The sequence below is a fragment of the Bactrocera tryoni genome, chromosome 1 (assembly GCF_016617805.1).
Source record: "Bactrocera tryoni isolate S06 chromosome 1, CSIRO_BtryS06_freeze2, whole genome shotgun sequence".
In the NCBI taxonomy this organism is placed as follows: domain Eukaryota; kingdom Metazoa; phylum Arthropoda; class Insecta; order Diptera; family Tephritidae; genus Bactrocera; species Bactrocera tryoni.
Genome location: NC_052499.1, coordinates 52296050 through 52584407, shown reverse-complemented (window position 1 = coordinate 52584407; position 288358 = coordinate 52296050). Strand labels below are relative to the sequence as shown.

At 34.9% G+C, this 288358-nt stretch overlaps 1 protein-coding gene across 1 annotated transcript; it reads left to right on the top strand.

Moving 5' to 3' along the window:
* The first annotated feature begins 53455 nt into the window (after nucleotides 1-53455).
* Nucleotides 53456-286993, top strand: LOC120782301 (headcase protein). The gene is made up of 6 exons (XM_040114511.1): nucleotides 53456-55479; nucleotides 149341-149437; nucleotides 282475-282663; nucleotides 286397-286485; nucleotides 286602-286701; nucleotides 286814-286993. The coding sequence occupies exons 1-6, from the start codon at nucleotides 53597-53599 to the stop codon at nucleotides 286985-286987; spliced, it is 2532 nt and encodes an 843-aa protein (XP_039970445.1). The 5' UTR covers nucleotides 53456-53596; the 3' UTR covers nucleotides 286988-286993.
* The last annotated feature ends 1365 nt before the right edge of the window (nucleotides 286994-288358 follow it).

Sequence of the window (288358 nt, the reverse complement as noted above, 5' to 3'; positions counted from 1 at the left end):
ATCGATTTATAAAATGCCAAGTTTGGTGAACATGTTATCTCACGATATCTGCAATTTGACGCCGTTAGACTATTTCTTGGGAGGCTACATCAAATCTATGGTCTATACCAACGACGACTGATGAAATTCGTACGAATATCGAACGTGAAATTGCAGCAATATCGGCCGATTTATGCTTCAAAACCGTCGAAAATTGGGTTCAGCGTCTGGACTTCTGTAAGCTTACCTATGGTGGCCATGCAAAAAAAATCGAATTCCATACATAATGGCATCGAATGTGCTTTCACAGGATTAAATAGTTTCAGTGATATTCCAAACCATTTTTTTTTATTTAAACTTTTGTAGCGCTCTTATTGAAAACCCCGTTAGTTGGAAAACGGTAGCAAACAGATCACAACCACGCCCACTTCCTTCATATTCTAGACCTTTACTTAATACGGTATATAGCGCTTAATGGTTAGTGTTGTTAAAAACATTGGCGGTTAAAAGTTTTTTCGCATCATCATCATCTTTTAGCGCTACAGATCCTTGTGAGGTTTGATGTGCTGCACCTGTTCCCTACAAATACCTCGGTCATCTTGACCGCGTCTTTCTCTTGCTTTAGCGGCGAATGCTGTGGCCTCTACAATTTTTGTACGCTCTCTTGTTGTTCATTTTCGTTACATAGTTGAGCCACCTTAGTCAATGCGCTTCGATAAAGATTATACAAATATACCGTAAGCTCAGCGTTCCACCTTATAAGTCACTCGTCAATATCTTTTATTGATGCAAAGCTCTTTCTCTCGAAGATTTAAAGTTTGGTTTTGTTCTTTTCCAGCAGCGTCCTCAGCTCCGTAGCACAATATTGGTCGAAATATGGTTTTGTACCATACAGAGTCAGTTTACTTTGCAAGTATGTAAAGTTTCAAATATGTATTGATCAATTTTCACTCCTAATGCTGGTTGCTTTTTTCTGATCATTATGGATTCACTTGTCTTGTCTCATTACTTTTAAGTGGTTTTGCGTAAAGACTTTAAATTTCTAAATTTTTTAAATTTGTCTAATTTTCTGCATTTTCGAAATGTTCCAGAGTTGGTCATCCTAATATTGTTATCGAAGGCTGGCTTATTATCAATATACTATATAGCAAATGTAAATCAAAATTGTGCACATAACATTTCTCCATGGCTTGTTTGAGGAGAAAAATTTGGTCTACTGTTGACCTTCCGGGTCTAAATCCGGATTTAGGACTTTTTCTGCCTGGTTTATGGGTATTCTATTCACAATTACCGCAAATATTTTGTACACCGTGTTGAGAAGTGTAATTCCGCAGTATTTCTTACATTTTGCATTATTGCCTTCTTTAAGAATGAGGATTATTAAAGCTGCATTCTAATCTTCTGGCATCGATTCACTGATTTAGATTAATGTCGTAAGGTGATTAATTCTTTTCACACTTTACTTAAATGCCAACATAGTATAAATGCCGAAAATTATATGAAATCGGTCCAGATTTTTCGCTAGACCCCATTTTATATAATTAAAATTTTTCACGTGATTTTGATTGGTAACTGCAAATTACGAGTCTCGCTAAAATTTGGCTGCACTCGAACTTAGTCCTGCCTCACTTTTTTTTATAATATTCTTTTATTCTTGTTTTGTTTTTGTACTCTTCATGCAAAATATATATTGCATTTATTCATCCAATTGCACAGTTCAGTGCGTTGCGTGGTTGGCACAGAAATACATACATACATATATAGCACACATTTATATTAACTTAATGATAATATTTATGTTTACCTTTATACATATATGTAAGCATATCCAATAGTTATATTATACATACATATATAGACATATATTTGCCATCATTTAATTAATTATATACATAATTACACTTGCCTTCATTCTATTAATTATTTTGAAAAGTTGACAATTGGTTACAAAATGCATTTCATTTAACTGAATGTCTCGTTATGCAAACGGAATTATATACTAAAGTTAATCGGGCTTTATTGTGACTCCCTCCGAAATGCTTAATCAGACTATTATAAGCGGATTTCTATAGGCCAATTGCGTTAGGTAATAATTATTGGTGAAATAGCGGAAAAAAACGAGTGAATTCACATCTAGTAAAAAACAAGAATTGTTTATATTGATATTTTAAAATTCGAAGCCAACCTCTAATGAAATTGATGAACATATTGAAATTCGCTTCATTACGAACAACATTTTAAAAATATACCACAACGAACCAGCGATTTCTCGGAACTTCCACTCTTGAAAGCGACCAAAATATACATCGGAAGGTTTGTTCGGGAACTTGAAACAGTCTGCAGTCTAATGAACCCGACTTTCAGGAACTTCAAGTAGCATTACTGCACCTTTAAATTTAGGAGTTGTCTGGCGGAGTTTTTCAATTGAAGAAAAAAATGTTTTTAGCATTTTGCACTTTTTTGAGTTATTTTTTTTTATTTACTGGGGAATTCAATTCAATGAACGTCGAATTCGCTTCAGTTTGAGAGACATCCCTTATAAAATAAAAGAAAATATAAAGATAAACTCTGAAAATAGCAGAGGAGTCTTTGTGAAATGATGACTAAACTCATTTGCGCTATTTTTGTACCCGGAACAGGTTATATTATAGTTGCAATGAAGTTTGTAACACTCAGAAGCAACTGTCGGAGACCCTATAAAATTTACATATATGTATATAAATGATCAGCCTTACGAGTTGAGTCGATTTACTCACGATCGTTTATATATGTATACGCAAACTAGTCTCTCCATTTTTAATAGACCAATCGGAAATCGTTCACACATTTTTTTCTTCCCAAGAAGCTTTTCATTTGTCGTTTTCGGATTACTATAGGATATATCCATATAAGCTGACAGAAATCAATTTTTTATTTGACAAAATATCTTCACGAAATTTGACATGAACTTTTGCCCAAGGCAACGCCGCTCAAATTGGACTACTCCATTTAACTGCCATAGAAATCGACCGTTCAAAATCAAGATAACGATCCTTTTTATCCATTTATGCTATGGAAAATAAATATAAAGAAAATCAAAGCTGCAGTTCTGTCCGTCATTTCCATGCAAGGAAATTCAGACGGGACTATGGCGGCACTAACCCGAGTAGATGCACCATTATGAGATTGGTAGATTGTTTGTATTGTAAAAAGACCGTAACATCGAGACCCTTATGTACGTGTTCAAGAAACAATCGCTTCTATTGCATCTCAACTCAGGCAAATCCAAAACTCGAAACTTATCGGTGCAACTTGGACTTGACAGATGGTCATTACAACGGATTATTCATGATGACCTAAACCTGGTTCCGTATCAAGTTCAAATAACCAGCCGGTTAATCACTATATATTTGCCTATTTGACTACAATTTTTCCAAAAATGGTTGTTCTTTGGCCAACAATAACTTGACAAATTACCTGCATATGTTTGATGAGGCCCATTTTGTTTTAAACGGAAATGTAAGCAAGCAAAATTGCCGTATATGGAGTTAAAAAAATTCAAAAATAATCCACGAAAGGGAACTTCACCCAGAACGAGTCGCTATGTGGTGTGCAGTTTCATAAAGATATGTTTATTGTCGGGCCATACTTTGTTGAAGAAAACGTTGTAACAGTAACTGTCAACGGGCACCGTTATTTAAAGATGTTGAATGATTTTTTTTACCCAGAACTGCGCTGAAGACGTATCCCTTTTAATAATGTCTGGTTTCAGCAAAATAGAGCAACTGCACGGATAGCCAGACCGGCCTATTATTAAGAAGCTCCAACGAAAATTTTAAAACAAATTAATATCAAGAAACTCCACTTTCTGCTGGACTCCAAAGTCACTGGACCAGACTCTTTTATGGGGTTATATCAAGTAAGACGCGTTCAAAACTCAGAAAGCTGACTGAATGGAAACAGTTCATTAAATTACACCAACTAAAACGCAAGACGGATCCATCTCTCTTAGATAAATAATATACGAACCAGAAATTATGAGTACTAATCGTATTCATGCTCTCTCGTCCTTTTTATGCGCAATTTATGGGACATTTATTGATAAATAATGCTAAAACCATAAAATAGAAACATAAAACCGCAAGCAAAATCTCGACAAACACGAAGGAATGTGGACATAAATAAAGCTGGAAGCTTAGCAGCGCGCAAACGAGTAGACAATTCAGATGGATTGGGAACCACAGGCAGTCTGTCAGTTAGTGGGTGGGATAGAAAACAGCCAACAACATGTTTTCTCAACGGAGTGAGAACAAAGCCGCCAAGCAACGAGCATAAGCGGGTAATCATAGAAATACAAAAAGCAACAATGCTCCTTGCGCCCCTCAGCACATTGCCACAATGCGTGGCAACCATTGATTGGAGCCACCAACTCACCGAGCGGAAAGTGCCAGCACAAAACACCAACATCATCGATCCCCCCAAACTCTTGTGAGTCGTGAAAATAGACCGACAATGCGAAGTTTTTATAATGGCAAATGTCCCATAAGCTGCACGGAAGCCGTACAAAAGTCTCACCATAATTAGAAACCGAAAAGGAAACCAACGTGGCTGAAAAGAAAAACAAAGCGCACAGAATACATAAGGAACTATATATGTACATATATAAAGACTCAGTCGATACATACATACATACATGTATATAAATGCGCCTGCAGTGAAGCAAAGAGAAGAAGAAGAGTAGGCCAGATGGCAAATAGCAAAAATGAATGCTCGTGAAATGCAGAAAATACCGAACTAAACGCCATGAACGACCAAAATACATACAAACATGTATAGGAAATTCTAGAAAATGGCAAAAACTCGCAGTTCCAACGCCGAACGAGCGAAAACCGAGCGCGAATTCGCTATTTCCAGGCAACTACAACACCTACCAGCGCTCGTACTCCACCGCAACAGCGCCGAACACGAGTAGCGCTAACGCCACCAACACCACCAACTACACAAACTCCAACTACACCACCACCACCACCACCACCGCCGCCAGCGTCATTAATATGTACGAAGTGTGGCAGATCCGGGACGCCAGCAAATCCATTTCAACTTCACTTTGCAGCGACGCAAGCGACGCCGGTGCAAAACAATTTCCCTTTTACTTGCTGCAATGCAGCAAAAATCCACAATTGCACACAGTCACACACACACACACGCAAACATACAGTCATTCGCTGGAGTTGTGTGCTCGTGTCGAGTTTGTACTTGTGACGCTGTTGCTGGAGCCAGCGGTGGCATGTGGCGAGCCGTGGCGGGTGTGTATAACAATTTCAAGGTTTCAAGGCCCAGTAGCATAGAAACTCACGATCGAGAACATGGAAAGTTTTGCAGCCGACAAGCACAGCAACAAGAACAACAAGCACAACGCTGGCATTAGCAACATGCCGCAACGCCGGCAGGCATGCGGTGGCAGCATGACCATGGCCATGGCAATGGCAGTGGCAGTGAGACTGACAACGCCTCACTCCGTTGGTGGCAGCAGGCGGCAGTGTGCAGCCGACAGTCAGGCTAAGCAAGGTGCCACGGTGCGGCGCATGAGGTGTGGCATGACAGCCTCAGCAGCAGCAGCAGCCACAATACTTCGGTTGCGAAGTTGCTGCACGGAGTTTGACGTGCTCTATGCGATTACCACACACAACCAACACATGCACAGCGCTTCTGTGTAGTAATATGCAGTATTTATGAGCTAGTGGCATGCAGCAGCTAGCGTTTGTTAACAACTGTCGGTGTTGCATGCAACGCGATTGCGCAAGGAGAGTTGTGTGTGCTCATAGCGTTCTCATGACGTTCAATTATGTTGCAGGCATTGCATGTAGCTGCAAATATTTGTACGTGTGGGTGTGGGTGTGTGCGCTATTATGTGCATTCCAGTTGGACTAGACTACGCTAGTATATAGACTAGCGAAATGGTCCTACTACCACCAATTTCATGTATTTAATATACTTTGATAAGCATATATTGGCAGTGTAAGTGAAAATTACAACAAAAAACATATTTTAAAATGACCCAAAATTGATAGATTAGATATGCTCAAGTGGTAAATACGCCTCGGGTGGCATATGCTCCCCATTTAGTGTTGTGTAGTACTTCGAGTAAAAAAAGTGGGTTTTGCTTTTTTCGAGCTTCGAAGATGGTACATACTACATCTGTATAAATAGACTTACTTACATAGAAGCATATCAGTGAAGGATATCGTGAGCATCTTACTTGTATATATCCTTAAATTTCTTGTTTCAGTGCCTCTGCTAAGACTCTTATGTACATATGTATGTTGCTCCTTCTTAACTTAAGACGATACATTGTGATATTCGAAACTTAATAATACCAAAAGTTGAACGAAATGTTGAGTTCTTCGGTAAATCCATGAACTTGTGAATCATAAGTAGGTTACACAATAAAACAACGACCTCAAATCAAAAAGTATATCTAATATATCGAATTCAGTATTAAAGATCATAACGACAACATAAACTTTCCTCTAAGCCAATCTTTGTCGATCTCGAAAACTAGCGAATTTGTTTCCTTATTTAAACCATATTTGTAGTTTGGAATGGATAGGGTCTTTTGATTACCCCGATTCTCATTTATTAAACATTTAATGGAATTTTTAAATATGTATGTTTTTTGAACACTCCAGAAATTGATGGCTTATCTATCAATTTCTGGAGTGTACAAAAAACATATTTAAAAATTCCCTTAGATGTTTAATAAATGAGAATCAGGGTAATCAAAAGACCTATAAACCCTAAAGAGGTTATACTAAGTTTGCAATAAAGTTTGATTCGCATAGAAAGAAACGTCCCCGACCCTATAACAGTGCATATAGTATAAATATAAAATGTAAAAAAAAAGAAAAATCACAGAAAATTCAAATTTAGTGGGAAATGTTTATAATCATTCGAAAGAACTTTCTTTGGCATTTATTTTTTGGAGATTATCTCTTTTAAATGTTGACCGCAGCTACGGCTCAAATGCTCCATCCATTGAGTCTAATTTTCGATAACTGGTTCGAGCATTTCGATTGGTTACTGGCGAATGACACGCCTGATGTTTTGCTCCAAAGCCTGAATCGAAGGGGGATTGTTCGCATAGACTTTAGACTTTACATATCCTCACAGGAAAATATCTAACGGTGTGATATAACACGATCTTTGTGGCCAATCAACCGGCCCAAAACATGAAAATATCTTCACACTGAAGTGTTCTCTCACTCCAAACCGTTGTTTTCTGGATCAAATGGCAGCTCTTGAATCTCTTCAGATTGCTCTTCGTTCCAAATGCAGCAATTTTGCTTGTTTACATACCCGTTGAGTCAGAAATGGGCCTCATCGCAGAACAAAATTGGCTTGAAAACTTAGCTACGGCTATATTTTCCTCACTGCGATGTTTGGTGGTCCGATATCGACAGTTCCGACAAATGAATAGCTTCTTGAAGAGAAAATGACGTTTGCAAAATTTCAAAACGATATCTTAAAAACTGAGGTACTAGTTCGTATATATACAGACGGATCATTTATATAAATACTTTATAGGGTCTCCGACGCTTCCTTCTGGTTGTTACAAACTTCGTGGCAAACAGGGTATATGTTCAGGGTATAAATATGATGACAGCTTGACACGACTCATGCGTGATCTGTAAAAAAAAAGCTATTGATAAAAGTACGTCTACTTGGATCACCCATTATATGTATAAGTGATCAAATTGACGCGCTGAGTCGATTTAACCATTTCCGCTTGTCCATTTGTCTGTGTATACGGGTATTAATCCCTTTGTTTTTAAGATATCACTCTGAAAATTTCCTTCTCTCCAAGAAGCTGCTCGTTTTTCGGAACCGCCGATATCGGACCACTATGGCATATAGTAGCGTTAAAATAGGAATAGATTAAAGCCATCTTTAATCATTGTTAATACAACTTTTGTGGCGCGATTTTTCTTTTGCTTCAAAATAGCCATCAATTAATTCGATTTATTTTCAGCGATCATACTCTGCAGATTTGAGAATGGAAAAAAGTCAATGGACTTCTACTACTCGTTAATCGAAATATTTCTTCTCTAAGTTGGTATAACTGTTTGTGGCAACTGTGCCAAATGTCACATCAAAATAATCATTAGTGTTCAGTATACGCCTTCTTTCTGAAGAACATAAAGTTTGTGTGTTCGTTGGTACAAAGTATTCAAAGAGTTTCGAGAACGCCTGACGATGAACCACGACCATCACCATCAAATGATGATTAACGCGTCAATAAAATAAAGTAAGGGGTGCTTGAGAATCGATGATTAACAGTCGAAGATCTTACTGGCATCCGTTGGAAAATCGGAAGGATCAAAGAAAACCATTTTGAAAGATAATTTAGACCTAAAAACACTGAAAGCACGATTGATACCAATATCATTAATTTTTTCAGAAAAATTTCCTTTGATATTATGTACAATTTTTATGATATTTTCGTCCATAAGAGCTTATTTAGGGCCAGCAAAAAAACATTCAAATGAAAAAAAGCATCTAACAGAAATTTTTAATGCAGAAAATAGACGAATGCTCCTTTCACTATATAAAAATTAACACTTTACAATTCCTCTAAGGCCCAGAGTTTTCAGGAAAAAAAAAAACAATTTTTGTATCACTTTTCCAAGAGTTTCGAATTTTTTAAAGAAAGCAAATATTAAAATTTGTGGATATGTATGTTAAGAAGATAACTCTATAAAGCAGACTCTCTAAAAGTTTCTGGTAAATAGAACCTGAGAAATCGTGGATATCGTTTCGAATAATACAATTTCGAGTAAAATAGTTTCAGTACCGGCCGAACTAGTTTGGATCAGCAAATTACCTACATCACCGAAAATAATTTGTATTTAGAAACATCTTCTTGTAGACATAGTACAAGGTGTGTTCCAAAGAAAACAGGACCCCTGGTGGCGCCACCTACATATATGTTGACTGGTACGTTAGAATTTGCTATCTTTATCGATTGTTCAGTGAGTATATCATGTCATTTCATTGATTGGAAGTTATTGCGTTTTAAGTGTCAGTATGATTGTGTTATCGGTGCGAAAATGAGCTTCGAACAAAGAGCCAAAATTAAATTTTGCTTTAAAATTGGTAAAACTTTTACCAATTTCAATTTCGTTTCTTTTTTTTGTTTTCGTTTCAATTGACGAAACAAGTTTATGGCGATGATTGCCTATCCCGTAGCAGAGTGCACGAGTGGTTTCAACGTTTTCAAAGTGGTCGTGAGGACATTAATGACGATCAACATGTGGGCCAATCAAAATGCGTGATCACCGGAAATTCCATCGAAACTGTGCGTGAATTCATCAAAAATCGGCTGAAATCATCAAAGAAATTCATGGAAATGGAATTGAACAACGCCAAAACGTCGATATATCGCATCTTGACCGAACACTTGGGCTTACGGAAGGTGTGTGCACGGTTTGTTCTGCACAAATTGACTGACGACCAAAAATTGCGCAGAATCCAACATTCGAAGGACGATTATTTGACCAAAAATCACATTTTAACCATTAACCACTCCCCGTATTCACCTGATATGGCACCGTGCGACTTCTTCCTTTTCGGAAAAATGCATTTGCTCATGAAAGGAAAGCGTTATGCTGACGTAGAGGCCATTCAAAAGGCTTGCACCGGCATACTGGTGTCCATACCGGCCAACGAGCTAAAAAACTCGTTCAACATGCAAAAAGCTGTATTGAAGCAGAAGGAGACTAACTGATTTTGCCGAAAACACCATTTGTTCTGTTTTTTTAAGTCCTGTTTACTTGGGAAGACACCTTGTATTCTTGAATAGTCCAATTTTGAAAATTAAAAAAATATAATTTTTTTTCTTTTCTAGAATAGAACAGCCACTTAAATTCTGCGCGCTGAAATGTAGGCAACTTAAGTACAGCGAGGGCCATTTTGTCTAAATAATAAATGTCTGCGCGCCGAAATGTAGGCAACCCTTTATTATAACGTTTAATTACGCACCATGTAAGTGACTTTGTTCGAAGATCTTATATTTACATTACGCAAATGCTTTAAATATATTCGAAAAAAATAAAAGCAAAAAAAAATATTTTTCTTTGCTTTAGGGACTTGAAATTTCGCAACACATAAAGCGCTGTAGCGCTCGCTATCGTGCTTAACCTCACTCCTTATTGTAAATCAATTGAATTCGACAACTCCAATGGCTTATTTTTACTTATATAATTGTGAATTAATGGCATAAATAACTGATGAAGAAAAACACGTTCGCGAGATTGCATAAAAACGGCGGAGCAAGAATGTAATGGGCAACAAAAAGTGCACCAGCAACAATTTCATGACCAAACAACTTTGGCAACAGCGACAGCGAGTGCGAGTGCGAGTGCGGACGGACAAGATGCAGGAAGAACTGGAAAAGTGGGCGACAAAGTGACATAAATAAGAAGAAGAAGATGAAAACGCAAAAAGAGCAAAGACAAAACCAGAAAAGCTGCAAACACGAGAAAAAAGCAGAAAAAAAGCAAAAAACCGAAACACAAAAATGAGCCAACAAAAGCATTTATTCCCACTGCTGTACCGAAACGGCAAAAGTAAAACTGGCATTTGCACCAGCCATAGATATATATGTGTGTGTGTGTATGTATGTGTATATTTATTGGAGTTGGAAGTGGAAAAACATCTGCAAAGCAGCCATAGAATTGGAAGTATCCAGAAGAAGAAGCGACTAACTGCGGCAATAGCGAATTCGCATGTACTCGTATATATATATACGTGAGTGTGTGTGTTTGTGTGTGTGTTTGTGTGCGTGTAAGCGCATATTACAAAATTGCAGATAGAATGAGTTGCAGCAACTCGCATTGCTGCAGAGAGTGCGCTGCAAATATACACACTAATACATGCAAAGAACTTGGAGTAGCAGACTGCACAGATACATACAACTGCACGTACACATATATACACATGTGTACAAATATAAAGCGGAGTTGCAAGTTGCTGTCGCTTTTCGTTGTACATAAGCAGAAGTGGTTTTCAAGGTCTGGGTCCGCATGTCGCAAGCAGGTTTCGTGCAGCATTCTAGACGCTCGGCTGTTCTACAAACATACAAACGCATATATAGGTGTATGTATGTATGTAAAATGTGGCGGTCTGCAATGCAGCAGCAGAATTCCTGCTGTGCAACCAACTGCAAAGCGCTGACAGCAATGTAGAAGTCGGTTGCAAGTGTTGCTCAAGTGAAGTTGTGGCGAGCGCGTTGCGCCACCGCCTTGCCCTTGGACTTGCACTTGAATTTATGACTCGTTGATTGCCACACATATATTCACATACATATCTACATACATACATATGTACATGCATTTGAATTTGTATATTGCAACGTTTGTGGTTGTTGCAACATGCCAGCGCGCAGCAACAGCAGCAGCGGCAGCGTCGTCAAACACGTTTTATGCTGCATGCCTTGCAGTTTTTGGTGTTGTTGCATGATTTTTTGCCACTATCTTCACAACACAAACGTTTGTATGTTTCGTGCTTGTGGCAGCGCTTCCCATGGGCGAGCATGAGTTGCAGCGGTGCGGCGGTGCGGCGCTGCTTTTCTTTTCACTGCACAGCATGTGTTGTGTGCTTGCTGCCTATCGAGTGGGTTGCTGGTGGAGCGTGCAGTACATAGCGCTGTGCTGGTGGTTCGTGCAGTGGGTGAGGTGTGTGGTGGAGCAGCGTCGTCTGTTGAGGATTATGGTTTTATGCCTTTTGCTTCCTGCTTTGGCTACAAGCAAGCACATCGCCAGCGACAATGGCGCACCAACGCACTGACTAAGTGACTGACTGACTCGCTGACGTGGCACGGTATGCCTCAACTCACCATTCGTGCGCCTCAAACTCTCGACCACAGTCCATTTCAATTGTTCTGACACAACGGCCTAGCACTCCCCTATTGTGCCGCGCTAGAGCTGGCAGTCAGACAGTGGACGCTGAGGGGGCCGCAGATATTTCGCATGCGTAATTTCGTGTTTCTGTGAAGTATTGATGCATAGACACACTCATTTATACGTATATATGTATGTATATTTTGTATATGTATATATGTACATATGTATATGAGAGTAAATACTTTTGTACGCCCTTATATACACTTACAGATGAGTACTTACTGATGACAATATGTATAAAGAAGTGATTGTTTCTGTAAATATAATGAAATATGTATATAAGTATATCAAATTTGTTGTTGTTGTCTGCCTACTTGTAAATGTTTTGCTTTTGTATATTTTAGCCTTCATTCGACAACAACAAAAAATATCAAATATACAATTATGTAAAATTCTAACAGTTTCGACGACTTTGGGCACGCAAAAATAGCTTCAGAGAATGGTAGAAATGTTTAACTGTAACACAGAAATATGCTTTTCGGCTGCTCTTCCGCCAATACCGCTTTATCGCTGCGGCGCGATTTGGGGTTATATACATATGTACATACATACATATATATGTGGATACTCTTAGACAGAAATATGCGTACATACATATGTATGTATATGCATCTAACCTCCATTGCCATATAGGCCTATATACATACATGCATACATGCCTCCATATTTATATACATATATGCTATTTGTATATGTTATATACACATGAATATACTTATACCTTCACTTTAGAACCACCAATTCTGCTTTTATATAAAACCTTTTGCACTTTTTCTGCTGTCTCTACATTTTAGGCTTAATAAATAGCATAATGTTGAAGGTCAATTTTTTATTATTTTACCTTGCCTAATATTACATGCATTTACATACATGTCCTTTTTATCGAGAAAATGTAAATGTATTCCCGAGTTAACAATGCAAATTCTTTGCATGAGAGCATGCATGAGGTGAGATAAATTGCCGAAAAGCTAACAGGATGTGCGTCTAGAAATACCCACATAATTCTTCGCGCAGAAAAGTAGGCAACGTTTTAGTTAAGAGCTGTTTTCATTTTTAATTGAAGATTTTCAGAAAACAAAAAGAAAAGAGGGAGATTGGCTTAAAGCACATTTTAGACTTCTAAAAATATTATTCCTTGTTTAAATAAAAAAAAATGTATTTCTGGTGCTCAAGCCATCGTGGAAGTAAAGCTTTCAGCTCAGCCAGCTGCAGCATTTAAAACCTACAAAAAAACTTGTTTCTCAAAACTATATTATTCAAATCGCAGGACGATTGTATTCGAAGACGCACCGGTGCTTGAAAATCATGAAGCAAGTGTTAGAGAGATAGCAAGAGAGCTAACATTTGATGAATATTTTGGAAAGGAAATGCGTTCGTGCTCGCCTCCTCCCGATAAAGCTGAATTTTTTTCAAAAAGAGTGCCGTAAACAGGTCTCTTTGCACATGTTTTATCGTGCGAATTCCGAACCCACATTCATGGAGAGCAATATAACTGCCGATGAGATGTGGGTTTATGAGTTTGACATGCAAACAAGTCAGCAATCATCGAAATGGAGGGAAAAAACGAGTCGAAACCAAAAAATCACATATTGAGGCGTGAGAACATCCATTGAAAATGGACGAAATTGTGGAAGAACAATTCATAGATTTTGCACGATGATAAAACACCATCGCATCAACCCACGATTGTGACCGAATTTAAAGTCGAAAATGCTATTCCAAAAAGAGCTTAGAAGAATGTTTCGAGGTCAGGGAAAATCGTTAGCATTGAAGCATGTATTACATCTGGTGCCGATTACTTTGAAGGCTACATAATAAATATTGATCAATAATTAAACAATTTGTGTTTCATTTACAATTTCCTTTTCTGTCACAATGTATAGTACATGTTTAATAAAGCCTGACGAAGAGAAACTCGGTTAAATCCAGAAGAAATTAAAATTAATACAGTCAATGTAAAACTGTCTGAAAAAGTACACTTCAGAGTGGCTTAAAAAACGAAATTGTTATTCCTTCGAGCATTACCTAACAAATATATTTAAGAAGGTCGTGTATATATCCGATCGGTCCAAATGTATGAGATAATCGATCCCGACTATAAAAATACCATTTCGAGATGAATAATTCCATTTTCGGCGCTGAAGCTCCAAATTTATGACTGTCAACAGCTGAAGCTCCATCAAGGACCACGTCTATGACATCGTGACAGATTACTAAACTTGGATTTACGCGTTTAAGTCCGTAAGTAAACAGCAGTCCACAGTATGAGTGCCTCCAGATGAGCCGAAAGCAAGAAAAGTTGTTCACGCACGAAGCACTTCAAAGTAAAAATGATTGCCTATTTTTTTCTTTGTTGGAAAAACTACACATGTCGCAACGATACACATTATAGTAGTTTCTTAGTGGTACACAACCATTTGTTTGAAAGTTATCAGCAAAATCCAAGCGCTGAAGATGATCACTATTTATCTTGTACAATCCCCCCATGATTCAGGCCTTGGAGTAAAATCAGTCGTGGAGTCGTGTCATTCGCCAGTTACCAGTCGAAATGCTCGAACGAGTCATCGAGGAAGTAACTCAAGGAATGGACTCAACGGTACAACCACCTGAGACTTAGCCGCGGCCAACTTTTGAAAGAGATAATCTTCAAAAAATAAATGCCAAAAAATGTTCTTTCGAATGATAATAAACATCTCCCATTTGAAGTATCTGTGTTTTTTTTTTTAATGGTAGGGAACCTTTATATGGATCACCCTTTATAAAAGTAGGAGGTACCTTATTGAAATTAGAGATAGAAGGCTCTGCGATCAATTATTCATTAGTCTGCATGCATACTACTCATTATTAATGACTCGTCTTAGAGCTCAGTTTGCAATAAGTATATATGTATGAAGGTATCTAACACATATGCATATACAGTGAGTTCAGAAAGTGTTCACGTATAGTAAAAAGTAGTGCATTGCAGCTGATCTTTAGCAAAATTAACATTCAAATTAAATCATGTTTTTCGAAAAATAAAGTATATTGAATCAAAAACTTTTCAACGTAAACAAGCGGTTTATTTAATAATCTCTTTTGGCTATAGTAGCTATAAAGTAATACAATTCATGTGAACATTAACATGCGTTTCTCTTTGAACAATTAACCGTTTTTTAACCATCGCACATAAATTTTCAATAGGATTCATACCGGTGACTGAGCTGGCCACTCCACCACCCGAATACCGTTATTTTTCAACAAAGATTTTGTAATACGGGCGGTATGTTTAGGGTCATTGTCTTGCGTGTGTAACAAATCACCGGGTTCACATCCAAAAATCTCGAAGCTAGGAATAAGTGAATCCTCCAGTATGCTAATATAGTCCGTAGCCTCCATTATTCCGATACTAGTTTGAACTGTTCGCTTATCCAGTTTTTGTGTTCTTTCTCAAATTTCGTTCCAGCCGCTTAGTTCTTCGCTGACATGTACGGTTTTTAATCATTAGTCTTGCAGGCATATTGGAACTTTTCAGCGAATTTCGAATGGTATTGTTGCGTACTCTAGTGCCTAAAGACGACAGTAACACTTTTTTAGCCTCCACTGCGTTTTTAGCTGATTCAGTCATGATAAGACGCCGTAAAGTCCTTTCTGTATCAGGAGTGACTTTTTAGGCCTGCCTACATTTTTGTGTGGTGTGTTAATATTGTCTTGTTTTTTTTTTTTATTTTGCTGATGACAACAATTGAAATTTCATGTTTTTGAGCAATCAATTAGTCCTGTCTGAAAATTGACCAGGTTTGATAAATTACTAATTTTTCGACCTTAAATTCTTGGTACAAACTTTAGTAAATGTGAAAGGCTTCGCACAGTAAAATTTAAAAAAACAATGCTAACAACTACTTTGTAACATCGAAATTAGTTATATACCGCGTCACATTAGCTCAGAAAGAGTTCTCGTGCGCTTGCGGATTTGAACTGTATTTATTCAAATTTAAATAAACATGGAAATCTACCGAAGTGGGCTTCGATGTCGATGCCATATAACAGCAAAAAATGTCTCATGAAGTATGGTCATATTTGGATGAGATTCAATGAGAAAAGTAAAATTTGCATTACGGGAACACTTTTTGAACTCACTGTATTTGTGTACTCCAAATCCTTATACATGAATTTCGATTGTACGTAAACAAATTTTCTATCGAATATTTGACATTTCTGTCAAATCTGCTTGTCGTATTACGGCATTGTTTGTTGTAAATATTTGGTTTGAGCATCAAAATACATTCGACGTGATGATTTTGTAAAACACAAATACATAGCTAAATGTGTCTACATCAATGTTTATTGGAGCTTGCACTGAAAATACAATGCAGCCAGGTCTCTATTGTATAAATATACTCGTAGACATGGATATGTTTGTAAATGTGGAGTGCTGGAGGACAATACTAGTACTTCTGCTTTCATATTGCTGGCATAATTATCGAAACACTGAAATTGACATGGCCACACTTCCATGTTTCCATTTCACGCAACAAACTAATTATGACAGCCAGAGTTTTTGAGTAAGAACTTGATGTTGCTCGGTCGGTTTTCTTGAAGTTTTGAAGATATCTTCTTTAAATTAGACACGAATTAATATCCAAGAAAAACTATAATCTCCAAACAAATAGTTGAGATCGGTAAATATATATGTATACTTGTAGTACTATGGCTAGTACTATAGCTTACTATAGCTAGTACTATAGCTTACTATATGTACCGATCTCAACTATTTGTTTGAAGATTATAGTTTTGCCTTGGACAATAATTCGTGTAAAATTTAAAGTATATACTTATCTTCAAAACTTCAAGAACTCAAAAAGTTTTCCATACAAGAACTGGATTCTGATTGAACACTTTGTATGGCAGCTATATGCTTTAGTGATCCAGTTCGAATACTTTCTTCGGAGAATGGAACGTTGCTTTAAACAACAATCTATGCCAAATTTTCTGAAAACACATCGTCAAATAAAAAAGTTTTCCATTCAAGGGTTTAAATTCCATAGGGATCCGATCTGAACATTCCGTGAAGATATTTTGCCATATAAAAAAGTTTTCCAAGCAAGTACTTAATGCCGATCGTTCAGATTGTATGGCAGATAGATGCTATAGTGGTCCGATATCAGCAGTTCCGACAAATGCGCAACTTCTTGAGTAAAATTGGACATATTCGATATTTCAGATGAATACCTCAAACACTGAGGATGTACACAAGGACAGACAGATATGGCTAAACCGACTCAGCTCTGCGTATTATAAACTTCGTGTCCGACTTAATATACTTCATTCAGCGTATAATAAAATGTACTTCATTCGTCAGCCTTTGCAGAGTGACGAATCGAACATACAACTAGCGTAAATATGTAGCCTGCTGAAATATATTTAGGTACAAAATATCTTTGTATCCTAGTATGCATATCTGGGATCCTTTCAATTTTCTTGTATTGCATTGTTGCTGTTGCTGGCGTAATTTTAATCAGGTTATTCTGACACTGTGCAGATGAAGGGATATTGTGGGCGGAGTTTTTGTTAATGACATTGAAACGATTGTGGTCGGTGTTTGTATTCGACAGTAAGCATATTTAGGTAGCATACAACAAAAGTATATAGACTAAATAACTGCATGTATTGTCGTAAATTTATATGAACAGGTTGTGTTTGTGTGGCTACAAATTGACGAGAGAGAAACACGTGCCGTATTACGAAGAGCATGTTTAGGCGGTGAGAGTGTGTTAGCTGATAGTGACGGATAAGGTGTTTTTGAATTGAAAAGGCATTTTATTAGTAAAAATAATGTAAATTTACAGAATTTAATGTACTTTCATAATCAGTGATTCATTTTGATAATTTTTGAATTTCCTTGATCTCATAGCCGATCTCCTGTAGGACCAGTGATAAATGTCTCTTTTTCTGCTAAAAATCTCTTAAATACAAAAACCATGAAAACAATAATGAGTACAGGTAATGAATGAAAGACTAGTCAAAATTGTGTGTTTTAAAAAAATTGCTGAAAAGCTTTTTTGTTAGCTGAATATACCACCATAATTCTTCGCGCCGAAAAGTAGGCAACATTTTTCTTAAAATTGTTTTTATTTCTTAATCGTAATGTCGGATTTTTATTTTGTTTTCTTTACTTAAGAGGGTCCTCTTTTAAAATTTCGTTTAAAAATCAATTTTTTTATTGTACAAATCGAAGGCTGAAATTGTCTAGAATATATTGGTTAAATGTTTTTTCGATCCGTGAATTAGTTCCGTCGCAACACGACTTTGAACGGACCTATGTCCTGAGCATTGACATATTGACATCGAACTTTGACACGCGTTTCCTCGAAACAAGGTTTTTCGAATCTGCGGGCATTCTCGTTTTTGAACCATTCAACCAATTATCTTCGCGTTTTGCCCGCCTAAAAGAAGACAAAATTCTCTGGCGCTGTAACCTACAAAATCGCAATATTTTGATCATGAACGATTTTTTACAACAGGCCAAAGTGGAAAAATCATGCGAAAAAGCGATACTTTATTTTCAAGTGGCAGCCATTTTGTTTCTATAACGAATTTTTTCATGTTTTTTAGGTTGGGGGGCCTCTACGGATTGTTGTCATTAGGATTCGTTTGATTTTCTGCTTGTAGACAACGAATTGCGACCTCTATCATGCCCGCAGATGAGTTCGGTTTTCAAAACACCTTTTGCTGAAGCCGCCATTTTTAACACCCGACACTCAAAAATTTTGATTTTATAGATGAAACTTGAATAAACATATTGCAGAATAGCGCACATATCTAAGTCAGTTTACTTCTTCAAAAAAAAATATCACATATTAGAAACTTTTTGCACAATTATATAAGAGGACCCCCTTAAAGTACATAATGGGGTTCTAATTACCCGGATATTATATACTATATATTCGCAAGGCCATGAAAGGAAAAATCGATTGGTCTAATCTTTTCTTTTGTTTCCGCACCGATTCTGAAAGCAGCAGAAAGTTGAAACTGAAAAACTTGAAATTTTCAATTATAAGCACATTCTATAAAAAAAAAACAAAAAAAAAATATTTTGAAATTTTAGATGTAGAGAGAACACCTTAAATATAGAGCAGAGAGCTATCGCAACATAGTTAATTTATTCGCCAAATCTCCCAAATCTTACTGAGTTTCGAGTATCCCAATCTATCGTCGACTCTTCGAGTTTCTTGAGGCCATGACTGATAACTCTCATTGATCCATAGAAGTCAGACGTACGCATTACCACAATGCAGATTGTGTGTTCGATTCCAAGTCAACCTGGCACTAAAATATTTAATTCTAATAGCGAGCTGCCTATTGGAAGCTTCTTTATGTATTCCTTTGACTTATACAATTAGTTTTTGAAAGCTTCATTCCAATGCAGAATAGACTAACTGATATTTTAGAGCTTATATTTTATAGTACTTATTTTAATATTTAAATTTAACGGTACATATGTAGATATATCTTTCAATAGTAGGACAAATATCATCTCAATGTTCATATATAATATACTCAACTGAGAATTGCAACATTTTGTCAAGATACTTAAAAATTCTCGAAAAGAGCTCAGGCTCATTGAAAACTGTTTATTTATTTTTTTATATTTTCTAACTACGTTTTTAAAAAATTCGACGCGTATGTGTCTCTAAAATACAACTTTTTATGCCAAAATATTTCATCAAACATTTTCTACTAATCACCCTGTAAGAGAGCAAGTACATAACAACATGATTACCCTCACCTACACACATATGCATAAATATGTAGGCGATATGTACAGTATATGCGCACTACTTACACAATAGCACAAACGCCCTGATGTATGTAATGAAAATCACCCGCAGAAATTGCCGCCATAGGTAGCGGACAAGTAAAATAAATATGTATGTATCCCTCGGTTTTGCCCTCGACCACAAAACTTGCACACACACACGCATACACACACAGAAAGGGAATGAAAGGAAAGTGCGTAAACCCGCAGGAGGAACCCTCCGAAAAGGACGATAGCCAGACAAAGCGGTCAGGAGCTCGGCAGTCAGGCAGCAGCCAGACAAACAAAGGCAAAGTCGAAATGAAAACGAAAATTAAATGCGAATTGTTAAAACAACAAAATAACAACAACTACCCTCCAACGGCAAAGCGATGCCAAGAGCAAGAAAGAAAGTCCTTTTTCCTTTTCCTTTGCTCATGCGTTTGACTGCGTTGAGTGAAAGCGAAGCCGAAAACTCGCGTGTGGCAAATAGATACAGGCGAACACGGGCAACGCTGAGCTGCCAAGGAAAACAGCCACCATTGAAATGTAGTCACAATAAAAGCAACTCGACACACACACACCTATATACATGTATGCATATGTATGTATATGCCTGTGTGTGCGTGTTTTTCTTTCGTAAATTTTCTTCTTTTTCTTTCTTACTTTCCCAATTTCCTATGCTTATGCCAAACAAGGTGTAACTGATAAAAAAAAGTTATATATAGACTTTCATATTTTCCGTTTGAGGCTTGCTTAATGTGTGAGCGTCTGTGCTAGTGCGCTCTTTGTCGCTCTCACGTGACCTTTATCGAAAATATGTGTGCGGAAAAGTTGGCGTGAATTAGAAAAGGAGCATGGGAGGCGCGTAGTTGCACGCAATAAAATGTGGGTGTGAATAAATGTTAGATTTTTGCGCGAAAAAAATTTGGTGCTTTCGATATTAGATATACATATATATGTACATATATATGTGCATATATCGAACAAGCAAAACAGTTATAATGCTATTTGTGCTCTAAGTGAGTTTCTGGTGAGAAAACCATGTATTTTTCCATCCCGCTTGAGCTTGCATGTGCCATTTTTGTGCCAAACATTTTATTGTAACATTCTTTTTTATCTGTGTGTGTAATATGTATGTATAAGTGTGCTTTTATGTACATGTTTATAGTATATGTGTGTATTTATGTATAGCAAGTGGGTATGTAGGCCATTCCATTATTGAAAAAAGAATTTCGCCTAAAAGTATAATTACACACATACATTCATAGGTATATAAATACATGCATATGCACATACATATATTCAAATATCAAATTTTTACTTACATACATACAAATGTATATATGGTAAGGGCTGATACTCATTTGTTGTACACTACTTATATTAATGCCTACGGAAATTGCCCATGCAAACATACATACATACATATACACATATGTCTACATAAAATAACACATGCTGAGCAAATGACATTCGCCGCTAACAAAAACAGCAATAAACGTACCCTCGTTTTAGCTTTCTTCAGCTTAGCAACATAACTACACAGCACATACATATATTTGTAATACATATGTACATATGCATATATGTATGTATCACGCTGCAAAATATGGAGTTTGAGTTTTGACATCATTTTGACTGCGTCCAAATAAAATTACAACACCCTCTGGCAATGTCATAAAATCGCCTCGTAACAGCGACGCTCTCATCAAACGTCGGTCGCCATAGCAATCGTTGCCGCACTGGTGGCACATCAGCGTTGTTGTCGGTCATTAGTTGTCGCAAAATTTAATATTGCGTAGAGTTTTCGGGTTTCAAAGCCGCTTTGTGATTGGATGATTTTTGGAGTGTGGGGAATTGAAAAATTCGGTGAGCTACGCACTACAATTCGTTGATGCGAATATGTTGATATGTGTGTAGGTGTATTGGGATGTATGTAAAGTTGTATTTACTATGTACCATATTTATACATACATATATCCGTACAAAGTACTCATACAGGTTCACCCACATTTATTCAGCGAAAAGTAATTAAAAATATGTGTTAACACCTTTAATTTTTTTGGAGGTCTGAAATGTTTACCAGTTGAAACACTGGAACTTTGTGATACTAAAAAATATTAGAACTGGATCAAAAGTCTTTCATGTAACCAGAAAGCTCTTTGAGCTTATCGAGAATTTGTTGAGGCGACTCAATTTGACTCCAACCAATTCGCCGGAAATACTGAAGGCCCAGATCAGCAAGCTGTTTCTGCTTTAATATAGCGTAAAATGAGCGTAAAGGAGAAGTTTCTTTAAAACCATTGGTCTACGTACGGTTTGATCCGCAAAAATGTCCATAAGACGATGCTAAGTGCAAGTAGTTAAATAGAGCTCTTGCGTTCCGGTCTGTATTTAAATGATTATGCAGTCGCACATTGCGCTCACGTGCAGTCCAATCGTCTACTGCTAAATCCGAAGTGGAGACAACGAAACTCTGATACTTTTATTGATGATAGTGGGAGAAAAGTGATCTTCCTTACAAGCTCATAGAATTTACAGCTTCCAGAGATTACACTATGGCGAATTGTAGTTTCGGAGTGATTACCACTCTGAAAACGGTCGTATTCGGAAACAGTATATCTACATATACATATGTTACAAATATTACTAGCTTGATCGCAGGCGCGCATCAGAAACAAGTCGTTCGAGGACATTATTGTAGAAACGAATAGGAGTTGGCTCGTCTCCGCAATAGTCTATTATAAATTACGAAGTTACGAATGATTTAGATTATCCACTGCTGGCACCGTTCAGTTGCCCAGTTTCCTTGAATCTGTTAAGAACTTTCGCACTAAAATACTATCAGTAAAGCTCATAGCACTTCACTGGTGCCGATAAAGACTGCTCATTGAACCGCTGCTGTTTAGCTAATGTAGCCTTTTATGTTACACCATTGAAATACCTCATAAAATCTACCAAGTGTTGGTTAGAAGCTCACTTTTTCCCAGTCGATACGTTATAATATTATAAAGTAACCGATGTATTCCTCATACGCTCCATGAAGTTTGAGCTCCACTTTTTGGATGAGTCACAGGTAATTCCCCTGTTTCTAACTATTGGTGAATACCTAGTAATACGGGCTTTCGGTAATTAATATCTTCTAGCGAATAAAACCAGTTCAATCTTGCTTGGACTGAAGGCCAGGTCACCTTTATTTACTCAGTTGTTAGGCTGATAGTTCGCCAAAAATTTTTGGAAAAGCAACACTATACTGAAAGATTCCAACAAATTAGTGATTTTCAGAAAATTTGATTAAGCACGTTTCAATATTCGCATATCTGATCTCGTTGATATTTTATAATAAGTCGACAGCGACATCTTGCGGATATCTATTTTTTCACATGGAAAATTATTTATCTTTTATATGTTTATGCAATGCGATATTCTATAAGAGGCGAAATGATCCACTATTAAAGAAATGGAGACCCTATAAGCAAAAAATAGTAAGACTTTCTTCATAATTTTAAAATTATTAATTTATACTTCAAAATTTATACGTCCAACCAACGGTTGTGGTTCCATAGTTCCGGTCTCTTCTCTTCTCGGCCACACCTCGATAATCGCAGAAAAATGTCAACATAATCTTGATTTTCACCTGCTTTGACGTAGTTTTTTCGGATTCTGCTCACCTTTGCCACGATATTCGTCCGATTGATCGTCTGTTTCCAGGTCGTAAGCTATCTTCACGAAATTTGGCATAAATTAGTATCTCAGGTGTTACAACCTGCGAAGATATTGCCCGGATCGAACCACTATGGTAAAGTTATTAATATGCTAGGAAAGGAGCATTCTGAACCAAACTTAAGGCAAAATTTTTTTAAAACTTCGGTTTTTACATTAAAATCCCCCAATAACAGACTATTGATGTAAAACAATGCCTTTAAGATCAAAGACTCTTACCTTCACGATTCTAGATTGCTATCATGTACTTTTTCCTTACAATTTGTATCTTTGGGTTATATGTACATACAAACAAATTCAATAAAATCGAATTGAAACAACCCTCATTGAGAAGCACAGTGTCGCAATGAGTCATTTGGCATTTGTGGGGGAATGAGGATCACCACTTGTGCGAGTGCGCAGGCTGCCTCAGCCTCAGCCTCAGCGTCAGTGTCTAAACGCAAAAGCCTATAAGCTGTATTTAACTCAATGGCACTGACTGAGAAGGGCGGTGCGTGCAAAGAAACGACAGCAGGCCAACTTGTTTTCGAAGTTGCGTCTTAGACCACATACTTCCATGTCTATGCGGAAGTGCTCGTGGCAACCGAAAGCTAAGACGCACTTCAACACGCAACACGCGAAGAAGCGGAAAGCGCCTTGAAGCCACAACAAGCCAGGCACACAAACACACACAAACACACACATAGGCGAGAAGGACTGCAGTGGCAGCCACGCATAGGAAGTCATTACGAGACGCCAAAAGCCAGTGTGGCACACAAACCAAGTGAATTTGTTAGAGATGTTGGTATACATATACATATATATGTTTGTTTGTATGTATATATATGCAAAGCTAGTGTAATGAAAGCTTAGTGCGAGTGGCGAGGTGGTGCGTCAATAGATGCGTGCTAAAATTGTGGTTACCTTACGCAGAGCGAAAAGTTTTTGCGTAATTTATGTGGCAGGCACATACATACACATACACAGAAGTAAGCAGAAGCACGCAAATTTATTTTAAGATTTGTTCAGTAAATCTTATGCAGCTTAAATTTACTTGTGTTCGAACAAAAATATTTTTTTTTTTTCATATGCTTGCTAACGATCCTCACACCATGCTTTCTGCTGCCACCCTACGCACAGCGCTGGTCGATTTTTAATGAAATGTTGCATATTCATAATCCAATTTCGTTGTACCCAGTCATCAAATGAGTTTTTAGAGCGTGTCAGAAATATGTAAAAAGTTGCATGGGGAATTAGCAAACAATATTTGGCGGACGCTGAAGGGAGTGGACGGACAATGATACACTATATATAGTACATGCTGCATGCAACACTGCCAACAGGCGGAGGGTATAGAAGTTCGGAATGTAAAATGAAGCGTATTTACAAATATAAATATATATACATTAACATATATGTATATGTATGTACATATATAAGCATAGCATGAACATAATTACAGAGACACATATATTTGTATATACAGATATACATAGGTATACATATGTAAGTATGTACATTTATGTATTTTACTGGGGGATCTTCATAAGTCCTCCGAGCGTTGCGTATTTCGTAGATGGTGTTATTTTAATATACAAACCTATATATATTTGCATATAGCATACATATGTATATGTGTACATATATATCATTTAAGGCTTTACAAGTCAGTAGGCAATTCGATTCAGCCAAGGGTGCATAAATTTCGCAGTTTTGCATATGAAACACACACACACACATACATACAGTCGAAAATAAAATAATCGCAATTTCTGCTGTATATATGTGTATATGTATATAACAATCTATATGTGTATGTATGTTTGCAAAAATGTGTGCAATTTATATTTGAAGGTCAAGCGCGTGAATCACCACACCCGATCTGTAGCAAAAGGGGTTGCAACAAACATGAATCAAACTTTAGCGCATCTATGGAATACTGTAATTAAGCGTAAAAGCTCAAATGACAGGAAAAAAAATTATAAAAAATATACGCACATGCCTCACATCTGCGCAAGCTGTAAATTTTGTGTCCAAAGTGTAGAATAATATTGAAATCTACAGCCTAGCATTGGTTGACGTAGAGCGTTTTTGCTTTGAAGCTATATCAAAGGTGGTTTGATGTTCCCTGTTTTATTAAAATCAATGCTCAAGGTGCATAATTTCATTTATATAAACAAATCTGCTAACTTCATTCCTAGAAAATAGTGTTCCGAACTTGTTTCTGCTTCCGTCTATGCTAACAAATGACTTCCTTACCTTAAGGATTTGAATCCATAATATATTGTTCTGCCTTGAAATCCAACGCAGAATCATTACTGGCAACAGGTGCTACTTCGAACTGAGTAGGCAATTGGAAAGTAAAGTTCTCTCTCGACGAACAAAGACCAAATTCTATAAGTCACTCATCATTCTCGTCCTGCTATACGGTGCAGAGGCATGGACGATGACAACAACTGATGAGTCGACGTTGCGAGTTTTCGAGAGAAAAATTCTGCGTAAGATTTATGGTCCTTTACGCGTTGGCCTTGGCGAATAACGCATTCGCTGGAACGATGAGCTGTACGAAGTCGACATAGTTCCACGAGTCAAGAGAAGGCGAATGCGTACTAGGCCATGTTGTACGGATGGAAGAGAACACTTTAGCTTTGAGGGCTTCCGATTCGGTACCCGCCAGCAGAGAAGCAGAGAAAGCGGAAAACCTCCACTCCGTGGATGAGATCAGGTGGAGAAGGGCGCTAGTAAAGAAGAAGAATACACTAATGCCTTCATATCAGTCCTTCATCCATCCAACAAGAAAAAGTTTAAAGCTGTCAAAATTTCCTTCATGATTTTTTTGCAGCGCTCATAGTTGTGCAAACTTCCAACAAAAGTTAGCTTTTGCTTGATTTTATAGTCGGCGATATGAAAGTGCTTGTCCCAAATCGCTAAACCATGGGCTTCCAGGAACAATGGGATCTTGAATTGTATACCAGGTCAATGTTAGACATTTGCGAACTTGTTAACTGACTCGCATAGTCTTTTGCCGCTTATTCGAAGATACAAGAGTCATCAAGTTCCGCTATTGAACAACTCGCTTCTGCCGCAAACTTACCAACTTCGAAGAGAAAAGTTATTATTACAAAGTTAGTGGGCAAAGTTACAATTAAAATTAGCAGATAGAAAGCTGAAAATTGCACTGAAATAAGCAAATGACCATTATGTCAAATCATACATAGAAAAACATACGCCAAATTCTACAAAAAAGTGCTTACTCTGAAAGGCACATAAAAGCTTTAAACCCTAACCGATGTGAGTACGTCAATCAGGGCCACAAATAGTAATTGAACGCGTAGTAACGTAGAAGAAGCAAATTGTTTTGCTTTAGGTTACAATAGACCTTGGGTCGCGGTGCAATCCTAATCTATTTACTTTAAGGTGCTCCAGCCAAATGACGCAACTAAATATTTTATGTCGTCTGAATTAATCGAGAATAGTCTTGAAACGCAAGAGACGGTTAAAATATCAATCCTGGTAAATTCGACTCAGCAATTGAACCCAAAGAATTTGCCAGGCTATATGACCTTATTACACCGAAAATGCTAAAAGAGCTACCAAGTGTTTTACTAGCACTGGTCTCTGTACTCTTTAATGCCATTCTGAAACCAAGTTTTTTTTTCCAAACGCGTGGATACTAATGCTAACCAAACCAGGAAAAGACCACACCGGCGAGTTTTTACGAACCAATCAGTCTACTACCCTGTTTCTCCAAATTATTCGATAGAATTTTGCGATCAAAGATATCTTCTATGCTCCATCATAACAAAGTGATGCCGAAACATCAATTCGGCATTCGTGAAAAACATGGTACTGTAGAACAACTCAACCGAATTAGTAATAAAATGAAGAAGGCATTAGAGTTCAAGGTGTTTTGCCGTGCAATATTTCTTGACGTAGCACAAGCGTTCGTCAAGATTTGGCATAAAGGCCTACTAAACAAAATTTATAAAATCTTACCTTTCCAATACTACATTCGAGTCATATTTGTCTAAAGCTGAGATCACACGATTGGTCAAATGTACCGATTTTTGACAAAATTTTTCTGTACAAATTTGTACAAAATAAATTTTGTGTGCCGATACAATTTTCAGTTTTCACACAATTGGCGTACTTGAGCCAGAATTTTTCTGTACAGATTTGTACACTTCAATAATATGACAGATATTTGTGCAGCCCTGTCACATGGTTCGGCTTGTCATCTTTAACAAAGTAGATAGCTGATAAGCTTTGAATACATAATTACACATATTTGAACGTAGTTTTATAATTTTTAAATATAATGATTTCTTCATCAAGAAAAAAGAAAATAGTGGCAATTATGTGTATTTGTGTACACCTAATTAACAAAGAGAAACAAGTAAAAGAAAAACGAACATTGAAGAAGCGAAGTGTTTGGGTCAGGAATAATGGGATGCCCAACTTATTCCAGTGTGAGAGCGCCTCAAAATAAGCGTTTTTTATAGCATTTTCCATTATGGCCAGATCGAACAATAGAACAATTTTTGGGCATTTATTAACCCAACTCCCAACATTTAGTACGTATAAAAATTACTAAATAGTGGTGATTTATTATTTGGAGAAACTATTTAAATCTTTTTAAAGAATATTAGAACAACTGACTTTAGTCCTTTCAATACCCAATAAAAGGATTTAAGCTTGTTAGTTCTCAATCATTAAATGTTTTTAATCATTTTCCATTGAAAATAAAACTATGATGCTTCAAATTGCAAAACGTTTCATCAAATATCTTTAATTTTCACAAATTTATTTAATATTCATTTTTACATTTTACATTTTTTATAAGAGGTCTTGAACGATGCAACAAATCCCTCCGTTTATATATTCTTTTGGTAAGATTTCAATATGGCCATCGCTCGTTTCCAATTGCTAAACGTCAAAACCTCCCCAATCCAGTCAACTGTCAAAGTTTAGGTGGTTTTGACGTTTAGCAATTGTTCTCTCACATCCAGTGAGAGAGGAGTTGGGCATCCCATTATTCCTGGTTTGGGTCAGATTAGTTTAATAATCATAGAGTTGCCATACAGTAAATAATGAAATTCCAGCCAGGTGTAAAGTATTCCTAGGATAATAAAAATAAAAAAAAACATAATTTTGGCTTTATTTGAATTGATTGGTCACTGTGATTGGTCCTGCAGTGGCAGATAAAATTATCGGTACATTTGTCCATTTTTTGTATTTACTTGATTTGTACAACAATTCACATGATTCGTACAACAGAGTCGTATTTTATCGGTCTATCTGCACAAAAATTTTGTTAATTGGCTTATGCCAAATATTTTCTGGCCGTCACACGATTTGTACATATAAATGACAAAAAATTAGTACATTTGACCAATCGTGTGATTTCAGCTTAACAGGCGGCTTAACGTAAAACAATCGGAATTTATCACTGAGCAGCTTCCAGTAAAAGCTGGTTTTTCTCAAGTTAGCGTTCTCTCGTTATAATAATCATACAAGGTCTGTCGCAAAAGAAACAGAACTTTTTAGATAAAACTGTTTCTGGTGGCGCCACCTATTGGTAGGTATATGAAATAAAAAGTTTGATCTCTTATTGACATTTTGTAAAAATTTTAAGACAATTGGATAACTAAAATCGATGTTATCGATCAAAAAGTGACAGCAGCTTTTGGTCATCGGTCGTAAAATGCATTTTGAACAAAGAGCAAATATTTAATTTTATTTTAAACTTAAGAAAACATTTGCTGAAACATTTCAAATGATGAAAAAAGTTTATGTTGATCAGTGCCTATCCCGTAGTAATGTGCATGAGTGGTTTAAGCGATTCCAAGAAGGTCGTGAGGACCTCTGTGACGATCAGTAGTCGGTCGTCTTCAGAAGTCAAAAATTAAGAGAATGCTGATTTGCTTTTACAATTCCGAGGGTATTGTACACCGAGAGTTCGTCCCACTTGGCCAAACGATTAATGCTGTGTTTTACCTTGGTGTTATGAAGCGTCTTTTGTCACGCATTCGTCGTGCTCGACCACAATACCGTGAGGCAGGGTCCTGGCGCCTGTTGCACGATAATGCGCCGTGGCATCGGTCGACGCGTGTCACTGATTTTTTGACAAAAAACTCCATATTAACCATTAATCACTCACCCTACTCACCTGATCTGGCACCCTGTGATTTTTACCTATTTGGAAAACTTCATTTGCCCATGAAAGGACACTGGATTCAGGACATTTCAGCTATCCAAAAGGCGACGACCCATATTCTCAAGAGCATTCCGAAAAATGACCTTAAACACTCATTTGAAATGCTAATTGACCGGGCTAAACGCGGTATCGAAGCAAAAGGAAACTGCTTTGAATAAAAAAATATAACTTTTGAAAAATATTAATTTTTTGTTGTTTTTTTTTTAACAGTCCTGTTGTAGTTGCGACAGATCTTGTATATATTGTATTACACTGCCATACAACGTTCGTTAACATACACAAAGATCTTGGCATCCTACTGATTAAGCTTAAAATTCAAAGGAGTACGACGAAGTACCTCAACAAATCATCCCAACCCGTTAGTTCAAGCTTTGTGCAACTCTTTTAGAAACTCCCGACTACAGCGAAGAGATATTCCCTTTCATCTTCTTTTCTAAGAAGAACGCCATAGTGCAAAGAGGGCTCAAAGATAGCTCGAGCTAAAACGTTTGAGTATTTTCGTATAGGTTAAAGATTTATAAACTCAATGTTAGGCTTAAATTAAGCACATTCAGCAATAAATTTAATTATGTAAAAAACAAAGTTCGGTTATTATACAAAGCATCCGCTCAAGTCAGTCGACCTCAGGTTTGAACATTTGTGAAATCCAAAATAATAACAGAATGAGAAGATATCATCCTAAGAACTTTATTTAGTTACTTAGCTGGTCCCAAGCTGATTATGTTGAAATCACAGAGATGGTATTCTAGAAATGGATATTTAAAGAATCGTAGCCGATATTGGTAAACTTGTCAAACATGTTTATTCATAGAGAAGAGTCTTACTGTTATTTCAGGAAATATAAAGTGTCGACATAAAAATCGTCTGATTATTGATGAGCGGCAACTATAGTAGTGGTCTGTTACGATGTCTTCTGATTTCGGACTCTGGAACATTAGGGAACATAAGTTCTTTCTAACCTTTAGGCCGGCATTAAATAATAATTCATCATTTAGTATCAACTACCAGTGAAGCGAATAGTAGTAGCTCGACTCATGATCAACTCTGAGATCGAGATCAAAAATTTCTACCTAAAAATGATCTAAATGTTCTGACTGTGATCAGTGATCGGGGAGCTCGAAAGCCCTCCTTTGTCAAAGTGAACTTTATACGTATAATAGGATTTCAGTTTAGTTTTCTACAAAATGTTTCTTCTTCTTCGTAAACGATCGCATTTTGTATGCACAAACATACATATTTTAATACTCTTATTATTATTATTTTTTTTTTTGCTGAATGACTACAACAAAAGAGCGCGTTCCCCCCATAGAGCGCAGAACGATAACGAAAAGGGCGCCTGCGTTCCCCTATCGCATTCTTTGGTGTTTACATGCTTCTTTGAAATTCAATGCAAGGTAGTTAAAAATTAGGTCAACCGTGGCAAATAAACGTAGATACATGCACCAGTGTTGTATGCACACATATTGAGGTGCATATGTATAATTACACATGTGGCATGAAGGTAACCCTACTACAGATCTGCCTGTATATAGTGCTAATATAACTAAAATAGCACACTTGCCGTCTTCGAGCCGTCACTGACATGTGCGCCGCAGCCCTCGCTCAAGCATTGGCTTTTGCAAGATCCTTCATGCCCTTCGCGGCTCAAAGCTTGCACACTGGATCCACTGCCATCAGCACACACACACACACAGTGGAGAAAGATATTACGCAATTCTCTACCTGCCACGGCTTTTTATGGAGGGTCGATCGAGCATCTGAAAGAAGCACTGAAGACAATAAAATAGAAACTGACTTCTGACACACACACGCACATGCACAAAGTTACATACAAACAGAAATGTACACCGAAAGCACATTAGAGACGTTTCAAAGCGTTGCTTTGTTCATGGTCAAACCGAACGCTGTGAAGACGATCTGTTGAATTGAAGGTTGTCCCAAGTAAATAGGAAATGCGCAGTTTGGAAATATCAATAAAATATTCACGAACACATATGTACATATGTATGTACGTACTCAAGTGCATAACTGGTTGATTGCAATATGTATGTACATATATGTATGTATCTATGTACATATGTATGTATATTTGTGTATATGTGCTTTTATGGAGGAGCTCATTTTTATTTTTAAGCCGTCAGGTTTATTATTGTTATTCCTTTAAAAGCCTTTTTCGTGATCGTGTGCGCAATAAAATACATACAAAATAAAGCAAATTAAATGAAAAATGAAACGTAATACCCAAAAATTTGAATTCCTGAGAAATTGTTAATTTAATTTCTACACCTTAGATATATAGTAGAACTTCCATAACTCCAACTTATCCATAACTCGAACTCTTGAATTGGCAATAGAAGTCTGTATGAAATTTGAAATTTCCTTCTATAACTCGAATTTTTTTTGTGGGTCATGCTGATTTGAGTTAGGAAAGCTCAACTCTATTTATGTATGCATATATTTCTGATGCGCCTTAAAGTATACTATACCTAAAACAGATACACTAATCTGAATAACCGCTTTTTGTATGAACAAGACATGTCTTGGAGATACCTCATTCAGAGTGGCATGAGTGCCTCCAAAATTGGTGCAAACGTATGCAAAAGTCGATAGATCTTTGTTCGCTAATCCCGAAATATAAAAGACAACCTACGTAAAGTCGTTCAGTTGAAGCTTAAAAGCTCTGTAGTGAAAGCAGACATTTGGAATATAAAGTCACTTTTCTTCTTTACTGGCGTAGACGCTGCTTACGCGATTATAGCCGAATTAACAACAGCGCGCCAGTCGTTTCTCCATTTCGCTACGTGGCACCAATCGGAGATTCCAAGCGAACATCAAAAGGGGGTCTCTCATCCGAAGCAGATTGTTATTTTTCATTGGGTGCATTTTTGTACGTGGCTGGTCCCATACCCAGCGCCAAATCATGTGGAAGGGATGTTTCGCCTTCTCACTTTAGCTCGCCTTCAAACGGCTGTTCTTTGGCTACCCAAAGGATACTTGGTCTAGAACTGGTAGTCGTGAGCTGCTTGAGTCATATGTAGAAGAATCGTTTCTAGCCACTGCCAAGTGAATGGCAATCAGAGAGGTTTTCTCACTTACGTGAACTTCTACACATGACTTCATCCTCCAATATCAAGTCTAGTGAAGAGAAATTCATTATTTTTGCATTACTAAGAAAATTTTATTCAGCATAGTTAGAATTATTCTACATATATAGTTTAAATAAGCACTGTTCGGAATCAAAAGGGAGTTTGATTTTTTTTGATTTTTTTTCCTGTAAAAAAAACTGGGTCAGTGGATTTCTACAAAAATCATTCGGCATAGACAAGAGGAGGAAGTAATAACGTGGTGTCTGGTCCGGACTACCATATAAGGAGGATGCATAAGAACCTCCCAAACCAATCGACAGAAACTACGAGTCATTACCGGCGTAACAACACAGTTCCTTTCTTATTGGTCAAATCTGGTGATTGCTTTCATCCGACAGACTAATTATTGAGAGTACTGATAAGAAATATTTAAAAGTTAGGCCGTAAATAAGGAAGATTCCCTGCTAATCCCACCCAACACATAGCAAAAGCTTCCCTGCCATCAATACTGTTTTTAGTAACTTTCCGTCAGCTCACCGCGATTCAATTACGAGTGCTTTCGGTTGACGATCATATTTTTCGAACGCCATACGTAATCCGATCACGGAAAAGATACAGATTACTGAAGCCATGTATTGAAAAAATAATGGAACTTTTATTATTAATTTTACAAATTTTAATTTTATTTATAATACTTAACTTCAAGATTATGCCGAACTTTGAAGAATGCCAAATTGTACATACAACTGGTATAAACTATATAGACTGGTATAATTCAATACACATAGAATAGCAAGAGCCTCAATCTTACTATATAAAGAATATAACTGGATAGCCTTAGGGGCTAACTTGATAGCTAAGGCCTTCGGTGATAATTGTTTATTGCAAGCAAGTGTTTTTGAATGGTATAAATTATTAAAATCGGTCGAGAACGCGTTTACAACGAACCACGTCCAGGACGGTCATCAACTGATGATCAATACGTCAATAAAATAAAGGAATTGGTGCTTGAGAACGACGATTAACAGCCAGAGATCTTACTGGCGTCGTTGAAATATCGGATGGATCATTTAAAACTATTTTGATAGATCATTTGGATCCAAGAAAAAAGAAAGCACGATTGGTTTCAAAATCACTAAATTTTCGAAAAACAGCGTCGCGTTAACATCTGTAAAACAAACGATTACCAGGACGTTATGAAACGTATTACGGATGAGTCTTGGATATACTTATAATAGCTTACGACCCGGAAACGGACGTTCAATCGGCCGAATATCATTGCTAAGGTGAGCCGAACCGAAGAAACCAAAGCAGGTTAAAAATCAAGCTAATGTTCACAGTTTTCTTTGATTATAGAGTTGTGGTGAACTACGAATTCCTTCCGACTGGCAAAACTGTCAACAAGGAATACTATTTGAGAGTTATGTGTCGTTTTCGCGAAGCTATTCGTAAAAAGAGGCCGGAATTATGTGCCGACAACCCAGCGTTTTTGCACCACGATGCACCGTCGTATACTGCATTGATTCTTCATGAGTTTTTTTGCCTAATTTTCAACCAATATCGTGTCGCAATCACCGCGTTCGCCTGATATAGCTTCGTGCGACTTCTGACTATTCAGCAAACTCAAACGACCGCTCCGGGGAAACCGTTTTGAGCCCATTGCAGACATTAAACGTGAATCGCTTCGCGCATTGAAGACTATTCCGGAAATTGACTTTAATAACTGTTTGGAAAAAATGTTGGCACAGGTGTATTGAGGCCATGGGGAATTACTTTGAAGAGGACGACATAGATTTTGAAGAGTAAATTAAGAATTTTAAAATTTTGAACAAAGTCTTACTATTTTTTGCTCATGGTAAACGATTTAATTTTGGATTGAAAGGCAATGGAAATCTCAATTGGAAGCATATCCAAGTGCATATGGCTTCAATTGCGGCACCGCCTTAATTTTTATCAAAGCTTACGACGGGATACATTTTGGGGTTAAAGTAAATTAGCAAGAGTACTCGGTAATGAGACAAACTAATGAAAATAAAATTCAAAATCATGAAAAATTTTCTTTTTTTGTTAATTTCTCGTGAGCATTTACTGGCGACGCGCATGAATTGCTGCAATTTTTGTCATTTGGAGGCCTTTATGCGCCCCTTCGGATGATATTCTTCGCCATTAAGCACATCAAGTTCCTTTCAACCAGACCGTGCGGGTACTCCATCACTTAAGCGAATTAATGACAGCGATTGTCAAAAAAACATGCTGGGTCACTGGATGGCACGACGGAGGTGTAGCACGAATTACTCGAGCGCGCACACACACACAGGCGAAGACATGAAAATAAGAGTACAATTTTTAATGTGCTCACATACAGACGTACTTATGTGGATGTGTTTGTGTATAAAATGCCTATATATTGCTGGCGCAAGCATTGTTTTTTTGTATACCTGACATTATACTAAATATGTATATACCATATGTGTGTTTGTTTATGCGGCATATGCGAAAGTGTGTGCGTTTTTTATATTTGGCACATAATTTCATTCGCAAAAAAGTCCTACACGTGCCCTTGTTTTCAACTTTACTACTCTGTCGGTTATAAATGTATATACATACATACATGCATATCTATGTATATAGAAATGTATATGCCTGTAGTGGTATATAACATGTTTTGTATTCATGTTTTGCTCCTCAAAGACACATTTCGATTTTATTTATGCTACTTCGACGTCAATGTAGAGGAGGTTAATAATTCGTTGCTGCCGATTTTGATAAAAAAGAGTGCACCTAATATCCTTCCTTTCTCATTTCTACTATGGGCAAAAAATGGTAAGACTTTTTTCATAGTCTTAATTTATTCTTCAAAATCTTAATTGTCCCCCTCAAAGTAATCTTACTTGGCCCCAATACACTTGTGTCGACGTCTTTTCTAATCCTCAAAACTCGTTGTTAAAGTCCATTTCCGGAATAGTCTTCAAAGCCCGTGTCGATTCACATTTAACGTCTTCAATTGACTCAAAATGCTTTCCCCGGATCGGTCGTTTAAGTTTGCTGAATAGCCAGAAGTGACACCGAGCTACTTATATCAGGCGAATACAATGGTTGCGACACGTTATTCGTTGAAAATTTGGCGAAAAACTCACGAAGAATCAGTATAGTATACGGCGGTGCACCGTGGTGCAAAAGCAAGACTTGTCGTACCATAATTCCGGTTTCTTTTAACGAATAGTTTCGCGAAAACGACGCATAACTTTCAAATAGTATTCTTTGTTGACCGTTTGGCCAGTCGGAATGAATTCGGAGTTCAACACACCTCGATAGTCAAAGAAAACTGTGAACATCATCTTCATTTTTGGACCTGCTTTGAAGTGGTTTCTTCGGTTTCGGCTCACCTTAGCCACGATATTCGGCCGATTGAACGTCCGTTTCCGCGTCGCAAGCATACAGGTAGATCCAAGACTCATTTCTAGTTTTAATACGTTTCAATACATCGAGGTAATCGAAAATTATTGTTTCACAGACGTTAACGCGACGCTGTTTTTCGAAAAAAATTAGTGATTTTGGATCCAATCATGCTTTCACTTTTCTTTCAAAATGGTTTTCAGTGATCCTTCCGATATTCCGACGTTGCCAGTAAGATCTATGACTGTTAATCGTCGATTCTTAAGCACCAATTCCTTTACTTTATATCAAAATAATCTGGACGTCGAGACGAATTGATTTCCGGATGCCGGACCATTCCGCAGTCTGAAGTGGTTAATTTTACACATAACGACCACAAACCGTTATTAATCGAAAGAATATATTATGTTACAATTCAGTCACTCAGTCGACTTTACTAAGCTTTCACGCCGATAGTTTGCTGTGGAGGACGCCTTGTATGATTTCAAACTATTAAAACTAGATTAATCGAGCTTTATGAGAAAATTTTAAATCACATTATTTAAAAGAGAAGAAATTAGGTAGTGACTAAGACCTATATGTGTGTAATTTAAAAAAAAAAATTGTGTAATAGATATGACTCAACCCACTTTTAGTAGTAGTTTCAAGTCCAATCAGTTTCTTGACCGATCTTAATCAATTTTAGTTTGTAGGATTCCTAGAAAATCTCGCCATACAATATCAGAGTAAGCGAAATTCGATCTCAATCTCTAACTATGAGACAACGGTACAGAACCATTAATATATTTTCATTTACAGTAACTACCTACACGCAATGAACAAAGGTATAAAAGGTTTATTTCACCCGAATTGGTCCATTTAAACTGACAAACCGAGTCGAAAAAATATTTTCTTAGATAGCTATAACCTTTTCTATGTTCGTGTGACTTCTGATCAGAAATTGGCTCAAATTTTGACGATGGGCATGGTACCGCCCACATTTAGGTGAAAACCTATATCTTCGGGTTTACTCGACCGATTTCGACAATATTGGGTACGTAATATTATCTTGAGGTTCCTATATTTCAGTGCGAAAACGGGTGAAATCGGACTACAACCACATCAACTTACCACATAACAGAGTTTTAAATTCGATCTGATTTTTTCATTTCCCTGTATAGAAATCAGGACCAATCAAAGTATCCGTATAAAACTTTGCACAAATGGTTCCTGAAGTGTGCCATCCTTTAACCAAAAATTGCCTAAAACGGAACAAAATTAATCAAGCTGCCAGATACCAAATATGTATGTGGACCCCTGTTCCTTTTGCGTACTTTTTACCGAAAATATCAGTCAACATTTGAGATATATTATTGAAATCTGAAACAAAAATGTTCCCCGGGCTTGGTCATTGCAACTTGCGAGAGTACAAAATGTTCAGTTGCACCCGAACTTAGCGCTTCCTTACTGGTTTTATTTTAATTTATTTATTTAAAATTTTTCTGCATTCTTTTTTACATTTCAACTCTTTTTCATACACATACATATGTATGCACAAGTATGCATGTCTGTAGGTATTGGGTATGCCTTGTTTGTTAACTTTTTTGTTGATTTCATTTCGGTCTTCTTTTTAAAAAGTACTTACACATACATACATATACATATATGTGTGCGTGTGATGAGGCATGAGCGTTTGTTGTTGTGCGCCATTGAAACCCATTCGTCCATGCTGCCTATATACAGACATTTTGGGATTATATACTTGCATCTATGTATATATGAGTATGTACATATGTGTATGTGTGCGTGTAAATACCAGTTTCCGCTGCATACGTACTTACCCACACACACACTCAAACACACACATTCACTAAACTCTCTTTTTGCGCTATATACTTGAATGAACACACTCACACGCATGCACATGCATGTGAACTTATATTAATTTATATCTGCAACCCGTCCTCTGCAGTTTTTTTTCTGCATTCATTTCATAGCAGCATATGTGTTGGTGCGGTGAGGCTTTATGTGTGTGTAGGCACTCGCGTTGTCGGCTCGCACAGGCACAGAGCAAGCAAGGAAAGAAGAAAATATTATAAAACACAAAATATAAATAAAATAACAACTGATGGCAATGTGTATGCAAGTGTGTGTGTGAGTTTAAGGCGCAGGCCGTTTCGGAGTTGTTCGCCGCAAAAGCCATTGGAGGCCGCCAATACAGGGCGTTGCAGAAGTTACTGCAAATATTGTGTGTTTTATTTATCTGAGAGAATGTACCTTAACGGGAACTTTATGTGAAAAGTGTTTGGGTTTCAAAGCGAAAAAATCTATTTCAATATTGTTTAAATCGAGCGAGTCAACTAAACTTTACTGTTACTGAATCGTGGACACGGCAAACTCAAATATGTAGTTAGTGCTAATAACAGTGCATTTCCGACGTGTCAGAACGTAACATAAAACCAATCAATCCGAGGTGGTTAAGAGCTAGTAAGATCCGACGAATGTCCAAAGACTGTCTAGTCGAAGCAAAAGTGGGAAAATAGGGCTCAAATCCTGAAAGTGAGTCGTGTCAAGCTCTCATGTTATTCTATTCGCAACACCATCATCCATCTTCAAAACCAGCATTCATTACTGGATAATATTCAACCGAACGCAGTGAAGAAAATATAGCAGCCGTAGCTGAGAGTGTATACGAAGACCGTGGAATGTCGATTATATTTCAATGGGTATGTAAACAAGCAAACTTGCCACTTTTGAAACGAAGAACAAACTGAAGAGATTCAAAAGCTGCCATTTCATTCAAAAAAATCAACGAATTGGTGTGGGGCCGTTGGGATGATCCATATTTCTGCAAAAATGATGCTGGTGAGAACGTAACCATCAATGGCGGCCGCTATCATGTCATGATAATAGCTTCTTTGATATCGGAAATTGAAGCTCGTGATCTCGGCGACATTTGGTTTCTACAATACGGCGCCTCTTCTCACACATAAAATCAATCAAAGGATTTATTGAGAGAACACTTCGGTGAGCAGATAATTTCACGTTTTTTTAGCGGTCGATTGGCCACCAAGATCATGTGATACCACACCGTTAGACTTTTTCCTGTGGGGATATGTAAAGTCTAAAGTCTATGTGGACAATTCGGCTTCGATTCAGGTCTTGGAGCAAGACATCGCGCATGTCATTTGCTATATTTCGAAATGTTCGAACGAATAATTGAAACGTGGACGAAGATGGACCATCTGAGATGTAGCCACGGCCAATATTAGAAAGAGATAATCTTCAAAAAAAAAGTAAATGCCAAAGCATGTTCTTTCGAATGATTAAGAACATACCTCAATTAATTTGAAGTTTCTGTGATTTTTCTTTAAAAAAAGTAGGGAACATCGAAATGGACTAAGCAAACAAGTCTTTGTTTTTAACTTTTTAGCGATTATTCATTAGTCGTACCCTGTATTATGTCAGCCTGAAATGTTAAATATATACATATACATATGTACATAAGCATGTTTCATTTTGGTCTTGAAATTTTCATTATTATATTTAACTCTTTTACTTTTTTCTCAAGATTTATATACATATTGTATACATATTAATATATGATTGAAATAATATAGTGAATAATGAAACACATGTGTATGCAGAATATTTATAATATTTATATATACATATATACAATGAATATTATACATATGTATATCAATGTAATACATCTACCATCCATATATTCATTTGAACATGTACATATGTACATACTTATCAATGTATTACGGAAAATCGGATTAAGGAAAAATTTAATTTTTAAAAAGATACTGCAGGACCACCGAATTATACTTTCTCTAATATCGGACCTCAGGGTATCGTGAGAATATGTGAAATAGTGTGACTTTGGTACAAAATTATATTTTTTCTCTACCTAGGCTAGTTATGTTAGGTTAAGAATTCGATCCCAACAGGGAACTCACTTGGAAAGCTTAGACCGCTGGTCCTACATATGTATGTATATAATTGATCACAAGACCCTCAAAAATCGACAAAGCACTTTGAGCATATCATAAATCTGTTGAAACCACTGTTGTCAGATTCGGCTATGTCTCCTGGTTCGCCGTAGATAAGACTACTAAGACGTTTCAACCTCGGTTTTGTAAAGGCTGGACAATGGAGGAGAAAGTGCCTTACCTTCTACCATACAACTTTGAAAACTTGCGTCCGACAAGATTTTTATTCTTCCCATATGAATGCCTATTGGACAATGTCCAGTATGAACTCCTACGATTGTGACAGGATGAACTTTTCTAAGGACAAGTACTTCAGTAGAAAGTCGTCTTGCATCTACTATATGGCAAAAGGTTCGTGCAGTCGCAAAGAAGTGGATCGTCGACCAAAGCCTGCTTAGCGGACGTGAAGTCAATTAGCCCAGTGCTTCCGATATAAGCGGGGCAAGAGTGTCTCCTCTTGCTAGCTCATAAGTATGCCTTGCATATATCAATGATTCCGCTATAACCGAGAACGCAAACGAGTCTGATGATGAAATATTTCCGATAAGAGCATCCACTCCTTGACTAACTTTGAGCGCACAGTTAGCGAATCAGCGCTAAAAAGATTGACAGAGAGCCCTTATAGAAAAGTATCCCTCTCAAACTCGATTCATCTGAGAAAGAGCTTATTGCGCCTCCTTGTCAACGATTTATCCTCAATCATAGAATACAACTCATCCTTTTACCCCTTAACACCTTATATAGATCCGAACTGATGCTGGATCTTATGAAAACATATTATTTTATCATGTAAAACTCGGAGGTTCTTTATGTTCAAAAGAGAAGAGAATTGAAGACAGGTAGTAGTGGAAACTGTAATTAGAACACCATCTTAGATGGCGGTATTTACTCGTACATGTATAATGTATTTACTTAATTTATAGGAATATTTGAAATGAGTACCCGTGAAAAGAGAATCGACACACACCACCTTTTCGTCGATTTCAAAGCTATTTAAGACAGCACGAAAAGGAGCTGCATTTATGGCGCGATGTCTGAATTTGGTATTCCCGCAAAACTAATACGGCTGTGTAAACTGACGTTGAGCAACACCAAAAGCTCCGTCAGGATCGGGAAGGACCTCTCCGAACCGTTCGATACCAAACGAAGTTTCAGACAAGGCGACTCCTTATCGTGCGACTTCTTCAATCTGCTGCTGGAGAAAATAATTCGAGCTTTAGAACTTAATCGAACAGGTGTACAGCTGCTGGCGTACGCCGATATTGATATCATTGACCTCAACACCCGCGCCGTTAGTTCTGCTTTCTTCAGGCTGGACAAGGAAGCACAGAAAATGGGTCTGGCAGTGAACGAGGACAAGGCGAAATATCTTCTGTCATCAAACAAACAATCATCGCATTCGCGACTTGGCTCACACGTCAGTGTGGACAGTCATAACTTCGAAGTCGTAGATAATTTCGTCTATCTTGGAACCAGAACACCACCAACAATGTCAGCCTGGAAATCCAACGCAGAATAACTCTTGCCAATAGGTGCTACTTCGAACTGAGTAAGCGATCGAGAAGTAAAGTCCTCTCTCGACAAACAAAAACCAAACTCTACAAGTCCCTCATAATTCCCGCCCTGCTATATGGTGCAAAGGCTTGGACGATGTCAACAACTGATGAGTCGACGTTACGAGTATTCGAGAGAAAGGTTATGCGAAAGATTTATGGTCCATTGCGCGTTGGCCACGGCGAATATCGCATTCGATGGAACGATGAGCTGTATGAGATATATGACGACATTGACATAGTTCAGCGAATTAAAAGACGGCGGCTACGCTGGATAGATCATGTTGTCCGAATAGACGAAAACATTCCAGCTCTGAAAGTATTCGACGCAGTACGAGGAACAGAGGAAGACTGAGATCTCCACTCTGTTTGAAAGACCAAGCGGAGAAGGAGCTGGGTTCGCTTGGAATCTCCAATTGGCGCCACGTAGCGAAAAGAAAAAGCGATTGGCGCGCTGTTTTTAACTTAGCTATAATCGCGTAAGCGGTGTCTACGCTACTAGAATACTGGAGATCCCATTACCTTACATTAGGTTAAGAGGCAAGGATAAACGACTCAGCGCGAGAGCTGAAGTGTGGTCAAACGGAGTAATTCTGGTAGTTTTGTCTTTAATATTATATAGTGCTTTCAATATAACCTTCAAATGCTGTCTGAAATCTCATTTCAGTCGTATTTTATTCGGTATAATATACACATATGTATATAGATATGTTCTACTGCTTGAATCGCCCGAATATAATAAGAAGAAAATGTGAAAAGCTGCGTCAATCATCATCATTCACTCCTTTGCTCCAAGAGCTTCCATATGCTTGCAATTATGAATGATAAACTATTTCGCCAAAACGGGTGTTTATAAATTCCCGCACAACTACTAACCATTTACGCAAACTACGAGTGTGGAATTAATTAAATACTCATTACATTACAGTACATGCAAAAAACAAAAAAAAAAAACACAAAAGTGGAAGAATGCCAGAGCGAGCGAAAAAGAGTTTACATCGGCAGCTGGCTTTTTATTGTGTGAGTGCGTATCCCACAGCCAGTCATGCACCAACAAACATACTTACACTTATTATACACATATGTACATATGTATGTACATGCATACAGATTACTCCATTTTATTATTATTAGTGGGTCAGTGCAGACAATACATGGTCGCTTCATAACAAAATTATTTACGAGCACTCATACTCTCGTTGAAGTCATACGGCGACATCAGCTGTCCTCCAGCTGTGATTCGCTTTGTGCCACACTTCCCGGCCCTGCCACAAACACAAGGCAGTGGCTTTTACAGCGCACATTAATGCTAGTGACATGCCACAATTTCGTTGCACTCGAGTCTTCGAATATGGGAATGTGGAGTACTAGTTTTGTACCACTTCTGCTGCGGTCGTCCTCGACGAGATCGCGTGCGCTCCGCCATGTAGTGGCAAGTTTTGGTGTTGTTGTTGCTGTTGGTGTTGCTGCAAATTAAATGCATTTCTTTGAAACCGCATTTAGTCCTTCTTAAACCATGCTATGCCCCAAGCGCTGGTAATGGGTTTAATGTCGCTGCACAAAGGCTTAACTACTGGTATTTATATGCCTTCATACATACTTATATTTATATTGTATATACATACATATATACATACATATCTGCAGAGTTGCATGGAAGTTGCTTGGAATCCAGCACTATTTACATGCTACAATAAGCCGCACAAAGTAACGTCTGACCCGTTGTGGCCCAACAGACCGGACGGCCAAGCCGCGGATAATGTTTATTTATGACGTTGTCGTAGTGTTGTATAACTTTTCTATATGAATATATTTATTTAAATGCAATGCATATGTATTTATTCTCGGCTCTTCGTTTGCACTATGCCTTGCCTCGGGGCAACATTTTTCACCATAACCTCACAATCTAAAAAGGTGTGCAAAAAATTACTTTTTTCCAGGAGTTTCGCAGAGATTTTGTCATGTTTATCGTATAAGACTTGATGGAATCCCGCAAATGGCAACGAAGCTAGGGTGAAATCCGCCAACTTAGAGCTGACAGATTTTATGAGCATTTTTATTGTTGTAGAATAGTGTCAAGGCATTGATTTTATGTGTAAAAAGCATCGATGATTTTGAAACCGGGTCTCAAATCGTTGGAATCTCAAGTTCTTCTAAATTGAATTTTGCTGTTGTTAAAGTTAATGAAGATACGATGATGCACGAAAAAAAATTCGTGGATTTGGCATTTCAGGATAAATTGTCAATAACGAGAGCTATCATGGGAACCCCTCAAATCCTCCAAATGTACACGTGTGCAGCCGAAGTGGGGTCGGAACCTCATGATTCTTGTGCACTTTAACCAAACGTCGAATCATGATTATTTTGTATGAATCTCGATATAGCTCGAAAGTGTATTATATCGAACTCCGAAGAAGCTTGTGACATTCTAGTTCGCGATTCGGTATAAAAATACGAGGCATCTGGGAGCGAATCACTATCCGTCGTAGGGAACGTACTTCACACACCGCTGTGCTTTCACACACCTTGCAAATCATTGTACTTAGCAGAGATTGTACTTAATACCAGTTGCTTTTGGCTTCCACTCAGCTTCTAGGATACACAGCTCCACCTCTTCAACTGACCCCGTAAATATCCAACTAAATCGAAAGCTTAACGACAAAGTTAATGAGAAAACTGTCCCTTCAGTATTCACACTCACGTCTTCTATTGAATGAATCTTGCCAGTAGTATTGAGAAACTCTGGTAAATTCGTAATTTCGCTAAAGAGTTGAATCGAGTTCGGGACTATAAAGTTATCGAACTCGTAAACAAAGATAAATTTGAGGGACAAATAACTAAGCTTATAAAGTTTGCGTGTGTATTTTCGCATTTCAGTATTCTAAGCTCATTAATGTATACTGTTTACATTTTAAACCTCCTAGAACTACCATGCTAGGTTGTTGTGTCCTTTTCATTGGGGGTGTTTTTCGGGTGTTCGTGGCGGGTCCCAAGCTCAGCGCACAACGGTGGCTAGGTCATGTCGTCCGAATGGATGAAAACACTCCAGCTTTGAGAGTATTTGACGCAGTACCCGCCTAGCGAAGCAGGCGCCAAACTGCGAAAACGAAGAACGACTGAGCGCAGTCGTAAAATCGGATATAACCGAGTAAGCGGTGTCTACGCCAATAAAGAAAAAGAGGAACTAGCAGAAAGAACTTTCATTGTTGCCATTGTTCCAAGATACTAATGTCCGGAAATTAAATCAGAATGAGACAAGAACAAAATCATCACTCCCGAATCCCTCGAATCTTAACTAGGTATATCTGAATCTTTTCGATTTCTACACAATTCAGGAAACTGTTTGCTAAAGAACAAATGAGGTACAAATATCTAGAACTTGAAAAATCGGTAGAAGCGGGTCACTCTATGGATTTCTATTCTAAATGAATGGTCGCCGCGATCTAACCCACTCGTACTGCCTAAACTATCAGAATCTTGACTCTTTTTGTAGAGGGACATCAACTTCTGATGATGTTGGTTATCAAATCAAAAAAACAATACATATATAAGCCTTCGCTGTGGCTCTAGATAATACCGGCCTTAACACTTCTTCGATTTTATTCTTTTTTGTGTTTTTTTTCAACCATTGAATTGTTTTTCTTCTTATGGAAATTTTACTTTCTTGTTTATTTTCGCAACTCAGATGTTTGTTGGGCTGTTCGTACGAGCTTCAGCGCCAATTTCCACTCAACCAATAACCCGATCTCTCCCCAGGCACCGCGCACATCGCCCTGGAGTTACTTGGTCTGTTGCCGTTGATGATGATTGCTGGCTGCTTGGTTGACTCTGAAGCACATTGGCGTCGCTATTCTAGTGGCCCCTTCAGCAGTGTAAATAAAATCCAACAAAAGGATATTGGCGTGGAAGGCCGAGGCGAGTCAAATGAGAATACTAAAGTCATAACGACCGACTGAATAGTACGCTGGTAGTGACTGTGTGGTAGTGGTTGTGGTGCTGTGGTGTATTATTCTATGCACTCCCATCGTCTCACTTAGCTCAATTTGACTCTCTCTTATCACTGACTCACTTTGCTATGATCCTCAAGCGTTGGAGTCGAATTGGCAGCCGCAATGATGGTTTTTCATACTGATGAGTGCATGCATAAGATATATGTATATATGTATGTACTTATGTATGTAAGTACATAATAGTACTCGTTAAGTAAATAAGTGTATGTGTAATTATGTTGGGCAGCGAGTAGACACAGTTTTGAACTGTGCCGAGTCGAAATGGAGAGTTCGTCCGTGGCAGTGAAGTTGCTGCAGTCGGCTGATAAATAAACACACATATTTGTCTGTGTATATGTACATACATACATACATATACATTTATATATACACATGCTAACACTTGCAATGGGGCAAGCGCTTCAGAGTAGGACATCGAGAACCGAACGGCACAATGTTGCAAAAACAAAACAAAAGCAAAAAAGGATTAAAAACAAGACAAGCCGAAACTATAATACACTTCACAGGTGCTTTTTTTACAGGTATGAAAGACATAAAAGGGTATAAAAGACTTTTATCCTGATTTTTTATCTGTCAGTTTGTATGACGGCCACCCTATATGTTATGGAGGTCCGAACTGAAGAATATGTTTGCAGGTTAGAGCGTTGCCTTGGTTAATAATCCATGTCCAATTTTGTGAAGAGTGGTCCGATATCGGCGGTTCCGACAAAGGAGCACTTTCTTGTGAAGCAAAGGACACGTACAAAAGTTCAGTTCGATATCTCAAAAACTGAAAGTTTTAATCGCGTATACACAGATGGTCAACAATCGTTGTCATTTACGTGAGTACTTGCCGTCGACGGCCTAACCGCACGGTGCTTTTTTAAAGCTTTTAGATCAAAACAAAACCATTTCCACCTTGGTTGGGTTCGAGGCTGATCTAAAACCTCTGCCGTGCAGTGGATCCAGCACCCGACCGCAGTGCGACTCCACATTAAATTGAATTTTCTAATTCTACCTGTCTTAGGTTTAAACAACAGCCACAAAGAATCTCCTCAAAGGGTCAAAACCAATAAGCAGATGAACTACAAGGGCTTAGTGCTCTCCATCGTACCAGATTTAAGTCTTCGGTCGGACCTTACAACTTTTGCTAACCGTCAAACTCAATCACTGGTGACATTTGTGGGTTGAACTTCAAATGTCTTTTCAGTAGAAGGAATCTCATGCGTAGTCTATAATACCAGTTCGAGCTTAGTATTATAGCACTATTCCTGACAAGACAATACTCAAATTACGAGGCAAGCTTTAGTCGCCTCTTGCGACAGGCATACCTTCATCTTCTTCTTTACTGGCGTAGACACCGCTTACGCGATTATAGCCGAGTTAACAACAGCGCGAAAGTCGTTTTTTCTTTTCGCTACGTGGCGCCAATTGGATATTCCAAGCGAAGGCAGGTCCTTCTCCACTTGGTCCTTCCAACGGAGTGGAGGTCTTCCTCTTCCTCTGCTTCCCCCGGTGGGTACTGCGTCGAATATTTTCAGAGCTGGAGTGTTTTCGTCCATCCGGACAACATGACCTAGCCAGCGTAGCCGCTGACTTTTCATTCGCTGCACTACTTATGTCAATGTCGTCGTATATCTCGTGCAGCTCATCGTTCCATCGAATGTGATATTCGCCGTGGCCAATGCGCAAAGAACCATTAATCTTTCGCAGAACCTTTCTTTCGAAAACTCGCAACGTCGACGCATCAGTTGTTGTCATCGTCCAAGCCTCTGCACCATATAGCAGGACGGGAATTATGAGCGACTTATAGAGTTTGGCTTTTGTTCGTCGAGAGAGGACTTTACTTTTCAATTGTCTACTTAGTCCAAAGAAGCACCTGTTGGCAAGAGTTATCCTGCGTTGGATTTGCAGGCTGAGACAGGCATACCTTAGCACGGGCGAATTCTACCCCTTGGCCGCTGGGGGAATACAGATGAGCAGTCACATGGACATGGAAAAATCGGCTCAGCTCGCTACGCCGATCACTTACTATATAAATATATGTATATGTATGTATATATATATGTATGTATGTATATCTTATAGGATCTCCAAAGTTTCCTTCTAGACATTACAAAATTCCTGTCAAAATTAATATACTCTGTTCGGGGTATAAAAATCAGAAATATAACCAAGCTTGGATATACATATGTACATATTTATGTCAGTACTTAGTTATCCCAATGCCAATGCCATTATCATGGCATGACTACGTCGTTGCAGCTCCTCTTGCTCTTCTTGCTGTTGTTATGTTTATTGTTCTCACTGTTTGACTGTTCGGTGCTGGCGGCGGGGCAGCAAGAACAAGCTCCACGGCTGTGGTGGATTGCAAAAAAAGAAAACGATGTGGCTACATTCAATGCGCCAACTTCCTTCACTTCTTTCCGATCTGCTTTCGGCGCTGCCGACGTTTACGGACAAGCCGATACTCTGTTTACGCCACTGCACCCTGAATGGCGGCGTGGCGTGGATGTGGATCCGCGCCTTTCCCCACACACCATCGTAGCTTGGTTAAAAACCAAAAGCGACAGTGACTGCAAATTTTTAGGTTTTGCTTTTTATGCTTGGCTGCACGAAAGTCAGGAAATATATGTACATATGTATGTAGCATGCTTGTTCATATGTATATTTGTGTACTACTCTACCGATTCCCATACCTATTAAATACTTCTCGCATATATTATATTTACGTATAGCTATGTGTAATTCTGGTTAATGTTTGAAATGGAAATGATTTTTAATACCTTAATGCCTTTTGCTGTGTCTAGGCATATTCTATGTTCGTATCTTTCTATGAGGATAGCAGCGTGTTTGCAAAGAAGATGGAGTATCTACAATAAGAATATATAAATAGATGAATTTATTTATGTTGTTTTCGAAAAATACATATGTACATACTTATGTACATATGTGTGCTTATTTGAAATCCACTAAAGAATCTAATACAGTTTTGATTTTGATTATTTTCTAAACTTATTTTTGATTTGACTTTGATCGGTCAGTGTGAATAACAACTTTATGCTAAAGTGGTACGATCTGAACAATTCAGTACTATCCCATTTATTAAAAATAAATCCAAATAAATCCGTTTATTGATGCGATGTGTGAGATGTGGCGCCTTCTTGTTGCAACCAAATGTCGCCGAGATCATGAGCTTCAATCTCAGGCATTAAAAAGTCGATTATCATGGCATGATAACGGTCGCCATTGACCATTGCCAAATAATGCTGAACAAAAATAGCATGACAGCTTGACGTGACTCATGCGTGATCTGTCGAAAACAGGCTTTTGAAAAAGTCGACTTGGATCACCTGTTTTGATTTGGCTTGATGAGGGGTTTCCGCACATAGCCCCAAGGAAAACAACCATCAAATGTCGGTAGCCTAAGTGTAGACATGGCGAAATGGACACCCATAAGAGATTGTTAACATTAAAACAGTCCAATAAATAATTTTCCATGACCTTAAAGTAAAGTTTTTAGAGAAAAGACACACTAAAGATATCAACTGAACATGTACATCAATCGTATCATTCACGAATATTAGGTATGAGAAAGTTCTGTGTAAAGTGGGTGCCGCATGAGCTCGTTCTTGATCGAAACCAACGACGAGTTGATGATTTTAAATCTTATCAACCCAAATCGAGGTTAGTTCAAGCCTTTGGCGGGATGAAATTCCGGTAACGTAGAACCGACTGTTGTGGGGATTGCGTAAACGGCTTTCTCCGGCCTTTCCCGCTTCCTCACTGCATGGAACCTAACATTCTTCTACACTGAATTCACATCACTAACTGAACGAAGCAGTACAGACTTGAGCTTGATATTGCAGTTAATGACGTTAAAATTCCGACTGTCAATAACCCTAAGGTTTTAGGTGTGACATTCACTCCTCACACAACCGCGATTATTGCCAAAGTACAGAGCCGCAATAAAATCCTCAAGTCGCTAGTCAACAGCACATGGGGAATAGAGAAAGAAATGTTGTTGACAATTTACAAGGCAATCGGTCCTTAACTACGCCGCACCAATCTGAACGTATGGATGTAGTGAAATACGGACGAGGTAGCCACAGACATGTAAGAACAATGCACTGCGGACTACAACGGGATGCCTCGTGATGTCTCCCATCGAAGGATGCCACAGTGAGGTCCGTGTACTTTCGTAGAAAACATCCTTGAAGTCACCTGCTTGTAGTGGAACCGCCTCTTTGGAGCATCAAGACGTCATAAAACAATACGCCGAACAGACTTAGGACGCAACAAATTTCAGACATGCACTGACCGACATTAACAACATCACCCACTCCCTCTTAGTGAATGGCGTACTTGGAGCCAAATCACCACCCATTGCAGATGAAGAGCTCGAGTTGGCCCAAAAATCGAAAGTGCAGCTTTGTTCTGGATACTGTAGCAGGTTAAACTCCTACTTATCCAGAATCGACCCTGACGTATCAAATATATCTCCACTTTGAATGACACATCTAACACCTCTCAAACTATGGTCCAACCCCGTCGAAAGAGTACTTTTCCTGGGTCCACCGTTGGATGACCTCGATGACAACTTATCTAATCCTTACCATCCTAATGAGGACTAAGTATCCGTTACAACAACAACAACATCGAGTTAGTGATTCAGAGCAGTGCTTGAAGATGTTCGAGCGTAATAAACCCGAACTCCATTATTTCACTCCGATGTCCAATTGACAGTAATCTGAGTGGACTGCACATGTCGGCTGGCAGAGTTATGGCCATCTATATTTTGAATGAGCTTGAAATAATTTTTTGAAAAGGTTTTGAAAATTTCTTTATTTCAAAAACAGAACAGCGACTATTACGAGGCGGTATTGAACCATTTGAAGGACGAAATCGCCGAAAAATGGCCGCATTTGAAGAAAAATAACGTGCTGTTTCACCAAGTCAATGCACCGTGTCACAGGTCAGTAAAAATAATGGCAAAAATCCATGAACTTACCTTTGAATTGCTTCTCCGTTCACCGTATTCTCCAAAGAAGGCCGCCAGCGACTATTTTCTGTTCTCAGATCTCAAAAGATCTCGCTAGGAAAAGTTTTCGTTGAATGAAGTTGATCGACAAAACTGTGGTCTGTTTTAAAGCAAAAGGCAAATCGTAAAACAAAAATGGTATCGAAAAATTGGAGGGTCTCTATAATAAATGTATCACCCTTGAACGTTGAAGGGAACGAATTTTGACAAACAATAATAAAGTGTCCTTGGCTAGTATCTACACCCATCTTTTCTTCATGAAGCTATTGTAACTAGACGACTCTGGTGGCCAACTTGAAACATGAACATTATTTTGACTGAATCATTCTTTGACCTGCCGCGATGTGTGTTTCCGGTCATTATTTTACTCAAACATATTTTGAATCCGAGTAGGTTTTGAAAATTCTGACATGGTGGAAAAGAGTCATTGAATCCTTGAATTAATGAAAGTTCTGTCTCTATTCTGTAATAAGCCGTGCTTAATCATTAGATTACTGTATTATATTAAAAAATGGTAGGTATAATTATGTACATATGTACATAAGTATGTATGTATGTATATAAAGCAATGTAATAGAATACCTATTAGAAATTCTATTCAGCAAATCAAAATTAGCTCTAATTATAATGCAATAAATAACTGTTTGCATACATACATACATACACATGTATGTATGTACATTCTTACGTATGCAATTCGCTTTTCATATCACAACTCAGCAATTTCGGCCAGTCAGCGCTGCAGCAAACAAAAGCGAAAAATGCAGTCGTCGCACAAGCACTACGCTGCGGTGCACATCTTTATGCACATTCACATTTATGTTTACTAGCTAATACATATTTATTTATATATCTATGCACTTATGTAAACACATCCATATACATATGCATAAACATAATCATCACAATCTGCATGCAGCGAGTGCCATAGCGAAAATTCTGATTGGAATCATGTGCTTCATGCCGCTGGAATAGCGCACGAACGTACATACATTTTTATTCTCTGCAATTCCATGCGCTTCTTAGCAGCGCAGTTGGCAGCGAACCGGCAAGTTATAAAAAAGAGGGGTTGTTTTTGTTGTACAATTTTTGCCGGCTATGTTTTCTGCAATATTTTGTAAACGAAAAAAGCAACACAATAGCGTTATCTCGTTTTCACCGCACTCAAAGTAGTATGACGAACATGATGGAAGCTAACCGAACTTGTTCGTTGCTATGGCTCGAAGCTTAACACCGCGGTAACAGAAAACATTAACAGCGACTGCGCAGTAAGCTGTTGCGGCGTACTGTTGTTGTTATCCCATAGATAATTTCTCTGCATATTGGTTTTCTCAACGCTGCTGCCTGTCTTTATCTTTGCATTTGGCACACAAGACAACACAATCAACGTGTTTAAACACGTTCACTGTTATGTCGCTGTTAGTTGCGGCAGAGTCTGTTAAAACAGTTTCGTGTTGTACGATTTTGAGCGAACTTGTTGCTGGGCAGCGAACATCGAACTTGGTCGTTTTTTATTTTGAAAATTTTCTGTTCGAACGGAGCTCACGCCGACAAAGTTGCCAACAAATGGAAATAGTTTAAATTTCGCTTTCTGCTGAACAAGTTGTGTTACGAATCAGAGCGGAGTGTGTTGTTCATAGTGTGTCAGCAGTGAAGTAGCTGAAAAAAAAAATAAATAAAAACTACAAAGTGTTAGGAAAATAAACAGTAAGCATAGTGAACGGAAAATTCGCGAGTTCTGCCAATTATAGCAGAACTAATGAAACATTGTGTATAATTGACGCGTTGTGTGTAACTAATTTTTGGCGAAATGTATTAAGTTGCTTAACTCGAATTTTGAATAATATTATATACTGCCTGAAACGCAAAGAACAAACGAAATAAGTTCGCCGTGTTGCGGTTCTGTATTGACATTTTTGCAGTTTGCAATTAAATAGAACTAAATTAGAATATGGTTAAATCTTTTTGATCATTCCCTTTTTAGTAGCCGCGAAACCACAATCGACAACCATTATAGTGATTCCAAGCGCGAGCAACGAAAGTGAATAAGAGGAAGTGTCAAAAGATGCAAATTAGTTTTTTTGTTTGCCGAATTTACAGTCGACTCGTCAATTCTTATTGGAATGATGCTTTCAAGTAGCAGACGTTCGTGAAAAAAATGTTTGCCAAGATAAAAGGCTTAAATAATTGAAACAAAACTCAGGAATCCACTTGGATATAAATAAAACTATTAACGGAATACTTATGAACTCATAGAAATGTATACAAAAATATGTACATATATATGAAGTTTAAAAAATCCTTTCGAAGTTCAATAATAAAGATGCGATATTTTATTATCGAATATAGTTAAAACTAAAGAATGAATTTCTAATATAAATATAATGTTTTGATATAAATATAAATCCGAATAAAAGGATTAATAATATATAACTTTTGATACAAAACAAAAAAAAAACAAGTTTTATTAGCAAAAGTGTGCATTGTAATGGCAATGCATTTACCCCTTGTGGAAGAGTCGAAATTTTCGGTATAAATAAAAATATAACAAAATTACAAAAATCCATAATATTTGCATATTTCAAATATAACTGGTAAATTTATAAATAGTATTTGAAATAAACGTTCACAATAAAATTTCAAGAAAATAATAACCAACCATTCAAAAGCATTTATACTTTAATGGATTTATAATAAAAAAAAATTGACAGAAAAAAAAGAAATATTCACTTTAAAAATTTAGCACACAATAAAAATAAAGAATAAGAACAAAATAGAGGTGAGAAAAATAATTTTAAATATGAAAGATAATCATGCCTCCCTTTAAAAAAAATCCAAATTAAATTTCTACTGTGAAGACAAACAAATACTAATAAAAGTAAATTTTTATAAAATAAGCTACAAACATTGACCATCGACTTCCTATCCAAATACTAAATGCTACTTATGGCGCCACGTCGTGACAGCAATAGCGCCAACAGCAGCACCAATCTTTTAGTTCAACATCAATTGTCACAATCTCAACAACAGCAACAACCGCAACAAAGTCAGCAACATATTCAAGCATTTCTGTACTCCACATCCTTATACAACGGGACCAATTTACTTGAGTCCAATAACGGTTCTACCTTGATCACTAACAACAGCAACAGCGATAATCATAACTCCAACAACAGTTTGAATAGTAGCAACGGCAACAACATCAACATGTCACCCATGCAAACGGGTAATTTGACACATGCAACGCTGAATGGTACTAATGGTGCTGTTGGTCCGACCTCCGGCGCTCAGAATGGCCACCACCCACACCATGTCGTCAGCAATATAAGCAATAATAATAATATCAGTAATAATGTGAATGGCAATGTAAACGGTAATATTCATGATCAATACACTCGCTGTTGCTATCCAAATGGTGATTGTTTAAAAGTGGACGGTTCCTTTCTTATTGCTTTGGACGATCTAAGTGACACTGTACGTGTGCTCTGCAATAATGAGAATTGTAACATGGGACAGTATATGCACCGCGAATGCTTTGATTCGTGGGAGCAATCTGTGTTGGTGACCCTCAAGACTATGGGACGAGCACGTTCGTGGTCAGATCGTCAACGCTCACAAAACTTGTGGACAAAGAAGGGTTATGATTTGGTGTATAAGGCATGTGTGTGCAAATGTGGACATGGTCATATACGCAAAGACCTCGAGTGGACATCGCCGGTACAAAAATCAAGTGCAACACTAAATGGCAATCAGTTTGGTAATGTGAATGGTAACACTACGGCTATGAATGGTGGAGTTGGCCAACAGCGTGTGCTCTTGGTCAATGGTGGTAATGTCAACAATATTGGTAGTAATACAACAGAGGATGATGATAAAAAGAAGAAGAAGAAACGCAATCGTAACAACGGATCAAAATCAGCATTGGCAACGGCAAATTCGAATGGGATCGTTTCAAATGGGCAACAACAGCAAGTGCAATTGTCACCAGCAACGGCACAAGCCCAACACTCATTGCAACAACAACAACAAGCAACGCAAGTTTCTAATCAGCAGTCGCAGCAACCACAATCGACCATTTCTATGCTTAACGGACAACAGAATGGAAACGGAAATATTAGTAATGGAATAAGCGCCATATGCACCACCAATAATGTCACCAAAACCAATAATAACCCAACTACCGCTAATAATGCCATGAATACAATAATTTGCAATAACAACAATAATAATCAAATCAATGCTTTGAATAACTCGAGTGTTGGCGTTATTGGCTCAGGTTTGCATAACAATAACAGTGGCAACCTACAGCAACAACAACAATCGCAGCAGCAACAACAAGTTGTCACCTCTTTGAATAATATTCTGGGTCTAGATTTGCGTGCTCGCGCTGACAGTTTGTCATCGAGTGGTGGTGGCAGTGGCTCGACATCGCCCTCAGCCTCCCACTCAAGCGCCGATATTTCCATTTCGCCCATACACCTTCATCAACAACATCAACAGCAGGCGCAGCAGCAGCAATTGCAACAACATCAACAAAATAATTTGCAATTGCAACAATATCAGCAAAGTTTGTTGCAACAAAATAACCTCACAAAAAGTATTTTGAATGGTGCATTAAACGGTTGCGCGGACACAATGCAACGCAGCACTACTGCACTATTGGCTGCCACACAGCCGCAACAGCCTGCAGCCACACCAATTGTAGGTGGCATTGGCGCCGTAAATGGATTAAATGGCTTAAAACAATTGAGTGTTTTCGATCCGCATTTGGTGCAACAGCAAAAGAACAAGGAGGTCGAACTTTATTCGGAACGTGTGCGGTAAGTTTTAATATGCATAAATTCATAAAATAAAATTTGTCTATGGAAATATTTGCGTGGTTCGTTAATAATTAAATGTAGCTATAGGTGTTATACAAATGTGATGCAATCAAAATTTGTTATTAATTTAAACAAGTTTAATAAATTTTTATGTCGGAAATAAAATAAATTTGCATATATTAATATTTTATTCTCTACTGCTGCTCTCTTGTCTGGGAGAATCGCAAACAACTTTTTTTTGTCATTTTGTTCGTGTCGCTGACACATTTTAATTGCTATTAACAGCTGAACATAATATAAACAACGCAAGTATTGCTTTAATAAAGCAATATTTTGCAAATTATTTATTTCTTTTTAATTCGGGTGATAAAGAAATAATTATATTTTTAATTGCGGTGATAACGACACATTTTTTTTTTATTAAAAATATGTCAACGTTGAACGCTCTGACTTAGCTATAATCACGCTTGTGAAAATTGCAATAATGAAAGCTGTAGACAATTTTTTTTTTAATTTTGATTGTTATTTTCAATTGAATATTCATAGCTAAAAAACTCTTTAACGCCGACCTTCTGATTGTCATCGCTTTAGATATTTTTTTTTTATCGCTATGCGCATTCCAGCTGTGAGTGATCGCTTGTGCTGTCGTGTTTTGCTCCAGCTGTGAAAGATCTTCTATTTATCCACCCTCTCCAATCGTCTTATTCCATATTTATATATTTTTTTTTACAAAAAACAGCAATTTTATTTGCTTACAATTATTTTTGCTTTCCCTTTGCCGATATTTTTTCACAGTTGTTCTATTTCATTTCCTTCGAAAAACTTTAATAATTTGTCAGTTATATCAAACAAAAATAGCAACAATCACAGCCGCGTTACTGCTCGGAGAATTAATTATAATTTTTTTTATTTTGTTTTTGCTGGTTTCTGTTTTAATTCATGCTTCGACGCGTCCGGTTTTGTGAATTTTCGTTTTTTTTTACTTCTTTCCTTGGAATCAAAAGTAGTTTAGTGGTTCTTTACAATTTTTACGCAAAACAATTCTGCAAACAAGCAATAAGCCTACATTTGCAAAACAACAACAAAAGCTACAACAATACGTTTTTTTCTAATCTGTAATTCTTTATTGTCTTTTGTTCTTCACTTTCAAAAGTATTTTTTTATGTTTTATTTTACACTATATTCGCCTATGAATTAGTTTGTGCCTCTATTTTCAAGGCCATTTCTTATTGTTGTGCTTACAATTTCGTGTTTTCTTTGCACTATTTTCGTACAATTTTGCGGGTGTTATTTGCCAGCAATATTGTATGAAGTTATATAGAAGAGCTAGCTGTGGTATATACTACAAATACACATATTTACATATATACATACAAAAAAAATATTTTCTATTAGATAGGTACATTTTTTTATACATTTTTAATAATAAAATTGATGATGAATATTAATAATGTAGATAATAATTTCTTGTTCGATAATAATTTTAACACAATTTTAAAGAGTGAGCATCTGTTCTAACACCTACTAAATAATTATTCCAATGTGCTTTTTTAATTATGTGCCTCAAATCAGAATAATTAGTTTCTTTTTTCTTTTCTTTTTTAAAAAAAATATAAAAAAATTGTAACAAAAAATCGACTTCCTACTTAAATCCCGACACTATTTCATTACTCACCATCCATTACTTGTATCTGTAGCTATCAATTAAACGTTGTTCTATGTATTAAAAAAAAACTATTAATATTCTATTAATACCCCACCCACCGCTGCTGACATGTCGTCACCCATTTATTCGCCAATCTGCCTGGCGTTAAGTTCTGCTCGTTATGTGAACTCTATCACGTTCTCTATTTACACGTTTATACGCATACAAATACTCACAAATATGTACATATACATATGTATCTAAATATGTACAGCAACAAAGTATGTTCATTGTGTGCTTATTGTGTGCCCACATTCGCTTTCGTGAAAAAGAATAATTTTAAATAAATTGTGTATGCTAATTGCTTGATTTTGCGCTGAAAAGATATAGCGCTAAGGCAAAAACACAAAAATAGAAAATAAAATTCGTGAACCACAATAAACAATTTCTGAATTCAAAGCGCGTGGTTCTGGTGCCGCAAAACTTTTTTTAAATTGTTTTTATTTATTGTTTTTTTTGGAATGTTTCTTTATTTTTTTTGGTTTTTTTAGAATGTTTCTTTATTTTTTTTGGTTTTTTATTTTTTTGTTTTTTATTTTTTTTTTATTTTTTTTAATTTTTTGTTTTTTTTTTCTATTTTTTTATTTAATTTTTTGTTTTATTTTTTTAATTTTTTACTTATTTTTTGCTTTAAATTTTCTTGTAATAAAAACATCCAAATTCTAATCTACGCGTTTGTTATTTTCTCACACTTTCAAGTTTATGAAAATTTTGCTTTTTCTTCATTATTTTATTTGTATTAATAAAAAATGTAAAGCTTCATTTATTTTTCGTTTTTTACTTTAATTTTTATCTCTATTCTTCTCATTCGCAACAAATCGCTTTTGGAGTTGATCGGCGCACACAGCGTCACATAGCGCTGTTTTACACTCAGGCACCGCTCGCCGCGCTGATTCTAGCTGATTTTATTTTGTACGCTTTTCGAATTTTGGCATTATTAATTTGTGTGTATTTTCATATTTGCTTTTTTTGCTCGCTGTTACGCACGTGTCTTCGACTTTTGTGCAAAAAAGAGATAAAATAATATAACATAAATAAAAATTGTGCCGGCATTTATCATTGCGCTCAATTCCTTTCCGCTGCGTTGCTGATAAATGTCGCTTTTGTTGATAAACAATTTTTTTTTTAGACTAGTCAAAATGTTTCATTAAGTGCGGTTGCACACATATTCATATGCGGGTGTGTATTTATACTAAGAAATACTCTTTCTTCCGGTTATATCCCCACCCTTGCATAGTGAATTTTTCAAGTTTCGCCGTGCTTCCATTTTCGCTTACTTCAAGTGATATTTTGTGTTTCTTATTAGCAATTTGCTTTTCAAAATTTCACTCGCGCTCATGGCCAAGGTCTTTGCTGGCGTTTGCAGTTGCTCAAAATCAACGATCAATTATGCTTGCTAATTATTTAATTATTTTGTTTGCTTTTGGTTTTCGACAAATTTAGATAAATTTCTCTCTGAATAATAGCAAAGTGCTAAAGTGATACATTTCAAGGTTCCCTACTTTTTTAAAGAAAAAAAAAACACATAAACTTCAAATTTAATGAGAAATGTGTATTATCATTCGAAAGAACATTCTTTGGCATTTATTTTTTGAAGATTATCTTCTTCAAATGTTGGCCGCGCCTATGTCTCAGATCATTCATCCATTCATTCTACATATCCCCCCAGAAAAAAAGTTTAACGGTGTGTTATCACACGAATTTGGTGGCCAATTGACCTGCCCAAAACGTGAAATTATCTGCTCACCGAAGTGTACTCTCAATAAATCCATAGATTGATGTGAAGTGTGGGATGTGGCGTCGTCCTGCTGAAACCAAATGTCGTGGAGATCACGAGCTTCAATTTCAGGCATCAAATAGTCGGTTATCAGGGAGCAATAACGGTCGCCATTGAGGGTTACGTGACATAGACCACTGATTCCATCGGCCCACAAACCATACCAAACCTTTCTTTTTTTTCTGGATGAAATGACAGCTCTTGAATCTCTTCAGGTTGCTCTTCGTCCCAACTGCGGCAATTTTGCTAGTTTACATACTTATTGAGCCAGAAATGGGCCTTATCGCTAAACAAAATTCGGCTCGAAAACGACGGATCTTCTTCTTTTAACTATTCAGAAGTCCATAGAGCGAAGCGATGTCGTTTAGGAAGATCAAACAGCTTCAGTTCTTACACAAGCTGTATTTTGTACGTTTTAAATTTAAGATGTCGACGTAAAATGCGCCAAGTAGTTCCATACGTCCGTTCGAGTTGCTGTGAACGGCGACGAATCGACTCTCCACAGTCTTTGTGTGCACTCTCTTTCTCCATTGCTGAATGCTGGGTCTCAAGATGAGTGATGGTGTACGCTCAGTAGGCCGATAAAGAACATATATGTACATATAACATGATAGCTTGACACTATTCACAATGAAAAAAGTAACTATACTTGGATCACCCGTTATATGCAAAAAAACTCGATTTTTTTAAATCAAAAAGTCGATTTAACCATCAAATCAAATTCAGTAATTTTTAAATACTTTTGTCTCTAAGAACGAAAGTTTCATTCTAGAAATAAAATAAATTAAAATTAATTTCAAAATAATTTTCGAAAATTGTTTCGTAGAATTACCGTTAGTTGATAATATATTACCGCTGCACTTATCAGCTTACACAATTTTTTCTAGAAAAAACTATAATCCTATCAATAAGCTAAGCCTTCATCGCACTGAATGACATAGAGTGGTCAAGTTAGTCCTTAAAACTGTAAATCTTTCATTTATCACCAACACGCCGCAAACCAATTACGCGCTTATATGATAAGTTACGGCAGCATTATCTCGAGCCAAAAAGCATCAATGATGGGAAAGTGAGCGACAAAAAGCGGTTTATTTTATAATATTTTACTTCGAACTGTTTTTCTGTGCGCTTCCTTCTCTCCACGATTTACCACTCAGCCTCAATTGCCAGTGTCTTTACAGTCATTATCGTTACGGCATCGTCATCATAATCACCGCCGCCACCGCCACCGCCACCGCCACCGCCACCGCCACCTTCACCGGAGCTGCTGCTGCATTTGAGAATGCAAGTTTTAATTAAAGCCAGTACTCCCACACAAACTCGCCAAATAAGTCGATACGCAGTCAGACAGACAGACGGTTAGACAGGCAGCCGCCTCGTGCACATGCACTGGAGGCGATTGCCCCGTGTCGTTGTTGCATTGCCAAGCGTTACGGTAATAAGCGCGCCACTGCAGTGAGCTTCGCGCGCTTTTCTCGACTTCTCTCCACGCATACATATTTATTTATATGCATTTATTTATAATGGAACCACTCATGTCTGCCACGGCGCTCTTACATCTGGTGTTGGTCTGGGTCTGGGTCTGGGTCTGTGTATGTGCGTCGTTGTGCTTTTCGTTTGCGTCTAGCATTTTTGTTATTCTAACGTTGTGTTGCTCGCGTTCTGTCTGTCAGTCAGTTTGACAGTTCGTCAGATAATTGACTACAAAAAGAGCACAATACCGACTTCATTGAAGTTTTATATCTTATTAGAATTTCGTTTTGAACTTCTTATGCTTCCGCTTTGCTTGGCTTTATAGTTGAAACTCATTGTTATTTTTGTTTTACTTATTCTATTTCTTTATTTTTCTTTTAAATCATTAGTCGCAAATGCTTTTAACGTTGACATCAATACATTTGTTTAGAGAAATGCTCTGATTTATTTACGAAGCTTATGCCATTTCCGCTTTCTTGTCTGGGAGAGTTTTTAAGTCAACAAATTTCTTGTGATATTTCCAAAAAAAATTCAAATAATATTATTTTAAGTGTGAATGCAAGTTATTTAAGATTTTGAAAGCTCTGTAGGATATAACAGCATTTCTAAACATGAAAGTTCATCGTTGTTCATTGACTACGAAAGCTTTTGCTTAAGTTCGTGAAAACTTTGTATGATGTAAAAGCTTTTCTGGACATGCAAGTTCCTCGTGATTTAAATGATACATTGGACTTTTCGTAATTTTAAAGCTGTATTAAGTGTGAAAGCTTTACCGAAGGTTACAGCTTTCAAGAACTTTGCTGTGAATGACATTTTTGAGACGTTTGAAAGCAATATTTATGAGCCATGAAAGCTTCCAAAGAATTAGCTGTTAATGAAAGCTTCTAGAAAATTTAAAGCAGTATTCATTGGGCGTGAAAGCTTTTTATGTTTTGAAAACTGGTTCAAAAAAATAAGTTTAGCTGTTTCTGAGAGCAAATTTATGTATTTAAATGCCATGAATGCTCGTTAAAACAAGTAAACTTATTGTTCCTGAAAGCAAATAAATTTAATAGCTTTTTTCATAGGTCGTGATAGCTTTTCATAATAAATGAGAAAGCTTCTTCGGGCATGAAAGTTTAGTTGTAAAAGAAAGCTTCTGTTGCTTTAAAATCTACTTTAAATGTGAAAGCTGCTGTAGTTTGAAATCTGCATTAGGTATCAAAGCTTTGCGGCAAGTAAAAGCTTCAAGGACTTCGCTGTGAATGAGTGATGCACTAGGTTTGACAGCAGTATTCATTCACCGTGAAAGCTTTTTGTGACATCAAAGCTTCTTGGAATATGAAAGCTTCCAAAGCCATGTATTTTTCTAAAGTCGGTGTTTCTAAGCAACTGCATTTTTAAACTTCAATTTCAAATAACGCCGCAAACTATTAGCTGGTTAGAAGCATTGAAAAAGCGGCTAATCAGTTGTTACGAAAGAAAAACCAGAAAGCTTAACTAACCACAACAACTAATAAAATCACTGGCAGTTCATTAATTATTATATATTTACATACCTATGATATAATGTTACATGCTTCTTTGTGGCATCCACTATGAAAATGCACTGAGATAAACGCTATTCAGTGTGTGACCAGGGAGTGACATTGACCGAGACCCAGACAAGCATTTATTGCAAGTAAATTAATGCGAATAGAGATAGCCCAGGCGAAGAGGTCGCTGAGGGTGCAGCGGTTTAATTGAATGAAAGTAGACAAAGAATCGAGAGTGTGATTTGTTTGTTGTTTGGCTAGCATGTACATATGTATGTATGTATGTATGTAAACAGTACGAGCAACATACACTGATAACAAAATAAGCATGAAAACCGCACGAAATAAAGCCAAAGCAGGCTTTGAGAGTATGTGAAAGTGCAGTTCGTATAAACAATGCCCAATAAAGGGTCGCAGAATGGAGAAATTACTGGAAATTTTAACGACAGGAAGTGGCGGCCAGCCGGTTAAGGCATTTAGAGCCAAAGGAGCGCAGAAAAATTGGGTTACACAGTGTTGTCTTTTTTTGCCGAATATTGTGTATGGCAGTGTATGGACAGGCTTATGGGTAGATACATATGTATGTGTGTGTGTGCAGCTCCATGCAACTTTGATTTTACCCGCGATTTTGTGGACCCCAATGGACAATAATGGGACCGGCGGGTCACTTGGTGCACCAAAGCAAAACTTGTGGCCGCCCAGCGGCAACACGCAAATGCGCTCAACAGCAGGAGCAGCAGCGACAGATAATATGCAAAATGCAAAGGGTCCAACGGCCATGATCGTAAATCACCCGAATGTAGCCATTGACATTCGACATGCCAACTCATCTGTACGCTTAGATGCTGTCGGCTGCAGTGCACAGCAGGCTGCCACGTCACTGCACGCATTGGTTCGCTGTGGCAATGCATGTTGTTGCAATAAAACCGTAACAGTGTGCAAACAACAGTAATGCAGACAATTTCCATATTCAAGTTCAGTGTCCAAGCGAAGTGGCATGCAACTGCTGTCTGCTCTTGCTGGCATGCAATGCTTCCTCCATGGAACAATGGAGATATAAAGCATCAAAGTTGCAACAAAATGGGCTAATAAAAGCCGTGTAGTACTGAACTAAACTCACTGTGCCGCAACGCCAGAAGATGAGAGCTTTTCACTGGCGTCTGTACTGCCGCTGCTGCTGCGGAGGGAGCGCTGCAAGTGATTGCGGGTTGAAATGCAATTTTGTAAAATCCGCAAACATAAACACATCACACAGTCGCTCACACACGCAGACTCATTTGAAAATAAATAAACACACACACACACGACCCACGCATGTTGCCAACTCCCACACACGGCTGCCGCATGCAGCCAGCCAGCCAGTCAGCCAGTCATTCATTCATGCATTCATTCGCACTAAAAGGGCTCATTTTAATAGATTTCAAATGGGGTGTGTTGCTGCAAATGCAATTGCAATCCGCAGTTTACTCTTCGCATCGCACATTCTTGTTTTTCGAAAGCTCCATGGAAGTTCTCTGTGGACCGCGCACTGTCTGCTGCAAGCGCCTGTCATATTGTGTGTTCAACTGTCGATGTTATGACTGTTTCTTTGACACTTTTGTTGTCTCACTCTCTGTCTGAAAATAAGTATGACTCTGGTTACCACTGCTTGCGGTAGCCCAATGAGCTTTTTTGAAAGTGATGAATTCAGGGGAAAGTTCGAAATATTTAATTTAAATGATTGGACTTGTAACATTTTGGTTTACATTTCAGAAATATTTTTGTATTTTATAACAATAACAACAAACCAATTTTCTCTTTTTTCTTACCAAGCTCTGTAAATTCCTAGAAAAGGGGAATTTTTATGCCTACCTTTTTGGAATAAATCAAAGAACATTCGAGAAAACGCGTCAAAAACCTTTATTTCATTTTAGAAAAAATTTCTATGTATAAAAGGCTTTTACGATATTTAATACTAAAATTGCAAAGAAATTTTATTATTTAAAAAGTATAAACGAAAGAACTTTCTTCAAAAAATCGTTTCATAACGAGACAAAAAAAAGAAAAAACTTAAACTCCGATTGCGCCGAAGCTGAAACACCTTTCACAGTTGCATTTCTTCTAGCCTAAAATGGTATAAATTGATCTTTCTCATTGATTTTGAACGTTCATTTTGTATGGTAGCTATGTATATGCTTTTGTAGTCCGATTTGAACAATTTCTTCAGAGGTTGCATCATTACCTTAAACAATAACCCAAACCAAATTTCGTAAAGTTATCCCGTCAAATGAAAAAGTTCTTCATACAAGGACATAATTTTGTTCGGTCAGTTTATATGATAGCTACATATATGCTATAGTCATCCGATCTGAACAATTTCTCTATTTCACTATTGCCTCAGGCAATAACCAATGCAAAATTTCGTGACGATATCTTGTCAAATGACGAAGTTTTCCATACAAGCACTTGAATCCAATCATTCAGTTAGTACGACAACTGTTTGATATAGTGATCCGATATCGGCGGTTCCGACAAATGAGCAGCTTCTTGCGGCGAAAAAGATGTGTACAGAATTTCAGATCGATATTTCGAAAACAGCACAGCTAGTTCGTGTATACATACAGACAGCTCTTCACGCTTATCATTTATATGTATATAAGTAAGTATATTTTATAGGTTCCTTGACATTTCCTTCAGGGTATTACAAACTTCGTGACCAACTTAATATACCCTGTAATGAGGATATATTACTTTTAGAGAAACTTAGAGACAAAACAAATTTTGAGCAAATAATATAATATTTGTGAAACAAAAATCAGAAATGCATTACAAATTGTTTGTGGATTTTTTCTCCATTAAATGAAATACTGAAAAAATATAACATTTACCATATTAATTTCAATGTTTGTCGTCTTCAGTTGGCCATTTTTCTTTTACTTGCTATATTGTCTAAAAATTTGCTCGCAAAAAAATCATTGCTTTCGCTCGTTGAGCTATGTAGATACCACATAAAAGTCGCCCAGCCCCTTGCTATTCTATTTGTTTTTAGTTATACTAGTTTATATATTTTATGCCAGTTTTATATATTTTATACCAGTTGTCTGTTCGACTCACAACTCTACAAGGTTTGGCGAATCGAAAACAGTTATGGCTTTAATATTTAATAAAAAGCATTTAACTTCCCTAATAATGCTTTTAATTTTCGTTCCTTGAACTATGTCGATACCACATAAAAGTCGCCCAACCGCTTGCTATTTTATTTATATTTAGTTACACCAGTTTATATATTTTATATAAGTTTCATATATTTTATACCAGTTTAATATATTTTATACCAGTTGTCTGTTCGACTCGCAACTCTACGAGGTTTGGTGAATCAAAAACAGTTATGGCTTTAATACTCAACAAAAAGCATTTAACTTCCGTAATAATGCTTTTAATTTAAGATCATCTTCTTTTATTCGTTTCCGCTCTCTTGTCTAAAAATTTGATTGCAAAAAAATCATTGCTTTCGTTCCTTGAACTATGTAGATACCACATAAAAGTCGCCCAACCGCTTGCTATTTTATTTATATTTAGTTATACCAGTTTATATATTTTATACCAGTTTCATATATTTTATACCAGTTGTCTGTTCGATTTGCAGCTCTCCAGGTTTGGCTAATAGGAAACAGTTATGGCTTTAACAATTAATAATAAGCTACTAACTTCTCTAATAATGCCATCTTTTTTCAAGCGTCTTTATGAACCAAAAATTACTAAACTAAGTTCCCAGCCTAAAGCGCTGAATAAAACTGCTTGGTAACTAATAAAATTAGTTAAACAAGGAATTAGATGTCAAAAGCCAGCGTAGTAAATTTATTGTTGTAAATGAATTTGCCATTTCAAAGCAAAAAAGTTGCAACTGCTAGCTCACTGGGTACCGCCGAGTACTACATACATACATATTTCAGCTGCAGCTGCGCCAGGCGCCCTTCACATGTACGCGCATGTGTATGTGTGCGCGTGTGTGCTTGCATTATTGCAACATAAAAGAGGAAATTGGATAAATGCTACATACAAAACTGTCGCTTTTTATTGTCAATTCGCTGTTGTTGTTTTTGCAACTGGCTTACCACCACGCCGTTGTATGCACGAACGAGACCAGCACACACACACATACACACGCACAATTGCTGGCGTATGGAGTTGTTTGCAAAAGCTGTCGGCAACGCTGCAGCAGCTGCCATTGTCGACTTGGCAGGAATTGGCTTGTAATACACACACACATACATGTGTATATGTACTTATGTGCATTTGTAGTTGTTATGAGTGTCATTGCAGCGCTGCGTTGTTGTTGGCCGAGGCACAATATTGATTGCAATTTTCTGGCTGGCGCGGCGACAAGCCATAAAAGCCTAAAGTCACACACACACACGCGTTTGCATGTAGTAGTTGCCTATGTGTGTATATGTGCATTGACATTTTGCAGGACTATGCCGTCGAGGACGACTATGTGTAGGTGCGCGCGTGTGGGTGTATGCCACAGTCAGTTGGCGCAAAGCCGCTTAGCCATGCAACAACAACAACAATAACAAAACATTTGTAGTGTAGAAAAAAGAAATGTTTGGAATAAAAGCGAAAAACTGCAGCTTTGCCAGAGCGCATAAAGCCTTTCAAGTGCAAGCGCAATTCGGAGTCTACATGGATGGAGTTGCACATGTGGCATTGTCTGTTGGCAATGAAAATTGCCTGTGTACCGTCATATATTACACATAATGTCACTATATAAATACATACATATACATATGTTGTAAGCTTATATGTGCACTCTGGCTGTACAAAGGTTGTTTAAGTTGCATGTGGCAAGCAGTGAACAGCGGGTGTGCCTACAAATATCCACCAGTGCCACTGGTTATCATTGTTGCAACATTAGGTGTCGATTTTTTTGCCTTCATTTGCAAGTTAGCCTACGAAAAATTTGTAGTTGTTGCAATTCAACCGTTGTTGTTGTAGCTTGTTTGCATTTCTGCTATATCCACTGTCTGAACTGCAGCAAATTCGCCCACAAGCACCCACTGCCCACCATTTCTTAGCAATGTTGGTGTAATTTCGCATTCATTGCCATTTATCCAGGTCTATATGCTATACTTTAAATATATTTTTACATATGCATGGGTATATGAAAGTTGAAGTTGTAACCCAGCAGTAAATTTTTTAGTTTCTACTGGCTTCTAAGTTGGTTTGTGAAATGGCCACTTGCGGCAGATGCTCTTTAATATACTGTTTTAGAACAAAAGAGAAAAAAGTTGTATTATCGAAGCTATGATACCCTACACAAATAAAAAAATGTCAAAAACTTGATTTTGATCATCTAGTTTGCATGGCAGCTATAGGTCCGATCTAAACAATTTGTTCGGATAGTGTAGCATAGCATAATTTGTGAGAAATTTTGAGATGATCCCTTTCGAAATGACAAAGTTTTTCATACAAGGACTTGAGTTTGATCGGTCAGCTCGTATGACAGCTATATGCTATAGTAGCCCGATTTGAATAATTTGTTCGGAGATTGTGTCATTACCTTATATAATAATCTACGAGAAATTTTGAAACGGTTCCTTGTCAAAAAAAAAAAGTTTTTCATACAAAAACTCGATTTTGATCGTTCAGTTTGTATGACAGATATTAGCTATAGTGGTCCGATCTGAACAATTTCTTTGGAGAATATAGCGTTCCCTTACACAACAATCTGTGCCAAATTTCGTGTAGATATCTTGACAAATAACAAAGTTTTCCATACAAGGACTTGAGTTTGAGGGGTCAGTTTCTATGACAGCTATAAGCTATAGTGGTAGTTCCGACAAAGAAGCGTCTTCTTGGCGAAGGAAAGCGTGTGCAAAAATTAATATCGATATTTTAAAAAACTGAGGGTCCAGTTCGCGTATATAAAGACAGACGAACATGCCTAAATCGACCCAGCTTGTCTCGCTGATCATTTACGTTTCCGACGTTTACAATCCAATAAAGCCAACCAAAAATACATTAATTTTCATTATGGATATCACAAAACACTCTCTAGATTCTTGCAAACAAGAGATTGTGGCATGAAATAGTCACTAATTTATTTACCGTTACAAAAGAGTTTCCCTTCCAAGATGTACATATGGTGTTACAAGCACTGCTACCTGAGGCCACCGAAACATTTACTACTGTGTTGTGCTGCTATTTATACTTATATTTGCATGTTTCCTGTTACTTTGTTGCATGCAACTGTTTGCGGCGCAGTTTAATTTGCAATGTCATCCATCTGCCTCCTCACAACCACCTACATATACACGCATACATATTGTATGAGTATAATTGTATATCTTTTGTGTGCACAATTTCGGAGGCGTGGGTGGTTGCTGTCCTACCCACCATTTCTCCTCATCATTCTTTGGCAGTTGTTACGTTTTTCTCTAGCGGATTTTGGATTTCGCTCGCCATTGTTGCACGGCATGTTGCTACATTTATATTTATTAGCATATTCATATGATGCAGCGCAGGCCATCGCCGCTGGTTGTAGTTTGTTTGTACAAAAACGAAGAGAAATTGACAAAAAAAAACACAACAACACAAAAAGCGAGACAAAATAAACAATTAAGTTAAGCATTATATTGAGAATCTGGTAAACTTTTTAATTATATTTACTACCTGCCTTAAATATCCAAATGTGTTTTCAACATGCAGTAGACCTGTTTGCAAAGGGCTGTTGCATGCAACATTACTCTACTTATATGTAAGTAGCTTTATTGGTTTATTGCAAGCCAGAATTTTCGGTTTTATATGATCTGGCATGGACTATATATCAAGCTTTGTTGATTTGTTGTTTTTGTGCTTTTTGTTTACCCGTTTGTTCCCCTGTCTGTCCGTATATACGCGAACTAGTCGCACAGTTTTTGAGTTATCGTTATGAAATTGTGTATGTATCCTTTTCTCCGCAAGGGGCTGTTCATTTGTCGAGATCGCCGATATCGGTCCACTATAACATATAGCTGTTCTTGTATAGAAAGCCTTTTTATTCGACGAGATATCTTCACGAAATTTGGTTTGGTGTATTGTATAAGGCAACGGCAGAATGTTCGAAGAAATTGTTCAGAACGGACCACTATAACTTATAGCTGTCATACAAACTGAATTATCAAAATCTAGTTGTTGTAGGGAAAATTTTTTTATTTGAAGAGACATCTTCACGAAATTTGACATGGATAAAAATCCAAAGCAATGGTATAACCTCAAAACAAATTTTTTTAGATCGTACCTTATGGCATATATGTACATAGCTGCCATGCAAACTAAACGTTCAAAATCAAGTTCTTGTATGACAACTTTATTATTTTTCAAGGGTATTCTTCGTTTTAACTGGAGTAAACTTTTTATCGATAAATAAGTCAATAAGAGGCTGTTTCCATTTTTATGCACAACACTGTATTTTAGGAAAAAATAAATTTTTAAGTATTTTTTGCGCCTATTAAAATTTTTTCCGTTTTTTCGATAAATACGTCAAAAAATAGCTGTTTCCATTTTAATGCACAACACTGTATTTTTCAAAAAAAATTATTTTTAACTATTTTATAGATACACTAAGCAAAATATTTTATTTTTTTTCGATAAATGCGTCAAAAAAAGGCTGTTTCCATTTTCATGCACAACACTGTATTTTATATGAAATTTACTTTTTACGTATTTTAAGCGCCCAGCAACACTCATCAGCCATTTTCCAGTTTTCGCCTTTAATTTGTTGCCACAAATATGTTAATATACCCCCCGCATCCTCCCTCAAATCCCCTGTTGCAATTTGATTTCTGCAGAAAACTGCGCCTGCAATTTAAATGTGTGAAATTTGTAGTCATCACTGACGCACTTCATCATCATCAATGTCAAATGCAATGACTTCAGCCGGCCAATAGTGGATTCACACCAACCAACCAGCGACGCAATGAAACAACATGTGATCACCAGAAGGCAGCCAAGTGTGTGTGTATGAAGAATGGCTGACTAAATGACGGGCCGAGGCGTTGACTGACAACACCAGCCTATATATGAATATGCATATGTGGTTGCAGATAAAATATGTGTATTGCTGCAGCAGACAACTTCAGTGTCATTGCGCGTTTACAGTAATTATGCCAACTCGCTTCATCCGCTCGTCATTTTGAGTCCCAGCTCAGTTTAACTTCGGGCGCTTTGCGCACTGGCTTTCGAAGTTGAAGCGCGAATAAAATGTCACTGCCGTGCGGTTATCAAAATTTTTCTGTGTGGCTTGAAATATGACTAGTCTGTGATTGGTGTTTAAGTGGCTTTCAGTTTAGATATTATAGGCTTGATTGTTAGATCAGCCTTTCAGTTTAGATATTATAGGCTTGATTGTTTGAAGATTTTCATATTTTTTTTATCCAACTTGTTGGTCTGGAAAAGCAAACGGTTATTCTTGAATATGGCTGGACTTTGTGGTTTTTTGTTAAACATTTTCGGTAATCACTGTCGACCCAAAACGATCAGTTCTGCGCGAGGTTTTTCTTACTTCATTTTACTGTGGGATTTTGCCAAGTCATTTGGTTAACCACAGCTGCCGGTTGCGAATCGTCCCATTCATTTGACTGCTGCGTTGATTGAGCGACTTCTGTTTTCTTATATTTCGTTAATTTAATTTTTTTGAAAATTCATGAAACTGTCACTTTTATGACTCAAATTGCGGTCGATTGCTGCAGGTTCGCAACACATCTCTTTTGGCCACTAGTCTTGTGTCTTCAATACGTTGCTGGACCTCAACTCGTTACTTGAGTAAATGAAATTACAGTAGTAAACAGAAAAATGAAGAACAAAGTCAGAGTCAGACAAACTAAAAACATATGGAAACGTCGGACACGAGATTAGTTGATTTAGCCAAGTTTGTATGTCGCTCCGTTGACTGTCCGTATATAGGCGAGCCTAGTCCCTCAGTTTTTGAGATATCGATCTGAAAGCTTGCTCATGTCATTATCTCCGCAAGAAGCTGCTCATTTGTCGCAATCGCCAACATCGGACAACTATAGCATATAGCTGCCATACAAACTGAACGATCGGAGTAAAGTGCTTGTATGGAAAACTTTTTTAATTGAGGAGATATTTTCACGAAATTCTGTACGGATTATTTTCCAAGTTAAAGGCACAATCTCCGAAAAAATTGTTTAGATCGAAGCACTGTAGCATATAGCTGTCTTATAAACAGGCCGATCAAAATTATGTGCTTGTATGAAGAACTTTCACATTTGACGTGATATTTTCACGAAATTTGGCATGAGTTATTGTTTAAAGCAATGATGCAATCTCTGAAGAAATTTTTCGGATCGGACCACTATAGCATATAGCTGCCATACAAACGGATTTTTCCAAATTGAGTTCTTGCTTGTTAAACTTTTTTATTTGTGAATGGTGAAGCTATAATCTTCGGTGCAACATCAATTTCGACTGCTTTTTGCTTGTTTTAATTAAAAATTAATTTATTTACCTGAGTATGCTAAACCAGGTCCTACTGTATATCAGCGTTACCATTTCAGTTTTTTGGATTATCTACGCACGATAATCTCGCATTTCAACCACATATCACCCGGTTAACCTTTGCAGTTGCCAAAAGTGAAACAACAACACAATGTATTGCAACAACAACAACAACCCAAAAGTCTTCAAAAAGTGTGGAAGCGTGGGGAAGCTGAACGAAAGTTGTCTGGCTGCGAAGCATATAAACGCAAATTATTGCTTTTTCTGTTTTTGCTGCTTTTGTTTGCACGCATTGCATGTCCATGTCCCTGGCAATGGCAGTTGCATTTTCTTTGCAACATTACATTTCTTGTTGTGGCTGTGACATGTTTTCTCTTTTTCGGCAGCAACGTTGAAATTAATAAATTTCAGGCAATTGACACATTTTGCAGCCAGCAGCCGTTATGTTTATGCGGCGACAACAACAACAAGTGCAACGAAGGGCAAGTTGATTCTAAGTTGTTGTTGCAAGTATTTACATACATATACATATGTACTTTTGTGTATTGCAAACACACATTTATGCAATTATCTGTGTTTGCTGTAATTTACGACAGCTTCTGTTGTGTTTTTGGAGTTTATAATGCGTCACTGTCCATTGCCAGCTGCGGTTTCTCATCTAATTTCAAAGATCTCAACACGTTGCATGAATCGCATTGCAATGGTTTCAGAGTATCTACATATGTTCGTTTGTATATGTATAAATATGTTTGTTTGTGTATGTGCGCATTACATACAGTTAGTTATACTCAAATTTCTGTCTTCGTTGCCGCTTCAACTCTTTAATATTAAACACTTTTCTATAAAATTATTTTGAGACATCGAAAATTATTGTGAAAAAACAAACAACAACAATAAGTTAGTATAAAAAAATAAAACAAAAATAATCATAACTCGAAATCCCGCTTTGCTTGCCGCATGAATCACACGCATATTACATAAAAATCCTGTCTTGTAACGGTATATACCGATTTTCCCAGCGACGACAGCCGTGCATTTTTAGTTGCGAATTAAACCTTAAAATATTCGCGAAAAAGCATTAAAAGGCGACTTTCACTTTTACAAGTTTATCCAATCAAACAAAACATAAGAGAGTTGCCAGATTCGTAAGTAGCTGCATGCTCATGTATGTATGTATGTGTTAGTGTGCTATATATTTAAATGTCTGTCTGCATGTATTTTAACACGTACGGAAATTGCGTGGCAACGCATTATTGCTGCTCATCACCAACACAGCCACATGCACACACACACATGCAACAGACAACACGATGGACTGGCTGGCAGTGCTATAAAATCAACTAAAATTAATAACAAGAAAAAAATTATTTAATATGTTGTAATTCAACAACTGTTGCCAGCATACAAAAATATGCATTACAACAACAACACATACAGCATCACCAGCAGCAAAGTATTCGTCAGCAGGCAGCTGGCAACAACAATTGCTGCTGTCATATAAGGCAGGCAGCTAGCTTCAGTCAACTGCGGTAGTTGTTGTTGTTACTAGTGGCTCAGCGCTTCATCATTGTTGTTGCACTGCTATTATTATTGTTGTTGGCTTAGTCGATGACAGCATCTCTCGCGCCTTTTACAGCATGTTGCAATGTTGCAGGCTCCCCAGCAGCAGCGCCAAGTCGTCAATAATTTGGTGAACGCCAAGAACAACAACAACAACAAGCACCGAGTAATATTAATACAATAACAGATATATTACGATGATGTGCAACGAGTGAGCGACTGGCGACCGACTTGCCACATTTAAAATTGCACTCACACAGCGCGATTTGTCGCTGTTGAAATCCATAAGGAGCTGTAAAAAGCTATTTTGCCAGTCGCCTAACTGCTCCGCTAAATATTGAATGAGCGTCCGAATGATGACATCACGCTGCATGTTATGTGAAACGGCAAAATAATAATCAATAAATAATGAAATAAAAACAAAATAAGAAATAAAAAAATGCAACAAGTGCCAAATGTGGCACAAACCATTAGCTGAAATTGTTGAAATAATTACGCAGTTTGAATTTCATTAAAAAAATTTTAAAAATTAATAGATTGACTGTGATAGAAAAATACATGTTACATACATGTGTATATATAAAAATAGCTATGAAATAAATATTGTTTATTAAAAAATATATTTCTATCTAAAATATAAAATAATTTTTTTTAATTTTAAAAATTTTATTTATTTATTTTTAAAATTTTTTTCTTTTTATTTATTTATTTAAATTTTTTTTTTTTTTATTATTTTTGTTTTTTTTATTTTTGTTTTTTTTTAATTTTTGTTTTTTTATTTTGTTTTATTTTTTTTATTTTTTGTTTTTTTTTTTTTTTTTTTTTTTTATTATTTATTTTATTTTTGCTGGTTTTATTTTATTTGTAATTTAATTTAAATTTATTGTATTTCATATTAATTTTTTTTAGTTTTGTGAAAATTTTTATATTGTGTGTAACGTTTTTTAATTATTTTTATTTTTTGTTTACTTAATTTTTTTTATAATTATTTTTTTTTTTATTAATTTCTAATTTATTTTAAATCACTTAATTTTTTATTTTATTCCAGATTATTTATTCTTAAACTTTTTATTGTTTTATTTTATTTGACTTAATATTTTTGTTTTATTTTTTTATTTTATTATTTTACTTAATTTTTTTTTGCACATTTCTTTTTATTTTTTTTTCATTTCCGCAAGTTGTATTTTACTCTGTTTAATTTCATTTAAATTTATTGCATTTGTAGTTAATTATTTTTGTAATTTTTTAGAATTAAGTTTAATTAATTTAATTTAATTTAATTTTTTATTATATTCTAGGTATATTATTATATTTTGAATTTTTTTAAAATAATTTTTTAAACATTTTAATGTTTTTGTTTTTGTTTATTTTTATTTTTTTTTTTAATTATTTTGACTTTATTTCATTAAATTTTTGATATCTGTTTATATACTTTAAATTAATTCACTTATACATACATATAATTTATAATTTATATTTTTTAATTTGGTTTAATTAAATTAATTATTTTTATTTTAGTTTATTTATAATTTTATTCTTCTTTTTTATTATTTAATTTATTTGTTATTGAACTATGCATTATTATTTTTTATATTTAATTTAACTTAGTTAAAGCTAGTTTTATTTTACTTTGTTTAATTTATTTTAAATGATTTGCATTTCTTATTAATTATTTTTGTAAAAAATTTACAGTATATTGTTGTTTAGTCAGCTTTATTTATTTTTATTTAATTTTTAATTTTTTTATAATTAATTAATTTAATTTAATTCAATTTTATTTTATTAAAATTTTTTACAAATTATTTTTATTTTATTTTATTAATTTTGTGGTATTTATTTATATTATTTAAATTAATTTACTTATATAATTATTTTTAAATTTAATTTAATTTAGTTTTAAGTTTACTCTAATCTTAGTTTTTTTTGAATTTATTGTGTTTAATTTGGTTCTTTATTTATTGATTTAATTTAATTAATTATTTTTAGTTTAGTTTAGGTATAATTTTATTCTTCTTCTTTTTATTATTTATTTTATTTGTTATTGAACTATGCATTATTATTTTTTATATTTAATTTAACTTAGTTAAAGCTAGTTTTATTTTACTTTGTTTAATTTATTTTAAATGATTTGTATTTCTTACTAATTATATTTGTAAAATTGTATAGTAGTTTTATTTATTTTTTATTTAATTTTTTTATAATTAATTTAATTAAATTTTATTTTATTTAAAATTTTTACAAATTATTTTTACTTCATTTATTAATTTTGTGGTATTTATTTATATTATTTAAATTAATTTACTTATATAATTATTTTTAATTTAATTTAATTTATTTTTAAGTTTACTCAATTTTATTTTATTTATTTTATTTTTATTTTTTAAATTTATTATGTTGAATTTAATTCTTTATTTATTTATTTTTTTTTAATCGTTTTAATTTATATAAATTAATTTAATTTTATGAATGAAATCTTTTTTAACCTCAACATTTTTTTTTTCACCACAAGTGTTGCACATGCATATGCTTCCACACACATGTACACACAAGCATACTTCCAACAACGCACAAATGTGCCATGTATGTTTTACTCATGTATCTGCATGTGCAGTTATTTTCACTAGCTTGCCATTCTCATATCTCTGTTAACATTCGCATTACACTTACCGTTATCATTATCGTTAAAAACGCATTACGCCAGCAGCAGCTCGCGCGCAACACCCCAGCAATGCAAACTTTCAACGCCCCATTTCATTTCATTTGATGTTTTACAACAACACCAACACGCACTCCACTTTTTTCGCGTCCCCTACCATCTGAAGATCACAAAAGAAAGTTCCACGTCCTACACGCTTCGCACTTTGTCAATTTGCGGTTACGGTTTACAAATCAGCACATTTCGCTGTCGAAATTATACCATCCACTCAGGCTCAGCTTTTACGAAACAAAGTGTCGCACCGGGCGCCCATACGGTTTTACGTCTGCGAAATGCAATGAAGCTTGCATATTAATCGCTCCGCTTTTTTCACACTCATATCTGCTGAGCTTATTAGTATAGTCATCTTGGAGTGGCGTCATTTTAGAGGTTTTTTTTGTGTTTTTACACCCAACGCACACAAGTGCTTATGTGGGGAAATGTATCGTATGGGTTTTGCTGACATACATAGTTGCAAAAGTTAGGTTTTATACCAAAACTGTACCAGTTGTAATACCCAGTATCAGTAAAAATTGTTGAAAAATGTGCCTAATTTGTTAGATTTGTCAAATCGTGTTGAATGGTGAATCAATATACAACTGGTATAACTCTCATAAACTGGTATAAACACTGAGAAATGGTATACGAGTTAGTTGAGGTCCATTTTTATATTCCCTCTTTAAACTTAATGTATGACATTGTTGTTTCTTCAAAATGTAAGTTTTTTGCTAGAAGTATTGACCTCACTACTTGAGATTGAAGAAATCAAAAACACTTTTAGGCTTCAAACACATATTTTATGCTTTCCAGGTCTTTTTATTTACTCTACTAATTGTTACAGTTTACTACTTGTTTTCTAAACCACATGAGAGACTTTAATAGTTAGTAAGCATTAAAAAGTTCAGGATCTATCTGACCAAGCGACTACCAAGTACTTCTTTCTATGTTTCTATAACGATAGTTTACATTTTTTTTCTCAAAAAGCATCAGCAATGTTTCTATATTGTACGCCGGGTATGCCAAGTAACCTAAATCCAGCCCTGGCGCCTAATCCCTTACCATCTCAGTTTTTACATAACAATTTTTTTCGAAATTTTTTTTTTCGAATTTGTCTGTCTATTTACCAATTCGCCTTAACCGCCCTCACGCTTACAGCAATGTTATTGCTATGCAACGCGACACCATCGAGTGCTCATCATAGTTCACGCCACCGGCATTTTCACCACCTACCGCATCGTTTTGGGTGTTGCGATGCGCGTACTGCTGCCAGTTTGCCACACTCGAAATGATCTCCGCAAACGCAATTCCATCGTTCAAAGTCATTAGGTTTTATGATTATTAGCTTGTTTAGTTCCTCAAGTGTTGCCTCAGTCAGTTGTGAGTCAGTCAGCAGTCGCTCAGGCGGGGTGTTGCGTTGTGTTTCGACATATTCATCGTTTTTTTCTTTCGCTGTTATCTGCAGCTTATTATGAACTATGTTTCCATATATTGTAAATTTGTATTTTTTCCTCGTTCATATGTATAATAGTTTGTTTGTTTTGTTGTGCGCTGTTTGTTTTGGTTCGTTTGGTGTTTGCGCCACTATCATATGTTCGCTGTTGTTTTTGTTTTTGTTTCTGTTTCATTTGCAAACTTATCTTTCTGTCATAACAATTTCATGGCTGTTGCTCTTCAAACGTATGCTTTCTTACCTTTCTATCGTCGCTTTTGGTTTTTGCAACTCCCTCTCTTTTCTATTTGTCAAATACTTGTATTTTAGTTTCACTTAGTTTTTTTTCTCGCATTTCGTTTCTGTTTCTACTTTGGCTGTGTTTGTTATGAGTGGACTTTATGGAGCTTGTAAGCAGTTTGTAAGTGCTTAAGTCCAGTTTAATTTTATTGACATTCCCTCGCCAGTTCGGGGGTGGATCAAGTGCTTAATTGAATAAATATGATGACGGTTATGGCTGGTCATTTGCGCGAGAAAGATGATCTGTAAGGATAAATATGTTAAGCAGATGAGAAAGTGTGCTTTAGGAACTGTTGCATGCATCATGTTACAAGTATAGTATATCAACGTTTGAATGTAGAATTTTGGGATTTAGAAAATTTTATATGGGTTAGATGTAATACTTTATGGAAATATGAATAAATGAATGAAATCCGATGAATGAGATTATCGATTTTCGTTTTAGAGTTCAATATTTCTGGTTTTATTACCAAATAATATGGGTTAAAGTGTTTTGGAAAGCACAATAATTAGTGTTTGGCTCTGAAAGGTCTATATTATTTGAACTACTAGATCTGAATTTTATATTGTTCCATATTGAAACCTTAAGAGAGTACTATTTTGTTTCTTTATATTCTTGAACTCTTCCCATCTTCCTCGTGGTTATTATCCTGCAAATTATACCACGATTTCTTCAAGGGTTCTACAGAGCTTACTTTCAGCTTTAATAATATTTTTAGAATAGTCAAAACATAGACTATTTTTTTAAACATACATAATGATTGGATACTAAAAACCTAATTTTAAGTTTTCCTATCAACAACTGCTTCGAAATAAATTCCATGAAGCGAGTTCAAAACGAACCGTGGCGGAGTTGAAAGCGCAAGTTCGAGATTTTCCCGTATTACATCAGCTGGAGAGGTTCATCTGTGTTATTTCTTGATATAGAATTGGTTAAGTCTTAAACAGTGATATAATTTAACCTGAAAATCTGAGAATGTGAAAGTATGGTTCTTTATAACTCTGTACCTGTACCTCACCAAGATTTTGAAATTAACTAGAATGCGCTTTCTGGCTCTAAACATAGCCTCTCTACCTAAAGTAATTAAACAGTTCTCGAACTTTTGGTTATAATAAATCAGGTCTAGACTATTTATAATTAAAATTTCACACACAAATATCCATACGAACCAAGTCTCTCGGTCTATATTTGCTTGGTTCGATAAAAAGTCGAAAATTTCAACATTAAATCTAAATAAAAATCATATAAATATATATGATAATAGTCTATTATGTAAATTCTGCCATTAATAACTCTCGAAAACATACAAATTATACAATAAAAATGTCAACAGATGTCATGGTTGGCGGGTTAACACTACAAAAAAAGTATGTGACGCTACTTCTTCATAACTTTCTTAAGTTACTTTATATCGGTAACGTTTATATGGTGGTTCACCATTTTTACACATCAAAAATTTTAAATTCTTTATTCCAGCCAAAAGCTTCTTCAAATTACTTTCAAGAACCCCTACCAAATCAAGTTCTTATACTAAATTTTTTTCTTTTTTTTCCTTTCAGGTAAGTGTCCAATTTCTATAGTTAAGCGTTCGCATTAAAATTTCGGTAAGTAGTTGAAACTATAAGATTGCTTTGCAAGAAATCTGCAACGAATGCGTCTGCACTTGAACGGCGCGCTCATAAACGCTCCCTAAAGGACTATAAACTATGAAAATATAAGCACTTGTTCACTTGCATTAACTATACGGACGTATTCCCCCAAGTCGTTTGCACACCGTGGGTCTACAATTTGAACAGTTTATGCAACTAATGAATATGCATAAACCACAGACGACACGGCCATAGCCACCAAGTGATGTGTAGAGCGCGCAAGATACACAAGGCGCGGCGGCGAGGAGGGGGCGCAGCGAAGTGCTCGACTTCAAAAGAAATGTTGAAGTTTTCGAAAAAGATTCTCGTTGCATTCAAGTGCCACAGCGAAGGTTGCAAGCAGGGCCACTGCAGCCACTAGTATATTAGCATAATTTGTTTTATTTCTATTTCTGTTTTTGTGATTTTTATTTTGTGATTTTTTTGCTTTTGTTGTAATGAAATTTCTGGTGAAAAGCAACGTGCTACTGCTCCTTAAGTACTGCATCGCTAATTAGCAGCATTTGTACTTCTGTGCACTTCTCGCACCATTATTTACACTTATGCATGGCTTATGCATTATTTGTTTCTCCTTTATTTGTATGTGTGTATATGTGTGTATGAGTTGGTGTGTGTAGCTCGGGCATAATATTTGGTTTGAAAAGCGCAACCCACCGTCTTCGTAAGAAGTTATTTTCTTTCCCGTAAAAATTACAATTTCTTCGGTGGTCTTTTACTTTTTTATACATATGTATGTGCCACACATACTTAAACACATAGATTTATCATTATGTATGCTTTTCTTTAAAAACTTTGACCTTGCTGTTGTAAGTGCAAATCGCTGAAGCTGCTTGCAGCTAAAGGCAATATCGACTGCTGGTTGATGGCAAATTGGTTTCTATATTAGAGAGAGTGTTAGAAAATTTTTATTTTAATTTTTTAAATAATTTTCACAAAAGTCTTTTTTATATCACATTAAAAAAACTGAAATGTTTCTTTTAATTTTAAATTAATTTAATATTATTAATTAGTTTTACAATCACTTAGTTCTAATTAATTAATAAAAACTTTAGTTTTAAATTTATGTTTGATGAAACTTTAATTTCAATAAATAATTTTTTCATTAAAAATTTTTTTTTAATATTTTTTCCGTATACATTTTTAACTTTTTGTTAATGTTAAATTCATGTTTAATTTGTATGTACTTGAATGAATAAAAAATATGGTTTTATATTGAAAATTAAAAATAATAATTTTAATTAAAAATTATTTTATCACTTCAGTTATTCTTTCTTTTTAATTTTAAATGAATTTTTTTAACTAATTTAATTTTATTAATTATTTTAGGATTAAGCTAATTTTTTATTAATTAATTAATTAAAATTATAAAACATTATAAATTTTTATTTTTTTTTTAATTTTCATTTATGTTTTATTTTTAATTTATATTTTATTACGTATGTTTAATTTAAAATTACGAAGTAAATAAATACATTTTTTGTAATTTTTTTATTTACTCATTTATTATTAGTACATTTTTTCCGTATAAATTTTTAACTTTTTATTGATATCAAATACGTTTTTATTTTTTTAGGTTTTCGTATTTATTATATAAAAAAATTTTTTGTTTTTTTTTTCAAAATGAAATATTTTAAAAATTAATTTTAATTTGTAGTTATTTTTAATATTAATTTTTTTTACTTCTTGTTTCATAACATTTTTTTAAATATAATGTTTTTTGTTTTTTTTATTCAAAGTTAAATATTTTTTAATTGCCTAAAATTTTAAATGCATATAGTTTTTAATGTATTTAGTTGTTTTCGCTATAAAAAAATATTTTTATTAATATTTTGTTAATTGTTTGTATTTATACTTTTATATTAAAATTAAAAATATAATATTTTTTGATTTATTTATTCAAAGGAACAGTTTTTTTTTATTAAACTAAAAAGTATGAACTTATATAATTTTTTATATGTAAAAGTTTTTTAATTTCTCCTTTTTTACTTTTGTTTTTAAGTCTCTACGAACATATGTATGTATATTACTTTTTATTAGACATTAAATTAGTTTTTGTTGTAAATTTTATTTTTTTTGTGAAAATTTGCTAAATAAAATTCTTAAGGATATTTAAGTGAATTTATAATTAGTAATTAACAAATCTTTTTGATATTTTATTAATTTTTGTTTCAATATTTATTTAGTTTTAATAGTTTTTATTTTTTTTTGTTGTAATATTTTCTGTTTATTTTTTTATGTTTTTATTTTTATAATATTTTTTAAATATTTTTTTTTTTGTAATATTTTTTTTTAATATTTATTTTTTTATTTTTTTGTATATATTTTTTTATTTTTTATTATTTTTGTATATATTTTTATTTTTTTTTTATCTTTTTATTTTAATTTTTTATACTTTTTAGGTTTTTTAAAATATCGTATTTGCAAATTTTTTAGGATTTAACATTTTTTTTTATTTCTGTAGTAAATTTTAATTTTAAGTTAACAAAATTATTTCCAGTATTTGTTGTAGCATACTAAGTGGGCTGAAATTTAAAATTTTAACTTTATATTGCCATAAAACTATTTTCTTTACATATACATAAATATATCTGCATTGAAAATTGTGTTTCAACTGTAAAATGAGTTCTTAAATGAATATTTCTTGTTTTTCTTCATAAATTTAATTTTCTAATTTGCTGTTTGCCTTCCTCGCATTGCCGTCTCTGCGCCTTTACTCCGCTCCACCGTGCAAAAGCGAAATTCTTGTAACTCTGGCACTTTTGAATAATTGCAGCTGAGGTTAAGTGTGCAGCCAAGCTGCTTTGTTGCACATCCACTCCTGCCCAGTATTGCACTTGGAATTCTTACTTGACATTCGCGCTTAAGTTTATGCGATTTGTAGTGCTTGCAGACGGCGGAAGAAATAGTTTACAAGAAGTTGTTGCGCGCCACAGCGCCCGAGCGCCTTCGCTAGAAGCTTAACTACTTTTTCTTGTACTTACTTGGCTTTGTATTTTAAATCCTTTTCGAGTTTGTGCAACAAGCAAATATGTGGCAGCTTCTGTTTTTAAGAATTCAAACTTTTTTTTTGTTTTTTACTTTTTTTCTGTTATTTTTTTACTCTGTACTTAAGTTTATGACAAGAGCTTGGGAAACCGCGCCGTAGTTTCGCGCTTGCAACATGTAGTATCCGTTATAGTTATTAACCGAAACTGATTTCACAATATGTTGCCACTTTAAGCGGCTTACTTGATCTTGTCTTTTGCATATGTTATTTAGTGTTCTTTCCCAACTCGGTTCTTTTCTGTGCGAAACACTATTTTTTTGCCTTTTCCCCAGCGAAACTCCAAACCGCAACGGGTTTATTGCCTTTAAAGTGGCAACTCAGTTTCCTTGTAGAACTCTTCAATGTTTTCCACTTATACCGTTTGCTTTGCATCGACTTACTTAATTTTCGGCAAGTTTCAGCGCCACACGCCTTCAGCTCCCTCGTCGCCGTTTGTGTTTTGCTATGAATTATGGCGAGCACATGCCGCATTGCTCTTGTTTTTGTCTACCGCACACACAGGGTATAGAGCACAGGGTCTCCGACAGGATACCCTCATAATTGCAAATTCTACGTTTCGGTTTAAGCGCTTGTTTTGCGGTTGCCGCTCTCGTCGCAGCGTTAATGTGCTTTATAATGTTGAGGGCGTGATTTTATGCAGCAACATTCCACACCAACCCCCACCAGCAGCGTGCAGGGACTGCGTAGACGGCCATAACTGATTGGTTGCGTGTGTGTGTGAATGGCAGTTTCTGGCTCCTATTCTCCATGGATCAATTTCTGGAATAGCATGCGGGTCGGCGGTAGGTTGATGGGAGGGATCGCTTGCCGCACACGTTTTTGTTTGTTGTGTCTACGTTTTCTGCACGTTTCCACCACGGCTGCTGACGACTGCGTCTGTGACTGCGACGGCGACGGCATTGGTTCACCGAAAAGTGCAGCGAACTTGCACTTGTGGCACTTGCGGTTATTATTGTCGATTATTTATGCAGTTTATGGCTTTTGAACAAAAGCTCTGACACCGACTCACACACAGCCACCCATGCAGCATTTAAACGGTACTTTCTATTGGCGTGAGTTATTTTTGTGGTCGTCGCGCTCAAATGGTCGCCCGGATGGTGGGTGCTCTACAGCTGCCGAGGGGTTCGCAAATGATTTGCAGAAATATAAAATGTGGATATAATTTTTGTTCCGCTATTTAAGCTTACGAAAAGTGGTGTTTAAAACTACGTAAGTGGTTTAAGCTTAAGAGTACATTTTTGGAGTAATAATGTGAGTAATAGATGTGCCTTCTGAATCAGCTTAAAGTTTGTATAGCTTATTTCAAATGAGTCTAAAGTGTATTTTATACAGACTTCATTTATTTTGTCGTGTACGTGTGTACTTTCTTTTACTGGCTTCTGAGCTTTGAGTGGAAGCTCACTCAAAGTTTTTATTATATTTAAAGCTTGCTAGCGGGGATTATGCTTTAAAGAGGTTAAAATTTGCGGAATCAGTAATTGATGCTTTCAGTGTAGAAATTGCGTCAAGTTCACCTAAATGTCATTAGAGAGTATTAATTATGTGTGGACTTACGAAGATATCTCTTCCGAATAATGACTATATGTTAGGATATCTCTAGAATATATTTTTTGTGGTTGTTGTAGCGGCAGAAAATATTTCTAAAGTAATTTCGAGGCACGGTGCCGAGCTGACAGACCTTGGCCGGTTAAAAAGCCGGGTCCATTCCGGTTTTTTAGATCCGACTGTCGTGGAAACGAGAATTTTTTTCTAAAGCTATGGTTGCCGTTTAGCTTTGAATTTAGGAAAACTGACTTGTCGTACAAAGTAAGTAAAAATAAAGTTCAATATAGTTCAATATTATTCCTTCAAAGTCGTGACGACATTCTACCGCACCGAGACTGTATAAATAAAGCTTCACAGTGATGCTGCCATATCGAGAGCTTTCACAACATCAGCGCATGACTCCTAAATTATACCGTTATTAAAATCTAAGCATCAGCTTTCGGCCCAGTAGTCTGAATATTCTAGCAGAACCATACTAAATTCTCAGAAACCTTCAGACTCCGCTTTTCCTCTCTTAAATACCCGCCATATCTTTCAAGCCAAAAAACCTAAATATCCTCATTATTTTCTCACATCTCTTAAAATAGGTTAGTGTACTCTATATGGAGCGCTAAATTAATTTAAATCCTATATGGAACACTCTGACTGCTTCTAGAACAACAACAAACATTCGATACTTAAATTCGAAGTAACATAAATTGCTTTAAGAAAATATCTGAGTATGATTCAGCTGCCAGAAACTCAACTGCAAGCCTTCAAAACTAAGACAGTGTTGCAATTGCAGAGTTCGAGGGCTTATAATATTGACTCTTCCATGTTACCTAATCATCGTATATTAAGAAAGTTATGCAATAACGGTATAACTATGTAATTTCACATTTCTTTTGTTGTCATTGCTGTCGTTTGTCTGGCCAAATAACTGTATGTCAATCTTGAATTTCATCTCATTGGCAATTACTGACCACAGCCATGCGCTATCGTACGTCCAGTTGAGCGACAGTTTTCCCTTCGGTAATTTATCCATGACATTCTTGTAAATATTTCTCTTATTTTCTCAACTTCCATTGTTTATATAAGTAGTGGTCGATAAAAATGGCAACTAATAAATATTTAAACTACTGCCTTTCTCCTCGCAACGAAAGCTATCAATTTCCATTTCATGATTGTCCTGCACTATCATACGTTGCATGTCAGAGGTTGCCACACAACACTATATGTGTGTGCATGTATATTTACCGTTGCTATGATGCAAGTAATTGCACAATTGAAAAATGTCGACTAGACAATATAAAAGCGCTGGATTGACCATACTCTCTGCCCTATCCTACTTCGTTTTGTTGGGTGTGTTAGGGCCCTTTGATGACGAAAGCCCACAATTGCTATGGAATTTGCGAAGGAATTCACAGTTATACACGTATAAATTGATTTGCTGGTACCAAAAATTTACCATAAACACTTTTTAATAGTTTCGCTAATATTTTCTATGAAAATTGGATGTTTTCCATAAAAAAAACACTATCCACTTTAATATCTTCTTTAATCACCGTGAAAATCCTTCGGCATTTAGTTTTTATTGTGCGCTTCCTTCTTTAAAATACCACCGACACCAGCGTCGTTCGCTTTTCATCAACTTTACTTTTAATTAATTTGCAACAATGGACCAGACAACAACATTCCATCATCATTTTGCTTTATGTCATAATTAACTTGGCAGCTGCCGTCTCGACTTTGGCTGGCTGACGGCGCGCTTGCTTTTGCGAATTTATTTCGGGCTTTTCTTTTCTATTGTGCGCTTCCTTTTCGCCAATTTTATTTCACATATTTTCTTTTCCTTGTTTGGCATTTGATTATTGTTCACGTTTTTGTTTTTGGTTTTGCAAAATACTCATAAAATTTACGAGTTCAAGTGCATGCTCGGCATCCTTTCAATTCGTCGTTGCTCTCGTCCGCTGGAAATGGCAGTTGTGTGGCCTTATGGTCTGGCGCTGCCGTTATTTTTCTTTTTTTCTATTTTCTTTTTCTCTCTTCTGGCGCGTTTAAAATGCTTAAAAAACTTTTATTTTTCAATTTCAACGTTTGCTGAAGCCGAAACTCATTTGAGGTCGTATGCGGAGTTGCCATCATTTTTGTTTGAATATTATTAACATTTTTGTTTGAAAATTATTAACATTTTTGAATTTTGAAGCCAAGCGAATTAAATTAGTTTTTAATTAAATTTTTTTATTCAAGTTTTATTTTATAATTTATTTTTTAATTGATTAATTTTTTTTCGCTTTATTTTATTGTTTTTCAACTTTTTTTTTTAATTTTTTGGTAAATCATTTCTGTTTTATTAACTTTTAATTAATTATATTTTCACCCTTAATTTATATATTTTTAAATTTATTAATTGTTTTAATTATTTTAAATATTTTTTTTAATTAATTATAGTTAATTTTTTTAAGATGGATTAATTTCAATTATGTCAATTATCAATAATTAATTTAATTATTTTATGTTTTTTTTAATTTTTTAATTGACTACTTTTTATTTTAATTAATTTGTTTTAAATATTTTTGTTAATTAATTATAGTTTATTTTCTTTTAGTTTGATTAATTTCAATTATGTCAATTATAAATAATTAATTTAATTATTTAATGTTTTTTTTTTAATTTTTTAATTGACTACTTTTTTATTTTAATTTAATTATTTTTATATATGTACACATTTCTTTTGTTTAATTTTAAGTCATTTCGTTTTATTAACTTTTATTAATTATGTTATCACTTTTAATTTACTAGCTTTAATAAATTGTTTTAATTGTTATTTTTTATTAATTTTGGTTAATTTTTTTGATTAATTATTATTTTTAATTTTTAGTTAATTAATTTTTTAAAGTTAATTAATTTTTTGTTCTACCATACATTTTGTTTAATCTTAACCATACTTTTGATTAATTTTAAATTAACTTTGTTTTAATATTTAAATTTGTTTGTACTTTTGATTTAAAATTATTTTAATTAATTGTTTTAATTATTTTTTTTGTTAATTGTTTTAAGTATTTTTTTTGTTAATTGTTTTAATAATTTCTGTTATTAATTTCAATCAAGAGTTTTGTAATAATTTTTTTTAATTAGTATTTTTTTAATTTTTTAAATTATTTTTTGTTTTTTTTCTGTATTAATTTTATTTTTTAATTTATATCAATCAAGATTTTTGTAGTTTAATTCTTTTTTTCAATTTGTGTTTTTTAATTTATTATGTTTTTTTAAATTAAATTACATTTAATTTTTTACAACTATGAATTTTTCTCGTTTAATTTCTCAATTATTTTGTTTTATTAATCTTAATTTTTTTTAGTGTAATTTTTTTTTACTAATTTTAATTAATTTTTTAATAATTTAGTTTTTTTTGTAATAATTTTGTTTATTTTCTATCAAGAATTTTTTAGTTTATTTATTTTAAGTACTTTTTTTATTAATTAAAATTTTTTTATTTCCATATTTTTCTTTGTTTATTTTTAAATAATTTTTTAATTTTAATTATATTTTTATTTTAACTTTTTTTTTAATAATTATTAAAATTTTTCTTTCCTATCCCATAACATTATAAACAATGTACAATATATTAAAAAAATATATTTTTATAACTTTTTTTTGGAAGTTTTGACAACCCTGCTCCCAAAACTAATTTTTTCGCCTAATACCGTGTAGTTTTGCCAACCCTTTACCGTATTGCTATTATCCTTTGCAATTTTATGGTTTGTTGTCGCAATTTTGTTGGCCCTTGCCAGCCTTTAGCCTCCCTCCAACCATATTTTGCACTGCTCGCATTGCCTCATTTTTGAGTTATCCTTCTCGGCCGAGATGCCAGCGCTTTGTTGCTGTTTGTGTAGTTTCCGCTAAGCTGCCAGCAATACTTCGTGCTGGTGGCTTGAGTTGGTGGCGCACTCCAGCACCAACTTCACAGCTCGCTACTTGGCTCCGTTCTTGTCTACTTGTTTTTGTTTAGGGGCGCCGGCGGAACGATTTCGTCCGCTTATCTTAGTCATTTATATTGTGTTTGTGTCATTTCGCTTTCGCTCCTGCTGCGCGCCACAGAGCGCTCTTCCTGCTGGCAGCAGCAAAACAAAAGCAGAACCCTGCAAATGAAAATTTGCACTAAATGCTGCTTTTTGTATTTCGATTTTCTCCTTTTTTGCTTTTTGTTTTGGCTTTGTTTGTCTGGCGCGCGCTGGTCTGCTGCCGCTGCCAGTCTGCGCACAGAATCGGATTTGCTTATAATTTTACTGACATTTTAGAGTCACAGCGGCGCGACAACCCGCATCGTACCATTCTTGCCTTCTACCGCCGATCTCCAGCCTCCAATCGCTGTTGCTGAATGCTAGCTTCTGCAGGCCAACTAGACACAAAATTGTTGTTTTCTGGCTTAAGCACAAAAGGTGGATTTTGGCTCGAGGTGGGTGGGTATTTTGAAGGAACGGGATAAAGTTTGGCATGGCCGTGCATCATTTTGCTGCTCACACTTTTGGTACATTTGATAAAATTTGTTGATTCCTGGATCTACAGCTAACTGTAATGACTCACTATTTGGTGTGTTTGTTATTTGTATTTTTGAATTTTTGTTTTTATGTCTGTCTGATTCATAATGCAGTGTAACTGTCACTCTTTTGACATTTGTTAATGAATTACTTTTTTCCTGTTGTGTCTGTCGGTGTATTCGGTGATTGCTCTTCTTTTGGAATGTTGTTGTAAATGCTGCAATTAACCGGCTGCACTTAATCACCGCCATTTTGAGTCCCTCATCTTTCAGAGATTATGTATTTTTTTTTGTTCTTTATTTAAGTGCGATGGCAACCCACTCCACACCGAAACAAAGCAAAAATTTTAAAGTCAAACGCGAACCAGTCCCACAGTTTTTGAGATATCGATCTGGAGTTTTGCACACGTTCTTTTCTCTCCTTGAAGCTTTTCATTTGTCCAAAGCGCTGATATCGGACTACTATAGGATATAACTGCCATACAAACGGATCGATCAAACTCATGTCTCTATATGGAAAACTTTCTTATTTGAAAAGATATCCTAACGAAATTCGGCACAGCTTATTGTCCAAGAGAAGGCTGCAATCTCCGAACAAATTGTGCAGATCGGACCACTATAGCATATGGCTGCCATACAAACCGACGAATAAAAAACGAGTTCTTTTATAGAAAACTCTTTTATTTGACAAAAAATCTTCACGAAATTGGGCATGAATTATTGTCTAAGTTAACAGTATTGCCTCTGAACAGATTGTGCAGATCGGACCACTGTAGCATATAGCTGCCATACGAACTGACCAATCAAATTGGAGCTCGGGCATGGAATTTGTTTTAAAGATTTGTGAATGGTTTTCTAACTTCAGTGCAAATGAATTTATTTTTATTTTTTTTCTTATTTGCGTTGCCACATATTTTTATTTTATTTATTTAAATTTTTTTTAAATTTATTGTATTTAAAAAATGTTTTTCTATTTTTTGAGTTCTGATATACTTAAATACAACTGCTGGAACTGCCAATTAGTTTGAAAACACTGTACATACTGATAAAACTACATAATTCCAATTTTACACTTGTCTCTAGTTTAAGAAAAAACAGAAGAGTTTCTGGATGTCCACACTCATATCTGTGTGTAAAATTAGAAACCATAAGTGTAATTTGAGCAAAAAACTCTGCGCCGAAAATGGCTGTTTGCCAAAAAAGTCAACTATTTTCTTTGCCGCTTCTCCACATAATGCGGTTTCTCAAACCACAACGCACACGCATGCATATTTGCATAACTCAGACGCGCCGGTGTTGCCATGTGCGAGCATAAACGCATAAAGCCATAACAAGCCGCAGCTAGAAAGAGCGCTGATAGCCTGGCGTTTGCTTGTGGATTTAGTATTTGGCATAAACAAATTTGGCTAAAACAAGCAAAGGAGCGCCAAATGTTGTACAATAGTTGTTGTTGTTGTTGTTGTTGTGCTGTTGCCGCTGCTTGCACAAGGCTGTGGAAATAGTTGCAGCGGCAGCAAGCACCAATTGTGATATGCTCATACACGCACAAACACACAAATATGTATATATATATATATATGTATGTATATACACGCACACTTTTCTATCATGTGTGTGTGTGTGCGTAAATATACATACTTAGTTAGGTTATTACGTGCAATGCAAGCTTGCTGCTGCGCATGCATGAATGCCGCCGCTCTCGCAAGCACATGACATGCTCGTACACACTCGTGTGCATCTTGTTAAGTTTTCGCAGGCGTTTGCCTTTCGCCTTTGCTTAGCAAACACACAGCCCCAAAAGGTGAATACACTTTGCTTGAGTTGTTGCTCGTGTTGTTGCTATTGCAATTGGTCTTTGATATTGCTGTGTGGCTGTTGCTGCGCTGCGGTTGTTATTAGCAATGGCTCTGTTGTAGTTGTTGTGGTTGTTGCTTTTGACGTTTATTGATCGTTTGCACTGCGCCGCATTGCTTTTCAATTAACCGCCTTCGATATTCATTTCAAACCAAGTGCCTTGAAGCATTGCGCCAGCCGCACGCCGGCGTTGGCTTCCATGCCAAGGTGCCCAAGTGCAAGCGCACACATACGCGCTTATATAAACAAATGCATATGTATATGTATATGCATGTAAGTTTGTAGAAAATACATACATACATACATATGTATGTATGTGTGCGTTTATGTAAGCATATGTGCCTTTGTTGCTTTTGCCCAGCGCTTAGTGTGACATTTACGACCGCATAACTCACAGGCGCGCAGTGTTTTCTGTTTCCATTTTGTAGTTGTAATGATAGACACCCGCCCATTTCCGCAGCAATGGCTCACAATTTCCTTGGCGCGTTTATAAAAACAACTGCGAAATATAACTGGATTTTTGCTCAGTTTCATGTCACTTCGTAACCTTAAGCGCATTGACCAGCTGAGCGCTACTGGCGAATATACATATGTACATATCTGGAAAATATGTCGGCTTGGCTTTTCTGTGTTGGAGCTGCACCAGCAATTTTCCATTTAACACAATACCCTGCGTGTTGATCTAGGTCCATGTGTATATATATGTACTATGAGGCTGCGATTGATTAGTAACTCTATGATTGATGTTTGAAGTTGAATTTTTTTTTTCTTTTTTGAAAGTTAGCCGTAATTAGTTCTGTTTTGTGTGAGATTGAGTCAGTAAAAAAAATTGAAAAAATTAAATGACAAAAATACAAGTGTTAGCAATATTTTAGTGGTTTTCTTAGTAGTTTTCATCAATATCGCTATATCAGACTGATAACTGAAATATATGAATATCTCTATTACGTTGATTCCAAAAACTGGATAACTGTATTCGAGTACTATCCATTCGAGAACAATCCGTAGCAAATCCACCATACCAGACAGCCAGAACAATATAAATTCAACTATAACTAGAATACTATCATGTATGTTATAGGATAGTTACCAGGTTGTTGAGTTAACCGAGATAATCTGAGCTATTGATGTTTTGATACTTCATATAGACCATTATACTGCGACTGCGAAATAAGGTTCAACAGAAGCTTAGGAGGTGTTCCAGACACTGTTATGTCTACTTCCTTGTGCACCTCCGGCTTGTATGTGTTCGTGAACTGTCATTAGGCCAACAACCATCCTACAGTCTTTTCGAGACCGTGTGTGTAAAAAGCATGTAGTTTCCCCTCAGTGCTCTTGCACATACTCTCCATGTTCTCAAGCCATTCCATCTCACCCTGATCTCTTTGCCAGTCCTATCGGAAATTTCATTGTGTACCGTTTTTAGTGACTTTTATATTTTCTGTACTGGCTCGATTTTATAGTTAACTTTTATGAAAATAGTTGGTCTAACCTACATATGTGCATAGGTGATATTCATATCATCGGTCTCAACACCCGCACCGTTAGTTCTACTTTCTCCAGACTGGACAAGGAAGCAAAGCTAATGGATCTGGCAGTGGACGAGGGCAAGACGAAATATCTCCTGTGATTAAACAAACAGTCGTCGCACTCGCGACTTGGCTCTCACGTCACTGTTGACAGTCATAACTTTGAAGTCGTAGATAATTTAGTCTATCTCCTGATTTCGTCTATCTTGGAACCAGCGTAAACACCACCAACAATGTCAGCCTAGAAATCCAACGCAGGATAACTCTTGCCAACAGGTGCTACTTCGGACTGAGTAGGCAATTGAGAAGTAAAGTCCTCTCTCGACGAACGAAAACCAAACTCAATAAGTCACTCATTATTCCCGTCCTGCTATATGGTGCAGAGGCTTGAGTCCACGTTGCGAGTTTTCGAAAGAAAAGTTCTGCGAAAGATTTATGGTCCCTTGCGCGTTGGAAACGGCGAATATCGCATTCGAGGGAACAATGAGCTGTATGAGATATACGACGACATTGACATAGTTCAGCGAATTAAAAGACAGCGGCTACGCAGGCTAGGTCATGTTGTCCGAATGGACGAAAACACTCCAACTCTGAAAGTATTCGACGCAGTACCCGCCGGGGGAAGCAGAGGAAGACGAAGACCTCCACTCCGTTGGAAGGACCAGGTGGAGAAGGACCTGGCTTCGCTTGGAATATCCATTGGCGCCAAGTAGCGAAAAGAAGAAACGATTGGCGCGCTGTTGTCAACTCGGCTATAATCGCGTAAGCGGTGTCTACGCCAGTAAAAAAGAAGTATCTATGTGCTAATCAGATATTTTAGTTCGCAATGGTCGAATTTTTCTTCCGGTGGCCCTTATTTGGGAAAGCCATCTCGGTTTAGTAGGTAGAAGTCACTTTCTGACTCTGGAAATAAATTCACGTAGTATAGTAGTAGAAAATTTGTTGTCTCGACGACTTATGAGGTTATCCCTTGAGCTCTAAGATAGTAATCGATGTAGATTGAGGAAAAATCATGCGGCTTAATGGTTATTTTTGCGTTATTCTAAGATTTTTTTAAACCAAATTATAGAAAGATCTGTTTTGAATTAATGAACATTGCCAAATTTCAAGGGTCCGCATTTTCATGAGCCTTAACTGCGCTTAAATTTGAACATTTTTTAATAGTCACAATAAAAGCTTACACCTCCATTATTAAATAAACGTTTAAGCGTCCATATAAAAATAATTGTTTTATTCTCACTTCCACTGCAACAACCCACGTCTCTTACCTTTTCCTGCTCACCCCCACTCGGCTTGTAGAACTCAAATGACTCAGTCAGTGCATAAAATTTGCGATTTGTGGTGTGCGGCATTTAAGGTCAATACTTTGTTTGTCGTAGTATTGAGAAGCGATTAACACCTTCAACGCTTGACCATGATCGGCAACACCTCAGCGCTGCGCCGATTCATACCACACGCACAGGCAGTCGTAATAAATTGACGTATTTACGCGACGCGTTTCTTCACGCGGTTCTTTGTTTGCTTTTGCAATACACGCGCGCGCCGATTCTCAAGTACAACTGGTCCGCGCCGCCGTAAATTTAGTGCGAAAAACGTGTAGTCAACCGCTTTTCACAATCTTCTGAATGAAATCGCAAAGAGGATTTCTTAAGACGAATGCATTTTAAACAACTCGTTTCTTTTAGTATTTTTTACATATCGTTTGAGATAACTTCATTAATTTTTTATTGCTTTAGCTTCATTGTTGAGCTACCGATGAGCGCGCACCTTGGCTGCTGTTGTTGGCAATAATAAAATTTGTTTATGGATAAATTGTTTTTTTTTTTTTTACTTCAATAATGTGGAGTTTAGGGTGTGGGGGGTGTTGACTACCTTCCGGTTGCGAAAAATTATAGCTTCTGACTCCTATGCTTATTTATTTGGATTTTTTTTTCATATGATAATAGTATATATGTATGTCGGTTTGATACTATTTCCACTGCTGGGAGTTTAAGTTGGGCTGAGGTTTCATTGTCAATGAAATGATCTTATCTAAATCATCCAATCTTATTAAATTTAGCCAATATTTATACCCTTAAGAGATGGCAGAGACTTTCGTTATTGTCTTATGGCTCTCGTCGACATCTCGGTTAATGTTTTGGGTAGATGCCAGACAAGTAATTTAATATTTGAGCTAAATTTTTCTTTTTTGCCTACTACAACTCAAAAGCTAACAATTATTTTATTCGAAAATAGAACTGAAAATGCGACAATCGAGTTACCAAATGCAAAAAATCCAAATTCGAGTAAATTTTATTTCAAATCGAGTTTCAGAATAGGGCCCCTGGAATTTTGCTCACGTCCGTTTCGTCCCAAAATGCTGCTGATTTGTCGGCATTACCGATAACAGACCGCTAAAGCATATACATATGTACATAAGTATGTAACCATCATACCAACTGAACGATCAAGATCAAGTCCCTATATGGAATACTTTTGGAGCTTTCTTTTTTTTTGATAATTAATTACTAGTAACCTTCCATTAAATAAAATTCTGAAAATTGCTGAATCGAACAAGCAGCTCGTATAAGTCATAAAACTGGCATAATGCAATAGAGATGGAATATAAGCAACAATGTAATGAGATTGTACGCTGAATTTCTTCAATTTCGCTCAAAGCTAGCGCACAAAGGGGCGGTGAATAGAACGCGGCTATCAGCACTACTGGTTTATTCTACTAGCAACACACATACATACTTACCGACATATTACTTACACCTAACATGCTTTAGTACCGGCTTTAGTAGTTCACTAGCAACAAAGTTGCAAAAAATCCGTTGTAAATCATTAGCTTTTCACTCGCTCCTCTGATTCTCGAGACTCGTACGCGTTCTTGACATTCCAAACTCAGTTCGCGTTATCGCACTCCCATGCACACACACTATAAACGGTGCAGCAACACAACTACGAGTCGGCATGCCATTTGCTACTCGTTTTGCCATTACTTCATTGTCTATATGTGCGCTTGTTTGCGTGTGCATGTGAGTGTGCTTTGGTGCTCGTGATTGCATTTGCTGCTGCTGCTGTTTAACTCTTTCTTTGTTGCTTTTGTTTTAGCTACCACATCGCGTGTTGCATATGCCGCAGCGCCCATGTACCCCAACGCGCAGCGCGCAACGACAGTGAAATCTACAGTGCAACGTTCTCAGTTCGTATGATTGCAATTGTTGTTGTTGTATTGCCTTTAGTTTGTTGCTTTTGCCTCGTCGCTTTGCTTTAATGCATTTGTCCTTGGCTGAGTGCATTGCCGGTGTGCGCGCTAGTGCAACCAACTAGCCGGCCGCTCAACTGACTGCCTACCGAAAGCAGCTCTGGACTGGTGGGTTGACTGTGTGTCCGTTCGTCCGACGCGGCGACTGACCAGGCGCACAACTGTGGTTCACTTGGTCATTTGCTGCCGATCGCCAGCCTAAATGGCTATACTTTCGTCTAACTATGTATTTGTCGGCTCATTCGTCTCTCTAGTCGGACGACTACTGTTTGTTGTTGTGCTTAGTTGAATGTTCTAGCCGAGCGCCTGACTAGCGAAGCGCACGCTAACAGCCGGCTGAGATTACAACTTGTAGTGATCACTCTTTTGTTTTATATTTTCGCTTTTTTGTTTTATTTTCGTTTTTTTCTCTCTCTCTCTATTCGCTCAGTTTCACTCGTTGCTGTTTGAATCGTTCGCTTTCGTTGCCTATGTTTTATTATTATTTATTGTTGTTGTTTCGTTTGTTGATAGTAAAATTAGTTGCGCCTAATTTATAGCTATTGCGCTTGTTCGTTCCCTCTCTCTTACTTTTAGTTTCGTTGCATTTCATTTTGTTGTATTTTTATGCCGTTTTATTGTTTAAGTAATTGCTGTAAGTGACGTGTTGATTGGCTGTTGACTGCTTTGCCGGTGTCCAGCCACTACTGTTGGCAGTGTGAAAGGTCAGTTAAGATCAGGCGATGAACGTCAAATGGTATTTAACTTTTGCTATTGTTTTTGTAAGTTAGCATAAGCTAACATTTAGGCTTCTCAGCCGCTGAGGTTTCTAGATTACTGGTGTAGTTGTGGTTTTTAGGTAGTGGGGGTTTACTAAATTCCATGCTTTGGCATTTGTATAAGTATGAAAGGGCGCTTGTTAGTGAGCGGTGCGGAAAGTATACTCAAAATATTTAAATTTCTTAATGTTGTTTTTGTTCATTTCTTGTGTTTCGTTTGTGTATGTATTCGAAGAAATAATTAGCGTTTCTCGAAGAAATGGATGGCAGCTCCGACTAATACTTCTCCATTGTTTGGAAACATTGTTCAAAAAATGTCTTCTATCAATTCAGGGCTGACATAACAATCGTTGAATACCATGCCGGTTGTTAGCCAAACTAGTTTAGAAGAGTATTTCATAGGAAAACTTGCTTTAGTTCCGAAAATAGACTTAGGTCTCTAAATACTCCTTTTTAAATCTTGAAATATTTTTTGCCAAATCTTCTTTTTCATAAACATCTGATTGCTGAGAGTCGTGGGATCAGCAATGTGTGTTGAGTGATCTCGAATTTAGACGAGTCTGAAATCATAGTCTGGAGTTTTATGGAAAGAAAAAAGTTTATTTAGAAAAGTCTTATGGAAATATGTTTATGATCGTAAGATAGATCTTGAAATTTATTTCCAAGATTATCTATCAAGTTAGTTGTTGTTAAATGAACGGCATAAAACATTTCTGTATCAATTTCGAGAGATGGTGACCCGTTGACAGTCCTTCGCTGGATAAAAATTCGGGTCTGTTTCGACTACAAGGCGCGAATGTGGTGGAAATGGAACTATCACATCTATACATACATATATGTATGTATGATCGCTTAATGTGAAGTTAGGGTTGTGAATTGTACGATCTAGGGCTTTAACAAGATCTAAGATCCAAGCCGATCCATTTTCAAAAACATAACTGATCGTTGAGAGTCCTTTCAGGACTGTGAGTTGACTTATCCAAAATTTTAACGAGTCTGGAAACTTGTCTGAGATTTTATGTGAACGTTTTAGAACGCTTAACTATCTCAAAATTCATATGAAAATTTGTCCCGAATAGACTCAGGTAATGTATTTCAAACAGATTTCTATTATAACATATGTACATAGATATGTATGTATGTGATCGCTCAGTGTCAGGTTAGGGCTGTGAGGTTATTTTTCTATGGTTTTGACCATATCTAGTCATAAAAATAAGGATTTTCAGTCAGTCAGTCAGTTACTTAATTTTCTTCAGCTTTTCGAAATCGGTTTTTGCACTTTTAAAGGAACTTTTGAGAGCACTTTTTTCTTTCGGTGTGCACGTAACCTCAGAGGTGATCGTGTCTCGATTATACATACATATCTTAATCTTTAAACTAGATACACCTAATTCTGTTTTTACACGATAGAATGGTTCCCGAGAAATTCGTGTAAAAAAAAATCGTGTAAAAAAAGATACTGGCCAAGTATGTACAAAAATAATAGATTGGTTCTAGACCTCAAAAAATAAGTTAAAATTAGACTAAATAATATAAAAAAAATATTGTTGTAGTTATTTTAAGAATTTATTTTCGTTTTAATTTATTAAATAAACTAAATTATAATAAAATAAATTAAAATTTAGATTTCATAAAAAATAATATCAGAAATTCATTGCCAAAAAACTTAAATAACATAAAAGTACAACCATAAGAAAAAAATTTAAACATTAAACAATTTTATTTATTGTCACTGTCTGATAATAAACGTAAACGTTTGCGAAAGACTACAATATCACTGCCATCACTGGAATGATTTTGTTGATCATTATCATTTCTAGCCGACTGTGTTGGGACATCAGTAGATTTTGAACGTAATCAGTTATCTTAGATTGAGTTTTATTTCGCGTTAACCCATTATAAACTTCCCTGTAAGATGCCATTAATGATTTCAGTTCACGTTGAAATTTGGCAGCTCGTTCCTCGTCATGATCATGTTGTTCAAAATGACTACCTAATTTTGTAGCGAGATCAAGACCTTCTTTAATTAGAGATGCTTTCAAAATTGGACGATCTCTTTCGTCACTGTCACTATGTTCTTTATCATAACGAGTCTCAAGGGTGAATTCGATAATTTCATTTTCGCTCAAGCTTTCATCTACCAACAATTCTTCTACATCTGCTAACGATAGGTCATCGAATCCATCCCCACCGATTGCATTGGCCATTGTTATTATATCAGCAAGTTCAGCGTTATTATCGATAACAGGATCTTTGCATTTTACGCATTCTGGCCAAATATTTTTCCAACACGAGTTCAAAGTTGATGGCTTTAATAAATCTAACGCGATCTTGACTTGATTAATGCAGTCCATTATAGAAAATTTTTTTCCATTCATCTATGACTGATGATTCCTCATAATTATCAAGTTTTTCTACAACATAATGAAATGAACTTCTTATGTAATACGTTTTAAACGTAGCAATTATCCCCTGGTCTAGTGGCTGTATATAAGGGAAGTGGTATTAGGCGGCAAAAAACAAAATTGTACGTTTGGGTGCTCCAAAACTGGATGGCCTGGTGCATTGTCTAGAATCAAAAGAACTTTAAATTCGAGACATTTTCTTTCATGTAGCGCCTAACTTCTGGGATGAAGTGCTTCTGAAACCACTCTGTGAAAATTGCACTGGTTACCCAAGCCTTTTTGTTCGCCATCCAGTGTACAGGCAATTTATTGAAATCTACACTTTTCATGGAACGTGGTCTTAAGGCACGATGTACTAGGAGTGGCTTAAGAATACGTTCTCCTGAAGCGGCATTGGAACAAAAACAACAACGTAATACGGTCCTTTGCTACTTTAAAACCACCGGCTGTTTTCTGCGATTTTGCTACATAAGTTCTTCTAGGCATTCTCTTTCCAAAAGGCCGCTTTCATCTAAATTCCAAACTTGGTCTGGAGTATATTCTCCATCTTCAATAATTTTTTTAGTTTTTCGGGAAATTCTTTAGCAGCCAATTCATCAGCGGATGAAGTTTCTCCCTTAATTTTTATATTGTGGAGAGCGTGTCTTTTTAAAAAACCAGTCATCCAACCAGTACTTGCGGAAAATGCATGTTGTTTTGACTGAGATGATGTATCTGGATCAATTTCCTGGATACGTTTATAGATTCTTAATGCTGTCTGCTTGATAGCAAGTCCGTCTACTGGTATTCTCTTTTTGGGATTTGTCTTCTATCCAGATTACCAAAGCTTTTTCCATTTTCTCTTTAACAACATCCCTTACATACGATGATGACTTTGCACTTAATTTTGTTCCAGAACATACTGATGCTCTAATTGCCGTTTCATTTTTTTAATTGTTCTTACAGTAGCTTCATGGATTCCGAAATTATTTCCCACAACCGTTGCGCCTTGTCCCGTTGCAAGTTGATCTAAAATTTTGATTTTGGTATCTAAGCTGATCCTTTCCTCATTTTTAATGCAGGAGAATTATGTAACATGGGCATGGCTACCAAAATATATTTTATTAATCAAAATGCAAAAATCTAAAATTAAATATTTGAAACTAACCTGTTATTGGTCTACCAAAATTATATGAGCTTCTACTTTATTTTACTTAGCACTTGTTAAAAATCAGCAAAACTAACGATCTTTCAATTATAATTGTCAAATAGGAACTAAATTGTGTGTACAATACATTATGTACGTTTTACTTTTTCAATAATTCGGGAATCCCGCATTTCCAGAAATTACACAGAAATTAAACAGAAATTACGCATACATAGACATAACTCAGAATACACACCAGAATTATTTTAAGTAGAAAAAAATTCATTGAAAAAAAACGTGTTAAATCCAATAATTCAAGTAAGAAAAGTAATTTTGTTTTTTTTTGTATTCGTGTTATTTCAAATTATGTCGTGTAAAAATAGAAATATTTTTTCGTATTTACTCGTGTTATTTCAAATTCGTGTAAAAATAATTCGTGTAAAAACAGAATTAGGTGTATGTATATAAATGCATGTATATATGAATAGGGCTTATTTCTACGTTTTAGAAAAAGGTTTTTCCTGTTTTGGTCCGATTTTGCAATCGATAAATGCATTTTTTCTTCGATTGATATAGCCTTTTGAAATGTGCGTGTGAAGTTGGATTCTCCACATTTCAATTTGTGTGTGTTTGGTAGTTGTTTGTTTACGACTCCAACAGTTCGGCCATTTTGAGATATTGGGTCTATGTCTGTTCTTCGAGGAACACGAAGTGGATTTTCCTGTTTCGAAACAGAAAAAAGTCACAGAGAGTTAAATATGGTGAATGCGCTGTCGATCAATGGTTCCTACTCTTTTAGAACCAGTCCGGTTCAAATTTGATCTTGAGTTTACTAAATTTCCTAACATTTTTTTTTCGTTCATACAACTCGGTAGCGGATTTTTCTAAGATTACCATAAGTATGACTCGATCTCATTAAAGTTCGGTAAACATACTGATAACTCGTTCTAATACTGTTATAAATAAATTCACTGGGCGAAGAAAGACAAACGGATCAACTAGAAGGCCTTTTCGAAGCAAAAACATATCACGTGTGTGACTTGATAAGTGAGTGATTTAGTGCAGTGATTTAGTGAATGAAGTAAAATCCAGTGACAGAGTGACTAATGTGATTTATAAAACGCAGCTTAATTTCGAAGGATTTAAGGAGATTGTGATTAATGAAATAAGCGTTAAATGTACTTATTTGTAAGACGTCACCTTCCCACCTCTAAAGAAATAATGAATAATGCGCTGAATATGAGAGTTATTTTCAAATCTCTGATACTTTTAATACAATTTATAACTGTGGGGTTGTGTAGGTGGCTATACTTTACCTTACAAAATCAAGAAAGCAGCAGTGTCTATAAATATACCAGAGAAAAATATACATATGTACATATAAACGTATATTCGTATATACATATGCATATGTATATAATATATAGATACATACTTACATACACATATGCAAATGCATGCTTTCGCAAGCAAATAATTGCGATTACGGACTTGCAATTAAGCAAGCAAGCGAATAAGACTCTCCATGGTAAGGGGGCGCTGCGGCGCATGTGCGGCGGGCAAGAGCGAAAGCGTTAACTGATAAAAATAAACATTGTGTTGTATGTTTACAATTTATTTATTTGCATACGTTTGCACTTTTTGTTGTGGTGTTGTTTTTTTTCGCGCTGGACAGCTGATAAAACAGACAATCGTACACATCACAACACACACACACATTCGTACACGCATTACGCAGTCACTCGGGCACTTGAGCCGATGCCTATGTAAACACTTGCTGTTTGAAAGTGAACGCTGCGAGCGCGAGTGTGCGGCGCTGGCGATATATTAGCCGGCGTTGTATGCAGGTCAACGCGGCCAATCAGCTGTGCAATAAAAGTGATAAATAAAGAAATCTGCGCATGCAAAAGCGCAATCGCTTACACATATGCATATATGCATGTATGTGAGTATTTAAGTTTTTTGCCGCAATCTTGCGCTGGCTTCTTCAGATTTGCGTAGCGCTCGCCTTGAGCTTCAAGGAGGAAATGCGTTACACATACTTATATACTTATGTACATACATATGTATGTATGTGTGTTTCTGTGAATGCACGCGCTTGTTCTTATTGAGTAAGTGTGGCAGTAAGTCTTGGACTCAGAGATCTGTGAAGAAATAAATCTTTTATATACAGCTGTGTTAAGATTTGAGGTCCATCTATTTCGAGGTTCCCTACTTTTTTTTAAAGAAAAAGACTTCAAATTATGGTGGTGGTAAGATGGTTCTTCCGTTGAGTTTGATTTTGACTCACTTGATTATTTCGACTGGTAACTGGTGAATGACACACGTGATATTTTGTTTCAAGGCCTGAATCGAAGCGGGATTGTCCGCATAGACTTTAGACTTTATAAGTATATCCCCCCCAGAAAAAAGTATAACAGTGTGATATCACACGATCTTGGTGGCCAATCGGCCGGCTCAAAACGTCAAATTATCTGCTCACAGAATTGTACTCTCAATAAATCCAATGATTGATGTGATGTTGCCCCGTCTTGTTGAAACTAAATGTCGCCGAGATCACGTGCTTCAGGCATCAAATAGTCGGTTATCGCGATAACAGTCGGAATTGACGGCAACATCGTTGAAGAAATATGGACCGGTGATTCCACCGGCCCAAAAATGACACCAAACCGTTGTTTCTTCTGGATGAAATGGCAGCTCTTGAATCTCTGCCGGTTGCTCGTCATCCCAAATGCTTGTTTACATACTCATTGAACCCAGAAATGGACCTCATCACTGAATAAAGTTTGGCTCGAAAACGTTGGATATTCTAGGAACTTTTTATGAGGCCGTAGAGCGAAGCGATGTCGCTTGGGAATGGCGAGCGGCTTCATTACTGGCACAAGCTGTATTTTGTTCGCTTTCAATTTAAGTTCTCGACGTAAAATGCGTCAAGTCGTTCCATATGTCAGTCCAAGTTGCAGCGAACGGCGCCGAATCAACTCTCTACGGTCTTCGTATACACTCTCAGCTACGGCTGCTATATTTTCATCACTGGGCGTTGTCTATTCGGGTCTAGTGAAGTTTTTTCTCGTAAATTTCGACTTTACCGTTCTTTCCACTGTAATTTTCTCTCAACTACTCTGTTTGTCTCTCATTTAAGCACGAATAGCTGTTCTCTAGCAAACTGCTGAAAATTCTTCACTTTTTTGCGCAACTTCTTGTGGGCACACCTCCCCTCCCACACATCAATCTGCAACTTACATAAGTGCTTATTTGCGTACTTTACCCTGATTACTTACATTCATATTTACTTTGATATTCTAAGTTCAGCACTTATGTACATACATTCTAAAGTATATACATATATTAATATGTATATATATATATATAAGTATATTTATTTATGTATGTTTGTATGCATATTGGCATTGGCCACACGGGCTCATATTTGCTCGCCTCGAAAGCACAAAGCGTCGCTTTGTTTGCACCCGTGATATACTCCCAATGTGTGTACACATATGTACATATGTACTTTTGCGCTTTCCCTTAAAGTGCTTAAAGAAAAAAATGTAAATATGTATGTAAGTATGTAAGCAAAAAAAGCAGAAAAATATGGCAAATAAATAAATAACAAATATAGCGGAGGGCCAATGAAACAATCACTTTATATTTATACAGAATAAGTGATACTTTCTGGTCGCCACTTTCCATATACACGCGATATCTTTCTTAATTTTTATATAACTGCCATGGACTGGTGTGATTGTTTACATATTTGCGCATTTGTATGTGTTTGTGTAATGACATTGTAATGAGCGGTGATATGGGTCGCTGAAAAATTGTATGAGAATCAGTACATTATGTTTATCTATATACATACATATGTACATATACAGTGTGTATGTTTGTGGACTCTCCCCCACATGCCATTGATATTAAATTGGGTCATAATTGCATGAGGGACTTGTGTTTATCTACCATTATTCGATCGCTTTTGCATATTTAGTTAATAAATTAAAAAGAAGCTCATTGGTTTGTCCATTTTTGACCATTTTCCTGGTAGAGAATAAGTATAAAAAAAATTTTTTCAAGTGTTACTCAAAGTAACAATTGTGTTGTCGGTGTTCTATTGAATTTTGAGGGGTGCTATTGTAAATCGTTGCCATATCGTCAATAAGGAATTGGTTTTTAGGCTGAAAAAATAACAAAAAAAAAAATAAACAAGTAAAAAAATAAATAAATAAATAAAAAAAAATAAAAATAAGAAAATAACATAAAAAAATAAATAAAAAAAAAGTAAGAAAAAAATAATAATTAAAAATAAATAAAATGAATAAAAAATAAAAAAAATAACAAAAAAAATAATAATAAGAAATAAAAAAATTAAAAATTATAATAAATGATAGAAATAGTAATAATATCCAAATTAGTTTTCGAAAAAAAAAAAAATTAATTCCAAATGATTTCAGTCTAATATTTTCAGATTACTTATTGCCCTTCTTTTTTCCACTCAGACTAAGCTTCTCTAAAAGTCTCAATCATCAAATATTTGCTCCCTTTCGTTTGTTGTTGTTGCTTGAATGAGTTTGGCTTCTCCTGTTTTAAATTTTCATGTATTTTTTTTAGGCGGCCTCCCTAAACTCAGGAAAATAACCGAGTTCAAACTGCAGAGTGTTAAAAATGTCCTCAAAAATTTCGTTATTTTTCCCCATACCATTTTTACCTGTTAAGGGTGCAGGATATACATATTAACTAACGAACTGGACCCTTAGGTTTTGAGATAGCGGTCCGTAATTTTGCTCACGTCCTTTTCATCCCGAAAAGCTGCTCATTTGTCGCGATCGCCGATATCCGATCATTATACTATATATATGTAGTTGCCAAAAAAACTGCACGATCAAAATTTAGTACTTCTATGGCAAACTCTTTTATTTGACAAGCTACTTGCACGAAATTCGACGAAGAGTATAGTCCGAGGCAAAGCTACAATCTCCGAACATATTGTTCAGATCGGTCCATTATAACATACTTATACCTGCCATACAAATTGATCGATCAAAATCAAAGTATACGATTTTCAATATCCTTTTGTGCTCTAAGAAATGCTGCTGTGAATGGTATTATATGAAACTTTAGTGCAGCCTTAATATTCCTACTATAAATACCCTCGAATTGTAAACATTTTTCATGCTTATAGTGATTTTATTATTGTAAATTTACCCAATGAATTACCCTGAACCCTCCCGCATATAGTAAATATCTGTTTTTTTATTATTTAACGACAAATAGCGCTTCATGTGATTCCCACTAATCTACTGAGGAACAACGGCTACTTGACGGACATTGTCGGTTTGCGGTTTTTAAATGCATATATTACAAGTCCAATCTGTGGTTCTCCCACAATTACTTATGTACATATATTAACGTTAATTAAATATATTTTGCCAACACTGTTATCGCTTCTAAAATATGTATTGACTTATCGGACGATTTAGTTAGCTTGCGGTCGGACGTCTACCGGTCACATTCACATGAAAAGTGCACGAAAATATGATTCAGTCGCAAATCGCTGAAAATGTGTGCACTTTCACGTAGCGCAGAAAACAGCTATGTATGTATGTACATAAGTATGTATGTAACTCACAAACTGACAAAGCGTTGGGCGAATTTATAAAAAGCGAAATTACATCATGCAATTAGCGGCCACCCACTCTCGCTCGTTCTGCCCGCAAGCCGCACACTCTTTCTCCCTGCACCGCTTTCGTTGCATTTAATTTGCATTCGCTCTCTGCTCTCTGCTTTGCATATGAAACGGTAATTCATATTAGCATTATCCGAATTATTTATTTAGTATTTAAGCGCATTTATGCCGATGCTGAATTTTCAATTTCCCATTGTTTGCCCCATTTCTCGCTCTATTCGCTTATTAAATATATTATTTGTTTATTATTTAGATTTTAATTAATTTTAATTTTTTTAATTTTTTTTTATTTTAATTTTATTTTTTTTTTTTATTTTTTTAATTTTAATTTTTATTTTTTTTTTTTTTTTTTTAATTTTTTTTTTAATTTTTTTAATTTTAATTTTTTTTTTATTTTTTTAATTTTTTTTTTTTTATTTTTATTTTTTTTATTTTTTTTATTTTTTTTTTACTTTTAATTCTGTGGTTGCTTCAATTGTCAGTAAGCTATTTTTACCCGCACAATGCAGCGCTTATATAACGGTTTTTAATAACAGTTTTTAAATATTGTTGCCGCAAACTTGTTTAAACACTTGATTGCCGTTTGTTTAATTATTCATATTTTTATTTATTTAATTTCCTCGTGTCTTAAATCCCACACTCTCGTCAGAGTTGTCATTTTTTATTCGCACTCTCTCGAAATATTTCTCTTTACTCGTCAGATTCTGGCAGTACTTACCGTTTATCGGTTTGCATTAATTTTTTTGTAGAGCTTCCACTTGGTTGTTTCGTTTTTCAATATTTTTTTTATTTATATGCATTTTTTATTATTTTATCTTCGTATTTACATTTCTAATGATTGAAAATTACCTTTTGAGATAATTTTAATTAATTCTCAAATTTGTATTAATTTATTATATAAACAAAAAATTTTGTATACTTATCTGACAGCTAATCATAATTTACATATACTTAGTTGCATTTAATTTGTATAATTTTGATCTAAATTTAAATTTTCTATTATTTATGTTAGATGCAATGTTGTAATTAAGGTGTTTCATTAAAGGTTTTTCTATTAAGGAAAAAAAAGTTTCGTGAATTGTTTTAAAAGGGCTTGAACACTCGGGTTCAAGACAGTCACCCGGATTTCAACTCGTCACATCATTCTGATCATTTATTATATATAACCCTATATCTATCTCGATTAGTTTTAGATGATACGTAGAAACGTTAGTTGAAAAAAACTATTATGCTCTGTAGCAACATGTTGCAAGAGTGTAAAAAATCGAATTTTTAAGGGGGTATTCTGGTCTGGAAGTATGAACTTCAGGTAAATGTTAAATTGTCGTAAAAAAAGGCAATTAATATTTTTACTATCCATTTTTTTACTAGTTATTTGTTAATTTTAGAAGAGTACAGAAAAAAATGAAAAACTAAAAAAAGTAAAAAAGTCTCTAAAAATTTCCACGTGACCATACCCATGATTTCAACCCTCCTAGTTATCTGAAACCAAAAAAAAAAAGATTATTAATCTAGAATAATGTCGCCATGGCCGGAACTACTGAAAAGTGGGAATTTTTTTTTCACAAAATGGCGACTGCCTGAAAGAAAAAGTTTTTTTGGATCACTTTTTCTGACAATTTTGAATTTTTTAAAAATAATAAAAATACAAATTTGGGGATGGGGCTAGTTCCAACCATAGACAACCCTATAAAGAAGACTCTATTAAAAATTTCAAGTAAATCGGTCCAGTAGAACCTGAGAAATCGTGGGTATCGTTCCGAAAAAGTCAGTTTTGAGAAAAACGCGTTTAAAGTTTCGCGTAAAGTCTTTTGTTCGATTAGTTCCGGCCGAACCAGTTTGGATGCCGGGTCAGAAAAATGCCTATATCTCCGAAACTAATTTGAATTTTGAAAAATCCTTTTGTACACATATTCTTGAATAGTTAAACTTTGAAAATATAAAAAAAAAACGATTTTATTTATATTTCTAAACCAGAATACCCCCTTAAATTCACAAGTGGATATAACCTCTTATGTATAGTATAACGGCAAAACGACCGACCGTGTTCGAAGTCTTTTTAGCGCTCTCATCCCAGTGAATTGATCTACAAATTAATGAATAAAAGTGATGTAAGCTCTCTAAGATTCTCATTTCTGTTTTCTCTAGTCTGCTTAAATACTTGCGGTAATTTACAGCTATAATTTGCTATCATAGGTTTATTGTGTAGGCGTTCAGATCGGTTTCGTAATTGTACTCACAAAGTTCACTCGTATTTATTGCAAATCGCGCGAGGCAGAGGGTGACAAGCTGCCTTTGGATTGTCTTATTTGTTCGTCATTGCGGCACTAATGCACTCATGCCTAATAATTATTGAAACTACAAAATTGCTTGCTGCCCAATTGTGGGATATTAAATTAATTTTAATATTTCTGCATGCTTGAGTTTACATTTTAATTTCCCCTTTATGATTCTAGCGTAAATGAAATATGAATTGTGGAGGGAAATTGCTTATTATTACCGTCTTATTATTTGTTTTTACAACAGATACGATCTGCTTTGTAGAGATTTGAGTTTTTTTTGTTGTTTCATTTTTATTAATTGATTTAACACGCTTTAAACTCCGCTTTAATTTGGTGTTTACGGATGTAAAAAGTTCAGCAAAAAATTAGTAAGACATTTATTTTCATATTTCATTGCACTAAATTTTTTTATTGCTCTTGTGAGCTCATGTAGATTGAGGTAGATCAGTTGTATTTCGTGTTTATTGCACTTCATTACTCAAATACAATAATTAAATATTATAAAGTTTCAACCGAGCGTGCGACATGCAAATTACAACAAAACTAGTTGTAAATTTTTATATATATAATGCATTCAGATTCGTGCACTTTTTTCGCTTTTCTCCCTGGCCAATGTATTAAGCATTATTCTAATAATAGTTCTAATTGTGTTGCTCATATTTATATACTCGCGGCAGAAACTATTATTCTTTTCACTTCCATTTCATATGTACATACATACATATGTACATACTTATGTATGTATATAAAGGGTTTGCTATGCTATTTCACTTGTTGATCTTGTCGTTTTCTTTTGTGAATTTCAGCTAAATGATTGCATAATTTCATGTTAAAATAATTATTAAAAATATAAATTCAGGCAGCAAGGTAAATTCACATTCATTGTTCCTCGAAAAAAATTTTATTTTGTTAATTTTTGATTACACACAGATGATGCATGGATTAACAGTTGAGAACTATAATTTGTAATGCACTAACATTTTTTCCAAATTATCTCATCATAAGTATCTAAAACCGATTACAACTGTTGAATGCGCCGCAATTGACCTATGGGCGGCCACCCAAGCCAGAAAAAGATCTCACCAAACCTCAAACTCTCCCACGATGTGTTTTGTTTGTGCAGAAAGGAGTCGCAATGCGTTAAATTCGAGTTTATGCTGAATACATAAGTACGAATACAACTCAATGTTCTATTTATCACATCATCTATTGTTGTTTGTGTAATTTTTTCGGCACTTGCGTGTGAATAACATTACAGTGTAACCGAAACGTGTCGCCCTTTTCGGCGCTCTTGCATTTATAGCATTTTTATTTGTATTAATATGCAATTAATTGCCATGCAAAGGTGATACGCGCACAAAATACTGAAATAAATACACAAATGAGTTTAGAGCGAAGCAAAATAGCCGCTTTACTTCGTTTAAAATGCATATGACAGCGCCACCCAATGTGAACGATCGTCAAAGTCAACTCACAAGCCAGCAACAAACGTCAATGTGAAAAGAAACGCCAAAAAACACAAAAAAAAAAAACAATGTAGAAAACGCCGTTGAAGTGTCGGCGATCTGGTAAGATCACTATCAACCACGGACACAGACCACAAAATTGCCAAAAAAAAAAAAAGAGAAATACTTTTAACCCACTGATACACATCCCGAATTTATACCACAACGTTATTTCTACAGGGTTTCGCGTGTTGATAAAAAACGCGATAAGACAGACACAAGCACATGACGATACCTGCGATCAACAGACAAGAGTAACATATACATACATGAAAATTACAAAAACAAAAAAAAAAGAAAACAAAAATCGCCGAAATAATAATCATAAATATTGAAAAAATAGGAGAAGCGAAACACGTAGCTCTGCGCCGCTCCCAAAAATATGTCAAAGATCACCTAAAACGCAATTTAAGAAATAATAATTTAAGCTTGTATGCAAGCGTTTGTTCGTATGTATGTATGATATTGTACGTGTGTTCGATATGAAACACTTGCCCGAAATTATCTGGCTGCGAAAACTGAGTTGCAGGCATGAATAAATAAAAATTACAGCAAAAAAATGCCTTTAACAGCTGCTCCGCACAGCCGGCCAGTCAGTCACAGAAGTGTCGGCGGAATAACAATTAAAAACTACACGAAAAGCTTTTTAAATTAATTTGAAAATGTGGAACTGAGGAAGTAATGACATTGATCCAGAGTTATGTACACAAAATTTATATAAATATATGTGTATAAATAATCTGTAAAAGCTCTCATGTATAAGTGAAAGCTATAACAAGGAAACAACCGTGAGCTTTGTTAAACATAAATAATCGGAGAAAGCTCTCATGGATAGGTGAAAGCTATAACAAGGAAACAACCCTGAGCTTTGTTAAACTTAAATATTCAGTGAAAGCTCTTGTAGATTAGTGAATTCTCTATCAAGAAAACAATCGTGAGCTTTGTTAAACTTAAATATTCAGTGAAAGCGCATATGGTTAGGTAAAAGCTTTAAGAAGGAAACAGTGAGATTTGTTGAACACCGAAAAATCACTAACGATTCTCATTGCTGGGTGAAAATTCAAACAAGGAAATGCCTTCTTGAATATAATTTCGAAATAATTAATCATTGAAAATTCTCATTGATGTGTGAAAATTCTAATAAGGAAATACTTTCTTGAATATATTTTCGAAAATGTCGAATATTTCAGTTTAAAGTTTATTTTTGGATAAAAAATGAACATAATCGAAACTTTATGTTTCTCCTGCTTAAAATAACAGCTTTCTGCCGATCTTTAGAGCTTTTCATAATTAATCATGTTTGAAAATAATAAATGTGTTATCTTTAATGGTTTAGGAAACATTTGCATTACAATGACAACAGCATTTGTTGAAAATTTTAAACAAAATGAATCTTTAAGCTTTATAATCGAGCTTTTTTTTGGTAAAAGTTTCATTTGCACACATTTTTGTTTCTTTAGCTTGTGTATGAATATATTTTCATTATTTTTCGAGTTTTTTATTATACTAACTCACTTCCGGAAAATAATTGTTAGTTTAGATGAGAACCTTGAAAGCTGAGCTCATAAATTTTGACACTATTTTTGGTTAAGTTTAGCAATTTGGTGTGCATACTTTTATAGTTCTTTTTATAAAAGTGGTGAATAGTAATAATTGAACAGCACACACAGAGTTGCATTTCCTGCACTTTTCTCCACCCATCGATGACGAAGATAGTGAGTGTTAGCGTACTCTTAACATCGACTGTTGTTGCCAGTTATTAGCCCACTTTCAAGATAATTGTTTTCTTTAGCCACATGTGTGTGCGCCCACTTACATGCAAAAACAACAATAATTGCAACGTAAAAGTGCGCTTTGTCAGCCGGCAATTAATCAAAATCGAAAGCGTAAATCCGATCTCATTTTTGTACAACTTTTTCCCCTACATATCCTTATTTTTTGCCGATTTATTATTCAGCTTGTAAATCACTAGCAATAAAAGATAAAAATCAATAAAAAAAATATGCATTTACGTGCAACGAATTGCAAAATGAAAAGTGCCTACGAAAGTGCAGCTCTGCGTCTCATAAGGTGATATGAAATTAAATCAAATGCAAATTAAGCTTAAATACGAAAAGAGGAAAGAGATGGGGGTCCCCAGCAGCAGACACCTGCAACTAAGAGGAGTGCAAAAACAAAACAAAGAGTGAAAAAAATATAAAAAATTGAATAGTCGATAAAAAAAATAATAAAAAAAAATAAAAAATATATATAAAGAAAAATTAAAAAATTATAAAGAAAAATTAAAAATTATAAAGAAAAATTAAAAAAAAAAAATAATAATGGAATATTTTATTAAAATATTTAAAAAAATAATGAAGAAAAAAAATAATAATAAAAAATTTAAAGAAAAAATACAAAAAAATAACAGTCGAACCCATGTGCAATAAAAATAGCAAAATCGCTCGCCAACCCATACAAAGCGTGTAGACACTTTAACCAAATAATCACACGAGTCACATGGAACTGCAGGTGCGGCTGTTCAATTTATTTTTTACTGTTATTTAATTTGACTTTTTTTCATTTTCGCATTTTATTTTCGATATCCAAAGCAATATTTGCACTACGCCACTCATAGAGGTTATGTCTGTGCAAAAACAAAATCGCTTAGTGTGAACCGAAAGCGCAATAAATATACGCTATATAATAAATAAATTGAACATAAACAACAACAAAGGCAAAAAAAACGCAAAAAATCAACGAGCGAAAACAAAAGCGAGCAATCGCTTCGCCAAATCATAGCCATTAAATTGGTGGTGACCACACCTTGGTCGCGCATCAGATAGAAGACCGTTACGCCGACACACTAAGCCCAACAAACTGCGAAGCAACCGCCTGCCTGCCTGCGGCTGCGTCTCATTGCGACTGACTGATAGGCTACTGGGCGCTTTGTTGCAGTGGTGCAATGAACTGTGGCAACCAGTGTTGCAAGCAGCGATCGTTGGAGTGCGGGCGGACGTTCGCGCGTTTTGTTTGATGGCGCGATCTGCGAAACAATTAACTAACGGTACATTAGCCAACAAGCGTGTTGTTGCAATTGCTGCAGTGTGTTAGCCGATATAGATCTGCTAAAGAATTGCGCCTTTAGTGGCTAGATTAGTTTGTTGTTATTATGCCATTTACTCGTATCTTTTTCCCCATTGTAATTTGGTTTCGTTGATTCTTGCTGCAAGTGCGCGAACGGCACACGAACTCAATGCAAATAGACATTATTTTTTATAGCGCTCGTAAATCAACAGCGAAAACGTGAGAAGCTGGAAAAACGTGAACGTGATGACCGGCTGGCAACTGCCCCATTAAAGTTTGGTATTTGCTTAACAAAATTAACGGAAAATTGGAAAGAAAATTAAATTTTTTGAAGTCTAAATTTAATTTTGAAAAAATTTCTTGAATTAAATTAGGCCTTATTTTCACTCAGAAAGTTGAAGAAGCGTGAAGATGTGATTATTTTATATATTTTTAAGAAGTTGAGTTCTAGCGCTATATAAATATTTTTTTTTTTTTTTTGTATACAAAAAATTTCAAAAACTCCCCACAAAAATATTTCTTCAAACATAGCCTCTAATATTTCAATTTAAACTATTTTTATTCAAAATATGCTGAATTATTTGTTCATATTTCAATTTTTTTTTTCAATGAAAATTCAAAATCGCTGCCCATTTCCTTTTCGCATCTTTTCACAAAAATAATGTTCTCTTGAATATGTTTAAAACAACAAAGTTTTTTAGTTAATTTACAAGCAAGTCAAGTCAAGTGCGGGTTTGAGAAATACACTTTTATTCAACACTTCACTTTATGGCGCTAAAAATACATACATATGTGCTTTTCATTAAATATTATAATTATAAATACTTCCACAAACAATTGCCTTGTGGATTATTAATTGTTGTGAGAAAGTCCGATTGTTTGTTGTATGCAAAAAGTTACAAGGCAATGAATAAAGTATAAATGGAAATGGTAAACAAAAGTATATTTCAACAAAAGTAATATTATATATGTACGTATGTATGTTATAATGTATGAATGACGTAAAAACTTTGGGTGATTTGTAGACAGCTGGAAGACGAACGACCAATATCGTGTGCGCTTATTTCGAAATTCGATTTTCCATATTTTATATCTGTGAATAGGCAGATTCGTACATACTTACATACATACATATGTATGTATGTATAATTGGAAAATATTTATTCAGTTAAGACTATTTTTATAGATTTTTCTAGATTTCTAAAATATATGTATACAAGATTATTCCAAGATCAGGAAACCAAACCATATTCGAATATCATTTAGAAATTCGCAGATCAGCTGGTGTGACTGCCGAAAAGAGATGATTTTATAGAAAATATTAGTTCTTGTGCTCCCGAAGAGTGTGCACTACAAACCACACCAACATGGCCCCGAATGTCTGTCTGACATGAGTACATATGTGAGTCCGATGGACAAAGCCGCGAAAGCTGCCCTCAGACTAAGCAAAGAGAATCTGCGCAGAGATAAAGAGATCACCAACTCAAGTCTCATTGAAAGTGAGAAAGGAATTACTAAACGTCAAAACCTCCTGAACTTTGACAGTTGACGTTTAGCAATTGGAAATAAGGGATGGCCTGTTTGAAATCTTACCAAAAAATGTGTAAACGGAGGGTTTTGTTACATCTAAGTTTTAGACGCAGTCGCACTGAAATAAGCTGGGCATCCCTTTGTCCCTGAACTGTGTACTTAGATGACTGTCGAGCCAAAATATTTGGATTACCAGGTCGCCTGACCTAGTACTGCCTGTCGTTACCTTGCTCACGTACTTTAGTTTGAAAGAGGTATGCGATCCACGCAGGAGGAGAGGCGTAATGAGTACTGTATCGGGAACTTTCCATCAGCTCCTGGTTTAGGTTGCTTGATCACTGCCAAGCGGAGGTGGCTGCCATAAGGATAGCAGTGTAGCTCCACTGATCCGTTGCACAGCCTCCTTCAGAGTGGTGACTATCCAAAATGAGTGAAATGATGTTTAGACTTCTTATCTCTAGCATCGAGTTATTTCATGATTAGACTGGTATGGGTGCCTGGCTACAGGAATATTGAATATAAGTATATAGAAAACTGTAAGTCTGATGAACTTGCTAAAACAGATACTTCAGTCTCAATAACTGCGGCATGGGAACAACGGGCTCCTTAACGTTCTTGTGGTTCACTACTGTTGGACCTCAGATCAAATCTGCAAGCGCTGTTCGTCTACCTGCAGCTGTATAGCCGCAATTTCCTTCTGCCCCAGGCTAAATAGTAAGAGATCAAGGGAACTCTTCGCTCTCGGAAAAGTGCACCTTTCAGTTGTTGTAGGATTTCTAATTTGACACAGTCCGACCAAGTTTCAGTCAGTAAGATTGAATATTTTTGGAAGAAGATGAGATAGACTCATCTCAAAAATTCGCCCTCGAATTCACCGCTTTTGCCAAATCAAGACTAAAACACCTCAGCAGATTTGTGATAGATTCAAAGCGTTTTTGCTGATAGCTGATATCCAAATATAGGCCCAAGAACTGGGCATAACAATCTAGGTGTCGTCTCCCGCAATGGCTATGAATCAGCCATTTAACCTAACCTAAAGAAACCTCTCACGCAGAGCTTCTAAAAAAATATTAATAATCGTCTTTTATTTGCACGACCTTGGACCTTTAGCGGCATACTGATTCATGAATAACTGCTAATGTATTTCGCAATTTTTTATTAGTTTGGAAGCAACAATTTTAAGCTATACATACATACTTACATATATATATATAGCGCATATAAAGAAAAAGAAAAGCTATTCTCATTATTTTCTGACTTTTTTGTAGCTAATAATAGCCATTTGCCATTTTTTTTTAATTTTTGTTAGTCACTGATACCCTTTGCGAACTGTGGGCGATGCCGCATATGGCAAATAATTACGGTATTAATTACAATAGGCGCACACCAACAATAAAAGCTCCACATACATACATATATATGTACATATGTATATATGTATGTATATAAACTTACAACAACACAAGCAAATATGTATACTTATCTGGGTGATCATGGGAAAAACGTTCCTCGACTTGCAAAAAAAACAAATAGTTTCTAGTTTTGTTTTCGTTCGAAAATTTATGAGTTTACTTAAAGCAGCGCTGAGGGCTTTTGGGCGGCTCTAAAAACCCAATATGATTAAAATTAACATAGCGCGATCATTTTTCATACAAATAAATCATACACGTGCGATACACTTAGAAAAAAATTAATAAAAAAAAAACCAATAAAATATAAAAAAATGCAAAAGCAAAAACTGAGATAAAAAAATATATATAAAAAATGTTGTGCAATAAAAGTGGAAAGTATATAAAATAAAAAAAGATTGAAAAAAAAAATTGTATAAAGAATAAAATTATTGTGCAATAAAAATGGAAAATATATAAAATAAAAAATTATTAAAAAAAGAAAAAAACGGTAGAAAATTTAAAAAGAACAAGTAAGGAAGGGCTAAGTTCGGGTGTCACCGAACATTTTATACTCTCGCACAATAAAGTGATAATCGAGATTTCATTATACATACGTCATTTACATATTTTTCAAATACCGTATTTTTGTAAAGTTTTATTCCGCTATCATCATTGGTTCCTAATGTATATACTCGTATTATTCAGAAGAGGCATCAGATGGAATTCAAAATAGCGTTATATTGGAAGAAGGCGTGGTTGTGAACCGATTTTCACCCATATTTCGTACATGTCATCAGGGTGTTAAGAAAATATTATATACCGAATTTCATTGAAACTCCGGTCTAGTAGTTCCTGAGATATGGTTTTGGTCCATAAGTGGGCGAGGCCACGCCCATTTTCAATTTTTTAAAAGCAGTTTCTGGGGTGCAGCTTCATTCTGCAATTTCTTCCGTAAAATTTAGTGTTTCTGACGTTTTTGTTAGTCGGTTAACGCACTTTAGTGATTTTCAACATAACCTTTGTATGGGAGGTGGGCGTGGTTATTATCCGATTTCTTCCATTTTTGAACTGTATATGGAAATGCCTGAAGAAAACGACTGTGTAGAGTTTGGTTGACATAGCTATAGTAGTTTCCGAGATAAACTTAGTAGGGGGCGGGGCCACGCCCATTTTTCCAAAAAAATTACGTCCAAATATGCCCCTCCCTAATGCGATCCTTTGTGCCAAATTTCACTTTAATATCTTTATTTATGGCTTAGTTATGACACTTTATAGGTTTTCGGTTTCCGCCATTTTGTGGGCGTGGCAGTGGGCCGATTTTGCCCATCTTCGAACTTAACGTTCTTATGGAGCCAAGGAATACGTGTACCAAGTTTCATCATGATATCTCAACTTTTACTCAAGTTACAGCTTGCACGGACGGACGGACGGACAGACGGACGGACAGACGGACAGACAGACATCCGGATTTCGACTCTACTCGTCACCCTGATCACTTTGGTATATATAACCCTATATCTGACTCTTTTAGTTTTAGGACTTACAAACAACCGTTATGTGAACAAAACTATAATACTTTTCTTAGCAACATTGTTGCGAGAGTATAAAAATTGCTAAATAATTATTGTGCAATAAAAATGGAAAATATATAAAATAAAAAGTTAATAAAAAAGAAAAAACGGTAAAAAATTTAAAAAGAAAAATTGCTAAATAATTTTTGTGCAATAAAAATGGAAAATATATAAAATAAAAAAAGAATAAAAATTAAAAAAAAATGTAAAAAAAAATGTAAAAGGAAAAATTGATAAAGAATTATTGTGCAATAAAAGTTGAAAATATACTATGTACATACATATAAAATAATAAATTAAAAAAAACTAAGGAGCTATTGTGCAATAAAAATGAAAAATCAGCTGCGCAAACATTGAGCGCACTTCGTTTCATAAAAAACGGCACCCACGAGTGCTGAAAATATTGAAAAAAAAGTTCCGGTTGCCAAGCTTCAGCTTTACATACATACATACATATCTCGCTATACTAGTACAAATAACATTTGCTCAACACAAACACGCAATATTTTTTTTGTTTTTGTTTTAATTATAATATAATCATCATTTCGGTGACTTAACGCACATCAAGACGAAGACGTCAGTCGTTTGCTCAATGGCGTTGCCAAGTGGGCAAGTGGGTAAGTGAGTAGCAGCTGCTGCCGAAAACACGTGTGCCCACAAAGGCGATTTCAAGCGATCATTGAAATTGGAAAGCATTAAGATAGCTTTATTTGCTTTCTTGTTATTGTTTTTGTTATTGTAATATTTATTTATTTTTTTTTATCACTCACTCGGCATTTCCATTTGCATGTAAATAAACAAATCGAAAAGCCAATTCCGGCGTCATTTCATGCTACAAAAAGTGTTCTGCTTGCCTCAGTGCACTTATTTATGTGCGTGTGAGTGCCTAGGTATGTGTGTATTTATAAGCACATAAGGCTTAGCATTCGGTAAACTTAAGATAACTGTAGGGAGTATTTTATTAAATGATAATTTTTTATTGACTTTGTGAGTGGGCGATGATATCAGCCGAGTGCTTGGCGCTCTTTTCCGACCTCATTTTCTTATTTTGTGTGTTGTTGTGCGACGATTTCGTATGACTTCTATTTCAAATTTGATTTATATGCACATTTTGTAATCATTTTCAATTTTTTTAATTTCGAGCAAGTAGCAAATTTTCGAAAGTAACGGTACCTGCATTTTATAAACTTGTAGAACTATGCACTCGTTCGCTCTCTGTTTCACCATTAATCAATTTATTAATTATTTTTTAATTAAAATATGACTCTATTAGCCAAAGAGTTTCCTAGAAGCCTGCTGTGACTCAACGCACTAGCTCTCTTTAAATGTAATCCCTACACACGTGTGGCATGCAACACGACGCCGCAGGTTGCACGCTTTTGCGCACATTTCAACAAACTGCAATTACTCACTGGAAACTCACTTTGTTTATCGCTGTAATCTCATACTTTTCCCCCCACTTTTCTCTCTCGGCAAACTCATTCAGTTTTCTTTGCGGTTTTCACAGTGAATAAGTTCGTTAATTTATCACTTTTTTCGACTGTCGTCCATTATTCCATCCATTATTCGACCACTATCTGTTTTTAATTCAGCGCTAGCTTACATTTTCTTGATTTCTTTCCAAATTACTTTGTAATTCTCATTAATTTTATTTAAAATTTAGCTCAAAGTTTGTCATTTGTTAATGAATTTATCATTTTTCAGCGCTTGATTTTTCCTTGCCACATCCCTAAATGTGCTCTTGCCACACAATATTTTGCATATTTTTTCAATTACCGTTTTAAATAACACTAACTTTTTACACAAAAATTGTTGTTGTTCGTAAATCGTGGGGAAAGTGCGATCATATCATTATTTCTTTGAATTTGTGTGTGTGTGTGTGTGGATGGGTGCGTTGTTCAGTTGTTGCCCAGCACTGCCGAAACATTTAATGCCGGTTGTTTCACGCTGTTTGCTGTCCTATTGTGGTCCATTAATTTGCCACAACAAGGTGTTAATCTGGTTGGTTGCACTTGCCGCCGGCGGTGCAACATCAGTTGTTAGCGTTATCAGGTGCTTCGATGCGGTTTGTGGTTAGCCGTTGGCCTTTATGTTGCTTGTTGTTGGTGCTTTACGATATTTTGATTTATAATGCGTATTTCTTTTATGGAAATGTATGGTCAACAGAGATGTTATCGCTATGCGTGCAACAAATAAAAGGAGCTGCAGTTCAGCGGCAATAAACTGTGGAAACAATTGCAAAATACAATATAAAAATCATAGTATAATAAAATATTAATCATTTGTTTTAAATAACGGTACTTTTTAATAATTTTATTGTAATTTTAATTTTTAATTGAAACAAATAATTTTTTTAGTGTTTTTGCAACACTTTAATATTTAACATTTTCTCTCGAAATTTTTCAAAAATAACGGTTTTTAAACTTCATAAAGCCAGGTTTGATGCATAATTATTTAACTTTGTTATAGCCAATTACTAATAAAACAGTTATGTAAATACAATAAATAAAAAAATTTTTTGTTTTTTTCAAAATTCGAAAAATAACGTTAGTTTCGAAAATCGTTTCAAACTGATTTTCAAAACCTCGAAATTGAACTTTAATTTCGGAAATGAAATTAAAAAGAAATACCTCTGTTCTGATTTTCGAAAATATTATTTTATTTTCCAACATCATTTTCTTCATATCTCTGGTGCTTTTCAAGTTTTCGAAACTGAAATTAAAAATTTACTGATTTTCAAAACTTCGAAAATTTCATTTCGGAAATGAAATTAAAAATAAATACTGCTTTTCAGATTTTCGAAAATATCATTTTAGTTTCGAACATCATTTTCTGCAATCATCTGTATTCAACTTTTCGAAAATGAATTGTAAAAAATACTGATTTTCAAATTTTCGAAAATGGAATTTTAGTTTTCGTACATTATTTTCTGCACATTTTTAACGCTGCTGCTTTTCAGATTTTCGAAAATATCATTTTAGTTTCGAACATCATTTCCTGCAATCATCTTTGGTCTTTTCAAGTTTTCGAAAATGAAATTTAAAAAAATACTGTTTTCCAAAAATTCGAAAAAATTTTAATTTTCTAACATTATTTTCTGCACATCTCTAATAATAACCAATACTGCTTTTCATTTTTTCGAAAATAATATTTTAGTTTCGAACATCATTTCCCGCACTGTCTCCAAGCTTTCGAAATTTAAATAAAATTAAGTACTACAAATTTTGAAACTGAACTACATAAAATAGTACTTTCGAAAATAAATCACGTATATTAAAAAAACAATTAACTAAGTTTAGACATACAAAAAAAAAAATGTTGTTTTTGTTGCTATTAAACCCACCATATATAGGTTATGTCTTTTCCGCTGTCCAGCAATTTTATGCGTCAAAAATGCTTAACTTATTTCAACCAAGCGAGTTGGCGGACAGCAACAACACCTGCTTTTTAAACCAAACAACAACAACAACAATGAAGTTACAAACAAACAAAAATAAAAACAGAAAACTTTAACAAGCTCCTGACAGTGACAACCGTCAGAGAGGAGTGATGATGTTTGACGGGCATTGTGACGTTTTGATGAGGGTGTGGTCATTCAGACGCTCGCTCGACTCACTTGTTATCTGAGGGTCTCTTGACGCATTGTTAGCGGCAATTGCCATGGCTGTTGTCGCTTTGTTTTTGTGTTAAAAAGTGCACTTTGCTATTGCCGTTGTTGTTGTTGTTGTTGTTGTTGTTATGCGTCAAAATAATGCTACATGAGGGCCGGTTGTACTAATTATGTTGCCACTACAAGCGTTTACAACAAATTTTATGCTTAACATTTTCTGTATATTTTTCTTGTTGTTGTTTTTATTTCCAAGTTTGCATGTGTTAATGAGTTTTAATTGCGTACGCAAACATAGCAAAGACCACCGCTCATATGGGATAAGGCGGTGGAGGCATTTCGTCCAGGCGCGTAATCCGAAAGTCAAACTGCAGAACTGCTGGTCGGCACTACGCTGGCGCTATTGCGGTACGCATTCGGCTGGAACTTAAAATTTCCGACAGCTGAGTTGTTTCACGCTAAATAAATTATAATTATTTCTTGTTTATAAACACAACTAGGCTCGCTTGGCATGTCCATCAAATGGATTTCTAAAATTAATTCTCCGAAACTTCGAAATAAATACGCGCCGCTACGTTTTTGTTTTATTGAAAATTTGCCTGCTGCCCAGCAACGTCTTGCGCTCTCGTCATAGTCTTATCATGTCTGCATGCGTGTTTTTCATGTTCTTATGGCATTTAATGGCTTTTATGCGGGCGGCTATATTATTTGTTATTATCTAGTTAGCATATTTAAACGGTTTTACGCTCGCTATTCAACATTATTGGTTGTAAAAATGTTTTACTTTTTAATTTTCTGCGTTACATGTTTTATGTAGTGGAAAAAATTGTTGGCTAATAAGCGCCTGCTAATTGCTTCATTACACACATATTTTATTAGATTATTGTGATTAAATTTGTTTTAGTGTTTTTGCATTTTATTAACTTTTTTTATTATTTTGTTAATTTTATTAGGTATTTTTTTATATAAAATAATCAGCGATTTGCGTTTGTTACTTCATTATATATATATTTTTTAATTTTTTTTTTGTTAAAATTTTTAATTATTATTTAAGTAATTTTAATTTTTGAATTAATTTTTTACAAATTAATTAGCAGTTTGCGCTTGTTACTTCTTTACATTTTTTTCAGTTTTTTCTTCTGTAATTAGTTTTAATATTTTTTTTTTTTAATTTTCTTCAATTAATTTTTTTTTTTTTTTTATCAAATATTTTTTTGTTTTTTTAGTTTTTTATTAGTATTTTTATTTCATTTTATTGAAACACCTATCGGCGCTTGTTCATTATTGCATTATATAATTTTATTTATTTTTTAATGTAATTTAATTTTTTTATTTAATTTGTTAATTTTATTTACTTTTTTTTGTAAATTATATTCTTTTTCTTTTGATTTATTTTTGCTTTTATTTATATTTTTTGTAAATTTTTGTAATCAATTAATTTTTTTCTTATTCTTTTTACTTAATTAATTTTATTTTTTCGTAAATTTTTATTAACATTTAAAAGTTTTATTTATTTTTTATGTATAATTTTTTTTTTAATTTTTCATTATTATTTTTTATTTCACTTCTTCGTGAAGCACCAATCGGCGCTTGTTCATTATTGCACTATATAATTTTTATTTAATTTTTAATTTATATTTAGGTTTTCCTTCATAGTTTTTTTTTTCATTTTATACATATAATATATTTTTTCATTTTATTTATTTTTTTTTAATGTAATTTAATTTGTTTTTTTTTCAATTTAATTTATTAATGTTTTATTTAATTTTTTTTATAATATATTTTCTTGAATTTATTTATATGTATTTACATACATTTTATTTAATTTAATGTGATTTTTTTGTTTTGTTTAAATTTAAATTTTTACTTTAAATTGTTATTTGTCTTTTTTTAATTAATTAATTTTTTTAATTAACTAATATTTTTTTAATTTTTTATTAATATGTAATTTATTTTAAATCAATTAAGTTTTGTTTTGATTATTAATTTTATTGATTATTTTTTTTTTAATTTTTATTTAATTTCTTTACGAAACTTCAATCGGCGCTTTTTTTAATTTTTAATTTTTTTTTAATTGTATTATACTTCTTAATTTTTGTTTAAATTATATTTTTTTTATTTTATTTATTTTTCTTAAATGTAATTAACTTTTTTCAAGATTTGTATATTATTCACATATTTTGTTTTCAAAAGTTTTTCATTTTATATATTATTTTTTATTTGTTTTTGTTAGATTTGTGTTCATTTGTAAAAATTATTATAATTTTTATTTATTTTTATTATGTGTAATATCTTAATTATATTTTTTTAATTTAGTTATTACTTTGTTAAAATGTCAATAAATATTTTATTTTTATATTTGTAATTTTTTTTTTTTTTTTGTAATTTTTTTTTTATTTTTTTATTTCCATATTAAAAATTAAATATATTCCTTTTAGTCTAAGTTCTCTTTTTCTTCAATTTAAAACCAAAACCTTCAAAAAATCTAGCTTCCATCTAATTTATGACTTTAGCATAATTACCATAAGGCTCCGCTTAATTATGCACAATTTAGCAGGTTTGCATTTGTTAAACATTTGTTTGCTCTCCTTTTTATGGCGCTCATGTTATTAAAATGTTAATGTTATTAAATTTCGGTACATAACGCCTTTGAGTTTCTAGTTTAAGCGTGAAAAACTATTAAGCGTAGAAGAAAGATAGCTCCAAGCAACACATGCTGGGTGACAACTGACAGCGCCGATGTGAAAACCAGTTTGCCGCGCATGACCAAATTAATTTCCATAAGCAAAATCTTTATCCTACATACCTACATACATGTATATTTCTACAGTTACATACATAAGTACATATATGCCGCTTTGACGGACAAACGCCGCCGGCAGACTTATTGTGTGTTGTATAATGTCAACCGATGTATTCAATGATGACTAAATATGGCAAAATGCTGTCAATATATAAACTCGCCTCGCGCTGTTGTTATTGTTGGCTTGCGCTGTCTCGCAAAATGTTTTGCTTTGGTTTTTGCATCTTAAATTTTTTTAATATTTTTTTTTAATTTATTTTATATACATATATATACATAGGTATGTATATATTTCTTAATTTTTCAATTCTTTTTTTTTTTTTAATTTTTAAAATTTATTATTTTGAGCGCTGTAATTGCGTCAATAAATTACATTTTTTTGTAGTTGTCATTCTTTGTGTTGCTTGTAAACCGATGACAATATTACAGCTGGCCAGTGATTACATAATTCTTATTTTTTTCCTGCTGATTAGGATGTTTTTGAAGATGAAAGCCGTACAACTCGCTGACGCAGCTGCGTAAAGCGTTGTTTCGATCTTTCTATGCGCATAAATGCCTTAAAAACTCGTAAGCTAAAATTAATGAGCTTCAAAAAAAATTGTTAACGCCTTTAGTTCAAATCTTGGTGTCTACCATTTGCTTCAACTTGGTCTTTTTTAATGTCGTTGAGACTTTGTTCAGTTCTGCGGTCAACGCGTGTATCCACCTCTACTGGAGCAGCTGCGCCAATTACCGATTCGTAAGATTCGTAACACTTTGAGAAGGTTCAAAGTTGATTGGATGCGCAATAAAATTGATATTTATGACTTCGCCATGCCACAGCTACGCCGCCCCCGAAAGGCGCGTTGAGCTTTGCTTGGCTTGCAGCTGTTTCGCGAGAAGAGGCTCACTTTTTATTCGAATAAAAACTAATTTCGAATGAATTAAGTAAAATAAAATTCGTTTGTTCGTTAATAAATGTCTACAGATTGAGCGCGAATGCTGATTTTTTGTGGAGTATATGTATTTATGTTTATTATGTGTCTACGCCAATAAAAAAAAATTTGGATTTGTATAAGAGAGGCATAAAACGGTTGCCAGGGCAAGAGGAAATGTAAGGAAAAATAATTTCTAAAATTTATTTATCTAAGGACGATCTACAACTTATCTTCGGCCGATTGTTTGCTATTTATAGAATAATTTTTAATATTCATATTTTTTATGCAAACTTAATAAAAGCTAAAGAAGTTCCATCATCTTTTTTTACATGCTTTTAATTGACTTTACAAAGTTACATGGGTTTCATCGGGTAAAAGCAGCCTTTTTTCAACAAATTTTTCTCATATAAAAATTTAATTATTTTATTAGAATTTTTTATTGTTACAAACATACACTATTAACAAAGAAATTCCGAAATTTTTTGGAAAAAAAAATATTTTAAACTCGGCCACTGTGACGCCATTTTCGATGACCACTCGGAAAAAGATGCGCCCGCGTTGGCAGAATAACTCCTGACAGGATTATCTAAAGTGAAAAAATACGTGTTTTAGTTAAAACCTTAACTTAGAACTTGGACAAGGGAAAAACTCTGAAAATTGGATTTATGCCAGACATTTTTGAAAAAAAAAAATTAAAATTGCAGTGAAAATTTCGCGACATTTTTTTTCAACTAGTTGTAATCGAAGAAATATCCTTCGTCCAAGTCTTTAAGAATTGTATCTTAAAGACCTATGTAAAATTTCATGAAGATCGGTTGAGTAGTTCTTCAAAAACACAGTTTCGTTACTGTATCTCTGAAACTATTACTCGGATCAACTTGACAATATAAGACAATATTCTAAATGTGTTGTAGACAATTCGGTAGTAGTTTCCCCGGTTCCTTTAATACCTTTCATTTAATGATCGTTTGCTTCCTAATAAGAATGGGTAGTATAACTCGAAGCAGAAGGGAATATAAGAAAATGCGCTAAGCGATCTTCAAACAAAACATGAGAGATTTCTTAAGCATTAATAATTCATTTTTCATAATTTTTATTGAGTATCTTTCGTTCAAAATTAAAAGGGTTTTCGTTGGCTCCAAGAATTTTTCTAAAATGATGACATTTACATTGCAAAAACGATCCAAATTTATATCCAATAGATGCTGTAAATATTTCAAAAAGATTGTATACTATTACAACAACAACTACTTACAAGAAAGTTAAAAAAAATCAGAGATAAAATATAGAATAAAGAATTAAAACTATTTTACATCACAGGGAATCATCAATAATGGGCGTAGAAGACCAAGCGATCGCTTCCGAATAGCTCATTTTCTTTCGCAGAATTGTCGATACTATACTTTCTGAAAAGTTCTATATTAATTCCAAGTTCTGTATTATTTATCGTATCGAATTAATTTAATTAATTTTATGAAAAAATAAACATTCTAATCAAAACAATACCGCAAATGTTCGAAAATAATCGAATTCTGAGAGAAATCTAAAAAAATTAGATTTTTCTTCTCTACTTTGTTTCGTTCTCGACACGACAGAATCGCATTCGTGTCTGGAAACAACGGTTTACATATGCCAGTAGTATGTATGCTCTACAATGACAGCAACAAGGTTATTGGCGAAACGATAGCGCCTTTCTGCCTTCGCTTTCTCATATCGCTCATCTCATCAGCTTTGATTCGAGTTAATTGCAGCGCTCCGCAGCGTTTTCCATAAGCATTTGCAGTTAGCGCGCAGATTAATAACTAAATTACACATTTGTCTATAGATACAACACTACACTGTTGCTGATTTTTAGCGCTGAGTTGCACGTGTGGCAGCGGTTAATGCGAACACAGACAGCAACAAATTAACATAAAAAATGCATTATGGGAACTCTGTGGCATTTGATTAACAAGCCGAGCTGTGGTTTCGTCGCCGCTGTATGTGACTGAAACAACCGTTGTAATGCTACGCCATCCACATGCCCACGTACTTTGTTGTTTAGGTACATGTGTGTGTGTGTGTGTATGTGTAGTGCACATGTGTTGTCTGTGCATAGACAAGTGCAACGATTATTGAACTTTAGAAACATGTTAGCGGTATTTTCGGTTTGTGGTGGCGTTGGAAGCGCCGAGCAGCATTAATTACATTTGCAATTACAATTACAAATTACGCTAATGACTCATACGACTGTCCAGCTGAGTTAGTCAGCGACGAAAGTGAACGTGATTTTCACACAAATGGAAAAATGAAATTCTGAATATTTTAGCGTTTTTGTCATGTATTTTAGTATAAATATTTTATTAGCGACCATTACTAATTGATTTCTTACTTATATTTTCTTTTCTCTCTCTCTCTTTGCAGGTAAGTTCACTAAGTACTGCTTGCTAATTTTCATAAAAATGCAAATATTTGATTGGGTAAGTGTGAAATTCCCAAAAAGCATTCAATTTTGAAGTTATTTACTGCTGCAACAACAATAACTTACAGCTTAACGAGCTGACTTTGGCGTTTATTATATTGTTTTAAGCGCAAAATATTTAATTGTAAATACATACATACATATGTATGAAAATTTAACACACCAAAGACCACCGCTCTGTCGTCTGCATGTCTGTATTGATTTGAGCCAAACAGAAAATTTTTCGGTAAAGAAAAAAAAAATAAACTTCGGTTGTCTTGAAATGAAAATACCACTCACAAGTAAAAAAGCTGCCATACAATTTGATATTGATCGATCAGTTTGTATGGCAGCTATATGCTATAGTGATCCGATTTTAACAATTTGTTTGTATATTGTATCGCTCCCTCGGACAACAATCCATGCCAAATTTCGTCATGATATCTCATCAAATTAAAAAGTTTTCCATACAAGCGCTTGAGAACGATCGGTCAGTTTGTATGGCAGCTATATGCTATAGTGTTTCGATTTGAACGATTTTTTCTGATATTAGACCGTTGCCTCAGACCACAATACATGCCAAATTTCGTCATGATATCTCGACAAATTAAACGGTTTTTTATACAAACTCTTCATTCCGATCGTTCAGTTTGTATGACAGCCATATGCTATAGTTGTTTGATCTGAACAATTTCTTCGGAGGTTGTATTATTACATTAGGCAATGACTCTTACTAAATTTTGTGGAGATATCTTGTCAATCGTAGAAGTTTTCCTTACTAGAACTAGACTTTTAATGTTCAGTTTGTATGGCAGCTATATGCTATAGTATTCCGATTTGAACAATTTCTTCGGATATTGTACCGTTCCCTCGGACAACAATCTATGCTAATTTTCGTGAAGATTTCTCAACAAATTAAAATGTTGTCCATATAAGCGCTTGATTCGATCGTTCAGTTTGCGGGAAAGCCTTATGCTATATACATGTTCGATATCGGCAATTTCGACAAATGTGCACCCGCTTGGAGAGAAAAAGACGTGACAGATGGACATACCTAAATCCACTTAACTCCTTACATACATATATAAACACTTTAAAAGGTTTCGACGTTTCCTCCTGTGTGTTACAAACTTAGTAGTCAATTTACTGTACCCTGTTGAGGGTATAAAAAATAAATCGATGAATTTTTCATTTCTGCCATTTATTTAGCTGTAAATATGTACAACAAACAAACAGCTGGCAGTTTGACTGAAGCAATATGGCAGCATTGACGAAAAAACAATATATCGCTTATATCATACACAAATACATATCTGCATATGAAACACTTGTTAATTCGCATACAATCAATATTTATGAAGTTTATTAAAAATCTCACAGATTTTCTGCTTATTTTTCGTTTGTTTTAACGAGTTCTCAATGTCAAAGAGTCAGTGGCAGAATGAAGGCGAGTTAATAAATGTATAAAGCACAACGCACACATGCGCAACAACAAAAGGAACTAAAAAAAAAAAAATATTTAAAAAAATGTGTGTGTATTTGCATGCCACACATTGACACAAATTATACAAAAAAACCTTCTGTACGAGTCGCCACATATTTTTGTTGCATTTTTTCTACACACACATGTAAATATTTACACAGAAGAGTCCTTAAAAAACTGACATACACACTGTGTTGAAAAACAAATAAAAAGTGCTTAAATAAAAGTTATTTATATTCAACAAATAGCGCGCCAGACGTTGAAAAAATAATTGCAAGGATATTCAAAGCCACCACACACACACACATGCATACATGCTATAAACACAGGCATACACATATGTATGTGTCTGTGACGTGCAGTTAACAGCATTCTCGCAGATTATAAAAAGACAGCAGTGACTTTGATTTGTTCGCAATTAAAAGGAGACTGTAAATACGCTTAATTGCTAGCGGGCAACAATTGCTCATAGCCACACATACTGCTACATATCTACACACACAAACATGCCATTAGCCCGTGTGTGGCCATGCTAAGCTCCAGACTAGCACTTTGTATGTACTTTGTCTGGCATTATGGAGGCGCACATGCGGGAATGCAATTGCCACGGGATCAACTGGGGTTAAGCGCAAATAAGTGAGGTGCTTGAAAAGCGCAAATGGAGCAGGCGAAAAAGAGCGCAATAAAAATTGCGCTATCGAAAACGAAAGTATGGGTATGTGGCCACTCAAGCGGCAAAGGCCGGCAATAGACGGTCGGTCGGCAACATATGGTCAAGAAGCAAAATGTAATTGCCAGCGAGAGAGAGAGAAATGGCAAAAACACACATACAAATGCATGTCTGCCGAGTAATAGCAGAATCATGCTCAGTAGCGGCTCTATTTTAAATTAAACGTTGTAAGCTGCTGTAATTAAAGTATTTAAGCAATATGGATTGCAGATGGAATTGGAGAATATGCGCGTATTTACAGTAGTAACCGCTTAATTGACTCATAATTAAATTAATTAGCTGCTTTTTGGAATCGGTATAAACGTTCGCACAAAATTCGTCACAATTTTTTTTTTAGGAAATTTTTAAATAATTAATTGTGTGATTTAATTATGCAAAAATTCTTCTAAAATTATTAAAATAGTTTTAATATGTTATGGAGTAAGTAAAATGTTTTTCAGATATAGAGCCAGTAATACGTTTAATTATTTGGCGCAAATTTCAATCCAGACTTTTTAACAGAAAACTTTAAAAAATTTTACAGCGGTTAATTGTGCAAGAATTATCGACAGAAAAATTAAAATAATGTGCATTTATTTTTATGGAGCTGTTTAAGTGTCCCGGTTTACTTCTATTTAACCAACTACTCATTTTAGCGAAAATCTCATACTCAAAATTCTTTATAATCAGTTTTAGAAGATTTTATCTCGTTTAATCGCGCAAAATTTAACGAAGATACTTTAAAATATGAAAAAAACAAGTCTAACATCGGCTGCACCGCAGCTATAACACCCTTTACGAGTACATTTTTTATAGCATAAAAAGGTAAAAAAAGTTCTTTATCTTTGGTTTTTTCTAGCTTTTTAGCTAGCTTTATAGTTCTAGCTTTATAGTTTTTATAGCATAAAAGGGTATAAAAAGTTCTTTGTATTTGGTTTTGTTCGGTCAGTTTGTATGGCAGCTGTATGCTATAGTGGACTGATTTGAATAATTTCTTCGGAGGTTGTTCTGCTGCTCTGACCAACAATGCACGTCAAATTTCGTCAGAATATCTCGTCAAATAAAAATATTTTAAATAGAAGGGCTTGATTTTGATAGACAAATTTGTATGACAGCTATATGCTATAGTAGCTCGATCTGAAAAATTTCTTCGGAGATTGTACCGCTGCTTTTGCCAAAAATCCATGCCGAATTTCGTGAGAATATCTCGTCAGATAAAAAAGTTTTGCATAGAAAGACTTGACTTTGATCAATAAGTTCGTATGACAGCTATATGCTATAGTAAGCCGATCCGCACAGTTTCTTCGGAGATTGTACTGTTACTTTCAGCAACAATCCGTACAAAATTTGGTGAGGATATATCGTCGTATAAAAAATTTTTCCATACAAGCATTTTATTCCGATCGTTCAATTTGTATGGCAGCTATAGTATATAGTGGTCCGATAACTGCGGTTCCGACAAATGAACAGCTTCTTGGGTAGAAAATGACGTGTGTAAAATTTCAAGACAATATCTCAAAAGTTGAAGGACCTCGCGTATATACAAAAAGACGGACTAAATCGACTCCGCTCGTCATGCTGATCAGTTATTTTATAAGGTCTCCTACGTTTCTTACTGTATTTTACAAACTACGTGGCACCCACTTCAGGGTATGAAAAGTCGACAAAAATTTCGTGATTACAGCATATTCCATTAATCTCGTTTACACTGCTTGTACCAGCTACTGCATTCATTTAATGGACTCAGCGCCTCATTGAGCCACAAATTTACTCAATTATTAAGCTCAATTTTGCAGTGAATACTGTATACAATATAAATATATTCTAGTATACTCAATGTGGATTGGCTTTCGTCGAAATAATGTTTTGTTAATTTTCGGCCGTTCGCTCTTTCATATTCCCCACATGCGCCGCCACTAATACCCCTAATTAATTTAAAACAAATAAACGCAGCGCTGACACGAAAATTTATTGACGATTAGTTATTTAATGTGCTTGGTCTTGCAAGTCAAACGAAATGTTGGGTGGGTACGTGTTTACGAATTTGCATAATTTTAGTTCGCCGTCAGTCACAGTTGTTGCCTCGATTTGTATTTATTTGCTTGTTTTTTTTATATTTAATTTTAATTTTTTTTCTCACAAGCACGTAATCGCAGCTGCAGTGAGCTGAATTATATTTTGGGTATTTTAGTTTTTTTATATATTTTTTTTATTTTTTTATAAATTTTTTTTATTATTATTATTGAATTGTTGGTTGTTTCTTTGATTTTTTTTATTTTATTTTCATCTTTTGTTTATTTAGTTATTTTTGGTAGCAAATTTTGTGACATTATGAATGGTGATGGATCGACAACGGTGACGACGTGACATTGGCTTTTATACCGACGGACACATAGCTATTTGCATATACATACATATGTATATATCTTTAAATCGCTCATTTATGTGTTAATGCCTTTTTCAGCACGAATTGTCAAATGATGAGTGAAACAACTAGAGGAAATAACAACAACTACATAACACAGTACAACAATGTCTCATACATTTGTACATACATACATACAATGCTTGGAAAATAATTTTCTTGCTGCGGCATAACTATTAGGAAGGCATTGAATTCTGTGCTAGTTGAGAGCATTCAAAATATTAGTTTCATAATTTTTATTTTTGTTTTCTCTGCTGGATTGCTAATTTTTAATAATTTGACATGCATTGTTTATATTTACTTTGTTTTTTTGTGTTTTTTTCGTTTGTGCTGAGTTCGCTGTCATGATGTGTTATATATGACTTCCTTTATAAATCAATTATACAAAAGCCAAAAATATACAAAAAATAAAATATAATGTACAAAAACAAATTTGCACTAAACAAGCGGTGGTCTGCACTGGTTTGAATTCGCTTTCAAAGTAAATCAGTTAATAAAAAAATGAAATAAAAGCAAAAGAAAACATTTTCAAGCACAATTAAAGAAAAAACATAAAATTAAAAAAAATATTTTAAAAGAATTAAAAAAAAAATATTTTACGAAACAAAAAAAATTACAAAAATAAAAAAATAATAAAATTCACAAATTAATTTATTTAAAAAAAGTTAAATAAATCTTAAGAAATTTATTAATTACAAATTTAAAATACACAAAAATTAAAATAACCAAAAATTAAAATTGACTAATTTGTTTAATTCAGTGCCACTTTTTTTTATTATTTAAAGAAAATTATAAAAAAATATTTTACAAAAATTAAAAAAAATTACAAAAATAATAAAATTCACAAATTAATTTATTTAAAAAAGTTAAATAAATTTTAAGAAATTTTTAATTACAAATTTAAAAATTTAAAATACACAAAACTTAAAATAAACAAAAATTAAAATTGACTAATTTTTTTAATTTTGTCATATTTTTTTTATTATTTAAAAAAATTATAAGAAATAATTAAAAAATATTTTACAAAAGTTAAAAAAATTAAAATTTATTAATTAAAAATAATTAAAATTAACTCAAATTATTTACACATTAATAATATAAAAATATAACAATATTAAAATTAGTTCTAAAAAATCATTAATCAAAATAAAAATTAATTATTTTTTTTTAATTCAATGCTATTTTTTGTGATTTTAAAAATTTTTAGTTTAAAAAAATTGTTTAAAAAATCATAAAAAATTTACAAATATTTACAAAAATTAAAAAATAATTAAAATTAATTAATTAAAATAAATTAATTTAGAAATTAAATTAAATTGAACAAAATAAAGTTATTTAAAATTATACAAAAAATTAAAATTATTGTTTTTTTAATAAAAAAATAATAAAGAAAAATATTTATCAAAAATTAAAAAATAAAATAATTAAATATTATTATTATTATTTAAAAAATTATAATTAATTATACATATAAACTTAAAATTAATCAGAATTTAAAATTAATTATTATTTTTAATTCACTACATTTTTTATCAATGCCATTTTTTAATTATTAAAAAAAAATTTAGAATTACGAAAACAAAAAAATCTAATAACAAAAAACTCTAAAATACACCGCAACTAGCAAGCATCATTAGCTAACACACGAAAAATGACAACAATAGATTTTGTATCTAAAAAGAATTTGAATAAAACGTGCAAAATTCAACGGCATTCGAACAAACTAGCTCGTTAACTGGCCGTCATGAGCAATAAGAAGCTTCCAAAACAGAATAATAATGAAATAAACTGAAAGCTAAACGCACGAAATATACATATTTACATACATAGTTATATGCATACAAAAATACACATGTTAAAACCAAGCTTACAGCATTTGCTCACTCACTTTCGAGCGCGACAAGATCTCGCTTTCAATTAGCCTACAACATTGTATATCGAAATATATTCGAACAAGCAAGAAGTCTATGCCATTAGTAGTACATACAAGTACGTAAATATATTTTATGTGTCTGCTAATATTGCGCCATTGTTAGAATACCAAAAGGTCTTCATTCAGTTAGCCATTCTAGACACTCGGTCAGTCAGTCAGCTAGTTGGCGCGCATGTCAGCAATCTGCGCATAAATCATATCAATCTTTGACATGGCAGCGCACATGCGCATTTACTCATAAGTACTTGTACAAATGTATATTTTTATATTTATGTATTTACTATGTACTTACTTATATAGTGTATAGGTATGTTGTGTTCGTGCGCGCTGTGGCATTAATTCGCATTCTCAGTAATGTTGCCGAAACATTTCCTCAATCTATGCGCAAGTAAATTTTAAAAATGTATCGCCATAATTTGACTTACAAGCATACTGAGGTACTTACATAATTATACGCTTGCTTGTGTGTGAGTGCGCTAATGCGTATTCTAAGTGCGTACACTCCCAATTCATTTTGTGTTGACTGACAGGCGCTCCAATGGACACACTGGCATACTTTTGCAGACACAGTCGTGCTGAACAATATCGCTTTGAAAAAGCAACCCTGTGGGTATAAGTAATCAATGTTCAAAAACGAAAAAAACATACTTTGACGTCTTTTTTATTTAATAATTTTTATTTAATTTTTTAATATTTAAAGTTTCATTTATATTTAATTTTAATTTTTATTATTTTAATAGTTCATTACTAAATATTTTATTTTATGTTTTTTATGTAATTTTTTAATTTTTAAAATTTCTTTAATATTTCATTTTCACTATTATTTTATATATTTTTTATTGCAATTTTATAGACTTGATAACACCTTATTGTTTCATGTACTTACCATGACATTTTGACCTTTGCTGATGTTGAGAAAATCTTTCATGTGAAAAAAAATTATGTAAAACTAGAGATTATGTACAACCAGTTGTAAATTATTTTTTTTTTATATATTTTGTTTTTTGTTTTAATAAAATTTTTTTAAAATATTTTTTATAGTTTCTTGTATTTTTTTGTATCGTTTGTGTAATTTTTATATTAAAAAAATAATATTTATTTATTTAATTTTTTTTGCATTATATTTTCTGTATAATATTTTTTTTTTATAATTGTTTTTTAATTTTTAATATTTATTTTTAGAATTTCTATTTAAATTTGTTTTCTTTAATATTGTATTTCGTTATTTTTTATTTTTGTTATTATATATTTCTATTATGTTTTGTTTTTTATTACAAGTATATTTTTGTTTAGACTCCTTATATATTTTTTTTAATTTCATTTTTATTTTATGTTTTTGTAAATTTTTTTTATCGTTTCTTGTGTTTTTTTGTATCCTTTTGGTAATCTTTTATATAAAAAAAAAATTTTTAATTTATTTTATTTTTTTGCATTATATTTTATTATAATAATTATTATGATTGCTTTTTAATTTTTAATAGTTAGTTTTTGATGCTATTTTTTGAATCCTTTTAATATTTTCTTATTTTATTAAATTTTTGTACTATATTTTTATTATTATTTATTTGTATTATATTTTCTAAATCTTTTATTTTTTAAATTTTTAATATTTTAATTATTTTTTTAATTGTTTTTAAGTTTTTATTTTGTTTTTAATTTTAATTTTTGTTTTATATATTTGCAAAGCATTTTTTATAGTTTATTGCATTTTTTTATCCATTTTATAATTTTTTTTAATTATATACTTATATAATATAGTTTTATAATTTCTTTTCAATTATTATTTTTTTTTTAATTTTTTTTAATTTTTTTTATTTTCTTTTAAATTTTTTTTTATTTTTTTTTTACTTTTTATTTTTTATTTTATTTTTTGTTAAATTTTGTATTATATATTTTTTTTTATTAATTTTTTATTATATTTTTTATTACGTTTTTTAATTTTTTTATAAATATTTTTTTTTTTTATTTTAAATTTTGTAACCAATTTAATATCATTGGTAAAACATTTTACTCTTGCGCCAATTTTTCCTACTGGGCTGCACACTATTGGCGTTTTTTACGGCTTTGAAGTTGTAATGACGTGTTTTGATACACAAATTATAATATTTCAATTATTTTTCCTTAGAATAAATTATATGCATAAATAAATTAATGCAGAATGAGCGAGCTATGTATACATATGTATATTACCGAGTGTCAGCAGGGCGTATGATTTATATTTTAATTCAAAATCAAAAGATTTATTGAATAACATTTTTCGCATTGAATTGAGTGGCGCAACTTTCAAGCAACTACTTTGTTGATAGAAATACAGTTTGCGAACCTGTATAATTGGAAAATTTCGGTTTAAAGTTTTATTATTTACGTTATATTAATTATTCTTTTTATGCTTCATGCTTTGTTTACTGTCCACAAATTGTTACAGTAATTAATAATAAATACAAAATTCTGCTTCAATCTACAAATCTTCAGCAATATATTGAATTATTTACCCAAACAAGTATAAGTATTTGTTGTCTATAAGTGTATATATCAGTTGTTGCATGCATGTTTGCTCTAAGAAAAGCATTTATTTTGCTTGATTCGAAAAAAAATATAAATAAGTAATTCAATTCCGTACGAATTTCTCAATCAATTGCCCAAATAAAATTGCTCACAACCAAGCCCCGAAAATCGAATTGAAATCTCCACAATAAAAGGCAATTAATACGAAAGCGAGAGTGTGCATGCAAAAGGCAAAGTTGAAGTTGCCACAAGCGCGCCAGCGTCTGCAAGCAGCTGGCAGCCAAAAGGCTTGTGATTTCTCCATTAATGCTGGTAAACGCTTAACAGCAGTACTAATAGCATAACTATATATTTTTGTAAGCATATACATACATATATGTTTGTATATTTTTTTTGTGCTGCAGTACATGTTTTTATGATCGGAGGTGCCACACCGCATATCTCTACATGTATGCATGACTTTAATTTATATTTCGGCGCCATTTAACTAATTCACTATGACTTTTTTGTGGTTGTTTTTCTTTTTTCCACCAAAATATGCATGTTTTATGGGCAACTCTTTTTATCGCCTTTGATTTATTTTTTGTTTGGTTTCTCCTTGCAAACTGTTAATCTCCAATTTCGTTCAACTTAAGCACATTACATTCGTCCACCCAGGGGATATGCATTTATTAAGCCACACACACACACACACACACACACATGCATGATAATTTTCACTTTCATTTTCGCTACCAATTACCAAAGCACCAAAGCAGCAAAGTATAAATCAAATGCTACCATCTTTTACGTGCAGCTTCCACCCGAAAGCGAGCGCTGGTAATTGCCAGCACCGATTACCCAGCTGGTGGTGGCAGCCAGGAGCCGCCATGTAACTGCAACAATGCAAATGCAGCCACTGCCACCTTTATAGCTTGCGGGCTTTAATTGAAAGGAGTGGTCGTCAGTTATTTTTGCGCTGCCGGTCGGTCGGTTTTTTGGTAGTTTGCGATTTATTTATTTATTTTTTTTTTTTGTTTGATAGTTGGTCATAAAGTGAAAAGTGTGCAGTCGTTGCTGCTACTAAATTTCTGTGGCATGATAATAAAACAAAAACAACAGCAATAAAATTGTAATCGAAAACAGCAAGCTAATCTGCGGGCGTTGCTGCCGTTAACAACCTGCGCTTTGTTGTTGGCTGGCAACCGCATTTGTTGCAAGCGCACTCACCCACACACAGCGTGTAATTTTCCTGTTGGCGCTGCGATCTCTTGGAATTTTGCGGCCGGGAGCCACGTAAAAATGAGAAATTTTGCAAACGAATAGCTATAATCGCGGTTAGTCTTTGATTTGTGGTTGCAAAAGTGGGGCGGTTTAATGAATATTGTCCAGAAATTAACACGAAAGCGTGTATGCAATGGGAAAACAAAATTTTTCACGTAAAGCTTTGCATTTTTGCTCACCGCGACACGCCTCTTTGCTAATTTAATTGATTAATTTCCTTATTGCGGCGATCCATCTAAATTATATTGCTCAAATAATAGTGTGAAGGGTATATAAATCTATATAATTTCGAATTTTTCATATCAAGTTTGATCAAGTTTGCCTCCGTATTTATTTTTTGCCACTTTTTGCAGCCAAACTGTGTTATTTGATATTTTTATCATGATTTTTGTTGTAATTTTTGTGTCTAGTTGTTTTTCGGCCGCCATTATATTGCTCACAGATTGTTGTTAGTGTTGCCATTTAATTTAAAATTAATAAAAAAATAATAAGTAATTCACCATAATTATCTAAAAAAGCTAAAAAGTAATTATAGATATAATAATTCTCAATCCTAGACGTGCTTTGATAGTCGATTCGACAAACAATCATCGTGTTTAGCAAAGAGCAGCAAAATACGATGCCCGTCCAGGGTTAATTGACCTATGCAATTTTTCAGCATAGTTTATACCATTGCTTTCAGTAAGGCTGGAGTCTACCTATCAGCAGCAGCCTTAACAGCATCCATGCTATAAGCTTGAGGAAGAAGACAAGCTAGAAACATCGCAAGGCTTCCTTATTGATTGTTCCGTGTTTGTGAGATCAAGGCTGAAACATTTGACAACTCACACTTTCAAATATCCCATTGCGCTGGTGGGAATAGTAGACAACGCCTAAGAAGTTCGGTCTCAGAAGTTATATTTTTATAGCTTCACAAAACCTTACATATAGTACAAGTGCGATCCCCGTTTTGGGGGTCAGCCATCCAACTCTTCCTATATTATATCATATTAGATAAGTTACCACACCTCTAAAAGCGCCTGAGTGTGTTGAGGATTAGTCATACACAAATCACTGCTAAAGGCTTCACTTACTATCCCGAGGTTTGGCTATATCCTCTCAGAGTATTGAAGATAGCTCTCTTGCATGATTATCATCGAAATCCTTGTTCATATTCCCTTGGTTTGACCCTTCATTAAAGTGATGCTAGGGTGGACTTTGAGTTTTCGCATATCTAACTGTCTCTCGTTGACACCCAGTACTACTTCTTAGCACTTCGACGAAAAGCCTTTATCCGATGGAATTACAAGAAACAACATCCTTACCCAGATTCGAGCAAAGGTTCCCTTGTCTTCATGCATTTGACCGCCAGTTCTATTGGCCTCGTGCAAGCTAAGCAAACGTTGGTCAGCAACCAGCACGTTTTGACTTGCGAAAGCCTTCTAGTCCAAAATAGAACTCAATTAAAGGTTCAGTGAGCTCTTAACAAGGCTCTTATCGCTGCAATGATAGGTATCCTAACTGAACACTGTCCCATTGGCACTCACGTGATGAGACTAAATATTTTGGAGGACACAACGAGTGAAAGTTGCTGTGATGAAGTTGAGGTGGAAACATATGGAAAATTTCTCCTTCACTGTGGAGCTTTAGCCAGACTGAGATTGAAGCATCTCGGTTGCCTTACTCCAGCAAATTGACTGGAGTTGATACTAGCTACATCGATAAATTTGTGGCAGGCTCTAGAGGTTTTGTCTTTTTGATCCATATCTAAGAGTTCTGGACATTAATATACACAGGCTTCTCTAGTTGCCAAGTGGGATCACTCGTAGCCTCACGACAACTCAGCCTGTTTGCTTTGCCTAGTCTACTTAACCTAACCTAATCTAGATTATTCGAACATATTTGGCGATTGTAGATGCCTGCTTTCATATAACTATTCAGTGACTTAGTTCCCATAATGTTTAAGAATCTAGTTTGCATTGCTTCTCCTTAAGTTAAGCTTGGATTATGTACTTCTTGAAGTGGTTTTCACATAACTATTTAAAATCCCGGTTTCTAAGGTAGGTTAATAATCTTGTTTTCAATGCTTCTCATTAATTTAACACTCGGATGAACGACTCTTCGAAGTTTTCGAAAGTTGATTCCAAAAATCTATGCCGCTGCTTATTGCCATAATATGCGGAATCGGTGGGTGAGCGAAAGCTCATTATCTGGGCCGAATCGGTTCTGAAACTTCATTTTCGACTTCCCATTACCGGTTAAAAGTGGAGCTACCCTGGGTTTGGTCTTTCGAGGTATTTCTGCACCATTATCTCAAAAGATTGATTATTAATATTCGCTACACGCAAATTTTAAGGCGTCCCATATTTATCTAACCAAGCAAAAATATCTTGAAAGAAACCAAAGTAATTTTAAGACAAATCATGGTGTTAAGGGAAGGAAAGCAGTTGCTGCTTGAGCTCGCAAGTTTCTGACTGACCTCAAATACACTGGCGACAGTTAACTATAGCTCTCTGAAGTAAAAAAAAAAAAATACTAAAAAAGTTGTGAAAACCGCCGATTTTCCGATAAATTCACACTTCATTCAAATTGTATAAACATTTGTTTAGTTATTTACTTTCACTCAATCTGGCATCACCAAAATTACTGTTATGTTGCAACTAACAATATCAGCTTCGCGCACAACTGCCAACTGGTTGAAAATATTTATTTATCTCAATCTCCTGGAATTTATGTGCACATTTATGCAATTTCTCGTATTTCAAACAAGCTCAACGATTTCATTTTCATTTTCGCGCATATATTTTATACCCGAAGCTTTAGCAGCATATTTCGCGTGCAACTGCAGCGGCGTGTGTCCTGCTAATCGCAGCAGTTAGCTCGCAGTAGGCACCCGCTTGCTTGCCGGTGGTTTGGTGGCGCACAGTGGCACGTGGGTGGTACACCGTTTGATTGGTTGCTCGAGTTAATTTGCACGTAAAATGTATAGCACCAGATCACTATCGGCCGTCCAAACGTGAAGCACGTTATACATAAGTAGATTGGGGAAATATAGCTCGCTTTTACCCACCGCTAACAGCGCTCGTTGGCTGCGGATGAGCGCTTAAGGCGCAACGCTTACTCATTACGATCGGTGTGTTGCTGTTGCTCTGCTGTTGTTGCCTACAAATTGATTAATGAGTTCGCGATTACTCGGTGCAAGCAAAAAGTCAAACGTTTAGCTAAAATGAAAATCATTTCACAATGTAATCCAATACTCCGGCCATTGCAATTACGCCTGCATTAGTGCGCTAAATCATTTTCGCTATGAATCGTGGCGTTCGTGTTGTTGTTGCTACTGGTCGGCTTTCGGCTTTCTGTATGTGAAACTAGCTTACTCGTTTCGTTCGTTTTTTTATTATTTTTAAATTTTATTTTGGTTTTATTTTCTGTATTTCCTCAAGCGTTTTAATTAATAGCTTATATTTAATATCTTGGTTCGTAAGCTTTGTGCTGCCTTACATGGTGCTCCCACCCGTACTTATCGCAATTAAGCGATCTATCAATGCTGAAGCGATCTGTTGCTCTCAAAACTCTCAAAACTTGCGGTTCTGCGCTTTATGTAGCCACGGAATATGCATTAAGGTGGTTCTTAAAAGTTGGTTGCAAATTCCTGTATTAAAACTTAAAAAGCATAAAAAAAATGTCCACTTCATTTTATACCCAAAATATAACCATAGTCATACTAATTTGTACCAGAGTGGTTATGTCAGTTAAATTTAACTTTTTTGTTCTAAAGCTCATAATCTGAAAGTAAGGGTACTCTAATACAGTTGAAAACATAAACGTGATATAATCAACTGTAGTGATATAAATATAGGTTGTCACTTGTAGGTTATGTAGATTTCTCTCTTGCACATCGGGGTTAGGCCAGTCAAAAAAAGGCTTAACTTTGACACCTTATTCTGGGAGTGTGAGAAAAGTAATCAGATTTCCTTCTTTCAACCGAAATTTTCATGTTGACCTTCCCATACAAAAGGACGGCTACTAGATAAGATTCAGAGACACCTTTTTAAATAGTGCCGCTATTGTTCTAGGAGCACGTACTATCTGAATGAAATAAAAAAGAGATCCTAATCTACTGAACCAATCTTTAGAGTCACCTTTTTTGGTTCGTGCGGACCAAATTTTCATTTTTTTGAATATTTTAATTTTTTTTTAAATTTTAATTTTTTTGAAAATTTTAATTTTTTTGAAAATTTTAATTTTTTTAAATTTGATTTTTTTTTGAAATTTTTAATTTTTTTGAAAACTTGATTTTTTTTTTTTGAAAATTAGAACTTTTTTCTGAAAATTTAATTTTTTTTTTTTTGGAAAATTTGAATTTTTTCATTTAATTTTTTTTTTAATCCCATAATTTTTAGAACTTAAATTTTTTAATTAAAAATTGTTCGTTGTTTTTTTTATTTTTATTTCTTTTGAAATCTTTTAAGTACCACCCTAATTTACCTACATATACAATATATGCTCCTCGGTATGTGTCGTTGCTATGGCTTTCGATTGCCGCTAAACGCTGCCAAATGTGGCGTACACTCAATTTGTTCCCAATTTGTTTATTAATAGCCGACATAAATAAATACAAGGAAAATGTTCGAACCATTTTTTGTTGGTTAATTGTTTTTGTTGTTTTTGCTTTGCTACATTGCACAACTAATTTGTATTTTGCATTGTTTACTCATCACGGTTTAGCTTTGACTTTGTTGTTGTTTTTATGTGTTTCGCGAGCAATTAATCTCTTCTGTTCGATCTGCTGGCAACTCTCTTGCACTAGTTTTCAACACACACACACACCTACATGCATATGGATGTTTTTTCCCATGCTTTGACCGCCAATGTTTTCACCTTAATATTTACTAATTAGTTTGGTGTATTTGTATTCAGTTCGTGCCGGCGACGGCGCCACGCTGTTGGTGGCATTTCGGCAAACTTTTCCGTGCAACGGTAACAACAAACACATGCATACATCTAATGAAAATACAATTATTTTTTGCACAAGCATGTGCTAATAAGCGCACTTCAGCGTTGTTCTTTCGCGCCGCCACTTCCACCAAAACGCAGCTGATTTATTTACACCAGCGCGCCACATTTATTTTTTGGGGTTATTGCACCGCTGTTGCACAGCAGCGCACATTGCAATGCTTCTGTTTTGATTTTTATACCCTCAACAGGGTAGATTAGGTTTGTCACGAAGTTTGTAGCAGCCAGAAAGAAACGTTGGAGGCCCTTAAAAATATATTTGTATATATGTACATGTATGTATGTTAATGATCAGCCTGGTTCATCTGTATAAATGAGATCTAGTCCCTCAGCTTTTGAGTTATCTATTTGCAATTTTGCACATGTTCTTTTCACCCCAAAGAGCTGCTTTTTTGTCGGAACCGTCGAAATCGGACTACTATAGCCTATAGCTGGCATACAAACTGAACAGTACCAAATCTAATTCTTTATGTATAGAAAAAGTTTTCATTTGACGAGATATCTTCACGAAATTTGGCATAGAATATTATCCAAGACAATACTACGAAATCTGAAGAAATTTTCTATATCGGATTACTATATCATATAGCTGCCATACAAACTGACCGATCCAACTCAAGTCTTTATATGGAAAACTTTTTTTTTGATGAGATATTTGCACTAAAGCATGAAATATTCAATATCTGAAGAAATTTTCAGATCGGATTACTATATCATATAGCTGTCATACAAACTGATCGATCGTAATAATGTGCTTGTATGGAAATTTTTTTCATTTGACGAGATATACTTCATGAAATTTGTATAGAATATTATCCAAGACAACTCTTCCAATATCTGAAGAAATTTTCTATATCGGATTACTATATCATATAGCTGCCATACAAACTGAACCTTGAACAAGAATCTCAAGTCTTTGTAGAGAAAAACTTTTTCATTTCAAGAGATATTTTCACGAGAATTTGGCATAGAATATTATCCAAGGCAACTCTTTAATATCTGAAGAAACTTTCTATATCGGATTACTATATCATATATAGCTGCCATACAAACTGAACAGTAAAAATCAAGTCTTTGTAGAGAAAACTTTTTCTATTTCATGAGATATTCTCGCGATATTGAACATGTATATTAGTCTAGTCTAACGGTACAATATCCGAACAAATTGTACAGATACAACCACTATAGTATATACATAGCTGTCATACAAACTGAATCTGATCGTGTTCTTGTGCAGAAACTTTTATGTGAAGGCTATTATATTTTCCGTGCAACTGAATTCAACGTTTGTTCTTGTTGTTTTTAGGTTTTTTTTTTTATTCTGGTTGCATACACTTTAATTACCTAATTTACTCGCATTTATTAGACGCTTGTTAATTTGCGCTTAGTGGCAACAGCAACTTGCCACTTGCCACTCTAGTTTTTATTGCAACACAATTTTTACCCAACTCATATTGCCAAAGTTGAACTTCGTGCTGTTGCAACAAACCACCGCAATGTACCGCAAATGTTGCTATTCCATGCAGTACATTATTTATTGTTTTATTAGTTTAGCCGCAAATAGCAACGCTGCTTGTTGCATGTGGCAAGTGCAACTAACTCAACTATTACGCTTTTGAGTAAGTGCTTTGCATTTGCTGACACATTGCTTGCGGCGTGCGTTTTGTGGCGCCACCACATCACGCTTTTGCTACAATTAAGTTGCCACTTCCTCTGCCTGGCGCTGTGCGACACTTCGTTTGCATTCAGTTCTTAGTTCAGTTGAGTTCATGTGCTCTGTTGCTCCGCTGACATTCACGTTTTATGCAAACATTTCCATTCATCCACTCAATTCGCCATTCCGCTGCCATATTATTGGCATTTGTCACGTTTTGCATAAAGCACTGTTACGCTTACTGTGTTGATTTGTTTTTGGTTGTTATTGTAATTGTCTCGTTCGATTCTTCGATTTGCTGCGATTTGATTTGAATTTCCATTTCAATTCGCCTATTAGCACTTTTTTCTTTGTCAGGGATTGGGGGTACGTTCTCGACAAATGTCACAGCTGTCAAATTGTAGCGGTAAGTAGAGCTCTCGAACTCTCAATGCATGAGCGATGATGGCGGCGTTGTAAGGTGAGGCTGTAGACAGTTTAGGAAGGAGTGTGTCGTAATTAAGTTATGTTTTATTTCCAAAGCATTTTTAGAATGTTAGTTAGTTTATTGTTTTTATTAGAAAGGCGGACTAAAAATTCAGCCAATTGCAAACGCTGAAGAATTCGTAGAAAAATTATTTGTTTTTTATGTTAATAGTCGAAATCCTTGTCAAGATTTTTCGTCCTATCTTAAGCCACTACGTGCCTGATTACCTTCCGAAATATATTCCTAAACCAATGTAGCTTCTGAATGTCCATGCCTGGCTGGCATTGGCTCGAATTTATTCGTTAATAGAATTATAGTTGTGAGTTACATCTTCTGACTAACATTTTAAACACTAGTTTTTGCCACGCCGCTTATGTATATGGACTGCGCGCTTAGGCGAACAAAAGTACTGTGACGTGTCTGGTTATATGGGCAGCTCCCTTAACAGGACACATACATTGAAACGTGTCCGGTTATGAGAAATTTCATTGTATTTTATTATTTTCTTTTTGACTTTTGTTCTAATAGTCGAAATCCTCGTCAAGATACTGGACAGCTCCTATAGCCGGACAAAACTCGTCGATGTGTCCGGTTATGAGGAATTTTACTGTATGTTATTATTTTTTCTGAGTTTTATTCTTTTATAGGCGCTGTTTCATTATGTTTTCTTCCATTATTATGATATTAAATACGAGCTCATTACTTCTTTCCCATCAATATTACGCTTTCGGTATTTTCAATCAACATTTCGCATAAATGTATTCATATTTCGTGGTTATTATTGCTGCAGCTTGACATTTAACCTTTTTCGCCTGTTGATTTCATTCATGTTGACTCATTTCGTGACAACATCAGTGTGTTGCTTGTTGTTGTGCTACACAGCGTTCTTGCGACAGGTTGACGTTGGTTTTATGTTTTTCAGCAGCAATTATGATTTATGCGGCACGTTTATTGTTCGCTTGTAACGCTACCAGTTTTTAATGTAATTTTTAAAAGTCCACTTGTCGATTGAGTGTTTCGTTTTTGCCACGTTGGCTGCCACAAATATGCGTTTGCAGCGTGTAATTATCGGCTTCTGCGTAGAGCGTTTGCATTAAACAAGCATAAATTAATGTTTTTGTTGTTATTTTATAGTATTTGTGGGCAGCGCTTGATTTGCAGGCTGTCCTCAAAACATATACGCATTAATGGAAATTTTGTAGCATTTTCAAAATGATTTATTTCATGGCGTTTTCGCTGTGTGCAATGCAGTCGCTTGCTGTGTTGCAGGGTATTCGACTTTTTGAAGTGATTTTTTTGACATTTTGTAGTTAGTTAATATTTTTTATTAATTTTTTTATATATTTTTAAAAATATTTTTAATATTTTTTTTATTTTTTCTTAATTTTTTTATTATTTTTTATATTTTTATATTTTTTATGTTTTTTAATATTTTTTTATTATTTTTTTATATTTTTTTATTATTTTTTTATATTTTTTGAGTAGTCTTATATCAAGTATGTATAAAAAGCGTTTAAGTGGTGTTTGAAAATTAATTTCGAGTTATTAGTTTTATTTAGCAACACTTTGGTGTGAAAATTATTGAAAAGGCTTTACTAAATATCGAACGTACGTTTGTTTTTAGTGGAATCGTCCACAAATATACAACATTGTCTCAACAAATTTGCTTTTATTTATTTTTCATTATTTACCGAAACTGAAAACAAACAAGAAAAACTCTGTAATTATTTACTTTTCATATTTGCGATTACAAAATATTTGTCCAAAAGTATTGAACTACGCCTAAAGATTTCAAACATTATTGCAACTTATTCAGGCGTTTGTTTTTCTCACCAGTCTGCAAAATCGTTTATCTTTTCACTTTTTTTTCAATATCCACAGCATTCAAGCCGCCATATACCGCTACACAGCCATTGTTGACATAATTTGTTCGGGTCCCACTAGTTCTGACAACTGTTTTCGCATACGCAAGTGTTGGCTTTTTGCTTGTCACTTGTCGCTTGGCGTATGTTAGCCGCTAAACTCGTGTTTACCACGCTCTTAATGACTGTTTACTTCACGCTTTTCAAGGTCAAAGTCAGCTGGTGGAACCGTTGACCATAAATTCGCGCTCAGCAGTAGGCAGTAATTGGCCTACTACTCAGGCGCCGAAATTGTTTTTGTTGTAATTATTTCCTTTTTTGTTGTTGCATAATTACTACTTACATAGAGTTTACTAACACATTTTGCTTGATTATTTTGGTCTCTTTTATACCAAGTAGACTGCTGCCTATAGTCTTTAAATTTTTTTTGTTAATCACATGCGCAATTTTTGGTTTGAGTGTGTGTTAATAAATCTATATTTAATTTTAATTTTTTTGACTTTGAATTCTGAAGCTTCTTCCGCTGGTTTGTCTTAATTGGCTGTATATTTTTTGTTTTTTTTTTTCTTGTTTTTGTACCTTTTTTGGTTTCGTTTCGTATTCAATTCATTTTGTTGCTTTTGTTTGGTGTTGTTTTGGTTTATGTTGTTGTTACCAACGTGTGACATTAAGCTACAATGAATACACCACGTTTTTTTAGTTTTATTGCTTTTGCTGTTTTCTCTCTGTTTAGCTTCTTCCGTCTTGAAGCCTCTTCCGAAAATATGCGTTAGCTTGTTTTGTCTTTTCTTTGATACATTAAAATTGACTTTATTTCTGTATTTTCGGACCAAAATTCAAGGTGGCAGAACATAATAAAATGTGTTCAATAATGGCCAATCAGCCCATATGTAAATGTATCTAGGCTTGGAACATAGTAGCTCTTGCCTTTGCGCACTGCAACTGACGCCTACAATAAATATGTATAAATTCATAACTACCATAAAGAAACTACTGAGCGGAATTGTCAATTTAATGACATTTTGAAGAACGTTGAAGACGTCATTAATGATACTTATTTTTTTAGATTCAAAACTACATATAACGTGCTTTTCAATCATGCCTTGTTTCTTAGGCACATTTAGTTCGACAACGGTGAAATGAAATATCTTTCTTCGATTGTCTCACTGTACACAGTGTAGAGAGTGGATTTCGTGGTTATATTAAAAGAATTTTTTGAGTAACTGTTTATAAAGGATTATACACATCCGGCTTCAACCATCGTTTATGGTGACTAAATAGATTTTCCAGCCAGAAAACAAAATAGTTCTAGATTTCGATGGGTTCTGCCTGCGTACCGTTAGAAATTAGGCACTGGCCGAGGTGTAAAATCGTATCAAAGGTCTTAATCTGTGCAGTTATTACATTGTCAGAGTTTCTTATATTCACAGTTACAGAGGTACAGCTGTTCCCAGTAACTTCTGGGTTTATACTGTTACAAAACTAGGCGATCTCTCTATGTTGAGTTCCACCATCACTTGAGTTCGTGTTAGAACACCGATCAATCAATTTAGGTTACTTACCTCCCAAAAATACCAAATTATTGGCATCATAGCTGTTATTCCTTGCCTATACTGTGAAAACAAAGTAAGATAAGACTTCTAACAGCTGTTAAACCGCGTTGGAATTTCTTACGTCGAAAAGTCTGACAAAAAAAATTGTGATTTGAATTTCTGATTTTATTGTTTATTGCTTTTTTGTTGAATGTGAAAGCAGTATTAAAAAGCTCAGTGGTGTATTTAACTGAAATTTCATTCAAATATAAGTACTTACAACAACAACAGCATAGAAACATTTTATAATGTCTTTCAAAAGTAATTATTTTTTGTTTTTGTTTATTACTCAACTCAATATCATTTCAAAATTTTATTGAGCTTTTTTCCGAAAAAAAGATCCAAATATGATGAGTTCATTTTTTTAATAATTTTCTTTATTAATTTCTTTATTAATTTTTATAAATTTTTTATTAATTTTCTTTAATTTTTATTAATTTTTTATTAATTTCTTTTTTGCATTTTTTTATTAATTGTTTATAAATGTTTTATTAATTTCTCTATTAATTTTTTAATTAATTTCTTTTCTAAATTTTATTTTTTATTTATTTTTTTTTTTTTATTAATTTTTTATAAATATTTTTATTACTTTTCTTTTTATTAATTTTTTATAAATGTTTTTTATTAATTTTCGTAAATATTTTACATTACTTTTCTTTTTATTAATTTTTTATAAATGTTTTTTAATAATCACTTCTATTAGTTTTTTTTTAATTACTTTGTTTTATTTATTTTAATTATTAATTTATTTTATTAATTTTTTATTAATTTTTTCTATGATTTCTGAGCATACCACATGTCATTCATTAATACTTTTATTTATCAAAACTCTTTTATCTATTCGCATTTCCTTCTACACACACACATATTGCTCGCGACTGTTAAAATTATATTCAATGCCAAGGTTAAATGATATGAAAATTATTTTGTTTTGTTTTTCGTTTTTACTTTGCCATTACTTTTTGGCAGCGCGCTTTTTCGCTTGGCGTGTGTTTTTTTGTCGTTTTCGCTTTGTTTGTTTTGCCTGCCTTCGTTCTCACCATGAGCTGATAACTAAATTTGCTTGGAAATTACTCAACACCTCAGCGGGTAGCGGCGGACTTCTCGCACATTTCGGTTGTCTTTTTTTTAATACTTTTAATTTAAAGTCGCTTATAATTTGTGCTTTTTTTTGTAATTTGTTTCCTTTTTTTTTTTGGTTTTTTTCGTTACTTGTTTTTTACTGTTTGCTTGGGGTTGCTTCTTTCGTTTGTTGTTCCTATTTTTGGTTTTGTAGTAATTTTTTTTTTGGTTTTTAGTTTTTTTGTTTATTTGTTTTTGTTTTTTTGTTTTTTGTTTTTGTGTTATTTGCTTTTTTGTGTTTTTTTCTCTTCTTTTGTTTAATTGTCGCTTTTTATTTTCGCCACTTTATCTCTTTGCGCTTAAGTTTACTTGACGCTTTGTTCTGTCACGCTATTTTGCACATATTATTTATTTCTTTAAGTTGTTTTCTCCAAAATGTTCTTGTTATTTTCTTATTTAGCGAGTTTACTTCTTTAATTTCCTATGGTTTATTTTCTTGTTTACGGAAATTTTTGCACATTTATTTTTTACTGTTTACATTGGCCCACTCTCCACTCGCACGTGTACGAGGTTTGTTCGAAAAGTTTAACGAATTTGTTTTCTTAAGAAAGTATTTATTTATGCTTGAATATCTGTTTGGTCCCCTTCCAAGTAATCATCTACAAATGTATTGCACTTCTTCCAGCTTTTCTTCCATTCCGAAAGGCACTCCAAAAGTGATTTTAGTGATTTTTTGTGTTCAGCTCCTCCTTCAATACAATTTTTCTCTCCTTAATCGTAGTGTAGCGTCGTTCTTAAGGGGCTTCTTCAGTTTTGAAAACAAAAAAGTTCCAGGGAGCCATGTCTGGGAAATACGATGGCTGCGGCACCATTAACGTGTTGTTTTTGCGCAAATTTTTTTTAGGATGAAAATAAATAATATTTAAAACTTTGGTTTTATATTTATGTGGCAAAAGATCTTGGGAAAAATATACATATTTTTCAATTATTTTTGTTATAAAATTATATAGCAAAATCACATTTATTCCCTCAGCATTGCAAGTGTGGTAAAATTTCTTTATAACCCCCGCAAATTCTCGACAAAAATTGTGATTAAAGCGTAAATGTTGAATGTAAATAAACCAAAAATTAATTAAAAATAAGCATGTGACTAAATTATGAGCGCGAACGGAACATTAATATTATTTATATTTTTTTCCGCTTTCAATTAAAAACTGGTTGCCGTTAGCGCCTTCGCAGTGCCTGCCTGCGGCGCGTTGCCTGTTTATTTTAAGAAGCTGGCACTAATTTTAGCAAGTAAAAAATGAGGAGTATATAAGAAATGTATTTCCGTTTTATTGTTGTTTATTTACTTTCATTCTCTTAATTGATGTTGACATAATTAAATTGATTCACATGAAAAGCTTGCTTTTTAATGGCCTATAAGCTTTCAACGATAATCTTTTTTATTATTAAAATACTCTTTACAGCCAAACATATTTAATAATTCTTTTTTTTCCTTACAGTTTAACATCTGGCTGCAATGGCATTTTCTCGCGACGCTTGGACTTTTCATCATTCAATTTGTTGCCGAAGACACGCTTGAACTCCTATCAAGTTAAGGTAACTTTATGCGTAGAACAACGCGAATCTCTTTCCTCATTATCAAAAATTAATTACTAATAATAGTTTTGTGCCTTTCGCCAAAGTTTAGCAAATAGCGAGTAGAACAAGAAAGTGGTATAAGTCACATAAACTGGCATAATCACATAAAGTTTAAATAGTAAGCGTTTTATACCACTTTAATCAGTTTTATACTTAATTTCTTATATTTAATTCATCTACGAAACATTTTTCTAATATATATTTGCTATAAACATAAAAGTTTTTTTGGCAATAGCGGCGTCATACATAGCGAAGGGCGAATCGAATACGCTCACTAGTATATCATATTATATATACATATGCATGTAATCTGAAAAGTTTTCTGCTTCCTCAAAAGTCGTGAAAGATCGTAAAAATATATGCATCTATAAAATTCGCATATTTTTATTTTTAAATAAATAAATATTGGGAATTCGTTTCCCTACTTCTTCTTCCTCTCTTGTGAGGGCGTGAAATTTCCGGTTACTCAGCATTTACGGCAACTTATTTACATTTACTTACAAAGGAGTGTATATGTAGATCCGCACGTATCTAGTTTGTTGGAATTCATAGTCAACTGTCAGCTAGAACTTCCTATGCAGTTCTCTAACTTTACTGAATTCTTAAAAAAATATCTAATCTAGATGCTTATTTTCTTACACTTGCATATGCATTTGTGTACAGTTCTGATAGAATTTTTAAGTTCGAAATATTATAAGATAATCACATTATGAGGGCACCAGGGAAACAATGTAACACATCTTGTGCACTTGTCCCGTTTTTTAGTATTGAGATCCCATGAAAGCGCTTGTCTTGCTCTTTAATACTGGCTGAGATGTACTTTAAAAACGAATTTGTGGACCGTTACGCACTACTTTTTCTTTCATTAATTTAAAAATCTTTCGAATATAATACAAACACCTCATTTTGTTTAGAATTTATGGAACGATAATTCTTTTTTGGCATAATTTGTGCAACTAAATGTCACACAATCGGAAGTTATAGATCAAGACCAATAACCATATCTTATTTAAGTGATGGAATCCTATAAAAAACATCATGACGAATTAACTCTGAACTTGTGAAACATCGTCGATTAGCTCGGTTGACAAAAATCTATAAATTAGCTTCCAAGTTTATTTGCTATTTTGATGTTTAGCATTAGATATTTCCAGTGAATTTAGAGTTTTCATTAGTCTGCCATAAACTACCTTCCTTTTTGTTTTTTGTTTTTTTTTGTTTTTATTTTTCGTACAAATCCTCGAAGTGTTTTTCAGACAATTAAAATAACAAGCAGATTAGAGAATAAGTCTCTTGGGACTGCATTTTTTCTTTTCGCGTCTGTACTCCATATGCTGTATATTATTATTGCCACTTTTGCTTTTAACTCAAAACTAGAACACTCAGCAGCTTTCCATGACTCGGAGCGATTCTCGCCAAGCTGTTTCAGCTAGGTTTCATTCATATTTTTTGCAGCTGCTAGAAATTCTGAGAATTGTTTTTCCTTGTGAAATTATAGCAATTTGAAATATTTGTTTACTATAATCTGAGCAAGCTCAAGATAAATGCTCAGCTTCTGGAATTTTTGTTTATTTACTCTACTGGATATTTGTTTGTGATTTCTTTTAAGGCAGAAGACATTTCTAGTATTCATATTTTCAGTTATTGAAAATTATTGATGTTTAGTGCGTTCGCCTCCTCCGCCTACCGTTACTGCTGCCACTTCAGAATCACTTAAAATATTTGTACATATTCTATAATCAATTGGCAAACTGTTTTTACTTTTGTTCGAGTCTCTTTGAATTTTATGTGCGCAACTTGATGTTGCATTTTAGAAGTTGCCGTGAAGAGTGGGTGAGAAAAGGTGGGAAAATTTTAATATAAGCATTGCACGTAAACTTAGTTACCTTTAGCTTTATCTACCCCAACTTTCATTGTCTGTCTCTTTAGTTATTGATGTTAAACAGACATTAGGCCACCCGCTTTGGAATAAAACAACAGTTGTGACTTGCAGGATATTCCTTAAAATCATTCAGTATTTGCGAATGACAATGGCAGCTCTGCGGGGTTTGCTTGCTAACCAAGCCAGCAGTTTTGCAGGCACTGAAAATAGTTTTGCTGATAAAAAAATATATATAAATATAAATCAAAATTACAAAAACTATTATAATCTGTTGTAGGTTGCAAGAGTGTAAAAAATTCAAAATATGTATATATAAATCAAACTAAAACTATTATATAATCTGTAGTAGGTTGCAAAAGATATAAGAAAAATATAAAATACATAAAATTTAATAAGCTAAAAATTATAGAAAAAATAAAAACTTATAAATAAAAATATAAAAATATAAGATAAATATAAATAATTAAAAAATCCAAATAAAAGCCGAAGAAAAGAAAAATAATCACAAAAAAAGGAAAATAAATTTGTTTTTTTTTTTATTTTTGCTGATTAAAAAAATTAAAATTTATATTAAAATCAAACTTAGACACATTTTAATACATTTATTAAATAACTTACAAATTAACAGAATAAAATGAGAAAATATAAAAATAAAAAAAAATTAAAATTAAAATATGAAAATATAAATAGAAAAAAAAAAAATTATAATAAAAAAGTAAGTTAAAAGATATTTATTTTATAAAAATTTATAATAAATTTAAAAACAAATAAAAAAATGTCAATAAATTAATTTAATAATTTAAAAATTAAAATAAAATAAAAATAAAAAATTAAATTAAATTAAATTACAAAATAATAATTTAATATAAAAATAAAAATAAATAAAAAAATAAATTAAAAGTAAAAATAAAAAGTAGAATAAAATAAAATAAAAATAAAATAAAATAAAATAAAAAATAAAATAAAAATATAAAAAATAGAAATAAAAACTGTAAAGGGAAAATTTTAATAAAAAAGTCGAATAAAAAATATTTACTTTTTAAAATTGTATACCTAATTTACATTATAATATCTTCAAACAAAAAATAGTTTTAGCAAATTCAAACCCTAAAATATGTTTGCTGATTGCAAAAAAAAACAAAAATATTAAATTAAATTGAAATATTAAATTTTCAAAACCTTTTGTGGTTGCAATATATACATATATTTTCGACGAAAAACAAATCAAGAAATGTTAATAAACTCTATTTCTAAATTATTTATATTTAAAAATTAAAAAAAAAACAACTAAAATACCAAAAAAAAAAAGAAATAAAGTTATAAATTTATAAAAAACCGCATTTTTTTTAATAAATAAAAAAACTATAAGAAGAGAAGGATAATTATAATAACACAAAAATAAATAAATATTTGGTTTTTACAAATGTATTCCGAATTTCAAATATAAAATATTCAAGCAAAAATAATAAATATATAAAAAATCAAAACACAAATTAACAAAAATAAAAAAATTTAAAAAAAGAAAAAAGATATAATAAAAAAAATAAAATAAGATTTGTTTTTTTTTAATGTATTTCTAGTTTCAGTTATAATATATTCAACCAAAAATAAAAGCAGCAGTTTCAAATACTTAAAAAAAATTGTTGATTTAAAAAAAAAAAAACAAACAATATTAAATTTAATTAAAGATATTAAATTCACAAATTTTGTTGGAAATCATAACTAAAATATTTTTAAATAATATAAACTAACGAATGTTAAAATCCATACTCCTCTCTACCATCAACAATTATATTCAATAGTTCAATCTTTTTGGCTTACTGGGTTTCTCGATTCCCTACGCAGCCAACCTCTTAGCAGCTGACATAAAGCAATTCAATTTAGCACAATTCGCAAAAAAATATACTTACATGCACATATACCACGTTTGTGCGCCAAAATGTATGCTTTCAAATCATACACAACCCTCCCCTCCATCCTTTGCTAGACAATACTCGTACACAATCAAATTTGCGCGCCAATACTTTTTTGTTTTTGTTGTATATTTTTATTATTTTTGCTTAGATGAAAGCCAACAGCGGCATGGCATCACTGTTGCAACATGAAAATAGTTGCAAATAGTTTTGTTTGCAGCAGCTTGGCTCGTCTTGCCTCCGCTCTCTTACTCTCCCGACAACCTTTGCAAATTGTATTGAATTTATACATATTTAATTCGTTTCGAAATGCATACAATTTCCATTCGCAGTCAAAATAACATAAAATATGCGCAATAGAATAGAATGTGCTGCGGCTGCTGCTGTTGCTGTGGCAACAAAAGAGCGCAGCAATTCGAAAGTGCTGATCTGCTGCAGCTGCATGGCGTACGAATGTTTTCTGGCAGAGCAGTGCATAAGTAAGTGTGCATATGTAGGGGTGTGTGTGTCAGTACGTAAGTGAGTAGAGTCGCCTATGAAAATGGCTCGCAGCCCTAGCTCCAGTTGCTGCTAACCTGGCTCATGCCTTTCGTTCCATCACAGCAATCTCTTCCGCCGCTCTCGACTGTCTGGCGGATTGCCTTTGATGCGGCATTGATGTTTTCCTTTTTCCTCACTTCTTTTCTGCATTCTAAAAAAATTTAGTACATATTGTTCATCGTTTTTCTGCCTTTCACTTCGCTCGCTTTCGGCGCTCAACTCTTCCGCTTCCCATCGCCAAAAGTGTGCTGTGTCGGCATTATCCTGCAGTAGGGAGAATACATTTCGTGCTTATTAAACTTTTTCTTCGCTTGCATATTTGCTAGTTCGATTGTGCAGCAGTTCAACAAAATGCTTCGTTTTTTGTTTTTTATTTATTCTTTTTATTTTATTTATAGCATTTCTTCCCTTCCCGTTGCCGCTTGCAGCGCATTAAGTTATTACGGTATTATTTTGAATCGTCGTTATTTCGCTCACCTCCGAATGCTTTTGTCCGGCAAACTTTGTGAATTCGAAATCCGCTACAATTGCGGAAAAAATATGCGAAAAAGTTATTTGCTTATTGAAATTCCTCGGAGAGCAGAACTTTGATTAGTTTTATGCATTCGAGTATTCAATTTTTTTAATTTTTTTTTTATTTTTTTTTTGTTGTAATGGCAGACATATTTGCTATTCTTTTCCTCTTTGCTCTTGTATTTAACTCTTATTTATATATTTATTTTCCATTTAAATATTGAATTGGCAACCAAACAGGCGCCATATGTCCGGTATGTCGTGCCCCAGGCGCACCCTCTCTTTCTCTCTCCCGTTGCACTTTTTCATTTCGTCTCTGCTTGCCTTCCTTATTTACCTAATTAGCATTTTTGTAAACACCTTCTGCTTAGCATGTTGAAACCCAATTAGTAGCGATAAGTCAACTTCATGTGTTCCTCATTATTAATCCCTTTTAAATTCGCTTTCCGTGAGCATTTTTCTGCCACTTAATTTTCACTAATCAAATTTTGAAACTCCAGCTACAACCCTTTTGACAACTAAGCTGTTGATTTTTCTCTGTTGTTGTTTTTTTTTTTTTATTTTACTGCGCATATCCTTTGGCAACATCATCTGTCAACATTTTGCCTATTTTTGCTTCGTTTGTGTTTTTTTTACAGAAGTTAATCATCACTAAGCGTTAAGGGTGGAGTAAATCATTGGCAATAATTAGTAAAGCAGTAAAGCATCTTATCTGTAATATTTGAGTTTGGAGAAGCCATCACATGTTTGCACAGATGATTAATTATTCGCGTCGAAGTTTTTTGTTTTTTTTTTTGTCTTTAACCCTTTTTTTTATACTCGCTTATGTTACGTTAAATAAGTTTTATGTTTTTTTGAATTTTTTCTAGCCCTTTTCTTTGATTGAGTCACAATTCTCCAACAAGTCTTTAACCCTTTCTCACTTTTTGCGCGTGTGTCGACTGATTTTCTAACTATTTCCTACCCGAAATGTTTCCATTTTAGATTTTTAAATTTTTTTACATTATTTAAAATGCTATTCCAGACATTTATAGATGTCTTAGGAGTACCGACAGGATTTTGAACGTTCTAGTCGCATAGTACCGATTGTCGGAATGAGTCAAAAATACTCGAATCTTTTTTACACAACGATGAATATGAACGACAACATTCATTTTCTACGCTCAATTTTCATGCCACAAAACTTGAAATAGAATTTTTCAACTTTTGCCATAAGCAACTTCATATCTATCTCGATTTTTTTATATTCATTAAAAATTAGATTTTTTCCCAAAATACATACTGGTCCTAAATAATCACAATAACTTGTTTATTATTTCTCTGTTTACATTAACCCATTGTGAGAGCCTATAAATGACCCATAGGCGCTCACCTTACCCTGAAATTTATAGCGAAAATTGTAACGAACTGTCCATAATACAACCAAATTTGTTCGACGTAGTTTCGCTCAAACCTTCAAGCTTCTGCCAACTTTGGAGAGCGATTGCCGAGATCTAATCCGAACAAATTAGCTCGACGTAGTTTCGCTCAAAACTTTCTTTCAAGCCTTCAAGCTCCTGCCAACTTCGGAGAGCGATAGCCGAGATCTAATCCGACCAAATTAGCTCGACGTAGTTTCGCTCAAAATTTTCATTCAAGCCTTCAAGCTTGTGCCAACTTTGGTGAGTGTTGTTTGGTATATCCATTGAGACCATACAGTTGTTTAGTTGCCTTGCAGCAGTAGATAACTCCAGTGTGATAAAATTTTTCAATTTGCCAAAGCAACATCCGAAAAGTTGCCACGAAAAAATCAAAAAATAAAATTTGTCAACGAAAGAAATAAATAAAATTTTAACAAAAATGTTTGAAATGGCAACTTATCTGCTTTCTCCAAAAACTACTCGCAAAGTTGGCTCTTGAACCTTAAAACTAGAATCTTTATCTAAAATGCCGAACAAAAAATTCGTCTCTCGGACTTGATTCCGACAGCTCTCGTATCTACTTCACTGAAATTGAGCCGCATTTATATGCATGAAAAAACTTTAAACACAAAATTATTGCCCAAATATTTTAACAACAACTGCAACATATAACTTTTTCCGCTTGACGTATCTGTTTGTTGCAGCATTTTGTTGCAACACAGTCTGTTTGTGCTTCTTGTCAGCTGTGACAATTGCTTATCAGCTGTGCTGTTGTCGGCTATGCGGGCATGGCTGTTGCAATTATCTATGCAAACAGCAACTTTATTATGCTTCCTTTGTTCTATGCAACTTGCCACACCACGCATTTGTTGCGCGCAGTTTCGGCAGCATTTTTATTTCGCTCGCATGCCTTGACATTTATTGCTGCCAGCTGACAGCAGCGATAAAATATGTTGCCACAGTATATCTACCCGGCTTACTGCCGGACAGATGGCTACTTGTCAACGCTGCTGCTGTCATGGCCTTAAGCAATGTCAGTCTCATAATTTCCTCACACTTTCCACTTGTTTCTCACCACTCTCGTCGTCAAAGTTGCCACTTATCATATTTGTTAGCAGCAACTGTGTGGTTGATGACTTTTTTCCTTTGGCTTGCAACGCGTCAATTGCTACAGTAGTCGCTGCAAGCGTTTGCCATGATTTGCTTTGTCGCTGTCACCATTTTTGACGTGTTGCCTGCCATTAACGGCGACATTGCAGACGTGTTGTCGTCTGCAGTCGATAGTTGTGTTGTTGTTGTCGTTGCTTTTTGAGCTTTTTTGCCTTCACTTTGTTATTGGGTCTAATGCTGACTGCCGCTGAGTCGTCCCACCAATCGGTCTCGGCGCTGCGCTTTCAATGCCAATGCCGACTGCTAGACAGGTTTCTCTATTGTCTTGTTGCTACCGGCATTGTTTATGCTGCAATTGTGGTTCCTGTTGCTCAAATTGTTGCTGCTTTTAACTGCTGAAACCGCCAATTTGCTTGAGAAATTTCAAGTTCAATGTCGCTGCTGGTGCCAGTATGCAGAAATTTGCACGTTTAATGTTGAAATATACAAAAACACAAAGAAAACGAAACAGCCTTAACTTATAATAACCTTCACAAATATAGTCAGTTCATATGCTATAGTAATCCGATCTGATTTTTGTTTTGGATTACGAATTTACCTCGCATTACATCCTGCACCCAATTTCGTGAAGATAACAATGAAAATATTAAAAAAGTGAAGGAAAATCGTCCGGCAAGTGTTAGAGAGATGGCAAGAGTGCTCGACATCTCTCACAGGTCCGTTCGAATGATTTTGGTGGACATTTTAGGTGCGAAGCAAGTTCTGTTCGACTCATCCCGATAAAGCTGAATTTTTTTCAAAAAGAGTACCATAAACAGTTCTCTTTGGACATGACAGATCATGCTAAATTCGATTCCACATTCATGGAGAGCATTATAATTGTCAATGAGACAAAAGTTTATGAGTTTCACATGCAAACAAGTCAACAATTACCGGAATGGAGGAAAAAAGCTAGCAGAAACCAAAAAACCACGCAAAGCCGCTCAAAAATCAAGATGATGCTCATTGTTTTTTTCGATATTCGTGGTTAGTTGCATCATAAAATTGTTCCAGAGAGACAGAGGGTCAATAAATGGCCATATCGAGGCGGTTGCGTGAGAACATCTGTGGAAATCGGACGGAATTGTGGAACAACAATTCATGGATTTTACAAGATGATAATGCACCATCGCATCCAGTCACAATTGTGACCGAACTTAAAGCCAAAAATGCATTGAATACCATCTTTCAACCCCCGTATTCACAAGATTTGGCTCCGTGTGATATTTTCTTTTTCTCAAACTGAAATTGCCACTCCGTCGAACTCGTTTTCGGTCGATCGAAGAGATAAAACAAATATCACTGAAGCACATCGCAAAAAGTGTTATGAAGGAGAGTTTTGAAGAAGTGGCGTATTAAAGCCACGATGCTGCACATAATTTGGTTTCTTCGACTGATTTGTTCTTCGCTGAGTTTTCGGCTGCCAATTTGCTTACTTACTAGCTTGTATCTGCTAGACTGTCTGCTTGGCTTTCAAATCAAATTAATTTACTCTATTACAAACGGCTGGCTTGTAGCAACACGGCATTTCAGCAGCTTACTTTGTCTGCCAATTTTCCTCGGAACACACACACACGCGCATACAACGCCGTTGCAACACGATTTCGCGCTATTTTGTGCATGGAAATGTGCGCTTCATCGAGTAGCTGCTCGACTTTGTTATTTGCCTTTCCTTGAAATCACTCAGAATTGTAAGAAATATTACTTTGCAAATGCGATTACGAAGTTTAATTTCACTTTTGCCAATTTTTGATGCGCGCTATACGCTGTTGCACGACTGCCACACACACACACATATACAAGCTTATAAGAGCGCACACAAACCTGCCTATATTATAAATGTACGTTTCAAGCCAATCTTCACTGCGCATTTATTGGCTCGTAGTCAAAGGCATTTGTGGCAAGTAGTAATATTGCGAGTTTTGTTGTTCTTGTTTTGTTGCTGAGTACCATTGACCTCTAGACTGCCACAGAATTGCGCTTTTCTGTACAGATATTTGCTGTTATTGCAACATTTTATGTGTATTAAATGCGCAAAGTTAATAGTGGCAAGTGTGGCAAGTTGTCAGAATTTAATAAATTTTGTTGCATGCGAGACCAGCATATTATTTATTGTCTTAGCTTATAATAAAGAGTATTTTTAACTACAATTATTTCTATATTTACTTTCAAAATTTACAACGAACCGCAAATTCACGCCACATCCTCTAGCTGTCGCCTCAAATCCACTTGAATCACTTCCAGCTGCGTTCTCATATATCAAGCTTGCACATGAACAATACATTTGCATATCTATAGCCACTATACAAATGCCAATCATGTATTATTTCAAAATACTACAAATTAAATTTTGAGTAGGCATTCGCGCGCTCTATGCATGTATGTGTGTGTGTGTATGAGCTCACCAGTGTGTGGTTGTAAGCGCGATTCGGCTCAGTTGAGTGCTTTTAAAATGTGTCTGGCCAATGCATACCTCAGTGACTTTCAATTTGTATTGCGTTTTAGCGCATGATACGTGAGGCAAGCTGGCAATTTTATTGACTTTTGTGCTGTTTGCTCGTTTGCCTGTAAATCCGCAAGTCGTAATTGAAATCATTGACAACAACAACAACACTCATCATATATATACATACATATATCACATAAAAAATGACTAAAAGGTCACACATTAGACGCCTACACACCGACTTGTACTTAGAATGAAATTTTTCAAAACAAACACTGCGTTGCAAAAGTAATGTAATACAACCGATTTCATTTTGATGAAACAAAAGAGAGTGTCGGATAATTGTGTGAATTCACAATTGTTGTTAAAAAATGTGTTTCCATTAAATATACAATGAAATTGCTGAGCTCAATATGTCTTCATAGGCTAAATACAGAATTCTAGGCATCAGCTGTTTTGGAAAAGAAAGCTTCTGAACCCATGCCTCCTTTATGGTTTACATCCTATTTGGAAAACAGGTTGATTGTTAGTCGAGGGTTAAATTTATAGCATAGCTTAATCATGATGAGTTCTGAGATCAAGATCCATATCAATTTTCGTAAAATCTGTTTGGATGGTGGATGGATAAGAACTTAAAAAATTCTTGTATCTGCAAACAGCGAGTTTCTAGCGTTCTGTTCTATTTTATACGTAGGTTGCCATATATATTTCTGGCCTAATAATGTAAATAGGCATATTTATCAACAAATTTTTTTTTCTTTTTTTTTTTGGTCGATTTTTTTTTGGTTTCGGGCTTATACGCATAGATCCGTGATTCGTCACCTGTGACGATCTTATAAACGTCGTTTGAAGCACCGCGATCGTATTTTTCAGCATTTCTTTACACCAATCCACACGAGCCTTTTTTTTGAGCGATTGTCAAATTGTGCGGGATCCAACGAGAACAAACCTTTTTTACGGCCAGGTGTTCATGCAATATCGAATTCTAAGAGCCTTTTGCTGGTGGGAGAAATGCATAGGCATTAACTATCTGAAGGTATGTTACATGACGGTCTTGCATTATCATTTCACGTACGGCATCGATGTTTTCTGGCACAACGGCTGTTTTTGGACGACCTTCACGGAATTCGTCTTTGAGCAAGCGTCGGCCACGATTGAATTCGTTGTACCAGTTTTTCACAGTCCTATAGGCGGTGCTTCATAGCCATACAAAGATTTTAGTTCATCGATGCACTCTTGTGATAATCCACGTCGAAAGTTGTGAAAAATGATCGCACGAAAATGTTCACGAGTTAATTCCATTTTTTGGCCGAGGTGAATTTTTTAATTCCCTGTAAATAAAACAATTCACGATTAAAGGACAAAACGTTCTGAGTGATGTTATGCTAAAAAATGTCAAACTTTCCAATGGAAATGTCAGATTGCACCTGGCAACACTTAGTGTTGCCCTAGGCCAGAATATATATAGCAGCCCTCGTAACTTCAAAAATTACCTATTTATGTTGTTCGCTTCCTCTGGAACTAACTGGCCAAAAAAACGATCAATCGATATTCGTATCAAAATAAAACTAAGGGTGAACAATGCAGACAAACCAAATCACCAAAAAACTGCTTGACCTATGTCTGGTTACCTCCCTTTATATTCAAAATCTTTAAAATTTGAGCGCGACAGCCATGTAAGAGCATCTTTATCACTGTACGTTTATAATAAAATATAACCTTTGGCGCTTACAAGCATTTTCATTGCCGAGTAGTTTTCGTCATCTTTATACGATGTCATTCATAACCAGCGTGAATGGAAAATAAGCAAAGAGAATTAAGCTACTAGAGGGTACCTCAAGAGAAGAAAAACATGCGTTGCATACCGATAATGTTACGATGGGATTATTCTAGTGCCATTATGTAAGAAGTAAGTACTTAACGAGTACTCAGGTGGTTAATTTTTACTCACACTCGTAGTCTTCAAGTCTCTTCTTCTCAAAATAATTTCGAATCGTTAAGATTCGAAAATAATATACTATATTCGAACTTCTGAAAGGCAGTAAAAGGCGTCTTGCGGTGATGAAGAATTTCCTCTCAAAAACCACAATAAAATGTTGCTATTAATTGATTAACACAAGTAATGATCGGAGAACTGGTCAAAATTTTTATTTAATGCAAAATGACGGCTTCACAAAAAACAAAAAAAATTTTTGTAAAAATATTTTCACTTCAGAGCGGCTTAAAAAAACGAGATATTTATCAAAAATCTTCTATTTCAATATTCCTTTGATCATTACTTGACAAATACATCTAAGAAGGTCGGTTGGGTCCAGCCGCTTCGGAGAAGTTTTTCTCACCGTCCTTAAAGTTGCGGGAGCCGACTACACTAAGTTGAAAAATTCTTATAATTCTTATATCCGAAATTATTTCTACGATCAGCTTCACATTTTCGAAAATATTTTCAATTACTAAATATGGTTATTCGATATCTATGCAAAAAATACTAATTTTTTGAAATTCTCGAGTGGATATAACTCCTTAATAAATAATGCATACATTTTCTTTAAGTAAATCTCTCATAAAAACATTTACTTAAATAAATACGATATACATACACCCATGTATTAAGTACTGAAATAGCTACGCTCAGCATATTTTAAAATACTCGGCATATTTCCAGAGTGCTCATAAATAAGTACTATCAATAAACACCCACTCCTCATTACAGCGTTTGTTATTGCAATTAAAAGAAGTGAAGTGGAAGAAAAAGTTAAGCTCGATGTTTGGAACTAAGTAACATGATTCGTAAGGTTCCAATGACTTTGAGTTTTGTTGATTTTTTGTCAATCATCTCATTTTTGTTTACAGTCGTCAGCATTAAAAGTAATGGATACACAGGCAAGCAACTCTGCTTATTATGGGAGTTGCCGTTGCAAGCAAATAAATATCATGTGTGTGTGGACCATGAGTAAGAACAAGAAATGTTAAAAAAATGCCATAAAGTCAATAGTAATAATTTAAAAAATGAGGTCAATATGGCGCGACAGTTTTATTCTATTTTTTTTTTTTGTTAATTTTACTGGCAGTCGCTCCCACAGTTTGCTGTCAACTTGTGGAAGGCGTCCAACACCGCCCAGTTATGTGTATATGTGTTTTGTTTATAATGAAATTGTCATTAATACAAATCTTGCAGGGCTGTACGCACATAAATCATACTAAGTTATATTGCAGCATTTTTTGGTTTCGTAAATACATTTTGTTTGGAAAATAAATGTTTATTCTTACTAGTGCGCTTGAGCTCAAAATCGCCTTTTAACTTAATGAAGTGGACTACTTGCTCTTTATACGGGAACACTTTCCTCTCGAAGAACACTAAAAATTTCAAATATTTTATTAGCATAGTAAATTGAGTACATTCACTCTTAGTTTTCACTCCATTTTCTACCATTTTTTCTAGTATTTTTTCGTGTATATATTTTTTGTACTTAACTTATTTTTTTACCCTCCACATATTAACTTAAATTCAGTTGCACTTATTTGAGCAAGAAATAATCTGGTATGCCTTGCAATTACGTGCTGTGCCCATTGAGTTGCATAATGAGACATTTTTTAAATCATGTAAATGCCACTCAAATAAACAAACTCATTAACTAATTGCACTGAAGTAGCTTCTAATGTCAGCCGGCGTACCTGTGACACTTCCGCACTAATAGTTCTCAACGATCTCTTGTTACGAAAGCAAGTGACTGTTTAAACCTCTCATTCTGCTAGTGTTCACCTTTTTTTCAAATGTTTTTCATCTGCTTTTACAAGTGATCGTTTTTTATGCTTTTTTTATTCAACACACACTGAAAGTTCACATTGCTGCACCGGGCACCGGGCATCGAGCAACGAACGCTCGCAGCTGTCACTTGATGCTAATGACAGTAATGATGCCATACAAAATCAATCAAATTCAGACGTTCGTGCGTTACATGCACTTCAGGCTTAACATATTTTAAATTTAATGATTTTATTTGGAGTTAAAAATGGTTGAAGATGACAATTTACAATTATTTTGTCGAAAGATTTATTTTTGGTTATAATTTGGTTAATGAAGTGGTTAGCTGACTTCATTTGTGTACGTCTAACGTCTACGCTTTAAAGTTCATGTATGGGATCTTAGCAAAATACGGCTTCATTACATATTTGATGGAAGTTTAGAAGAGTACAGTATCCTAATATGCCAGTGAATTCATATTAGAGTTGTACGTACTTAGCAAAATACACCTTCATTAGAAGGTTAGGGTTCCGTACCCTAATATGCTAGTAAACCCATATTACATTACAGTTCTGAATCACTAACCTATATTTGGTGTTGGAAATTATTTTAGAGAACCTTGAAACAGTTTCTACCCTCCTATCAAATAATTATGTGAAAGTTTCAGGTATCAGTTATGTAAGTTTAAGATTTCTTCTAAAAGCTTCACGTTCAAAAATGATTTAAAAAACTGTGAAGGCACTTAAATATTAGCAGAAAAGAGACGGGGTTTCCAAAGCAAACAATTTAAAAAACCTTGAAAAGTCACCTGGAACGGAAATCATTGAACTTTATTAATAGTAAGCACAATTTAGAATGTACTAGATGTATGCCAGAAGACAGATTAGCGAAGAATCAAAGAGAAAATGTCTGCTAATCGAAGCAGATCTAAGCTATTAATTAATGTACTGAAATGTCGCCAACTAACTACTCATTCATTAGTTCGATAGAGCAGATGAAAATTTTGTATGTATAGCAGGCAACATAAAATATGATGAGAGATCGACTTTACCGCGACCTTAGATCTCTTGTGTCCTTACTTAAAAAATAAACTAGAATAACTATCTTAAATACTCCCATAAAACATATACCATAAGTATGGCCTGGAACTGGGACCAACGGTCAAATCGTTAAAACCTGCTTGAACTTTGTTTTCTGACCCTGTTTAGTAGCAAAATAATTGTTTTCTATATTTGCGACTTAGAGACCACATCTAACTGGAGCAAAATTTGAAAATATTTTCTCCAACATAACCGATCTCGAACAAACATTATTGAAACATTTGAGTAACAAAACTGAAAGTGACTGAACATTTGCATATACATATGTACGTACCTTAGTCGGGTCTACATATATAGCGGTAACAGTTATGGATTTATAGGCTAGGCGGCCAAGGACTGGCAACTCGGGAGCATTCCCCTACTTTGTATAGATGATGATTTCTGACGCTAAAACAACAAGAAAGTTACTCGAGTAATTTTCTTGTCGGTGCTGATGCATTATGTAATGATTATATACCTGCATATATATAAATCTTGAATTTATTTTCGAAAAATCAGTATAAGTTTTGTCAAACAAATGTGCTGTTAGTGGGATGCTGAAATAAAACCCCTAGTATTTACAGTTGCACCGCATATTACGGATAACGAACGCGCGAAAAACTAGTACTATCCATACAACAACGTAGACGTAACAACAACAAGCATAATAAATTTAAATTAGGTTAAATATGTAGCATAATAAAATTTACAACTGCAACACAGACTAGAAAAACTTCCAGAAAAACAAGAACAAGAACAAGTGCCACTATTCCATAGAATCCGAACGAAATGCACAAAACAAACATTATACTAAACAAGAATATTAAAAAATAAAAATTTACAAATAAAAAATAGAAATGCGAAAAATAAAATTTGTTGTACAACAACACAGCATGCGCTCGTAAAACTTAATAAACATGAAATAGTAAAATAAAAATGGCGAAACAAAACGAATGCAACAAAATACAGGCGACGCGCAACACCAACACAACAACAATAGCAGCAGCAACAACAAGTGCATTTATCAACAGTGCTGTGGGTTGTGAAATTCTCGCGCCGCACTCGACAGTGTTGTGTAACAACAAAATGAAAGGCGCAATTTTACTAATTAAAATTTTAATGTTCGCCACTTAAGAGCAGTAATAAAAAGATTTAAATCAGAAATGCTATGCGCAAAAATACTAGGTGCGTTACGGCAGCAGCCTGTTATTCTGTCGGCTGCTGTTTTCCAGTTGTTGCGCAACCGGCGCTGCTCGTCAACGCACGTCCAGTCCAGTCGCGACGGCCGAACTGACCAGCCCCACTGTGACGCCTAGTGGCCTGTACTTGAAACTGGACGCGCTCGCATGCAAAATAGCTGGAACTAATGCATTTGGCGAAATCGCAAATTACAAAAACAAACAGAAAAACACAACAACAATTGCAAAACGGTAAATTAGAATAGCAAAGCGCGCACGCACACACACACCCATAATCACGGCTACATTGATTGCCGTGTAAAATTTTTATTTTATTTAATTTTTTTTTTTCTTTTCTTCGCACGAATTTTCGCGTTTGTGGAGCGTGTCGCATGCAGCGTTCGGTGGCAGCGCACGATAAATGCGCGCCTAAAGTGGCCGCGCGTGAATGACACAAGCGTTGGATCTGCTGGAAATTAATAAATCAAATAAATAACAACAACAAAGACTAAACAAACAAGCAATTGCAGTCAAACGATGTGGTTCACAACGAAAATTCGTCTAATTGTGAATAATTTTAATTAATAAAAATTTGTTGTGGGGTTGGGCGCTCGAAATTAAGCCGTTTACTTTAATTAAGAAAAACAATAACAATTCTACATTTTTTTTGTTTACACTTTCACGACTGCGTGGGTGCAGTAATGCGCAGTTAGCGCACCCTTAATGGTCCCAGCATATTTTACTAAGCACAAGTCTCGGAAAAATTACAACAAAAAATAAAATTAAAAAAAAACAACAACAACAAGCGTCGTTGTTGACCACTATAAGTGGCTGCGCGCTTACGCTTTGCCGCCCATGGCATATTTCCTGCGACTGGAGGCTGTGGCTGACAACACCATTTCGCTTTGGTTGACAGAAAGTGGGCTTTGTTGTGACTGTTGGCAAAGAATGCAAATAACTGTTGATGTCTATGTATTGTATTGCTACAAAGGCGGTCATATGGCTGCTGTAACCATAGTTCCAGTAATGTAAATACATGCGAATAGTTAAAGAGCTATGAAAATTTCTATCTGTGGCAATAAATTAAAATTAAATCCAATAATTTATAAAAGCAAGCTGTACAGACGGAAATAATAGTGTAATATTTTTCCGCATTCATTAAAATAATTTTCAGCGCTGCAACTATAACTGTTTCGGAATGACTTTTATATGTTGCAGCTTTTAAATGTTAGCTAGAGATGGAAGCCGCATCCCTCAGTTGCTGAGATATTGTTCTGAAATTTTGCTCACATCCTTTTCTCTCCAAAAAGCTGCTCTTTTGCCGGAACCGCCGATATTGGAGCACTGGAGCATATTGCTCCAATACAAACTGAACGATTAAAATCTGTATTTGTATGGAAAATATTTTTCTTTAACGAGATATCTTTACGAAATTTGATATGGATTATTATCTGAGGCATTGAGACAATCTCCGAAAAAATTGTTCAGTTTGGACCACAATAACTTATAGCTGTCATACAAACTGAGCGATTGAAATCAAGTCCTTGTTTGTAAAACTTTTTATTTTACGAGATATCTACATGAAATTTTGTACAAATTTTTATATGTAGCAGAGCTACAATAACCGCAGAAATGTTTCAAATCGGTTCACTTTTACATATAGCTGTCCCATAAACAGAGCGATCAAAATCGAGTTCTTGTTTGGAAAGTTTTTTATTTGTGAAGTGATTTTTAGTTCGGGTTCACGTTTTTTTCTTGTTTGACCAGTAATTTTTCATTTGAGCCATTCACAATAGTAAAGCTGGTCAAAAATCCGTAAAAAAACAGTAAACTTGGTTGCATTGAGGAAAGTTATCTTATACCGGATGCAGCTCGGTAGGTTTGTTGTTGTTTTTACGTACAAATTGTTTGAGAACAAAGCAGTTTTGAAAGGTAATGAAACGAGTTGAGAAATGGCGAATCGAACATTGTCTGTGTATTCTAATGGTGCTGTTAGAGCTCTTCTATAAACCAAAGCTTAAAAAAAACATTTCTTTACTTAAAATATAATGAATTTCAATTTTGAATGCATATTCGATGGTGATTATATATCAGATCTCTTACCATAACATTGCAAATATACTTATAGTACATAATCCCCTCCTTCCACAAAAATCCCCGTCTAAAACTATTCCGTATGCTATTCATCAGCAATTTCATATTAGATAAATGTTAACTTTTGCTATTCGCCCCTATTTTGAACCTGCAAAGTCTCGCATTCCAACACACACACAATCGTTCTGCGCCAACACGCTCCCGTTCCACATTACACTCTTCTCTTTGTTTTGAAAAATTACCAATTCTTAAAAATTACTACACGACTTCCAGCAGCTGCTACCAATTGCTGTCGCCACGCCCCTCCTACCAACTTATCAGCAAACTAAAAATCTGTTAGGTACCAGCGGAAGTTCGCAACACCTTAGCTGGGGTCCCCACTTTCCTCAAGCCACCTCGTCGAAAGACCGAATCACAGTCGCAATGTCAGCAGCGTATCAGCAGCATTTAATGCCAATGACAGTTGTCTCCAGTCGCTCGTCTCACTATTTATACCGCTAACTATGCGTTTGTCTGGCTACCGGCTGCCGGTTGCTTGCCTGTTTCCATTTGGTGCGCTCGGCATGCCCTATCGATGTAATACTTTAAGCTTTATTTTATTACCGTCATTATTGGTTGTGAGATGAGATACTTAGTGCGCGAAGATACTGCTTGCCTCTAACTTTTTTCTGCTTCAACTCGATTTTCATTTCTTTTCATATGCTTTTTGTTGTTTTTGTATTTTTTCTTTCATTTGTGCGATATATCGAATCGCTACTTTTTAGCTATCAAATAGCGCAAAAGCAGGGGGGTGTGGCGCAATTTTCACCGCTGCTAGTTTAGTCGAGTTCGACTAGGGGCTTTTGTTGTAATTCGATGAACATAAAACTTAAGACACTTTTTCAATTTTCCACACAGCTTTTATGGGTAATTTTGGTGAGTAAGAAAATATGTTGACGCCATTTCGGTTGGGTAAATCGGCAATAACCGGCGTTGATCTTGAAACTAACGAAAATAGCAGCAGAAATGTATTGTGGTTCGGGGGTCTATTTTTTGGTAGACAGTTTCTTTTTTCGCTGTATAGTATACGGTGGCGTCCGAAATATTGAGCATTGAAAATAGTTGATTATTTATTTATTTACCGTTATACATGTTTTTGGTTTAGTTTTTCAGTTTTTTGTTTTGTAGTAAAAAATTTGAAAAACATTTTCATGATAAAACTATTTTCGCAATTAAAATGTAATTTCATAAATAAAACTATTTATAAACAAAATCCCAAAAAAATGTATATAGTGAAGCAGTAAAACAACAATTTGCCTTTCTGCAGGCTTCATATTCCCTCCAAGTGAAAAATTCCAACATTTCTCTACATGGGTTTGAGTTATCCAGGCTCCACTGTACTTTTTAAATAAACTATTCAGCTGGTTAGGTTCTAGAGAAAGCCTATAAAATTAAAAAACAGCTATACGTACTTTTATCAGGTATCAATTGTGGAGGTTCCACTGTAATATTTAAAATTAATCAAGTATTGCGCTTTTTAAATAAAATATTGAGCTAGTTAGGCTCTAGGGAAAGCCTGTAAAGCCTTGTAAAATAAAAAAAGGCTTTAGTTACTTTTCAGGTTTCAATTATCGAAGTTCCACTGTAGTCTTTCAAATTATGCAACTACTGACCGTCCTAAAGCCTCTATAAGCTCTGCAGCCTAAAAACTAATAATATTTAATATATAATGGATTAATCTTACCGAGAGTCCACTTTATTTTCTAAAACTCAACAGTGTATTTTAATTAAAATTCCAAAATGAATAATTTTTTTTAATTCTTTAGATTTTTTATTATTTTCTGTGTATCCATAAAATATTCATTTGCAGTTTGTACACTTTCTTCGCAATGCCACTCATAGTTATCCCTTTCGCACAAATTGCTCGGCCATGTGTAGACACGAAGCCATGAATAAGTAAATATGCTAGCTGCTTGGCTGCTAAGTGGAAATCTCGGTGTTGTGCGTAACTCAAAGTGTGTAAATTTTTAATGTCACAAAAGCAACGAAAACTGCTTGCCAGCAGTCGCCCAATGACAAAATGGTAATAATAATAATAATACATATAAAAGTCATACGGCCAAACTTTGCTTGTTGCAAGTTTAAAGCCCATTGTAGAGTCCATGGACTGTGTAACCTCTCCCCTGCGCTGCGCTGTGGCGATATTTGCCATTTTATTTACACCATTCTACAGTTATAGCAAAGTTTCCGTTGTCTGTTATGCTCAATGAAGTATTTTTTTATTTCTTTGTGTGTGTGTGCGTTTGTTATGCCCGCTGCCATAAGTGCCACTGACCTTTGGCATTTAAATACCTGAATGCATCAAATATGCTTAGTATACCCTCGGCTGGCATTTTATTCTGCCAAGTGCCCTTATTTGTACACCACCACTCGCATGTGTATGTCTTTATGTGTGTGTTTATGGCAAGACAATAACGCAAACACCTGTCTTGGCTGCAGACACTGACATGCTCAAATAAATGTACCTTTTAAATGGTTTCGTTCGTTTGTCTGTTTTTGTTGTATTTATGTGTTAAAGAGTCACTGCTGTGTTGCTGATGCGACCCTTTGAAATTTGAATAACTTGCGCTGTGAACCTGAAAAACCAATCAAAAAGTTCGCGCAGCATTGGCAAATATTTTTCGATTTGAAATATGAAAAAACGTAAAAAATCGTACAAAAATCAAATAATATTCGATTTAATAGCTTTGCTAGCCGTTGTACATTTTTGATTTGGAAAAAAATCAATCAAAAAAAATATTTATATTAGAGTAATAATTTATTTTTAATTATCTATTAATACTTTTTTTTACTTAATTGTTTTATTATTTTTTTTAAGTATTCTAAATAAATTTTTATTTCTCCATTTGTATAATTTTTTAAAATAATTTTGTAATTATTCTTTTTTTCCTCTTTATTTTATTTTAAGTAATACTTATTTTCACTTTTTTTTATAATTTTTCTTCATTTTATATTTATTTATTTATTTTCTTTCGTTTTTTTTTTCTTTTTTCTATAATATTTAAAGTAATTTTTTTTACTTTTTTCTTTATACAATTTTTGTTTTAATATTTTGATTATTTTCCTTCTATAAATAAATTTATTTTTTGTGTTCTTCTCCTTTTACTGATTTTCGACACATTTTTTTTTATATTTTTCTCTGTACTAATTTCCTAAAAGTAATTTTTAATATTTTTTCTCTTTTCGAATTATAAATTTTAAATTTTTTTAAATGACACAGTACAACAGCTAATCTGGGGGGTGAGAAATTCCAAGTCAGGGTGATAGTACTAGGTCAGTATAGTAAAACCCTCAAAGGGTATGTGTCAGTTTTTTTTATGCATTTTAAATTTTTTCCTTATCTTGAAGTTTTTAACATTTTTGTATACTTTTTTGAAGTTTATATATATGTATATATGTACATATGTACATATATGCATGTATATTTATTTTATGTATTTTAATTTTTTTTATTTTTTCATTTTTTTAAATTTAATTTAATTTCTTTAAGTTTTAATTTTTCAACTTATTTAAACCATATTACCAATATACTAGTTTTAGATATATATTTTTATAAATATTTTTATATTTTTTTATATTTTTTATATTTTTTAATATTTTTTTTATTTTTTTCTACTCATTTTTTGATTTTATTTTTGCTTTAATTTATTTTTTTTTTATTTTTTTTTTGTTATCAATTAAATTATTATTTTATTTTTATTATTTAAAATTTTATGTTAATTTTTTTATATTTTTGTTTTATATTGTTCATTTCACCTAATTTTTCTTAGCACTTCGTTGAACGGCAATAAATGCCTGGCATTAATCACTTCGCGTACATCGGTGCGTATACGCAACACCAGCTCAGTCGTCGCAATCTAACACTTGTGTGTGTATAAATACCAAATATTATGCTGCTCGAGTTCAAAAACCTTATTAGTAGGCCACTGGCAGAAGGTATTTCCAATTTGTGTGTCTGCCCCACGCAACCCCCCCACACCGCGTCCACTCGCGCCAATCATAAAGGTTATCACAGGACACCAATTGATTTGTAGCGGTGCATATTAAAAACGTTAAGCGCAATTTGTGCAATAAATTGAAAATGAGAATGTTAATAAAAGCACTCCGCTCTCCCTATGTTGCAACGCGCTTCTAACGGTAAACCCAAAAACTTCTCACGCGCGCAGAATGCGCACAAACAACCATAATAAAAAAAAAACCCATGAATTTAATGAAACACACTGAAGTGGAATATACAAACGTGAGGCGCTCATGAGGCTGGCGGCATGCCACAAATACGCCAAATGCTTAAACAAACCATAAACACAATAATTTGCGTTTATTTCGAGGACAAGGTCATGGCTCCCTAAATAGCGCACGCACACACGTACACACAAAAGCACTGAGAATAAAGTAACGGTAGCCAATGTTGAGCTTACAAAGATACCTCGGAAATTCGCCGCACCTCCCACTTAAGCGACTGCTAAACAACATTAAGGATCCGAAATTTCATTTAGACCCAAACGCACACGCACACATACGCATACACAAATTTGCGGACCCGAAAGTTTGTCTGCTGCGGCTGGCATGAATGGCTCAAAATATTCTGCTTTGCGGCGTATTTGCTCGCGCTCGTTTTGCTTGCTTTTTGTGCGTATGCTCCGCCGCTGCGTGCTCGAGTTTATTAACATTAGCCCGAATAGGTAAATAACACCTCATCAATTTGTGTATACACACACTTGATGTGACTTCAACAACTTCTGCCAGCACTTTGTACGCAGGCCGCTGTCTCCGAATTGCTGCGCGCCCAGCATTTGTCCCTAGCAAAGTTTACGACCGACGTGCGCGGCCGGTAGGCCTTGAAATATGCTGCAACATAAGAAAGAAATCCTTGACACAAGGGCAATAAACTCGCCAAGTATTTGTGCACACTGTTTATACGCACTTCGTATTTTTGTAGCGAGTTGCAGGCGTCCATGACCATGACCATAATTCTCACGGTCACAATGCGGAGACTTTTTCCTGCTGCACTATGAGCCAGCCTTCGGCACCGCCATTGCCGCTCATGCTCCTATTTGTAGGCCACCATCTACGCTTGCGTGTGTAAAGCAGTCATTGCCACGGCCATGGCCATGGCCAAGGCGTGCACCGATTGCGGCACGTGCAACACACTCGCGTGACGCCGAGGCTGTCACTCTGCTGCGTGTATCTGTATAGTAAAATTTTCTACATAGGCAGCTTTTAGGCGCATACACATTTTTGCCACGCTCACACTCGACTTCGTGCTGGAAATCATTCGTTTACGCTCGCCAACACACATTCCCCGGATACTTGCCCGAACCGCGCCTTCCGGTGCTCGCTTGTTGTGCGTACGCTTGCAGTAGGCTTTTTATTGCCGCCTCTACGGCGTTTGGCCGCTACTGCGCATGCCACTGCTCGGCTCCGCACCAATCGGCTCAGCTCGTCGTGATTCCCAGCCGTTTGCTCCTTGTTTCGGTGTTTATCCTTAAGCCACGTTGTAGTTGTTGTGTGCGCTGGATGTCGTTGCCTGCACTTTTCATAGGCGCCCAGTTCAATGACCTCAATACACCTCGACGGCAAGCAAGTTTGCGCAATGTCTGCCGGGTGGATACAGTCGGAAAGAAGCAAGGTAGCAGCTGCGCGCCGTTGTGGCATGGGTGGCATACACCCCAGACGGTGCGCATTTATATGTATTTGTGTGTGTGTGTGTCTTTTCTCTACATATTTTTAGCTGTCGGTATACGGTGGGCTTACTTAGGCGCTCAATGGCCTTTCGGCTCGCCTCAGCCTCGACCTCAACGCCTGCTAAGTTGTGCTAGTCATCGTAGTTGTTGTTATGTATGAGTTGAATTACTTCTTGTTTGTTTATTTTCATTTCGAGAGCGAGAAAATGAAACTCGCTTTATACTGTCGAGCTTTGGAAATTTTCATGACTAATGTTAAGGATACGCTTGTGGGATTTCCATTTCAAGTGTGCGCCTTGCGCTGTTTGCGTAATGGCGGCGATTTAATATCGCAACTTTTTTTTGTTCAAATACTTTTTCATTGCCATTACGCGAAAGTTTTTATTGTTTTTGTTTGATTCATTTTAAGGTTTTGTTTTACTTTTTTAGATTTTCTGAAAATATTTGTTTTCGTTGTCTTTTACTTTTGTTTTGAATCATTAATGTTTTTGGTGCTTTTTTTTACTCTTTTGTAGTTTTTTCTTCTTTGTGTTTTTTTTTCTCCTTTTGGTTTTTTTTTTCCTTTTTTTTTTGTGTTTTCTTCTTTTTCTGGCAATTGATTGGCCTTGTCTCGTTTTGACTTTCTTTTAGTTCTTTGGCTTCTTGTCAGCCAACATCTGCTTCACTTCAAGACATTCATTCTTTTTCTTCATTTTGTTTTTGGTTTCAGCATTTTCTTGCTGTTTTTGTATAGTCTTACACTAATCTTCAGTGATTTGCTTGTTTTGTTGCTGTTCGGTTTATGACTTATATGCGACTTGTGACTTTATTACCCAAAAATCATATTAAATTGCAATTCATACTTTATTTAAATATAAATGTTCCATGTCGTGGGTAATAAAGAAAACGTTGACTGCTTTGCTTTCCTAAAAATTTATGATTTGAAAATATATATGATTAAAAGTTTCTACTTCTGTACTTTATAACCCGTTTGTTAGTATTAAATGAATGCTCCCTAAGACACATATTTTGTATATTATACTCAATACTTTCATCATTTTTTCGTGAGATCCCATAATTAAACTTGTTATATTGGAAGTATTTATACGTTATCCTTTGGTAAGATTGTCTGAGGTAAACCTTCGGGCCATTTCTGGCCCACTGAGTATGTAAACATAAAATTTGAAGTTTCCGTGTTTTTTCTTAAAAAATTTGTAGGCCTCCAAGTGGATTTCGGTATATCGTATTCTACTCTGTTACTGTATGCTACATCTGAGCTAGCAGATTGCCACTAAATTATGTGTCTATAAATTCAAAATTAGACTAAACGTAGTTACTGATAAGAATTTTACTTCTCAGTATTTTTTGGACAAATTAACCAGGAATAATTCTTTTTTTTCTCATTTACTACAACCATAATAGTATTTTCTGAATTAAAATGCGACTTTCTCAAGTTAGTTAACTGATTTCTCATATTTTATTGGCTAAAAAATATATACAAGGCGCATTCCAAAGTGAACTCCCTGGTGGCGTCATCTATATGTAGACTGGTGCGTTAGAATCTGCTATCTTCGTCGATTGTCCAGTGCGAATTTCATGACATTTCATCGATTGGAAGTGAAGTATGTTTGTGTTATCGATGCGAAAATGAGCTTCGAACAAAGCGCCAACATTAAATTTTGTTTTAAAATTGGTAAAACTTTTACCAAAACGTTTCAATTGATGAAACAAGTTTATCGCGATGATTGCCTATCCCGTAGCAGAGTGCACGAGTGGTTTCAACGTTTTCAAAGTGGTCGTGAGGACATAAATGACAATCAACATGTGTGAGCCAATCAAAATCCGTGATCACCGGAAATTACATCGAAACTGTGCGTGAATTCATCAAAAATCAGCCGAAATCATCATTGAAATTTATGGTAATGGAATTGAACATCTCCAAAACATCGAGTTATCGCACTTTGACCGAACATTTGGGCTTACAGAAGGTGTGTGCACGGTTTGTTCCGCACGAATTGACTGACGACCAAAAATTGCTCGGAATCCAGAGTCCTGTTTACTTTGGAACGCACTTTGTAATATATTCTACTTTAAAGAGTCTGAGTAATTGTACTTTTTTGAAAATTTTTGTATTATTAAGAAGAGTACTCTCACGAAGGCTTCGTAATTAAACGATGCTCAGTGCTATTAAACGAAGATTGCTTGATTAGCCTTTGAGACTTTTATTCAAGCTTATATATACAGTTATATGTATGTATAGGAGGTATGAGTGTATTGATATTCTCTCATAATTAAATTGCCATTTAATTAATTTTTTTTTAATTATCTTTTAATGTCATTAGCGCATTGTGAAAGCGACGCTATTTAAAAGTGTGTTGTTCGTCATTAATACCGACTTTTATTAATAAATATTATCATTGTTTTTTGTATTCTTGTACATAACTTTTCTGTTTTTTAATTTCATTTCTTTATTTTTTTTTTATAATTTTCACTCTTTCCATTTCTCTTGGTCCAGTCCCGGCAATACACTTTAATTATGTGGCATGAAAAATGCGCTCATTAAAACCTCAAGAGCAGCTACACACACACATGTGTGCTGGTTGAAGTGTCAGCACAAAAAAGCAAAAAGCTTGAATTATCGCTGCAAATGTGTAGACGGTGCGACGAAAAAATTGCATACACTTGACAATGACAAAGCGGATAATTACATGGATCTGCGTCAATGAATTGAACGAAAGTGAACGTGATTTTTATTGCATTGCCGTGGCGCATGTGTTTGCTGTTATTATTTGTTTGAATTGGTTTTTTATGTTGCATGTCTACTGCGTTTATAACGAGTATTTCTGCTGCCACAGCTGCTGGCTGCCACTGACTATGCCCCGATTGCTTGCTTGCCTAGCCTGGGTCGCTCGGTCGATCGGTTGGTCGGTTGTTGGTGGGCTGGCTGCCGGTGTCGCTTCAATTTGTTGGTTTGCATGGTTGTTGCTCACGGCGGCAGGAATTAATTGCATTGATACGCAACAATGATTTGCCGTTAATGACACCGACACCGTTGACAGAGGACACAAAGGCATTTATTGCAAATAATTACATATATGTATATGTGTGTGCGTGTGGGTACATGTGAGCGGCAGCAAAGTTGCAATACTGGAGGATATACATACATAGTTGAAAGGTATTTAATTGAATTGGAAAAATGCAATTCATTGTGCACAATGTTAATTAAAAGTGTTGGAAAAGGCTTGAAATTTTTAATATTACATGAAATTTAAAAAAAAACTAAAAATGTAATAAAAAATTAAAATGTTATAAAAAAAGAAAATTGTAGCTTAAAAATAATAATAACTACATAAAAGATAAGTTTAATAAAAATATTAAAAAAAATAAATTATAAAAAAGTTAAAATTAAAAAGAAGGTTTGTTAAAAAGAAATAAAAATCTATTTAAAACGAAATTAAATTTAATAAAAAAATATACATATGTATATACATATGTACATATATAATATAAAATTGCAAAATATAAAAATGACATGAAAACTAAGTTAAAAAAATAACTTTAAAAAAATTTCAAAAACTAATATACATAAAAATAAATAAAAATGTAATAAAAAATTATAAAATTAGACAAAAAAAGTTTTATAAAATAATTGGAAAAATTTATAAAAATAATTTATATAAAAACCTAAATTAAATTAAAATAAGTTTAATAAAAACAAAATTAAGAAAATAAAATATTTAAAAAATAAAAATATTTAAAAAATAAAAATATTAAAAAAATAAAAAAATATTAAAAAATAAAAATATTAAAAAAAAATAAAAATATTTAAAAAAAATAAAAATATTGAAAATATAAAAAATATTAAAAAAATTAAATTTAATAAAAAATAAAAAAGGAAAAATTTTTAAGATTAATTAAAGAGAACAATTATTTATAAGAAATAAAATTCTTATTAAGAAATAAATTAAAGCTAAAAAAGCAATTTTAAATAGAATTAAGTTAAATAAAAGAATTTATAAAAAATAAATAGTTGATAAAAAAATTTTTATTAAAAATAGTTTAAAAAACTAAAATTTTAAATTTTTTTAAGCAAAACTTTAATTGTTAATTTAACTTTAATTAATAATTACATAGTATGTATGTAAAAAACTTAATATACATAAATATAAATAGAAAAATAAATCTTTAAGAAAATTGAAAATGTTAATGTTAAATTTAGTGCCAAATGTAGCGTAAATAACGCATTTAAATTTAAATAAATTAAAATAAAAAATTAAATTACTTAAAAATTATAATATTTTATATAAAATAAATACTTGATAAAAAAAACTGTTTTAATAGAAATAGTTAAAAAACTGAAATTTAATTAAAATTAAAAAAATTGACTTTAATTAAAAAATAAATTCAAGCTAAAATAAAAAATAAAAATTACATATGTAGATATGTAAAAAAGTTTAATAAAATTAATTAAAAAAAATAAATCTTTATAAAAAGTCATGAAATAAATTTTTATGAAACTTAAAAATTGGAATAATTAATATTAACGTATGTAATGCAAGTACGCATTTAAATTTAATTTGAGGCTTGAGTATTTAAACTGAATACACTTTTCTAAAGAAGACGCAATAGCACTCGAAAATAATTTTTATTACTAGAAAATTTTTATAACAACTTCAAACTGAAGAACTGAGCGAACATCGACTTTTTTTTGCTTTTACCCAGAATAAATGCTGACCTGTCAACACATCGCTCTTCAGCTGCAACGCCTGCCGCATCTTCGCTTGCTTATTGCCCGCGAAACCATATTTCCATTGTTTTATACGCCAAAAAAGCGCATTTAAACTTTTGTGCGTTTTCTACATACTGTGTCCAGTGTCTATGCAGCAGGCTAACGCCCGACGATTTGATAAATGACCCCTGCAATCAGCCAACGGTAGTAGTTGCTTCCTTAAGTTGCACAAACGATTGTTCTGGCTATGATACTGGCTAGAGCAACAAAGCGCTTCCTTCAAGAACACGCACAAATAAAAAAAAAGAAAAAAAAACAAAAACTTATAAAAAAAAAGGAAGAACAAAAACTTAAAAAAAAGCTATGCAAACAATAAATAAAAATTGATTTGACTCTAGTTGAGGTTTAAGCGAGCATCTTTAAGATTTATCGCTGTACACGCCAAGTGAAATTGTTGGGGGAAATTAAAATAAATATTAGTAAATGCACACTGAGTGAAGTGAATTTCCTTTCTCCGCTGCCCATTTCGTCCTTTTACCCACAAAACTGTCTCTTGTGGGTTGTATGTCACACTTTTTACCGCTGTGTGGGTTGCCTGCGACGCTACGGTCATCATAATTTAATTAATGACTGTCATCGCGCTGATAAAAATGTTTGATCGGTTTACAGTGTAAATAGAAAAAATTTCGAGAGAAATTTGAATGAAAATGCAGGACAACCAATACTAATGTATTTTGTGTGCAAATATAATGAGAATTTTAGAAAATCTAGAGATTAAATAAAAATGTAAAAATACGTCAATTAATTACGCATCTTCTCGCGGTTTAAAATTTCACCATTTCAGCAGTTGTGGTTAACTCATATTTCATTTCACTTTTGTTTTTTTTTTATTTTGATAAATGAATTTCATGCTGTATAAATTTGCATATATAATTGAAACTGGGTTAATGCATTCATTTGCAACGGAAATCATACTTATAGTCTATAGACAACGAACTAATGAAGTTGTTCGGCCTCACAATGCCATAAAAACACCGTGAAATCACCTAAGTATTTTAAGGCGGAAATCATTGGTTTGTATTTTTTCTTCCTGTTGTATTTTCACTAAAGAGCAGCGTATTTGTTAAAGATATTTTTACAAAAGAGTCGTGTATTTGTTAAAAATATGAAATAAATAGCTTAAAAGATAAAAATTGTTGCATATCCCTAGGCGCTAAATAGATTTTTTACTTTTTTAGTAGTTTTACGTTTTTTGTGGAGAAATTTGCGCTTAGCAGACCCCTAGTGAAATTTCCCGGCGCACAATTCTCTAGAACATTGCAAAATTCTAGGGACCTTTTAAAACAATATATTTCAGACCTCAATAGACAACTCGTCGTAATGTATAATTTGTAAGCGAGCTAGTGAGCTTATATGTTCTACAAAGTTATTCCTCATGAAATTTTAGTATAAGTACCCAAAGCAAAGATTTTGCTCAGTTAAGGGTTTAACCCACTAAAAGCAAGGCAGTCAGCAAATTCACTTTTGGATTTCAAACGTGTGAGAAACAGTCATATTTGTCGTAGTTTCCATTATTCTATTATGGTTATAATTCATTTTGATCATCAGCCCTCAACCTAACATTGAGCTTCACACTTTGCGCCAAAATAATTTAGATATTTTTTATTTATTTAAAAAGCGATTTCACATTTTGTGTGAAATTCACTTAATTCACCCTCTTTTTTATTAAATCGTACATCTGTACTTACTGTTCAGTGGTAGTTTCTCTTCCAATGGGTGAACTGTATTTTTTATAGTATTTCGTCGTGCAATCATTTTTCATAATTCATTTACATAAATCCATATTTCATGCCGTTTTCTTTACTATCAATTGTTTATTTAACATTTGCATAATTTCCTCAAGATTTTCACCACAGCTGTTGACCAGAGTAATTAATCATAATTTCTACGCTTCTTCAAAGACGTATATGTTCTTTGCTGCGCATTAACTTGATGCGGTGATATCTTCTTTTAGTGTGAATCGCATCGACTTTCGGACGCCAACATTAAAAGTGAATTAAAAGCAATGAAAAAAAAAACAAAATTAAAAAAAAAAATTAATATTAAAAGCTCGTTTAGCATTTATCTTTCCTTACTTAAATCTCTTTGAATGCACATTTTATATTGCGTGTCCTGTCGCTTGTGGCAGCTTCATCCTTTTTTCGATTGCACATTTGCTTGTAATGTTTATAGCTTCCACTTGAGCGCGTCGCCGCACCACACACGTACACATTTTCTAATATCTTCATAGTGTGTTTCGGAAATCTTCCACTTTTCGCTCGCAAATTAACCTTTTCGTTGAAGATTTGTTGCAAGCATCTCTATTCGTATGCTGCCGCTGCACAATTTACGCAGCGCCACCGAGACAGTTATTTATTTTTATTTCACTGTCACCTTCTATGTGTTTGCTTATGTCTGCTTAATGTGTTTTGCTGCGCTCATCACCTGAAATTTTGCCGCTTTTGATCTAAAGCGTTAGACTGTAAACTGTGCGATATATTCGCTACTAAGGCGCTGCTTACAGAAGTGAGGTTAAGGTTGCAGCAAGCTACCTTTTGTTGTTGTTTTATGCGAAAATGTTGCAAACACTTTGAATTGACTTTAATTTCACTTGAAAATCGAAAGTGATATTGCTTTGGAACAAGTGTGAAGAGTTAGGTGATTTTTAGTGGGGAATTATTTCACTCGATATTAGAGGTCTTTAAACACATAAATTAAATGCTTCAAGTAAGCTTCGTTTGCACCGAAGTTAGAATACAATAATAAAAACACAATTTGCCTATACAATAACTTGATTTTGATAGTTTAGTTTGTATGGCAGCTGTATGCTAGAGTTGTCCGATCTGAACAATTTGTTCGGATATTGTACCGTTGCCCTGGATAATAATCCATACAAAATTTGGTGAAGATATCGCGTCAGTTAAAAAAGTTTTCGATACAAGTACCTCATTTTCATCGTTCAGTTTGTATGGCAGCTATATGTTATAGTGGTCCGATATAGAAAATTTTTTCACATTTTATAGCGTTCGCTTAGATAATATTCTAGGCCGAAATCCGTGAAGATATCTCGTCAAATAAAATTTTTTTTCTTTCAAGTACTTGAATTTTATAGTTCTGTTTGTATGGCAGCTATATGCTATAGTAGTCCGATATGAACAATTTGTTCGGATATTGTACCGTTGCCTTGGATAATAACCCGTGCCAGATTTCATGAAGATATCTCGTCAAATAAAATATTTTTTCATACAAGTACTTCATTTTCATCGTTCAGTTTGTATGGCAGCTATGTGCTATAGTTGTCCGATATCTGCGATTCCGACAAATGAGCAGCTTCTTGAGATCTATATCTCTAAAACTGCGTACTATTTCTCGCATATAGATACAGGCACAAGGCTTTTCTACATTTAAAACGCCTTCAAGCAATTTTCACATATCGCAAAACGTGCGCTTCTCACTACAGTTCGTTTCCCTTTAGTCGCCGCCAATACCTGCCACAACTCTTCGAGTGCACAATTCACACTCCCACCGCTTAAACTTGAAGTATGTATGTGTGACGCAGCTGTTGTGGTTTGCTTGTGCTGTCTGCTTCTCCTTAATAATAAATTTTATTTGCAAATGTTTATCCTTTCGTTTGCATTTTCATTTTTTTTCCACCCGCCCAGAACCCGCATATACAAAGAACCGTGCATCTTATGTTGCGCATAACCTCAACTTGTACGCTGCTCCTTGCCACATACTGGGAACGGTCTGGAGCTGCGTCAGTCGTCGGTCGTCTCAGCTGCAGCTACACAATGCAATAAACTCTTCCACACCTAATTTCAATTGCTAAATGATGATAGACATTACTGAAATTGTTATGATGGCTCTTAACAAGTTCGTTTACACCAAAGTGTCAGCTACAGACGCAGTGGCGGAAATCGAAGCACCAATAACAACAACAGCAATCATGTGCATGCAATAGTTTGTATGTGTGCGTGTGTTCTCTTGACAGTTGCTTGATTTGTTCGCAATCGAAACTAATATGAGCGTGTGAAAGCACTAACAACTGACACTTGGCAGCTTGAAGAACGCACTCGTATGTAAAAATGCCAAATAAAATAGCAAATGAGAATGGCATGGCAATCTTGACTTCATAAAAGTATGAATGCGTCTTTGATGAAGGCAAATATTTATGCTGCAATATATTGAGGAGTTGTGTTGTTAAAGGAAAATGTTATCAAAATAACTGTATATATGCATGAAAAGCGCATATTGTCCATGTATGGTGGCCGGAGTTGGAATGTGAGTGCGCTGGTCCAGCTTAAGTTGAAATTTGTTTGCACTTTCACTTCCGGTTTCACAGACCAGTGTGTAGCAGAGGTGATTTCTACAAGGCGAGCAGCAAAAAACGAGTCACTGATTTTTTTTTTTGTTTTTTTTTTTGTATTTTTTTTTGTATTTTTTTTTTTGTAATAAGACTTACTGTCGCCAAAAATTTAATAAAATCGCCGGCATAGACATTGGCTATGAGGCTCGAGACTAAAGCTGGAGTTTTTTATATAGAAAATTTTCACAAAACTGCCTTTAATTTCACAATTAAGCATTGTAACTAATTTTCATAAAACTTCTTTTACAAATTCAATAAATATAGTTGGACACATGAGAACTTCAGTTTTTTTAACTAAAATAAGTTTAACTAAGGTCACTAATTATTTAAATTTTTTATGCACAACCAATAGCTACCCTTCCATCTCATTTACCATATATTATATTGTATTAATATATATTATATCAGTATATACAGTTATTTATGTAAAATTTCCGCATCCACTGTCTGCTGTCGGTCATTGAACGCTACGTTATTGTCACCTCAATCGTGTATTTTTATGCACACCAGCCAGCATTCGCATACAGACAGGCAAAAAGCCGCCACTGCTGGCTGTTGCCTACTTCTAGGGGCCGCAGTCATGCATGCGCTGCTTGCTTATCAACGTCCACTATTACTCCTCGCCTATGCTTTGTTGCATTATTTTTTAGTTTTTTGTTTTCTGCACTCTTTTATTTTTGGTCATTTCTTACAGCTGTCAACCGAGCGCTTGGCTATCTGCTGCGCGCATCTCTATGGGTACTTTTCCTTTGAAATACTGCTGCTCTTTGGCATTTAGTAACTTAACTTGCTTGTATATTTTCCATTGAATGCGCTTTATAGTGCGATATTGACATTTCGATAATGGTAAATGACAGCTTGTTTGTTAGAAAATATCTATGTTCGGTTGCGGTCTAATGGGTGTGGTCGAATACTTGGTGTTTGTTCAAAGAGTAAATCTTTAAAGATTTTTATAGGGAATACTGGTGCCGTATATATAATAAAAAATATGTATATATTATTTTAATTTATTATAGATTGTACACAGTCTTTGAAACATAAATATGTACTATATAAGCATATATGTATGTATGTACATATATCATATATTCCCAGAGTTCCTAGGTGGAACGCAATGCTTTTAATATAAGATATTTTACTTTTTTGGGTAGCTCAATTCTTAATTTTTTTTTTGCTTATATATTTTCTTATACTTTTTTTTTTTGTTGGAAGCCTTCATATTTTTTCTATTCATGCCTTAACTATTCAACTCTAACAGTTCCTTGCAATAATATTCGGACTTTATTTTCCTACTTGCCACCCTGCCCCCTGTCTGTCTGCTTTAGTCGAATGAGTATCTTTTACATTCTCAAAGGAATATTCAACTTGTGTTTGTTGTTGTTGTGTTGCAGTATATTGTTCATGCCATTTTTATAATTAAACTTTTGTATCTTTCATTTAAATTTGTCCGTAGCTATCAAGAGGGTAAAGAATACACTTGAAAAAATTTGTAGGCAATTATTTTTTTGATAGGTTTTGAAAAATATTAAAAATCTCTAAAAATTAAAAACTATTAAGAATAATTATGCTTTGTTTATTCGGTTTTTTAATTTGTGATTTTTTTTTGTTGTTTTTTTTACTATCTTTTATATTTTGTTTTAGTTCCTTTCCTTTCAATTTAATTTTTTTTTAATAATTTTCTTCGTGTTAGTCAGATTTAAAAAAAAATTAATAAAAGTAAACAATTTTTATTTTTTTTAATATAAAAATATACAATTTTTATTTTTTTTTATTACATATAATTTTATTTTTTCAGTTCACTTTTTCCTTGATCACCAGACTTTCAATATAAACCAATTTTCCAAAACAAAAAAAATGTATTTTTTAATATTTCAATATTTATTCCTAATATATTTTTTTTGTATTCTTTTTTGTATTTAAATGTTTTTATTATTTTTTTTTTAATTTAATTTTTTTTTATACAGTATGTATTTTTTGTTTTATCACCAGATTTTTGACATTAAACAAAATTTTTCAAAACAAAATTAATAAATAAATATCAATTTTAGTTTTTAAATATTATAATAATTATTTTTATTTATTTTTTATTTTTTTATTATTTTTTTATTTAATTTTTTTTTAATAATAATAAACAAAATTTTTCAAAATTAAAAAAATTAATAAATAAATATAAATTTTAGTTTTTAAATATTATAATATTTATTTTTATTTATTTTTTGTTTAATTTTCTTAATTTTTATTTATTTTTTTATTTATTTTTATTTATTTTTATTTTTTGTTTTGTTTAATTTTTTCTGGGCCACCTTTCTTTTTCAGAAAAATATAAATAATTTGTAATTTTTTAATGCTACAATACTTATTTTTATTTAATAATACTTTGTTGCTCGTTTTTTGATTTCCTTTTTATTTTTTAATTTTTATTTTTATTTATTTTTTTATTTTTATTTTTTAATATTTTTGGCATGAGACTAATCTTGTTTCCCAAAAAAATTAAATAGTTTTTAATTTCCAAATATGCTAATGTTTACATTTAATATATTTTTTCATTCTGTTTTTTATTTTTTTAGTTTTTCTTAATTTTTTGTATTATTTATCGTTTTTAATTTTTTCTTCTTAATTTTTTTTTTTTTTTTTTTTTTTTTTTTTTTTTATATTTTTTTTTTTATTTTAGTTTTCTTGTTTTTTTTTTTTTTGTTCCAATTATTTTAAATATATACTTTACTGTATTTCTAGCATGAAACTAAATTATTATTTTTTATATTTGTTTCTTGATCACCAAATATGTAACATACAACTAAACTAAAAAGAAATGAAAATAAAAATAAAAATGTGAAAAAATATTTACATTTTTTATAAGCAATTTCCGTTAAGTTTATTTTTCTCAGTGCACATTCTTTTCACACAAAACTTTCAAGTAATTATCTAATAAGAATTTGTGTGCATGTATGTGTGTGTGCGTGCGTGCATGTGCTAGACATTTTAACAATTTTGCTTTCAATTCAATTTCGATTAAATTAATATTGTTGCTTTTGTTGCATATTGACTGTACGCTTGGGGAAAGCACGAAATTGCAACTCTGGTGGTTTCAGTTTACAAAAGTATCCTATAAACAAGTACAACAAAAATAAAAAATTGCCGCTACTCACTTAGTTACTAAAGCAAGTGCTCGAAAAAAAAGTGTTTACTTCCCCCAAGAACCACTCGGAGGACGAACTAACAAAGTAAGTTGGCAAAGTAGCGTGCAAAATGTTAGTTGCCATTTACCTTTAAACTACCGGGCACACAGTTACAGTTTACAATGTCTGTCTGCTCGTTTATTTTTTTGCTCTTCGCCTACAGTCGGCAAAGTTTTATGGAGCGTATGATGCATATTTAAGGCAACTAACTAACTCAACTGGCGAAGGAACGCCGCCGCTTCCCTAGCAGGGAAAGTAATATGTGCGCAGCAGCTGTTTGTATTGTTGTTGCATGTTGTCGGCATTGAGGCGACGAAAGTTTTTGCAACAGTAGACATGCAAATGATTGCATTTTCGGTTTTGTGGCACTCGTTAGTGCAGCGGCTAAATAACTTTTAATTTCGAATTTTGTTCGGTTGTATTTTTCGGCGAAAGTTTTTCAAACTATTTTACCTTATAGAAATAGATAGAAATTGAAAAATACTTTTTTGAAAGAACCTGTTAGCGAGTAGACGTAATTAAGTGGTTTTCCTTCGAAGTAAGCTCGAATAATTACGAAATATTTTGGTCATAGTATGGGTACCGCTACTTGTACGAGTTTTAGAAGCTACTAAGCTTAGAAGTCTTGAAATCTATAAGTCACATGAGTCTATAAAGAACCACGAAACCGCAAGGTCAAAAATAACATTTATTCATAGCTTAATTCTTTCAGAATTAACCAACCAAGGTGTAGCAAAATAATATCTAAATCGGTTCACGAAAAAATCGAAAAATTTGATGACACCAAATAAAGTTGGCTAAGGTTAGTCTGGTAGGCCAATAAGCCACGTATAGACCAGTTTGGATCCTTTGCGATACCAGATGGAGCTCAGGTCAGCGGACCTTCACAACGCTTGCGTTTGACGCGAATTTTAACAGATTCTGAGGCCTCACTATCGATGCCTCCTTCAGTGTATCATATCGTGGGGGCAAGTGCACAAGAGTTGCACCATTGTTTACCTGGTGCCCTGCTGTAGACATTTCCTGCAGTCTTCTCGATCTATCAGCCCCACCCTGCAGTAGACCAATTATTATTCCTTTCATGTTCCTACAGTCTCTTCTATCGAGTATCAATAAGAATTTTGTGTACTTCCGATCTCCCGTCTTTCACATGACTTTTGCAGTTTTGCAACCAGTTATCTCGTTCCATCGGGTTTTGATTTTCCTTGTCATGCTTCTGTCGATAAATAAGACACTTGGGACAAAGTTGTCGAGGGCAAATCTGAAATATAGAAAAAATGAAGAACCGCCGTAACCATTTCCTTTATAAATTTTTCTTCCAGTTGAATGGCAAAGGGTGTGCCACCAAGCATATGAATGTTGCGACATCTGGCGTCCAGTGCTGCCAGTGTCTGTGCGTTGCATGTTTGTTCTTTTCGGCACTCGCTAACTTTTGACAAACGAAAGGTGGCTATAAACACATTACAAAAAATTATATTTTTTTATACTAGATTTTTTCTGAAGATTTCTTATATCTAGCATATTGTTGTATTATCAAAAATACGAAAATAATAAATAAATGCTTTAAAAGAGCTTTTGAACTTTTCCTGCTATTTCAAGTTATTTCAAAAAATCTTAAAATTAAAGCGATTCAGATTTACAATAAAGCTGTTGCAAAAGTCTATAGCTTTGCTTCACCAATATATCAAATGTCAAATTAGCGCAGTTAGCGGTAAAATTTCAGTCCCAGTACGAAAATCGAAAAGTGTTTGCACATACTACCGTCACAACAACAAAAACATACAAATCTTCCAGCGGTAAACGCCAGCCTCAATCACGTGCCTAAACTTAACGTTGCCTTTCTCGAACACTTGAACTTAAACTATTTAGAAATTTCCAGCAACACCAACACCGAACGAGTCTATAATAAATGCGCTCCTTTGTAAAGATTATTGTTTCATTTGTGTTGCTGATCGAAATGGTTATTGTTGCCGCAGAAAGATTGCGGACATTGCCTTGCATAACACAACACTGATTTCCATGATTTCCATTGCAGCGTCTACTGCAGGCACCCAACTCACCCACAATCCGTCCAGTCGTCCGTGGCCGCCATGTCCGTTAGCTGTATGGGGTTTAAGTGCTTTGGTCGCAATAAATCGCACCTGGACGTGGAATTGACGTGTGCACTCAACACCGTCGCGTACTACGCAGTCAAGTGGTATTTATCCAACACCAACAACAGCAACACATACAACAAGTACAACAATTGAATGTAACGTTGCGACTAACGGCACTTAATAACGAAATTAAATAAACGTTGGCCGGACGGACACAAGCAGTTAGTTAGTTCGTTGCATGTTGCAAGTGTGTTTGCAGGATCAAGTGCTTGTTGCGACGGCCTGGGAATGTTGGCTGCTTGAAATGTGTTGTTTTCATGTTTCTTTGCAGATACGCGCGTTTTTTTTGTGTATTTGCTGGTTGATATTATTTTAAAGTTTAGGTATTTTTTTATAATTTAAAGATTTCGAGCGGTCTAGTTTCACCAAAAAAGTCTGTTTTTTGACAATTTTTTTTGTATGAAAGGAAAGCGAAATCGAATTTCTCACTATGAGGCCTTATTAAGTCTATTATTATCTTTACTATGTCTTTAGCTGTATAAAATATTTTTAATTTTGACGTTTTGATACGAAATGAAATCTTCGTGGTCAAAGTATAAAGTCACATTTTTGAAGAAAGTCTCTAAGAGCGACGGTGCTTATAGGAACTCTGCTATCTCAAAACAAAAAAAAAAAAAGAATACAAGAGCTTATTTTTCACCAAATGGCGAAACAGTAAAAATTGTTTGAAATATCGGAACCGCCGATATCGGACCACTATGGCATTTAGCTGTCGTATAAATCGAACCATCCAAATACATGTCCTTTTATGCAAAAGTTTTTTATTTGACGAGATATCGTCACGAATTTTGGCACTTATAATTCTTCCTGCCGGCAATGCAATCTCCGAAGAAATTGTTCAAATCAGACTACTTTAGCATATAGCTGCCGTACAAACAGAACCATCAAATACATATCCTTGTATGGCAAAGTTTTTTATTTGACGAGATATCGTCACGAAATTCGGCACTTATTATTATTTAAGGCAATGAAATAATATCCGAAGAAATTTTTCAGATTGGTCAACTATAGCATATAGCTGTCATACAAACTGTTCGATCAAAATCTAGCGTTTGTATGGAAATCTTTTGCAATTGACGAGATATCGTCACGAAATTTGGCACTTATTATTATCTAAGGCAATGAAATAATATCCCGAGAAATTTTTCAAATCGGTCAACTATAGCATATAGCTGTCATACAAACTGTTCGAGCAAAATCTAGCGTTTGTATGGAAAACTTTTGCATTTGGCGAGATATCGTCACGAAATTTGGTACTTATAACTCTTCAAGGCAACGATGAAAGCCCCGAAGAAATTTTTGAAATCGGTCAACTATAGCATATAGCTGCCATACAAACTGTTCGATCAAAATCAAGATAAATTACTTTTATACTCTTTTATGCTGTAAGAAATTTACCTGTAAACTAAAAAAAATATTTTTTTATTAAAAATTTTATACAATTATTTGTGTAAAACTTTTTGCTGTGGTTTAATTTTATTGAGTTGATATATTTAATTTTTTATTGTATACTCAACTTTCCATTTAAATGCCCAAATTTAGTTATTTTACTTTCCCTCGCTGCCTTTATTTGCCAACTCAAATTTCGGCTCTCGTTTGTTTATATATTTATTTTTATAATTTTATGGGTTTCTTTGTTACTACTCATGTCTTCCAACAGTAACACAGGCACTCATATACACGCACACGCTCTCTCGCTTTGGCAACAACCGGCGTATTTCCGGTTACCGTTTCAGGAAATATTTGGCACTTGTTCATTGCATTATTTATTTTCCTGCTTTAATGCAATACATGCCACTACAACAACAACAATAAAAAACAGTGACAGCAGATGCAACCAAATGCAGACATGCCAAAAAACAAGTGGCATTTGTGGCAGCAAACACGCACATATACATACGTGCATGCCAAATATATGTATATATAATATATGTGTGTGTATATGTGTATGTTTGTTGAACTGCAAGCGCATCTGGCGAATTTCGTCGTTTGCATATATGCACTCTACATACACTTCGTCAAATGTACTCACACACACTTGCACACAAGGCTTTTGTTGCTTTTTGTCTGTCCGCCATTACCAATGTCGCGTGAAATGCAGACACAGCATTGTACATAACTTCCTTTAAATATATTTACTTATTTATTTTGTTATTTTTTTGGTGTTTTTGCTTAAACTCTCACCCTTTCACCACTTGCAACGAATTTTTGTGGCATGTTGCAGACGCAAACGTATACACGCGCGGCACATAACTCAAAACAAGTGAAGGAAAGTTGTTTCACCGAAGCGCGTGTGTGAGTAAACTCCAACTTGAACGGAAGCCCTTGCTTTTTGGTCAGCCGCCGCCGCCGCCGCCGCCGTCGCTTGGTAGCGGAAAAAGCGCCATTTCCGACTGCTGTCTGCCGCCAGCTGCCTCACTCACGGCATGCAATAACAGCAGCAGTAAAAGCAGGCATGCATGTTTTTCTAGTGGGTTTTTATTTCTTGGCTGCATACCTTGCATTTGCGCCAAGATGTATGCTACGAAATTTTTAAAGCTTGCAATTGCTTGCCTTTTTGCGCCGGTTGCATGCCGCAAATAGGTGTTGAAACACCTACTAGCGCACATTCATGTATAAAAGCACGTGTGTGTCGCTCGTGTGTGTGTGTCTGTGTCTTTGGGTGGTAATTTATTATGCTTGTAAGTTTCTTTGCGTCGGTGTTGACGTTAGCGGGGTCAATGTGTCTGCGCTACTCCCCCCTGTTTTTGTGTGTGCATTCTCGGTCGTAATCTACAAGTAATAGTATCGGAAATTGCATTTGGGACCGTTATGTGCCACAAAATATCTAACTTGCCTGGCGATTTTTGCAAGCCAAAAATAAAAGTCTCCGTTGCACTAAACTTTTGGCAGCTCATTTCGTATTTTGATACCCTAAACACGCTATCTTAAGTTTGCCATGAAGTTTGTTACACCCCGAAGGAAGCACCGGAGACCCTATAGTACAAAATAATATACATGAATATATAAATGATCAGCATAAGAAGCTTAATCGATTTAGCCAACTTCGTCCGTATGTCTAGTCCCTCAGTTTTTGAGCTATCAAACTGAAATTTTGTAGGTGTCTTTCCCTCCCTAAGAAGCCGCTTATTTGTCGAAACCACCAATATCGCATCACTATAACATATAGCTGCCATACAAACTGAATGAGCAAAAACAAATCTGTGTAAAGAAAACTTTTTCCTTTGATCAGTTATCTTCACGAAGTTTGGCATATAATATTATCCCAGAGAAAGGCACAATATCTGAAGAAATTTTCTAGATCGGACTACTATAGCATATAGCTGCCGTACAAACGGAACGATTGGAATCAAGTGCTTGTATAAAAAACTTTTTTATCTGACGAGATATTTTCACGAAATTTTATGTGGATTATTATGTAAAATAACGGCACTATCTCCGAAAGAATTGTTCAGATCACGCTAACAGAGCATATAGCTGTCATAGAAACTGGCCGCTCAAAATTAAGTGCTTGTTATTCCTTACGAGCACTTGTCTTTGTATTTCCGAAGGGCATTATAGCTTCGACGCAACCGTTTTTTCTGCTCTCATTCTTCCACTATTTTACTTATTTTCCTACCATTATTGCTTTATGATTTGTCTACTCCACTTACTGCCCCTAAAGAGCGAGCGTATCTCCCCGATGGCGTTTAATAATTTGTGCGTCTGCAACAGGAAATTTATGTGGCCAGTCTAACTGCAATTTTCGGCAACTTCATCCTTTCACATACATACAAACTTACAAAATTCCCTTATTTGCTTATATAAAATATAACTAATATTTATTTTCTTTGCTATTTCTCTTTGCAGGTATGTTTCGTTGCTAAAATTATATTCTCTTACGATTTTCGGTCAGAAATTATGGTGAGTTCACATGCGAGCGCAATCATTAAATAAGCACAAATATTTTCATAGCGTTCTTCATACACAAACAAACATACTCATACTCGTATACACATATGTATATTATATAGAACCGCATATGTGCGCGCCAGTCGCGCAAAGTGCACTCAGTCACATCATAAATGGCGTAGAAATCTCAAAACCACGTGTAAATGGTGCAATGAAAATTCTTGTAACTCGCATAAACAAAGCTATGACTAGTTATGGCTTTAAAGCACGCACACATACATATATACTTAGATATGCATATGAACATAAATTTTTTATGAGTGCTCATATTTATAATCGACGGTGTACACGTCCATGTAGTCCTCGACTATTTATAAAAGCTCACACACACATATATAGATACATACTTATATACACACATGCATAGATACATACATTCCGTTGTGGTGATGAACGTGTGAACAACTCGTAAAAACTAATTCAATTACTTGCCATCTTCCGCTCTAAACGTTGCATCCACCAAAACTACTCGCCATGATTTGCGCTTTAATTAAAGACAGTTCTTCATGTGTGTCTCATAAACTTTTGCGCGCAAAAAGACGAAAAACAAAATTAGAATAATTTTCCTTAGAGTTCTTAAGCAAGCAGCGCAAGTTTTTGCTCGTAAAAAATATTTTTACTTTGCTCTTTTCTCCTGACTGTATCGGCTATTCTAAAAGAGACAAATCTAGAAAAAGTGGCGTTAGGCGAAAAATTGAAGTGTTCTAGGCACATGGCGGAGTATTGTAGATAATTCTTAGTCAGTAAAAATTATGTTTTTCCAAATTTCCAACACTTTCCTCTTTGATACTTTTGCATTATTAATGCCAAGCTTTTAATTCGAAAAATATCTCAAACAAAGTTTTTAATATTGTTTTCCAGCATATAAAACCCACTCGAATCTGATAGGTCATTAGCAGATTCCTTGCGTTGCGCTTTCGAGTTTTTAGTTGCAGTGATCTTTTAATCATTGTTGCTACGCTTCAAAGCTCTCGCGACTATCTTTACTCTGGAGGAACTACTCTTTATCGCTCTATCGTCTTCTTCACGTCATAAAGAGTAAGGTAACAATTTGGTAGATAATAGACAATATAAAAGGTACTTGAGCCTATAATTTGGGCGAAAGAACATTATATGATACCGGCTGACAATGGTTAACGGATCGATTTCTAATAGAGAAAAGAACACATGTAAGGGTTATTCGATTTCCTTACTAAACTGTTGACTGTATTATTCTCGGGCTGTACAAGCTTTAATTGAAAATGTTATTTTTGCAATAATTTTGCGGACGCGCGTTTAACTCGAACTTTAGATGTTCCTTAGCTGGACTTTTCCAACATCCAAACAACTTTTTCGAAAAACCGGAAAATCTTTAAAGATTCACTTGTCTAACTAACCGATAACGCTTGTGATCAGGCTGATCTTTGTGAAATCATGAATTATCCCATAATTATTAGGCATACACCAAACAGCTCGTCGACTTCGATTTAATACGAAGTCTAAGCAGCAGAGCTCACTTCACAAAACCACCCAAACTATCGCTTTTAGTCAGATACAGATAGGTGCTAAGAAATTCAGGGATCACTCCGAATGAGCATTTAACTTAACCTGAGTCATTTTGGAGCTTCGTATGAGGTTAGGCTATCTAATCAGACTGAGCTTCGTGAAATGAGGAACTCTTAAATATGGATCAAACAGACCGTCGACTTCGTACGATCATGAAGAACAACCTGAACTTATTCTCTGAAACTATGTACATATGTCAACAGGTTCTTCTCCACCTCGTCTTTCCAACGGAGTGGAGGTCTTCCTCTTCCTCTGCTCCCTCCGGCCGGTACTGCGTCGTATACTCTCAAAACTGGAGTGTTTTCATCCATTCGAACGGACATGACCTAGCCAGCTGACTTGTAGAGTTTGGTCTTTTATCGAGAGAAGACTTTACTTCTTATTGCCTACTCAGTCCTAAGTAGCTGCTGGCAAGAGTTATTCTGCGTTGGATTTCGAGGCTGACGTTGTAATTCGAAATTTTCTACGACTTTGAGGTTATGACAGTCAACAGTGACGTGGAAGTCAAGTCGCGACTGCGACGACAATTTATTTGATGACAGCAGATGCATATTTCGTCTTGACCTCTTTCACAACCAGAGCCATTTTCTTCGCTTCTTTCTCCAACACGTAGAAAGGAGAACTAACGACGCAGTTGCTATGAGCAATGATATCAATATCATCAAGGTACGCCAGCAGCAGCAGCAGTCGCCTTGTCTGAAAACTCGTTTGCTTTCGAACGGCTGGGAGAGGTCTTTCCCGGTCCTGACCGAGCTTTTGGTATTGCTCAACGTCGGTTTACACAGTCGTATTAGTTTTGCGGGCATGCCGAATTCAAGCATAGCGGCATAAGGGGAGCTCCTATTCCCTCTGTCGAAAGCAGCTTCCCATTTGGCTCATGAGAATATCTGGTCAGTTCTTGATTTTCCGGGCCTGACAGCATAAAAGTCAGAATATCATTTTCACGAAAAAAACTCGTTCTCTTGAGGGACTTTAATAATTATCTCATGAGATATTTTTCTAACCGATTTTGCAACATACCAAATTATTCTAGAAAATACTTCTCTGATGATAAGAGAGAATACTCGCTTTTGAAGCAAACCATAACATTGTGATATGTTGCCCAGCGTCGCATAACATAAAATAGTCGCAAATTTATACAAAACATCATAAAAGTACGAGCGCATCACTCTATTAGGCACAACTCAAACCAGCGGCTAATTTATTTCTCCACTTGAATACTCGCACTAGCAACCAAACAGGAGCCAGCACGCGCACTGCCCGTGCGAATACAAATGTCAAACGGTTTATTCACCTTAAACACCTTTTCTGCTGCCAAAGCAGTACAGCTGGCAATAAGAACAACAAGAAACTGCTGCAAACAACAGCTATAAAAATACATAAAAGTAAAAACGCAATAAGCCGCACAACAAAAGGGCATTTGCCGCTTTGTGTGTGTGTGTGTGATTTCTCTTACTCTTCGAATGTGTGTGTGCGTGTGAGCGCTATTGTTGTGCTGAGAAACTACACTAAATGAAGTTGTACTAAAATGACAATAAACAGAAATATGCTCAAGCGAATTTCACGTGAAAATGCAACAGCACTAACAACAACAATAACACTAATAAAAAACAAATAAAAATTGCATCTGCACTGGAATACTAAATAAGAGTACGAAGCACACACACACGCACGAGCTAAGTGCACCAAATTACACCTTTAGTACAAAACGGTACTCCATCGAGAGCGATTTGTCTGTGCTGCAGCAGCAGCAGCAGCGTTGCAAGACGCTAAAAGATCCTTAGAATTTCCTAATTTCCACAAAGCGTTGCGCCTGTGTCAACACCGACAAGCGGGAAATTAAGCGCAGTCGCACGCACACCAACACACACACATGCGTGTGGGAGATAATAAAGTTTTTAGCACTCTGGCAATGTGGTCGTAGCATAAGTTATGGCCACTAGCCGCGCGTGCACTGCTGTCACCGTGCAATTTATCAAAAATCTGCTAAAGCAACAACAACACGCACACACATACACAGCCACATATAAGTTTTGGATGTAGAGCAACTTGCACTAAAAACGCTAAAATGCCACCGGTGAGCGTGTTTTTATTAAGCGAATTTATGTTGCGTATAAACAACGGCAGCCAGCAGTCAGTGGCGGCGGCAGCGAGTTAGTCTGTTAGTCAGTCATTCATCTCTAGTGACTAATTCATTGTCCTCTGTGTGGCGAGCGAAAGCAAAAGTTTTTTGATTTTTATTATTTTATTATTTGTTGTTGTTATTTTCGTTTTTCAGCAGCATTGCACGCGTTCTCTTGCTGGGTAATAAAATTTCGTTGCATGCAATACGTGTTTGTGGCACGAAATGAATTGTGGCATAAAAATGAAATGCATTTTATGGCAGTCGAAACAGCTCCGCAGCATGCGAAAAATGCAAAACAAATTGCAACAGCAACAACAATACCCAAGTTGCAACAGCAATGCTTAAGTTGCGGTGCAACCGCCTTTTGTCGCAAAACATTTGCTTTTACGTCAAGATTTTATGTTAAGTGAGCAATTTCGAAAAGCAAATAACATAGAAAAATTTTGAGTTGAAAATTTCTTCTCTAGTTCGCTTCCGACTTCAAAGTGAGTGCGCCATATAGGCATGTGGCACATTGACTATGTGTATTTTCAGCTAATGATGGGCGTTTCCGTCGGTTGTGCGTTTCGTGTGTGTGTACAGAAGGAAGCTGCGCGCTCTTATTTCTAGGAAGTCGTCGAGTAAAGAAAATCAATAGAAATTTTGCAACTCTTTTGAACTCAACGCTATAAAATATGAATCAGTATAACTATATGTATATATGTACATATATACCATCTGCTCATTTAATCCGGTCTGACAACAAAATTGCATTTTATTTTTTGTATTTTAATGCAAATCTGCATTATCGCCTTCAAAATAGGCTGCTGAGGCGATTAGTACAATTTTCTATAAACTTGGTTTTGTAGCAGCAGGAGACGTTCCTGAAATAATTTCGAGGCATGGTGCCGAGTTGACTGCCCTTATACGGATAAAGATTGGGGTCTGTTCCGGTTACTAAAGCCGAAATGTCGTGGGAACAGAATCCAATGTGGTTTAACGTGGGTATCTGCCTAAGGAGGCTCAAATCCACGGTGTTTTCTATTACTAGAAATACACAGATCAAAACAATGCGTTGATCAGCGCCCCAAAGCGTAAGTGTGTGTCTTGGAAAAACCAAGGTATGAGTGCCTGCCACATTGTTACACTTTTGGTTCCAAATTGAAAGGGTGGGACTCCCTTTCCACCTTGGTCGGGTGCGAGGCCCATCTAAACTTTCCTCTGCCGTACTCTGGGTCCGGCACCCGGCCGCAGTGCACTCCACATTTTTTTACGTTTCGGATGTAATGATGTGTTTGTTGAATATTGATTTAACAGGCATCACTTTTGCGACTTCTACTCGCAGTCGTTTTTCAAAAACTTTAAACCGTTTTGAAAGAGCCGAGAATTTCCACGCTTCATACCCAAAACATTAACCAAAATGTGTTGAGTCACTCCATAAGAGATGTCACTCAATTTAAATGAGATAGTCCGGCTCAAATTTGATCAGCAGATACATGAAAGTCATAAACTCTAAATGTTTACTTAAAAATTATATGTTTGTTAATCCGCACTCTTTGAAAAGTAGTATATACAATGGATGTTAGAAATATGTCTGTAAACGCTAGAGGGCGCTGAATACATACTTATGTCTCGTATATTTAAGCGATTATTTTTTTTTATCATAACATGTTTTCTTGGTTATCTTAACAGACTATAAAATTGTGTATCTCAGAAATTGTTTAGAAAATCAGTTCAAAAGGTTTTGCACTCAACAATTGGCATACGTTTGCACGACAATTTTCTAGCTTTTTTACGAACAAAGAAAGTTTTTCCTCGAGAGTTAGAAATCTTTTCTTTCGAGATCAAGTGATCTTCTACCAGAAAATTTTCCAAAAACAGCATATCCCTTCAAACACGCAAGTACAGATATGATCCCACATGTTTATCAGAAGCTCACATATCGAAGGTTCGAAACTTTGCTTAAATTTTAAGGATGAGGTATTTTCAACAAGGTTTGGAACTTGGACTAAGGCCTGTATCAAAGGCAACACTTGAGCAGAAATTATAAAAATTTAACACAGAAAAAAAATTGATTTATTTTCATATTTTTTATTTTGATGATTTTTTAGTTTATTTGAAGTGGAATTGAAAATATATTTGTATTAAGATCAACAACATATGAAATTTGAGTTAGTTGAATATAAATTTTCTCTAAATTTATTATATATGTAAGTTTGAAGTTTAAAACAGTTTTAATATAAAAGTGGCATATTTATAGGATTAAAACAAAAATTAAAATTAAAAATTTTGTTTTTTTTTTAATTTTTGGAGGTTTCTTGAAGAGATCGTGAAAAGAAGATTTAAAAAAATATATCTTTGAGATTTAAATAAAATAATTTCTTTAAATTTATTAGATAAGTTTAAAAATGTTTTAATATAAAATAAGCATATTTATAGGATTAAAGAAATTAAAATAATTTTTTTTTACATTCACAAATTCTATTTTTTTCATTTTAATTAAATTTTTTATTATAACTGAAAAAATTAAAATTTTTAAAATTATTGCTTTTAATTAAACTTAAAAAAAAATATAAAATTAAAAAAAATTAAATTAATTTAAAATTAATTAATTTAATCAAATTTTTTTCAATTTTAAATTAAAATTTTTTTACAGTTTATTTTTTTTAAATTATTACTTTAATTAAAATTAAAAAGATATTATTTTAAAATTTATAAATTATTAATTTTAATTAAATTAAAAAAATTAATTTTAGTTAAAATGAAAAAAAATAAAATTTTGAATTAAAAATTAATTTTAATTAATATCAAAAATTGCAATTAAAAAAATGTATGACTTAAATAAAATTTTTGGAGTTTGGAGTTCAGTTGAAGAAAAATTTAAAAGAAGATTTAATAAAAAAATATTTCTAAGATGTAAATAAAATAAAATATTTTCTTTTAAATGTTATAGAAACTTGTATCTCTTTATTTACTGCGAAAACAGCAACAACAACAATATTTCTAAAATCCCCTGAATAAAACTATTTACGTCCCAAATGCATTTTTAGCATGAATAAAAACAAGTTTTATAAAAACCGTTATTCATTTGTTGTTTTTGCACACAATTGCTGCGTAGCTTGAATATGCTAAGCTAGTCCTTTGTTAGTGTCAGCTGGATGTGGCGTAGTTCTGGATCTGCCACTGCAGGTATTATAGACCCATGAGTTTATATGCACTTATGTAAATACATACATAGACAGTTATACGTAAAAAATAAAAGTGTGTGTGTGAGGCCAGGTAATTGCGCTGCCTGTGTCCTACTTGTACAAATTACTTCGCACATGGCACCATGTGAATCCAGTCAAGTTGTAAATTACGCATTTCAATAACCGACAGCAGCAGCAACAAAGCATACCCGCCACACATGCATGAGGCATGCAACAAAGCACCAAATAAAAAACTTTAAATAGGCAGCGCATTTAATGAAAGAAATGCCAACAAAAAACTTTAATATGCGACCCTTTTATTTTAAATACATACATACATACATACGTGGCGCAAAAAGTGAACACAAATACACACGTGAGGCTGCACTTGTGAGCGTTTCGCGTATGATAGTGTGCGTTTCTTATTAGGTTTACCTCCGCTGTTTATCCACTTGGTGGTTCGTGATTCCTTTGTGTGCTGGCGTTTATTCATTTGCCTCGCCTCATGTGTGCTTGTGTTTACAAGGAAGATGCAGTGAGAAGCAGAATTTGCGTCCCCTCTCCAACTGTTGTATTTGCTGAAGCAAGTTCTTTAGGTTATTTCAGTGCCAAATCTTTTGCATGCTTTTCCTTTTTTGGGCACAACAATTTTACACATTTCTTATTTTTTTGCTGAAGTATTTCTTTAAACAAATTGACACGAAAAATTGGCCATAAATTATTATCAATTATAGTGATTGCGAAAAGTGTTGGAATATTCTCAATTCTTTTACTAATTTGGAATTCATAATTCCGACATAATTTATTGTTTACGACATTTCTTTTGCCTTTTTAAGTAATTATGAGAAAATTTCGTACCAGCGAATACACTAATATTGTTGTTAATTCGAATAAATTAGCCTTGATTTTACTGACTCCACTAACAAGAAAGAAATTTTAACTTCGCCCGTACCCAAGCTATACACCCTTCACAGGTGCATTTGTTATAGCAGAGAAGAGTATAAAAAGATCTCTATCTTGATTTTCATTGATGAGTTTGTATTGCAGCTTGATGCTGTCTAGATCCGATCTGAACAATATATTCGGGGACTTTAGCGATGCCTTTGGCAAAAATCTCAGCTAAATTTCGTCAAGATATTTCGGTAAATAAAAAAAGTTTTTTTTTTTGCTTTTGATCGATAACTCGTTTAGTACCCGTATCCTGTAGTGGTCCGATAAAGGCGAGTCGACTAATAACAGTTTCTCGGTGAGAAAACGATGTGTGCAAAATTTTCAATCGATATCTCAAAAACTGAGGTGTATGTATATACAACGACCGGTGTGTATAACATGGGTACCTGCTGACGACAGACTTACCCCACGGCGATCTAGAGCACAGCGGATCAAATCAATGCATTGATCAGCGGCCTGAAAATGCCAGGCTTTTTCGGTACCAATCAATTCCATATTCAAATCACAAAGTTTCAGTTGTTCCCGCATTCGCGTTTTAATCACAACTACCACGATACGTATTACCCGAGGGGCCAGTCCGCATGAGCAGTTTGGAGCGAACTCCAAGGGCTTCTGCTCCCTGTGGTAGCAGAATTAAGTCTCCGGTCAGACCTCGTAGCCAGAACTACTACATGTTAGAGCGAACTGCAAGGGCTTCTGCTCTCCGTGGTACCAGAATTCAGTCTCCGGTCAGACCTCGTAGCCAGAACTACTACCAGTTTAGCTACCATACTGCTCTAGACTAGGGACCAAGGATTGGACCCCGTACGCACATTACACACGCACACCATTCACACAAGAAGCTAACTCTAATTCGGCCTTCGCCGCCTAAACAATTCACGCGCAAATGCCCCTAACTGTTCGGCATTCCGACTAACATCTAAACGTCCATCAGTCTAGCTACTCCCCATACCATCCAGATCCCTAATGTCTGAGTACAGGACTAATGTCCCAGTGATGCAGTTCCTCGCGATAATCATTTTGCAGCGTCTCCAACTTTCCGTTCTGGATGTTTCAAACTTCGTGTCCATAAGGTTAAATGAGTTCGTGGTCAAATATGAAAGGTATATACATTGTATTTATATCAATACCTTGAAGCTATCAACTTCCAAAATTTTTACTTCAAATTATAGGAATTCTTCACGGAAATTTCAGTGCACGAGAATGTTTGAAGAATTTAAAGTCAACGTTGTAGCCTACAACTTTGTATAGTTTCTTACTCAAAAGGTCATAATGATAGAGAGAGAGATAGTTAGGATAGAGTGAGAGAGAAATAGAGATTGATAGATAGAGAGAGAGAAAATGAGAGTGAGAGGCAGAAAATGAAAGAGAGATAAACAGAAGAAATAAAATATTCCAGACTTCTATAATTCTCATTTTTACTTGCTAATTTACCCAATCAACCAAAAGCAGTATTCCCTATCCTGAAAATGTAACGGAAGCTGAAAAGTTTATAGAAAAATTCTAATAAATATCCTTGATGCCTGAGGGTTAAAGTTCAACGCCGTCATCATTCAAAGTACAAAAGTTTCGCATGCCATCCGCCAACTATTTTTAACAAACTGTTTTCTGCATTTTTTTATATATTTAGTGATAAGTTCAGCAAACACAATTGAAATGGCAAAAGTTACAGCACAATAACGCGTGCAATCTCAATAATTTTTATGTTGCCAAAATCGTCAAATAAATTGCAGCACGTCTGCAACCACAGCCAAGAGACACAGCTAACTGTGAAAAGCAGCGACTGATGGTGAAATATGTGTGTAAAAAGGCTATAAGTAGAATGCATATCAGAAAAATGAGTATTGCAGGCAACTAGCAGAAGTAAGATGAATTTAAATGAGCGCTGATAAATCTGAATGCATGCACACACATACACACATACATGGTGGCAACATTGTGCCACCCACTTGGCGACACGCACGACAAGATAAGCAAATGACCAGCAAATGCGCTGCCAAAAGCAAAGCAAAAAACACTGAATTTGCAAAAAAGTCGCCAAAGTTGTGAATTGTTGTGCTTGGCGTCAGTTTTACTCCGTTTTGTCTCCTATTTTTTTCACTCCGCGCTTTTTGAAGTGAAAAATTTGCGTTGACGTCAGTCAAATCCGCGCTCACTTCATTCGCGCCGCATGCAGCGTTGCACTTCATTGCAGCAGCTTTTTGGAACTCATTTTGTTGCTGCCCCCTTTATTTCACTCGTTTATTGTGAGTGTTGAGGATTGAATGTTGAACATTTTCGAGAATTTCGTTTTCGTTGTAAAACTTACGCTTTTTGGCGTGACTTTTTCGGCGCAACCACACACCACCCCACAGCATGATTGTTGTTTCCACATTTGCTTTGCACGCTTTTATTTAGTTTCACAGAGTTGGTGGGTTGTTGAAGCTCACACTATTTCACTTTGTTTTGATGTTTTTTTTTGTTTTTTTGCTGCTTTTCGTTAAGTCTTCACCGCAATACTCTGTTCGGTGTGGTGTTGGCACTCATGCCCTCCATTTGCCTGCAGCTCTTGACACCATCACCACCAACCACATGACCACCTCTTCGGCGCAAGTTTTCTCTCCTAGTCGCCAACCGTTCGCACTTTCTGGTCGTTGCCTGCTATTGTGGTTTTCTTGCGTGTCTGTCTGTCTGTCTGTCTGCTTGTCTCGTTCACTTTTCAAGATTAGTCTTTGATAAAGTGCATTTGGAGTTAATGCAAATGACAGCATGCCACAGTGACACCTACACCAACAATACCCCAAGCAATTCAACAACGGTCTTAGTTGCTTTGAAAGAAAACACAACATTGCAGGCGTTCAGGAAATGCAGTGTTTGTACCAAGAAAGTTGTTGTGTTTCTTTTGTATTACGTTGAGTAGGAGAGTTCTAGGATTTACTGTAACTACCAATAGATGATGCGAACAGTTTTGCTGCAGAGATTGTATGTATGGTTTTCGGGCATCGATAACAAATGTTTACTCTCAATTTAGAAAATAGCGCATCGAACAAATAACTGGTATAACTCGCATACTCCCAAGATGCGAATAATTTTTGGCACTAGGGATACAAAAAGTAAAGCAAAAGGTGTTAAGAGCAGTAAAGGTTGTTTATACGTGCCTAAACTAATATATATTTGCTTTACTGGAGTGTGGCGAATCGAACAAGCTACTGGTATAATCCGAAAAAATTGATATAATGGAAAATGATAGATTAGCAAGCAGTTATACTAATTTCAACAAGTGACAGTGAGTGCTATAAGTTGTGCATCTGGTTTATAGCCGAATATTTCTTGCTATACTAGAGAGCAGCGAATCGAACAAACAACTGGCATAACCATATAATTAAAACGGATAGATTAGCAAGCAAATATACTACTTTAAACTAGAGAAAGAAAGTGTTAGGAGTAGTATATCAGGCTTATATCCAGCTATGTTATGGAGATATTTGCTGTAATGACGCGTGGCGAATCAAACAAACAGGTATAACCTGCATAAATTGCTGCAATGAAAAATTATAGATTAGCAAGCAAATATACTACTTTAAACTGGTTTTAGCCGAATATTCGTTTCTATGCCGGAACGCAGCGAATCAAACAAACAGTTGGGATAATCTGTATAATGATGAAGGTAGATTAGCAAGTACGTATGCTATTTTAAGCGAGATAAAGAGAATCAGAGGCGGAAATCAAATGAAGTTATATGGTATAATGGCGCGTAGAGAATCGAACAAATAACTGGTATAACCTACATACACTGGTATAATGATAAAGGTTAGAATAGCAAGCTTTTTATACTACTTTTATCTGCTGGGAATAGTTTTACTGTATTGAATTTCACCAGATAACTTCCATATGTCTGTTTCCCTACATTACAATTGAACCCAAATTTAGCTAGTAGAGAAGTGACGAATCGAAGATGACTATCTTTTAACAAAATTGCATACTTTTCAGTGAAATTCAATGCCTTTTTCAAAAATTACAAAACAAAATTTATAATCATAAATTGCCAAATAGTCTTAGTAATGACCATTATTTCCAACAAAAATTTTATTTATTTTTTTTTCTTTCATTTTTAATTATTCTATGCTTACTTAACAACAGGAAAGGGTTGCTGCAGCGCTTACTTCCGCTGCCGTGGTTACGAAAAATGAAAAATGTATGTCAATGATATTTTCTTCAGTAAATCGTCAAAGGGTTTTGCAGACTTTATTTGAATAGATGCTTTAGCGGATTAATTTTTATTAATTTGTGCTTCGCCTTAATTTTCATATTATATATTTGTATATAATTCCAGCTCTAACTCATATTATACCGCTTCAATGCTTAGTGATAAAAGCCTTCTTTTAATTGCGCTTTGTTGGTGGGATTATGTTTCACACTGACTTGATTTAGTTCAAAATATACATTTTTTTTATTGGACTTTGAAATTAAATTCCTATTGTTCACATTTATGGACATTGAAAATCCACTAGAAAAATTATTGGCGCATAAAAGCTATGAAATGGCAGAAAAGCCGCTTTTTATGCCTATAATTATAGAGCTTAATATATAAAATGGGTGTGTAGTAGAATGTTGTTGTGTATGTATGGTAGAACTACCGCTCTTTTTCTACACAAAAATTTGCATTCTTAGACGGTAGTGGCTTCAATAAATCATAGTAAGCTTATAGCAGTGTTGCAATGCGCTGGGATTAAGCCATGAAAGCCATTAAAAGAGTTAGAAAGTGCCTAAGTCGACATTAATGGCGTAATTTGTGTATAAGAAATGGTTGTAACGTGTTGCTGCAACATAATGATAACTGCAGTTAAAGCTATATAGGGTTTTTTTTTATGTATGAATAAGTATATACTCGTAAGTATATAAAAGTATGTTTTTTATCGCCAGTGTGTATACAACAATTATTTTTTCGCACAAAATTAAAATTTCTTTTTAAATAATTATGTTTTAAGGCTTCTTTATAAAAAAAAAATCAAAAAAATGTAAGCCAATCATAACCCAATATAAATATTTTCAGTTTTTGCACTTTGCCACCGCAACGAATCAGTAATGCCTGCCTCGCTAGTTACCGGCACATAGCCGAATTTGCATTCTTTCGCTTTAGCAATGTGAAGATGTTGCATGCAACCATTAAAAAATCGAAAAACGGTGTTATGATTAGCATGAATAAGGCTTCTTTCTGCCTGCTTTGCTCATTTCACGCTTCATCCTGTCGATTTGACGGTAAATTGGTGCAATATTGTCGATAGCAGGCGACTACATGTGGCATGCAGCGTGCGGAGCCAAACTTGAGTTGGCCTCAACACGCAGTCGTGGCGCGCTTCGGCGGCAGATATTAAATTACTTAGACGTTTTTGTTATTTATTACTTAAAAAATTTCGTACAATTCTCTTAGCAGTGTTTTTTCGTGCAACATCGATATGTGCTTGTATTTGTATTGTTTTCGGCATTCTCGTCCCTTCGCACAATCGATTGTGTGTGCAGCTTGTGTAGCACAGTGTAAATATATCCTTTGAGGCTCGAGTTTATTATTTTTTTTTGCTTTGTTGTCTTTAGTTTATCTCGCAGAAATTATCTGTGGCACACAATTGCCATTGTTTTCACCTGCATTGGATTCAAGAAAGCGGTAGAAATGCGCCTTTGCTACCACATTTCTCTTTCTTCACCTTTTTGTGGCTTCTCGCTCACTTTGCGTGCGCGCATGCGTTCCTGCTGTACTTTTTTTTTTAGAATTTTTTCTTTATATTTTCGATTCTGTGTTACCTGAGCAACGTGCTTCTTACATGGCGCATCGCCTACCTTGTTTTTTTAGGTAGTATGTGTGTGTGAGTTTATATGTTCGTCGTTCGGTTCGCTCGCGCATGTATCGCTCGTAATATCAGACATCTTATCAAATTACTTAAAATGTGACATAATTAATTTAGTTTCCATTCAGTAGCACAGCAATAGCTGTACGCTACGGGGTATTTAGAACAACAGGCAGCGACTGAGTTTTTTTTTAATTAACTCGGCTTTAATAATTTTCTTGTTGTTTCGATTTAAAAAAAGTATAATCATAAATTATGAAATTGAATTTTATTATTATATGTATTCTTCAAAATTATATGGCTTAATTTAGTTCATTTCAAAATTTCAGATATATGTAATATTAGGTTTGAAAATCGCCGTGGATTAATTCCGATTTTCAAAGAAAAATCTTTTGAAACCAAATCATAAAGGTCACTTAATAATTTATACTCGTATATGTATATAAATATATCCAAATTTATTTCTTGTGTTAACTTTTCGTAAGCTATTTTCAATCTGTTAAGCTTTAGAGAGTAGCAAATCGAACAAGCAACTGCTATAAACGCCATTGACTGATAGACAGATCAGTTTGCTATAACAAAGAGTAGAGTCAATTTAATGTGCCTCTCTTATATTGTATTCTGGATATCATTGTTCTTGCTTTCACATGAAATTGACATGAAATTGTGTCGACAAGAGCGCTTAGCGCAAGCATAGCGAGTGGCGAATCGATGACACCCATTTTAAACTTTTATGCTGTTACATAATAATTTATATTACTCAATTTATAACTTAAACAGCGCTCAATCCATCTGTATGCAAATAAGTAAGTACTCAGACATTTCTTCAGAAACGTGCTCCAATTTGCTGCAAGATTTTTTTACATAATATGCCACTCGCCTTTCTTCCAATAATTCTACGAACATCTTTTAAACGCTTGTTAACATTTCACAAGAAACCAAAAAACAAAAATTTTGTTAGCCTTTTATTTTTTGGTTTTTTTTTGTTTTTTTTTTTTTTATTTTTTATTTTTACTTTTTTTCTATTTTTGGTAGTTGAAATTATAAACGACAACACATTCTTTTTATAAGGGGGAAAAAGGTTTTTTTTGTCGTTCACAAAATTTGTCACGCGCTTATCATTGCGCCAGAAATCTACAGTGAAAGTTGTCACTACACAATCATGTGATGGAAAATTGTCTAAACATTGTAAAGTGTCGCTTTTCTAGAAAAACCTTGTAGTGCAGCTAAAAAATGTTCAGTAAACACTAAAAATACTTTACTGCAATTTCTTATTTTTTCAACAATTTAAATTCCAATAATTTAATGCAGCTGAAATAAATCTCTTAACCTATAAATTAAAGTCGTACCATTGATTTTGGCGAATGTGCTGGCAAGTAGACGCACGAGGCAGCAGACAGCTGAAAATAAATAAATAAAGCCTCCAAAAATAATAGACACGCTTGATGCGCTGCGTGAGTAAGTCAAAGACTTTTAAGCCCAACAATCGCCCGTTAGAAGTATATATTTTTGCTTTAAGACTCATGCTTCATACAATTTGCGGCAAAGCCTCGGCTATTGACACGCTCGCTTCGTTTTTTGTTTTCTGCTTATAGATAAGAGTTAACGTAAAATATATTTTATTGCATTTATCAACTAAATTGAATCGGATCGGATTCATTGTGCTGACACACGCGCACCAAAAACGAGCATTCACCGCACGAACTGCTCACATACTCATCATATTCATGTATTGTAGTAGGCATGCTTCGACAAAGACAACAGCAAAAGTGTTTAAATACAGCGTATTTTCATTTTCAAATATTTAAGCTTTCTTTATCGTTAAAATTCTCAAAATTAGTCACTAATAATTTTCTCAGATTTTACTGTACTTTGGATTTGTCAAAAGCTGGAAACGGCTATAAAGTGTATATGGTGGACATAGAAAAAATCACACGGAGCTAAATCAGGTGAATACGGTTTTGATTGCGTCATTTTGACTTTAAACTCGGTCACTATTGAAAAAACTTTAGCTTTATCGGGACAACTTGAGCAATAACGCGTTTCATAGCCAAATTATTTACCAAAATCATTCGAAAGGTCTCGCAAGAGATGTAGAGCTTCGATGACGATTTTCAAGCACCATATCCTTCATTTTAATATTTTTATGAGTTGAACAGGTCGAAGGTCGTCCAGAACTAGGCATGTCTTCAATGATCTCTCGACCGTCTTTGAAGGCTTTGTGCCACTCGTAAGCTTGTGTTTTTGATAAAACTGCATCACCATAAGCCGTTTCCAACATTCGAAAGGATTCCGCTTACGAAATTTAGTTCGAAATACAAAATTTGAGACAAACTCTTTGTTCGATATTTATATCCATTTTAGAAATCCGAACGCTTTTTTGTCACAATGTATATATACCAGGTTTATAGTACGTTCAAGCTGCCTCAAAATATAGAGTTTATTGGTCAGTTAGAGGATTAGCATTAAACTTTTTTCACATAAATATGTATACCATATACCCATAACCCAAGAACAAAATTTCGTAACTCGCTTTAAACACCATGCGCTATAATATACTAACGCTTATAGAACTTGAAGCTAGTGTCACAGCAATACTCGAATACTTTTCCATTAAGAAAGAATTCGCTTTAAACACTACTATTTTTGTGTTTACAGAGCTTTCGTGCCACTTTACAGCAAAACGTTTTAAACATTTTTCAATTGTTGACTGTTTTGGCGATTTACCAAGATTTAACAAAAAAACATACAAATAAACTCAAGAGTTTCAACCCAATGAGAGCATGGGACAATTTTTCATGACCGCCAAATCTTAAACTCCAGTTTGCAATACTCATACGGTAAAATATTTCATTATAAAATTTCTAAAAAAGAATCGCAAATATGCATTTAATCAAAGAAAAAATTGTTTAACTCCGCTTAAACACAAGTTTTGAGTGTTTATAAAAATAAAACTCTGTATTGAAGTACACTTATATGAATTGTTGCAATTATAAACACTATATCTTATAATAATTTGATGGACATTTTTGAAATCATAAACACCATACCTTAAACTCGAGTTTATGACACTCCCATCGTTGACCACGAGTATATTTGTTTGCTTTGCGAGATTTGAAGGAGAGAAGAGAGACACGAATTAAAGCAAAGAAAAATTGAGTAACCCGCCTTAAACATAACTGTTAGTGCTTAAAGAAATAAAACACTATATTTTAAACTCGAGTTTACTGCACTTATATTATATACATATGTATGTATTACTTCAGTGCGAGAGAAAAACGAATAGAAAAGAATCGCAAGGAGCCAACCAAAGAGCATTTTTATTAACTCGCTGTAAACACCACTCTTTAGTGTTTATAGATATAAAATCTGGAAATGAAATATTTCTTAAACTCGAATTTATTGCACTCCAATGGTAATAGTGAAATTTGATTGCGAAATTTGCAGAAAAGCATCACCATTGCGGATTTAGCCAAATAAAAGTTTCTTTAACTCGTCTTAAACACCATTTTTTGGTCATTTTTATAAAAAAAAACCCCTGCGCTGAAGAATAATATGGTCGAAAGTGTTGAAATCATAAACACAAAGCCTTAAACTCGAGTTTATGCTCATATATGTAGCTTTCATCTTATGATTTTTTTTTTGTAGAAAAGATTGAAATAAAAAGCACTCAATTGTATTTTAAGTCATAATTTCACCTAATAAACAAGCAACAACTTATAAAACCGCATAAGTCTATTTACAATTTGCATTTTACTATCAATTAACTAAAGCTTTATTAGCCTACACTGTGTTGCAAATATAGTGCCACTCACGCTGTAGGCATGTTTCAACATTGTTTCAAAACTAGCTCAACATATTTTCTATTGCGCACTTACTTAGACGCCGCGCGGCGCAACGCCAATACGCAATTGTTCAAAAAGGCGTGAAACGGTAAAAATAATACAATATTATTTCCACATTTTTGTTTTGGCTTCTTTTCAATGCCATAAATTTTAATTGCTCCGAAAGTGGGCGATACTAGAAAATTATACATTTTATAAGAGTGGCGCTTGTACGCGTACTTATATGGATGCCTGTTTGTGTGTGTATGTGTTTGGAAAATTAAATATTCGAAAGTACACATTAAGTATGCCACTAAATTGGTAATTGAAACGGCAGTAAATGTAATTAATTATTGTAAAATTTAAAAATTAGACGAGCTTAAATTGATATCGCGCACAATGTTGCACAAATGGCAGCCAACAAACGCGCGCATTACAAGTACGCATATTCATAGACGCATACATGTGTTTATATAGTTTATATAAATGTATATGTGTGTGTGTGTTGCAAATATTATGCATTATTACAAGTTTTATGTGCAGTAGGTGCCACTAGAAACGATTGTAAATTACGCTTAGTGAATTGGAATGAACACTTCACGGCGTTCATAATGCGCGCGCACATATACACTTGCATACATATGTACATACAAACACTTGTATATTAATCTATATACATTTAGGTACATACGTACGCACACGTATGTAAATGCATTTGTCTATAAGTCTGTGCGCCACTTTGTATCGCGATTTTATTGCTGGGCTGCGGTGGCGGCATGTCGCGTTGGCTGCGGTCATGATTTTATGAGGCGTGGTGCGTGACTCTCGTGAAATTGTAGCTGCCAATTCGTATCAACTACAAACCTTGGCAGCGCCATTAACTAAAACAAAAACACCAACAACAACAAAAGGCCGTGCACTAGAAATGTGCTAATAAAATCGGCGACTGTGTCTTATTGCGTTGTAGCAACTATTGTTAGCAGGAAGTGAAAATGCTGCGAACGGCACAACCAAGCGCAATGCATCAATTCACGAAAATTGCTATTCATTTACATTTGAAATATGTTTGACTTTTTATTAGTTTGTTTTTTTGCAGCTTTTTTCGGTAACATGACATTTCCGCGCTGATTTGCGCGCAACATATCGATTGCCGCCTGCATGCGCGCTGCGCTTTCGCTACTAATTGGACCGAACCTGGTGCACGTTGTGCGGTAATTATGCACTTTTCGCGAGCATAAAAGTGGAAAAATAGATTCTGAAACAAATGACTGCATTTACTTTTGTGCGAAATGCACACACATGCCACCGAACTAAACTTAAACCAAACATTCATACATACATGCAAGCGTTTGCATATTCTAAATAATAGCCGCGCGCAAAGCGGCATGACCACCAAATTATAATTACAATGCATACTGATTTGCGCACACAACACGATGCATTATTACTTCATACTTGAACTCTAAGCGCTGTAGTCGGCGCGTTCAGCGTGTAACTAAATACTACTAATGCAGCGCGCCACTGCCACGCACCGCATGCATACAGTGTGCCGCGCGGCAACGCGCATTGCATTTGCATTGCTTTGCTTTGGTAGCGCGCGCGTTCGCTTGCAGTTGTGGGCCGGCGCGCCATATCAATCGCCCAGAGTTCATCGCTCCAATTCAATGATAGTTGTTTTGCGCGCCGCCGTCACCGCCACCGCTGTCTACTATAGGCTGTAGCTGCTGGGCGCGTGCACAGGCAAACGCACAACAAAACACTTGTACACACATACGAGCGCGCGCGCGCACGCACGCACACACACTCACATGCACTCAAGCCGGTGCAAATTGCAGCTGCCGGCCCACTTGGCTGGTGGTATTGTTGCGTTGCACCGCGCGCCAGCCAGCGAACGCAGATTATTTACACGCTTGCATTTGGCGCGCGGCGCTGCATTCAGTTCGTTTGCTTTTATCGCTTTTGCATAATATTAGCAACAATATTTGCGTAAAAATAAATGAAAAACACTCAACTACCCACCGCTGGTGACGGGCAGCTATCGCGCTACCGCCAGCCGCTACCCGCTGTGCTGTGTGTCTGGCCGACTGACATTCTGTACGCTTGGACGCTTTCGTGTGCCGGTGTGCCGGTGTGTCGTGTGTGTATATTTGTGCATTTTGCAGCGCAACGAATGCAAATTATTTCCAACGAGCGCTTGTATGTGTGCGGTCAACTGCAATCGACAGTGTGATGAGTTTGGAGTTTAAGGCGTTTAAAAGAAGCTGTGCTAGTAAATTTCATGGAATTTTGAGTAATTTTATGTTTGTATTTTAAAATTATAGTTGTTTTAACTGTTCGCTCTCAAGTTTTTAATAACGTTTTTTTTGATAAAATTTAATTTTTTTTAATGTGATTTGTTTTTTTTAAATAAACTTATTTTTTATTTAATTAAACTAATTTTTTTTCTTAATTTTATTTAATTTTCTTAAATTAAATTCATTTTTTTAAATTTGATTTATGTTTTTTCTTAATTTAATATAATTTTTTTTAATTTAAATTAATTAATTTTTTTTTAACTTTAATTTTTTAATTTAATTTAATATTTTGGGTTGGATTTTATTAATTTTTTTTTTAATTTAATTAAATTTTCTGAAATTAAATTAATTTTTTTAAATTTAATTTATGTTATTTTAATTTAAAATAATTTTTTAATTTAATTTTTTGCTAATTTAATATATTTTTTAATTTTATTTTATTTAATTTTATTTTAATTAATTTTTTTATTTAAATTAATTTAATTTTTTTTTTAATTAATTTTTTTTTATTTAAATTAATATTTTGGGTTTAATTTTATTCATTTTTTTTATTTCTAACTTTAATTTTTTTCTATTCTAATTGCTCCACTGTGCACACTGTATGTGTAGTGGGTTGGCATAGCACTGATTACTCACGCATATTTCTGTTTCAAAGTACTGTTTTTTTGTTGTTGTTGTTGTTTGTTGTCCGCTGGCAGTGGCCGTAACAATTGCCATGAAGGTACTTTTTTGTTCCCATGTGCATTTGTATTTTCTATGTATTCTTGCAACACGGCTATAATTAGCTTTTAAAACAAATGTATAGCGCAAATTATGACAGTTGATAAGTTATTTGATAATTTTAAATTACTTTATTTAGCATTTTAAATATGCTTTGCCAATATTGAGAGAATGTGGTTGTCTTTTTATCTCAAAACAATTAGAAATATGACAGTAAAATTAATGAAATAAACATAACATTGCCTCTGAATAAGCGTTGTTTTTAAATTACCTAAAAAATACCGTTACTCCTAACTATGGTTTTCATTTACAATTCAGTTCAGTTCAGCGTAATGTCTGACGCATGATTAGCATGGAGCCGTATGTAGAAGTTCACGCAAGTGAGAAAGGTTCTCTGAGAGCCATTCGCTTAGAAGTGACCAGAAATGATTCTTTTACATATGACTCAAGCAGTTCACTACTTCTGGTCTTAGACCATGTATCTTCTTGGTAGCAAAAAAATTTCTGTTTGAAAGTGAACTAAAATAAGTAGGTGAATCATTCCTACCCAGGGTTGTGTGCTGTGTTTGGGACCCGTCGGATGCTTAACCGCGTAAGCGGTGTGTGTATGTGTATGTGTGTATGTGAGTGTATGAAAAATATCGCCTTTTTACCGGAATTGTAGCAGTATCTCAAACCATTTCATAAATCATTAAGAAACCTGAGATCTCACTACTATCAAATTATGAAATATCAATTCTTATCAGTATATCTAGAACTTTAAAAAAGTACATTGTTTGAAACTAACTGAATACTGCATCGATTCAGCAAGCGTTAGATCCTAGCGAAAGGTACAAACTTCTTACTTTGGTGGAGAGATACTTCTTTCCGCGCCCTATAATATTTTAGTTACCCTTTGATATCAACATTTCGACGTGTCCTTATGTTTTCAATTATTGAACAAAAAAGACAGTTCGAAGGTGCCACTTTACCAACATTTTTGTTATCTCAATTCGCCTTAAATAATACATTTATTTACGCCATCAGCAAACATCCCAGGCACTAATCGCCAGCAACCACTAATTGGTGATTACAAAGTTGTCAGCGGTTTTATGACCAATTTATGATTGCTCTCACCAAACTGGTCACTTTTCTACACACACACGCAATAGCATATCATGCAAACCAGTGCTGGTAAATGGCAACATTGGCATCAAAGCGATTAGCAGCAATCTCGTTTGGTCGCTGCCAATCCGCAGCGCTTTAATTAAGTTCACAGCAAACGCTCCCCCAGCAACTGCTGGAGCATGGACAAAAATTAGAAAAAAGTGCAAAAGTATTTCTTTCGACACACACGTCCGCTTCAAATCAAAATTTATCCGCAGCAGCAGTCAAGTCATAACACCGCTCATCCTGCTTGCCCTACCAACTATCTCACGCATTACATGCCACGCTTCTTGTCGCACATGTTGCCACATTTATTGCACCAATCACGTAGTGTGAGTTGCCTTTCAAAGCAAAAGTAATTTGGTCGCCTTTCCTTTCGTGTTGCCGCTGCGTGCGTTGTTCATTGCGCGCAATTTAAACAAATCTCCTTGGTTTAGTACAGCCGTTTAAGTCGGTTTTGAGTAACTGCTTAATGCGCTTTAGTGCTTATGTGATAATTGTCTGCATTATGAGCAGTCATTGTGTAAAAGTACTTGCTGTTGTACTACGCTCCAGCCGCTAATCCAATTCACAGGCAGCAATTTGACAATCATGCCACATGTTGTTGCCGCGGCACGGAGCTGTCTAACAACTCTGCTGCAACGCCATTTTCCAATTTAATTTGATTTTTTGCTTTTGTGGAAATTCACTTTTTGTGTTTAATTAAAAGTTTTTCATTTATTCGCTGCCACATTTTTTTCGAATGTCACATTCAATTACTGGAGGACTGTGTGGCAAGCAAAAATAAGCTCATGAGAGAGTTAAAGCGCAGTTTTCTTTCTTTGTGGAAGTGTATAAAAATTCCCAAAAATTTAACTCGAAATTTCCATCTCTGATTTGTTATGGCAGAATTTTATAATATCGTAATTTTGCTCATATTTTATTAGCGCTTTCTTTCAACTTGACTATTTAAATATTTGAGAGAATAATACAAAATAGGATAAATTATATTCTTTTTCGGATGTCAATTTGCAAAGTCAATTAAGTTGTAAATTGAGCTATTAAGTTTGTTGTCTAATTACATTCAATTTAGTTTACAACAAGTGTTTAGACGGTTTTGTAAATTCTTGGATGTGAGTCAAATATACAGAAATTTGAATAAATTTACAAACGTGGCTTTTTGAAAAGGCTCTTTACAGTACATCCTTACAAAAAAATTTAACAACCTCTATTAGTCCACCAATCACAAGGAAGGATAGAAAATCGCCAAATCTCAATATATGTATATTGGATCTATAAACAATTTGCGAATTACATTCCAAAAAAACAGCCCCTGGTTTTTGACCTAGAATGAATCAAGTCAATTCTTGAGTACCTGTTCTGATTTGAACTGTATTCCAGTGAGATCGTGCTGCATCCAACAGAATACATGGTGCTCAAAAGGCACAAGATCTGGACTATAAGTTGGGTAGGCTAAAACTTTCCAGCCGCTGTTTTTTGAAAAAGTTTTTAAAGGGTGTTGCAACATGACGTCCGACGTTGTCATGATGGAAAATTATTGCTTCGTATCCACTCGCAAATTCCGTGAGTTTTTCGGCAATCGCTTGCTGCAATTTGAAGAGCTATTGTCGACAGCGTTCCCTACTAATGGTTTCACACGGTTTAAAAGCTCATAATTCAGCTTGCCTTCTGTTCCCATCACATACACATCATTACCTATGCGTCATGGATATTCGGCTTGGTCGCTGATTTGGCTGATTGGCCAAGTTTCACATAGGATTTTTTGCGTTGCGTGTTTTAATGTAGCCATTTTTCATCAACAGCAACGGATTGGCTTTGTAGCGTTCAAGCAGCATTTCTGACATGTAAATTCATCCTACAACGTCTTTTAGCTTCATGTGACACCCAATTCCATTGCTTTTGAATTTATTTAGCTGCTTTTAAACATTTTGAAATTGCTGCTTGCTTGACTCCCAAAGATTCGCAATTTCTTTTTGTTTTTGGAAACAATCCTCATAGATTACTGCTTCCAGGTTCCTCATGTTCAAACTTTATGGTCGCTCAGGATGTTCTTCGTGTTCCAAGTAAAAATCACTACGTTTAAATCGTACAAAGCAGTTTTGGCACATTCGCTCAGCTGGAACAGGTTCACCATATACTCCCATCGAAATACAATAACTTTTGGCTGAGATTTTCTACATAGAAATATAGTAGAAATAATATTTCAGGTACAAGGTTCGACATACATATGTGGGTTGGGTTGGTTTAGGGTTAGAAAATATACTGATTTTTCGTGGGGCCAGGAATAATCCCACTTGCACAACTAGAAACATCTGACTTTTGTGATGCCAAGAACTTCTAGGTATGGATCAAAAATACCGTCACACGTCGACAAAGCGCCTAGAGGCTGTCACAAATTTATTGAGGCGACCAAGCTCAATTCCAGCCAATTAGTTTCGTTAACATATTTTTCTTGGCGATTAAATGTTTAACATTAACGAAACAGAATTCGAAGGTATGCGTAGAAATTTACGCATAAATTGAATGATAATCATATTTAAGGGATTATTGATTAATTAATTAGTTAATTTTATGGCAATTAAGAGTTTATTCAACCATTTCTTTTTCAAACTTGGCAATTAGTGATTAGTTTATGTAGATTGCTGACTAAACATAACATCGCAGGGTTGCATTAGGTCACAAGTTTAGTGATGATTAACTCGTAATGTAATGCTAATTGCATTATCTGATAATTTTAATTACTATTAACCATTAAATTAATAAATTTTTTTCTTAGTTGAGGATTAAGTCGTCTACGTGAACAGAGTATCAACTTCAAATAAAAAATAACCGTTACGACTGCAACAAAAACAACATTGTTGCTTCTCAACTTGATTTTTTTTTCGAATATCTAACTTCGAAACATACAAATACAACACAGTTCATAAATCACTCCAATTTAAGCATACGATTTGCGAAACAATATCCAACAATTACCAACAAAAGTCATTCAATCATAACTGTTAACTAAAATATTGCGAAATTCAAATGCAACAATCAGTCAGAAATAATAGCAATCATTATAATAGTAAACGCCGATTAAGTAAGGACGACGCAAATATGTTGTATGCAAATCGAAACGCAAACGTTGAACATCGAAGCAACAACACACACACCAGCGAGCCAATCGAAGAGGCAACCATCAATTGGAGTGGACACACGAACACGCAGTGGCGGAGCAAAGCGGACGTGAACGATGAATGGACAAGTCGATGAATAGACACGAGTGAACGCAGACGTCAAAAGCTGAAAAAACATTGGAAGCGCAAAGCGGAATGAGGAAGGTGTGGGCGGACGGTGGCACTGGGCGAAGACATGCGGCGGCATGCTACACAGAAGCGCATGCACACACACACACCGAGACACATTTATGCAAAATAGACACGTCAATATGTGCATTGGTGTGCATTCAACAGTTGCAAGCAGCGAACGAGCGAACGGCCAAGACCGAGTATGCAAAAACAGCAAACAACAAATTCAAGTAAATCGACATAATTGCAGTAAAAGAAAAACAAAAAATAGAAAAATTAGAAAAAAGAAAAAGTGAAACACGTTGTGAATGAGTTGCAAAGCGCAGCTCAACTGTTGCCATCCGCCGGCTGTCACTGTTGTTGCCACTGTTCTACGACAACGACGACGGCGGCGGCGGCGGCGGTGGCTATTGCCTCAGCTGCATTTGCAATTATTGGCGGCGACATACGCTGGCTGTGCTTGCCTGCTGTTGCACGGCGGCGGAGTCGCGCTTGTGTGTGTGTGTGCGGTGCATTGACCGACGCCGGCAACAATTGTCCACGGCAGCGGCGAAAATGCAAAAATTCGTTACGCGAATTACGTTTGCCACGAATGTGCGCTGATAATAATAACAACGACAACGCCAACGAGCCAACGAGGCAACGGCTGCAGTGGCGACAACTAACAATAACAACAACAATTATAACAACAGCCGGCTATGCGGGCCATGCAGTCAAGCAACTGCAGCTACTGATTGCTAGCTGCCGATAGTGTGTTTCTTACTATTGTTGTTGTTGTTGTTGTCGTCATTGTCGCTGGTCAATAGAAATGTGTTTGCGATAGGTCTAAGCATTCGCAATTGTGCTGAGTTGAGCTATCCGCCGCACACCGACGCAATCGTGGCAGTGGTTGTTGTTGTTGCTGTTGTTGTTTCTGTGCTCGAAATGCGAAATTGCATGCGCTCTAGCTATGCATGTTCTCACTCGGCACGCTAGCGCTCTCCACCTTTATTCTTGCTAGTGCTATTGCTTATTGTGATTGTAGTTGTTGTTGTTGATTTTTTGCTATTTTTAATTGCTCACTCGCAAGCGTTAAAAGCTGTTTAAAGCTATATTTTTGTTGTTGTTGTTGTTGTTGTTGTTGCTCTCACAATTTGCTTACACTTATAAGTTGTATTAGCACTGCTGATAGTTGCCGGCTGTGCCTAGCCCCTTTCCTCAGCGCCTCACTTCCCCTCTCCACTAGCTAGGCTGTAATCGAGCTCGCGCGTTCAACGCTTTTGCCTTTTGCCTTTCGCGAATGTGTGTTGATTTTTGCTCAATTTGTTGGTGTTGTTTGCCGTAGCTGTTGCTACCACCGCAGTCCCTGCAGTAACAAGAACACACATTGAGCAATTGTCGTTTATACAGAGGCATGTGTGTTTGTTGTTTTCACGTTAATTGTTGCTATTATTTTTGCAAATAACAGCTCTTGCGATTATGGCAGCTGATACTCGCTTTGCTGTGTTGTTGCCAACTATATTTTTGTTGTTTTTGCACAATAATTGTTTATTTGTAGCATTTTACATTCGTTGTTGTTGTTGTTTGTGCGCCGGCAAGTTTAATGACCGCCTACAAGGCAATCCCAATGCTAACTGCCCCAACGACAGCAACAACAAGAACACGCCGACAGCTGTAATTGCAACAAACAATCATAATTCGCTGTTTGTGCATATTGCCCATGATGTCCGTCCATCAAAGCGTTGTAAGTAATATTAATTTTTTCAATTAACCGTTTGAATTCACTTTGCAATTTTACAACAAAAAAGCAGCGGAAGTATGCCGCGTTGCACGTTGCTGTGCTGATATCACTGGCGTGTTGATTGCAGACGCGAAATTGATTTTCGCGCAATGACTCACGCAGGCGCAAGGCAAATTAGATTTCTTGCCACTTTTTGTTGGAATGTTGCATAATCTATTTGGCTTCACGTCTCCACTGTTGTTGACCCACTAAGTACTTAAGTGTAATTTTAAAATGCTCAGAAGTGGGATTTCTTGGTTTTTGGTGATTCTTTCTAACATAACTGTATGTACATATATACAAACATATGTACATATGTATGTACATACATACATACATATGTATGGTATATAAAAGGAATGAAATATTTGTTTGAATGTTTAATAATCTGTAACCTTAAAACTGTTTCAGCTCATATACTCACTTTCTATTTAAAATTTTTTATTTCATATATTTTAATTAAAGTCAGGTGGCAACTCCGTTATTACATATACATATGTATATATTTCTTTTTTTTCTTTATACACCTTAAAGTTATAAAAAAAATATTTAGGAGTGTTTTTTTAACAAAGGTGGCAACTCTGTAGTACTATTTTTTAAACTAATTTTTATCAAAGTATCGTTGTAATTTGTCCGATATTTGAGTATATTTTTAAGAAATACTTTATATTTACAGTTCCTTAATTGCACACATCTGGCAACGCGCATCACAGAAATTCGCTAAAAAGCATTAAATTCTGCACCTTTAAATATATGAAAAATTACTTTGTTTTTTTTTTAATTTAGGTGGCAACTCTATACTACATTTTTTTTTAATAACTTTTGTTAAAATATCGTATTAATTTGTGCACCCATACTTAAGTATAATTTTAAGAAATACTTCATATTTACAGTTCTTTAATTGCATACATCTGGCAACGCTTATCGCATAAACGCGGTAACTGAAATTTATTTAAAAAGCCATCAAATTATACACCTTTAAATCTATAAAAATTATTTAGAAGTATTTTTTTGATTTAGGTGGCAACTCTATAATACATTTTTTTTAATATCTTTTGTTAAAATATCGTATTAATTTGTGCACCCATATTTAAGAAATTTATTAACTTTAAGAAATATTTTATATAATATACATATACAGTTCCTTAATTGCATACATCTGGCAACGTTTATCGCATAAACGCGCTAACTTAAAGTTATATAAAAAGTAAACAGTGCATTATACTCGTATGCTGTATATTTAAAATATAATATGTTTTGATATTAAAGCAGATAAAATAGTGTAATATAACTGTTCATTATATTTTTTTTTTCAAGGAAACGAAATGTCTCAATTTCAGCTTCCAACTTCCAGATAATCTATGCAATCCCCCACATGGACACAACGCTCTTGATTATGCCGTAAATATTTTGACCATTTTCTTTGCCATTTCCAGTCATTAGTTAAGTCATTCGCTGTAACTTTGATGCTTTAATCGCAGAATAACACACACACACACACACCCATACCTACATGTATACATACTTATGCACGGCACTTGACTGATTGTGAGTGCTATTGGAGCGCCCATGAGCCATGGCGGCTATGTCATAACACTCGTCTATAACGAGTCACGATCAAAAGTGAGCAAATAAAAACTAATTAAAATTGTAAATGCAAAAGAATGACGATTACAACAAACAAGAGCTCAACTTAGCCGCCAAAGAGTCATAAACGGCGGCAAACAAATTTCAAATTCAGGTTCATGCCGCTGCGGTTGCATTTTTAATAACTAACAGTAACCATATGCAGTATGTGTATGTGTGTGTGTTTAGTGGCATTTTATAGCAAAACAAAGTAGCAAATTCAATTAAGTTGTGTTGCACATATTCGCACAACGCCGGCTGTTGCTACTGCGGCCGTAAATAGAGTTCAATTAATTTTGCATTTATTGGCCAAGCCGAGTATGTAGTCCTTCACACACACATATACATATATATATATGCGTGCGCTCGACCAGCTGGCTCTTACATTTGCATTCATTATGGCTTTTGCTTTGCTTTGCCTTGCCTGTTGGTGACCAACTCACTGCCAGCAGCTGTGGCGGCTACTTCGCGGCATTTCAATGCTAATTGCCAGCATTAATGTCAACCTTTGCCAAAAACCGCCACCGGCAACTGTTGCTGCCGCGTAACATGATGAGCGGCCGATTTTTTATAACGCTCAAGAACATTTAGCAGCAATTTGCTTTTTTACTGCCATCCAAGTAATGGCCAATATAACTGGCTAATAAAGTTAGTAGCTTAATTTGAGGCATTGTGTTGTGTTCGTTTGTGGAATGTGCTTTGGTTATGTGTGTTGCTTGGATGATTTGACATTGAATGCGTTCGAAACTGACGGCTTGTTTTGGTGTCTTAATTGTAGTTGATTCTATTTTTTACAATTTTTTTTATTCAATACCAAATTGATGAATGAAGTTCTTTGTATTTTTACTTAATTTTAATTTTAATTTTTTTCTTTGAAATTTATATTTGATGTTGATCGCAAAATAGTCATGAAATGTATATCGGGAGTTCTAAATAAATCAATCCTACGATTCCAAATCCACATACAAAATACAGCTTTTCTATTATCCTCAGGCGTTACTATTCCATGAGCCCACCATAGATTAATAAAGGGTAACCACGCACAAGCCTCACAAGAGTTATTCTTTACAATCCTACTAGGAGTTTACTTCATTATTTTCCAAGCATATGAATACTTCAGAATACATCTAATTCTATTATACAGTTTTTTCGACTGAAATCACACAATTACCAATCAAATTTTGACTAGTTTACCACCCATGATTTTCAAAAGTTTGTCTTCTTTCAGTTTACTTACATATTATGAGTTATTTAAATCAGTTTGGACAGCAATGCCAGTCTGTTTAATCACTCGTAAGCCCCTAGGCCCACAAACAGTTTGAAAGACTTTTACAAAAGGAATTTTCTGAAAAATACAAAGCCGTGGTTTAAATCCGAACTAAACTAACCAGTTTATACACTGATCAGCGCATTTTAAGTGTGCTATGACGTTTGTAACACCTTGAAGGAAACGTCGAATACTCGTATAGGGTATTAGAATTGATCAGCGTGACGAGCTGATTCGCTTTAGCCATGTCCTTCCGTCTGTTCGTCTGTATACACGTGAACTAGTCGTTCAGTTTTTGAGATATCGGTCTGATATTTTGCACACGTCTTTCCCTTCCCAAGAAGCTGCTCATTTGTCGGAGTCGTCGATATCCGACCACTATAGCATTGTAGCTGCCATACAAACTGAACTGCTTGCATAGAAAACTTCTTCATTTGAAGAGATATCTTCTTGAAAATCGGCATGGGTTATTGTCCAAGATATTAAAGCAATATCCGTAGAAATTGTACAGATCGGATCACTATTGCATAAAGCTGCCATACAAACTGAACAATCGGATTCGAGTGCTTGTATGGAAAACTTCTTCATTTGAAGAGATATCTTCTTGAAAATCGACATGGATTACTACCCAAGGCATCAGAGCAATATCCGTAGAAATTGTACAGATTGGATCACTATTGCATATAGCTGCCATACAAACTGAACAATCGGATTCAAGTGCTTGTATTGAAAACGTCTTCATTTGAAGAGATATCTTCTTGAAAATCGACATGGGTTATTGTCCAAGACATCAAAGCAATATCCGTAGAAATTGTACAGATCCGATCACTATTGCATATAGCTGCCATACAAGCTGAACAATCGGATTCAAGTGCTTGTATTGAAAACTTCTTCATTTGAAGAGATATCTTCTTGAAAATCGACATGGGTTATTGTCCATGACATCAAAGCAATATCCGTAGAAATTGTACAGATTGGATCACTATTGCATATAGCTGCCATACAAACTGAAAGATCAAAATCAAGTTCTTATAATGAATCATTTGTTTTTATAATGGGTATTAAGTTTCGGTGTAACCGCAGTTGACGAAAAATGCTATTAAAATTATCTCTCCTTTGATCATTACCTGACAAATAAATCTGTTCCCAGGTTCGGAGAAAATTTCTTCACCGACTCTGAAAGCAGTGTTTCGAGAAAATGGTTTTGGGCAACGATTACATTAAGTAAAAAAATCGTATTACACGCTCTTAAAACAACGCAATTTTTTTACCGTAATTTTATTTATAATAATTTTATTTATTTAAAATATTTATATAATATAAAGCGTTTAAAAAATCGAAAGTGAAATGCATAAAAATTTAAGTTATTGTTCGGATTACATTTTCACTTATCTTAGATCTCTAAAAAACATTTAAAAAAAATTCCAAACCGCGTCTTTACTATTAAACCCATTTCAACCATTTATCAAAACTGCAGAACTAAAAATCGCAAATTAACACTTTGCATTAATCACACCAAATGTTCTCGCTTTTTAAACGCTCGTGTCACAACAAATTGCCGGCTTTCAACAGCACGAAATTAATGTGAGCAAACATTTTTCACTATAAATAGCTACTAATTTGCACATTTTCTAAGCAAAAACAAAACGCAAAATCGAAAAAATCAAATAAACTCGATTTGCATAATTTGCGAAACGCAGCAACTGCACATTTGATTATTTGAGGTTAGGTTGAAATTAGTGCCAGCACTAGTCTTCTAGGCAAGCACATACATACATAGGTAGCTACTTAACAGCAAGTCGCAAAAGGCGCTTCGAAGCTGGTAGCGTCTGTGCACTGTCTGTCTTGGCTCCTACATGCCTTTGCTACACACACACACACATTGCAACAACTACTTGCTCCACAATTTATGCGCACATTCAACAAGATTAATTCATATTTAAATGCGCCTGTATGCGCTCTCAATCGCCACATAAATATCTTACATTAGCGGCCCACACTCTAGCATGCTGACGGCCCGCTAGCAGCAAGGAATGCGCTGCTGCTGCATACCTAAGTAACTAACGATATTTTTTAGTACAATATATATTTCTCATAATTTTATTTAAATTGTTTTGTCATAAATCACGCTCTAATGTTGCAGACTTCGAAACACTTTTTATAGTGCTTAGTAAATCATATGAGCCGCATTGCTGCTGTTGTTTTTGTTGTTGTACGTGTATTAACCCGAGCCGCATGTTGGCGTGCCAACATTTGTTTTTGGCGCTGAAACAACTCGCTGAAATGCTTGGCTGACAGCATACACACACATTTTTGTGTTTCTATTTTTGCTTATATAATTTACTGCAATTTTCTAGGTCAATACTAGTCATTAGCCTCATGGCTGACAGACAAGTTTGCTTCGTTTGGTAATGTTTTTTTTTTTTCTAGGCTTTGCTGCCTTTTAACACCTAACATTGTTCTATTGAGCACTTGTTTAGTTTTGTGGCTGTTAAACTTTTACTGTTTTTTTTTGTTCAAAAAGTAAAGTTATAAATGTTTTTCTATTTATTTAGCTGTTCGCGCTTTTGTGCGACTCACAGTTGTCTCTTTTAGTGTCATTCCTTCATTGTGCGCCACGCAAATTTACTCAGAATTATTTTAATACATTTAAGAAGTCATATAACTAACATTGTCTTTGCCTGGTTTTGCAGCGTTTGCGGTTGTTAATTGAAAAATGACGATAATAAAATTTAAAAAACAGCGTAGCACTTAACAAATTTGGCTTACTATTTAACGGTATGCAACATTTTCAAGGTCATGACCGCCAGATGGTGTAGTAGTGTAGTTATACCTTATTACCAAAGTCGTTCTGGCTCCATAGTGGTGAAACCACCAAATTTTTCGCATACAAAGTTGTCGCTTGATTATCATCAACTTATAAATTATTGCTAAAGGCCTTTTTCAACAATTTTTTTTAAATGTTTTATTAGAATATTTTGTTGTTACAAACATACGCTATTAGCAAAGAAGTTCTGACATTTTTGTAAAAAAAAAAAATTTTTAAAGTCGCCCATTTCCGTTGACCCCTCGAAAAAACATGCATTGGCAGGATGGCTTGGATCATCTAAAGTGAAAAAATACATGTTTTAGTTAAAACCTTAACTTAGATAAAGGAAGGAAAAAGAAAGCTTTAAGAACTGTATCCCAAAGAACTGTGTAAAATTTCATGAAGACACCGGTCTTGAGAAATCTTGCCAAACGACTTCAAAAACACAGTTTCGAGAAAAACGCGTTTAAAGATGGCGCACACAGCCTAGATAGCCTCGAACGCACAAGTTCTCAAGGCTATAGCCACGAAACTATTACTCGGATCAACTTAAAAATTTAAGACAATTTTCTAGAGGTGTTGTAAAATTTAATAAGACAAAAAAAGAATCGATTTTTTGAAATCCGTAACCCCTTAAATGAGAAAAAGTTAAAATGATCACGAAAATATATATTTTATAGTTCAGTTTGAAGATTATAGTTGTTTTGAGTAAGGTGGTACATCATTCCCACGTGTCCTTATTGCCTGCCGCTTTTACTAACAGATCAAAGTCTGTAAACCGATAATATCACCCATTCATCTAAGAGCTTTCATTGCTATTAAAATTATTTAATCAAGTACAATGGTCTCCAATTAATTGATTGAAGGCTAATGTCTCCCCATATTCCGGTAAAAAACAGCTTTCCGTAGAAAGTATTAAGTCTAATAAAAAGAAATCTATTATTTTTCCAGTAGTTTTTAGAAACTGTATCTCACGTTGTATAAGTGCGCTCATGTTACGCTATAAGGAGTTAGAAAGAAAAGACTTCGAACGAAAAAAAATTCTCAGATTTACTGGCAATCGTCTATTTCGAACTACTCCCCTTCGGCCAAACTCTTAATTCAGTTCTGTACTGTCAGCAATTGAACCGTCTGTGAAGTAAGCAATCGCCGAGAAGATGCTTTAAACCAGTAGAAGGAGTATTGTGTTCCATCAGGAAAGCGCTAGGCCACACACACCGATAGTGTTGCGCCAAAAGCTCTGAGAACTTGGTGGGCTGAGATTATGCATTCACCTTATAGTTTCTATCAAGTGATTAAGTGATAAGTGTTTCTGTTGGCTGAAGAAAAATTTATCCCAGAGAAGCTTGTGAAAATGAACTGTCTCAGAGACAGACAATATTCTGTATTTGCCCAAATTCGTAAGGTCTTTACTAGTACTTTAACAGGATTCAGCGTTTCATACAATCTAGAATTAGTTTAGTGGGTTCCTTGTAGAGTTTAAAAGATTCCTCTTACTCAAATGCCACAGTTTCTTAAGCCGATTAAGTTTGTACTACGTAAAAATGTATAATATACATATTATAGTACTATCAAGTTATAAATATACAACGTCTACCCAAAATTCTTAAAATTTTAAATATTGGTATAAATATTATAAATTCTAGTTTAATATAAAGATTACTTGATTACTTGAAAAATACGTTATTGAGAAGTATTTGAAAATAGAGATTTGTTTGGAGATCAATTTTGTTGAATTTTTCTATTCAAAAAGTTGGTAAATAAATCAGATAATGAATCAGTCATATTTTCTTTAAGAACGAACATATTAGTAGCCCCAACTCAAAAACAGTCTGCAGGTGAATGGTCCTGATTATCTGATTTTGACATTTCTGTATACTAAAACCATGATGCTGGGATGATAGCAATACATAATACGAAAATGGCGGCTGGCTACTCAATTGCGTGTGATTAGTAGCCATGCATAATGCAAATTTTGAGTACGGTTGCCTAGTGATTGCTATAATCGGACGAGTAGCTATATACAATAGGCTGTTTTATTAAAAAAATACATTAATGCAGCGTTGCAGCTGCGTAAAATAGCTAGATCGTAATCTTTCTTTAATAGCCTATAAAAAGGCAATTAATAAATAGTTTAAAAGCTGTCTTTAACTTCTTCTACTCCTACTTAAATCGCGTTCCAAAAGAACTAAGCGTACAAAAGTAAAGATCGAAACAACTTTCGTATATACATAACATACATACATATGTAGCAATAACTCACCGTCATATTTTTAGCCATTATCCTACTATATCACTCATATAAACACATACGACTTTAATACCTGCCTGCATTCATACATACTTACATTTGTAATAAATAAACCGAAGTTCACTAATCTTCTAATAAGCTACCGTCTGCCCGCTTATCAGCATTGAGGATCTGTGTGTCAGCCGAAAATGATCGCGCTGTTCAACCAGCTACCTAACTGTAAGCTGGTAGCATCAGCGCGCCACTTCCTTCAACTTGTGGCTCCCCAGTTTTGCATATGTATTTGTACATACTTATATGCTACATATGTGCTTGCATTCATACATATTTTGTCAGCTTTTGTGCCTTTGTTTCGTGTTTAATGTTACCATTTTTTATGTGATATCACGATCGGTCTGTTATAGTCTCAATATATTTCCTCGAATGCGCTCAAAATTTTATCAGCTATATTTCCCATTTTTCTAATTCGGTGAAGTTTATTTGTTATATTTTGTTGTTGATTTTTTTGTAGCAATAAATTTATATCTTTTACGGCGAAGTAAATTTAATCCAAACTCATAACCGCAACACACACACATACAACACTGTGTTGTTGTTGCCAGTCAATTGTTGTGTGATTGTGAATCTCCAGTTTCCCAGCTTCCGCAGCAGCTGCATCTTCGGCGTATGCTGGCAGCAAGTCAGCAATATTGTTGAGCAATTTGTTAATGTATATCGGTGTCTTTTTACCGCCATCGCTAGGCGATTTGTTTGTGTACTCACATTGCTGGTGCCGGCGGCAATATTTGGCTTGAGTTATGGCGCTATTGAATGAGCATATAAATTATCTGTTTCTACATATGCTAGTTCATAAAGGTTATCTACTACTGTTGGCAATCTGCATACACTTGCTGCCAAAAGTTCTAGCCTGTGCTTAGTCGCAGTTATTTAGTAGTATACCAGTGCAGTTTGTGCCTACTGTACTTTAGCGCCAATGCATTTGAGTGCAATTTATCAGCATATAGCAATTGGTGTGGAATCACATGTGGCTGCTGGCTGCTGTTGGTTGTTGTTGCATGCCACGCTCTTTCACTTTTCCGCTCGTACGTGATTCTTTTTGTTAAACCTTCATTTTATTCGATCCACACACGCAATCATAAATATTTTTTTTTGTATAATTTTTAATTTAAAGCAATAAATATACATATATATCTGAGTTTACATATACACATGCATTTAAGTAGGTATGCGTACGCGTTCACCGCAGCATTAGCATATTTAAGCCATAATTTGCCTTTTCATTAAAAGCCACAAAACAATAACGTATAATTTAATATTAATATTGCTTTTGTTGTTCTCTATATAATTTCAGGTATGTTTGCTTCCATTCGAGACATCATTGTGTTCCATACGCCCCTACTTTTTCCTCTGAATACCCAGTTGAGTTTGTAAGTATATATTTTTGTGTTGTAAATTTGCGAATTGGTGTGAGTTTTCCGATGAAATCGGTGTTAAATGGTGTGTTCAAATCGAAGTCAATACGTACATACATATATGCATGCACACAAGTCACACCTGGAGAAATTGAAGTTGGCAAAGTAAGAAATATAAACACTACTTAGAGAGTTAGCCCCTAACTCTAAACCCCTAAAGTATGCTAAGGTGCAGAAAAAAAATATTTTACGAATCTTTTTACAGGCATTCTATTTCATAAATAATAAAAAATAATGTACATTTACTGAATTTAATGTGCCTCAATAAGAGGCGATTCATATAGAAAAATTTTCAATTGCCTTGAATTTTCGTAGCCGAAAGATTCTACTCTTAAAAGTTATCTCATATCCAAAAGTAAAAAAAATGTATTGTTATTATAAATGGACGAAAGTAGAGATGCAGGAACTAGTCGAAAATGTGATTTTTGACAAGATGACAGCTTCCCAAACAAAAGTAGTTTTTTTTGAATAAATTTCCACTTCAGAGTGGCTTAAAAAATCGGAATTATTATTTAGAATTTTATTTCTTCGCTCATTATCTGACCAATACAAGTATTTATGTACATGTATCAAAGCAGGTCATGAGAAAATTTCAGCACGATAGGTTTCGGAGAAATTTTCCTCATCGACTCTCAAAACAGCGTTTCGAGAAAAATATGTTTAACGGTTTAAGAGCCGACTACACTGAGTTAAAAAGAAACCCTTACCCAAAAAATATTCTTCATTCAGGTTAAGATGTGAAAGCAGCGAACATCAGACAAGCATTTTCGAAACGCCCTCGACGCTTTTGACATTGTAAACAAAACATATTTCCCTTTTTTCACTGATATTTCACCTGTTGTAAGTTTTTCGATCATCTTTTATTATTACTGAACTATTATTCTCCGATTTTAGAGTGGGTTTGACACCTTAAACCTAGAGCTCATGTTCTTGTGACAACATAAAACATTCCCCTTTTTTTTAACAGTTTTCCAATTCAATTACTTTATAGGTAACGTAAACCTTCCAACAGATTCGTACATCTCAAAGGGATCTTCGAACAATATTATATGTTTTCCAGAATTTCAATAATTAGAACAGTTGACTGTTTAGGAGTCAGTTTAACAAACTCGTAATATTCGTTTGATACTTGTAATTCTGAGCTAACACAGAACTTGGTCGATGAAATATAAGTATGTATTTCTATGTAAGAGTTCTCATTCTTTTGGCAAAAGTTGTCTTATTTAGTTTTATTTACGCCTTAAAAGGCTTCATGGAATTCATTTACATTTCGAATTAAAGAATTTTGAGTCTTCATTTAACATACAATTTTTTGTTATATGAATTTTACTACCCAATTACCAACCGTCTTCGATTCGCAAATTATCTACTCGCTATGTTTTAGTTTCGCGTTCTTGTCAAATATTTTACCTAAGAAACTACAACAATGCAATATCAAATAATATCTACATATGTATGTATGCATATACCTCAGTGTTATAACTGCTTGCAATTTTCTCTTTAGTTAAATATATCAGTCTATGCCATTTATACCAGTTGCATGTTCGATTCGCCACACTATAAGGCTTAGCAAAGCAGTTACTGCTATTGTTATGTTAGTCTCGACTCTCATTTCTTATGAAGATGTTACTTTTGTTTCCAACTGTACAATTATTAAGAATATGCCACGCTTTTCTCAGCTAAGATCGCAGATCTAAACAAAACCGAGCTTGTTCTATAAAGACTTGTAACAGTTCCGTGAGAAAGTCTTTGAAGATTGCCACGGCAGCTTTTCTCAGTGTCTGTTGCTGCGTTTGGCCAAGGTTTACAGCTAAATAGCAGTTAATTACATATGTATATGCTACATACAGACATAACGCCACACCCATTTACTTTAGACAGCAGCCGGTATGTGCCTCGAATAATCGTATGTAAATGCGGCTTACAATCAAACACATGTGAACCAAATCAAAATTAGCATATAATATACTCGACGCCTGTTAATTATGGACAAAAAACGGCATAAACGTTATTCACTTAACGCCACCGCATTATTTGAATATTGTCGGTTACTGTATGGGAGCAGATACACAGCCATCTTTACTGGCATATGAATTTTCTGCGGCAGAGAAGAGCGTGTCGCTCAAGATCAAAAGTTCAAGATAGTAAAACACTTTTTCCAATTAACTAAATTTTTTTTTTTTGTTTTTGTTGTCGTCTTTGTTGAGTAATTTTATCGTTCTACTTTTTTGTTTTTTGCCTTTTTTATTTTCTTTTCCTATTCACCTCGCTTTCGTGTTTAGCAGCTGCAACCCACAGCCAAGCGTGTTTGTGGAAATGATGCCTTAGTCTAGGTAAACTTAGTTGGAAATGATTTAAATGCTCGCTAAATGCCGTTTCTCGGCAGCACGAGTAGGTGGGTTCGCGTTAGCTCGCTACCTGCAACGCCTTGGCCATCTTGACTGGCGCTGCTTATTTGCTGTTATTGTTTCTAATTTGCTTATACTCAGACCATATATGATTTCAATATCACGATGGTAATAAATACCGGGCATAACTATTGTATTTCCGGAGTCGCGCTTGCTGACTGGCAGCAGCGGCAGCGTGGCGCAAAGGCGGTTCTTACCAATTGCGGCGGCCAAAGTGTTCGTTGGCGTTAATATTTCTTGTTTTTATTATTATTTTTTATTGTTTAAATTTTTTTTCGCAGCTGCACTGCTTATTTCCATATTATTTTTCCAAATACATACATACATACATAAGAATGTAATGTTAGCATTTTCCGTTTTCTGTCTACTCCGATTGATTTGTTTTGATGCAACAACGCGCGGCATTCATACATAGCCCGCCTTTATTGCATATTATTACTGTTTAGTTACGCGATTTACAGTTCTCGGTTGCTCTCGGCGACGCAGTAAATTTATGACAAAGTATACAGTTGCATACATACATGTACATATGTATATGCATTGTCTGTGTGCTAGCAGTTTGTATGCCACTATTTGCATTTTTATTGTTTTTTACTATTTGGTTTTGTTGCTGCGCTTGCTTCGACACTTATTTACCTATATTTGAAGTTTACAAATTCCATTTCTATTTCTATTTGACTTTTTTATTGTTGTTATTATTTTATTTTGCTAATTTTTCCGTCTGCTCTCGTCGGTAATAGTGCCATTAAAGTCGTCTGGCTGACTGATTTTCTATTATACAACGCAGCTGTGTGCACCGCATATACTATAATTTACTTACAACAATTTTATGACCCAAAATCTATTGTTTTTGTCGCGCAGTCGAACGTCATTTCGTGGTAAACAATTGCTGTCACGCGTGATCATATGCATAGCTGTATATGTTATACACACATATGTATGTATGTTTTACGTGTGCGTATGTATGCTTAGACACACATTTGTTCATACTTGCATTAGCAGATTTTATTTTTTCAAACTGTTTCCATGAATTTTTTTTATATTTTTTTCATTAAAATAAAAAAGCCGTTATTGTACAATAATTATGCATTTTAGTCACAGATTGCGGTGTCTAACTGACTTGCATGCCGTTTGTATAAGTTGTTGTTGTGCGATTGCGCAACCCGGACCACCGTAGCTTATAACTGTCTAATCTGAACCAGGAAAATGATATCCTCTTATGGAAAACTTTTTTGTTTCACAAAATATCGTCACAAAATTTTACATGGATTATTGTTCTAGGCAGCGATACAATATCCGAACAAATTTCTACGGATCAGAGCACTGTAGCATATAGCTGCCATACAAACTGATCGTTCAAAATCGGATCCTTGTATGGAGAGCTTTTTTATTTGATGAAATGGCCTTGCGAAATTTGACATGGACTACTGCTCAAGGCAAAGCTGCAATCTCCGAGCAATTTTCTTTTAGGTCGAACCGCTGTCATGCAAACTGATCGATCAAAATCGAGTCCTTGTATGGAAAGCTTTTTATTTGATGAAAAATCTTCACGAAATTTGACCTACTATTCAACGCAATGCTACAATCTCCGAGCAAATTTTTCGGATCGGACCGTTATAGCATATAGCTATCGATCATAATCGGGTTCTTGTATGGGAAGCTTTTTTATTTGGCAAAATATCGTAATGAAATTTCACATGTATTATTGCTCAAATCAAAGCTACAATATCCGAAAAAAATTTGTACGGATCAGACCACTATAGCGTATACATACATATGTAGGTGCCATACAACCGAACTCTCAAAACCAAAAAAGCCTTTGTAAGAGAAGCTTTTTTATTAGCCGCTATTATATAATTTAGAGATTCATTTGTTATTGTAAAATTAGTGTTAAACACTAAAAAATACAATGCAAAAACACATAATCATTAATTACAAACCACAAAAGCCAACACTACAACAACGCACAGCTTTATTTGTCGCAGCAAACTGTGGTCAATGGCTTTCCGAGCTATTGAATCACTTAGATAAGTATACTTATATATATATACATACAAATGTATATGCCTATGATTATTGCATGCACATCCATACATACGAACAAGTATTGCAGCTTTACAGCGCGCCACACTCACACAAGCGACGGCCCGTTAATCACTCATGCGGTCGGCAACCGACATCACATGAGCAAACGACGACGAGTACATAGGTACGTACAATTTTGACTGCAACAGCAACAGCAGAAAGGTGACGACAAAGAGTGATGCGGCGGGTATCGTGTTTGTTGCACAAATTTGGCAGCGTTATGTGTCATAGCGAACACAACATGCCACAAGCGAACGTACAACGCGGCGATGTGCAACCTATCACAACTGAAATCGTGTTGAGTGCGCGCTGAGCGCCGCCTGCGCTCCCCCGCCAACTGCAAGTCTCCACCAATGCGGCGCGCTGCTGCTTAACTCACTCCTACACTCGCGTGGCTGACAATGATGAGTGTTCGCAACCAAAAGCATAGTGCAACGAAAATAGCAAAGCAACGTAAACGGAAAAGCAAAAAACAAAAAAAAAACGAAAATTGTAAAACTATGAAAAAAATGAACTGCAAACCGCAAAACTTCGTGCAACTGCAAAGGCAGCGATGTGCAAAGCTTTGGTTGGCGGACAAGCGCGTTGGCTGCCGTTGCCGCGCCGGCCGCTGGCGTTGTGGCGCGCGTCGGCGGTGTGCAGTTGCCGCGGCTGTTGTCGTTTGGCCGCCATCGCAATCTAATGTCAGATAGTTTTGCGGTCGCTAACCCCCAGTGGAAGGAAAAATAGTACGATGCCACACACACACACACATACACGTGTGTGAATGGGTGTATTTCGCTAAATGTGCATGATATATTCATATGTGCGTTTATTTTATTGCGAATTCTTTTTTAATTTTTTGTTATTCTAATTTTTGCATATTTTTTAGCTTCTATTTGTCTGTCGCACACACACACAGGCACACCCATGTATGCATCTAAATGCGTTTGCTTGCGTTGCTAAGTGCATTCGTGCGTGTGCTCATCTTGCTGCGTGCAATGCATGCAAATTTCATGTGAACGCATACATCAACAAACATATACATGTGTATGTGTGTGCGTATGCGTATATGACAACTGCAAGCACTTATTCATACGTCTAAGCTGCCTTGTTGCCCGACTTGCGCGTCAACGTTGCTGCGCGTGTGTGCCACTTAAGAGCTTTGCTATTTTTACCTTTTATGTACGTGTAGGGTATAGAGATAACTTAATTTGCATATAAGTGGGAATTCTTGTAGGTTTGACCACTTTTATGTGTCTATGTATTGGCTGACTACATCATTTTTATTGTAATTGCTTTATTTGCTTTGAAACAATCTTAATTAAAAATAAATTATTTTAGAATTCTCTGAAAATGTATTATTACGCGCAGTTTTCTTAAGAGTGTGCCATTAAATATTTTTAAATAATTTTTTTTGTTGAATATTTTGTTATTTTTATGAATATTTTCAGTGTTTTTGATATTTTTAATTTTATTTTTTGAATATATTTAATTTTTTGATATGCTTTTGTGTAATACTTTTTTAATATTTATATTTTTAATATTTTAATTTTTTGTTTGTATATTTTTTATTTATTTTTTCCTGATGTTAGTTTTTTAAATTTTTATGTTTTTGTTAAATACTTTTGTTTAATTTTTTAATTGTGTTTTTTAAATATATTTAATATTATCTCTTATATTTTTTTTGCTTAATCCTTTTATTTAATATTTTTGTATCTTATATTATTGCTTAAATTTTTGTAAATATTTTAATTTTTTTCTTAACATTTTTTTTAGTATTTTTATTCTTTTTAGGAATGTTCCTGTTTTCTTTTTTATATTTTCTATTAGGCTTTTAAATATATTAAATATGTTATTTTCATTTAATATGTATATTTTATTTTCTTATTTTTTAATTTAATTTTGATTAATACTTTTATTTTATTATTATATTTTTTCTTGTGTTAAACATATTTTTAATATTTTTTGTTTAAAATTTGTTTATTTTCTATTATTGCTTCAATTTTGCCATTAAATATTTTAATGTTTTCGCATATTTTTTGTATAATCTGAATTTTTATCTTTGCACATTTTTTTAATATTTAAATTTTTTTTGGTTTGAATATTTTTAATTTTTTTGTACGAATATTTTCAATTTTTTTACAATATTTTTAATTTTTCTGATATTTTCTATTTTACTCTTAAATATGTTGAAATAGTTTTAATACTTCTTCTAGTTTAATATTTATATTTTAATTTTTTTTTTATAAATTTTTAGTCTTTAGTCAATACATTTATTTTGTTTATAATTATTGTATTTTTTTTTTATTTTGAATTTTTTTAAATTGCTATTTTTTTTATTATTTTCTTCAAATTTATTTTTAAACTTTTTTTGCATAAAATAATTTCGATCCAACCGCAGCCAGCAACGCCCCTACTAACTTCTCCTATTTTTGAGGTCTTCATGCTTTTGTTGTTTTTTTTTTTATTTTCAGTTTCTTCAACGCTACTTGATTTACTGCTGACAGTCGCTCAGCTCCATAGCGTTTGCTGCCTGCCTGCAGTCATGCAATGCCATGTGCAGTCGTTGCGAGTTGAATGTTCTTCTCAGTTGCGTTGATTGCAATAATTATTGCCGTTGAAACGATAATGCCATTTGTAGATGAAAGTAAAATTCATTTACATATTTATTTTTAGCTCGCTCGCAAGCTCTGCAACCCGCTAGTTGCATGAAATCATTTCATATTTTTACACACATGCGATTGTTAGCCATAAATATAGAAATTAATTCGAATTAAAAAGAAAAGTTTACATACTTACAGTTTTCCTAGCTTTTATAAGCAGTCTTAAGCCCCCCATTGATTTGTAATACACCGTCGCAGAACCATGACCTAAATAACTTTATTGATTTATAATTTCTTCCACTCGTAGCGCTCAAAAGCTTTAAAATTTTCAGTGAACTCCTTTCAAGTATTTGCACCACTACTTTACGCGGTCTTTTGCTTATTGATAGAACGTTTTTGATAACGAAATACAAGCAAAGTAATTGTCGCAAAAGTATCGCCGTTTTCCCCCTCCTCCTTCCGAGCTGCTGCTGCTCCACTTACGCCCACTTATGACATGACAGCGCCCACTTCTAAACTTCTAATCGCAATTCACAGTTACAAATACCGTACAAAACTTTTTTTTTTTTTTGAAATTCAGTTGACTGTCTATTCATATACATACATACACTATCATTGACTCTTTATTTGTAGCTGTACATACACCAACATCTCTCCGCCTTATCAACGCACAGCTGAATCAGTTGTGAGCTCACTAAAGCATTTTTTACATAACACTAATTGCCTGTATGTCTAATATTTCTATTTTAGCGCAATTAATTGTTTCGTTTGTTATCGGTTAACAACCTCCAACACCGTTTTTTGCCTTCGCGAGCCTTTTGAAAGTTTTGCAAAACCTTTTCGCGACGTTAATGCAATCAAAAAGCTCTTATGACTTACCTTGTATTTATTGCACAATCTTAATTAAATTTGAAATAGTGATTCAGTAGCAAGATTTGCGCGGCTTATTAGTCTTTAGACCAAAGATTGATTAAAAGTAAAGTATGTAGTAATTAAAAAGTAGTGTTATCATAAAATTGTTTTAAAAATTTAATACCGTATGTATTTTTTTTTGAGAATGCCGCAAGTTATAAGTCGTTCTAATTAATGAATTATATAATTTCTTTCTGTTCTATTTTTTTAAGATAATGTTTCAAATCGTTAGGCCAATCTGAAATCATATTAATTTTTACTTGACTTAACCCTTTCGGATCCTTTGGGGCACATACCATACATCCCGACAGAAGTTTTCTCATATTAAATGGAGACTACGCATTGTATTTATTTTAAATATGTCCCGTCCTGTATCACGAGATTGAAATAGTGGTTCTGAATAATTTTTCGCAGAAAAAGTACTGAAAGTGACCGTGCTCGCATAGCTTGCCAATTATTTGTGAATTTTTTATGCGCCCTATGTATGAACTCGGCTATAACCTCGTAAGCAGTATCAACACCAGTAAAGAAGATGATGTATGAATATGTCTCGTTAAGATTATTTGTTGATATTAGTTTTTGTTGATATAACACATACATATGTACATAGGTCCCTTAATCGTAGGTTCACCTGAAGCAAGGGGAGACATAATTTTGACATTTTTATGTTTATATTTATATCGCAAAAATAAAAAAAATACCAAAGCGGATATTGTTCTGCTGGTTGCTTTTCGGTTCGAAAGGCTTAAGGTACACTTTAGTTTCTAAAAACACTATTCAATTGTTCGAAAATGAAAAAAGAATATATGCTTGTCCAAGGCTGTAGTCTTGAAGAGTTTAAGAATCAATCAGCTTTTCTTGAAACTTTATTTTTCAAATCGGTCGGCGATGGCGTCAAGAGATTATCACGCACAACCACTTAAAGTTGTAGAAAGAAAGTCTTATTTAGATCCCGTTTTTTGTTTGGTTTTTTCTTAGAATCTCCGTCGAGTCGCTTCTCAATAAGTTCAACTGAAAAGTGGTGCAATAGTCGCCAACAATTAAATCAAAGTCAAAATTTAAAAATATTTCGCGTTGATATTCCTCGAAATATTATTTGAGTAGCGACCAGCAGTTCAAACCTTTTATTTTTCTAAATTGGAAGTATTAATCAAGCGCCTAGAATTATGCAACTGATTTGAAATAGTCATTAATAAAGCTAGTCTTCCACACCCTGCACCCACTCCCCTAACAAATGTTCTCAAGCTTTGCACAATATACAAATTACCATAACTCCGGCCATTAACAGCACATTTCATTTCTATTTTTATGTCTTTTAACTATTTTCTTTTGCTTTGCTTCACATTTTTCTGTGGCAAGCTGCAATTAACACGCCCACATTTAAAGTTTCGTTTTAAAGCCGCTAAGTTTACTTATGTCCATATTGAGTGGCAATTGAAACTGCCAATTTGCTTGCCTAAGTGCAACAGGTTTATCGCATTTAAATGTACAAACGCACACAAACATATACTCATTCACATATAATATACAAAAGTATGCGCGCGTGCGTGTGTGTTAAAGCCGGCCTGCAGTAAAGCGCTGATAACGAAAAAATACAACTGAAATAAAAGCGCATAGAAGAAACGACAAGCGATTTGTAAAATGTTGCTGTTGCCACACGGCTTTTTGCCGCCACAGCGTCGGCAATTGCATTAGTCGCTTGGCTGCTTAGTTAGTTTGCCAGCTGTTGCGTTGTTGGCAGCGGCCGCACCTCTCAGCTGTTTGCGACGCGCGCGCGCGTTGTCAGCGTCGCCGCTGCGCTCAATTCGCGCTGACAACACACACACACAGCTGAGCTGCGCTTTGCGGCGCGCTCAGTTCGTCGCGCGTTCATTGACTTTTCGACATAGATAACTCTGTTTGCATTGTCGATTCGTTCGGCGCGCACCATTGCAGCGCCCATCATGCCCAATATTGCGCGCGTGTGTGTTGTTTGTGTGTGCGCGCTCGGCGTTTCCTCACTAGTGCAGCGCTGTCCGACACACAGCAAATAGTTGCAGCATTTTTATTGCCTATTTTTTTAATTATTTCTGCTATTTTCAACTACATATTTCCATAGTACGCTTGGCAACCGCGCAAAGTCTTCGACACCTCGCCAACCGCTTATGGCTCTCATTGCGCGCAGTTCAGTTGCTTGCAATGAACGCTTTACATAGCTATCTAAGCGACGCGCCACCATCTAAGTCAATTGCATGTCCGCCGTAATTTTGGATTTTTGTCTTTAACACTTAATGCTTGGCGTTTTTAAATATGAAGTGGCATGCCACTAATGCCACATTTGTGATGGCGTTTAAAATATTAACACCACAGCTGTCATCACGGCTGCGCCGCTGCCACGGTTGTGCTGCCCCCGCACATCTCCAACTCCGTAGTTAAATAACCGTTATACCTGTGTATATGCATATGTGTGCCGAGCCTGTCCTCCTTCGACACTTGGCGTATTAAGCATATGCATTGCAATAGTTGCCACGGTGCAAGAGTAATGTCTCGTTGCAATTGTGTGGCAGCCTTTTAGCTTTATTGTTTTTATTTTCAGCTAAGCTGCCGGCAAAGATTTTACGGTCGTAGTTGCATTTGACATTTGCACTTTTCGCGCCACAAGTTGCAACCGTTGCGCATACGTGTTTTCGTATTACCGCTGTATGTTTGTTGTTGTTTCTGACAACGTATTTTACTTTGTCTATTAGGTATTTGTGCGCTAAAGGTCTGTCAGCTTAACTAAGCTCATATCAATTTAGCTTGCATTATCTTTATACACTGATATTTTCGATACGAATACGAGTGATAAACATTTTTATACTCTTGCAACATGTTGCTACAGAAATATACTTGCTATATGAGATATACAAATTCAGTGAGAATCTTCTTCTGTTAGTAGTATCTCTGTGCATCAAAAATGGGTTGAATCGGACCAATACTTCCCTTAGCCTCCATATCTTTACATATGAAAATTACGTGTCATGTTGTTTGTCCGCGATGAACTCCTAATCTACTGAACCGATTTTACCACAATTTAGCTCACTGTGTCTAGTTCGAACCAACTTAGAAGATAGGATAGTAAGAACAATTCATAATTAATTAAAATACAGTGAAAGCTCTATAAAATGGACGCTCTGTTAAGCGGACATCTCCATTACCATGCACATTGGCCGCTTCCACAATTAGTAGATGCTTATTAAGTACAATCTATTAAGCGAACAACTCTATTAACTGGACGAAAATGCTGGTAACCAGACATTGAGAAATCAGCCTTAAATTCGTCATTTTTTTCCTATGAAATTTATTTGTATGAACATATTCAAAATTAAACCTCAAGTACAATCCCTTGGATTCTTATTCATAAATAAAATGTTCACTGTTTTGAATAGTTTATTATATTAATAATAGTATCAAATGCGTACCACTGCAAGGCGTGGCCGGATCCACATGTACTTAATATAAATATTTTCGAACTTCTGCTTGACTTTAAACCGCTTATATCGGCCAATATGTGAGTTATCTCAATGAAAATGAAAAAGCATTTTTTTTTTCTCATAACAGTTTATCTTTCTGCCTAAAATACATAAAATTTGGCAAAAACTTGACCTAGCCCCCATGTAACTATTACCAGGATTTTCGAACATCCGGCTGACTTTGCTCCATATGATTGGTGATTGTTTGGAGATATTTTAATGAAACACAGGGAACATTTTCTTTAGTATGTGGCATCTTAATAGTATGTGATATTGGCAAAAATAAATAAAATCGGGACAATACAACCCCAACTCCCATATACTATGTAAAATGATTTTACCCGCCTTCTACACCGGGTTTGGCTAAAAGAAACCTGTTTTCTGCTATTTTAAAAATTAACTAATGTTTTCAGAACCTTAGTGAACCAAAAATGAGAGTGTTGCCTACCTTTAGGAGCGAAGAAAAATGTCATATAAAGTGAATTTTCAACGATGGAGAATGTTTTTGACAAGTATAAGTGTTTAAATTTTTCACTTATTTGCTTTTTATACTCTTTTTGCTCCAAGAAGTTGCTCATTTGTAGCAATCGTTGACATCGGATCACTATAGCATATACATATATAGCATATTTAGGTACCATACAAACTGCACGATTAGAACCTGGTGCTTATATCGAAAACTTTTTCATTTCACAAAATATCTACAAAAAACTTCGCAGAGATTATAAGGATTAGATAAGACTATCTTGCAGTCTCCGAAGAAAAAATCTGAACACAATAGCATATAGTAGTCATACAAACTGAACGAGCGGAATCAAGTGCTTGAATGGAAAACCTTTTCATTTGACGAGTTATCGTTATGAAATTTGGCGTGGGTTATTTTCTAAAGCAATAGTGCAATATCCAATGAAATTATTTAGATCGTACAATTATAGCATATAGTTGTCACGCAAATTGACCGATCCAAATCAAGTTCTTATACGGAATATTTTATATTTTTGAAGGGTATTATAGCTTTGTTGCAAGCGAAGTTAAGACCTTTTTGTTTTTTTATATATAAATTTTCTTGCCACAAGCTATATCACTTGAAACCAACAACACAACTTGTTGTAATTTGTTGCAACAGCTCAATTATAGCTTTTGCATATCAGCTTATCAGACCATTTCCATCGCAACGCTCGCTAGACTGCCGGCATATTGCTATATTTTATTTCTACTTGCAAATATATTTATGTATATACATACTTACATGCATATGTAGTGCAATGAAGTTTCTAAAAGTTTAAATTCCAGTGGGTAGATGCCAGCCGCGCAGGCGAACAGTCAATCATGCTGCCACCCACTTCCTTGAGGCGCAGTAAGCAATTGCAACATAACACATGAATACAACAAAAATTAAAACATGTGTTGTTGCAACACATTGTAGAAGATTGAATGGTAATATTCGCGACGCCAAGCAATTACAGACAGACAGCAATATATACATATATATACCTACAGCATAATATCTTTCGGATATACCCATTTAAAATCGTTTCGCAGTTACATAATTGCACACATACATACATGCATATTTTCGTGTAGCTGCATTCACATGCCGTTGCTTACACATTGTTGTAATTTGAAATTTCGAGTTTATTTTCCATTTATTATTTATGCTGTTAAATAAATGTTTGTCTGCCGCCATGGCAATTTACGCCAAACAACAATCAGCAGCTAAGCCAATAAATTAGTAGTTGTTTGTTGTCGAAATAATTTTTGTTGCTTTTGTTGCACACCACATACAAACATACGTACGTATGTACGTGTATGTTATTCTGAGCGCTTGCACTTATTGCAACATAATTATTGGAATAATTCCGCATACGCCACCGCGGCCCAACAACGCCAACGCCAGTTCGCTGAGGCGGGCGGGGCGCAAGTCGCTGCCGGCTGCAGGGCTGTCAGCTCGACTACTGGCAGTTGAATTATTTTTAGTTGGTCCACAGCGCGCTTGCAATTGCTCATATACACACATACATACAAATAAACATATATTTATGTATATATACAGAGGCATGCATATTACATTTGCACCGAGTCAATTTCGTCTATTTATGCGCCACGTCCGCTGGAACAAATAATCATCATAATTACCGCATATTTCATATGTTCACATGTTTGCCCATGCACTCGCTGCACTTTGATGGCAGCAGCGACATAGCGACACAGCTGCTGTGCTTAATACGCTTCGAGGCAGTCATAAGTGCACAAACACAAGCACGTTGCAAGTGTATAGGTAAACGTGAGGCTTGCGCTCGGCAGTGTCAGCGTCTTTAAGATGTCGTCGCTGCTATGCCGCGCTGTTGTTGTTGCACATGTTGTTGCTAATTTTGTGCTTTGTAAGTGACTGCCTGCCTACTCGCTGCTGTGCTTCTACATATTCACATATGTGTGTGTGTATGTCTGTTGCAGCGTTTTTAGGTGAATGAACCACGAGCGCATTGCAACTGCTCTAACTGTCTGTTATTATTCCATTTCAGCTGTGTGTGTTTGTTGTTGTGTTTGTGCCACATAGCGCATATCACATAGCAGTCATGCCCGTGCTGGCTATCAATTAGCAAATAAATTTAATTAAATGCAAACACAGCCACAGATAAAAGCACGCGCACACATACATACATATGTACATAACATATGCATACAAACACATATGCATTTTTGCAAACAGCGTTGTCATATAATTTGTGGCATAAACGCGAGCTTTAGTGCATGTTGCTAATTTCAGCTGATTTCGCATCGTCTGAGAAGAATAAGGAAATAAAGTATTTTTATGTAGAACATTTGTTTTCCTTTCATATAACTTTTTATTAAAAGAAGAGAAGAACATTGTTACTAACAAAAAAAATTATATTTATAATTATCTAAAATGTTTTCAACAGAAATTGAAAAAAAAGACAGAAGGTTAGATTACCATAGGTCCTATAGATGTAACTCACTTGGACAGCTGTGCAGATTGGTTCTTTGAGCTACCCAAATACTCCTAAGAATGGATCTCCAAATCCTCATAGACCGGGAAGACGTTTTAAGCTTAGCAAAGGCGATTAATATCGATCCCAGCTACTTCGCTAGGTTCGCCCAAGCTGTGTCTACCGAGATATTTCCACCTCAGTCTGGCAAAAGCCGGAGAAAGTAACAAGATGATTTCACCTCGCCTGCCATTTTGCAAAAAGCCTCGGAGAAAATATTTAGCCGCACTGCGTATGAACATATTGAACAATCTCCAGTCAGAATACCTATAACACAATGGCGGCGAGATTTACTTTGCTAAAAGCAATTAGTTCAAAGGACCGCTTACAGTTCACTCTGGCTCAGAAAGATCTCACAACCGCACTAGTACTGTTGTTGACCAGTGCTTCACGGACTCATGGCATGTCCATAGGTCCAGCAACGAAATAACGACTCGCTAACAAGCTCATCGGCTTTGGAGCTTCCGGCGATTCCGCTGTAGCCGGACACCCAAACAAATCTAATATAAAAGATGCTAATGCTTATAAAGGTAAAAGATAAAAATTATAATGAATTTAATATAACTTTATTTTAAAAGTGCAAAAGTGCACAATTGAGGTTAGTTATGCATAGTAAGTATGCTGGGCAGAGAAGAGAAAGGAAGAAAACAACAATTATTAATACAGTTGTATATAAATATTTAAAAGTAAGATATTCGAATATAGTATTTCCTCTGAATATCTTGACACTTTTTTTGAGGAACATACTTTTTTTTTGAAAACTATTTTTTATCAACGCTTCATTTAAAATTTTTCTTATATATGTATATTTTTTTTCATAAGGCAATGTACTATTAATTTATGATATTTTTGTAAAAATTATTTTTTTTTTAAATTATTTTTTTTTTATTTTTTATATATCGAATTAATCTGGCAACCCTTTTTCTTCTTTTATTTCAATTAAAGCCTTTGAAAGCGTATAAGGTTTATTTTCTATATTATATTAAAAAAATATATTTTTTATCTTCAAAAATAGTCTGGCAATCCTGTGTAGTAATATTTCTGAAATAAGTCTTGTTGAAATAATAGTTTTAGTGTCTATGTTTTATTAAAAAAGTAAATTTTTTTTATCTACAAAAATAGTCTGGCAACCCTGTGTAGTAATATTTCTGAAACAAACTTTGTTGAAATAATAGGTTTAGTGTCTATGTTTTATTAAAAAAAAAATATTTTTTTTTATCCACAAAAATAGTCTGGCAACCCTGTATAGTAATATTTTGATGATAAACTTGGTTGGAATAATAGGTTTAGTATCTATATTTTATTTAAAAAAAAAAACATTTTTTTATATGCAAAAATAGTCAGGCAAACCCCGCGTAGTAACATTATTTCAATGATTTTTACTCACTATTTCTATATATAATATTTTAAAATATTTATTTTCGAATATTTTAATTTTTTATCAACACAAAAAATAAGTAAAGTGGCAACCCTGTAATAAACTTTGTATAAATGAAAAGTGAACACAATTTTTTTAATATATATTTTTTAGTACTTTTTTCGATATATTTTTGCATTTTTTATTTGAAAACTGAATTGAAAACTCTTCTGGTTAATATTTTTTATAAGTTTTTCGCTTTATCCATATTATAAATTTTCCCGTCGTTTCAGTATTTATATATCGGAAAAAATAAATTAGGTGGTAACCATGTAATATGATATATGTACTTTTTTTCTTATATTTTGCTATATTTTTATTTATTTACTTAAAAATATAAGGTGGACACCCTGCAACCTGGTTTCATAAATTCACCACAGTTCAAAAGCTTCGAAAAGAGTACTAGAATTCAAAATAATGCCACCTTAACGAAAATTTGCTGCTATACATACTATACATACACATATACATATATTGTATATACATACCGACTTTATATGTACATATGTACATATCTACTTATGCATTTTTTGCATTTTTTGCATTTTTACCAAAATCTTTGCACTGCAATTTAAAATAACTTTTGCGTCATGCAAACTCGTAAACCTTAATTTTACTGATTTTCGCAAAATTAACGCTGCAACGGTCATTAAGGCAGTGGCCTGAATGACAGACCGCCATTTTATTTTCAATTCCATTTCACTTTGGTGCAGCTTGACTGCCAAATTTTTGACTTTCACACCATTTTGCCACTCAGAATACAACACACACACAAACACACTTCCGCACAATCTGCTTGCAATTATGGAAGTTTAAAGTCAGTGACGAGGCAAATGCTGCGAGTTAGCTCCACCAGCCAGCCGCATTAAGCAATTAGATGAGCTTTTATTTTTCGCCTTAATTGCAGCAAAGTCAGCGCAGCCCGAAAATTAGTGCCAAGCGCTTCGCTGTTCGCCCGGCAGCCATGCCAAAAAATGTGTTTTTTAAACATTTGCGAATACCCAAAACAAAGAACCCTTGTTAAATCGCCGACATATTTCACTGAGATCGTAAAAAAGTCCTTTTTTGGTTTGATTTTTGTGCAGTTGTTTGTCCGGCGCTTTGCTTCACTGGCCATTGCAGCAACAGCAGCTATTGACTTTGCGGCGAGTCAATGACCATTAGTGCGAAATAAAAATTACGAAATAGCAAAAAACAAATTAAATAAAAAAAACAATAAATGAGAATAAGAAATAAAAAAAATTATGAAAATATAAAAAAAGGGAGTCGTCAAAGCAAACAGGCTATTTCGGGCGTATATTTTTTTATTTCGTTTTTCCATTTGACAACGGTCGTGCATAAGTTGTCGTTTCGTGTTTATTTGTAATTGCTACTGGTCATCAGTTTCATTTATTTTGTTTTTTGTAATTCAATGAGTTTTTTTTTATTTCGAAATTAAGAAAATTGCTGCAAATCAATTTTTTTTTGGCTTACAAAGCAATCCATTTAATTTAAATGAGCGTAGTTGCCACTTAACAATAATAAATTGACTACTAATGACCATTTAATGAAAAAACTTTAATTATTCAAAAAAAAAAACAATAACTCAAATTAAAAATAAAAAGTATTCAAAAAAATTCATTTATGTCAATTTTGCGCCGCAAATCCAACTGAAAGCGAAATCCATTTAAAATTTCCGCAATTTTTCGAATATAATTGATTCGATAATCCCCAAACAAATCGTTTACAATTATTTCCTACGCTATTTTGCTTGTGCAACGTCACTGCATTTTATGAATTTCAATAATTCAGCTTCCGACACTTGCCAAGATTTGATTTTTTCCGCATAAATTCACTCATTCAGCGCGGACTACGTGCAGGGTGGTGACCCTGCGTCCTTAAACAGCGTTGCCACTACGTGCCGCTATGCTTCTATGCTATCCCCGCCTGTTTGCTTGTTAGTATCCAATGCACAGGTCTGCCATGTCGTGCATGCCTCAGCATTTAGTTGCCAGTTGCAACCACACTCCATATACATACATACATACATACATTCATGCATATATATGTATATATAATATTTTTTGGTTTAATTTTCAACATTGATTTAATGACGTTGACATTATTGGCGACCATTGCTGCTGCATAGCAAAGCGAGATCGTAAGTGGCATCAAAAGCTGCAAAGCTTGTAAGCAAGAAAAACAAAAAAAAATTGTCAAAAACGAACAGTACTGGCTTCGGTCCAGATACGCTATCTGTGCCGTCTCGCGGCTTTTTTATGTCCTGCGCCAAGATTTACGTGCCACACTCGCTCACTCTCTTCAGCACTACTTCAAATGTTCCATTTCTTACACATGCATACATATTTTCTAGTGTCGCTGCATCCTTTCCCAAGTGAAAGCGTCCGGGAGACGCGCTCAAACTGCGTTTACTAGTCTCCTACTTTCCTCTTCGCAGCTTGCGCAAGTTCAAGTGCTCGGCATCTGCATGTTTTTCTCTTTCCTCTTTGTTTTTTTTTTATTCTATTAAATTTTTTTGTATTTTATTTTCACACTTTCCGTCAGTATAACTGCTTTTATGGTTTATTTATTGATTTAACTTTCCATATATTCACTTTTATCTGCGTCCTTGTTGCATCGTTCTCTCTCCGCTTGCTGGCTCGAATCTATTGCTACGCTTATTATTATGATGCCCGGCATTCTGTGGCACTTACTCACGGCTGATGCATTATTTACCGTTTTTTTGGAAATTTCAAATTTTTTTTGTATTTTTCCAATCGCTTACTATTTTTGTATGCCATGTCTTCTAAAGTTTTTCATAATCTCTTTTTGTTCAATATTCCTCGCTGGTTCGTGTCTGCGAAGTTCTTTATCTGCTTAACTACATATCTACCTTTGTGGCGGATTCAAATACATACATATATGTATGTACATATATGTAAGGTTTATACTCAGACGTTTGCAAGAATTTATGCGATTGCTCTCTGCTTCGCAGTGCTGCCCAACTGCACGCCTGACCATTATTACTATTTCGTATACTTTCCTCTACTATTCACATTTTTATACCCTCAACATGTGGTATATTAATTTTTCCATGAAATTCGAAATATCTAGCAGGGAGCGTGGGAGGACTTATGAAGTATATGTATATATGTACATATGTATATATAGAAATTTTCTACGTGACGAGTTAAGTCGACTTAGTCGTGCCCATCTGTTCGTATCTAGGTATATACCCAAAATAATTCGTCAATTTTTGAGTTATCGATTTGAAATTTCGCATACGTTCTTTTTTGTTCAAAAAGTTGCTAATTTGCCGAATCCGTCGTTATCGGACCACTATAGCATATAGCTGCCATACAAACTGACCGATTCTCATCAAGTTCGTATATGGAAAACTTCTTTATTTGAAAAGATATCTGCACCAAATTTGGCACAGAATAATGACGCAGGCAAAGCTACAATGTCCGGGTATATTTTTCAGATCGGACCACTATAGCGTATAGTTGCCATACAAAATGGCTAAAAAAATCAAAATAAAGATCTTTTTATGCCCATTTATGTTAAAAGAAATGGAACTGTGCATGGTATTATAGCTTCGCTACAGCCGAAGTTAATGTTCTAGTTTTTTTGTATGTGTTTTTTTGTGCCCACCATTCGCTAATAATGAGCTGAAATAAATCATGTTAACAATTTTCCATTTCTTTGCTCTCTAAACTAGCCCTTGCTGTCTATGTTTGTTTTTATTTTTTTTTTGTTTTTTGCGGTTTTGTAAATGATGGCGTTGCAGCGTACGGGCGATCATTCAACGCTGGCAGCACCGCGTTGTGGTGAAAGGCGTTGATTAAGAAAGTTCATTGCCGTCATATATCCTTATTTGGGTTCTTGTTCTCAAGCATACAGCCTTTAGTTAGTATCTTTTATTATTTTTTTTTTGATTTTTTTGTTATTTTTTTGCTATTTTTTTGTTATTTTTTTGCTATTTTTTTTTTGTTATTTTTTGCTTTATTTGTTGCCGGCGCGTTCACTATTTCCAATTTTTTCGATTTCATTAAACAGTTGATTGGATTTTTGCGTCTGCATCTGCCACATCTCCCGCCTCATGCGCTGCTTCACTGCTGGTTGCTGCCCTTGAATGATGAAATAAAACCTTTCCGGCGTCCCTCCCCCCACCGCTGTATGGCTTGTCGTTCGTTGGCATCATCGAGTGCATTCACTGCTTTCGAAATTCGATATTTTCCTTTCAACTATTTAGAAGGAAATTAATTTTCTTTTCATTCACCTGTGTTCTTAAGGTTTCTTTTTGTGTAAACGAATGCTTCAATTCTTCGGTTCTTGCTTATTTTTCCGCTCTCATTTGGTAACGCCTTTTTCTTGTTGCATTTTTTCCCACTGCTTTTCTGCAGAAATGAATGTCTGTCTGCTTGTAGACACATACATATATATATATGTTTACAGTAGTACTTTTACCCGTCGCTGCACTTGAAAAAGTACTTGAAACTTGAAGTTGCCGTCAAAGAAACTGTTGAAGTTTGCCAAATGAGTATTTGCAACATAAATGTGCTTAAAGCTCTCGATGACATTTCTAAGAAAGTGGGAGAGTGAGTACCTTAAAGAGTTTTCTATGTAGAATTTATGAATATATATTATTCATTTTTTATTATATAACGGCACTTTTTGTATTTAATAATTATTTAAAAAAAATCAATAAAAATTTACGGTCACAATTACTTATGGCAATCTCCAGCCATTCATCCAAAGCTCCCATTTCTGCGAGAACTTAGCCACCAACTCCGCATAGTTGCCACAAAAGCTCCAAATATTTACGCAATTTAATTATGCGTCGGTTCAACACTCGTTGCAAACATTTATGCACATGCCCATAAACCATTAGCAACTAGGAGCCAGTGTCCTGTCGCTGCACCTACAAATGCCCAGCCAATATTTGCAGCGCACAAATTCTTAGTCATGTGGCGATGTGTATGTGTGTGCGTGTTGCATATATCACGTTGCATGCGTTATTTAAGTAATTTTATTACATTCCAGCTCCAAACAGCCGCACATACACACAAGTTCACGCGTACGAGCAGCTCGTGTGTTGCCCATAAAATTTGCCCAAAGGACATGACATTACGAGACAATACCACCCCGCCTGCCGTGCGCTCTGTGCTGGCTTGTCGTCAGGTACGGCTAATGTCATTAGGCCAAGCCGACGTTGTGGCTTGTTGTTTAGATGCACAAAAGGACATAAAAGGACATGTACCTGTCGGTTGGTCTGTCTGTGCTTGTGTTGTTGTTCTTCTTGTTGTTGTTTGTGTTGTCTGTTGCACGAAATTGAATTTAATTATAATAGCTTTGAGTACCGTTGATGCAATAAAACGCTAAAATAGCTCCACACACACACACACACACATTATTATATAATCAAATATATATCCTGTCTATTACGCGGCAAATACCGAGCTTAATGGAGTTTGTGCAGTTTTTGTTTGTGAAAAAATGTTGCATGCATTTTATGCGACTTTGGCTTGTTTCAAACTAAAGTTAGGTTTCAGTTAGTCTCTTTTGACTATGTGGTTAGGCTTTCTGATATTAGAGGCACGATAACCAGCTCTTTACTTTTTAAAAAATGGAATAATTTGTAAGCACTATGTCGAATAATAAATTAACCTTTACCAGTTTAATTGAATCATCTCTCACATTAGCGGAATATCGCTTCATTTTACACACACCCTCAGCTGTTAAGAAGTTAGGTCCGTCTGGAGCACTCAAAAAGCGCAAAAACGTTGACAAATTATATTGGCAGTAAGGAAAAGAAAATCAATAGCTTGCTTTTAGACTTTACCAAATATGTATTTGGGTATATAAAAATATTTTTATTTGACATTTTTATGCAAAATGATACCACTGGGTCGATCTTCGGAACTATCTTTTTCAAAAAAAAGTGACGGCATTTCTAGGAACACGTAATGTTGACCACAAACTATAATAAACGGTTATCTTATATTACAGACAAGACTTCGAGGTATTACCTTAACCTGACTATTCTTCAGCCTTACATGAAGTTTTCATAAAAAGGGGGACTTCTAATCATATTTTAAATTTTTCACCGGAAAATGAGCAGTAAATTGTAAAAAAAAAAAAATATTTCAACAGCTGTTTCACCCATGTACGTATTAGACCGAACTATTGTTCAAGTGAATACATGCCATATTCTTTGAGTATCATCATCGCTGGTTATGAAAAACTCGCTTTACGCTCTGAAGCAGATTGTTCCAAAGGCTTTGAGCATACACCGGATAAGACAAGGAAACTATTGTTTCATTATTGACAACAAATAATGTTCTAAGAGCTTGTACACTTCGTAAAAAACGGTATTTTGAAACTCCTAGACCGATCCGGTCCGTCTAACCATCTGTCTTTATATACGTAAATTAATCCCTCAGTTTTTGAGATAACGGTCTGAAATTTCGCACACGTCTTTTCCTTCCCAAGAAGTTGCTCATTTGTCGGAATTGTCGATATCGGACCACGATAGCATATAGCTGTCATACAAACTGGCCGATCAGGTTCAAGAGCTTGTATGGAAAACTTCTTCATTTGATTAGATATCCTCACAAAACTTGGCATGGATTATTGCCTAAAGCAATAGTGCAATTTCCAAAGAATTGGTTTGGATCGGATAACCATAGCATATAGTCGTCATACAAACTGAACGCCAGCACACAAGTTCTTGTTTGAAAAACTTTTTCATCTGAAGAGCTATCTTTACAAAATATGGCATGTGGTATTGTCCCAAAACAGCGGAGCAATCTCCGTAGAAATTGTTTAGATCGAATAACTGTAGCATATAGTCGTCATGCAAACTGACCGATGAATATTAAGTTTTTGTAGAAATTTTTGCATATCGAAAGGTATTATAGCTTTGGTGCAAACGAATTTAACCTTTTTCTTGTTTTTGTTCTAAAAGCAATATTTTGTTCCCACTTGTGCGTTTTTTGTCTGACAAAAATCTAGCTGTGGTGGAAAATAACTATATTTCTTATATTTTAGAATCTCTCGAAAAATGTTCCGTTTGCGCAGCCTCAACTTTAAGTCCGTACTAACTGCTCCAACTACTAATTGTAATGGTCATTGCCTTTTGCAAGCCAAAAGCCCAAAGAACGCAAAAAATTCCAACAAATGCAAGAAAAAGTGAAACTTTCATGTGAAAGCAATGACATTACAAAAAATGGAAATTATTGCGAAGACCATTCAACAGCAAACATTAACGTGATTTATAACTCAATATGAACTCAAATGTATTATATGCTTACTACAATGAATTTAGCTCGAACATATGGCGCACGCATACTCACACACACACACACACATACATACATACATATATGCGCCTATTCACAATTTCATTTATAATGGCGAGCTTTTCGTATGGCCCTCCATTGCCATACCAAAAGTCAATTTTTATATCTACTTCTATCAAAAAGCACTCCACAACCCAACACAACCAGGGCAAGAGCAGCAGAAGCAAGCAGAACATTTGCGCCAACAATAACTGTAATTCGTTCAAATGCGCGCCAAATTCCACTCAACAACTGCTTTCATCAAATTGCGTGTACACTTTTTTTTATTTTTAACTGCGAAGAGAAATTACTTGTGTCTGCTCGAAATCCTGTCAACCTGTTACCCAGCACCGCCAAAGAGAGCGCAAAGTTTTTTAACCTCAGCGGCGAGCTAATACTTCTTGTTGGGGCTTTGCGCGCGCTCCTGCTCTAGCACTGCTAAGTGTGCTGCTCTCGAAGGCTGTGCTGTGAGCGTTGTTGAAGCAGAGCAAAAGACTTGGAGGGGAGCAGCAAGTGTGCATGTGTTGGACGGTGTGAGAAAAAGTGGCGCACCAACCTTGTTGAATGGCCACTGACATTGCCACAAGCTGCTTAGCGCAAGCGACGACAGCAGCGCCAATGTAAGCGTTGAAGACAAGTGCTGGTCCTCTTTAAAGCGCCGCACCACTTTTCGTGGCAAATCGCTGAGTTTGTCCTTAAGGAGCGGAGCGCGCATATGCTTTTGCTGAAATGTTTACTGTTAGCTGTATATGTGTCTGTCGTTGTGTGTGATTAATTGCACTTGAATGTGCTGTGGCATTTGCTGTGAAGCATTAATGTCGCCAAAAGCAGGTATGCCAGTGCGCGTGAGTTGTGTATATGTGTGCGTGTGAATAAACGCGCTAATTATTAATGTACATGTATAAATGTTGTTGCCTTGCCACGCTGACCCGCCCAGGTGAACAAAGCGCTCGCAGGTTTTGTGGCAGCAACACTATAAGCTCCTGTCTAATCAGGCAGCCAACCGACAGACGCACCAGCGCGGGTCCAGTCAAGCGGCCATTATGCGCCGAACAAAGCAGCACAGCACAGCGCTTAATGAGTTTTGTAAGCGCGCGCTTAAATCGTTGTTAAACACGAGCGGGCGCACTCTGATTGTACTTTATTTTGCTCAATGAGTTTGGTTGCCATTGTCACGCGCTGATTTGCAGCAAACTTTGCTATTACATTTTCATTAGTTTATTTCGTGTTTGCTTTTGTTGTTTGGTTCTGTTTTTTTATTTTTATTTTATTTTTCGTATGAAACTGTTGGCAGTTTTCACTTTCGCTAACCCGCTCATCACCACACCCACCAATGCTCTGGCGTAGTTAGTCAAGCAGGTGAGCGCTTTGTTGTTGTTCACCGTTTTTTCTGCTTTGCAGCGCGCGCTGGGGGCATAGGTGTTGCGTGGCACTCGGTGGCGCTGGTGATGTGCTTATAATGTAACAATTTGTAGACACGCGATTTTAGATGAAGTCATTAAGATACACAATTTTCGCATTGTCGCTGCGATAACAAGGCGCTCTGCATATTTACATGGCACGCATTACTAGGCAAATTGAATTAGGTGACAATAACAACATTGCTTTATGTTGTCGGAATTTTGATGAAGAAATTACTGGCAAAATAAAAAAACAGACGAACGAACAGTCAGTGTCATGCATTTTTATCTAATTTGCACTTGTCTGCGCATCTCGGGAATGAAAGGGTATTTTTCAATTAATAAGTATTGCTGAGAGGATAGTTACTGAGTGGTTGGTATGAACTTGAGATACTTAAATAATCTTAAAATTATCAGCAATAAAAGCAATTTTTTATATATACACATATGTATGTATATTTCATATACCCAACAGCATTTCTACCAAAGAATCCGCTCATTTGTCGGAGCGGACTATATCGGACTCCTACAGCATATAGCTGCCATACAAACTGAACGATGAAAATCATGTCCTCGAATGGAAAACTATTTTATTTTTTCGTGATATCTTCGAATTTATCTCCACAAAATTTTTCCCAAGCGACGATACGAAGAAATTGTATAGCTCCCACACAAACTGATCGATCAAAGTCATATTTTTGTATGTGATATTTTGTATATGTATGCAAAGGGTATTAAAGCTTCGTTGCAACCGAGTTTGATGTTTTTTTCTTGTTTTTAAATATTTTAATCCCTTTTCTATAACCAACTAGTTTCTTTATACTCACAATTGGAGTTCTACATAACCTCAAAAATTATTCTAAATAACAAAAATTTCAAATTTTTATTGGAAATTTTTAAGAAATTTTACCAATCTTTATTTTAAATAAATTTTGAATACAGTTGGAAGACTCCATAAGTAAACATAAATACGCCAATTATGAGCTTGTCTGAGAAAAACTGTATTTACCCCATTACCCTGTTTTTTCTGCATTCTGTATACGACACTGCAATAAATATTTCCATATTTTAATCAGGTTAATCAAAAAGTGATGTTTATATAGATTAAATTTTCTCAAAAATCGCACCACTACATAGTACTATACATAGCAAGTTTTTATTTAATAATAAAATTAAATTTCACTTCTGAAGAGGAAATTTACTTCAACGCCACCTGCCTCCAAAGCTCACCACTTAACTTTCACTACTTCGCACGCATGTTTACGCCGCATACGAAAGGAACTGTGTAAGAAGTTGCTCCGCATTTCCACATATCCCATGGAGCCATACAGCTTAAATGTCCCTTTCAACACGCTTATCCGCCGCATGAATATACCTTAAAGTATGAAGAAGTCTACTAACTTTAGCTGGCCCGCATCGCTCGGGGTCGTCGTTCCTAAATGAGTGACTGACACTGCTGCCTGCCAGCAACAATCGTAACGATTGTTGTGTTTTGGTCGCACTTTCTTGCTCTTATCACTTTCGCACAATCTTGTCGAGCGCATCTTGCAGATGTTCAAAGCAACGGTACACATACCCCCCGTACAAAAAGAGCGCACCAGCAGCTGCCACAATGCGCATTTTGTCTGTAAATCGTGAAAAGTTTTAATCTGTTGTTTCGCATTGTGTTCTTCAAAACAATTTGCTTGATGTTTTATACTCTCGCAACAATATTGCTAACGAGAGTATTATAGTTTTGTTCACATAACGGTTGTGTTTTTGACCGATCAAAGTCATATTTTTGTATGAGATCTTTTGTATATGTATGTGAAAGGTATTAAAGATTCGGTGCCACCGAGTTTGATGTTTTTTTCTTGTTTTTAATTGTTTTAATATCTTTCCTATAACCTACTAGTTTCTTTTTATTCACAATTGGAGTTCTACATAACCTCAAAAATTATTCTAAATAACAAAAATTTCAAATTTTTATTGGAAATTTTTAAGAAATTTTACCAATCTTTATTTTAAATAAATTTTGAATACAGTTGGAAGACTCCATAAGTAAACATAAATACGCCAATTATGAGCTTGTCTGACAAAAGCTGTATTTACCCCATTACCCCGTTTTTTCTGCATTCTGTATACGACACTGCAATAAATATTTCCATATTTTAACCAGCGTAACGAAAAAGTGATGTTTATGTAAATAAAATTTTCTCAAATATCGCACCACTAAAAAAAATAAATTTCACTTCTGAAGAAGAAATTTACTTCAACGCCACCTGCCTCCAAAGCTCACCACTTAACTTTCACTACTTCGCACGCATGTTTACGCCGCATACGAAAGGAACTGTGTAACCCCTGTAAGAAGTTGCTCCGCATTTACACATATCCCATGGAGCCATACAGCTTAAATGTCCCTTTCAACACGCTTATCCGCCGCATAAACATACCTTAAAGTATGAAGAAGTCTACTAACTTTAGCTGGCCCGCATCGCTCGGGGTCGTCGTTCCTAAATGAGTGACTGACACTGCTGCCTGCCAGCAACAATCGTAACGATTGTTGTGTTTTGGTCGCACTTTCTTGCTCTTATCACTTTCGCACAATCTTGTCGAGCGCATCTTGCAGATGTTCAAAGCAACGGTACACATACCCCCCGTACAAAAAGAGCGCACCAGCAGCTGCCACAATGCGCATTTTGTCCGTAAATCGTGAAAAGTTTTAATCTGTTGTTTCGCATTGTGTTCTTCAAAACAATTTGCTTGATGTTTTTAATGGTTGTTGTTGTTTTAATGTAAGTCCTGTAAGGTCTTTTATGCGCAAAATTAATACCTTTAATATTGAATGTTGCTTTGTCTGTGGAATTTTCGAACAATGCTTCAAAAATGCTGCTTTAAAGGGCATTGCCTGATGCAATTCGAGATTTTAGTGAGCGAAGAGCTGCCGTGAGGCACTGAGTGCATGCACTAAATGGAGATAGGTTGTAAAATTTGTTGTTGATTTTTAAATTTTTTGCTTTTTCATACAATTTTTTATTATATTTAATGGTGAATAGCTTACAATTTGTTTAATTTGCAATAAATTTCTTAAATTTTCATCCATTAAATTTTTAATTTGTTTGAGCGTAAAGTTTTAGTGGCCCTATGTTCCACCTAGGAACTATGGGCAAAAAAATATATACATATATATAAATTTTTAGTAAAGTATTATTAATTTTATTTTGATGTTCTTTAGTACAGCCATTTTGAATTTATTTTCTATTTTTGTGGAATTTATTTTTTTTATTATTCATGTTTTTTTTTAAATACATTTTTATTTGTACTTTTCTTACTTTTGCTTTAATTTAATAATTTTATAATTTTATTAATTTTTTAAAATTATTTTTATTTCTTAATAAATTTTTTTGTTTTTTTCTTTATTTTTTTATTATTTTCTTTTATTTTGTAACTTAAAATTTTTTTTGTGTTTATTCCATTTTTACTGAATTTTTTTTTTCATTCATTTCAATTGTTTTTATGTTATTTTTTAATACTGTGCAGTTTTTTTAACTTTTATTTTTATTTGTTTATTTTAATTTTTTGTTTATTTGTTTTTACATTTTAAATTTTATTTGTTTTAAATTTTGTATTATTTTTTGCGTTTTATTGTTAGGATTATTTTTTATCAATTTAAATTTTTTTTCTTTTCTATGAGATTTTTAATTTACCTTTTTAATATTTGTTTAATTATATTTTTAATAATTTTTTTTATAATTTATTTTTAATAATTTTTTTTATATATTTATTTTTCTTTCATTTGTAAACTATTTTTTTATAAGTCTATTTTGTCATTCGTTTCACTTGCATGTATAGTGTTTTTTCTTTATATTGTTTCTTCTTTTTTATTAATATTTTTTAACAATTTAATATTAATATTTTTATTATTCTTTTTAATTTAGTATTTTTTTTTTATTTTTTTTTTTTAAGTTGCTATTTTAATGTTTTTATTTGTTGTATTTTTTTTATATATCATATTATTTCATTTTTTCTTAAATTAATTCCTTTTGTTCAATTTTTGCCACAAACGCCTTGTGAAGTCTCGATTTCATTGCATACCTTAAGGCGCCTCATGCCTCCACAAACGACACCACCTTCACATCTCGCTGTCATTGAATAATTCATACGAACTCATTAGCCAAACTAAACTGATCATTACAAATAGTTATTAAAAGTGTCATTATCCTTTGTTCGCCGCCTCACCGCCCCTCAAAGCCATGCTTTATTGGCAGCCAGGAGTCGCGGCAGGCTATCAATTGGCTTAGTCTGTCGCAAACTCACACGCACACACACACGTGCGGAGACGCTAATAAATAGCTAGCGCATTGCATACACTTAGCATATTTAATTACCTGTCGAAGCTGCAAAGAAAGCAAAAACTCGAAAAGTTGTATAAATTTCTAAAGTCGAGTCGCTCTGTCACACCTACTTAGCGCGTGTCTTTATTGGCACTTTGCCACCGCATTGCCGTACGTGGGCGTGCATGCATGTGTGAGTGTGTGGGTGCAATTATTTGCATACGCGCAGGTGTTTCACCTCCAGCTCCTTATTTGTGGCGCAACAAAAACCATATGTGTAGTCGCAAGTAAACTTTACACACACACACACACATGCGCGCATTCAGAATTTCTTTTGAAAATTTCAGCAAATACTCTTGTATTATTTTTTGGTGCTTTATGCATAAATATGCGGTGTTACGAACTGGCGATTAGTGGCTTAAGTAATGTCACTTTGGCGTTTCTGCTAGACAACGCACCTATGCAAATACGCAGCCATGTCTAAGTGTATGCGTGTGTGTGCGTTTGTGCTCCTTTATTATTAGCCTTTTAGCTGAGACACACTTCACGTCATTGCTTTGGCACTTTCTTCATTGACTCCTTTAAGTGCAGGTAAGTGCAGACGCTGCTACTTCAGCTTAGCGTGGCAAGCAAACAAGCGTGTAAGAAGCCAAAGCACACATACAATCACACGTACATAAATTCCTACAAGCATGAATATGTGTTTTCTTACCATTAAAGGTTCTTCAAGTGTTAGTGGGCGCTGTTAGTTTGCGTCAATGGTATTAGTTTGGTGTTTGGAGTTCGTGAGCTTTTGAGCTTTTCATTTCTCCCATTCGCTTGGCTGCCTTTCGCCTGGCTTTCTATTTCGTTTATTCCGTTTCAGCAATTTTGAGTTGCTTATGAAAAATGGCAGTTAATCTACGAAATAATGAGTGCTGATAGTTGCTGTTTTTTGTTGTTATTGCACTGAGTTGCACAAGTATTTAGTGCGTCTAACTCTTGTAATGCGTGCCAGTTTCATTGTGTCTGCTTATGTTTTTTAAGGTTCTTTGAAGTTTTAATGCCGGATTTCGGTTGACACCCAGCTAAACTTCTTCTTTTTTGGTGTGTGAAAGAGCTTTATTGCTTGAGACAAATTAATAGGTATTCTGTAATGAGGGGATTTCATTAAAAATTATTTTAATTGAAGTTTAAGGGATCAGAAATAGTATATGTTTACATATATATTGTATTCTCTGTATTTTGATCTTCATTTCACTCCATCGCTTTTGGACCTTAGATATTTCGATGTCCTAAGTTTTTACTCAGATTATAGCGGTTCAACCTTACCAGGATGCAGGTCGATAGTGTTTCGGGTAATTATATCTGGATCTCGTGTCAGAACATACCCGTTCTTGCTCCATTTTCATTTGAGAATTTCGACGCACAGTACTGTTTGGCTTGTTTGTGTCCAAAAGTCCGTGTTAGAGATGGCGTGGGACCTGAAAGTGCTCATACAGCAACAGTATAAATTATACTCCTTTTGCAGAGTATAACAAGACTGCTTCACAAGAAAGAAGAGAAGTAGAGTCAATAAAAATAAAAAACTGGTACTACATTTGACAACTCAAGCGTTACTATTGGAATTTCTTTCGGAAAAAAGTTCTTATTTCTATAAAAAAAAAACTTGAAACTAAAGATATTTAATCTAACTGTGAAGTATCGGAATTTATGTAATATATTTTGTCTCTCTCTCTCATATGTAAATCGATTGTTGTTGTTGTTGCAATTTCTAATATAGTTTTGAGGAGCGCTATCGGATTTACAACCTTTGGTGAGGTAAAAATCCAGCTTCGTACCGGCTACGTAGAGCCGACTTTCTTGTGAAAGATTAAAAATATTATGAAATGGCCGTCTGCCTGTGTTGCCTTGAAATATGTATTCTGGTATACTTACTAAATTGATTGTTGTTGTTGTAAAGGAAGAATATACCCTTGAAATAATTTTCAAGACTACTGCGGAGTTGAAAGTCTTTGGTCGTATAAAAATCCGAGACCGTTCCGGTTACTTAGACCCAACTGTCGAAAAAATCCAGTAGATGGCGCTAAAGTCACAACTTTTTAATAAGCAGTCATTGGGAGGCAGCTTTAATTTTTTTTTACGCATCTATGTGTCCTATAAAAATTCTGTGCAGGCTGTGAAAATTTCGCATAGAACTTCGAAAAAATGCATAAAAATGATCGCTCGTTGTTAGTAAAGATTTTTGGAGCTTAGTTCTTCTTTTTATTCTCAATTTGTCTTAAAAAAGTTAGGCGTACTCTAAAACTACATCCAAAACCCTATCTAAAAATGTACCTGAAACTATATCTAAAACTATACCTGAAACTATACCTAAAACTATATCTAAAACTATATCCAAAACTTTATCTAAAACTATACCTGAAACTATACCTAAAACTATATCTAAAACTATATCCAAAACTTTAACTAAAACTAATAATTATAAAATTCCATTTTATTATTTTCATTATTATTTGACGTAACCGATCAGATTAATTAAAAATTTTACAATTTTTTGAACACACTTTGCCAACAACAACTCATCTTCGTCCGCTCGACCTTTGGACATCACTTGTAACTCAACATAACCTAACTAAACATAATTTTTTCAAATATTTTCAAAGATTTTATTCTAAATTGTTGCAATATTACTTATTAGTAACCTCAAAAAATCAAAATAAATGCCTAACGGTGTCTATGCCATAAAAGAAGAAGAATCTCACAAAATATCAACAAATTCCCTCAATCCTTAGCTATTAGCTGAAATTTCCACGAAAGCGTTAATTTTCAGCAATTTGTGCTGACTCCTTCGCCACACCATGAATTCAAAGTAACTTTCAATTTACCAGCTTGTGGTTAGGTTCATTGACTTGCAACGTTTCGAGTTGGCATCTGTTGCAGGCAACTGTTTAAATTTATAATTACCCAAGTATAACGATGTTAGTTGTTGTTGGTGTTTTTGTTGTTGTCGGTCGTCTCCTTAACTTTTATCGCAATTGCTAATTTGTGTGCGTAGCTAATTAAAATGTACAGAACCAACAATAGCAACAATCTATACGCGCAACAATACAAACAAAACGAAAAGCACGCGAAAGCAAATAATAAACTTTGCTGTCCCTTAATAGCTGTCGCTTTGTTCCTGCACAACATATTGTATTTGTATTTGCACATTTCTATTTATATTTTATTTTGAAATATTCCTTAAAGAAACTTGTAATTTATGGCTGAGTGACTGACTGTGGCGAGCAACGCCTGGCGGCGCCTACAGCCATAGGAACGTGTGTTATCAGTACGTGCAACATTTGTCGTTGCAATGTGTAGTCGCGCGTACGCACACACTCCTCCACTTGGTTCATTGATCTGCCACGTCGCTAGCGAGCTTATATTAGTTGCCGGTCGGCTGATAAGCGCGCACTCATCAGCAGTGGCAGTGCAAATATGAGCTCGCATGTGCCGCATATTTGCTATTTAATATTGTTCACTTGTGTGTGTATGTATGTGTTTAAGTGCATTGGTTGATTGCTGGAGGCACATCGTGCACCAACTTAAGTGCATAGCTATTAAATATAGAAACCCTGTGATAACAGCTTATCAGTCAAGTACTTCAGCTGTGTGCTTAGTGGTGGCTTGTGGGTGTCGCATAGGCGTCGCCGGCATAAAATACGAGCGACTTATCGTCTAACGATGGTGGTCACGGCAGGGAGCTTTGGGTATTACTGCTTTAGATTACCAAGAAAAGGATACAAGGCAATATAGAATAAGGTGTCTTTGCATGAAAGAAACTGAGACATAGAACTACAATATTTTTCTATATTCGACCCTGTTGGCTTCGTAGCCGAAAACCCGCAAGTAACTTAGGAACTTGTAATCACTACTAATGCTTCGATAATTTATGAGTTATGGTTATTTTAAATATTTTTTGAATTTTTTATTAAGGCATCAGGAAAAAAAAAACTATTGAAATTCGTAAATGTTTAAATTTTTATTTTCCTGTTAAAAAAATTTAATAAAATATACAAAAATTTTATAAAAACTGAAATAAGACATTAAAAAATTAAAGCTCTTGCTGAAATTTATACAATAGCATAATGTTTTGAAATAAGTGAAAGCTCATATATGAAAGCATTCAACTTAAGTTTTGATATAGGGTAGGTGAAAGCTCATTTATGAAAGCTTTCCGCCTAAGCTTTCTGTAAGCTTTTTTTCAAAACATCTCTGTTATAGTATTGATGAGTATTATATACTTTATTCATTAATATTAATAAAATTGTTTAATAAAGTGGCAGCCCTACTATGTTAAGATAATTTAAAAATTCCTAAATAAAATAGAGTTAGGTGAAAAAAGGTATGACTTTAAGCTTACATTTGAAACCGTGAGAGTATTCCGTAAGCATATTAAGGAAAAGCTTTCTTTTTATAGTTTTAGAGGTAAAAATATAACAACGGAGTTGCCACATTTTGGAAAAATAAAATATATAGTTTATTTTGATTAATTTAATAATTTTATTTTTCTAAAGTAAGGCAACTCCGTTGAAATATTTTTTTCATTTAAATGCACTGAAATATATTTCTCAAATGACTGTCACATGATAAATACCCTTTATTTAGATATTGACAATTTTTAGTCGCATAAAAATACGGATCCTTTCCGCTTACTTAGAGCCGAATGTAGGTAAAATCTAGTAGATGGCGCTAAAGTCAGGTGTTTTTTTATAACCAGCGATTGGGAGGCAGCTCTACTTATCTTGAACCTGCATTGGTCTTAAAATATGTTGTGTTGGCTGCAAATTTTTCGAACATAGCCTCGAAAGCAATATTTGAAATTTTAAGTTGTTTTCAAAAGAGCACGATTAAGACCGAAGCCTATAACGCATTCACCAGATTTGGCTCCGTGCGATTTTTCTTGTTCCCCAAACTGAAATTTCCGCTCTGTGTAATCCGTTTCAGTCGATCGAAGAGATAAAACGAAATTCTATTCCCAAAAGGAGCTTATGAAAGGTGCTTCGAGGACTGGAAAATCGTTGGGATTACTTTGTTTAAATAAATATTGATGAATAATTAAATAATTTGCGTTTTATTCACAATTTCCGCGTACTTTTTCTAAACTCTTTTTTAAATCTTTGTTTTTTTTTTTTTCAAAAAAGAAATCTTATTATTGATCTAACAGTCTCAAATTTTTTAATTTTAATTTAACTACCTAACATTAAAATTGCATCTGCGAAACAAACAAATCATTAAAAAGTAGAAAACACTGCACGCGATAAACTAATTCCCACAAACCGCTGTTACATCAAAGTTGTAGTCTATCTGTCTTGTTGGTTACTGCAAATGGGGATTAACTTAAGTGGAAGAAATTACACAAAATACCATACAATTACTTTGTTTGCTTGTCATAGCAATAGTAATCGTCATTTCCATTTCCATTACCAGTGTGTCACACGAAGGCTACGCAGAAAAATATGTTAAGAAAAAATCTGCTGAAATTACACTTACACTTACATATAAATATGTTTGTGCATATGCATTGCTATGTGTACTTACTTTATGCTCCTGCGTCCTTCCGCCATATGTCTACTTGCACAACTCTATCAAATGTCTGCTCTCGCTTTTTCCCCACCACCCATTTCCCATTCTCTGATTCCTCACTTGCTCAGTGGCTATATGCTGCCTGCATTCATCTGGCTGCATGTAGTAAGCAATATTGCTGAGCTGAAATGTCTTCCAGTCGGTTGTGCACTGGTAGTGCAAATGTCCCGGGGATTAGGTTCAAATCAGAGTAATGTAGTGTGCCATCGTAAGGAGCAAATCCAATGCAATTCACAAATGGCAAAACGCACATCAATTGCATTTAGATGCTTGCCATTGAAGATGATATGAGTATATCTACATATGTATTTATTTAGTGTCTACATATGTCTCTGTCTCCTTCGCTCTCCTTCTCCTTTTGTCGCTGTTAGTTGCCTGCTGCAGAAGCTGTTAAAGGCGTCAAGTATGTGTGCTGCATTTTTAAACAGTGATTAACTTTTACTATGCCACAAGTCGCCGTCGCCGTCGCCGTCGCCTTCATTGCAAATGATTTTTAAATGCACTGGCAAAATATTTCGTTTTAATTGAGTGGAAGTGCAGCGGATATAACAATTAGAAATTAAAAAAAAAGTTGCATGTAATAAAATGTTGTTATTGGTGGGAATTAAAGCTTGAATAATATAGTTGAGCTAAATTTAAGTAATATTTGTGGCAATATGGTAAAGTTAAGGGGTTGCATGGGTTTGCTCGCGCAAAAAACAGCCTTTTTTCAATAATTTTTTCTCATATAAAAAATCAAATACAAATTTTATTAGAATTTTTTTTTGCTGCAAACATACACTATTAACAAAGAAATTCTGAAATTTTTGGAAATAAATATTTTACACACGGCCACTGTGTGACGCCATTTCTGCTGACCCCTCGGAAAAAAATGCGCCAGCGCAAAAAACTGAAAAATGGATTTTTGACACAGACTTTTACAAAAAAAAAAAACAAAAATTAAATTTTCCCGTTTTTTTTCAAATAGTTGTAAACGAAAAAATATCCTTCCACCAAGTCTTTAAGAACTGTATCTCAATGACCTGTAAAATTTCATGGAGATCATTCAAGTTCTTCTCTAGAAATTTTGCGAACCGACTTCAAAAACACAGTTTCGTGAAAAACGCGTTTAAAGACGGCGCACTTAGCCCAGCTAGCCTCAAGCGCACAAGTTCTCAAGGTTATATCTCCAAAACTATTACTCGGATCGACTTGAAAATTTATGACAATATTCTAGAGGTGTTGTAGAATTTAATAAGAGCATAAAAAAGCAATCGATTTTTTAAACAGGTTAAGCCATGTCACCACTTAAGTATTTACGGAGGAATATTGTGCCAACACGCCATCTAATACAGCTTCAAATCAGTTGAACTTCTTTTTTGTTAAAAAATATTTTCCTTCTGGGTCAAAAGAAATTTTTGTAACCACATTCCTTCGACCTAAGTTCATGCTTTAGTTAGTACTTACGAGTTTAAGGTTTTTGAATTCAATTAAAAAAATCTTTGTATTTTCATTTTTGACAGTAATATGTCATTCAAGTCAATCACAGTAGTAAAACTGTCAAAAATGTGCAAAAAAACTAGCATATCATTGAATAAAGAAACAGTTATACGCTTTTAATGAGTTAGCCACATGTGCTCTTGTATCAAATTCAGCTCGCATACTTGCTGGTTATTGCTTTCACATGCACATTTTTTTTGCAAGAGAGCAAGGCCAGAGATAGCAAACAGCGAAATGGCGAATCGATAATGACTACAAAAATCTTGTGGTAGTGATAAAATATCATGTAACATTATTTTAATCAAAAGCTTTTCTAATTTTTCTCCGGTCTATGAAAGCTCTATTAAGCTAACACAATTGGCTAAAATTAGCATTATCTATATTTTTAACAAATTTTTTAATATATGTACATACATATATCGATTAAATTTTCAAATTTATTACTTATATTTACACTAAACTCACCACACAATAATCACCACGTGACCTTTTTCGGATCTTGCCCATCAGCCGCACACCTTACACCACAAATGTGTGCACAATACATACTCGAAGGCAACTTGTGTCAACGATTCGTAAAAGGACATGCAAAATGCTGACGAGTTCAATAAACTGCTTTACTTGATTGCTTTCCAAACATTTGCGTATCAACGAACCATTAAAAACGGCAACCAATTTTCCCCATACGCCATGCCGGCTCATACGCGCTTATGTATGTGTTTACCTATACTAGCCGGCTACTAACAGACACATTATTATTTTAAACTCTGCAGTTTTGCGACTTTTTTTCTATTTTTATTTTATTTTATTTTCTATTTTTATTTTATTTTTTATTTTTTTTATATTTTATTTTTTATTTTAGTTTTTTTTTTCTGCTTTGCTCACATCCTGTCTGGCCTTATATCAAACACTCGGGCGGGCAGCACAAACGCCTTTGCATATAAATTTCTAAAATTCGCAATGCTGATGGCTCGTGTCTAAGTCTGTTGATTTTAGAGGGAAAATGCTAAAAAAAAAAGTGGAATTCAAAATAAGCATTAAAATCAGCAAAAAGGAGCACACTTCAGCGGACCCTGTCATCAGCCAGTCGTCTATCCAGCGTCTACTACACGCCAACAACGCCAACATATTGTTGTTCGAGTGCGTGTGTGCGACGGTTTGCGTCGCTTTTGTCCCTAAAATGCACTTTGCAATTTAGTTGGCTGTTGATGTAGAAAAACATACAATATATGCTATTTATATTGTGAAAAAATTGTGAACTCGCAAATATAAATATCTGTTTTTTTTCGTTTTTTATATTGACTACATTTTTGCAAGAGATTGTTGTTGTTCGTGCATATTCTCGCAATCCTTTTGTTGTTGTTTGTGTATATTTTCGATTTCTTTTTTGGCGTCATTAAAAAGTGGAAAATTTTGTTTATCCAAGCTCACATAACGCTTGCCAAAAATGGGCGGCTGGGTGCGGTGGTGGCTGTTTGACCGGCCAAAGAGGTCCCTAAGTGCACTTTGCATTTTCAAATTTGTTTTGGCTGTTTCGACAAATTTTCATTACCCACACTATTGCAAATAGCGCGCAAATATAGACATTGCAACTTTTCGATGTTTGGGTTCATTATATAGTTTTAATTTTCAGTGCAAATGTTTGCAAACAGCATGAATGTTTATTGCTTTTGGTAATTGCAGGCAGTACGTGTCAAAAATTAGTTGAAATTAATGAGTTTAATTAATTTAATTAATTTAAAATTTATTAATTTATTTGTAATACAATTTTTATATTTCTATTAAATATATTTTCTTTAATATTTAATCTAATCTAATTAAATTTTTAGTGTTATATATAATTTTTTTTTAATTCTTATTAAATTGCTCTAATTTTTTAATATTTTTTTTTTGTGATAAAATATTTTTTTTTAATTATTGGTATTAATTTGTCAATAATTGTTTTTAATTTTACACTTTTTTATAATTTAATTTTTTTAATCTAATGTTCTATATTTAATTATTTTGTTAATCCTAAGTATTCATTTATTATAATTGTTTTTTAGTTTAGAATTTTTATATATTTTTTTCTTAGTTTAATTTTTTTATATAATTATTTTAAATTTTTTTTTATATAATTTTTTTTTAACTTAAATTTTTAATGACTAATTTTGTTTTTGTTATAAAATTATTATTTTAGCTATTAGTATTGATTTGTTAATAATTGTTTTTAATTTTAAACCTTTTTTATAATTTTTTTTATTTTAGTTTTCTATATTTAATTTTTTGTGTGATATTTTTTTAGTATTAATTTTTTATGAATAATTGAATAAATATTACTCTTTTTTATACTTTTTTTAATTTTAATTTTCTATAATTAATCTTTTTTTTAATTATTGGTATTATTATTATTTTAATTATTAGCATTAATATTATTTTAATTAAATTGCTCAATTTTTACTTTACTTAATTTAACTTTTTTTTAATTTTATTGAATTTTTGATTAAGGTTTGTTTTTCTGTTTTTTTGTGTAATAATTTCTTTTCTAAATTTTTAGTACTAATGTTATTAAATTATTTTATTTTTTTTGTTAAATTTTATACCTATTTCTAACTATAATTATTTTTTTCTAATTGTAATGTGTTTTTACGGGTTTGTTCTTAATTTGAATTTTTTTAAAATTTGGTTATATTGTTTCTGTTAGACACTATTATGCATTCCAATTTATTAAATTGCTATAATTTCTTTTTAATTGTTTTCTTTAATTTTATTGTAGTTTTTGTTGTTATTTTTTTACTTTATTTTAACTTTGTTTTCTCATATTAAGTTTTTTTAACTGTTTATTATTTTATTAATTTTAACATTGTAAGTTTTTTATAATTTCCCTGGCAGACGTCGTTACACATGCCTTTCTCTTAAATTACCCTCTAAAATTTGTTACCATACGAACATTCCTCTTTCAACACGCCATAAAAATGTATTGCAACAATTACGTTGCGAAAATGAAAATAGTGAATTTTGAAAGCGTTTACAAATTGAATTTGCACCCCTGCAATATTCTCCGAAAATTCTCACACATTTGCAAGTGAAATGCATTTGGCCAAATTAAATACGCATAAATGCCATTCGTCTGGTGAGAATACCCAGCCAAACCCATACATATACGCAATAACAGTATATATTCATGTAATAATAATACATTTTAAATCGAATACTTGATGACATCCTGTGGCTATCAATGTGCTGCATTGCTTTCATGCTTTTACTGCCAGTACTCATTGGAGTTGCCTTCGCTGCTGTTGAAGAAAGCTGTAGAAAGCTTAAGTATGCAATTTAAATGCATTTCAAGCGATTCGCTCGGATACATTGCGCTTTAAGTGTGAGAAATATGTTTGTGTGTATGTGGACGAATGGTTTGAAAAGGATAAAAGTGTGCAGAATTTCACAAAATAAAATTTCAGTCAAAGCTATGGAGCTTTTTAAGGCAGTTCTTTGTGTTTGAATTTAAAAAAATAAAGTTAGTTATAATTTTTTTTATTTACACTACTATAAAAAAAAAATTTTGGGTTTTCGTTTGTAATTTAATATGTTACTTCAATGCAAACTTTATTTCGTTAAAATGTTCAAAAAAAGTATATTATGACCCTATATTTATTTACAATACAAAAAATTTAATTTCTGTGAAGACTTGGAAGCTTTAAGAGCTTTTTAAGCCAGTTATGTTGTTTGAAATTTAACTAATTACTTAGTCAATGTAAGCTTTGGTTTTTAAATGTCAAAAATAAGTAATAACTTTATTTTTATTTACAATACAAAAAATGTTATATCTGTGAAAGCTTTCCAGCTTTAAGAGCTTTTTAAGCCAGTTTTTTATTTGAGCTTTAACTTATTGCTTAATCAATGGAAACTTTGTTTTAATATAAAAATAAATAAATTCTGTGAAAGCTTTAGAGCTTTATAAGCCGGTTTTGTAGTTTGAGATTTATCTTATTACTTAATCAATATAAACTTTGTTTTGCAATACAAAAAAATTTAATTTCTGTGAAAGCTTAGGAGCTTCAAGAGCTTTTTAGTTAAAAATGTATATATTTTTTTTACTTTCTCAATTTTGTTTTGTTTTAAATGTTTTGTTATAAATACGAGATTTTAAGTGATAGCTATGGAGCTTTAAAGCTTTCTATTGTTACTTATTACAGTATTTCAACTTTACTTTCGTTCTAAGTGATTCGATATTATTTAGAAAGCTTTGTATAACAAATATTTATTGAAAGTGTTTATAATTTTTCTTTGTGTTTTTATTCATATACATATTTTTATTTCTTCTTTGATAATTGTTGTGTTTTTGATATTAGATTGAGGAACTTCGCTTAGATTGCACCTTACACACCCAACTTTCCATTTAGAGATTTTCAAAGCTTTCATGCATTTATTGGCGCTTACGTTTCCACGCTGCAAATCCACTTATAAACCGTTGCATTGTTAGTATCCTGCACTAAGTACTTCCAAAGAAGTTTTTAGACTTTTAAATGTTCAAAGGAAAAACTTAAGAAACCAATGTAAATAAGCAGGACCAAACCAACAGGAATATCAGATATAAAAAGCACAGCACATCGCTACTCTTAATCCATGCTATCATACTTTGCTCGGCACTTGTGTTCACTTTATTCGGTTTGCCTCACGCAAGAGATCTACAATCTTTATTTCGCAATTGTGTCTCGCATTTAAATTAAGTGTAAATGACAAGAAATTTGTGCGGCGGCGGCTATGGCGGTGGCACTAACACCAACACGAACAACAAACATCAACAGCAATGGCAACCATAACGGTAACTGCAGCTGCTTAAGCCACCGCCAGCAACACGCGGCATGCTTGTACAACCAAGCACATAAGCACCGCACATAAGTGGTGGCGGAATATTGCATAGCCGCCTGAAAGTATGCTGCTCTGCCTTCGGTACTTCAACATAATCACAACAACATGCAATTTGGCTGTCCTTTAGCGTGCTCATGTTGCCTTGTTTACCACGCGTTTGCATCTGTCGCGTTGTCTCCTAAGCCAGTACACGCTTTTGAAGTGGCAAAACAGCGTCGCAATCGCACGTCGCGCTCTGCGTTAGCGACACGAGCTGCAACCACAGTGACACTCATACCGCTGCTACTGCCCTCGAGAAGCCATTGCATTCTATTATGTTGTTGCACTCGCTGGATTTATTGAAATGTTTGCTTGCTCAACATTGTTTGGCGCACTCACTTCACTCACACTGCACGCTCTTTACTTCTCCACTCCACCTGGTGCACCCCCTTCTTCGCTTGCGCCAATCATTCTCTTATATTGCATTATTTCCGTCACTACTTTGTGTTATCCTTAAAATATTATTACTCCATTGCATTTCTTGTAGAACACAACAAAAGCAGCACAAACAAAGCTTGAGTTGAAGCTTAAGCTCTTTACACGCTACAAAAATCGGTGGGAGAGGAGAGAGTTGAAAGCAGAAAACATGCCAAATTGACTACTCACTCTCTTTTTTTGTCATTTACTCAAATTTTTCAGGATTATCCACGCCAACTCCTGCGTCCTGTTTTAAAGCAATTCGTGCAGTGCACCGTTATATTGTGTTGTTGCAATTCCATTTCATTATTGTATGTCATTACCACTGTCATTTTCATTCATTGAAGTTGTCTTGGCTAGCTGGCTACGACCACTTTTTCTCTCCTTCTGTTTCTTTAGCATTGCCAGCATGACACTCGGCCTTGTTCGTCGTCATTTCGCTCACCACTACCCGTTACCTCACATTTATTGTTACTAATAGTTGTTGTTATTGCATTGGCAAAGCTTTTGTGTAGTGTTGTAGCCACTTGCCAGCTGCTGCTTCATTTTTCATTGCCTTCAGCTGGAAAATGGCTGGAGAGAAACAATTGCTGCTTGTTGTAATGCCAGCAACAATTGCTTATTTGTTGCTTGTGTCACTCTCTAATGGCCAGCCATTGTTATTGTCCAATGTGCATCGGTTTGGCGACATTATCGCATCCTTGCTGCAATTTGTCTGCGTTGCTGTGTTTTTCCTTTTGTCTTTTTAGTTTGAAAATCAAGTGTCGCTTTGGCAAATTAATCCACCTGTTCGTGTCTGCCGTTTTATCATCTAAGTACTTGAGTATTTTGTAGCGCTTAAGTAGGCGGGCTAGCACCTTAACGTATTTTAAGGCAGGAAGCTTATTTAAAAGTTAGTTTTGTTGCCATAAAAGATTATACAATTTTAAAGTTTGTGATAAAAGTTTAATATACAACTTCTATTCGAAAGAGGACTAACATAAACCACCAAAAGCAAGCACACACTTTCTTATACAATTTTTTTTAAATTATATATATTTTAGCAATTATGCTTGCCAAATGAACTGTTTCGACTAACCTGTTAGCCATTGAGCCAAAGGGAACTAAATCGCCAAGAGGATAGACGTTGACTGAACATGGTTAATTTTCGCTGACCTAGAACCGACTGTCGTGTTCCATTAAGCCAACGTAGCTAAAACACATTTCTCTGAGTTCCGACCCCATTGAAATATGTAGCTCATTTCCTGAACCTCTAGTTGGATGGCTCTGCTTAAAACATATTTTCCCCAAGCAGAGTGTAGTTCTAAAATATTTGCAATATACTGCAGCTATTCATTTAATTTCTAAAGCTTTTGTTATTTGTATAGTTCGTACTGGAATTTCGAGAGTTAGTGTTAGAGTTTTTCTCGTTTTTATTGTGGGGTGAGGCGGATTACGATTTCACATGTTTTGGCGAGATTTGATCTATTTGATTTTTATTTACTTCTTTCATCAGTATCCAGTATAACCGCCATTATTTTCAATTCCTTTTGAGATTCGTTTTGGCGGCACGTATCAATTGGAATCTCATATCAGTTTTTTCAACAAAATTCCCTAACTGGTCCTTATTTTAGAACGATTGCTTCCCAATCCGTTGCTTTAGTTCCCCCCAAAGTTTTCAATTGGATTCAAGTCGGGAAATTGACATGGCTATTTAAGAGAACTCACACCATTGTCCTGGATTCAATGTTTTACCAACCTCGAAGTATGCTTAGGATCATTAGCCAGCTGAAATTTCCATATTAGTGGCATACTTTCCTCAGCATAAGGCAGTATCTTTATATTGGAACCTATTCATACTGCCTGAAATACGATGTATTGGCCTTACACCATACCACGAAAAGCAGCCCTAGACCATTATGTTGCCGCCACCGCGTTTAACGGTCTTTTTTGTAGACTGTGAATGCAATTCTTTGCCTTTCGGACGATGAACATTCCGTCGAACATCATTTCCGAACAAATTTATTTTTGTTTCGTCGCTCCACAAGATATTGCGCCCACTTTCTCTCACCACTTGGGCCGGACTAATTTGCATAATTTTTCGCGAATTGTAATCTTATCTTTAATTTTTTTTTGCAATAATGGCATTCTTTTCTCTTCTGCCAGGTAAATTAGCTTGATGTAGCCTTCGTCGGGCCATTCGGGAAGATATTATGCTACCAATATCGGTTGATATTATTCTTGCAGATATGTATATACTATGTGTCCTTTTTACCAAGAGTGACGATACGATTGTCCGTTGTTGTTGAAGTCTTTTTTGGTCGACCGCGAGTTTCAACATTCTTTTTCATCCTTATGGCATTCTGCACGAAATACAATGAACGGCCTAATGTTTTAGCGGTATTCGTAAGACTTTGGCTCTCTTCTCTGAGGTTTAAAACGATTTCCTTTTCCTCCGCACTAAAATGCTTTTTTCTACCCATCTATACAATTTTTTAGTTTTAAATGCATTTTAAACATGGAGCTATACAATCGAGAGAGCAAACCATTAAAATAAATCGTCCGATTTGCTGAAAATCTTGAAATAATGAACAATGTACTTATTATTTTGACCACTTAGAAAACGAACATCAATCATCAATTGCCACGCCCACTACAAAGGGGGGATTCAACATTTTCTTTTCACTATAAAAGGCACTGTCATATACTTAAAAAAAATAAGGAAAACTAGGAGATTTGTGCTGTGATGTAAAATGACAAAAATACCTTTACGTGGTGGAAAATTTTTGAACTCAAACTTGTAATCAGGATACCTTAAATACGCCACAGACCGCTTAGCGCATCAGTCGCAAATTTTTCCTTCAGATATGTTGATTAGTGTAATTATTTCTAAAATTATAACACTTTTTTGTAATTTACTAACTATTCATACATATGAAACTAAATTTATTACTTAAAATTAAAAACTTCGCCGACCATTAAAAACTTATCAATAGAAGCCCTCTTTGGCTAAGAGTGAGCGCTTTCACCAAATTAATGCCAGCAATAGTCAAGACAGTTGCGCCTTTAATCGCCTACGCCGCAAGTAAATCACAGCCCGCAGCCATTAAAGTTAGCCTGTAGCTATGTATATTAATAGATACACATTGAATAATTATATACATACATATATATATGTATATATACGTATATATACGTATATGTATGTACATATATAATATATGTACTTGTGTGGAGACGCCAGTAGAATTGCCAAATCATAGCAACGGAGTTTTGAGCGACTATCACACTCCATCAATGAAATGCAAAATTTATAATGAATTTTCGCCAACCCTCGCTGGCGCCCACCGACTTTCCACACACACACACACTCACACACGAATGGACGCCAGCATTAATTGAAATACAGTTGGCCATATTTTGCACTTTTATTGCAAGTTGCAGCAAATTAATCATGCAACGAGCGCAGTGTGCGCCAATATGTACTACGCTATATATATATATGTATATGTATGTATGTATAAGTATGTATGCACTTATGTCAATGAGTGTACGTATGTTCATATCTATGTGTGTGTGTGTTTTGCCGTATTGTTGCTGCTGGCAGCTGATTAGCATTTTTTGCTGCATTAAAATTTCACCATAAATCCTTTCCGGCAGACAACTGAGTGTGCAACAAAAGCGTGCCACATCGCGGCAGCAAAGCTGTTGCATTAGCATGTGGGAGTGCGCCGTTGCTGGCGTGTCTCCACAGTGTTGCTGCGTGATTATGAGCATTTGGCTGCCTGCAATATGCATCCGAGTGTGTGCGTGTGTGCATTTTGCCTGGCGCCTTTGCACGTTTGCGCGCCATGTTGTTGCCTCACTGCCGTCTCTCTGCTTGATTGCCTAGCTATTTGTGTCTTATCCGCCTGCTGCTGTGCCACCGCTGCTCGCCTGCGTCCCGTTTCGTTGCCAGTTCGACCGAGAGACACCTACGCATTGAACCAGTCAACTGTCTCCTTGTTTTGACTGCAATTTGAATACGCCCATGAAAGGTGGCAATAAAAATCTCAAATTTTATATTCATGCCTTGGCTACATGCAGCAATTTGCATGTTGCTGCCAGCAGCACTCTTCTACCCGCCACATTTCTTCTTGGGCGCGCGCAATTTTCACTTAACTCAGGCGTCGTCGGCAGCGCCTTCGCCATTATATCGTTGCCATCATTATTTCCTAGTTGCAAGTGTGTGTGCATCACGGATTCTTGTTGCTGTTGCTGTTGGTGTTGGTGTGCGTGTCTAGTGCTGGTATTAAATCACTCAAAACCGCCCACTCATCCAAAATGTCCATGTGCACCTACGTCTGGAAGTGTGTGTGCGCGTGTGTATGTGAGCGCCCGCGTGCGTGTCTATCAATGCCTTCGGTGCTCGCATTGACGACGACGACGACATTGTCTGCGGCTCTGCGCCGTTGTGTGTCTTCCATAAGAATGTGACAATTTTCTGTGTGGCTCGCTCATTCGATTCGTTTTCTTTTTTGGCCTTTTTCGCGTTTAGTGCGCCTTTTGTTTTTACATTTGGCCAAATTGACGCCTGCAATAAATTTCAGCTTTGAGGAATTACTGCTTTCCTTACGGTATTTTGTGCCTAACTTAAACTCTGCTTTAATTTTTAATGGAAAAAATTATTTTCGATCAGTTTCGCCACATGACGTCCCACTATTTTGTATAACGGTTTATATGTGGCTCTCAAATTTCAATTATAATTACGCCCAGGTGGCTGCGTTGAGTCACGTGTGTCTATACTTATGTTCCTGCATATGGAAATTGATGCACCAGGCCAGCTTTAAGCGGTCTAGAAATAATAAAAAATATACTATATACTTATTTATTTTTTTCTAATATTTTCAAAGCTTTTCTATAATATGTCTATAAGAGAATTTTCCACATTCTAGTTATTTTCGGAGATATGTAGAGGTATTTTAACGGATATTTATCCGGTATACAAACTGGTTCGGCCGGTACTGAAACTTAAAACAACGCCTATTTCTCGGAACTGTCTTTTTCAAAACTATACCAACAAGTTCTCAAGTTCTACTGTACTTATTTAACAGAAATTTTTAGACTTATTCATGTCTGGAACTCTCCATATCCACAAATTTAAATTTCCATAATTTCTAAAAAATTCGAAACGATCAAAAAAGTGGTAAACATTTTTTTTTCCGGGCAGTCGCCATTTTGTGAACTTTTTTCCCGTATAACCAGACCTGAATAATATATACCATATATTTTTTTGTTTCATATTGCTAAGAGGCTTGAAATCTTGGGTGTGGTCACGTGCAAAGTTCTTGAGACCGCCCACTTTTAAACTGTTAATTCCTGTTTTTTTTTTTATATATTTCTTAGTTATTTGAAATTCATGTCTAAAATTAATAATTAATTTTTGCTCTCTTAACTTCACATAGCGCCAAGCTTGTCTAATTCTGCAGCTTAAGCAAAATAACATTTTTTTTTAATATTTTCTATATTTTATTTCAAATCTTAAGTTTTTAAAATCGGTACAAAAAAATATTTTTATTTTCATCTTTGACAGTAATTTGTCATTTGAGCACTTCACAATAACAAAACTGTTCTAAAATCCGTAAGATAAAACTTGGTAGTACTGTGGCGTTGGCGAGAGACCAGCGTTGAGAAATAACTAATCGAAGACAACTATTAAATAGCCCGTTACTTAAGCACTATATACTTAAAATTCTTACAAAATTGTCTGAATAATATTTTCAAAGGACAAAATATTCAAAAAAACTTAAACTTTTTTTACTTTCCTCTCATTTGCAACATTTTGGCGGCTTGAACAGTAGGGTGAAAATAATAGGATTAAATCCAGTCGCGCCTCCGCCGCAATTAAAAGCTTTCATTTTTTTTAGCCAAAACTTGTGTCAAGGGCTTGCACTTGAAATGCCATCAGCCGGTCGGAAAAATATTACCACTAACAGGAATTAAGCCATTTTAACTTTTATGCTCCAAAATGCTTCAACCGAATTTTTTTAATTTTCCTTTTAGTTTTTCCGTTATACTCCTAAGAAATCCAATTCAACTTTTAAATTGGGTTGTCCTTGAGTCTGCCGACGACCGCCGCCGCCGCACAACTCCAAACTATTTTTCCACCAAAAACTATTCGCTTTCTACTTGGTTGGTTGACTGTGGTGGAAGTTGCAAAGTTGCAGAAAAATCGAATATTGCAAGGCGAACGGAACTTTATTGGCGAAGTTTAAAAAAAAAGTTTTGTTGTTTTTTTTTTAATGCAACAAAAAAATAAATGACTTCAGCTTATTTAACAATATTTTTTTGATTTGCTGGCGGCGAAATTGTTCAACTTTCTCAGCTGCTCCACGAGTGTGGAAACTTCGAATTTACACACCCTTCTGCTTGTTACCTGAGAGTTCAACTCTTCACTTGCCTGCCACAGAGCTCTTTCTTCATTTCATGTTTTCGATAAGTTTTCAGCGCGTTCTTATTGTATATATTTTTTCGTTGTGTTGCTATAACTTTTTTGTTGTATTGTATTTTATACATATATGTATATTTTTTGTTGCTATTGCTTTCGTAGTACAGGGAAATTTATATGATTTCATTATAGTAAAGTTGTTTCGTGTTTGGTACGTGATGATTTGATAATTTCACTCAAACCCGGCATTTAGCACTCTTGCTTTCGGAAAGTTTTCCATTTTCAATGCAAAGTGTGTAAACCGTGTGTAGATCACTGCATCCTTGTCGAGCGCGGTAATGGGTGTTCGTATATATGTACATATAGCGGTACAAATACTTGCTTTTATTAGTTTACCTGCAAACAAGCGAATCAATCGTTGCTCGTAAATTTAGCAAATATATTACCCAGATCTATTTGATATGCGCGTATGTGATCTATGTATTTTTTTTAAGTGTATGTAACCATGTTAGTCGTCAAAATTTCCAGCAACACTTTATTTCGTCAAATGAATTGGTTTTTGTCTAGACTCCCACGCCAAGGTGTTGATATTTACAGGCATTGACTCAAGGATATATTTTTTTACATTCATGTGCTTTTATTTATTTCTAGTTGTTTATTTATGTCTGGAACAGGGTGTATTTAGTCATATTCATCTGCCTGTGTATACTCGAACTAGTGCCTCAGTTTTTGAAATATCAAGCTGAAATTTGGTACACGTCCTTTTCTCTTCGAAAAACGGATAATTTGTCGGAATGGTCTATATCGGACTACTATAGCATATGGCTGCCATATAAACTGAACGATCAAAATCAGGTTCTTGTATGAAAAACTTTTTTATTTGATAACATATTTTCACGAAATTTGACCACGATTATTCCACAGGGCAACGATACAATCTCCGAAGAAATTGTTCAGATCGGACCACTATAGCATATAGCTGTCATATAAATTGAACGATCAAAATCCAGTTCTTCCATGAAAATTTTGTTTATTTGACAATATATGTATTTTCACGAAATTTGGCTACGATGATTCTACAAGGCATGGCTGCAATATCCACACGAATTGTTCAGATCGAGCCGCTATAGCTTATAGCTGTCATACAAACTGAACAATCAAAGTCAATTGTATGCAAACTTTTATATTTTTCGAGATATTATAGTTTTAGTACAACAGAATTTAACTTGTTTCCTTGTTTTCATACTTAGAATTTCAAAAATTACCGTTAAATGCTCGCCATTGCTTTCAAAGCCACACACACAAATATTTAATTATCTAAAAATAGTACATTATCAATCCTTCTCCACCACAAAAGCTTCAACTGTTGTCTGTTTATAGTTTTCCGCACCCATTCTACTTGCTTACCGCCATTTTTACGCTCAAGCCAACCGCCTCCAACTCCCTTATTGACTTAACTACACTTAATGTTATTATTTGCGCTTAAGTGTATTTGTTTTTATTTACATTTCGGTAATGCCTCGAACGTTAATTCCACACCAGCGCTAATAAATAAATCTCAGCGCTTCCTACTCACATAAATATTATCACACTCCACCTACCCGCGTGCCACTAACCCCATGTAAAATTTTACTTCTTATTTTCTAACTTGCTCACCACACCCTCCCACAAACGCCCAACGCAGCGCGTAATGATACATTACACCATAACTGTTCAGCTCGACAGTCACTTTTCCCCCCTCCCGTACAATTTCCGCTCCTCTCTACCACTTTACACTCTTCTCTACCACTTTCCACTCTCATAACCTTTGCCTGCTGGTATCAGCCACTTCATCGCCGCTTATTGCCGAAAAGTAAAACAATAGTCATAAAGACATTAAATTAAATTGCTTTTCAATTTGCTGCCGCCATCATCAGCATACAAATACACGCTTTCTGCTCGTTGTTGTTGTCAATTCAATTTCCCTTTTCGCTATCAGCGCAATTCTTGTTCCTTTGTTGAAACACAAAGTCATATATTAGACGCGTACAGTGGATTTGAAAAGCATTCGTACCACTTTCGCGCTGCTGCCAACAAAAACTGTCGAAATAGAGATTTATGTGCTCGCACAATTGTTGCCTGTTGTTTTTGTTATTGTCGCATCTAATTTATTTCTAAGTTTTTACGCTTAACTACTATTTAGTTATGCTTAGATATATTTTTAATGCCTCAAAACAGATATGCACACATCCATTGTATACACACATATACATACATATATCTTTGTATGTATTTTGTAAGTTTGTAGTTGTATTTGTTTATTGTCTAGCGTAATCCATTAAAAATTTCGCCTTTGTTGGCATTTGTGTCTGCCATAAATTGTGTTTCCTCATTGCTTGCCCTCTGCAAGGATATTCTCTACTATCCTGCCGCTGCTTTCTGACAGCGGAGCACCTCCTATTTTTTATGTTGTTGTTATGTTGCAGTTAACCTTTCATGTTCTCATTTATTATGTTATATTATTTTTGCAACAATAGCGACGCAGCAGCAGCGCTATTTGAAGTGGAGTTTATTAAAAAGCAATAACACGCTAAAAAATACACGCGAAAATATGAGTTGCACTCGAGACAGAGGCATGAGAACCCGCAGGAAGCAAAAAATGCAATAATAGCAGCGAAAATGTAGAACCAAAAGTTGAAAAAATATATAAGTATATACGAATATCTAAGCACTGTCTAGCGCGCCTTTCGGGACCTCAGCTGTCTGTTGTTATTACTTTTCGCTTGCCGCGCTCGACAGCGTTCTTCAATTGTTCACATATCCTTTTCACTTTCCGCTCTACGGTCTCAAATCACTTTTTGCAGCAAATATTTATTTTGTATTACATAGTTTTACTGTTGCTGGTTATCTCTTTGCGTTGCTATTATGTTTGGCGTATAGAAATCACTTAATCTATTGTAACTTCCTTTCATAATAAGAATAGAAATAAGATAAAAGTACTCAAATAATAACACACACACACAGTCAACAGTTCGACAATGCTTTGTCATCGTACTTATGTTAATAGCCACGCCTTCATTCTGTCCATAACGGCTTGTTTTAGTTTATTTGCACTGCGCTACATATTAACCACTCCATAAGCGCCCCGCTCAACTTGCACTCTATAGTCATAAGTATAGTCACAATAAATAACTGCAGCGCTAAGCATCTCCACAAGTAGGCACAAAATCAGTTTATCTTTTCGCATCTCGCAAGCGCAAACGTTCATTAATCGAATTTATTGTTTTACTTTCGTTCGAGTGTTATTTTTGCGTAGCTTTTCCCTGCTTTGATTGTTTCACAAATAAGTGCTTTACTTAGTTTAGTCTGTATCCATTAATTTCGTTGTGCAAATTAGACGGCCTTCCAGAGCTTTTGGGTTTATGTCAACATTCATTTGTTGCCTGTTTACATGCGCCACACTCGCCAAACGAACAATCACAGCCTCCTGCCGTTACAGCTTTTATTTCCTGCGGCCTTTTATTTGACATTTCCGATGATTTGACACTGCACTTATTCAAGCGTGTTTCGCTTTGACTTTTGCTTTGCCAAAATGCGCAGAAAATGCCTTGAATCATTTTTGATTATTGATGCTTCCTTTAAGGGCTTTCATACAGTCAGTTCTAAGGGATATACGAACTAGTGAAACATTTATGTAAATAAAGTAGTTATTCAGAACCTTTTCCCTAACCAAGTGATACACTGAAACTTTATATAGACCTAATCGATGGAGCTTTTTCCAATTGAATCAAATGATTAGCCGTTTTTTAGAGAAATAAAACGAATATAATCTATTGTTATGGCGAAACATTTAGCTTTATTATAAGGATAAAGGTTCGCCAGTGTGTTTTGCAAATGGTTTCAGGTAAGCGACCGCCGCTGGCTCAAATAAATTCAAGCTAAGAAGACAATTTTCGACCACTTTTTACAGCAATTGAAGCGGTCTGTCCACAATAATGTGCCGATTAATCTCTTCCAAGGCGTCAATCGTCGATTTCACATAACCTCACACAAAATAGTACAGCAGTGTTAAGTCGCATGATCTTGGAAGCCACGCCAGCTCAGAAAACGAGATAATGAGTATCTTTCAATTAATATTCAGCTTAAAAAAGTAACATTTTGCCATGCCATGTATTAGCACAAAAGTGGTCCATAACAACATCTTCCGATTCAGGAACGAAAAAGCCATTACTCAGCCTTCTATGGGCCCCATTGAACACAATCAACAATCACTTTTTGAGGATGTAATGGCGTCTCATCAATGACTATAGATTATTGTCACTCCCAAAGCCACAATTTTGTTTATTAACGTACCTATTCAGCCAAAAGAGAGTTTCATTGCTTAACAAAATTTTCTTATGAAAATAGGGATCATCTCGCTTTAGACTCATTCACTTCACCAAACGTTGTTCCGGAGTAAGTCTGTTCATTATGAAATGGCAAACATTGCAAACAACAATAAAAATACTTTTTCTTAGACGGCACTGAAATGTTTTAGGTTAGGCTAGGTCGATCCAAGAAGCATCTCTCTGATTGATTTCCTAATCCCAAAAAATTTTGAGCAAACTAATTGATGAATGTATCAAGTCTTATTGAAGTGGGAGCAGCCTTCAAAGACGGCCTTTTAGACATGCCACGTTCTGGGCAACCTTCGACATCTTCAACTGATGAAAATATTAAAAAAGTGAAGCTAACGGTGTTTGAAATTCGTCAGGCAAGTGTTAGAGAGATGGCAACGACTTGTCTCGAAAAAGCTGATTTTTTTTTTTTCAAAAGAGTACCGTAAACAGGTCTCTTTGGGCATGGTTGATAGTGCGAACTCCAATCCCACATTCATGGAGAGAACTATAACTGCCTATGAAACATGAATTTATTAGTTTGGCATGCAAACAAGTTAACAATCATCGGAATGAAGGGAAATAACGAACCAAAGGCAAGAAAACCACGCTAAAATTAAGGTGCTGCTCATTGGTTTTATCGATATTCGTGGTTTGTTGCATCATGAATTTATTCCGGAGGGACAAACGGTCAATAAAGAGTTTTATTTGGCCATATTTAGACATTTCCGTAAGAACACCCGCCGAAAACAGCCCAATTGTCGAAGAACAATTAATGGATTTTACACGACAATAACGAAACATCGCATCGAGCCACGATTCTGACCGACTTTAAAACCAAAAACGCAATGAATACTATGGATCAACCACTGTATTCACCAGATTTGGATCCATGTGATTTTTCCTTGTTCCCCAAACTGAAATTACATCTCTGTGAACGAAGCTGAAAAGGCCATTGCCAAAAGGTGCTTATGAAAAGTGTTTCGAGGACTGGAAAAATCGTTGGCCTTAGTGCTTACATCAGGTGGACATTATTTTGAAGGCAACAAAATAAATATTGATGAATAATTAAATATTGTATGTTTTATTTACAATTTATGGGTACTTTTTTGTCACAATTTACATACAAAAATGTGATACTTTTTATGTCATAATCCCCAAAATAAATCATATTTAATTTTGGAATTAATTTGACTTCCAATATGCACACTCTAATCTCTCATAAATATTAGCGCTGTACAAAGTGAAAAAAATTTACCTCATTCAATTAACGTGAATTCGAAAATTTCAACGCATTTGATTATCCAAATAATCTTTATCAGCATTACCTCTGGTATTCTGGACTTTCAATCAATAATATCACCTTCGTCCTAGAATTTCGAGTTATCACACCAAGAAGAAGCACCTATTGCACTACATACTCTATCCAAAACTGTCAGCAGCACTGCAATGTGATGACCGCTAACGTGCACACGTAACGGTTAATAAAGCAATGAACGCCCGTAATCTATGTGTAATCGCCTTTGATGGACACCTGAGCGTATTTCGTATTATTCGCCAAATTATATGGCGCGTATGTCAATAAACGCATTAGTCTGTGCCACAGCACACACACACTCCAGCCACTCCTTACACGGCTTTGATGTACAAATCAGCATTTCAGAGCGGTTATACAAATACACACACGCACATATACAAAGCTGGTATTTCGATTCGAGCGCGAATACTCATATGACTTTAAGCATATGTTTCTTTGCCACTATAGGGAATTGAAAGAATTTTGTGAGATTTTTTCTGTTTATTTAACATTTGCAACTTAGTTGTTGCTGTTGTTGTCGAGACTTTCGTCTATTACTATATTAACCGCAAAAATCGCAATCTTACACACACATCCAGCCAGCTAGCCTTATTCTTATTGATTATCAATTTGGGAATATGTTATGTCAACACCGGCAATAAGAAAAGCCACACACGCACACATCTACACATACCCACAGACATACACATACAGTATGTAGTCAAAAAATAAGGATTTCCCAACACGTTCATTCATTTTGTCTGCTGTTTTTAGCTCATTCAAGACTTTAGGGAAATCCTTTGTTATTGGCTCCACTAGCTTTGGCTAAGAGCGCACATATACAAATACACAAAAGCTTGCGTGTTGTATCGTACTTAATATGCTCCTTCACACGGCTACTTATGCGAATTCAATTTAGCATAACTTAACGGTGCCTTATTATATTTCGCAGGTATCCTTTGCTGGCATCTCTAGCCACTGCTAAAAGCTTTTGCATCTGTGGCTGCGGTTACACCAGCGCGTCAGCGGACTTACATGCTCGAACTGACAACGAACGCTTGCTGCACTTTATTTTGGCACGTTTCGCCTTTATAGTTCATTTACTGTTTGGTTTATTTGTTGTTTTTTCGCCTCTCTTGGAAAATGCTTCGCATGCCATTGTGGTTAAGGAAAATTGGATTTTAAGCGAAAGCGCCTCGTTCTTTCTCATATTTACGCTATTTGGTTTTTATATGAAGGTTGTTCGAAAAGGGTCAGTTGAAGGGATTATTTAAAGAAATATAACAACTCATATTTTTTTTCTAAAAATTTTTACTACAAAAATCTATTATAATAATGCAAACACATTTTAGAATATTTTATGTCTTTTAGAATCTTTCTTATATAATAAATTTTCCCAATGTTCCCAAATCTTAATTTTTCCTTTTTTTGTTGAAAAATTGCATATTAATTGTTATTTTTTCACATTTTTTTCTTGCAGATCGAAGACGAAGGCAACCATGGCAACGACGAAACTCGTCTGTTTATTTTGTCCTCTTTGGCTCAGTCCCAAATGAGTCGAGTTGCTTGCATTCTATGCGAGGAACCAATGCTGGTTTTCGATCGCTATCCACTCGTTGATGGTTCGTTCTTTTTGAGTCCGAAACAACATTCAAACGGTTGCATTGAGGTAAGTGTTACCTTTTTTTCAGAACATTTCTACAATAATTTAAAAATCAGCGCTTAAAATGGCATTCAGAAGCTCCACCACTGTGATACCCTTAAAAAATGCGTTCTTGGGAATTAAAAAATTGAATATATCAATTATATACATATATTTATAAACATTTGAAAAATACTCAGTAATGTTATTTAGGAAAAAATTTAGATATTTTCACGGGATCTTCAAGCTCGCTAAAAATCGCCGTGTATGAAACCTAGAAAAACATTCTCTATTCAAGGATATTGTCCGTACAATGAGCCACGGTCAAAAAAAAACTTAACAAAATATGGTATTTAAAATAATTTTACCCAGTATTTTCATCGTTGGTTTTTTTTTGTCTACCAAAATTCGTGTTTTGATCACATACAAAAATTAGAAGATCACTGCATGAAGTAATATATACAGAACATACAGAAAACAATTGATAATAGTCAGTCGAACAAAATGGTATAAATCGTTTAAACTGGTATAATAAAATAAAGAAAAAATAGCCACCGGTTATACATCTGTTATGAGGTAACCACATACTCTCTTCTAGTAAAGTCTAATTGCTATTGCGTATTTTGTTTTATGTCTTCGATCTACTGAAAACGGGTTCCAATCCGATGTTTGCAGACATGTTTGCGTATCATACTCATAAACCCATGTCTCATCGGCAGCTATAATGCTCTCCATGAATTTGGAATCGGAGTTCGCATGATCGAGCATGTCTAAGGAGAACTGTTTACGGTACACTTTTTGGATAAAAGCTCAGCTTAATCGCAACAAGTCGAGCAAGAACGCTTTTCATACCTAAAATATCCGTCAAAATCATACGAACAGACGCGCAAGAGATGTTGAGCTCGTTTGCCATCTCCTTGACACATGTCTGATGATTTTCACGCACCATATCCTTCACTTTTTTAATATTTTAATCACTTGAAGAGGTCGAAGATCGTCCAGATCGATCTCGATCGTCTTTGAAGGCTTTGTACCACTCGTAAGCTTGTGTTTTTGAATTATCGTTAGCTTTTAAAATTTGCTCTGGTATTTTGGATAAGAACATCATAAAGTGAAGGTAGTTGTACACAGAATTAATCTAAGCAGAATCTATAATATTTCTATGAAGTTCCTATTAGAGAGTTGGTGACAGACTAAGAGAAAGAAAAAGAGATATATTATGTTCATATGCTAGAATTGTGACATTTAGTTGAATATTACAGAATGTTGTATGCAAATTCTTGCCACTAACAATAATTTGCCAAATCTCTTGTAATTTCCACTTTTCCCACATACTACAATTGTATATATATGTATAACCATACTCAGTTCTAGTAATTATCTATCACTTCTAGTTAATGGCTTTGAGCACACTTAAGTAATTGTACCCACTTCCTGCTTTCTATTTGTTAGTAACCATTGTGCTGTCATTAAGTACGCCTTCTATCGTTGTCTACGTTCCCATCGTCACTCAGCTCAACTTCTTGCACTTTTCTTAAGTAGAACATCCAACAATTGTTGACATTATTACAGCAATAAAAATAATATTTAACGAAATTTCGGCACACCTTTCGCTCGCTAAATCCCTCACGAAAGAGCGCTGAACGCATAAAGAAAGACAGGCGCTTGCAGCGCTCGGTCTGTGTGTGGGCTGCTGTTGCAATTTTGTTGTCCCTTAAATTCGCAGTAATTACACAAATGCCACACTAATAATCTACATAAAAAGCTGGCATGATTGGAGACCAAGTACAAAGCCGGGCTCGCATGACGCTGTCGCTGGATGTTACCGGAGTCGCGGTAAAAGTTGAGCGGCAACCAAGGCGGCTGCTTGGCTGCATGGCGGACGTGCAGCTACATGTAGCCACACGCATATAAAATGTGTGTTCTTAAAATCACATGCAACCGACACGCCTCTTCACCCTCCACTCTCAGACAGCAGGACCCACCATAGCAGTGGCATGCAATCAGTCAGTCCATATTTTGTAGCCAACTTTCTTTACTCCCACACATAAAGTGAAGCCTAAATTCTATGCAGTTTCGGCTCACGTGCTCACATATATGTACATACTGACATTCATATTTATATGTTTATATGTATGTGCTTTTGGGCAAAAGGTTTACAACTCCCTGCCTGTTGCGCCAGAGGCAGCCACACTTCAAGTTGCATGCCACAAACTGCCGCTAAACGTTGACTAATAACGATGGGCTTAACGTGGCTACCTCTTGCATATACATACATACATACGTGTAGTTGTGTGTGGGTTTACATTCGACTCGTCGGTCGTGGGCGTAAATGTCTCTGCAGCATTTGGCCATAAGGAAGTTTATGCCTTGCATTATTTTGAATTAATATGTCTAGCTGTAGAAGTCAGTGTTAATGTACGTGTATGTGTGACAGCAGCGGATGGACGTACGCCGCCCAGTGCCATGGCAATGTCAGCATAAGTAGAAAGTTTCGCTTGCAGTTTGGCACCGACTTACCTCCCTTGCCACGGCCAGTCGGCGTGCTGTCAAAAACTTTTGTTACGTTTTAGCCGTTTCAAGCACTTTTTGAAGCTCGCTCTTATTCTTTATACCTTTTTTTTTGTTACTTTTCTGTCTCCCATTTAACTTGCAGATCTTTTCATTTTTGCAATGTTGCATGCATTAATCTTATCCAGCTGTGGCTACCGGGTGTGGAAATATTAATTTTTAAAAAATTGCAACTTTCAACTCAATATATGAAATGATCAAAATTAAACCGGACTGTGGAAAAAAACGATAACTCAAGTCTCGTCTGCAGTAATCACGAAACCTGCGTCATTGTCACACATCTCTTTTGCGAACTCTACTCGGCGTCGTTATTGCAAAAGACTTAAATCTTTTGGTACGAGTTTAACTATGACGCGCGACATACCCAAAAGGTTAACCAAAGTACCCAAAAAGTTAACCAAAATGTGTTAGTCGACCTAAAGACGCTGATCTATTTCTCTCATGCCAACACGATGATAATTAAGCTGTCCTTCTTTAACTATGTCGATGTTATCAACAGAGGTGGATGGGCAAGTCGCATGAGGCTAGTTTTCGAAGACCTCACGTCCTTCAGAGAATGCCTTGCGCCACTCAAAAACTGCTGTTCGTTACAAATTAGATTCCCCAAAACGCTTCTGCAAGGTTTTCGACAATTCCGTGGCCGTGATTTCGTTGAAAAACACAAAACACCAACCAAACTTTTCACGTCGTAAAAAACAGATATCAAACACAGTGATTGGCATATGGAGTTGAAATTCACACGAATCAAAAAAGGTGTTTCAAATGTAGGAAAAAATATTCTCAATTTGGTTTGCGCGCCTAGTTTTAATGGAATGGTCCGTGTTAAAGCGGAAAGTGATATAATATTTCTACAAAAATATGACAACGAATTTTAACACAAACTAACAAATTAAGCTATTTCTAAAGCTAAAGCTTCGAAAAACATTTTCCTCCATTAACCTCCCTTTGAGACACACTAAAATGTGCAGTTGTTAAAACTTTAGATTTTCCACATATTTTCTGTTGTAGCAGCATTAGCAGACTAGTATTTTTCTGATTGCGACAAAAGGTAGGCAACATTTTTTTTAAATAGCTTCAACAATAAATTTGGTTTTGCAAAAAATAATTATCATCAAATATTTCATAAAACAGCATTAAGCATGTATGTATCTCAACCATTTTTTCTCTTATTTTTCCAATTTCATTCCAGGTCAAGTATGAAGGCAGACCATTGTTTTTGACTTGCGTTTGTATGGCTTGCTTGGACGGAACCTCGACCAATCGTGTCATTAATTGCAGGTAAGTTGAAATGAAATTCAAAAAAAAATCTTAGTATTAGTCCACAAAGCACATATGTAGATACTTGCCATATTTGTGAAACATTTGCTAAACCCTGCAACACATTATATTTTCAGATTCTGCGGTGAAATTTGGGATGGCTCGAATCTAGTCCTGGGCACCATGTATTCGTATGACATTTTTGCCGCTATGCCATGCTGTGCTGAGCGTCTAAAGGTGGGTTTAATCAGTCATTTTTATATTGCGATAATATGGCAACATCCTTTCTAATTACCTTTGCCGCTTGACGGAACTAACCGCAAATATTTTCTCTTCCATATTTTTGCAGTGCAATAATTGCTTCAAATTGCTCTTACACCCGCAACAGCGGCTGAACTTCTACAGCGACTATTCGCATTGCGTCACTTGTCCTTATTGCGCCACGCAGGACACACACTTCGTCAAGCCGTTAAGCTTCTGCTACACCAAGAGCAATGTGTTGCGCCACCAGTCCATCGCATAACATGAGGCCCCGTTGGAGACCACGGAAATGCTGGCGGCAGCAACAACAGCCACAACAACAACAGCAGCAGCAAATATTGCCAGCATTGCCGCTCCAACGGCGAACATAAGAAACACCATCAGCAACAACAGCAACAATGGTAACAACAGCATGCAAACGAAGAAAATTGTGCTCTACAATCCATCAGTGGATTACTCAGCACCGCTGCAACAACAAATCAATCCTGACATCATCGGCGCACATCCGCACGCACAACACTATCAGCAACAGAGCAGCGGCGGCAGTAGCGGTGGCAGTGTACCGAGCAATACCATACACAATACAAATCAGGTAAGACAGCCACTACAACAACCGCAACAGCAACAACAACAAACCCAGCAGCAGCCGCGCTTGTCCGCATTTGCGCCCGTGGCTGCTGCACGTCTGTCCTTGACTGGCCTGGCAGCTGCCGCAGCACCAACCGCAAGCGCCCAAGCAAGCACAGGCATTGCGTCAACACAGCAGCAACAACAGCTCCAGCTACAGCAACAAATGTTGGCAACACTGGCACTACCGTTAAGTAATTTGAATTTGAATAGTTTCACTAATGAAATGAGCCCGATTAAATCTGGCCTTGAACAACAACCACAACAACATAATAATAATATTAATAACAATCAGGTGGTAGGGCTGTTAGGACGCAATGTAGGCGCCAATGGTTTACTAGCAAACAATAGTGTCGGTAGCAGTATTAGTAATTTATTAATTAGCAATAATTTAACAACGACCGCAACAACAGCAGCAGCAGCAGCAGCAACAACAACTGCAGTCGGCGTTGGAGACGGTGCAATGTCTTTATTGCCAGCTAATAGCAAATTGAATGCTTTGTGGGGTCAACCGCAGGCCGCATATAATCACTCGGTTGGCAACGCTGGCGCTGGCAATCTCTTCAACAATCCCACCAACACCGCCGATGCCATCTCAACACTGTGGGGTTGTTCCTCCTCGTCCGCCTCGAGTGGCGCCTCATCCACCAGCGGCTGCTCAAGTGGCTCCGGCTCGCAGCCATCGCTCAGCCCCACCTCCACCACATCCACGCGCCCAGATTATCGCTGTGGCACCGGCAATGGCAAGGAGCCACTGTGGCCGTCGACACAACAAACTTCACCCAACAGCAACAATACACTCAGGGATACTTATTACACCGCCACAAAGACGGCTGGTGTAGCCATAACCGCAGCAAATGTGTTGATGGACGGTGGCGCTAACAACATCACCGATAGCGTACAACAATCAACATCACCCACATGCTCCTCCGCCTCATCATCGGCCTCATCGACTTGTTCATCGGGCGTGAGCTCCAATGCCGGTCTCGATATTGGCACTTGGCCC

What these genes read in the sequence shown, in the direction of transcription:
- LOC120782301 (XM_040114511.1), top strand. Translation starts at nt 53,597, where the DNA reads ATGCTACTTATGGCGCCACGTCGTGACAGCAATAGCGCCAACAGCAGC. An exon ending in TGAACTCCTATCAAGTTAAG is followed by an intron (nt 149,438 to 282,474) that starts GTAACTTTATGC and finishes TTTTTCTTGCAG; the next exon opens with ATCGAAGACGAAGGCAACCA. An exon ending in AATCGTGTCATTAATTGCAG is followed by an intron (nt 286,486 to 286,601) that starts GTAAGTTGAAAT and finishes TTATATTTTCAG; the next exon opens with ATTCTGCGGTGAAATTTGGG.